This window comes from Lampetra fluviatilis, chromosome 9 (genome assembly GCF_964198595.1).
Source record: "Lampetra fluviatilis chromosome 9, kcLamFluv1.1, whole genome shotgun sequence".
Classification (NCBI taxonomy): Eukaryota; Metazoa; Chordata; class Hyperoartia; order Petromyzontiformes; family Petromyzontidae; genus Lampetra; species Lampetra fluviatilis.
Genome location: NC_136283.1, coordinates 6,127,142 through 6,415,499, shown reverse-complemented (window position 1 = coordinate 6,415,499; position 288,358 = coordinate 6,127,142). Strand labels below are relative to the sequence as shown.

Genomic DNA, 288,358 nt, shown 5'->3' with positions numbered 1-288,358 from the left:
TTTTGGCTGACCTGTTTTAGTGAGATTGAGGTACTTGATCGTGACGGAGTAGCACCCTTAGCATCTCAATTGAAGAACAACATTTTCCATGGTGTTACAGCCATGATCTGGCATGAGGGGACTTTGGGTGGCTCTAAAAAAAGGCCCAAAGGCCAATCTACGTGTACTTTCGGCAATTCGATCCAGAGTAAAATTGAATTCCATCACTGAGCCCTCTTCAATTGCAGTGACACTACCTGCATGAAACCAATTCCATTACCACATTCCACTGGGTACATCTCTAGGCATCAATACGTTTCCCGATTACAATTCTATTAAGTACCACTTACCTGAGTGAGAGGCACTGTATGCGTTTCGCTCTGTGCATCGGAGATACCAACTTATGAGGATTCTGATATTCAACCGAACATATGAAAGTGTTTCACCTCAGAAGGTAACAACAGTGCTTCAACCCAGGGTCTTCAAGGTGAAATCTCTTTGCTTTGGCACAATCAATAGGCCCTCTGTCCCACCAAGCCACCTCCATCTCAACATACGTTTGAGGATAGCTGACAGTTTGGGACCGTGACTTTTGTATCTCCTGGGAGAATAGCATATGGTAGAACTTCACGATCACATAATGGTGTGGATAAAGTGTATCATTATCAGATAAAGTATCATAAGTAAGATGATATCACTTGGAGAAATATATCAACTGAGAATTTGTTTGTTCAGCTGCTTTGTTTTAAATTCCACAATCATTTAAACTCTTGTATGGTCTCATACTGTAATTTTTTCCTAAAATAATGTAATTTTTTAAATTACAAAGTTCTTCAGATTTTTCGATTTAAAGCTTTCGTGACTGCAGGGATTCATCTTCTTGGTTCTTTCGGTAAAGTCACGTAGAAGGAAAAAAAAACTTAACAATAAAATGTATTTTATTTGATTTTGTTTTATTTTTATTATTTTATTATTTCCCTTCTACGTGGCTTTACCGAAAAAAAACAAGAAGACGAAAGTTCTTCAGCTTATGCCCAGAAAGCAAAAGCCTACACAGGCACTGTATGCTGGCATCATAGTTTAATTATGTTTTAAGTAGGCCTCTAAAATGTTACCTCCGAAATGTACCATTGGGTGCATCACTGTATCGCATAAGGGGCCGTCCATAAATGACGTCACGCACCTAGGGGGGGGGGTCAGACATGTGTGACGATGTGTGACGGGGGGGGGGGTGATAAATGTGACGTCACATCAAAATGCGCAACTTTAAATAAATATATACAACACTTCTACTTCATTAAATAGACATTTTAATAAATGTTTTCTCCTACAGAATCAGAGTGCAGCGCCACATTAAATACGCACTACAATGACAATAGTTTAAAGCGATTTGAAGCATGTTTTATATTTTTTGGGGGGGGGCAGAGCTTTGTGACGTTATATTTGAGGGGGGTTCTGACTTTTTGTGACGTCGTGTGACGAGGGGGGGGGAGGGTCAAAAATCTCCAAAATCGCGTGACGTCATTTATGGACGGCCCCTAACTCAAACATGTAATTGACCTTTAAAGGAGAAAAAACGCAATGCAAACGGATATAAATTTAACAAAAATAAGGAAATGAAGAAATGCAGAAATGCTTAACCTGCATTGAAAAACGCCACCTATATGCAAATTAAGGTAACTATTATAAATCTTCACCATGAGTGCTGGCAGAGAGCGTGAGGTGAGCCAGAGGGTAGGAGCCATCATCACAACACGTCACTCTTGTGCAGGAGGCCACCTGGCAGGGCTTCACGGCGGCGGTTCCACGCTCCGCTATCGGCTCCATCTCCCCATGGGGAGGTGACGGACATGCCAGCGGCCACCGCTACCTTTCCAGCTATTTCATTTACATTCTCCCAATGTTCAGTAAAACATCGATATTTGTATACTCTACAAAAGCCCTAACTTTGTTATGCCAGAAAAATATTCATTACAAAGAATATGTTATATCATGGAAAATGGGATGAATGTTTACTGTATCGCCCATACCTCCCAGAGAGTGAGGTTAGCCAAAGGGGAGATGAAGTGGTACATGAGGACATATGTCAGGGCAAGATGGATTGTTGCTACACAGGACTACAGATGGCCGTGGCATTGCCACAAGAGGAGGTCTTTATTGAGTCATGGATTTAAAATGACGATAGACCATAGTGATGATGACAGTGATGATTAGTGATGTTTGAAAAGGAAAAAACCCAATAAAAATATAATTATTATTATTTTAGTTTAATTATTTTATTATTTCCCTTCTACGTGACTTTACCGAAAGAACCAAGAATATGAATCCCTGCAGTCACGAAAGTTTTAAATCGAAATGTATAGAATTACTACTTAATAATCGTTATATACAGGTCATAGAAAATCTGTTTAGTAATACCATACATGTGTACACTATATTTTTCACGAAATAAATATTACGAGCTTTTCCCAACCTTATGTGACCACATGTTCAACTGGAGTTTTTTATGTGGAAAAAAAACGAATGTGTAATAGTTTAACGCTCTGAGGACGATTGTTGAAGGGCACTTTATAAATGTAAATTATTCTTAATTAACACAGCCTCAAACAATATCTTACAGAATGCATCGGCAATGTTTGATTGTCAGAGCAATCAATTCATCAAAGTAAACTGTAATGAGACATGTGCCAAGTGGCAGGAAAATGAATTCACACAGAGCCAGATACCGTTCCACATGACTTAGTATTTGTGACAAACGAGAGGCACTTTGTTACATGGGTGCGTAGCTGAGAGATCGATTATTATTGTTACAGCCGGGAGAATCACCCTGCAGGCCTACGCACAGTACGAATTCCTTGCTCATGTTTGAAAACATACTCAATCCAAAATAATTGTTAAATAGTACTATAAAGTGGCTGTCGTCACGTACAGGATGCATAAAGTGCACACTTCTGTTCACATATATCAGTTGCAATGCAATAAAAATGAATGAAATTACTTTAACAGATGCCAAGGCATAGCAATGTGTTTTTTTACTGCCATTATCATACTCGCCAAACTGGACAAACAAAATGTCAAAACATGCTTATGGAAAAGTTATGTAACCTACACAACACCATCTCCAGTCTGTACATGTTTTGCTTGGGTGTAACGATGCAATTTCCCTGTTGTTATCTCGATTGTCGTAACTGCAGTACAAAATCACAGTGTCGAGTTGAATGTGCTGTGTAGATTACTAGACTGAATGCTGTGTGCATACTGTACGTTAAATATATTACAGAGGGTGCCATGGTGAGGTGTGGTGACATCAACAGCATTCGCCGTGAACACCTATAGATCTTAACCTATCGTACACATCGATTACATGTTTTTTCTATCCACTGCTGGATGTAGTAAGCCTTCCCATTCCATGTCAGTCATAGGACGTGTTGACTATACTTTACCACACCCACTCAAGATTCGTTGATATATGGGTGAAGGAGCAAGACCGGTTCAAATATCTCTCTCTACTCTAATCACCGGGTTTATAAGGCAGTGCGTTAAGCACGGGGACAACGATCCACCATTATCACTGCTCTATCCAATTATATGATCTACATAGTGTACGTCAATGCATAATTCCATAATAGAAGTTGAGTTTCAGCAGTCAATGAAGAAACTATAAACTTCAGGATATAATGAGAAGAGGTCATTTAATTTTGTTCAGGGCTGGAAGCACCTACTGTTAAATACTGGAGTTGTGCCGCAGTGGTTAGCACACCGCACCATGAGCCCCAGACACCTGAGTTTGATTCCTAGCCGTGGTTGTCATCAGTGGAAACTGAACATGAACCGCTTCTAGGTGCCCTGCTCACAAAACCTGCACTGGCCATCGATGTGAAATACCGAACAATCAAATAACCCCGATGATTGACATGGCCTGGGAAAAGACTTCATCTAGCAGTGGATTAACAAAAAGCAGTAAGTCATATGTATGTTTTACATACAATTATACGACAAAAAGTGCTTGAACGCCAACAAAAAAAAATCTGATTACTATGTTGTTACACATTGTTAAATTATGTGAAAATTGATGGCCGCCTGTCGCAAGGCAATTGTCAATGTGCTCCATCCATGTTTTGCAGAATCGACTTCATTACACGGGTCAAGGATTCTGGTCCTAGTTCCACACAAGCTGTTGCCACAAAGATGCCTTGTATAGCCTTTAATAGAATGTTGGGGCAAGTGCTGTTAGCGAGCACCTATGAAGGCCGGCACGGTACACGAGGGGGGTGATTGGCCAGCACCACGCCCGGCCGCCTTTGTCTCCCCAGTGGCGTTGGGGAGACAAAGGCTAAATCGACCTAGGGGAGGCCCATGACTGGTATAGATAATCGTCACTGGTGTTGGTCATGTGCATTGATACACCCACACATGTGTATACCGCATCAACATAAGAAGAGGAAGTGTGTTTGACCATCCGGTTATCTTCAGGAAAAATGTTTTGCTAAAAAATGAAAATTTTATGAAACTTCGAGATCTTACCTTTTGCTCTCACTTACTAGTAAAAATGTTTTAATGAACTTGTTATTCTACGTAAAGTTCACTTAAACGCCACGTTTAACCTCAGTCGCTTTCTTTAAAAAATAAATGTATACCAATCAGACAGGTCTTTGTGAAAATGTTTTTATTTCCAGATATTAGTCAAGAGGCGAGAGAGCCAACACGTTTGAACAGGCCCAGCCATCGAGGAGACGATGCATGGAACGAAAACCACGATTATGGTTCAGGTGACAGCGAGCACAAAAACATGAAGGAGTGGTCAAAATGATCTGACACTTCAAAAATGTTTGTATGCTCATGCTGACATTATTTAATTTTAACTGCGGTTATGCGTACATGTAAAGACTGTCTATTTTTGGTTCGCAAGGATGGAGCTTGATATTTTATTTAATAAAATACGCAAATAAAAACATGAGGCGATGATTATTTTTTTCTGCAATCTCTCATTTACTTGATACAGCTGTCGTGGCTGTGACGGTACCACCTGAAGACGGAAGCTTGTGTTGCCTCCGAAACGTCGTGATTTTTTTTTATTTTATTTTACTTTTTAATGTTTTTACCTACGTGACTTTACCGAAAAAACCCAAGAATATAGATAAAAATAGTATTAATTTCATATTATGCAGCAATTAACGTTCAGTACCGTAAATGCACTTGTGACATTAAATAAGAGATGGATTAATGGAAGTCCATTGCATTGGCCATATTTTTTCTAATTCTAACAATTAACAATGTGCGGCATGCAAGCTATTAACCACTGCTTTTCGTGAGTATTCACTTCAGTCATTTATCATGTGCATATGACTGTGTGCTCATGCATTAAACAGCAACGTTGTTCATTTGTATATATTGTTAGGTTTAAGCAGATGCCGGTATATCGACTGTTATACTGGTAGGAACCTCCTGGTTACACCAGCCCACAGGGCATTATTGTGTCCGTCGTGCAGGGAGGGGCTGGGTAGGGAGGGAGGGGCTGGGTGGGATGGGGAGGGTGGGGAGGGGCTGGGTGGGGCTGGGTGAGGAGGGGGGGGGGCTGGGTGGGGAGGGTGGGGCTGGGTGGGGGATGGGAGGGGTGGGGCTGGGTGGGGAGGGGCTGGTCACCCTGTGGTCCCCTTATAAAACTCAACGTTTAACCTACTCACGCCGGCTTGTGCCCGCCCTCACAGTCGGCCATATTTGCGGAATACACCACGCCGCCGTTGACCCTGGCCATTGACCGAGCAACCCAACGTTCCTACCAGCTCCCTCCGCAGGAATGTGTTACATTGTGGAATTGTTACCACTGGCTCATAGCTGCTAACAGATATACACGGGGACCATTTCTCATCTGAACAGAGAGAGACTCAACTTTTTGACTTATTGAAAAATAAAATACCTTATGAAATGGACATTATTGTAAATGTTCACTATACAGCGCCTTGCTCTACACATTTCAATATATATTTTTATGACATAAGCATAAAAAGTCAACCGTATTGCTATCTTAGAGTTGGTATTGTGCATAAACCAGGCATTGTGAACTGCTGCCATGCACTGGCAGCAAGTTGATACAGTAAAGCAGTGCATTTCTAATATTGCAATTGTAAAACAAGTCATTGATTCTCTTCTCCCTCAGCTCAATCAATGACAAATTTAGCTGATGCCCTCTTTATACGTTTGATCTAATAATTGATTGCGAATTTAAAAGGTTGAAATGCCTGACAAGGGGATAATAAAACATAAGCCAGTCTCAAGCATACTACATCTCCATCACATTACATCCACCACATGTATCCCCTTATCATGTTACAGGTCTAACTACACCGTCTGATATTGTCAACCGCTATTATCACACTCTCTTTACTGCCAACAGCAGCCTAATTATATGTGTACTGTGTAGCGATAGAGATGAAGGCACAATGCACATACACAATCTTCCCAGTAAGGAGATAAGGCGACACCGGCAGGCTTAACACACATTCTGCTGATACAGTCTCGAAAATTTAACTCGACAGAAATGCAGTTTCCATAGAGTAGACTGTGCGATTGCTGCAGTAGAATTACCGGCAAGGCTAACGAGCCTACTATAGTTTAACATCGGCCTGTTTTCATCGGATGAACTTGCCCATTGCAATGTTTTTTTGTGTTTCTAAAATGTGTTGAGGTTTTTCTGCGTGTGTGTGTGTTGTTTTTTACTTGGTTTGCCTGGCTGTACTCTTTTGTGAGTCCCAACTCCCATGACTTAATAAATGATGCATCAATAATTGGCTCCCTGCTTAGAAGCAAGTGTTCTGCCTCAATGAGGCAGTGTGCCTTTCTCCGAAGTAACAGTCCTAGCACTCCCAGAAATGCGCGCCCCCGCCCACAAACAAATGCTCCCTTTGTGCGGCAGCTGATTTTATTTTGTGGGTTCTCGTTCGGGGGAGGGGAGAGGTAAAAGTTTAACCTGCACATGGAGTGTTCGTCAATCCCGAGAGGCATTTAGAACGACGTTCACCCTGGCCAAAAAGTGATGGAAGGCGTGGGATAACACCCACACACGTTATGCCAAAAAAGCACGTTGGTTAAAGCACAGCCTTGTAACCTGTACAATCCCTGCTAATCAGAGACATCTCATTTGTGTGGTTTTGACAAGACGAAGAAGAACACAACTGTCATCTTCGCCGATTACAACAAGACCCTCCATGCAGCTGTACCAATTGGCAGGCTTCAATCGCGCGCGCACACAAACACATTGCCTAAGAGGCAAGCGAATGTGGCACTCGCCCAAAAGGACCACGATAAAATGAGGGCACCGTGCAGTTGACCCCCAACGACAGCTCCCCCACGAGCGGGTCAAACGACAGAAGAGCAGCACCACGAGCAAGTTCAAGTTCATTTATTAGGTATAGCCCTGTGAGCCATTCGGCTCTTGAATCGGGTGCAACCGCAACATGTAAACTGGCCGAAAGCTCACTCACGTGTGTTAGCGGGGAGGTTGATGCGGGGGGGGGGGCTCTGAGCAGTAGCTGGTAGAAAGGATCGACGTCTCAACTTCTTCCTCTAACCGCCCCCCTCCCAGACACCGCTTAACGCTGCAGATGTTTGTGAGGCCACTGAGAGGGGGTGGATGTGGACAGCGGCTGCGCGCAAGCCCCGAGCTTAAGATTCGAGTGACCCAAGGTGGATCGCATTTGCGATGCATGCCGCGCTCTGCTGCAGAGAGAGAGAGAGCGAGAAACACACGCACACGCACTGCTCTAAAGGCGACAGGTATAGCTGGTTGGCAGGACGTGTCTCAAAAAACACGAGACACTTTCATTCCGAGGTTGGTTAGTTAGAAACCAATTTCCCATCTGGGTGCTTTTCTTGAAACATTGCATGGATTGGTATTGTTTTATTATTGTTAATATCGAGTGTTATACACGCATGTTGAGCTTCTTTCGCACCGTACGTAGCCAACCGTGCGAGATGAAGTGAAATTAAGTGCAGTAAATACGCATAAACATTGTTTTGGTGGCAAAAATGTTTAAATTTTTTAAATCAATGATGCTAAAATTACCAAAGCGATTCTAAGTGCAATTCCTTGCTTGTACGCTTGTGAATTTATAGAGTCAAAAAGCTATGCTACCAGATGGTCTATAACATAATTTAATTGTTATAATTGACAGCCCTTTGATAATCCACTGCTGGATTAAGGCCATCATACTAACATTTTACATTTCCTAAATAACAATGCCAGATCAATTCTACACTTTACACCTACATACTCAAAGGTTGTACGGTACAGTAATTGCTTTTTTAATGTACTGGACTTAAGGGAAAATTTAATTTACTTCCTGAAAAATAACCACATTGATCATTATTGCCTTACATATATAATCTTCAAATACTTAATGAAAACAATGGATGTATTATCAAGAAGACTTTAAAATGAAAATGTGAGCTAAGGAAAGAGCTGAACACGAATGATAACCAGTGAACAAGCCCAAAATCTATTTTTATTCAAACACAACGTTCGTGGCATGTTAGTGGGTAGACGTACTTTAAATCTGGATTTGTGTTTGAAAGGAGTACAAAAAGGGGATAGGATAGCCGTGGCAGCAATTACAAAAAAACAACAGTGATCGTTTTTAGCAGGGCCAGCCCACAGGAAATGTTCAAACTCTAAGCTATCATTGGGAGGAGAGCTAGGAAATGAGTTATCACTGCACAGAAAAACAGATTATAATTATTAATGACAGTGCACTAGCTTTGTAAAGTGTTGTAATTGAGTGAAGACAGTTACGGACATTAAAAAAAACTGGGTAGGTTCCATCAAAATGAGGTAAAGTAACCGAAAGGTGCGTTTGTGTTCTAAAAAATTGTGTGCTCAATCTTTATCTAAGTGGTATCTTTAAAGGATGTTACCGTGGGCCCCAATTCAAAGTTAAACAAATACTGTACTGTAAATCTGCTTGCATGACCTCATAGTGCAAGATGGAAAAAAGTGCAGAGCATTGTTGATGCCAGTGGTTGAAACTGCATTCGCATTTCACGTCCCAAGTTTAACGGCCGTGTTTGCGCGCTAAATAACATTGACAGACACACCGCATACCGACTGGCACAAAAAAGGCAAATACGGAGGAAAATATGTGTGTACGAACAATAATGTCCATGCGATTTTGGAATGCAAAACAATTATATAACTTACACAGAAAGCACGGCGTGTTTACAGAAACATATTGGGACTGCAGTGGCTTTGGGTATGAAATCGTTTATTGCAGAGGAGAAGTCACGTCCTCAACGCTGGCTGAGAGAACCTCCTCTTTCCATCTGCTCACCTGTGTGGGTTTAACTCGTGAAGCCCTTAAACGTGTGGTCACGGAAATAACAAGCCAATTTGACGTCAACAATGGCACTGTTGCAACGTGCCGTATAAATGAGAACAAAAGAGTAGGACAAGGATGAGTTATTTAGAATGTTGAACATTTATACAATCAATTATGTTGAGAATAACCAGTTGTTAAATTAGTTATTGAAACTAAAAAAATCGTACATTTTTCATTCACGAAATGTATCAAATATGTTTGTGTTAATCTAGATTTGAAGCTTTTGTGACTGCAAGGAATTCATACTCTTTGGTTCTTTATACCTACATGACTTTACCGAAAGAACCAAACAGTATGTTTGTGTTATTAAAATATATATAAATATTTGCATGAATGTATGTTGAACTTCTTCCGCACTGTACGTAGCCAATCGTGCTAATCGGAGGTGCGGGGGAAGGACAACAAACTAAACACAATAAGCCGTTCTGAAGAAATTCGTTTTCAATCTAGATTTAAAAGTGCATAGCTCCAGTGGCTTCCTAACATCGGAAGGAATTATCTTCGTGGGTTGACTGGGTGCAGTCTTAAACAAAGAGAAAGCACACGAGGTTACGGAGACAATGCTGTGTTTCTGAATTTCAGCTCACGGGTGAGAAAGCAACAAAAAATTAGTCATCTCTTTCACCGGAACACTAATGTGGCGCAAGGAGTCGTGAAATTGGTGTTTCCAACGATTCCGAGGGGCTGCGCTCTGAGGTTAAAAACAGCAACAGATTGCAGCGAGTGAATTGTGAATACGTCCATAACGGTGGGAGGGTTCATTAAGGGTACGTGGTTATGCCTTTTCTTTTTAAAACCATGATTCGTTCAAGAGATATTCCCAGCAATGAGACGAAGTTTTGACGAACAAAATATGTTTTCTTCTTGATCAACTCTTGCTTGGTATACACTTAAGAAAAAAATAAGAACTATGCCATACCTCTTCTTGGTTCTTTCGGTAAAGTCACGTAGAAGGGAAATAATAAAATTATAAAAATAAAACATTATAAAATAATTCTCACGACGTTTCGGCCACAAAGCAAGCAGCCGTCCTCAGGTGTCTTTCCGACAGACCTGTTCTTCACCTGAGGATGGCTGCTTGCTTTGTGGCCGAAACGTCGTGAAAATTCTTTTATTATGTTTTATTTTTATTATTTTATTATTTCCCTTCTACGGGACTTTACCGAAAGAACCAATAAGATTAATCCCTGCAGTCACGAAAGCTTTAAATCGAAATTTATGCCATACCTGTTAAAAACAAATCATATCTACACGTGCATATAATATATTCGTCGTCTGAACTTACGAATGGATTGGGGAATTGTGGAATTTGTTCATCATGCCCATTGCCATTGAAGCCACCACACCTGTACTTCTGTTTTACTCATTACGTTACAAAACCAACATCATAGCAAATATTCTACAAGTCAGGGAATTTGGAGCCAAAGTATATACGTTGTTCCTGCATAACAATTAATTCAATCATTATTTACATTAACAGCAGTGACTTTTAATGGAGAGCAAATGCCTTCTCCGACGACTTGCACCTTTGCAAGTAAAATGTTCCCTGCTTTGAAATCCGAACCAGCTCTGTCTTCTTTGACACGAACAACATGAAAAAAACACCGCTTTTCAATTGAGACATTCGTCTTGGTCATAGCCCCATGGGTATGTGAAACTATACAATGACATGCCATGAAAAAGCAGGCCATTTAGTTCCTGTTGGTGTCATGTCAAATTTTACTAACAAGCAGCATGCAATATCCCTTACACACTGTGCAAACCAGGAGTGGCTATTTACGCACACACACACTTTAGACACAAAATTACAGGGACGGGTTAATTTGTGGTGTAACGGTGCATTCCATTTATTTTGACTCTTCCACTAAAATACATGCACCTAACCGTGGGTTTAATCATTTATGTTTTTTCCATTCGTATACATGCTGCAAAGAGCTTTCGGTACCCCTCCAGCCACTAGAAGCTGCTGGATTCGCTCCAATGCAAAAATAAAATAATTTATTCCCAAATTAAATTGAGGGAGTGAATCGCAACAATTCATTGAATCGTCACAGTGGAGGCGAACCACGACTTCCCTCGTTTTAATGCAGTTAGAAAAAACAGTTAATGTGCTTTCACGTGAATAAACATTAAGGTACACTCGGGTATATAATGTTAAAAGCTATTGGCATGCTATAGCAAATAATTTTAAATAAATTAAAAATATATAATCAAATCTACAAGTAGATTTTTAATAGTCTTGTGTTTTGGTTTGTTACAGATACGTAAAAGTGAGTGATAGTAAACGGCTGCTTCCCTTGCAATGTTTCCATGCCCAAGGTGCCTTGGCTTCAGGGTAAGAGTGTCAGTTCTTGATAAATCAAAACCCAAGGTCCAGAGCAATGGTTCATCAGAAACTGTCATGTCGCAAAGAAACAACAGCGATATTTTATACACTGCTGCTGCTGCTGCTTCAAGGACTACTGTGTTAGGTATTTTGCCTTCATGAATCTCACAACCATTTTATACCTCCGTATGATCCATGCGTGGGCATCCCATCGGTTGCCACTCGTGTACGATGATAATTAACATAGCATTTGTATATATGACTGGATATAAACTACGGTATGTATAGTACTACACTGCATTTTGCTTATTATTCACAACACTGATGTGGGATCATCCAATACTGAAATTAGTAAATAAAAAGCACAATTTAATCGCACATACTGTAACGATGGCATAGACTTGTACATGTAACTTATCATGAGGGCTTGATTTTCTCAACATGTGAAAATACAATTGCATATTGAGTGGACTATGAAATACCTTTAAATATCGGGGTGTAACCAAGGAATGCCAACAGTAAATTGTGGAGAGAAATGTAAATAATGCCCATCCAATAAAACCAAAAGATTCGATTTTATTTGGAGGTATGTTTTCGTCCAATGGTATGACTGCATATCCAACAACAAACTCTAAATAAAGGATAAAGCAAAAATCCAAGTTTCATGAGCTAATTCGGAGAGAACCAATTTTTTTCCGTTTTACTGTTGTCAAAATTGTTCTTGATTCAAACATCAACAACGATCAATAAGAGCATTGTGGAAAGATCTTGTTAAGATAATTAAGGAGAGCAAGGTGTACACTGATGCAACCCTGGCATGTGATTAGGGGTACAAAATAAGCCTCGGCCATTTCACTGCCTGTAAAGAGATGCTGAAAGATATCCGCATTGGAAAAAAAAAATAGGAAAAATAAGGTTATAAACTGTAAGGGCAAGAGCTCGTGCAACAGCTAGCTTTGTGAGAGTACCAATGGCGTCAGGAGGACTGGTAAGTGGTGTATTGCTGCAGGGCTTTAGGGTTTGATTTGAAAGAGACAGTGACTGCTAAGAGGCAAGCAGGCATTCCCACACGCGTGCTTACGTAACCAGCAGTGTTGTCAGCACATGACCACAGAGGAGAGCTAAAGTGGCTTGCTCAACTGGCTCGGCATGTACTTATAAATATAGCCTTTTTTTAACGTGTCACAAATCAATCTAAAATCTTAACTCACAGCACGCAACCCTGCTTCTAGTGTGATGTAGATTTTTTTTCATATATATAACAAAGTAACAAGATAATACAGATAGATGTTAAAGTAATAACAACAAAATAAGCTAAACATGCATTTACTTGAGCTCACTGAGAATAGAATGAAGATGATAATAATTATTTGGCCACCTGGCCTTCCTGAGGGAAATAAATGCGGTGTGTGTGTGTGATCATGATGATAGTGGTGTAGCGGTTAGCACTACGCTGCGCTACGAACCAGGCCACCCAACTTCGACTCCTACTAAGAGCCAACACCCAGTGACGATTCTCTGAACCGGTCCTGGGCTTCCCCTAGGTCGACTCAGCCTCAAATGAGTACCTGGTGCGGTGTGTAAACATCGCCACTGGGAAGACAAAGGCGGCCGGGCGTAGTGCTGGTCACCCACCCCCTCGTGTACCATGTCGGCTTTCATAGATGCTCGCTAACAGCACTTACCTTACCAGTCTGTTAAGGCGATGGGGTGATTCTTTGTCTTTTATTTGTGATCATCTAACAGTTTCTTTTCTGATGCACATACAAACAATGGAAATTTAATTTTACAATAAATACACTGTTTATGTATTTTTTATATGAAAAACACATAGTTTTATGCAGTGCAGAACTATATTAAAACTATACTGGCACTGTTTTTTAAAGTTTATGGTTTAAATATTTGTTCAAAAGCTTTTAAAAAACATACCTGTAAGAAAGAGTTTAGTACATTTCTGAATACAATTGTAATGTTGAAGGTGATTCGTGCGTTTTAAATGTCAATGCTCTGACGAAAGTCAGTTACAAGACCGAATATTTTAGCCAAGATACAGATCTATATGGCTTCAAAGAACCGACGTATGTGTGCTTCGATCACTGCACACACACAAATACAAAGTGTACAGCGCCCCAGACATTTGCATGATGTGTGTAGCCGAGGAATGCACAACTGTCCAGCGTCCCACTTTTATGATGTCCTATCAGACAAAACAGGAACCTCCTGTAAGCCGAATGGTGCAGTTATATATTTAATGCAACTTTGCTTTAGGAATTGTTTGTTTTTAGGAATAAACGATTTGTTTTAAGTTTCAATGCTCTGACTAAAGTCAAGTTACAAGACCAACATTTTTGAGCCAAGATACAGATCTGTAGGGTCACCGATAGCTTCGAAGAAACTCCGCACTTCGATCACTGCCCACACATGTATACAATGCTGCATTCATACGTTTGGCCAATTCCTTTGTAAATATTTGTTCGCATTAAAATCAGGAAAATATGCTTTCACCCATGCCAGGCCACACACTCTCATTTTTGAGAAAATTATCAATGTCCTGTTCACTTTAAATTCAATAATAATAAGCCATCACAACGGAACAATTAGTGCAGGCCAAAAAACATTTAATAACACACAGAGATGTGAATTGCACGTGTAGTGGCATAGCGCTGACTGTTGGACAGCAGCAGCAACTGCAGGTGGGCACTTGGCGCACACGCCGCTGAGCATATACGTGGTGTGTGTGCTGGCAGAGCGGAGGAACTGGGGCAAGGGTCACGGTAGACCTCGTGTGGAAGCCCCTGGAACCCTTTGGAGAGTTCGAGGAGGGAGGCGTGGCTAGGGCGGAGCCAAGCCGCCACTTTTTTCAAATTTTCTTGCTGTGGTTTTCACACCTGATGATGATTGCTTGTGTTGCAATCGAAACGTCGTGATAATTTTATTGTTTTATTTTTATTATTTTATTATTGCCCTTCTACGTGACTTTACCGAAAGAACCAAGAATATGAATCCCTACAGTCACGAAGTTTTGCCAGTAATTAGCTTCATCAGGCAACAGCCAGATTTGTGGAGAAGTCTTACTGTTTCGTTCCTTATATAGAGGCGTAGATGTGTAAACCACGCTTCTGCGTTCTTTGCGCCACGTGAGGAAATATACATGATCAGTTAGACTTCTCCACAAATCTGGCTGTCGTCTGATGAAGTTAGTTGTAATTACTGGCAAGCGTCGTACTCAGATTGAAAATGTTGTGGCTTGGCTCTCTAACACACCGGTGTACTGTACTAGTGACGAATTGGCATGTTCTGTTTACGTGACACCTCTTACTAATTGGCTGTGTCGGGTGGTGGGGTGTTTCAAAGACACGTTTATATATTTACGCGATCTAACCCAAAAAAACCTCTATTATGGATGATATTGGTCGCGAAAGTCTACGTGTTAAAATGTATACTTACTGTTGAACTCGTATTGTTCATAACCCTATTACCCATGGCTCTATCCACAGGAGCTAAAGGGTCCACACACACCCCAATTATCCATGCCCCTATTCACTCGGCAGATTCATCTTATTTCTGTTGGGTTATTCCTGGGTATTGACCGGTGATTTTTTCCTGGAATCCACTTCTACAAACTATGTCGTATTTTCTATGATCTGCACATTGTTTGAATGTAAGTGGAGTTATTTGTCAAAGCCGTCCTATTAACTGCAACTCTCCGTGATGTTTTGGTGAATAAGTGGAGTAAATTTGCACATAGCATTGCTGATAATAGCATCGACAATATTTGTCTTTCACTTCAATTCGAATAGGAGTTCTACTGTATATCCTTTCCCTGGCAAGGTCGTCCCTGGCAGAATTCGTTCAATGGCCTTTTTGTTCTGTTTCTCTGCTTTGAGCCAACTGAACTTTCCAACTTGCAGTTGTAGACATATATGACTTTACCTTGCAAACGTTGAAAAAATAAAAACGATTCCAGTGGTTGAATTGAAGAAGCTACAGTGCTTTGTTAGCATTACAAGATAGAAAATAAAATGCTCTAGTTTCATTTGAAAACACGAAGGATTGTTTTGTAAGGGTCTTTTGGCTTCTCTTTGCATGCAACTTAACAAAATTAGACACTTCAAAGGAGACATTATTTACATAAAAAGAATGATATAACATTGGCAATAGCCTACCATGAATGCTATAATGTGTATTACACCAGTGTCGTCAATTGGTAGTTAGGACGACAGATTACAATTTAAAATGATAGGTTTAACACTTATTGAGTGCATTTCATGAATCATTCTGACGTCATTATGGAATTGGATTAGGCTGATGCACCTTTTAGACGGAGGATGTCATTGTATTTGGTGGCACCCGTCTTTGAGAAAATAATTTGTTTATTATGCCATAAAATTCAGCTCGGCTATGTATTTTCTGTTAACGTTATTTTGGAGTGGAATGAATATACTGTAAACTCATTTTACTGTGTGCGGCTAATTTACATAATGCTACCTCTGCCTCAAATAAGTCAACGATTGGAGCATTGCAATACATTATCAATCAGCGACTGATGGATATGGTCACTAGTCACCCACAGCAGTGTCAACATTAGTCAACGTCAAGTTTCGTACTTTAGATCTGAGAGCACAGAGCTGGGCCGGATGCCGAACGACACACTCAGTCTGTTCCAACATCAATTGTACCTCCCTGGAAGCAACATGAAGGAGACCTGTTTTATGTCATGAAATGCCACATATATCATTTTATTGCAGGTATTTACTTTGGCCAGAGCACACAGCACATAGCAGCTTACTCCTGCGACATATTGCACGAACCTCACAGTCCACAAAGCAAGTGAATAACCGACTCAACGATATTTTATCCCTAGGACATTCTTGTACAGATTGGGACAAACCTATCAAACAAACATATAAAACAAGCTAGATTAAAATTGGTTAAAGACAATACCGCTCAAAAAGAGAAAAATATAAATATATATAATGAGTGACGTTTTGGGCAATTTCGCTTCTTAACACATAGAGAGGCGAGAGGTAGAGTCCATGATTCTAAAGAGATCACTTTATAACACAATCCTATACGTTGAGACCTACATGAGGATTGCCATCTCTGAGGTACAAAACCATAACATTTAATGGAAAGAAGATATTCTTGGTTCTTTCGGTAAAGTCACGTAGAAGAGAAACAATAAAATAATAAAAATATAAAACAATAAAATTCTCACAACGTTTCGATTGCAACACAAACATTATCAGGTGTGAAAACCACAGCAAGAAACGTCGTAAGAATTTTATTGTTTTACATTATCTACGTGACTTTACCAAAAGAACCAAGAAAATGAATCCCTGCAGTCACGAAAGCTTTAAATCAAAGGGAAGAAGATAATTACATAATAACGTACAAGGTGAGATCAACATGTAAATAGATTGCCTTGAGTGGTGTACTGTATTATTCCACAATTGGGACTTTTAAGGTCCCCCGATTTAAACATTTCCCGGAACAGCTACATTAAAAAGAAGGCATCCTGGGAAAAGCAGGACAGCTTGCAATCATCCTAAAACAAAGCTACGGTCATCCTCGCATCGCGCACTTTCAGATGCGCTTCTGCGGCCGTCTGGAACGCTCTTCCTTGCGATATTAGGAAACCACTGGAGCTATGCACTTTTAAATCATCAAGATTGAAAACTCATTTCTGTAGAACTGCTTTTTGTTCGCTTGTTGTCCTTTACCCGGACCTCCGATTAGCACGGTTGGCTACGTACAGTGCGAAAGAAGTTCAATATACATAGAAAACTGACCTTGTCAAGGGTATATCTTATTAACTATGCAAATTCAGCAGCATCCGGTAATGTTCAGTACGTAAACAATGTGAAAGCGCCTACGTTGAGCAATGTCACACAGCAGCCACTGTGCAGATTTTCTTCCACGAACTGTAAAATTCCAGTCAAACATTCCAGGCTACCCTCTGAAATTACCAGTGCCCTGTATGAAGCAGTCATAAGGGGACATCCATTTCGTACATACGCATGGAGGGGGGTTAACCCAAACGCGCACGCTTGCGTATGGGGGGTCTACTGACAATGTGCGTACGCATAAGAAACGGGGGGGGGGTGAGTATAGCCTCGATAATTTGTCTACATTGGCCTTCGAATAAGTTAGATAGTCCGGCGGTGAACTATCATTTTGCTTAAACACGTTCATATTATGAATCCTTGATCGTTTCTGCGTGGATTAAATATCGGCCGTTCTATAGGATTCGGGGGGGGGGGGGCGTCAAGCGTACGTACGCAGATGGGGGGGGGGGGTAAAGTTTTCACAGATTGTTTTGCGTACGTACTAAATGGATGGCCCCTATGCTGCACACATCTGTTGAGCGTTAAATACGGAAATATGTACAGCGAGGAGTTCCAATTCCCCAATTCAACAAAGCGCTGTAATAGTATAGACTATAAACAAATTAGAGAAATCATTAAATAATACGGTAAAGAGTAACAGTAAAATGTATACATAGTATTTGATTAAGCTTTTACATTTTTCTGTTTTAGAATAAAATGTCAAAGACGAAGTTCGATCAATTATTTGTATTGGTTAACTAATTTAACACACATACAGATGATGCCCCCAAGTGGCTAAATGGCAAATGGCATTTAGAACTGTAATAAAGTCATTTAGAGCTGGGATCATTTGATTGAGTTGATTCATCTGAGAAAGTGTAATTCATACCCTTATCAGTGCCTACCTTATTACAGACCAATCCAGACCTTATTGGTCACCCCGTGTCCTTATAAATCTCTACGTTCATCCTACAAAGTCCCATCACAAAGGAGAAACACAAACAAATAGACAAAAGTGGTTGCCCATATCGAAACGGATGTACGCCATATGGACCTGAAAACTCAATTTCCCTGTACAATACGGGTGAACCGTATGAGTTGATATGTATGGGGCCGTCCATAAATGACGTTACGCGATTTTGGACGATTTTTTGACCTCCCCCCCCCCTCGTCACACGGCGTCACAAAAAGTCAGACCCCCCCCTCAAATATGACGTCACAAAGCTCTGCCCCCCCCTCCCCCCAGAAAATAAAACATGCTTCAAATCGCTTTAAACTATTGTCAATGTAGTGCGTATTTAATGTATCGCTGCACTCTGATGTTGTAGGAGAAAACATTTATTTAAAAGTCTATTTAATTAAGTAGAAGTGTTGTCTATATTTATTTAAAGTTGCGCATTTTTATGTGACGTCACATTTCTCAAACCTCCCCCCCTCATCACACATCGTCACAAATATCTGACCCCCCTAGGTGCGTGACGTCATTTATGGACGGCCCCTATGATAATACATTTATTTTAATGGTGGCCACCGGAAAACCCTGCCTCCCGAAGGCAGGAAACCCCCTGCAAGTCACCCCCAGTGTCACACGGCCGATGATGCCGATGGCAACACCAAGCAAAAGCATCTCCCGTCCAGCGGCACGCACGCGAAAACAAATGCGATACATATTCTTGGTTCTTTCGGTAAAGTCACGTAGAAGGGAAATAAAATAATAATAAAAAAATTACTACAATATTAATCCACGCAGTCACGAAAGCTTTAAATCGAAATGCGATACAGTTAGTCGAATAATTGAACCCATAATCGGTAGAGTACGCGATTATCAGATAGTCCAGCTCTAATTGGAAGAACTTTTGGCACAGAAAACCCATGTGCACTGCTATACTTGTATTGCTGACAACGCACCGTGCATGCTTTACTGTGGCCACACACGATGCATCAATTGGATTGGTTCCTTTAGATTGTTCTTTCTATTTAATTGAATGATTGATTTTTTTTACGCAGCTAAAATGTCAGTACAGTACAATTTTTTTCTTAAATTGATTTCACTGAATTCCCTGTGGTTCAAAGTATTGCGGTAATAAGATATTGAGAAACGTGCATTGAGAGCATTGGCTGCTCTACATGTCTACATGATACACCACATCGTTGAGCTATCATTTGTGGCCAGGTCGCTTCTGACAAAGAGCTATATAGTTCAGTGAGCCTTACTTGGTAACGTAAAAGAAATAAAAAAAGAAAATACATTGCATGAAAAACAGATATCGAGAATTATAACACGTTACCGTATGCATGCATTGTTATACAATTTATCATTATAACATATGCCATCTCGCATTCGATTCCTTCAATTCCACCTGGAACAATTCCTGCAGGAAGCAGGATTCTCATACTGTTTGGGCGATTCCCACGTTAACATCTCAATTCGTTTAAGGGGATTCTTCTCTGCCATGGAATATTCGTGCAATACAACGGTACTCTGTTGCAATTCGATTGTGAAGCTAGCATTGCATAGATTCGGCTAAGCATTGCCGATTGCAGTTAGCGAGAGTGGTGAATTTCAGGCGCAGTATCCAGAAATGACATTACAATGCATTGCTCATTGGCTTGAATGCCACACGGGGCTCTGCAGCCTGGCCCACCTACAACTCCACGTTTCCACCAATCCCGCGATCCTATTTAATAATTGCTAACAATTGATTGTGTGATTACAGATTAGCAATAGTGAGCAATGCCTAGAGCTAGTGCAATATGATCACCTAAGAAACGGGAGATATTGTCACAAGATATTTAATATTTTAATGGGCGGGGGGGGGGGGTGAAAAAGAGGGAATAGAGGCAGTATCACAGGGGAAAAATGGAAATAATAACAGCGAGACCGCTGCGATGGTGGAAAGAAATGTGGCACAGGGAGACATTATGTGATGGGATTGAAAAAAACGTTTTTCCCATATTACTGAGACTACCCCATTATATAATCCAAAACAAGGCGTACAAGTGAAATAACATGGGATACCATGACAATAACATAGGATACCCTAACACGGGTCACCTTAATGTGTTTAATCCATGGGTAAGTCTCCATTAACTATTCTTCTGCTTGTTTTTCTCTCACTGGGAAATTATAATGGACCTCATTGAAAGCCAGGCACTGAAAGCATTTTATTCAATAAATTATTACGTAATGAACCATTTTCTTAATAATTGCTGCACTGTGTATACGCCCATAATGAAGGCGACCCTTATTTAGCCGATTATTAGTCACATAATGTGCTTGCATAATGAATGCAAAAAATCAGGTTATCGATGTGTTGGTAGCTATTATGCCGACTCCATTTCCCAAAATATCACGAAAATATTCCCACGTGTTATTCATTATGCACGTGTTTATAGTTACAGTGGTGCTTAATATTCACACACTGTAACATGGAATACATTTATGCAAAAGGTTTTGGATTTCAAAATGCCAAGTAAATTTGGAATCTGTGTAAATCTACTTATGACGAATATTATTAATAGCCTTTTCAATTAGGAAAGCATCACTAAGTCCTAAACTTGGTTTTCAGGAGAGTCATGGTTGAAGACGTTTTTCGTAATGAATTGTTTTACTATTTTACACTGTTTTGCCATTTTCCCAATTACATTCCAATTGGGAAATTAGCAAGATGTGAGGAGATGAAGACATTTTCATTCGGAACTCTGCAGTTAGCAGTGCATCACCACGTGTTAAAAAACAGCTCCAGAAGATGATATCACAGAACTACTTCTAAGATCACCTTCAGTCGACCTCTTCCTCCACGCTAGCAACACACCTTGTATTTCCTTGCCAACGATTGTTGATTGTTAAACTGATTTATTATTTAAAAGTTGCTACAATTGAACCCAGTTTAATTATGGGTGGTTTGCTCAAATTTGAACCTAATCCATTCCAGGTGCCAGCTCTGTCCTCTGAACTCACCCAGCCACGTTGTAGTATTATACCAATTATTTTAAAGGCTTAAACATATACCAGGACAGCTAAAAGATCATCAAGCACTGTGAAATGAGGCCTGTGCTCACGTGACCTAATTGATTCCAAAAGGTCCTCTGATCAATTGTAATTGATGACGGTCTCACGTCTTTTTTCACACTGTCTTTCGTTTTCAGTGGGCCATTACAAGCCATTGAGTTCATGTTAAATGCATAAATCACTGGCAATCTATTGACACTCAAAATTTGGTAATTTACGTCACGGATCTCATCATTGTAATGTGAAAATTATGATGATGTCTTTCGTTATATGTAAGTCAGTGTGCAGTATTATGAAAACATGCATTTAGTGATGCACGGATATAGAGCATACATCTTAACATGGTTACATTTGCGTAATGTTACACAATTAAAGTAAATTAGCTTTGCATAATCTTCTGTAACCCTTGCTGAACAGTACACCATAGGTTTACAGAATAGAGGCACGCATCAAATAGCATGTGATTATTCATGATTAGTTTTTATGAAAAAATAGGTTGAAAATATTTAATCGGGAAATACTCCACTGTCCGCTAGGACAAGCTATTTGCTATTATTCTATATACTTGTGCGGTATTCTTATTAGTCTAGCAATGAACTGTTACTTTACATGCATCGCGATTGCCTATTAATGATTTAGTACACACCAGTCAATTGATGAAAAAAACATCAAGCCGATGTTTGCAACCCATACATTAAATATAAAACAGTGGTTATATTTATTCCTGCTTGATGGACAAAGCACAATCGATGTTAGCGACTTCGGAATGCCCTGTCAAAAGCATAAAGGTGCGGTCCTGCAATTGCTCACTCATGACACTGCTGGCAGAAGGGCATCCACTAGAGGCCGTTCAAGCGAGAACCTCTATACAATATTTGACCGACTCTACCAAGACTTGGATGTATGTGTAGTGTTGTAAGGACGGACTTCTAAACGTCTTTTATAGCACACACCGTTTATTATCTTAATAACACAGTCCCTATCACACTAAGGGGTATATGGTCCCCTCACCCGTTTCCCTCAGAAGGTACAAGCCTCCGGACCCTGCAGGCTATCTAATCTCCCTGCTCTCCCAGCGTCCTCTGGCTGGACCTAGGGGATCTCTCCCCGACCACTGGTTACTCTGAGCCCGAGCCCTGATAAGGGCTGGAGGGCTTGGTCCAGGGTCCTAGACGTCTTCGACCGACTTGGGTTTTCGTGTAGCAGAACCCCTCCATAGCTCTCAGCGCTCTGGCTTTTATACCTGTTCGTGGCCGGGTTGTCCAATCCCCGGCCACCTTGTGAGACCCTCTGATTGGTCCTTCCCAATCTGGGTTTGGATCCTACCTCACCCCATTTGACCCTGACCGTTTGATTGAGCGGGAAAACCTTGTTTACGATCTGCTGTCACAGTTTGCGAACAGCGGGTAGTTAACACCACTACATATGTACCCACACTTTATCCCACCACACGCGAACTGCCGACCGACGGTGTTGAACCTATAAACACATTGCTGGCCGGACAGAGGTTTGTGTGGTGGATATTTAAGAAATGTGCTATTGCTTCAACTGCCGCGCCAGGTGAATGAAGCAGCGACGTCTGTATTGAAAGTCCAGCAGTGCTACATTACACCACGTCCGACATACCTGGAATAACAAAAAGCAGTTCTAAAGAAATTAGTTTTCAATCTAGATTTAAAAGTGCATCCCTCCAGTGGCTTCCTAATATCGGAAGGAAGAGCGTTCCAGACGGCCGCAGAAGGGCATCTGAAAGCGCGCGATGCCGAGACCGTCTTTGTTCGATGGTTAGCCAGCCAAAAGCCGCTGCTGCGAGATGTAATGGTTTATGTGGCCACAAGGTGGCAATGCGGCTGCACAGTGCAAAATCTTTCAAACGTTTGTGCTGTTATTGTGTTATCTTCTTGCGACGTTACAACTCTCACACGCCTTACGATTCGACTCATAGTTGTGTTGCATTCAAGAATCCATCCCTTAAAAACATTGTCCTGAATGTGGTGACATCTACTGGCTTGAGGGGTCACGATAATCGATTAAATATCGTACAAAATAACATATAATACGGTATTCTTTCACGCGTGATTCGATGTATTTATAGTGAGCATGAGAATCGACATAAATCAATGAAACTCTGCATCATCACACCACTAATATCTATACTCCTGTGTTGTACATCAGCACTATTCCTGTGCTACAACCGAGAGCATTGATTTCAAGGATCCTCTGATTCAATCGCGAGCTTTATAACCCTTTCTCTTTAAAGCCCAACATCACGTATGATCTCTGCAGTGAAAAAGTGGCAGTAATAGTGCTAATCATACACTGATTGTTAATAAACCCTGCATACTATATATAGGGTAAGATAAATCAAGTATGCAAATTGAGTCATCGGGTCCAATAAGGTTATGTGAACGTGACTTTCAAGAGAGTCGGCTAAAATTTCACGCAAGATTATTTTAAAATCTAATTTTTCTCCCCCTCTCTCTCCTTGGTTGGTGTTTTCGATGTGGAAATTTTACATCCTATCTTGAAAACACATCAAAATTATGTATGTCAGTGCTATGTAAGTGAATGAACAATTACGTTTTCATATGGATTATATATCCATACATTACATGCATTTTTGAACACATCACTATGGTCTTAGATATAAAATGACAATTCGAAACAACTATTGTACTAAATAATCCCATTATATTCGATATTTTGTGTTTAGATGCCTCTCTTTAAGTTTACTTGCACAGTGGACAGATTCATGAATACCTATGCCTCACCATGTACTCCAAATACTCACATTGCACCGAGGAACGTTGCTATAAAAGCACAAACATGTGGTATATAAAATAATTTTAATATTCTGCTCCTTCCTTGTCTCCGTAAAAAAAGGATTTGCTGGGTAGGTTCCACTTTTTTTCGCCATTGGGCAAAATCAATTCCAGTCTCAACATAATCACCATGTTGATGATACCCACTGTGCCTTGCCATCGACTCGATTGATTGGGGAAGGGATATCTGATAAATGAAGTACACAACAACACTGTGGAGAGGTCAACCAATTTCCTATCCACGCATTCAAAGGAGGTTCACCTCCGATTAGCATGGTTGGCTACGTACGGTGCAAACGAAGTTCAACATGCATAAATACAAGGCACGCTACACAAGCCTCAGAGCCCCTGAAGTCGCAACGGAAGCTTAAAATACCATGATAAAACTGGTGTAGTGTACTTTATATTGATATTCATACGCCACGCGAAAGAAATTGTCCATGCTGACGGATGACCCTTCAACCTCTGCTTCTGACGTCACGAGTAACTTCTTCAGCAGCGATTCTCTCCCCCATTCTGTTAATAAATCTCCCTGTCCTCGCTCACCGTCACATTTATGGCTTTCCCCTTTGTGTTCAGCACCATGGATAGTATCACGTTTATGCTACATGTTATCATTGCCGACTGTATGGCATTTAAATACCACATGGCAGATTCAATTCATGCAGAAGATATAATTGAATTTATCTTCGCTTTGTGACAATCTCATTGGAATTGCAAACGACACATTGAGTTTTATGAGACATCTCCTTTACCAGTGGCAAAATATAGTAATAGGTTTTTACCCATTCAACTGGTACACAAACTGACACCTTTATACAAGGCATCATCTTGTTTGCAATAACCACAACACAAGCAGTCAAAATGCAAACAAAAAGAAACAACTCTGATAATGATAATGATATGCACTGTCCTGTAAGTTTATTGGTCCACACCCGAGACAGCTTTTCTTAGAGCCTAGTCTCCATTGGTGTTGGACCAGATGACGCCAAAAGGCGTACAACTCAAAGACAGCGCACTATCAGAGTATTGAGAGCTCGGGGTAAGCATTTACACTATGAGACATCTCCTTTACCAGTGGCAAAATATAGTAATAGGTCATCATGATGCCTTGTATAAAGGTGTCAGTTTTTGTACCAGTTGAAAGGGTAAAAACCTATTACGACACATTGATTTGTTTACGTTGGTGCTACCTTTGTCTAATGTGTAATGTAACATTGCAAAGAAGACTGTTAATTAATTACACTGTGTAACAAACATGTTTTTTTGTTCCTGGGTAGTAAGTGTTATTTCCTAATTGCTTATGCCTCAAAAGTACAGAAAATGGTTATCATTCCCCACAAACTTTGCTTTTGTGACCAGGACAGTGGTATTTTGAAATGTACCAATTTTCAGTGAGAAACCGTGTGCATTTGTGTCATTCCTTCACAAGGTTTGTGGGGAATAATAGCCATTTTCTATATTTTTGAGGCATAAGCAATTAGAAAATAACACTTAGTTCCCAGGACCAAAAATCGTGTTACATAGTGTTATCTGAGAGAATATATCACGACAGTGTATTTATTCACTAAAACTAAAAGTGTTTTCAGAATACCTTCGGATTGTGTCAGTCAGTATATCTGCCAACCTGCCATCACAATGTTACTACGCACCTTTATCATGGGATGCATGTTCATTATTTCGAGTAGAATTTTTGCGTTACTACAGATGACTTTGCAACAGACATTCGAAGTGAAGTATCCAATGATAACAAGTTTTTTTATGATGCAGATAACTGCGTTAAATATTTTTTAATATGAAAATGTAATTCGAAATGTATAATAGCTTAATTCACTGACACTTTTACATGTCATGTTTTATTTAGTAATGCTATCATTGTGCTATTTATAATGCTGAACAGAAAATTGTAATTTGATATCAAAATTTCAAACGTATATTCGAATTAACTTTTCTACTTAGCATTATGAAAACCATAATTTTAGCGTAACAGGTTATTAATGACTTTTCAAAAATACATGCAGAGATAATTACCCATTTATGACAAGTTTGTTATATTTTAAGTTATTTTAATGTTACAATGTGCATCAAAGTCTTCAACGTAGTACAGTGTGGATATGAAGCGGTGGAAACGCTCACATCATTTGTATGCATGCGATACCCTGTGTTTTCATGCTAATATTATTGAGGTCTCTGTCATTGAATGGCAGAATTATCATTAGCGTCATTTAAAATAAAAATAAAACTGTAGACTGCCAAGAGGCCCTTCAGCCTATCGTATTTGTTCTACCATTGTTTAAATGACTGCCTTTAACACGTTAAATATTAAAATGCAGTATGTGGCAAGTCTAAAACCTAGTGCCCGTTGTGCCCGTTTCAGAAATGAAGGCATTAGTTTCACATATCGATGGGAGAGCTGATTTGTAAGAAAGGAAACGTGTACATATTCCATAATAGAGGGGTTTTTTTGTTAGATCGCATACATATATAAATGTACAAGTTCAAAGGGCTCGCATAATGCATAATGTACGTTGCCTCAGTAATCCCGCCACCCCCACATTGTGCAAAAGCGCAGAAGCGTGGTAAACACATCTACGCCTCTATATAAGGAACGAAACAAGTGGACTTCTCCACAAATCTGGCTGTCGCCTGATGAAGCTAGTTGTAATTACAGTACTGGCGAAACGTCGTACTCAGATTGTAAATGTTGTGGCTTGGCTCTCCAACACACCGGTGTGCTGTACTAGTGACGAATTGGCATGTTCTGTTTATGTGACAACCCTTACGAGTTGGCTGTGTCGGGTGGTGGCGGGTTTTAATGAAACATTTATATATTTACGCGATCTAACCCAAAAAAAACCTCTATTATGGATGATATTGGTCGCGAAAGCCTACGTGTTAAAGTGTCTACATATTATATTCTTCGGGTATTTCGGTAAAGTCACGTAGATAGGTTCAAAGAAAATAAAAAGAAGAAAGAAAATAAAAATAAACCTATCTACGTGACTTTACCGAAAGACCCAAAGAATATGAATTCCTGCAGTCAGGAAAGCTTTAAGTCAAGATGTATACATATTGTTTTCATATCTGCTGGTTGAGTTATGTTTCCGCTACATCAAGCAAATACGGAGCAGTGCTGGATGGAGTTCTTAAATGTGCAATAGGTTTTGCAAAACAGTTAACATATTGTGCCTTCATGCCACGATGAAGGCTCATTGGGCGCCACAACATGAAAAAATCTGCTTTTCATCATTCGTTTTGCATCAACATAGCTCACGTGTTTGTGCCTGCTGCAACGAAAACTCTTTCCGAACTATAACCAAGCATGCGAATTAAGTAACAACTGACACGTTCAAATACTGGCAGATGCTATTCCAGTAGCGATGTATGGACCAGAAAATACAACAACACAAGTGCTTAATTAAATTGCAATGTAGTACAGTCCGGCAGGAATGCAATTGATATGCCTGCTTGATGTGCATTCGCTTCTCCTTTGTACTCGTAGTTTTGAGAACAACATGCAATCGTACCTTTACATTCAACGCAAACTTTTCCAGTAGTACCTAAATGCTTTGAAACGTCGTTTGTTTGAACCAAAGACATGAGCAAAATGTACACGCCATTGTAGAAAGTGTGGTTATTGAAGAGAATAATACAACAATTGGAGCCCTGCTAATTGCTTACTCCTGGTGGAGGGGCCTTCACTAGAGGGAGCTCCAGAGAAGCCATGAGTATTTGGCCTACTCTTCCACGTTGGTCAGATAACTCGGAAGAGGTTGGAGTACCCACATTTTACTCTATCCCACAAGATCTATTTGGAATTTAAAAAAAAACCTTCTGTTCTCACGTGTGCTTCTGGGCGGGAGGTGATGGCCAGGTTTGGCGACATCATCTGGGTCATCGGTTACCCCCCTCCTGGCGGCTAGATGTGGGGCCAGACAGCATTTTTAAAGGGGCCTGCATAATTCCTGGCAACAAAAGAAAGTCGAATATAATTTAGGTGATTAATTCACTTAATTGCCTAATCGTACCTGCTAGAAGAATTTTTTTTTAAGACAAGTGGTTTGTCTCATATTTGACTTATACAATACCTCAAATGACACACAAGGGGGCGATATTACATGAGTGAAGACAGGCAATAGAAAACACATTCCTGCGGAGGGAGCTGGTAGGAACGTTGGGTTGCTCGGTCAATGGCCAGGGTCAACAGCGGCGTGGTGTATTCCGCAAATATGGCCGACTGTGAGGGCGGGCACAAGCCGGCGTGAGTAGGTTAAACGTTGAGTTTTATAAGGGCACGACGAGGTGACAAGCCCCTTCCCACCCAGCCCCACCCCTCCCACCCCCACCCAGCCCCACCCTCCCCACCCAGCCCTTCCCCACCCTCCCCTCTCCACCCAGGCCCACCCCTCCCATTTTTTGATGCACGATGGACGGACACAATAATCGCCTGTGGGCTGGTGGAACCAGGTGGTTCCTACCAGTATAACCACTCCTTTCATTTCTGACTGTGCAAGAAGCTCCATCACCTGCGGCACCGAACCTCCGCTATAAACATTAATTGCTACAATCTTAATTTGGAGCTTTCGTGACTGCAGGGATTACTCTTTGGTTCTTTCGGTAAAGTCACGTAGTATGCTATTATTTAATTTATTCTTTTATCTTTATACGTGACTTTACCGAAAGAACCAAAGATTAATTGCTACTGCTCACGTGACAGCATTATCTGTTGACGTATCACAATTATTTCATGTTAATCCAGTGACACATTAGGAATGGACCACTCTTTTAATTATTTGCTCGTGCAGCAGGGGAGTAAAGTGTCGTTTTGTGAAAGTCCTGATGTGCTGTGCAGTACATCAATGCACGTGTGTACACCAGCATGTGATGACTGAGTTGGGCCTGTAGGGGGCTGGCAGGGTTATTGATTAACCGCACTTGTACACCAGTCACTTGGCTAATGGCGACTCGGTTGAAGATTGCTGTGTGTGACACACGCGCTGTTGCATTTTACAGATTTACCACAATAAATGTATTTGCCCTCGATTTGGAGCACCTGCCCACGCCCTTCATTTCGAGAGTGCAACATATTCACTGTAGTAGTGTGCATGGAAATGATTTAAACTTAAACAAATAAGATAGATTCAAAATTCCTAAATACTTGAACATTTGATTTGGAGCTTTCGTAACTGCAAGAATTACTGTTTGGTTCTTTCGGTAAAGTCACGTAGAAAGAAAATAAAAAAATATCTTTGGGTAATTATTATTGCCAATTAGTATTTTATTTTGATATTATTTGATTTCTTAAAATATTTTTGTCACAATGCAGATGATTTAAAATTACTCAAATGTAATAAAATAATAACCCTTTGTCAATTCACTGCTGGATAGAATGTCTCCCTACGTTGTGTCAGTAAGAGGGCATGTTTGATCATATATCACCAGGCTGGTGAAGGGAGTGGGGAAGGGGTTGTGGTGCAGGACAGGTTCAGATATCCCTCGCCACTAACGTGAGTCGTGGATGGAAATCAAACTGAGGTGCACCAGCTTTCCATACCCTAAACCCATTAATAGCAAACATGTATTATTGCTCACGGAAAGTCTGACTAAATATGCAAACAGTTCCCAGTATAATAGTACATGTACAGTGCACTAAAGTAGGTATTGTTATATCAGGGTTAACGCAGCCTATCTTCCCTCCAGGCTCAATGCAATGAGCACTTGCTTGGTCAGAAACACTGGATGTAAAAGATACATCGGTTGAACTATTGAAAGACCTACTACAGTGCAGGCATAATCATTTTATTTTACTGTGCCAGGAGCACAAAAATGAGCACCGCCTAATTATCAAAAGAACAATGAGTCACTATTATTTAGTGGTGTCTTACATGATGCAATGTACACGTTGTTTTTGTTTTAATAGTAGCCAGCATTCTTTATATTAGACAGATTGCCAGATGACTTGAATACAAAATGCCACTTCATATTGTGAGACTGAATTTGTAATGTTACAAATGTATAATTATATCTGCATAGCATATTTAATCTTTTCCGCGGTTGGATATCCCCAAGCCCATAACAGACACGTCCAGCTTTGTCGGGAATGTATGTATATACAAGGCATGTAGCAAAGTGAGAGAAATTGTGTATTTACAAAGCTTTCCATGGGAATGTAACTCAACAATTGCCGATAAGCATATGATTTATATAAACACCGTTGAGGAATAACAAGCGCAGATCTGGGTGAGTGAGGGGTGCTGGGAAGATATGGATGGCAAATATGTATTTTTGCATTGTGTTACGCAGTGTAAATAGCCCACCAACTGGCAGATTACATTTAAGTGACCTTACCACTCACTGCTGCGACACAGCAACACGATAAACGCGAGCGTGTTTACATTTAACAGAAATGTGTTTACCAGACTTACATGAAAGTATACATTCACGTCATGTTAGAATTTAAAGGGGTACATTGAAAGGTATCATGAAAAAGGGTGGGGGAGCATTGGCACAGTGGTTAGTGCACTGATGCTGTGAACCTGGCGAGCTGATTTCATTCCCGGTCACGGCTAACATCAGCGGTGAGCGATATCTTGAAATGACCCTTGGTCCCTCATTCACCAACCCGAATTGACCAATGTGGTAAAGTAAGACCAACCAAGCCCCGTGACTGATACTGCATTGGACACGCTTTATCCTCCAGTGGATTGACAACAGAGTGTACGCTACGGTGTCGTTACCACGGTGAAAATAATGATCGGTAGTTTACACTTCTAAAGCAGCCCGTCACCCGAAGATCGCAAGGCGCTGAGATGTCGCCGAGCAACACGTGATAAAACGAAGAACAACCCTTGTAAAGTGATTTAAATGAGCAAGTTGTGCAATTCAACAACTGCTGACAGGCAAGCGGCACAAATAGAAGCTGCCAGCCACGTGGTGCACATCCGCAAAAACCTACGCAGCTTAATAGAATCGCACTCGCTAATAATAAGATAAATAGATGTGCAAAAAAAGGCCACACATACACAATATGTAAAACACAAATAAATAGAGGCAATAAATATCAATTTAAACACACGTTTCTATTTTGAATATATTTCGATACGCGCATTTATCTGCATTTAAAATGACAATCGAATGTGCTGCTTTAAATGAACAACTGCGGTGATTGTTTCCAGCATTCACATCGCTGTTAAGCCAGCGATATATATTTTTTACGCGTCAAGTGCCACAGCACACCATTCCATTTAGGTCATATTCAGACATCCTCATTCGGTCATGCGTCACCATTAATCAACATCACTTTTGTGCATGGAGCCCCCTTTTATTTCGTCAAAATCCTGCAGCCAATCACATTGCGATTTGGCCGTACACTCCACATGATTGCGGTGGTTCCCAAACTGACCACAGTAGCCAACAAGGCTGTGGGAAATGTTGAGTGCAACTGTTGCGGAAAGGATGGAATTATGATGAAGCACACTTTAAATACCGTATTCTACATTACAGAACATATTCTATAATTACGTGTTTTTCTTTTCTTCATATTGTAGTTTTGACATTTCTAATATATATCTTAGGACCCTAAAGACCATTTATGACGACATTCTCAAAATGAGAATATCATCAACTAATGTCTGTATTCAATGGGTGTTTTTTTTCTCCAAATTACACAAAAAATTCAAATCACAAATAGAAAATGTCATAAATTGTCACAAAACACAACGACTGTGCGGGACGATTCATGAACTTAAATGACACGTATACAACTGCACAATGTAAGAAGGAACATTAATTCGAGTGGGGGTTTTAATAACAGTAAGTATGCTACTGAAGGCTTTACAACGTGATTTATAAAACCTCAGATGTTAATAAATAAATAAATGTATGTGCTTACAAATAAAGTACTTATTTTATTACACAGACATCTTCACAACAGCACATGAGGTGCTATGCACAGAGAATAGTCTTTTGAGAGCATGTGCGTGATAGAGATATCTTCGCGTATGTAAAGATACATTGCAGCTTGAAAAGACGGAGCTTATCTTTCAATTATTATTTTTTTAAACGCATGCGAATGCTGGGATCTGACTCCTTTGTTGTGTGTACTGGTGTTATGTTTCATGTATACTTGTTTGTATATTTGTTTTGCAACGTGTTCAAGCTCTTGGAGAGACAGTCATATTGTGCCGTCACGCCCTCAGAACAAAGGATACAGCCATATGTAGGACGCTTTCCGTTCTCAGTCCAGTCACTGATTATATGTTTTCGGATAATTTAAAATTTCACTTGAAGCTGCCTTACGCAGCTTTAAGAGTCGAACACATGGGAACAGTCAGAGTTCAACATAAATATAGTGCCATAGCGAAAGACCATTTTCTAAAGAATGGGCAAATGGAAGTCTGCCCCTTTCCCTGCTAAACAAACGATGTTACACATCCTTCTTCTCGTTCGGTGTGCACGTCTTGTATGGCGTCTTGAGATGTGGTGGCATTTGCACACTTTATCAATACAGTGTGTGTATATATATATTTGCCACATTGTTCAATGCCACTGGAGTGTTTTGGTCAATGGCTACTTTCAGAAGTGTGCCATCCAACCAGGAGGTGTCCAAGAGGGAAAATAGTTGTACCTGGTACCACAATTTCAGACACTTTAAAGATGTGGATGCTCATAAGCGTAAATATGAAGTTGCTTTTTAAATTTCAAATTAGTATGTTACCAATCATGACTATAATTCATGTATTGGAGAGAAATGCTCATAGCGTATCTCCGTGTGCAATGTACTAAGACAAACACATTTTTTATTTAACGCTCGAATGGTGATGGTGTATTCAGTTTCAATTATGTATTGAGCTTTTGACTTATTCCTTAAATAAGCGACATTTTCTGAAAATGTAGAAAAATTGCCTTCAAAATTACACATTGTGTGTATTATGAGGATGATTATGAAACATTGAATATGCATTTGCCTAATTTACGGAACTGCTCACTAGTAGCACAATTATGAAAAATAATACATTTTTCGTACAATCCTGGCCAGAGGTGCAATGGCAGAGATATGTCAGTGATGGGGGTCATGGGGGCAGGGCTGTCATAATGCTTCTCATCACTCGTTGGCAGGAATGCTAGCAAGCTCATGTGGTGGGAATTGTTCGATGATTTCAGGATGTCAACATTATGATAATTTGAGTTGAGTGTTTGGAAATAACCACGTACGACATTTCTGCTTAAAATACAATACACTGCTCTTTAGCTTCAGTTTTTTTACAATCAAAATTTTTTCACTTGGCTTTAGCTGATATCAGTCTCATGATGCTGCAAATAGTTACATTGAAGTGTTAGTGCCCATAAGCAAGTGTATGTTGTTTATTAATATGTTTATATATACTTACTCATTTGTGTATATCATACAACACCGTGCATACTTCATATTAATTTACAGACATGAGAAAGGAAGGCAAAGACTTGAACTCTGAAACAAATTAACTCGATATTTAGACCACTGGGTAACACTGTAAATGTTGTAACTGTAAATGTTGTGGGTTTACTATCCAACACACCGGTGTGCTGAACTAGTAACGAATTGGCATGTTTTGTTAACGTGAAACCCTTACTAATTGGCTGTGTTTGGTGTTGGTGGGTCTAATGACACATTTATATCTACGCGATCTAACATATAATAAACGCTATTATGGATAATATTGGTCGCAAAAGCCCACGTGTTAAACCGAGTAACATTCCCCGAATGCATCGTGATATTAATACCACCCAGCAGTCAATTAAATATGAATAGAAACAGCAATTTGTTTGAGCAGACGATCAGCCCATGCAAAGGAATCTTTATAAATCATATAAGCCTCACCCTAGTCTGAACCACCCTTCTATGATTAAGGACATCAACATTCTAGAATAGGGTATACAACGCTACCTACTGGCGAAGCCAGTGGGGGGTGGGGTGGCACGTGCCCCCACAATTATCCGATCCAAATCCCAAATTTCGATCGGATCATTGGTGTTTATTAGTAATAAATCGGCATTTTGCGACCCCCACTGCCACTGTGTAGCATATTATTATGTGCCAGGGACTCTATGAGATGATAGGACAATAGTCTCAGTCCATAATTGGCAATAGGTAACGGCAAATCAGTTATAAGTTACTCACAGAATTGTGCGCAGTTGCGTATACAGTAGACGACTTCCCTGAAGGCATTCACCTTCAGCGAGCGCGATGCCGATCACAACGCGGTTCGAATTCGACCCTCGATCGATGGCTGCGCCATCGCCGCACACGCGTCGAATAAAAAGCAAGGGACAAGTCCTCACTTACTAACAACTTCTCTATCATTTTTCATTGCTGGACGGGTTGCCCCCCCCTACCTGAAAATCCTGGCTCCGCCATTGACGCTACCACCAATTTGTCTGTCCTCTTACCTATTATGGTGACCTCGTGTTTGGATTGCAAAAATTAAGCTCCTGCCACACCAGAAAATGTCTCCGGATAAACGAAAGCATGTCCGATATAATCTGCAATCCAAGTGAAAAGATATTTTTGCACTGATAGTATAATGAGCGCCAATTGGGTGGGACGCAGTCAATGTCACTGGATGTTGGTTTGGTGAGTGGTTAAGAAGGCCTGCACTATTATTGTAAGAGAGATGGCCTCAGACCGGGGTCGGCAACCAAAATAATAATAAGAGCCATATTTTTCGAATTGGATAAAAAAGCCCTCAATATTTCAAGAGCATGTGGTGAATACGAGACGGTAAGTCGTTAATAAATAACGTCATGAAGCAACCCTTAAAGAGCCGCATGCGGCTCTGGAGCCGAAGGTTGCTGACCCCTGGTCTAAGATATACCCAGCATTCTTGCTGGAAGCACGAACAGCAACACAAAGCATGTCAGCCTTCTGCGGGAGATTCTAAGCTCACAATTCATGTTATATGCTTTGTGTTACACTACCTGCAAGATTATTTATGAGTACGGACCACAGGGTGTCAGAGGTCATGACAAAAATCCCATATATTTGTATAAGCCCTTGCAAGGCTAGGTGTTAAATTTCTGCAAGTGTCCTTAACGTATTAAGTATACATATACACTGGCATCTCCCAGCATAATAAATCGGTTTTCATAGTAGCAATATTCAGTTGAGTCGAGAGAGCAGGACATGTTTTTGTATACAACATTTTCGGAACATAATTCGTCGAAAAAAATATACACAAGATTTCCACAAAGGCATCGTACATTATTTTAAAGGATTGCACGGTTCAAATGGTGGTATTATAAGTCTTAACCCAAAAAGTTTCAGTGATCTTTGACAGCAAATAGCAGAAACAAAGGAAATGAGCCGAGCCGAGATGTTGGTGAACACTTGGAACTCTCAAACATTTCGATTTAAAGCTTTCGTGACTGCAGGGATTCATCTTCTTGGTTCTTTCGGTAAAGTCACGTAGAAGGGAAGTAATAAAATAATAAAAATAAAACATAATAAAATAAAATAATTCTCATAATAATTCTTTTATTTTATTATGTTTTATATTTATTATTTTATTACTTCCCTTCTACGTGACTTTACCGAAAGAACCAAGAAGATCTCTCAAACATTGATACGGAGTCAGAATATCAGAATCAGAATATTTATACTGGAGGAATCCGATTAGCTATTCAACTATTTTTCCACAAAAGTCCAGTAAGACGGGTGTCATCAGCACCAGGGCGGACAGAATTAACGCGACTGCAAGATGTGCATTGCATGTGCAAAAGCTATCGACCTTTTGCAGACCACCAGCTCAAAAGAACCGCATGCGTGGCCACTTTGTCAGTAAAACTATGGCAGACATGTGGATGTTCAGAGGGATGAGACTCGTGCAGTCTTCAATCCGTCAATTGTTTGTGTGTTTTTATAGTTTTATTGATATTTCACAACATGTACGATTTAATAATGGATGATACCTTCATGGGCATGCTGTATACTGAATCAATTAATATGAACGTTGTACTAAAATGGGAATGTGTGCACGACTACATGAATTTCACTCTCCTCCCAATCTAAAATATAAAAGCCTTAAAATTAGTCGAGCGCTGTGTTGTTGAGCGTATAAAAAAATGAATTGTGTTATACAGTGTGCGATTTCCTGTCTCAGACTATGATGCCATGAATTCGACGGGAAACAGCAATCCCAGCGGCATTCACATCACATTCGCGAACATAAATGCGTGATGTGAGAACGCTGTATATTCTCAGTTCACAATGGTATATGAATTATTGATACGATTTAATTAAATTACAAACGAGTACTGTACTTGGTAAAATGGCACCATGGACGAATAGTTATAGTTTACAGCCCTTGGTCAATCCACTGCTGGATGGAGGCCTCCATGCATCATGTTGGTAGTCATGGGGGTTGTTTAACCAAGCTGGTGAGTGCAGGTTGGTGAAGGGGTGGGCCCAGGACTGGTTCAGATATTACTCGCGATTGATGTTAGCTGTAGCCGGACATACAACCTTGGTCGACAAATTAAGCGCACTGTGCGCTAAGCATTGTGCACTAAGCATTGTGCCGCCGCTCTATACAGACCAGTGGTAATATCTGATGCTATTCCAGTACGAATTCTAACATGGCTTTAAAGCAGTAATCAAAACTGTATGACAGTACAAGAAAAACTATTTATAACATAAACATCAGTACGTTTTAAACGACGCACAAAACTGTGCACGAAATCACTCATCCTAGTGCATTATGCAAAAAACAATCAATATTCCCTGAATAACTTAATTTTGGTCCTCTTGTTGTCAGCAGCGTTTACATGAGATTGGCATTGTAAATGCCCATGGCTAATTTAAACAAAACCTTGTCCATTCCCACAATGCTTCATCGTCATCGTCATAATAATGAACAAACATTGCTCTATTCACTTCTTGGATAAAGGCCTCTTCCATATTGTCACCATCCCTCACAGTCTTACATTACCATAATCCACATTGCTTCTGAGAAAAAGCCAATCTCATTATCTGCCGTTATTTCACCAATCTTGTCCATCGGCCAGAAGCCATTCTGGCAATGTGTGCCGCCCAACCCGAGCAAGAGTCAACGATTCCAATCATTTGCAACTCTTCTCTGATCCATGTGTTCCTTTTTTTAAATCCTTTATATTAAGTTCGCTTGCTTGCTTGCGTGCTTGCTTGCTTGCTTACGACCGTGCAAATCTTTCGGTCGTTTTTTAACCCACTTCCCGTGATCCAATCGAGCTGACATTTTCCACACAGACTCGTTGTGTGAAACAATTAATGTTCGTGAAAAAAAAATTCCCAAAATTGTACACTTTTTAGGCAACAAAAAATGATTTTACATATATTCAAATAGAACTCATTCATGGCTTTGGCTGAACGTAACAGTGTAAGAGCCCAGAGCGTAACCCCTCCACAGGCCGTGGCGGAGTAGCGCAGTTGGTAGCGCCCTTGCTTCCCATGCCAAAGGTCGCGGGATCGATCCCCGCGTCCTCCACAGGCGAATATATTTTTAAATCATTTATATTAAGTTCGCTGCCACGCATATAAAGGATTTATAGTGAAATACTTTGTTTTTACGGGTTATACTTATTTGTCTTCAGTACATTCTCAGCATGCACCTCTGTCTATGCTTATTTGTGTAGTTTACACTTTATTTTTTTTTGTCAATATCGGTGTGATTGATTAATATGTTATAGCCGGGCAAAATTCATAATTGGTCATGAGAAGCTTATCACTCACATCGGCCTCATAACATGACGGCAGCTCCAAACTGTGGCAAGGTGAGATAATGAAACAAACAATAATCAAGCATCCACAGCAAGGCCGAAATTATAATATATATTTGGGGGGACACATCCCCCCCCAATATTCAAATATGCTTATAATGTCCCCCTCCCCCCCAATATATTTATTTTTATTATTTTATTACTTCCCTTCTACGTGACTTTACCGAAAGAACCAAGAAGATGAATCCCTGCAGTCACGAAAGCTTTAAATCGAAAGTTATTGTTGTACTTTATTAATCCCTAATCTCTGCCATTACATACAATGAAACAAGAAAAGGTAAAAGAAAGAACAAACAGAGCAATGTAATACAATACACGATTAGACATTATTGTAAAAAATCAATAAAAAGTCCATGCTATGTGTTAGTGATTAATTTTTTTATTTTATGCAGGAAATTCGTTTAATAATTTTTATTTTTTTTCTGGAGGAGACCCCCAGACCCCCTGGAAGAATTGGTGCCCCCCAACGTTGAATCCATGGCTACGGCCTTGATCCACTGAATATATGAACAGGCAAAAATGCGCATCATTAAGGGACACCAAAGAGTAAGACACCACGTTGCTGGTAAGTAAGTACATTTTCAATTGCGACTGGAATGTGTCTAATGTATCAAGACAACGACTTCATTTATCTCTTTTGGAAAAACGGAACCATGTTTCCCCCCCCCCCCCCCACTATCCACCCACGTGAAATCTGGACTCAATTTACACAAGGAGATTTAACACCGCCGTAGGGAGTAGCAGAACGACTGCAAAATGCACTCCGCACAACACTCATTTTTAACAAATGTTCAGAGTCCATTCACTTCCATCATCATCAGCCATGACCAATCCGCTGCTGGTTAAAGGGCTCCCCCCCCATCCGTCATCGTGTCTCACAGCCCTGCGATGCAACAAGCCACCTCGCACCTGCCCGTGGGCAGATTGCATCAGCTCCATCCATGGTAGTTGTCCTCTGAGGCATGTTCTCGCATTTGGCTGCCATTCCATCCTCTTCCATCGGCCATAATTCCTCCAAGCTTCGTGTCTTACCTAAGCAATCTTTAATAGATATTTTAAGTCAAAGTGGTTTCTGATAACTAAAAAATTAACATGGGGAAATGCTCATATAATGTTTAAAGTCATAGGAAAAATCCATATTGTCATCTGAAGCATGTTCTCTCATGGGGCAAGGCTCATATAATGTTTAAAGTCATGTTTATATCATTAGATAACTATTGTTGACCTCCATACAAAGTGATCTTAATTTAAATCAGACATTGTCTCAACCACAGATGCATTATGAGCTGAGTCAACCTTCGACCAACATTTGAACTCGCAACCTTATGATTGAATCACGCACTCTAATGTCGCACTTTCCAGCCAGATGGCTGTAATATCGATGTAATCCTCACTTCGTTTTAATTGACGTTTATAATACAATTTCATACATATGTAAATGTCACCCATAGCGACAAATGTAAATTGTGAAAAGATTCAGTTTCAGTTCAGTTTTTATTAGGTATAGCCCTGTGAGCCATGCGGCTCTTGAATCGGATGCAACCGCAACAAACAAAAACATGAACAAGAAACATCTTAAAGTGACTACGCGCATCAGAAAAATCCAGGAAAAAAACAGCAGTCTTCCAGAAAAAGCACCGTATATCAACACTGTGTGCAAAAATCCCAGTGGGATGCAAGTCATACAATAACAACCATAAAACAATTTAGATTAAAGTTATCAGTCTAACTCTGTACTATAACAAACAAATATGGCTAAACCATAACGTTTTCGAAATCACCAAAATAAATCTATAAAAACAATGTAACAGTGATCATAGGAACTGTGATTCCAATTTAACAATAAACGAGACACATAACATGTACGACCAAACTTTGCAGCCATAGCTGGCAGCATGAGTCACTCCATAACAGCAGGAGTATCAGTAGGAGTATCAAAAATGTTCAATGCACCTTTAAAGATCAGCACACTCAAAACTCAAGATCATACTTCGCGGCGGTCATCCGGAGCGATACATTTAATTTCAGGCCACTGAATAACAGTGGCAGCTCGGGGTATAATACAACTCCTCTAGAGCAGTTTTGAGTGAAGATCTCACAGGTAGTAACCAACAAGAGGATCAGCTTTAGTATTTATAAGATATGAATGGCAGGCAAAACATTTTCGAGAATGAGATGTTAAATGTGACATTACCCTACATATAGCCTTACCTAAAGTATTGGACATTGTTTAAGGTAAAAGTGCAGCCCTACAATTGCCTGCTCAAGCCACTGCTGGCGGAAGGCCCTCCGCTAGAGAGAGCTCCAGAGAACCCCTCTAGAGGCCTACTAAACTAAAAACTAAACTAAACATTGTTTTTTTGTGTATTTATCAGATAAGGCCCACTGAGCTATATAGCTCCTTTTCAGAAGCGACCTGTCCACAAAATTATAGCAGCCAAATACTCTAAACGCATGATTCTAAATGTGGAGGGAAAACCCGGAGGACACGGAGAAAATCCACGCGACCACAGGGTCAGGATCGAATCCACAGACTACTGCATAGCAGGCGAGGGAATTCACATCTCGGTACTGTGGCACCCCTAGATGATCATATCTCTTGGAAGACGTGGGAGTACCCACGCTTTACCCCATCACACGCGCCGTGTTGATGGTGGCCGTCCATAAATGACGTCACGCACCTGGGGGGGGGGGGTCAGACATTTGTGACGATGTGTGACGATAGAGAGGGGTTTGAGAAATGTGACGTCACATCAAAATGCGCAACTTTAAATAAATATAGAGAACACGTTCTACTTAATTAAATAGACTTTTTAATAAATGTTTTCTCCTACAACATCAGAGTGCAGTGGCACATTAAATACGCACTACAATAACAATAGTTTAAAGCGATTTGAAGCATGTTTTATTTGGGGGGCGGGGGGGCAGAGCTTAGTGACGTCAGATTTGCCTTTTTGTGACGCCGTGTGACGAAGTGGGGGGGGGGGGGGTCAAAAATCGTCCAAAATCGCGTGACGACCCCATGTGCACAGGATTGCATTTTTACGATTTGATGGAGAGAGACGGGGGATTTAAGAAACATGCCCATTGTTGCAACTTCCACTCTGGAAGATTGAATTAAACCTCTGAACTGCAAGCCCAGTGTGGTACCCATTACACCAAAGCAGCATCGCATACATTATCTATGCTCTAATTAATATTCATGTATTTGTTCAGGAGTTTTATTCTCCCATTCTCAACTGGAAATTATACTTTGTCCAGAACAAAAGGTGGGATGCAACACTTCTTTGACTATCATTCGACCTTAAACATAATAACAATGCAGTATTGGCAAGATGAGTTTTATGACTCCAAAAAGCATCACACCGTATAATAACATCCTGGATTTGATGCAGTGAACAAAGTTGAACACAAAAGCGAATTGGAATAATCTAACAACCTACCGAGTATCAGTGGATGCACCCTGCTATAATACAAATATCACTTTAAAAATAAGTATATCTGACAATTTTATTTTGTTACAGCCCTTTGCCAGTCCTCTGCTGGCTGTAGCAGAGGACTGGCCCCATACTTCATGATGCTGCTCAGTAGTGCTGGTTGGGGAAATGGTGACCACAGGGCCACTGATGTTGACTGTCGCCAGGAATGAAACTCGAGTTGATGAGTCATTCACAGTGCCGTGCGCCAGCCACTGTGTGCCGTGCCACTCCACCCACGTGTGAGTGTAGTTATTGCATTTCAGATTTGATGTCTTGTAATAATCCACAAATCGATTTGTGGACACATTCCCCCCCCCCCTTTTTTTAGGTCACTTTATTGATTTGTACTGTTGTAAATAAACAGGATTTTTCTTGCCAGTGTAACATAGTAAGTGAAACTCTCTCTTTATTTCCATGAGAGGTGCTCTTAAAGTAATGAAGTCGGTGACTTAAAGGTCCTCTGCATAGTTTGTCTAACTGCACTTGCTGCCGGATCGGGCACTTTGCAAGAATAAGAAAGTAATTGCACATTTAGATGTCTTTCTTGAGTCATATCATGTTAACGTTGAGGCTTATAAGATCACATTTCGTGTCTGAAATACAAACTTGGAATTAAAAAATGTTGCAGTATAACTTCTTTTTTAATGGAGTGGCACAAATGTAAGAACTGTGGCCTTCGGTTGTTTTGTTGTGGGAAAAGAAAAGTACGCTTGCAAATTATATTTTGTACACAGTAGAGACCACCCGTTAAACACCTAATGATGGTCACTCACAAGCAACAGAGAATTGCGCAAATACTGGCAACACACATAACCTCGACAGATGCCGCCGCCGCCACCGCCGCCACCGCCGCCTGAAAAATAATATGCAATGCAATTTTACACGAATGTTCTTGCGCTGAATACGCTACACAGCAAGGCTCTAAATTATCCTCCAGGGAAAAACACGCACGAGCACTGCTAATGATGGCTATCAAAGCTGCTGGGTGCCTTTTTTAAGCTGCGGGCAACGGTGCAAGGAAAGTAAACATAAATAAATATTAATCAAACACACCCTATATGTAAAATTAAGTTTTAAAGTATATTATTTTTTTTGTCCTGAAAGTAGCAGTAGCAGACTACTTTAAGGTCCAATATTTTGCTTCGAACATTCTCCAGTGTTAAGAAAGCAGGCGTTAGGTGCACCGTTGACAACAACCGGAGAACCATTTTGCAGAGCGCTGTGCTTGATGCTTCGTTCAGCGACAAAATGGAGCTGTGGAGAGGGTAGCAGACGTGGGAGCAAACGGGCAAACCGCGCACGAGGGCACGCGTGGGCGGGAGGTTCAAGCCCACAGCATCGTTCACCTCCTTCTCCAACGCCTTTACGATTACTCTAGCGCGTTTCCACCCGTGTCAAACAAAAAAAAAGCAATCAAGGCTTTCCCACGCATCTTTAAATGCCTCTCTTTGGTGAGCATGAAATGCACCGGGATACGGATGTACACTGACGTTGTGTTTAGCAAACCTGTCAACCCCTTGTCAGTGCGCTAACTTATTACAGACCAATTCAGACCTTATTGGTCACCCCGTGCTCTTATGAATCTCAAGTCCCATCAAAAGGGAGAAACACAAAAAATAGACACTTTTTTTTACTCAATTTCCCTGTACGAGAATACAGGTAAACCGTATGGGTTGACAGGTATGTGTTTGCATAAAATATCCCCGGCTGTGACAACGGTTACACAAGTAGACATCTGCCTTTGCATTCCAGGTATATAGCGATCGAGTTAAAGTCAAATCACTGTATTAGCAAAATACATTACCTATAAATTTGACGACCCATTCCATTAATTCGATTATGTTTATTTTTTGGCTTCATGAAAAACGTACCATAGTGCATTTGTATAATTAACGGAGAATGCATTGTATACGCATAATGTAGATGAATTCACAGAAATATATTGAGGTTATGTAGGCATAATTATATCAAGTAAATTATTAAGCCATTTAGAATTTTCGGGGCAACACTGTACTCGTGTTATTTTTGCATAATAAAGCTGTGTTTTATAACATTAAAAACATCCATATGTTGCTTCATTATTGGATTATAAACTCTCCCATCAGCCACTACGATTGGCTTTTTTGCTTGGTGTTGGTTGAAATGTTATAATTGACATAACTTTGGCATGATTACGTATTTCCATGACAGCGCTACCCCAGAGACACACACGTAGATGTGCGGAATGTGGTATGACATACAAAAGTCAGTCGTCATTAGATCCTGCACATTATGTATTTTCATAATGGCCAAAAAAACATTAAGATTCATGTATGCATACGTTTTAAGTCATATATGACATGTAACTAAACAGTGAAGAAAATAATTATGAGATAACAATCCACTTAAATTCATTTATGAATATATTTTTTGTATAATTAAAAGTGGCACTGTAATTAAATGAGCGATAGGTGCTAAAAGATTATATAGAGTGTATTAATATTGCAAGACTTCTGTTAATGTTAAACTAACAAGTGCTCGTTGATGAGACCGTGCAAGTTGTTTCTAAAGGCTGTCTCAATCAACCTCATCCCCAGCACAAAGCTCTCTTATAATTAATGTCTCATTAAAGTTATACATTACATTTCTAAACATTTGTTGCACAGTTGACAACGACTGAGCTGATATTCTGTTACTTTCTGTAATTATTTCAGATTTCACCCTTTCTAGGTGAAAAAAAAATATATATATACAACACTTTCATTACCATTACGTGAAGCTGTATTTTGTACTTGAGAGTTGATGACACAAACAGTGACACTAGCATGGTGCATTTCGTAATTATTAAAATCCACTTTATTAAACCTCTGAAAATATTAAATAAAAAGTTGTATGTTGGGGCTGCCTGTAGAGCTAATCAGCATCCCCGACGGCTGTCAGCCATGCAAAGCAGATTCAAGTGGTGCCATTTCTGTCATCTGTCAATGTAATATCATCCCACACAGCTGAAATTTAAACATGATTTTAGACATTTAAAAAAAACCTGGAAGTATAGCTGTATTAGTTTCCATGGAAATCCAATTAAAGTAGAATAGTTCAGAGCTCCTGATCATATGATCCATGCGCCAATGTAATGACCCAGCTTTAACATTCTAATGAGATCACCTACATATCTAGGAGGCTGATGTGGCTATAATTACAAAATCCACAGGCCAATATCAGCTTTAAAATCACTCTCTAACTTCCTGCAATTCTCCTCTTAAAGCGATCACATTATTTGGCTTTGCATGCAAAAATATCAACATGTAAAAAACTGATCAAAACGTTAAATATGTCACTCAGTACTCACACTTATATTTATACCAATCTACTACTGGATGTAGGCCTCCGCAAGACAAAGGCTTGGGGAGGCAGGATCGATGAAGATCCAGGATCGATTTGGATATCATGCAACACTGACATTAGATGTGGCCAGTAATCACATTCAGGATCTTGTGTTCGTAGAGCGGTGGGATATCCACTTTGATAATGCTTCACTCCAAATCACAACTTATGATAAACTTATGAGGTTTAACTTCATTGTGAATTATCTAAACACTGTTACCATTGACAATAATGGTACCATATATTAAGAAGCCAATTATAACTAGCAATCTCATCAAGCAACCTGGCCCATGTTCACTATTATGGTCGTGTGTATATATGTAGAGGTATTATACTGGTAGGAACCTCCTGGTTACACCAGCCCACAGGGGATTATTGTGTCCGTCCGTCCGTTGTGCATCCAAAAATGGGAGGAGTCGGGCTGGGTGGAGAGGGGAAGGGTGGGGAGGGGCTGGGTGGGGACGGTGGGGAGGGGCTGGGTGGGGAGGGTGGGGCTGGGTGGGGGGTGGGAGGGGTGGGGCTGGGTGGGGAGGGGCTGGTTACCCCGTGGTGCCCTTATAAACTCAACGTTTAACCTACTCACGCCGGCTTGTGCCCGCCCTCACAGTCGGGCAAATTTGCGGAATACACTACGCCGCCGTTGACCCTGGCCATTGACCGAGCAACCCAACGTTCCTACCAGCTCCCTCCGCAGGAATGTGTTTGGGCGCGATGCGCATTCTCCAATACAGTTATTCGGTAGTACCGACCACGTGCCAATAGGGGGCAGAAGAGGGGCTGAGCCCCAGTGGTCCACGAGACCCAACGGAAGCCCCTAAGAAACGGCATGGCCAGTGGTGCAGACCACAGACCCCAAGAGTGGGCTGGGGGATGACATCACCCCCAGGTCCTGCTAGAAGGTTCCAGAAGGAAGCTGTGGCCGGGGTGGAGTGAGCCACGGCTCGGTATAAAAGCCGGACCTCTGAACGGTCCCGGCAGTCGTCGTTCGCCTGAAGATTGAAGAAGCCTCCTGAAGTGAAGAGCCCCAAGGGCAGAGCCGAACCCCTGGCTAGGGTCGGCTCAAGCTATACCAGTAATGACCCAAGCTTCACTCGTGAGGGGTGAACATATCCAGTGAGAGGCTTATTAGTCCGGAGGGGCTACCTCCTTAGCGTATCGGGTGTAAGGGGCCGTTACCCATTCGTGTTATTGTTAAAATAAACCATGTTGCCTCAAGGAACTCTCCTCCAGTCATTTACCCACTACATATATATGCATTGTTCTGAACACCACGATAGCTGGCTAAATCCCCTGAAGGGCTAGTTATTTGGTCTCAGCCACCTCATGCCTTATTCTTCCAATATCCTGACTTTGCTGGTATCCTCAAGGCAATGCATCATTGACACACAGGGTATAAAGGAAAGTGTTATATTTTAAAGGCTATCTTTCGGCGGCTCTCTAAGGCTCTATCCATTACACTGACACACATTGATAAATGTGACACCAAACATTGGGATTTGGGTGATCCTGAAGTGAAAAAAAATGTACAGGTCAGCATTGCACCAGATAGGACCTCACCACATTGATGGATGATAGGTCCCTGCCCAAGCTAAGACATAGCCACCTGGAAATAGTCTATGATAGGGAACAGTGGAAGTTGACATCCCTGCTAGAATGCCCTAACGCAATTGAAGGAATGCCCTCGAAAATGCATATAGGTGTGGTCAGTGGGGATACATCTCTCAGTGAAAACAGCTCTCTGCAGACGTTCTCCCCTATGTTACACGGAGCGTGAGCTGAACTTTAGAAATCTACATCTATCTTCGCTTTTACGGTGACGAAGATAGCTTCTCTTCCTGCCACCTCGTTATGTTAATGCAAAGGCATACACGCTCCACATGATTACAGCTTCGTTGCCGGAGGCAATACGGTCACCGGAGGCGTATTCCTGGAAGTTAAATTCTATGTGTACTCCATTGAGAACATTAATGTTGATTGTTTTTCTGTTGTTCTCCAAGTTACACAAAATTAACCGAAATGTATTTGCATAGACAGCACCAGTCAGAAAACATTGCCCATGCTATTGGTGGAAAACTCACGACACAGTGGATTCTCGATTATCTGCGCGGACGGGGAGGACGGCCACAGATAATTAAAAATCGCGGATAACCCGAAAATATAACCAATTTCTGTGGAACTCTATGTCAAAAAACACTAATATAGGGAAACATGTTTAAGTTAAGAAAATTTAGTTAGTTAATGAACAAACGAAACATTTGCAGTAACGAATGTATTGATCTTGTTTTATTACAAAAGTCCATATAAAAACACACTCGTTCGATTTATGTGCATGCTCAGTGATAACACTTTCCTGCTTTCGCACAGAAGAGCCCACCTAAGTGGATAGCAGAGCCACGCCAATGAACATCAATCAACATCCGCCCACTGTTGTAACGATATGCAACTACTGTACTGTAGGGGCGATCAGGTGGATTTCCGATTAACTGGAGCAATACATTTGTTCGGTTTAAGCATCGTGTGACTTAAAATAAATATTTTCAAGAATAACAATGGAAAACTGTTTTTAGATTATCAATTTGGGCTCAAGGGGAAATCCGTGAGTTATTAATATATGTCAAAATCTCAGGTGCGTGGTTAATCCGCAAATCGGATAAACCGCACACAGATAATGGAGAGTCTACTGTATATCCAATTCATTTTAAGTTGGCCATAACTTCGGATTCCCAGGAATGCGTCTCTTTTTTTCTTCTTAAAAGCACCTGCATTTTTACATTTCCAGCACAGACCAAGACTATGTCGTGAATGGCACTTCCACGCAATAATCTTCCTCCTGATGATGCTGAGAAATTATTTTTAACAACATACCTCAATGGCTGCTTATCAACAAAATTAAGTAGATTGCATGTCTCTCCTTATCCGTGCACTACCACTACATCAATTGATATTGCTTCAGGCTGTTTCTGTCTTACATGGAGGGTATGAGACATTGTCCATGTATAGCTTATGTTTACTTAAATGTAAATTACGATGGGACATTTCATTTGCACTGGGCTCATCAGGCAATCGAAGAGTCAATTTAAAGACTGCACAGCAGATTTAAAAGCATACCTCCATGTTAACACGTGTACTTTTGGGAAAAATGGCATTATGGGCATACATTCATAATGTTCAGCTTAGGGCAATGTAATACTGTGTTTTTATAAAGATTCCGATTATGTAGCGGTACCTTTGTGATGGACATAAAGCTCATTTCTCGGCGGTCCATCATTTGGCACAGGGTTTCTTTTGAGTCCATTATAATAATCTTCCTAGCTGTAGGAAAGACAGGCCATAAAATATTCAACTGATGACAGAATTCCTGCAGTCGTTGCACAAGTGTCAATCCCAAAGCTGGGACGAGGAGGTGAATTACAGATTCACACGCAAGAAGTTCACTCGAATGAGGAGCAGATTGGATAAGTAGTGGGAATGGGTCCATCTCACACTAAATTCAATTAGCCAGACCTTTCTAAGATAAAGACTGATTATAGCATTAACATGTTACGTGTTACTTTTCTAATAAATTATCTGAATGATAGTGCTTAATACAATGTGTATTGTGTATATTGTGTGTACAGAATGTGCGGATATGGTTCCGACCATGAAAATGTATACAGTACACGTAGTTACCAAAAAACTGCATTCTTATTGAATAAAATAATGGTTAAAGCAATTAAGACATACATATGTATTCATATTGTTTTCCTTACGTTTATTATTAACATTTTGAAACATGTTTTTTTTACATTTTAATAACGTCGAAAAAATGTGTTTCCTCTGTTATGTAACGTGTGGTAATGCAGCACAGTTAATTAGCCATCTCCAGACTGTCTCCTCTCGGTTACACAGAGCGTGAGATTGACTTTGGAAATCTATATCTATCTTGACCGTCCAGTGACGAGATAGCATCGCTTGCTGCCACCTCATTATGCACATGCATACACACTCCACGTAATTACAGTTTTTAAACAAATATTGCGAACATCCGTGTTGATGCGAAGGAATCAGTAAATTGTCCGAAGTCACGGTGACACATTGAACGGAGCAGCTGTCTTCAAAGCCACTCCTCACAACGCCACCTCCCTAAACTTCTCCCAACGTCTCCCAATTACTGGGACATGCAAATTACATACAGTATCACTCACTCCATACGTCCACTGATACGTGGTCTGCATACAAATGCAAGATATCATCAAATGCGAAAATATTGTTAAGGAAGAAGTCACGGGGACTAGAGTTTATGAATCACTGCAGGACTCTCCTGCATACATTTCTCGAACACCCCAAGGCTTCCATTTGCACAGATTATATGCACCATAAAACTATTTCAAACTGGGCCTACTTGTTTATCAACGAGAAAAGCGATTAAGTGATTACTAAAACTTACGGTCACCAAAAAAGCACTTCATTGTATGGAGATCAGTTACATAATACAAAAAAAATAATTGGAAATACATTTTGCACGAACCGAGATGTCACCTATGATGCTAAGGTCAGAGTGAAGCAGGCCAGTGGATCATTTTAAAATCTGAACAACAACTTAAAGTCAAATACCACGTCAGCAAACCCAGCGAAACATCTTCCACAGCACCGTACTGTCCTGCTACGTGGATCAGAGGCATGAAATCCCAATAACGTGATGAAGCAAAACATCAATAGCTTTTCATATTCTTTGGGTCTTTGGGTAAAGTCACGTAGATAGAACAATAAAACAATAAAAATGAAAATAAAGTGAATACAAAAGAAGATAAAACATCACGACGTTTCGATCACAACACAAACAATCGTCATCAGGAGAAATAAGTATAACCCGTAAAAACAAAGTTTTTAACTATAAATCCTTTATATGCGTGGCAGCGAACTTAATATAAAGGATTTAAAAATATATTCGCCTGTGGAGGACGCGGGGATCGATCCCACGACCTTTGGCATGGGAAGCAAGGGCACTACCAACTGCGCTACTCCGCCACGGCCTGTGGAGGAGTTACGCTCTGGGCTCTTACACTGTGACGTTCAGCCAAAGCCATGAATGAGTTCTATTTGAATATATGTAAAATGCAATTTTTTTACCTAAAAAGTGTAAAATTTTGGGAATTTTTTTTCACGAACATTAATTGTCTCGCACAACGAGTCTGTGTGGAAAATGTAAGCTCGGTTGGATCACGGGAAGTGGGTTAAAAAACGACCGAAAGATTTGCACGGTCGTAAGCAAGCAAGCAAGCACGCAAGCAAGCACGCAAGCAAGCAAGCGAACTTAATATAAAGGATTTTAAAAAGAGGGGGAAAGCTGCTGAGGCAGGCTGTTTTAAAGGTTAATTTCTCCAAGACGAAGGTACTATGCAAACCTACTGGCTATGAACAAAGATTCGTTCATGAAGCCATCCAGATATATAGACACAGACACAATTTCAACCGAGAAGATGGGTACAAACTGAGCAATCATTGGAAGGACGTTATGTTCTGCCTCACGGCAGGAGTTTTGCCTCACGGCAGATGGGGGGGGGGGGCGTATGTACACAGGAATTTCCTGTTTTTGATGCTGGTTTTGGTGACGTGACCAGGAAGTTGCGAATTAAGATTCCCGCTTAACCACGTGGGCGTCGGCACTTACGCACATAATTCAAGATGGCGGCACACATCGCGTCCCAGTGAAGCCAGCCGCAGTTATCCATCGTGGGACTTTGAGAAGCATTGTCTGTAAGTTTGTTTATGTTCTTATAATATTGGCAATGCTGTTGTAATGTTGGAATGACCGTTATAGTGATGTAAATGCCTTTATAGTGCTGTTAAGTTGTTGTGGTAAATACGAGGCCTAGTTAGCAACGAAGCCTGCAACTTTCCTTATTGTGGATGTTACTTGTGATTTAGTAGGTCGAGTAAGACTTGTGCCCAGGTGGCTATGTTGCGACCCTGAGAGCAAAGATGACGAAGTATCTCATCCACAGTTTAGTGTTATGTGTAATGCTGTACATTTGGGGTGCAGTGTGATGAATACACGATGTGCCTTTATGCAATGCAGCGGCTTATGCTCTTGTGTAGTTGTTCAGTGGTAGTGTGGGGGCCTGGTCCATCCAGGGTCTATTGCTGGGAAACATGTTATCTGGGACAATGTTCTGGTGCTGTGGTGTTCATTGTGTTGGTGTTTCCGGGTTATAACAGATGCTGTATCTGTGTTTTCTCACCAGTTTTACCTCGTTAAACTCAATAAATGACGTTTGGAGTCGGACGTTCATCCTGGCTCCGAGGGTTTATTGAACGCGAGGTTAACTACTCAGCTAGCGGTGCAACGCAGCGCACAGCGAGGCCGAGACATAACTGGCTGTTATGTTTCCATCCTACCTTCCGATGTTAGCAGTTATTTTCAACTCTCTGATTTTACATTAACAGGTTCACACTAATACAGCCGCCGTTTACATTGACATGCTAATCTCTTACATTGACATGCTAATCTCTTACATTGGCATGCTAATCTCTTCTTCATTTGTGACCCTTGGGCTACACCCATTCCAAACCTTTAATACAGCCTACCTCAGCAGCTTTCTCCTCTTTTTTCCTGATGACGATTGCTTGTGTTACGATAGAAACGTCGTGATATTTTATTATTATTTTTTATTCACTTTATTTTAATGTTTTTTATTTTATTGTTCTATCTACATAACTTTACCAAAATACCCAAAGAATATGAATTATTGCGGTCCAGAAAGCTTTAAGTCAAGATTAATAACTTTACTAACACGTGCATCAGAAGTATTATAAAAATCTCATGGTCAGACACGGTATTATTGAAGGAAAACTGAAATGCAACCAGCTGCTAGAGCAAAACAGTGCAGATGGCCTTCCTTGTGTCACGAACACTGCACGGCGAATGTCGGAATCCAAAAAGAAGCTTTCTGCTGAAAACTTGAGCGGTCCACGTGAGAGAGGTCAACCGAAAGGGACGACACTTCATCTCCCCATAATATCGGACACCAAAGCACTTTATATCGACATACGAGACCGACAACACCTTGCCCAGGATATATCAAAGTGGAAACGTCTCGGGTCTGCGTTATGTGTCCATCGGTATGACGAGACTCGTGCATCTTCACGCAACGTTATACGATTATGCAGGACTTTATAACACGGTATTGTTTTACAAACTAAATGTTTAACTAGTGGCAAATAAGCGATTGTTATATATGCAAATGTAAAAAAAACTACGTTTTCGAATATGTACATTTATACAGAGAATTGTGGGGGGGGGGAGAATATGCCCAATATTCTAACCAAAAGGATGACCACCATGGACCATGGATACGGTAGGATGGGGATCAACTCACGTGCAGGAGCGAGATGGATCGTGGCCTCGCCGGACCCTGACAGATGGCAGCAACTGAAAAAAACTAAAATCAGAGCCGATGATTATTAGGCATATAATGATGCATCGTTTCATCGATCAAAATTGTATTCTAATGCTCACGACGCATGCATTTAATCGTGCATATGCATGCATGTGTTATGTGTAATTTATGCAATTTACAAGCAATTCTAATATATTTAAGCTAAAACGATAAACATCAATGGAAAAGCGGGACATACTATTGGGGGGGGGGGGGGTGGTGGGACGAGACATTAGACATTATAATTGATACAATGTTGGTGGGGGGGATTAGTTATGACTGTACAAACGTATTACTATAATATAAAATAGATGAAACTTACATATTTAGATGTGTGAATGTTTTTTTTTTCAGACAATTAACTAAAATTTACAATTCAATGTAAACTGAGCAAGGGCATTTGCAAACAATAAATAATATAGCTGCAGAGGGTAATAGCACAAAATTGGGCATTTATGCTACAGTGGTCATTTCCCTTTAATTTAACACATTGTTGCATAATGCAGATGCAAACATTGATGTGCCACTGGCAAGCATCATTCATAATGCATCTCTGCAAAAGCACTATTCAATCAGACAGAGCCTTTGTGGTGACATGAGCCTGAAATAACGGTGACTTACTGAAAACTCAGGGAACATCCTAATCCATGATTGGTGTTTTTCTTTTCTTCTGCAGCCCTTTAAATTATTCTAGGCATCAGTTATCAATCATTGCTTTAAATATATGACAATTGGGGTTAAATGATTAAAGCTTTTATTTACGGTCAACATGTACACATTGTTTCAAACCATAAAAAATGTTTTTAAAAACCACTGCCTCTGGGCATTATGCAAAAAGGCAATCAACATTTCTTGAAGTGCATTGTGGTCCTCTTTTCTTTGGTCACCATCAAAATAAATGCGAGCGAATATTATCGACCCACAGCAGCCGTAATAGACAACTAGTTGCCTGTGTTATGTCGATGGGCTTTACTCATCATTTACAGATTTCATGTGCACAGCAACGCAAATCAAACGTGACGTAAAAAAAAACCTCGATAGAATCACATTTACCAAAGAAAAATCTGGTCCAGGTGTCGTGTGATCGCCCAATTAATTGAGCCCTAGCATGTTTTTCCTTTGCATGTTAATTTCTGTTTTAAATCAACCTTACTGAAATAAATAATGTTTCAGATAATGTAATTTAGGGTCACAAGACATCTGGATCACCTTGTAAGCTCAGCAGTTTGCTCTCTAGAGCTCATGGACCAGCCTCTCTACCCTATCCTTCTGTTTGCCTTCTACATTTAGACAGCGAATGTGCTATGAAATATACTGTACTGTACATTATCTAGGATAAGTCCAACACAATTTTAAACAATGGAGGGGATTTAAAGGGAAAATTATGTAATCTATATTCAGAATACTTGAAGTTATATTTGTCTGTACGTTATGTTAAGGGGTAAAATATTACAACTATATTAAGGTTTTAATTTCTTTTCTATAATCGCAAATGCAAAATTGACACTTCAAATTGCCCTTTTGGAAAATGTAATGAACAGAAACTTCGTTTCGCTTGGGATAATGGGAACATCTTAAACACTGTTTCTTGAAAACCAAAAAATGGATTACGCTGAGACATACAAATGGAGACTGCCTTTACTCTCCATCCGTTGCTTTAAATAATTCAGCAGCAGCAGCAATGCGGTACGAGACTCGTACAGTCGCCACATTTGGAAGAGTTCCACTTGGAAGGTTAACGCAGACAGCTTCCTATGAAGCGCATTATTATTCACAATTAATGTGTGCCCGTGCATTGTGTGGGTGTGTTTCTCTAAGGGCAAGCCCGTGTGAACAAACCATAATACAGCATCCATGAAACCTTTTTGATATATAATTTGGTGCTTTTGCACAAGACAAACGCAATGAAATGTGTGTAAATCCAATCAAAGCAAATATTCGATTGTATGTCAAGCAATGCATCCATTCGGAAACGGGGGGGGGGGGGGGGACACGTGGTTTCGACTACATTCCCATATTATAGACATAATTTTGTCTGTTAATAAAGTTAAGTGCGCTTGGGACAGGTCGCCTGAATAAATGATTGTGGATGGTCGATAATAGCGATGGAGTGACCGCCCTAGGGAGGGAAACGTGCCCAAGAGGACGCCTACCGTAGAGATGGAGCGATAGAATCAGCTCGTGTGGAGGTGCTGGGTTGATTGTTACATCACAGGGCCATGGCGGATAGCAGTGGCTTGGGGTGGGGACGTTCGTCAAAATATTAAAGTAATTTTTCTCCACTAGACAGGTTCATTTCTACCACAGTAAAAGTTAATAATTCAAATATAATATGACATTCTAAACACAATTGTAATATTTTATTTGAAATATGTGTATTTTATTTAAAGGCAATACAGCACAGTGAATCACAGAGGAATGGTGACCCATATGGAGGAACTTTCATTCAGTAGTAGATGGACCATGGACAATGACGATTGTGATGATAGAAGTACAGTATATCGTTAACATGGATTAGGTTCATTGTTGAACAGAAACAATACCTTGTACAGAACAAAATAATCAACACTCGGAAATTGGTTTCAATTGTTCCACAAAAATCCTATTATCTGTTCCTCGATTTTTCCTATTATCCACACCTTTTCACGGATAAAGACAGGTTACATGGAGGTGGTGGTAAATGGATAATTGTTCAATTTATTCGTGGATGGGTCACTTGATAGTGGTTGTCCAGTCGAGGCAAATTCATATCATCTTTTGTGTGCATCCGTCGATAAGTGCATGAACATCAGGAGCTAGTTTCACGGATAGACACAAATAGCTGGGCTATCCGATTATTTAAGGTAATCATTTACAGTTTTACACAAACGATGAAACCTCTGTTTCCACGTGTGTCGCTGGATGGGAGGTGGTGATAACATCAGAATCATCACCCACCACACGCTGGGCATGGTTTCTAGGGGGGTTCCCACCTTCAAAAGACAGGATATGGGGGGGGGGGGTAGTCACCATTGCTAAAGGGACTCGATTTTTCGACCAGTTGAATGATCGACTTTAATCGATTAATCGTCCCGGCTCTCAGAGGGATCCACCAACAGCACACCATACGGAGGTGCATATGAGGCATTGAACTGTGATATAACATCAACATTATCATGTAAACATTTCAGACATTTGTTGGAGGGACAAAAATGGAAAATAGCCAGAGTATGTGCACCCATGGTAATGTAATGTCATGCACTGAAAAGCATACCTGGCATTTTTGGCAGATAATACTGTGTACTCTGACATCACCCACACATGCTCCTTCACCTGCTGTAAAGAAGCAATGCATTTTTGAGTTCACTTTGGAAAGGCACATGTTGAAATATTCAAACATTCAGAATAAGAATTTGCATTTATATTCGTACGCTCCACAACTGCAGAGAATGAGCATGTGATACTGCAAAAGATAAGGTTATGCATCTACATTGCAATATATTTCCAATGGAAGCACTGAATCACAATTGATTTACAACTTGTATGTAGACAGTGAATATTATAAACGATTGTGATAATATACTGTGCTTAATATGAACAAAAATAATCATCATACTCATATTGAACATTTTTAATGAATTAGACACATAAAACCCATATATTACGAATAATATGGAGTATAATTTAGTACGCACACTACATCCTAGGATAATGGTACATTAAATTGGTATCGACAATTAATTGCATAAAAACGTAAATGCAAGGAAAACATCTCAAGAATTGTACTGCGGTAAGTGGCACATAATTAACAAATGCACAAAGGCCTCCATGCCAGGGACGGTTTCTTCATTAGGGCGATTGGGCGACGCACCACCAATCCCATTCAACCACAGAGTTACGCTAGCCGTTACTGTGCCTCTGGATATAGTCCAATCAGCGTCATGTCACGTTCTGTGGAGTACCGCCTCTTTTTGGGCGATTTCACTCTGGCTGAAAATCGCCCAGAGTGTTCCCATAGACTTACATTCAAAGATGTTTTTTTTTCGAACGGCGGGCGCTCCAATGCATTCTCTATGGCTTCCGGGAGGGCTCGCACTAACGTGCTTACGTCATCATACGTAAGCACGTTTCAGTCAACAATATTATTTGTCGCCACCTAGTGGAATCTTTAATAAAAGAAACTGAGTGGTTTGTAATAATAGTGACTATAGAAACAAACAAGATGTATTGTAAGAGTCACTTTATTTTTCATTAATATTAAAGAAGTGAAGTTGCCTTTACATGCTCAAGCTGTTAATTTATCCATTGCATGGGTGGACCTTATCCTTATCAATCATCCAGACATTTGCCCCCCCTGAGAGATTTTGCAGGAGCCGCCACTGCTCCATGCCATACTGGAGAGGACAATGGAGCTACCAACAATCCAGTAATCAAACAGCCAACCCTCCATGGTATCATGAGTGGTTGTGGGGAAGGTGTTAGCTTCTACAGATGAGTCAATGTTTAAGGTCACCGAGTAGCCCATATCACTTCAGTGCAGCATACCGCTGCTGTGAGTGTGTGACCCTTGGCTGAACTCTCTGCGCAAAGCATTTGCCATTCATCTGAGGTCTTTTGTGAGCGTGCAGTGGCAGTTGCTTCTTGAAATAGTGAATGGAGTAGACTTTTTTTTTTATCTCACATACATTGACAAATTTTCCACACCGATATATTTCGTGAACATTAAACAGTGGAAAAATAGAAATGTACACCTCTCTGCAATCCACCGTTAAGGGAAGGCCTCCCCATGCCTTGTCGGTCATGGGGGTCGGTTGACCATACTTCACCATGCAGACCAGTGCGGGTTGGTGAATGGGGGTGCCCGGGACTGGTCCAGATATCGCTCATCATTGACAGCCACAAGTAGCTAGATTCGTAGCACAGTGTGCTAATCACTGCATCACTGCTCCGCCATAAATAGCGTAAAACTTGCTTTAATGTTTTTACCTACTGCTGTCAGTAACGAATCACAACTTTGCACGGATGTACATGTATTTGTATTCATTGTTGATATGCACTTGTTGGGATATTAGCTTTGCATTGTTTGCTAATATCAAAAAGGGTCCCATAGCTCCTGAAGCCTAATTAATCTCGATGCCAATACAGACTGTGGACTTGCAATATTCAAACTTGGTTGCTCTGCAGTTATTTTGTACGTAAAAAAAGATATGAGACCCCTGTCCATCGCAAAAACACACTTGAGTGTTGATGTGTGTGTGTGTCCATTTTTGTTAATCAGCAGGGCACTGTCATAAAATAATGATTTAAATAAACCAAGAGCCCAATAAGCATTGTTGCTTCTCACGTGATGTTCACAGCCTGCATGAAAACATGAGCTTTTATGAAATACAATTTCTGAATTCAATCGATTTTTTTACACATTCCATCGAACATCTGTCAAAAAATATATGAAGTGAACAAAAGCACACGTTTCAATGTCTGTGTCAAGGAAAATAATAATGCGAGTTTCAGTTGTGCCATTTGCAGTGGGTCTAAACAGGATTTCTTATGATGCCTCGAAGGCCACAATTGAAATATGTACCGGAGTAGTGTGTTAAAATTACGCTAAAAGAAACCAAGTAAACACAAAGGAAATGCAAAGCCATGTATAGTTATCGTGCGATTGAGGTTGGTGAATAAGCATGCGATGCAGTGGCTTAAAGTCTTGGACTGGTTAATTAAAGATGAAAAACAGTCGTGACAGCCTGCACAGTCATGCACAGAAACCCTACCCACAGCCACACACTGAGGTCTCAGTGGAATTTGCCATCATACATAATTTAAATGTAAAATGCGCAATTAAAATAAACTTTCATATTCCTCAAACTACTGACTAACTGGCTTTCTTAGACTGGTGTGGTTGGACTATTCTTCTTTTTGAGTGTTCTGAAGTTGTAGGTTATCTAATAAAGATGCTGAGGTGTTGTCTGTTCATTATATTTTGCTATTTCTCACTTAAGATTCATGTGATGTTTTTTTTGCTCGCTTTCCTGGTTATAAATTACGTCGGCTCCAACTGATTCAAAATGCCAGAGTTCTTACTTGCTCATGCCGTTCACAACACATTACGGTACTCCGCTTCTCAAATCACTGCACTGGCTTACTACTGTATTCCTTTTTTATTCTTCCTGCTTATAAGGCGCTTCATTGTCTTGAGCCTTCATATATAAGGGAACTGTTGACACCTTAAGTTCCTATCTGCACCTTGAGATCAGTGAATACTGAACTTCTTGTTCCTAGAAGTTGTTTAAATATCAACAGCCGTTAGATGTGATGCTTACATCTAGATGTGATGCTTACAAGAACGCAGACACCACTATTATTTAAAAAAAAAAACGTTTTATAAATCAAGCCAAAGGCTTTATATTTTTATATTGCAAAGTGCCCAGGGGTCTGCTAACATGAAGAGTGATGTGGTTCAGAAACGTGGACACTGTAACAACACGTGGATCAAGAACAAACACAAATGGGAGACATGATATGACCATGATCTTCTCTTCTTCGTCGTGTCTCCTATCCAACCTCTATGGTCTTTCCCCAATATTCTGCACAGGCCCACCGCTTCTAGTGTTGGCATTGCCACATCTTGAGGAGTGCATTGTGGTGCTGCAGAGCATCTCAGGAGATGATCCATGGATCGCATCTCCCGACAGGCACCATTGTGCAGAAGCACCCCTTGATTTCACGAGAGAGTTGCACCTGCCGAACCTCACTCTCAGCCTGTTTAGGCTCCGCCATGTGAGCCATTTGGAATTGGAGCCAGGTGCGAGCTCCTCACTCGGGGTGATTCCTCACCGCCTCTATTCAGCAGCGTTGTCGCCTGACCGTGATGAAAAGTGGGCTGGGGCAGGAAACAGTGCAAGAAGGAATGGTGGCCCCGATGGTCAAGACTGAAGATGGAATCGACAGCCAAAGGAGGAAAGACATCTGGGAGGAAGATCATTGTAGGGATGGAGTGACAAAGTCGGTTAGCGTGCACAAGGGGAATGGGTTGCTGCATCGTGAGAGTGTAGAGGATGGCGACAACTTGTGGAGATCTTCATCCTTGCAGTGTACAGATCGTGGCTGATTATCCCTCGCACCGTACTTTTTACACATAATGTTTATATACACATAGCATTTTTATAAATATGATCAACTATTAAAAGCAGCTCATGGTAATTTGCACATCTTGTCTCTAATTGCTAATTCAATTCATTTTAATCCCTACACAAAGGTAGCGGGAACAAAGAGCATAAGAATCCATTAATCCTCATCAGCCAAAACTGCCTCATAACTGCATAGGCAGCGACAAGAGCTGAATGGCCCAATTCTTGAATATAAATCCCAATACTCACATGCACGTAATAAACGTCATGTTTTAGGATGTTAAAATACTTTTATTCAGGGGAAACATACAAAAAGTGGCCATGTAATTTTTTTAAAATTCAACAAATTATTTTTAATTACCCAGGAAAATTCTCTTTTTTTTCAGGAAGAGCCTACTGTCCAGATAGATTCAAGAACATATGTCTGTGCTACCATCTCCTGGTCACGTGACGAACAAGGCCTACAAGACGTGGCATTCCCAGGTAGTCTCCCATCCGAGTGTGCCCTTGACTCAAGTCTGCTCAGCTTCCACGATCCGGCAAGGTCAGGCACATTTAGGGTGATTTGGTTTGCGAAGACATGTCCACAGTGGCAAAGTAGCGCTGTAGATGTTGCTGATTAGACCAGTCGAGAAAGCAATGTTGCCAATTCGTTTTGTTCAACCAGGTGAGAACTCAGGACCCCATGATGAGTCTCATTTGCAAGACTGACTTCAGTCACCAAAATGATAAGAAAAAAGTAAACCGATAAAATAAAGTGAAGCTTCAAATCAAACAGAAATCAGTCACATGAGAAATCTAAAGCACTGCACAAAACACAATGCCAAACACTATTCAATGACTTGAAGCTTTCGTGACTGCAGGAATTCATATTCTTTGGGTATTTCAGTAAAGCCACATAGATAGAAAAAGAATAATAAAAAATTATCAAATATCACGACGTTTCGATTGCAACACAAGCAATCGTCGTCAGGTGAAAAATATAGTGGGAGAGCTACTGAGGCAGGAAAAAGTCAGCATAGTTGTTTTTCTTGTCTCAGCAGCTCTCTCTAAATTGTGTCACCTGATGACGATTGCTTGTGTTGCGATCGAAACGTCGTGATATTTTATTATTTATTATGATTATTTTTCTATCTATGTGGCTTTATCGAAAGACCTCAAGAATATGAATACTATTCAATGAGTTTAACACGTAGGCCTTCCCGACACATTATCCATGAGAGGGTTTTATTTTGATCAGATCTCCTAACTGTCGTTAAACCTGCCACCACCCGACATACCCAATATGTAAAAAAACACGTGCCAATTCGTTACTAGTTCAGCACACCGGTGTGTTGGAGAGTAAACCCACATTTATGAATGGGATTCCAGTGGTTGAGGATGGTGAAATTAGCCTACTGTGGGAGGTAGGCAACCCAATTTTAATCGGAATATTTACTCTGCTTCCTTTAAATTCAGCATCAGCTGGCCATGAGTGCAGGATGTCCCCCCTCTACCCACCTCAAATCAGTGTCGGGCTGCTGTGAAGCTCAGCTCCGCTGCAGGCGGTACATTCAGACTTGGCGAGTCATCTTGTGTGGGTCAATCAGTTTCAAAGACAATGACGATATATTATCAGAGCATGTTCACCACAGGTACCGTGTGTGGGTAATGCAGACTTGATTCCTTGCAAAAGTTATCTATTTGGTGTTTGAACATCTTAACCCCTCCTGTTTTATTGACAGAATGGGTAAAACCTATTCTTATGTTTTCAGCCCTTGATACTGGCAAAAAGGTCCCATTATGTGGAGAGTGGTTATGGTCCAAAGCAGAACTGTTCATGTAGGATAGTAGTACTTGAGTGGCCTGCAAGCAGACGCACAAAAAGTCCTTGGAAAGAGAAAGCAACATTGACTGTTTCTGTGCATAGCCTCGTAAGGGTTGGGTGAGGGGGGGGTGAAATACAAAATGTGATGCGGGGGTTGTGGGTGGGATTTAACTTGGCCGCAAAAGGATTGGGTTCCAGAAAGCTTGGTAAAGTGCTGGATGTGGGAGTCAACTTATTTGCTGCCCAACGGACCTGGGGCTCGTATCAGACAATCCCACAGCTTAGTGAGACATTTTGCAGCCAGATATGTCCAAGACAGCAACATTTTTCGACAAAATATCGCATCTTCTCCCTACGACAAGGTTACGACATGCGTTGGTTATGCTCATAGCAGAGCCTATAAAAAAATGTTCAGTAGGGCACGGTCAGTAGGATGAGAAATGAGATCGTAGCCAGTAGTTGCAGCAGAACTCCTCTTAACCTGTGACGAAGTGGAGTAAGGAGAATCAATAACCACCGCAAACCGTTCTCGGGTAGCGGGATGCTCCCAACTTTCAAGGCGTGGGTGGCTGTTGTCGACGTGGGCAGCAAAGGGCAAGGTGCAGCAAAATCCATTGTTGTACGGGGGTGGTCCAGATGTCTTGTGGCTCACCCATTTAATTCTCTAAAACTTATTTTTTAAAAGGAAATGTTTATGCGAAACATAAATTAATATACACCGGGGAACAACAATTGGGGGTGAATTAATTGGGAGTCACAAGACATCTTTACCACCCTGGATTGTATGAACATTTTTTTACCAGGTAAGGCCCACTTAGCTCTTTAAAGCTTTTTTTCAGAAGCGACCTGGCCACAAATTATAGCTCAATTAAGTGGCTTATCACGTGAACATTTATAGCAGCCAAATACTCTAAACGCATGTTTCTAAATGTGGATAAAAAATCCGGAGGACCCGGAGAGAAAAATCCACGCGACCAGGGGGAGTACATGCAAACTCTAAATATACAGCAGGCGGCAGGGTCGGGATGAACTCTGCTATCTAGACACCCACCATATATCTTCCCCGCCTTCACGAACCTACTTTGACCAGCGTGGTGGAGTATGGTCGAATAACTCCCACGACCTGCATGGTGCAGGGAGGCCTTCATCCAGCAGTGGATTAACAAAAGGATTGCAACATGGGCTTTTTTGTTGTCCATTTAAATACTAAATGGAATGAGACGAGATGCTGCAAAATATAAACTCCACAAATGGTCGTGTGGAGCGATTCAAACGGTTATAGAGCAACTAAGGACGATTAAACGTGTGCACACAACTGTTCAGACAATGCACACTTATAATGCACTGCACGTGTGCAGTAATTGGAAACAAGTGTGAGGAAGCTAAATAATGTCAGGTCGCCCATTCGTACATGAAAAACAAGTTTTTGTCAAGCAAAGTGCTTACGCGAAAACAGCTTTCCTTTATTTGACAATTATTTTGATTGCTAATTAATTTCGGCAATTAATAACAATGTCAATTTGTAACGCTCACAGGATTCACTCGCGAAGAGGGAGAATGACCCGGAGGTATGAGAAACCAGACAATCGGCAGGACTGTCAACAATTTCCCAAGCTCTGCGGTCCTCTAAATATTAAGGCGTTATCGGCCAATCAACGTGTTTACATGCTGCAGGAAACTGGAGCACCCACGCGCGTGAGCAGGGGAACACGCTATCCCATACATATGGACCAAGCGGATTCCACATTTTTGCTGTATCGCACCTCGATGCCCACGTCGAAGGGAGCTTCACCGCAATTTGTGCGATGAGCCACCAACCCCGCACCTCCACAGCGCCGGATTTACAAGCGCGCATAGCCCACCACCATGCCCACGAATACTACCCAATGGCGCGCAGGTTTAGCACAGAGATATACGTGCATAGGTAAGCAAAGTTTCTTCCCTCTGGAAAAGTGCCACTTAATTTGGAAACACCGGTGGCATATAATGAGGGGGGTGGGGGGGGCAGAGGTGGAACGTGAAATCGCACGTCCCCGGGCCCACCCGCGTCCATTCTTTTCCCAAGACCCAAATCAAGCCGGCGAACACACGGCCCTATTTTTATAGTGCGGGTGTGATTGCCGACAGCAGACATACAGCACGTGTGCTTGTACCCACCAAATAGAGAGACCTTGATCCACGCGTTGGATTTCAAGAATGTGTAACCGACCCGAAATCAAGAGGGTCCCCTGGGGCGCGTGTTGTTCCACTCCAAAGTGATGGTAATGTACATCTGTTCTCATCTTTGCCTATTACCGGTTGCTTGTCTGGGAGCGTGACCTGTGCTTGACCCTATCTTGTCACATTCAGCCGGGCACTTGCTTCCGCCGTAGAGTAATGCAAAGGCCTCGAATATGCAGCAAATGCAAGGGGTAGAGAGGGGGTAGAGGAAAACGCGTTGATCGTAATGTTACAGCAACATTGCTGTGGATAATAGGAGATGGTAGAATAATACGATGGTGCTTAAGGACGTAGCACCTATCTCTTACGAATGTATAAACTACTGTGACTGCATTTAAATTTGAATGTATTACAGCTTGAGCAGGATACAAATTGTCATTGGTTTAGTGCTTTTACAACACTGAAAGCTTTATATAAAGCACTATTACTCATGTATTTACCTTCATATAAAAAGGAAAAACATCACACTTTTAATTAATAAAACTGTTATTGTAAGCACCTGGCAATGACCAATTAAAACGGTAATGTGTGGTTATATAAACATTGCCTTTTTTCCGGTACGAATGTTGTTAAAACCTCACTTCAGACGACGCCAACTTCCCGAATGTCTCAGGTCATCAAGTTCACGTTCCCATTTCACGATTGTTTTATGACCACCAGTCAAGATTGACGATTGTTCTGGTGTGTCATTTACAACACTGCCAGGCCAAACTTGTGTTGGTGCCCATTCATTCCACTGCAATGCATCAATTTAAAACAGCTCCTATGAGCATTGGGGACACTATTCACTGCAAGTTATAGTTACAAATGAAAATAAATAGTATCTTCCCTCAAAGCAAACACAATGACCCGTTTAGGCCAAATGTGTCAATTGTAAAGTATCATTCGGTTGCACGTGTTGTGTCTTTCGGTTGTCGGGGAGAGACGCACAGGCCACACATCTTGAACATGAAATCAATAAAGAATTTTATCTCAAAGTATGTCAAAGTGTATTTAGAAAAATACAGTTCTGATCCACTGTGCAGTACTTTCGTTTCCAATGCATTCTAAACCCAACTGAACACTTAAAAAGTTCAATCAAACCTTATATTATATTTTACGGTATGTTTAGAAGTCTTATTACTGAACGAATGAGGGCTGGGCCGGAAAGCCATGGTTGATTGCAAAGCTTTAACGTTTCTTCTTTGTATTCCCACGAGGACAGGGAAAAGCATTTACCAGCAAGATGTTTTGAGAGCCTCGTTATCCCAGCTCGCAGATCACTGAATCTTCCGTAAAGTTGGCGCAACGTAAATTCCACTGACACCACACGCATGCCTAACCATTTCAACGCAAACATGCATTAAAAATGCACACGTGCTTAATGTGCAAGATCAAATATCACAATGTAGTTGTGGCCAAAGCCATTGATGCCCGCCACAACTCACCAACGCTTTCGATCCTCTGCCCAGTTGCCACAGCTGCTGCATGTACAATAGGTAGGTGACCTCCATGATCTGTCCTAACAGTATCACGTGGATTCTTCTCCGGGTCCTCCAATGTTTTCCCTCCACCTTTAGAAATACGAGATTAAGAGTGTTTGGGCTGCTATAAATGTTCACGTGATAAGCCACTTCGTTGAGCTATCATTTGTAGCCAGGTCACTTCAGAAAAAGAGCGATGTAGCTCAGTGGGCCTTACCTGGTAAAATACAAATGGTAAATAGTTTGTTTTATCCCACCGTCTGCTCTTGGGTATTGGTCTGGGTCACCGGACTCGTGGAAACCACTCCATTGCCTGTCTTGGAAAGTTGCCCTCTCCTCCATCTTGCACACGTCCTACCCAACGCAATTTTTCTTGTATTTTTTTATGCACAGGCAGAGCTAATTGCAAGTTACAATTCAACAAGTAAATCACCAGAATAGAGGTGGGGGGGGGGGGGTTCGATTGCATAAATATGTCGTTAAACCCGCCACCACCCGGCACAGCCAATTAGTAAGGTTTATCACATAAACAAAACATGCCAATTCGTTGCTGATTCAGCACACCGGTGTGTTATGGATAATTCAAGTACGACGTTTCATCAGTAATTATAAACAGCCTCATCAGATGACACCAGAAGACATCACAAAAAGTTGACGTATAACATTCGATAACACGGGCTATTTTTCACATGTACACCAATCCATTTGATTTTACTTTAAAAAAGCAAAGCTTATATTACTGTTTTACACTTTCGAAAAAAAAGTTAACATGCCTGGTAGCCAAGTAAATCAGAAGTCAGAGCAAAGCCAGAACTCGTAACTCAGAAGTCAAAGTTAGAGCTGAGATCAGGACTTCTGAGATTCTGGATTCTGAACTAAATCAGTTTCTTGAGTGCAGTGAATTGACTCAGCCTGGTCACTCGTGACTACACACACGGTGAAGTCATCGCATTGTGTATAGTTTAGAGGAATATTAATTTTGTTCAAGTCTCAGCCATATAGTTTGCCAGAATGCTCGACCGTCTCTATTAAATTGTGCCTTATTCGGCAACTGTACCCTTTGCTAAATTAATTGTTCTTAATTGCTTTAGGCCTAAGCAGTGCCATTTAAATTACCAACAGACACATGAGGCCATAATGCTTGTTTACGCAAAGCAAATACACTTTCTGAGAGCAGTTTGTTTGCAATATAGTTTTTATTAGAGATAAAATAAAATTAACAAAATATCCACTGTTTATTATACAAATAACATTCAATGCACGTTTACACATAACATTGGTACATAAAAACTAAATATTTATCTGGGTGCAGGAAGATTAAGGTGACAATTTTGTTAATGATCCTCCATAAATGAGAATAGGTTTTCCCCTTTTTTCTGGCAACAAAACAGGTGTTAAGATGTTAAAACACCAAACTGAAACCTTTTACAAGGAATAATATCTGCATTAACCACAATACTTGTGGCCAGAATGCAAACAAAAACATACCCTGATGATATATGCATTGTCTTTGAAACGGATTGGTCCATACCAAGAGACAGCTTGGTATGGACCAGCTTTCTTTCGAGAGTATATTTTTGTTTGAATTCTGACCACAAGTATTGTGGTTAATGCAGACATGATTCCTTGTAAAAGGTTTCAGTTTGGTGTTTTAACATCTTACCACCTGTTTTGTTGCCAGAAAAAAGGGGAAAACCTATTCTCATATTTTGGTACTGGCAAAGCAGGTCCCATGATCCTCCATAAATCTTTTGAGAGAAAAAAATTACACTCCCATTGTAGGGCCGCAAACATTATATGTTTCATGCCCCATAAAAAGTGGGCCCATAGGTGTTGCCCTACAGATTGATTAATCTCCATATACATCAATAGTCACGCAACTCTCGGGGGGCGGGGACGACGACGTTTAAAATGTTTAAGCCATTGTGTGTCCAACCCTGGGCACCGGAGGCAGCTATTGTTCCCCATTGCTAACTCGACACTGGGAAACTGGGACCTGGTTTTTGTGTTGCGACAAACCCCACCTCACCGACAGCCGAGGAATGGAGCTGCTGCAATAGCGAAGCTGCATCTCGTACAAAAGGTTTACACATTGAGGGTGCATTTTTTATTACTTCCAACATTCATTGTGTTGCCGAGGAATGTGAAGAATGCCATGCTCAGTAAAACACATCTAGCTGTATATCCCTCAAAGCTCGTGTTTGGTCATATCCCACCATCTCCGGCATTGTGGCCGTTATTTTTAAGATTAAATCTTAATTTATGTTTGTGCATAGTACTGTGCCGTTTGTTGGACCTAAATAACATAGTTCAACATTATGATGATTATTATTAGATCTGACCAATTACATATTGGAAAAGGGCATAGTTGTTGAAGGAAAGTGTAAAATCCCTCAGTACAACATGGACAGCAAAAAGCGCCAAGTCCGATTACAGACACTGAAAAGGTAAAGGTGCAGCCCTGCAGCTGCTGGCTCACGCCACAGATAGCAGAAGGGCCTCCACAAGCGAGAACTCCAGAAAGCCCTTCGATAAGGTAATTTGGCCTACTCTTCCATGCTGACCAGACATCTGACCCACACTTCACCCCCCACCACAAGTGACCTACCTACCGACTAACTCTGGTGTCCCCATGCGTACTGCTGGGTGGACAGGCACAGGCATGGGGAAAACATGATGTGAATTTATTCACAAACATGATCCAGAGTGAATTCACGACGTGACACCAGACAAGTCATGGGCACGATGCACAATGTTGACAACTCAGCTGCACTTGCTGTGTCGGGCACAAACCCACGATGACTTGTTGCGTTTTCAGCAGGTGCAATCAAAAGCGTCCGCTGCATTGTAAAACCACGTTTCACTTGAAGGCGAAGTGCTGAAATTCGCACACGGTTCACTGATGTTGTGTGTTGTGTGAGAGACAAGGTGAGCGGTTGCTATATTGTGCGCTCCACGTGGATCCTTTTGACAAAATAACCTCATCGGTGACTGCCTGCGCTGTGATAACCAAGCCTGCTCACATGTTGTTGAGTCATATTGTTGTATATATATCATATATGTTGTTGAGTCATGTTAACTTTCATAATCCAGCGCAGCGGCTGCATATCTGCATGGATGTGAGTTTTATTGCCATGACGCACAGCCCAGAGAAATCTGGAATGGTCAGATAAAGACATGCGTACACGCAGATGATTTAAAGAAAAAAGACAAACGTAAAAAAAACGCTGGGACCTCTCAATTGGTGAGTGACCATTCCGCTGACAGAGGCATGCGTCTGCATGTCAGCAGCACCACGGTGTATGCTACAATTGCTCACCTTTTCGCAAAACTTTGCAAAGATTATTGTCTCATTTATATTATAGTATGCATGCCTTCGTGAATTATATAAGTGTGTAGAACATGTCAGACTTTTTGCAAGGGCAGTTTTACAGATAAGCAAAAACCTATGGTTTTGGGGGAACTATACAGCGATAATGAAGGGCTCTAATTTGGCACAAACAAGATTTTATATATATAAATCATTGTGAACGAGTTTTAAGAATACCTCCCATTTAAAAATCTAATGCCAACATCGTGATATATTTTTTAGAAAAATTGGGTAGAAACCTCCAACCAAAACCGAGGCTGAAGTGGATCGATCTTAAAATGTTGAAAATGAGAAGCCTGTTAGTGTGTACTTTTATTCCGTGAATGTATTTCCAGGTTATTAGCTCTCCAGAGGTGCCTCTTTTGTATTGACTTTTCGGCTCAACCGCAGTCCACACACACACACACGGGCCCCGTGTATCCGTGTGAGCTTCGGTGCGCGCACATTACATAAACACAACCTTGGCGTGTGATATATCCCGTGCAATCAAAACAGGTGTTGCAACGCTTTCATCGATTTGTTTTCACATTTAAATTAGCACGACATTGAACATTGCATATTATTATTACTACTACAGTTTTGCAATTACACCCCAACACAAAATAAAAATAACCCTTCAAGTTGCATTCGGTTCCATGTGGGAGAAGGCCCCATTGGTATGCCTGACTGTACCTCCCGCTCATTGCCTGGGTGACTGTGGGCTCTTCCCCCGCGGTAACAGGGGGGGTGGTGTCCCTCCGGGCTGTGCACTCGCCGCTGCTGCTGCTGCTGGTGCCTCTCGGCCCCTGAAAAGAAGGGAACTCGTATAAACAAACAAGCAGCAGTGCGGCGATCACACAGCATGGAAATGACTGCAGTGGATGCTAGTAACTCATCGGCAAAGAACGTGTTTTATTCAAGACTGCATTGGCAAGGCATTCGCTTATTGCAGAGGCCAATTCTTTGCGCACGCAAGTCGCGTGTGGTGGCGTAGAGGGTGGGTACTCCCATCCCTTCCAAGATGTCTGGCCAGCGTGGAAGAGTAGGCCAAATACCCTCTAGCGGGGCTCTCTAGAGTTCCCTCAAGTGGAGGGCCTTCCGCCAGCATAGGCATGAGCAAGCAATTGCAGGGCCAAACCTTTACTTACCACAACAATATAAAATCACGTACTCTGTATATACAAGTACTCTTTTCGAGAAACTGTAATCGAGTAAATACATCCACTGTGTGCGTGTTATACATTTGGATATGACTAATTATATTCTAGGGTGGAGTGGTGGTGCAGTGATTTGCGTATTGCGCTATGAACCTGTCGAAATTAGTTCAATCACTGGCCACAGCTAACACCAGTGGTGAGTGATATATTAAACAGAGCAGGGCAACCCCTTCACCAACCCACACTGACCTGCATGCTGAAGTATGTTTAAACAATCGGCAAGATCAAAATGCATGGGGAGGCCTGCATCCAGCAGTAGATTTATAAACGTCTGTGCAATTCGTGCTAAAGAAGGGCAATGGATGCATGTACACTTTCAGGCATTGCATAATGTGCACAGGCAGCCGATGAAATATGCACTTTCAAGCGCTACACAATCTGCACAGACATCCTGTGCACTAATGTCCGAAAACAGCATCAGGAAAATTACGTTTCTACTGCGGCTGTCTTTTATCTGCAGTACGGCACAGTAAACGCGACAAGCCCTGCACGGATCTCCCGGGGTGTGCCTTGATTATAAATTGCACTGCCGGTGGCTGCTCTGGTATTTCACCGTGTCCTGAGGACAGCCACAAAAAAACAAGATTTTTCATCTTGAGTGTTATTCCTGGTAAGGTATTCCGATTATCAAAATAATAAGAATACATTACTTTAAAAAAGGGGGACAGCTTACGTGCTGTGACAAAAAAAAAACTGATGTCTTAATATAAATCGGTGACGTGCACTGTCGTGAACTCATTTCGCAGCATATTTCTTTGAGAAGACAGGCTCGAGCAAAATTCCATCAAGTGGGGTTTCTACAACACACCCTCCCTCTTCAATGCATTCCAATGGGCGCTTTCTCGAAAGAGATTGAGACTCCCAGCCACCCTTAACGCCCCCCTCTCCACCCTTGACAACACAATCTTTGCCTCTCACTCCCAAGGCCCTTGCTCCCTCTCTCGAAACCCCCAATCTCAATCCCCTCGATGATATATGCTTAGTTTTAACTCATTAATTCTGACGAACACAAGTTGTTGGCATCAAGCGAGGCTCGGAATTCCAAATTGAGGAGTGACCTATTGCGCCGAAATTTCCAATTGCCACCAGAGTCGACACACACCCACTTTCATATGAACACGTTTATTGTAAAGCTTGTTTACCACTTAATTTCATCCGGTGAGGCAGGCTTGCACTGCCCATTGTGATTCATCACGTCGATTGACGCTTGTTTATTATTATGAACTTTACAAATGTCAATAAAATAGGATCGCCAATTGACAATCGCTAAATTGCATTACGTGATTACATTAACTGGAATTAATAAAAAAAAATATAAATGGATTTATTATTATCATTATACAATTACACTATAACACAGATGTCACTCTCTTTTTTTGTCTGGACAAACACTCGAGTCACCCAGACACCTAATAGAACTTGAGATTACAAAAAAAATGTTATCCACTAGAGGGAGCTCTAGAGAGCCACTCAGAAGGACATTTTGGCATAATTTTCCACACTAGTCAGACGTGCTGGAAGGGGTGGGAGTATACATGCTTTACCCCAACATGCATGAGAGATTCGTTCATGAGGCTATTCACATATACAAACACAGAGACAATTTCAACCGAGAAGATGGATTCTGGCTTAGCAACCATTGGCAGGATTTGATAAACCATTTCGGGTCTTAATTAATTGTGTTCACGCTTACGGTGACTTTCAGACCGCATTCCATTCTCTTCCTCTTCCCCCTCCTCTTTTCCGAACATAGATGGACTCGTCCATCTGAACAACTGCCAAAATCGCTGTCCGTGGTGCTGACGTTAAGAAAAAAACGCCACTTTTTTCAAATTTTCTTGCTGTGTTTTTCACACCTGATGACGATTGCTTGTATTGCAGTCGAAACGTCGTGAGAATTTTATTGTTTTATATTTTTATTATTTTATTGTTTCCCTTCTACGTGACTTAACCGAAAGAACCAAGAATATGGTGCACCCGTTTAACACGCCGGCTTTCTCAACCAAAATTATCCGTAACACGCCGGTGTGCCGTACTAGTAACAAAGTGGCATGTTTTGTTTACGTGACAAACATGACGAATTGGCTGTGTCGGGTGGTGGCAGGTTTAACGACACATACTTACGCAGTCTAACCTAAAAACCTCTATTATAGATATGGTGTCCCCACTTGTATGGCTGGTTTCTACTGCTTTTTTTTCTCAGTCGTCTGTAAGTCTTATGTCTGTATGAATTGATGTGACGTACCTGTCGTTAAGAAAATTAAATACTAGCCAGCTGACCACGTTCACCATTTAGGACACATATTAAATTAATGATAATAAATTATTTCTAACTTGATTGGAGGACAGATTAACGTAACAATAATGCTTCAAGTAGTCAGGACTGGGTTCTTAAAATCAACATTGTTTAAATTGAAATGCAACATCTATTATCTGTACAAACTGTGAGAAAAAATGATTATTTCCTGTAAGCTTACAGTCCAGCATGGACTTTGATAAGCTAACATTTAAACAAATGTGAAATGTGCTCCTGCATCTGCACAGGTGAACCTTGCCTGGTTGTGAGACTTTGTGCAGGTGATATCTACCTGGTTAGAGAGTATGTGCAGGTGATGTCTACCTGGTTGGAAGAGCGTGCGCAGGTGACACTTACTTGGCTGAGAGGGTGTGCGGAGGCCTGGGTGTGACAGGAGGGGCTTTATGCTGTATCTGCGGAGGTTGTAGTGTCATCGAGCCGGAGTGCGGACGTGGATAGCTGGGTGCGGTCGCAGTTGGGGATGTGGAGCTCATTTTTTTAGAACCCACAGGTAGAGGAGGAACACATTTCTTTTCCAACATTGGTAGCTCCGAGGTCCTCCGCTTTTCCTTCATAGTGTGCGGCATATCGCCCTCACCATCCTGAACACACACGAGCAGCAGATTTAGGCCCCACCAGGCCTCAACGAGCCCACCGACCACTCCATGACCTCAGGGATACAATACGAGGCAGCGGTTTGCCTCTCACACAATTTGCCTTAAAGGTCAAAAGGTAAACTAAACTCAACTTTTTACTTTGCCAGGTAAGGCCCAATGAGCTACAGTGAGGGAAAAAAGTATTTGATCCCCTGCTGATTTTGCACGTTTGCCCACTGACAAAGAAATGATCAGTCTATAATTTTAATGGTAGGTTTATTTGAACAGTGAGAGACAGAATAACAACAAAACAATCCAGAAAACGCATGTCAAAAATGTTATAAATTGATTTGCATTTTAATGAGGGAAATAAGTATTTGACCCCCTCTCAATCAGAAAGATTTCTGGCTCCCAGGTGCCTTTTATACAGGTAACGAACGAGCTGAGATTAGGAGCACAATCTTAAAGGGAGTGCTCCTAATCTCAGCTTGTTACCTGTATAAAAGACACCTGTTCACAGAAGCAATCAATCAATCAGATTCCAAACTCTCCACCATGGCCAAGACCAAAGAGCTCTCCAAGGATGTCAAGGACAAGATTGTAGACCTACACAAGGCTGGAATGGGCTACAAGACCATCGCCAAGGAGCTTGGTGAGAAGGTGACAACATTTGGTGCGATTATTCGCAAATGGAAGAAACACAAAATAACTGTCAATCTCCCTCGGCCTGGGGCTCCTTGCAAGATCTCACCTAGTGGAGTTGCAATGATCATGAGAACGGTGAGGAATCAGCCCAGAACTACACAGGAGAATATTGTCAATGATCTCAAGGCAGCTGGGACCATAGTCACCAAGAAAACAGTTGGTAACACACTATGCCGTGAAGGACTGAAATCCTGCAGCGACCGCAAGGTCCCCCTGCTCAAGAAAGCACATATACATGCCCGTCTGAAGTTTGCCCATGAACATCTGAATGATTCAGAGGACAAGTGGGTGAAAGTGTTGTGGTCCGATGAGACCAAAATGGAGCTCTTTGGCATCAACTCAACTCGCCGTGTTTGGAGGAGGAATGCTGCCTATGACCCCAAGAACACCATCCCCACCGTCAAACATGGAGGTGGAAACATTATGCTTTGGGGGTGTTTTTCTGCTAAGGGGACAGGACAACTTCACCGCATCAAAGGAACGATGGATGGGGCCATGTACCGTCAAATCTTGGGTGAGAACCTCCTTCCCTCAGTCAGGGCATTGAAAATGGGTAGTGGATGGGTATTCCAGCATGACAATGACCCAAAACACACGGCCAAGGCAACAAAGGAGTGGCTCAAGAAAAAGCACATTAAGGTCCTGGAGTGGCCTAGCCAGTCTCCAGACCTTAATCCCATAGAAAATATGTGGAGGGAGCTGAAGGTTCGAGTTTCCAAACGTCAGCCTCGAAACCTTAATGACTTGGAGAAGATCTGCAAAGAGGAGTGGGACAAAATCCCTCTTGAGATGTGTGCAAACCTGGTGGCCAACTACAAGAAACGTCTGACCTCTGTGATTGCCAACAAGGGTTTTGCCAACAAGTACTAAGTCATGTTTTGCAGAGGGGTCAAATACTTATTTCCCTCATTAAAATGCAAATCAATTTATAACAAATTTGACATGCGTTTTTCTGGATTTTGTTGTTGTTATTCTGTCTCTCACTGTTCAAATAAACCTACCATTAACATTTCTTTGTCAGTGGGCAAACGTACAAAATCAGCAGGGGATCAAATACTTTTTTCCCTCACTGTATATATCTCTTTTTCAGAAACAACCTGGCCACAAGTGATAACTCAACAAAGTGGCTTATCATGTGGACATTTAAACAGCCAAATACTCTAAACGCACGTTTCCAAATGTGGAGGGGGAAAACCGGAGGACTCTGGGAGAAAAATCTATGCGACCACGGGGAGAGCATGCAAACTCCAGATGTACAACAGGCGTCAGTGTCGGGATCGATCCCACGACCTCCTGCACACCAGGCGAGGTAGTTAACATCTCGCCACCGCGGCGTTAAAGGTGCAGCCCTGCAATTATTTCCTCACGCCACTGCTGCAAAAGGTCCTCCAATACAGGGAGCTCTGAAGAGCCACTCTAGTGGGTGTTTTTGGCCAACTCTTCATTGCTGGCGAGACATTTTGTGGAGAGGTGGGAGTAGCCACTCTTTGCCCGACCATACGCGGCTAACTGTGGGGAAGCCATTTATACCACTGGGTGGACAGAGGCAGCGGGATTTAAGAACCTTGCACCAATGTTTTCAACCTGCCACACTCAGAGAACGAATCGAATCAAACCGATGACCTCTGGATTGCAAGTCCAGTGTGCCAACCGTTACACAACGGAAGCAACCCCTTGCAAGGGTTATTTAACAATATAAGGGCTACCATCATTATCCTCTGGGGTCTTTTTGTTTCTGTTCACAATAGACAAAGGTGAAATGAAAATACAACCCAAAATGAACTTAATGTAAACAATACAAATCTATACAAAAAAACTATAAATTCTTCATACACAGAGAACCTAACTTTCTTGTTACATAATGCATCATTGGAATAAGCAACTTTTTTCATCAACACTCAAAGCAGGTGACTCACTTATTGCAATATTAATGTACTTCTAAGCGAAATAGATTTTTTGCACATCTACATCAGAAAGCCTCTGTAATTCACGTGCAAATTATGTGACTGCCTTGCTAAGTTCTCCCACAAAGCATTCGGCATTGAGATAACCAGGACCAGCAAGCTCTTGAGTAAACAGTGTGCTCAGGCCAGATTGGTTTCTGCATTCACCAGTCTCCACGTAGTGGTCTCTCTCTCTCTTTCTGAAAAAGGTAGATGTAGTATTTATACTTTTGCTCTTTTCTCCTAATTACATTTCAAGTGAACCTTTCCATTTGGAACTCTTTGAGTGTGCGGTGCATCACCCTGTGTCAGACAATGGCCAACCGATGAGCACGGTTGGCTACGTAGGGTGCGAAAGAGGTTCAACATACATACATTCCTTCCTCACACGTTCCAGAGGGTTCATTACAAATACAACTATTTTCTTCTTAAATTCCAGGCCGAAATACATCCAATTACTTTTTTAAAAACATATCTAATGCTTTGGTGTGTTTTTTGTGCAGTAACTGAGCTAAGTTCGACTTCTTGGTAAACTTGAGAACCCAGTTTAAGCATGAGTGGCTGACAAAGCAGAATTCAAACTCAAAAGTGCTGGCTCAAAACTGTGAGCTTCCCAGTCACCGGCGACGAAAACAAAACACACAATCAATTGGAAATACACAAGTCTCGGCCACTCCACCTCTCGTTCAAAGTTACACGGATGTTTTAATATTCATGTATTTCAAAGCATAGGTTGCCGCATTATTAGGTCTATGACACATCGTGAGTAACTTATCAGCGGATTCAACACCTGTAAGTTGCGGAGACCTAGTCTGACACTGGACTAACAGCTGTCATGCGATACTCTGGAATGTATGATTAGGGTACTATATTGCAGAGCCTATATTGTTTTCTTCCTGTCTTTGATCATCTGCATATTGCGTATTTATCTCTCTCTCATTTTCTTGATCTAAATGTATTTAATGCTCTCTTCCACTCTCTTTGTGCATAATTATCCTCTGTTTGAGAAGGTATGCTTTAAAAAGTTGCCATCACAGCTTCTGTACACATGTACAACAACACGTATGGATGCGAAACTGTCTTCCATGAATACTGTAACCAAACAGGTAACACTGACCCACAGTTGAGTTCAGTTAAACTACCAGCGATTGCAATGTTAGGCATGTTGAATGTAGATTCGAGTGTGTCATCATGCATCATGGTGAATGGAGACACTGAGTGATGTCGGTAGCAGTAGAATTTTTTTTACAAATATTTGTCAATAACACTGTGGCCTTAAATAAATATATATATGTAATTGGCACCGTTTTAGGCAATGGCTCTTCTTCGTAGCACAAGGACCACTGCTCGAAATGTAGCCGATCACAAACTTTTTTCTTTTAAAGCCACAGTGTTTTTGGCAAGTGTGTTGAGTCTTTTTGTTAAATGTGTTTGTGCATCACTGACAACACAGCAGCATGCCAAATCATTTGTTTAGCAGCAGCACTGGGGATGGCAACATTTTAAAACACCGCAATGCTTACCACAGCAACTGTGTAATTGTGCTCTCTGCAGACACAATTTAAATTGTGGTCCTGGACGGTTTTGTAAGGAATCAATCTAATTGGCAAAAGTACTGTCAATCAATTGAAACCCAGAGCCTTTGTTATGAATGCTGTTGTGAAATGTTTTCTCGGATTAAAACGGCAAAGTTGGCCGGTTGCTCTCTTCAACGGCACCGGCTGTGATTGTTCATAAATCGACTCTTACCCAACAAGACAACACAAGACAACACATCTAACCATGGTGTGCGCTCAGTGCTCTGTCCCCTTACTCCCTCGGAGGCTTGGGAAGTGAGAATGTCAGTCACCTCGATGTCTGCCTCTGCGCCGCTGCTCAGGCTCTGCAAACTGCGAGTGCTTGAGCGGCTGCTGACGGAGCCTGTGGGCACAGGGCAACACAACACACACACGCGCGCGCGCGCTTTAGGACTCCACCTTGGGAGAAAGTAACACTCAGTGCTAGGAATCGTGAGAATTGTCTATCTCCATCCAACTCTGTAAGGACAAAAGGGCAACAAGTACTTTGAGGCGGTAAATGCATTCTTGGATGGGCAAACAAGACGAATCAATTTCTTTACCTCGGCTTGTGCTGAGATCCTAATCATATCGTGACTCGATTACTGAAACTCTGTTCTATGGGGTCAACCCCAAATCCATCTTATCCAAATCTCAAATGATTTAAAATTGATGCTGCCAGAATGCTCACCTGCATCCAAAAATGAGACCCACATCACCCTCCCACTGGCTCTCAATCCAGTCCTCAATCAACTTCAACATCATATCCACACCGTATTAAAATATTCTCCATCGACTTGCCCCGGCCTCTCATCTCACTCTACTCCACGCATTCTCAATTACCGCAATTAAGGCTTTCTGTCAAAAGCCCCCGGCCAATCTTAACTTTGAGCAGATGGTGGCTCATTATTCTCTGCTGCCCCATACTCGGAAACCCGCCTTCCCCAGTCGTCTGTGCTGTTGACTCCCTGGAGCCTGTTCAAGCCCAATATCTTCTTTCTTATCTACCTATGTCTGACTGCCTGCCTGTAATAAAAAATGAAGTATTCCCATTATATCTGTCTAGAGTCTTGAAATGCATTTGCATTGTATAAATCAACATTATAGTAATTGTACAACAGTGGGTACGTAGCTACTGACATCCTCAGATGCCAGGCCCGCGTGTGTTTTAATATTGCATATACTTTTTTTCAATGACACATCACTTGAAATGTTTTATGTATATTTCATGTCTTATTTTAGAAAACATACGAGATGCAAATACGTGCGTTAAGGTGTGTCTGATTATCAAGCATCCTGATTTTGTAAAATAATGCTGAGTGTTATCGTAGAGGGTGGCTGATTGGCAACAAGTATAGCGTGCTTGCCTCTTAAGTCAAATGCATTTAATTTAAAGCTCTCATTTAATCACCATTGTGTGAGACCATCCTTGGTGAGGATGAGAAAGTACATGCACAAGTATAATCTATTGAATACCCTCATGGCATTGCCACATTTTTATGGAAAATCCACTCGTAATTACTCAATGCCCTCAACAGTTGAAGGGGTACAGGCAGCCTCGTCAAATTCCCCTTCCGCAGCTCAATACGGAGATTATATGGGGAAATGCTGCGGTGACCCCTTGCTGCAACGATGGAATTCAAAGCAGTACTGGATTTCTGTGCCAGAGAATATTAAGCGCCGGGTAAACCCAACCGTGTGCCAAAAATACGAGGCTCTCTCTCTATGGTTACTGGCCACGCCTTTATGCATGTGAAATAAGAGTCCCCTGAGCCAACACAGGTGTTAAGCAATGCACCATGGATAGTTCTATTTTGGTAACGGTTATTTAGTATTGAGCCTGCAGTTGGGCTCAGCAAGTGCCCAGAGTCCCATTAACAGCATGCACTGTAGTCTATGAGACACTCACTAAGCGCAGTGGGGTACTGAACCATTCGGATGCTTTCTGAGCTTGTGATGTTTGGGATTAATTGGATACAAAGTCATTCTGCAGCGAGATAATAGGGAGTTGCAATGCACATTTCACAACCTCACAATATTGGAAAAGTATTTTTTATTTTTGTTATACGTTCGTGTATTTATTAATGCATTTGGGTCTCATGAATTTTCTATTTCACTTTGCAATAATTGACAGGAATAGTCATAAAAAAACTAAATTGAGACAATATTCTGCTTTGTATATAAACCGTATCAATGTAATTTAATTGAAACACGAACAAAAAAGTAACGACACTCATCTTTTTAATAAACATAAATTATAATTTACATATATCGTATACATATATAAACCCATGATTTTATGAACATATTGTGACGTGAAGTTTTATTAATATGTGCCTTTAAAATTCAGTTCCTGGTTCTCAATATATTTTAGTTTTCTAATTATAAAGATACATCGCTGGGAAACTGGATAAATGATGGACACATTGGGTTAATTCAGGACTGAAAACTCTCTGAAGAAACCCTCTGTAAACATGCTCTAGTTTGTTGTAAAGAGCTCCTGGTTTTTCATGTCACATGTTTCAGACGACATTTTGCAATATTTATCTTGCTAATTGCAAATTATCTGTACGTAGGCCAGCTCTAATTGCTGCTTCGTCCACATGTGCGTGTCGATATCAACGCTTCAGAATGTCATTACCTCTCTGGTCACATATATTAGGAGACATGTAACTTGTGCAATATGCTCCGATGAAATAAAAAAAATTGGTTATACTGCATTGGCAGTGGTGTGAAAGCACAAATAACAAACAAAAATCCTCAACACATCCGTCAATAACACTGTGGCCTTAGAAGGACAAATAAAAGCAAGATGACATTTTGTTGAATGGTCCTTCAAAGCGCATAAATACGGTGGACCAGAGAAACAGAGCGGATAAGTTGGTGAATGCATTTTACACCAATGGGAACTGACACTAATTAAATTAATATGCCAATTTACAGTTACCAGGTAACTATTCATGTCAGTTTAAAAACTGTCCATCAGCAAACATAAAAAAATGTGATTCTTATTAGGTCCAATGGTGTAAAGGTGTGGCCTCCAACTCGTATCTCCTCTATCTCTCTGACCTCTGTATTTATGTACTTAAGGGCCATTGTTTGAGACGTTGCCTTTTAATGTTTTCTGATAAGATAGCTTTGTCAAGCTTTTAATAGTAAATTCATTTTTAGTATGTAGTGCTGTATGCCCATTCGGAATGCATTGTTATTATCACTGGAGGTGTATCATTTAAATGTATATATTTTGCTTATTCTGCTATAAGGATATTATACAGTGATAGCAAAATCTTAATTGATCTCGAGCTTTTCTGCACTCACGGGGAATGGCTTCCTCCATGCCAAGTAAGTTGTATTGCTTGTTAAAATCAATCTCTTACCAATTCACATGCAGCACAACCACCCCTATCCATATTTTATAACCGCTTTGTCGATACAATGTCAACTTCTTTTGTGATGTCCCACAAATTCAGAACGGAGACGCACAATTTATAATGAGAACACGTGCAGCTATGGGTTAAAACAAATTGTTATCATTAAAATACAGTCGAACACTTTGCTAGAAAATGTGCATGTTGAACACATTCTAAAGACAAGTGGAATGCACAAATGACAAAATAAAACTCACATTCGTCAGTAACCCTGCCATAACGAGGGGGGGAAAGGTGATTGTTTTATTTTGCTCTTTCTCGCAGATGTTCTGACACGTGCTGAGGTTTTTGTTGGGCAACACTGCTAATGCAGTATCGCACGTTTTGTTTAATTGTAAAGCGGAACGAGTATTTTCATTTAAATAGATGAAAATGTATCCAAAACATCACAGAGACATAAGCTTGCTGTAGAACAGGTGGCTCATGTAGCAGCAGCCGCAAACACATGGTGGCGTCAAAGACAAAGATCCCCCGTGTAGCCGATAACAGACTGCAACGTAGGTCAAGTGCTGCATGGCAACGTCGAACAGCAGCAGCAGCGGACTGGTTTCAAAAGCCTTATCTGGAATCATATTCACCTGATCAGCTTCCCGTTCTACATGCAAGTGCTTGGTAGACAGCCACAATCGCTGAGCATTACAGCTCAACTCACCGGTAACAATTACCACCATGCTACATTCCCGCTCCGTCATTTGTTGTTTGCCTTTGTGGTCCACGGTAACTGGCTGGATGCAGGGCGATTTGACAATGAAGACAAATATCCCCCGTATATCCTTAACAAACTGTTGGGGCAAGTGTTGTTAGCGCACGAGGGGGTGGGTGGCCAGCACCACTTCCGACGACCTTTGTCTCCCCAGTGGCGATGTTTACACACTGCATCAGGTACTCATTTGAGGCTGAGTCGACCTAGGGGAGGCCCAAGACCGGTTCAAATAATCGTCACCGGTGTTTGCATGAGCGGGAATCGAACTCGTTCGCTGGGTTCGTAGCACAGCACGCTAACCGCTACACTATCGCTCCCCACGTGAAGTTCCAACCCATCTGAAGTCACACACACAGTCATTTCTGAATAAAGGTCACAATTTCTTTTTAAAGTTATTACATCCTTCCGGTTGGCAAATTGTATTTTTAATATGTTTTAATAGCTCTTCCTTTAAGATGGTGTTTTAACCTTGGTCCCCCTTTCCGTGGGCAATTTAACATTTCAAATATATCCGGAAATCACTGGAAAAAAAAATTGCATATGATGTTTTAAAGCCAAACATTAAAGCGTTGCCAATGTCAGAATGCTGGCCCTGTATAAAACAATGTGAAAACGCTTGAGTTAAAATTTCTAAAGAAATAGGTGGTAGGTTAGGTATTTGTGAGGTTGATGGTGAATGTATGAATGTTGCTATTTCTTCCACACAAATATCAAAAGCTTAAAGAGGAATTTTTTGTTATCAATGAACACTCAGTTTCTGTCCCCATACATCATTTATACACAGATACACTAAACTGGAGGTCTAAATACATTTTTAAGTTGGGCCAATTAAAATTACATAAATGTGTCATATTGGAGATATGACTATAATTTTATTGCACAAAGGCTAGCTCATAAATGCTATGTACCACAGTGCTTGGTTATTACGTGCAGTGCTGTATATTGTACCACTATTATAAGAACATCGCAGGCTAGTGGCGATGCATCAGTTTTTGTGATTTATACGCGCAATAGAAGCACATTCTGCAATCTGGGGGTGAGCCATTCTGCATGGCCAGGAGTCCAGCAAGATAATGATATCATCGCGTTTACTAGTTTACGAGGATGCCCGTGGCTACTGGAGTACAAATATTAAATGATGACAATGATCAACATTACGTTATTTAAGTTATTATATATCATACTAAAACAAAGCAAACTAGTGCAGCCTGTGTAGTTATATCTTCATTGCTGCCTGATGGGATAGGAACATTTAAAAAAAATTTAGACTTGGTAGTCTAAACAATAATACGGGCACTCATTCAGCTCTCTTTTGAGCTGATGATCTAGACAAGGGTAAGAGCATCGTACATGTCATTTGAGTCACATGGCATGCAAGGCATGATGGGAGTCGTGCCTTCCTGCTGTTTGTGAGCAGCAGCACATCCTTGCGTGCTGATTTCTGCGTCTTTGCAGCCTGAATGAATTTTCCTGTTCCGTTGTTTTTTCTCATAATTTGCAGGTTTTTTATTTTATTTATCGTCTTTTTTAAGACATAACAAGCACGTGCACCTACATACATAAATGCTGTCAATGACTCCTCTTACAGTATCACCATAATCATCATCATCATTAATTGCTGTCTTCTAATTGAAGAATGTGTAATGTATAATTGTCTAATACATAGAAAATTTGGTTTTCGTCACAGCAGACCAAGCACACACATGTGGTTTAAGTTTGTGGTGTGAACCTTTATGTAGTGTTTAAACAGTCCACCCATGTCAAACAATCACCCTCTCTCAATACCTTCTACTCTTCTCCCTAAACCACTTATTCTCTCTTGCCCACACTTCCTTCTCTCCTTGCTGTCCTCTCCACTCATACGAACGCCTTTCCTGTTCCCAACTCCCCATGGTCACTCATCAGCAATCCACTCATCCCATTTCTATCTTCGTTTATTCCACGCATCGTCACCACCACCACCTCATTTTACACATATCCCATCCACTCATCTCCTTTCATCTAGCCAACCATCTTTTACTATTGTTAGTCCACTGTACAGTGCCTTGGTTAAGGCGCTATATAAATGTATGATAACATATGATGAGGCAATATGGGCACTCGGCAATAAGCCAAGTGAGTCACCGCTGTAGGTGGTGCAAAGATGCAAACATTGTCCCGACCCATCTGGTGAGCATGGGAGACCAGGCTGATTCATCCTCAGTGGATCATCCCTTGCATGTGAACGCGTCACAAAACGTACCACCGGAGGTGACGATAATGTTACAGTATTAAACGGCAAATGCATTCCACACGCTGCATCAATTCTAAACGAGTCTCACTTGTCGTGCTGGAGGTAGAGTCACGCATGGGACGGTGACGGAACGCCCCTTGGCTCGGAAAAGGAACCTCTTTTGACGGCAGAGATTCATACAGGCCGACAGGTATATCCTCTTTCAAATCTGTAAAGGACAACAAAAAATGGTGAGAAAATCCATTACAAAAGGATGCAGATGACCAAGTTCCAAAGAATTGCACGTGTGGTCGTTTGATTGTTTTAGACCACCGGCTACAAAAATGTAGAAAATGTGGCCAAGCAATAGGCGTTCAAAAAAGACAAATACAAATGTAGACTGTATTCTTTGGGTCTTTCGGTAAAGTCACGTAGATAGGTTCAAAGAAAATAACAAAAAACTACGACGTTTCGATCGCAACACAAGCGGTCGTCATTAGGAAAAGGGGGTTAGCTTCTGAAGGCAAACTGTTAATAAAGGTTTGAAATGGGCGTAGCCCAAATGTCAGCAGCATGGGCGGGCAGCTAATGTTAATGTAAGTGATGGGCAACGACCTTTAATTGGTGGAAAACCCACCATCGTCGCGGTCGCTGCCCACCACTTATTGTTGCATCTTAATTAATTAAATATATATATAAATACTTAGTAAAACATGACTTTTTATTTTCAAGGCAGTAAAAATTTAAAGTTTTTACATAAATCAACTTGTTTTTGTTTTATTGTCAGAACTTATCTTGAATACCATTTTGACATGTAAATCCACCATTTGTGGATTTACATGTCTGAAAAGTTTTCACGAATTACATATAATCCAGTTATTTTATAACTCCTCACATGGTAGAAACCAAAATATGTTATTTGTGCAGCAAATCCATTTCAGAGGGAATAATAGCCACACTGTGGAAGATACATAATGGCATCTCATTTTTTCAACCAAAGAGGCATTCATTCGAATGAATGAATGAATGACACACATAGACCGGGATTGCTAATGATGTTCGTATTTAAATGGCCAAATAGTCCACACATTGCATCATTATAAAAGTAACAAAGTAAATACATTACTGCACTGACATTTTTTTGTTGAATTGATTTCCAGAATAGCAGTTTAAAATTTTGACTTAAAACTTTCGTGAATGCAGGAATTCATATTCTTGGTTCTTTCGGTAAAATCACATAAATAGAAAACAAAAAAGCAAAAATAAAAGCAAAAAACCCACGACGTTTCGATCGCAACACAATCCGCCTGAGGAAGACCGCTTGTGTTGCGATCGAAACGTCGTGGTTTTTGCTTTTATTTTTGTTTTTTGTTTTCTATTTACGTGACTTTACTGAAAGAACCAAGAATAAAGCAGTTTAAAATGTTCACAATTTTTTTTTATGTTGGTTACAAAAATAGAAACTATGAGTAAATCACTCTGCAAGCCTCTATTTCATTTTAACACGTAGACTTTCGCGACCAATATAATCCATAAGAGTTTTTTGTGTTATATATAAATATATAAAGGACAACATGATGTCAGCATTGTAACACCGATATCATGACGGGGCACAAATTTGCAAGCTGCACGTGGTAAAAAAAAAACTAATAACATTCCTTATCCTGAGTTTGTTTCCTGGCCATAGCTGACATCAGTGGTGAGTGCTGTCTGATGAATCCTAGGCTCCCCTTTCACCAACCCACACTGGCCAGCGTGGTGAAGTATGATCAAACAACCCCCAATGACCAGCGTGGTGAAGTATGGTCAAACAACCCCCAATAATCAGTGGTCAGTAATCAAAATTACAAGAGGCATTTTTTCTGTCTCAAATTTGGTAAAAGTAAATAAATCAATATTTCAAGAGCCACAATGCAATGTGAATAGCATCACAAAGCAGCCCTCAAAGACCCGTACGCGGTTCCGGAGCCCCAGGTTGCTGACCCCTGCCCGTGACCAACAAAAGTGTGTGAAGGACTTTATCCATAACGTCTCTTTAAAAAAAAAAGAGACATTATGTTCTGAGCAGAGACACCAAGGCAAGGGCTGTTCACACATTTCATTCACCCAACATTCCTGTGTTTGTGCAAATATATATAAAAGCCTATGAGGTGCACTCACCCATTAAAATAAACAGCCTGTATTTAATGTTCAGTTCACATGTGGAGCTAGCATGCCTCTCATCCAGGGTGTTTCCAGAAGGCCGAGTGAGGCATGCCCATAGCGGATAACAGCATTATACATCTCCATAGAATTTGCGTGAACCATGAAATCCCAACATTCATATTGGTGACTTGGAAAAATATGGTATCTTTTCATTCTGTTGTGTTCATTTGAATGACATTGCATACTTTGCACATGCACAAACGCAGTAGCAAACTTGCACTCACTGGGGCAATAAATTACACATGCAAAACGTTTTATAGGTTTAAATTACACAGCTCACCTTTGAGCTCAAGGGTAACTGGATGAATTGTAATTTCAGGATCTGTGCCATGTGCTTACGTCACTGCATGGGGCAGCATGCAGTGAACTGCATGGGACATTCATCTGGCTGCGCATCAAAGCCATATCCATGGCAAGCTGCCGCATGCTAGTAAATGGCCAAAAGACACCGTCTGTAATATCAAAGCTTACTTACACGTACACAAATATTTTTTTCCTTCAGATGTGGAAATAAATGGACTTATTTATTTTTACTCAACACCTCTCTCGAGTGGAATATATCCACGCGAGTTGTTTTTTTTAGCTATCGTGCCATACGGTGAAACTCGTGTTGCTTTTATTGATAACATACATGCTTGGAATTGATGTATGGCAGTTTCCTTCAGTGGAAGCAAGCTGTCACTGAGAACAATCGTACAGATTCAGCACCTGAGTGAGAATGTAAGCGAAAATCTAAGTTATAAAGAAACTGACAGATGTGTTTTCTATCTCAACATCACTTGCTCACAACTTTGCTATGGCATGTGATGGAATTCCAGTTTTTTTTTAAGGAGAGTGATTATACGTGACGTTCCATTTCTCTCTTCACCAACCCACAGTGACCAGCGTGGTTAAGCACGATTAAATAATGCTCATGACCCACATGGTTTGAAGACGTCCTCATCCAGCAGCGGATAGATAAATGAGCTGTATATGTACATTATGTTACAGAAATAAGTGATTAATACATTGAGATTAACTCACAAAAACTCGATTTTTTTCAGCACCATTTACACAAGACCTCCACAGCACTTTACATATAACCCAACCCTTAACAGATTCGATTGAATAAAACTAGAAAGGAGTAAGGCAATACAAAAGGCACGTAACCTACACAGACGTGTATGCAAGTGAAAACAAATGTTTTAAGACGCGACCTAAAAGACTCAACCCACTGACAGTCCCTTAAGTTATGGGGAGGAGCATTCCATGGATAAGGCACCTGGCAGCGACTCCATATACGGTTACATATGAGGAATGTACCACACAGAGTTTTTCGTATTCATCACAGTATATCTTCACGTCTCAAGAGTCTTTTTTTCATGAAAACATCCTGAGCAGTGGACCCACACGTTACCTGGTTGCCTTGGACTGGGTTCTTTTTTTCTCCGGGCGATGCTTTCCCGGATGCTTTTAAGATTTTCCTGGAGATATAAAAAAAAACACGCCAACATAAACTTAGATCTGCGTCGAATTGTACACAATATTAAACAGCTTTATACAAATTAAGAACATTTAATTTTCTTAGGTTTTTTCGGTGAAGTCACGTAGGTAAAACATTAAAATTAATAAAAGTAAAATAAAATAAAAATCACGACGTTTCGGAGGCAACGCAAGCCTCCGTCTTCAGGTGGAACCGTCACAGCCACGACAGCTGTATCAAGTGATTGTTATTTTATTTTACTTTTATTAATTTTAATGTTTTACCTACGTGACTTCACCGAAAAAACCTAAGAATATGAATCCTTGCAGTCACGAAAGCTTCAAATCTAGAAACATTTTATTTGATGACAATTTACAAATGAGCGACGTTAACTATACTTTCCTGTTCGTCATCATGTTTCAATTCATAACGCAATTAATTCATCTCACTGGTCAGGGAAGAAATAATGAGTGTCTTTCATTACATATTATGTAATATTTATATAATAAATGAGCCAGAAGTATAATGTATTCTCCAATCACCTGTGTAAATGATACACTTGAGATTGAATCCATCAAACATGCTCATTACATGGATATACCACAATTGAACACGTTAGCAAAAGAAACAAAAATGTGATGAAATGGAATAGTCGTGTTTTAAATTTTTATTAGATCCAAACATAACTTCAGGAAATCTTTATTATTTTACTTATTACATTTGGCAAACATTTTTTGCATTCCATTATTTTGTGAATAAGTGAAGGAAAAAAAACCCATTGTGCAATCTAATTAAATCACGACAGAAGTGCGCAGGCCAAAAAGTTATTAAAGCACTTTCTATAAATTACGTGAATGACAGTCATTTAAAAAGAGCACAATTATCCATTATGTTACAAGTGACACAGTCAACCTCATACTCATTTTAAAAAATAACCCTAGACAGCTCCTCCTAAATAAATAATTTCCCGAGGCTTCATGCCACAAAACACGATACAAAACAAAACAGAACGAAATGACAGCTAGTTGATTGAAGTATTTCAAATTATGTAGACAAATGTGAGGTTAACATTTGGTTAAGCAATGCTCTTGAGTGTTACTTACACACACAGGCAAATAGTGAAAAAACATAATTTTAATAGATAAATGTTGGCATCATATAAAATACTTAAACGTGTAATTTTCTAGAAATCCACCATGGCCCAGCCATATGATGTTATAGGTCAAATTTTCATTACTTTAGTACATTTACAAATACGACCTTTCAACCGCTTTCTTGCTCCATTAGGATGAAAATATTCCCGTTTTAAAAGGAGTCACCAGTGCCTTTTCAATTCAATTATCCAGAGAATAACAACACAATGACCAACTATTGGAGAGCAAGGTCGTAGGATATTTAAACCCAAAGGTCAACAGCTTGAACATGCCCTTACAAATGACACTTCACTTGTTCGACAGCGATCCTCACAGCATGTCGCTACGTACAGGGGGGGGGCGGAGGGGGTGAGACAGACCTTGGAACTTAGGGCCCACAACTCCTAGCCGTGGACACAGAGACCAAGCGTGCGACACCACGAGGGCACCTCCTTCCGTTGAGTTACCACGCCGCGTTGCAACGCCGCTTACACACAAAGTGCTTGGCCACAAATTAACCAGTGTCTCGCTGCAGCAGCGTAACGAGCGTGGGGGCAGGGGGTGCCTCGCTCCCCCCCCCTTGGTGGCCAAAGCTACGAGTTGGGGCCCCCTTGACAACCACTGTGCGATATGTTTTCAACAAGTGTAAAAGAACAAAACGCTTATTTGAAATGCGGCTAAAACATTTCTATGAACATTTTTTCATTAACGTTCCACGTTTTATTTAAATTTAATTGGATCAGTAACGCAATATTGCAGAGAGGTACAGTAAAATAGTAAAATTTATTTTTAGTAAAATAGTTAAATTGCTGTACTTGATACAGTAAATCTAGCTGTGACGGTCCCAACTGATGACGGAAACTTGTGTTGCCTCCGAAACGTCGTGATTTATTATTTTATTTCTATTATTACTTTTACTAATTTTAATTTTATTTTTGACCTACGTGACTTTACCGAAGAAACCTAAGAGTATGAATCCTTGCAGTCACGAAAGCTTCAAATCTAGAATTGAAGAGAGGTACGACGGAGCTGTAGTGGCTGAATTTTGCGAAGATAGAGCGCCCCTACAACGTTAAATGTTCGAGACCGTGAGCGTAACGATGTGATTAGGCGAGGGGAGCCGCGATATACAATAGCCTAGGATGCGACCGTGCCGAGACAAATCAAATAATGGGGCTCCACCTGACCGATTACTACACCCCCTGAGCTGATAACGGAGTCACGTCACTGCCTTTGCTTATCTCATCAAGGAGCATAAACCATCATGCAAACTCCAGTCATTCTCGCAGCAGCAGCTTTTGGCTAGTCATTGAACAACGATGTTCACTGGCATTGTGCGCTTTCAGATGCTCTTCAGCGGTCATCTGGATGGCCCTTCCTTTCAATATTAGGAAGCCACTGGAGCTATGCAATTTTAAATTATCTGGTTTGAACACCCATTTCTTTAGAACTGTTTTTTGTGTTTAGTTTGTTGTTCTTTTCCTGCATGTGCAATTAGCACGGTTGACTATGTATGGTGTGAAAGAAGTTCAACATAGGTGCATGCACTGCATTGACAATGATGCACGTACCCAAGGTTGGATTACATTTGATGGGGGCCTAGGGTTTCGCATGTATTCAATACTTTAAAAACAAAGAACCTGGAGAAAAATCCATGCGACCACAGGAAGAACATGCAAACTCCAAATATACAACAGGTATCAGGGTCGGGATCAAACCCACGACCTCCTGCATACCAGGCAAGGAAGTTAACATCTCGCCACCATGGCACCCCTTATACATACATTGTGTTACATTATTGTATTCTTGGTTCTTTCGGTAAAGTCACGTAAGAACCAAGAATATGAATCCCTGCAGTCATGAAATCTTAAAATCAAAATTCTACATTATTATGTTTCAACCATTATAGTTAAGTGTATATTTTTTTTGTGGTGGATGGGGGGGGGTTGGGCACAAAATGTGAGGCCTCAGGCTGCACCCACTGAAGCCCCCTGTGTGAACGTGGCCATGCTCACACCTCATGGAACTTGAAAGAGGCCATGCGGCGCTTCTCGTCGATCTGATTCGCCTTGAAGCGAATGACCGCATCGTCGATGGAGATCAAGCCAGCCTTCACCTGCTCCTGCAACGTGATGAGCTGCTGCTGCCCGGGTGTCTTCATGCCCGCAAAGTGGTCGTGCGTTGGGTCCTGGTTGGCAGACGCATCTGCAAAACGCCGTGGTAAAAAGCACAAAGCAACACGTTACTAATGTGGAACAGTACAAGACACTTGCTGAAATTGTACACAGTACTATGTTTTACAGTCACCCTTTAGATTATGTTAATATAATTATCTATGGGGTTTTTTTTTTATCAGAGGCCCAAATTCCCAAAATGCCAAGAGACCAGTGACAAAACAAAATTATTGAAGGTAGAATTTAAGCATATGTAATTCCTTTGAACTATATTTAAAAATGGTCTGCAGTTATTGCGTATAATTAACACTATATCTAAAACTTCCTTCTTCAATCAATTAGTGTCTTCTAATTTATCTTACTTTCATGCTGACCACTGTACTCCAGGGTTTTGATGGGGTGCTACTCTGTGCTCTATTTAAATAATTGTCACCCTAGTGGAGGGTCATTTAGTCTACTGGCTCATGGGTAGATGTTACAGATCTTGCTGAGTTTAATTGTTAAATGACTGCCTTATGCCCTAGTAAGCTCTAACAGTAAACATATCACATTGTACACTAAACAGTTACTTACAGTGACTTACACGTAACTTGTGGGAAAATTACGAGTGGAATACAATTTCCAAATGTGCAAGGAATCAACCTTCACCTGCCGTGTAATTTGTCAATGCCACGCTACGGAGGCGTACATTAATGGCCAATGAACATTGTACACCCAAGCAGGACTGTGCAAATCTGCACGGCAGCCAACAGGCGGGCAAGCATGGGTGACAGCCGACACTCAGTACGAGTGGGCGCCAACTGCAATGGGAGAGGGAGGTGGGGGGGCAAGCTGAAAACAGTGCTCATGGCTGGCATTCATTATCAGTCGTAATAGCGCTCGCTCAGGAGACCTCTGCACTGAACGTGTCCCCAGGTTGCCGTAGTCAAGGCACGGAATGCAAATGCAAAGTGGAGACCAGTGGGCGAATGGTAGCTTGCAAGCAATTTGTTGTGCCGTTTCCGATGAGTTATTGTTTTCTCTAAGTGTTCCGCAAATTCGTGGTTAGTTTTACGCTTGGAGCGAATAAACAAATGCCATCCGTGGACGTAATGACACCTAAACATATGGTCCCGTTGCTGAAAAAAAAATCAATCATGCAGAACACTATCTTAAATATACATGCAATTGCTAAAATATACATCAGCCAAGCTTATAACATCCTGTAGCCGAACACACATGACATGCCGAGCATCCAATAGAATATATTTATATGTTAAAACCTCACAATTATTTCATGCAAATGCACTTCACATGCATTGTATGCCTCCATTCTACCTTGACGCATTTCTGATTTGAAAATAACAACATTTTTGCAGCAGAGAGAGGAATTAAAACAATGGAAGATTATTCACAGTACACAGAAAGGCAATTGTAAAATGACCACCATACAAAAACCATCACTGCTGTTTTACATAAGATCCTAATGTTATATCACACGCTCCCCGTAGTCTTATTCGAAGCCACTTGGTGCTAAACATGCCACTGCAGTGTTTATAATAAAGTTGTCCTTTCGGGGCATGCTCCGGGTTGCCGAGAGCCCCGTTTCCATGGTCTCCGACGGCACACGAGGGACCGATGACTCACGGTTTCGCTCAGCAAGCCGCACTCCCCCCCCCAGGCTGAGCACAGCGTTGGGTCCAACATTTCAGGCTGACTCAGGCAATGGAGAGCACCACCCTGCGTATATGAACCAATTTCAGGACTCGTTTCTGAATGTGGTTGTGAGCTGATGCTTTTGAGCGCAGGCCCGCCGAGTTCGCCGACAGCTCGCCCCCCCCCCCTTGTGTCCCCGGGGGGTTTCATAACCCATTGCACCCGTTACCATTTTTAGCATTCAATTTGCCCTTTTTTCTGTAATTTCGTAACCGAAGATATAAAGAATAAAAAAAAACACGGCACAAAACCCTCGAAGCTGGACGCTTGAGGCGGGGGACTTGAGGTGGGTGAGGAGGGAGCCGTTGGTGAGAAAGCCACGAATGGATATTTATTTTGTCAACAACAAACTAGCTTTGGGTTGTTGTTGTTGTAGTGAGTTGTATTTTTTATGAGTATCGTTTGGCCTGCTAAGTGATATTTCATGAGTGTGGGATTATCGCAAGGATGTTTGAGGCCCTTTTTTTCGCCGGATTGAAATACCAGCGTCATTGTAACCTTACAACCCAGCTTGGCATGCACCTCTTGATGGCTTTGCTGCGAAAGATACGCGACAAGGTGATCTTTTCTCATCTAAAAAGTATCCTCCCGGACAAACTCTTCAATTACTTTTAAAGAAAACAATTGTGGATTGATTACAGTGTGGATGAGAAATCAACATCGGCCATGGTGCCAACACGTCTATAATGTATGCGTTTGAAAATGGCAAACGCACTCATATACAAAGTTACAATATTTCAAACGTGTAGAGGTCATATAGGCTATCACCATGTTAAACTCAATATAATTTTAATAACTGAATGCATTTATGAAATTCTTATAGCGAATTAAAGAGATTTTAAACAAATATAGAAAAAAATCTACAATTTACTTACTCTTTGGTTCTTTCGGTAAAGTCACGTAGGTAACAAACACATCCTGTGTACGACTGATAATATGATTCATCTTCACGCTGCATATTTAAGCATCCTCAAAATATTACCAACAACTCTAGCATGCTTAAACATATGCCGGTGTATAATTAAATAAGAGAGAAATGATGCATGTCATGGTTAAGACATGATGTTAACTGTAGATGAGGGTTTTGCTATCAAGTCGGCAACCTCGGGAAATTCAACACTGTCAATGTTGTTGTACATGCCACCAACGAAGAATGCACACATTATGCTGTGTGCATGTGTGTGTATATATATATCTCTGTCTTTCATCCAAAAGATTAAAAAAATGGGAACATGCTCGCATACAATTTTTCAACAAAAGGTAAAATGAACTGAGTGATTCTCCTGTAATACCAGTGCACAGAGAATGGCATCGTCATCAGCCATTCCGTATTGACTGCTGGATGAAAACTTGCTCATGCCATCGCCATCACACATGGTCCTGTAATGCTGCAATCGATTCACTCCTGCAAATGAACTGATCTCATCGCTCCATGCTAGCCATCCTCGCAAACGTATATTCTGCTTAAGTTGCCATTCCATCTCCAGTCTCATCCATTGGGCATCATTCCTTTTGAACAATGTATCCTGCCAAAGCCCACTTAATTTCGGTGGTGAGACGTTATCTCTTTCCCCTGATATGCAGGTCATGGGTTCGATCCAGACTTTGACGAGACCTGTATATTTGGAGTCTGCGTGTTCTCTCTCCCTGTGGTCACGTGGGTTTTTCCCAGGATCCTCTAATTTTGCCCTCTACGTTTAGAAAACAAGCACTTATATTATTTGGCTGCTGCTATAAATTGCCACGCGTGATATAAGCCACTTCGATGAGCTATCATGTGTGGACAGGTCACATCTGTAAAAGGGCTAATAGCTCAGTCGGCTTTACATGGTAAAATAAAATGGATTTAGTTTAGCACTGAATATGATATCACTGTTTTTGTCAGTATCATTCAAATTTTACTTCGGGCATACAACTCTCCATCCCTTCTTTGTACGTTTCTTTTCTATTTTATTTGTTTGTGCCCTTGTTTCTCATTCGTGTCATATCTGTGATTATACAATTATTGAAAAGTTTCGTCTTCGTGCACAGTACTGGTATGGTAATTTTTATGATCAAAACATTTTCCTCCAAAAGTGATCAATCCTGCTCTTATATTCACCTCGATTTCATACTTTTCATCCCAATACACTTTAACAACTGCCCCAGCTGTAAATACTCTATTATTTTCTACTTGTGTCCCTGCAACGATTACTTTTATTTCTTTAGCAAACATCTTTTTGTTTTTGCTCATATTTGTCGAGTCCAAACTTGCAGCATTATTTGTTATGCCCTTCAATTATCTCTTTTGTTATGATTGATTTACATCAGCAAATCTGAGATGGCTAACAGTCTCTCCATTCGTGTATCTGCCTTTAATTCTTCAAACCAGTTCTTATAAAATATCATATGTCTCTGAATATCCTTATTTCAATTATACAGCTCTCTTTATGCAATCTCATTGCAGTGCTTCCTTGTTTTTTTTAAATTATTTGTAGAGTTCCTAAAAATATATTTTATTTGTAAGACCTTGGCTTGGATGACTCCTGCCGTATCCATTGCATCAAATGCTGATTCATATTTGGTAATAGCCAGGAATAAAGGTATGCAGTACTTATTTGTAGTTTCCAGAATCTGGTTAATAGTGTAGAGTAAATGGAAGACCATATACTAAAGCGAATGTACATGATATACTTCACTCACGAGCCTGCTATGTGAATTACAGGTCCCAATATTGCTCAGTTTATGATTTTGATCGTAGAATAAGTCAGTGTTTTACGTGATCTACACATAATTAAAACTGAAATTAAATGGTAATTACTAATATTAAAATATTTCCATTTTTGTATCTCATGCTAATGAAATGACCACGCCTATATATTGTTTATTTGTACATAGTACCTAAGCAAAACATCTGCATCTATTATGTTTACCAGTGACATGCCAGCAGTTTATTTCAAGTTAATGTACCATTGCATCCAACCAATTTCATAATTGTTTGTAGGACAATTATGGTACATTCTAATTGCTATGGATTGCTTGGTGTCAAGTAAAATTAGTTGAAGATGGGAGAGGTGGGGAATTATAATCAGGCGATCACAATGGGATGGTACACTGACACAATAATACAGCCAACACTGCTCAGCATCAGAGCATGCCATGCTACCACGTGCTATCCGTCTGCCTACAGCTAGACCAACAACCGCCAGGAAATAAATAGAATGTTAAAGCAGGAATTCTTTTCTCCTTGGTACACATATATATTATTCAATGGGGCGGAGTAGTGGCACAGTGGTTGGCTCACTGCGCTATAAAGCAAGTGACCCGAGTTGGATTCTCAGCTGAGGTCAACGTCAGTGCTAAGTGATATCTGAACGGGGTCTGGGCACCATCCGAACTTCACAAACACGCACTAATCGGCATGGTGAAGGACGATCAAATCCCTCCCGTGGTCGACACGCCATGGCGAGGCCTTCGCTGAGCAGTGTATTGACAAGTTGACCGTAATTATTATATTATTTGCCAAGAAACTTGCATGCATGAGAATATGCTGTGCAAACTGTACATGATACGTAATATAGCGGTGGTTATTGCTTTAGGTTATTATGGATGCCGGTTTGGATTTTTGTTTCTGAACCATCCACGGATTATGTAAATTACCTCATCTTGTCCAATATATGAATTAAAAAATCTAGAAAGTGTGAAGCGAACTCGATGATGACAACAACGTAGGTTCTCACAAACTCTGGATTCCGAGTACCTAAATATGCGCGACTTCAATGAAATGATATTGCACCCATGAACATTTTATTGCTGCCTCTGCAATATTATTACAAATATTGTCATGTACATATCAAATTCATTCTAGACAAAGCATACATTTTGTGTATTAATTGCGTGTTGCAATACGTTAGACTTTAGGAAGTAATGCATACCTTGTGGTACAAATTAAATTAAGAGTGCATCCTTTCTTGTATTGTTTGTTATGCAGTCGAATTTCCACTCATTCACAAGACCCATGCAAAATATACGGCGTGATCCATGTATAGATACCCTACTAAAATAACAGGGAAAAGTTACAGCACAGAGAAAACTGCATTTTATGTCTACGCCTCTACATGCCAACAACCAATCTCAATGCATTCATTAAATCTTGTAACATTCTCCCTGGTAAGATACGGAGCCATCAATTTCACAATTCCTTTGTTGCCTCTTGAGAAGAAAGCAAAGAAGGTCATTATAAACCAATGGGTATCTACAAATGAATCGCCAGTATTATTTGTAACTAAAGAGCATCACAGCAACAAAATGCATTTACAGTAATGAAGCTGTACAAGGAATAGACATTCACCTTCAAAACCTTTCTCCGGCTGGTGCTGGGCAACAGCTGGTGGTGACCTTGCAGGCTTCAGAGAGGCTCTTTTCGGCAAATTTTGCTGCGACCTTTCTTCTGGAAGAAGAAGCGAGAGCACAGTCAATGCGGCAACCATCAGAGTTTTTTTTCCAACGTAACAAATGCCAAATACAATTGTGTTCCTTGCACACTTTGATTCAGTATGTGCTCTATTTTCTTTTTCAATAACAGTATTAATGAAGTACTACATGTACAATGGTATAAAGTACGAGCAAATCTGATTGTTTTATTTAAGTAGAGTGTTTAAAACTTGCGATAGGCTCGTATGTATTTATAAACAAGCACAAATGTGCTTTAACTATGTTAACGTGTTAATGCTTTTGCCTTTTCGCCTCTGGCGTGCTAATTTAAGGGTCGCATATATATTTAAAATGTTGTAAATGGGCCTTTAACAGACTTTTACATTTCAAACTGAGGTCAATGGGTTTCACGTCTTGACTCTGTGCTGTCCTTGAATGGTTTAAACCTGGCTTTGAGCAGATTAGCAAGAAACAATTTATAGTCAGCGGTTGTGCCGGCAGCCCGCCTGACACGACGTGGAGATCAATGCTCTGAAGGGGAGCAAACAGGTGAGTGCTTCTTCTTCTTGGTTCTTTCGGTAAAGTCACGTAGAAGGGAAATAATAAAATAATAAAAATAAAACATAATAAAATAATTCTCACGACGTTTCGGCCACAATGCAAGCAGCCGTCCTCAGGTGAAGAACAGGTCTGTCGGGAAGGTGAAGAACAGGTCTGTCTTCCCTGAGAATTATTTTATTATGTTTTATTTTTATTATTTTATTATTTCCCTTCTACGTGACTTCACCAAAAGAACCAAGAAGATGAATCCCTGCAGTCACGAAAGCTTTAAATCGAAATTTAGGTGAGTGCTTCTTGACTCTGAAAGTGTTCATGGGAAAAAAACCCTATCCAGCGAGTGTAAGGATGTGCTTACTCAAGGATAGCTTAACATTAATGGGGAAATGTCATTTCCAGCTCCAAAAGATAATGATCCGCGCCACAAAATTAATAATTTCTTAATGTTCAACAAGGTAGTGATGATGAGCAACTTTCACCGTGTGAAAAACTGGTGGGAGACGCACCTTGAGCTTCAGTGTTCTGCATGTCACAAACAATTTACCTATTTCAACAGTGAGCACAGAATCACTTCAGGCTACATTGAATTAAATGGATTTGGCACAACACATGGATAAGCTGAGTTTCAATATACGTTAAACATTGTAAATGCTACCTATTCACACATTCAACATCTGGGGAGCTGATTACAGTCATCTTTGCGTGACATTAATGGCTGTTTATATGCCCGTACTGTTACAGTTATTAATATTCATTACTAACGTATTACACTTAAAAGAGGTCAATGAACAGTGGGGGAAAACATAGGATTCGTGCATTTGAGTTGTGCAATTTTTGGGAAATACAATACATTCCAAAACATATGAAATAAACGGAGCAATTATAGAGTGCACGCACGTATATTGTAAGGAACCCTAGGATGCTCTGCATGAGGAGCACAATATAAAAATGTTTTTATTGTATATGATGTAACTTTTTTTAAAGTCTGACGAATCATAACCGTGCAATTAACCTTGCAGAGAAACCCTCTTCTCTTGTGAGGTTGACGGTGCTCGTGGATATGCATCTCCAAAGGGCCAAATCGTGCCGCTCGCTCAATATCTTCACCCCGTTGTGATTGACAGCCAGTGCTGACAACCATCTCTACTTTCCGGTTACCTCCAACGCCTCATTTGACTTATGTGACTATCGCAAGAGAAAGTGTGCCATGCTGTCTGGCTGTCTATTGTTGCTTTATTCCCTGTTGAGTTAGTGGTTCTCAAACCCCTTTCCCTATCTGTGATTCATCATCACGCAACTTTAAGTTTCCCAGACCAAGTGTATAAAAAAGCAACCAAAGTCACCATGCACGTTCAATACACACAAATTGGTCAACATTGAAATGTAAAGATTTACACAATTTACAGGTAAACTGCTTTCGGTGAGAAAATTGCAACAACAAAAAAAGAAAATGGAACATGTTTACGGTAAAATGTTTCGCGTAAGATTGATCTTCCGAACATCATGATTTAATAAAATGTATATATATACAGTATTTAACAAAAAATCGTGTTTGTACTGGATTAGAGCCAATTCAACTCTGTGAGCTCATGGTCGGTGAGCAGAGCAGTGTGGAAATTGCTTGCTGGTCAAAAGCTGGGGCTACACTCTGGGGGAATGGTAAATGAAGAACATTAATCAGACAGTGGGAAAAACTCCTACAGCATCTCGATCCGGAGCCACTTGCAGCTTCGAGATGTTCTTGGTGCTATAACTGGGGGTCACCAATAAATCAAACCGGTTTGCCTCTGAACGTGGGTCTTTTCACACACGCCAAGTGTAATAATCAAATGAAAATCAAATGAGCATCACTGCAGCTATCTAGCCTACCTAGAAAAAGCAATATAAATGTATACATATTAGCCCTGGTATTCATATATATGTGTGTGTATATTATATATATCAGCACCTGCTCTGCTAATGTAGGGAACATGACTTAATGTAAATACTCTTCAGCAACATATTCCTTTTAGGAATGCACTTGTAATGCCATCTGGACTGCCTGGATGTCCTAGTGATTAAAATTATATTTTCTGAGCAGCAGATTGCAAGCGTCTGGTAGTTCAAATCTTCATTCTTGGAATGCTCGAGGACATTATCAAAGGACTCCAAGTGGTCTAAGGTGAACATGAAATACTGTGTGACATGATTTAGAAAATCAGCAGGTCAATGAGCCTATGTATCGACTTTTTTTATAAGTACAGTGAAACTTTCAGAAAACATTCTTGATGGGACAGAAAAACTTAACGTCACAGAGTACTTTCCTGCCATTAAAAAAAGAAACGGTTCTCATGCGTCTGTTTTTTCTAGACTCTGCCTTTTGTGCGCTCTCAATCGCATTTCCTCTTTGATTCTGCATATATTTTCTCTTCAAAGCTTATCTCAATCCATACCTCTCTCATGCTCTATCCACTGCTATTTCGAATACACATTTGCACTGGGTTTGACACCTTTTCCATAATCTAAGAGAGCAGTAAAACATGTATGGGGACATTTATGGTGGGGAAATAATTATATAATCGCATAACAATACTCTTTGGTTCTTTCGGTAAAGTCACATAGATAGAAGATTAATAGATCACGACGTTTCGATCGCAACACAAGCAACCGTCATCAGGTGAGACAAACACAGCAAGAGAAAGAGCTGCTGCAACACGAGGTTATATAGGCTTGAGGTGGGCTCAACCCAAGGGTGAGTGGGCGGAGCTAGAGATCGAATTTGCATGTAAATGTAAGAGATTAGCATGTCAATGTGAGACGGCTCCAGCAACCAGGGGCTGTGCCAATGAGAAGATTAGCATCTTCTTGGTTCTTTCGGTAAAGTCACTTAGAAGGGAGATAATAAAATAATAAAAATAAAACAATAAAATAATACAATTCTCACGACGTTTCGGCCACAACGCAAGCAGCCGTCCTCCGGTGAAGAACAGGTCTGTTGGAAAGACAGCGTCTGAATGAGATTAGCATGTCGATGTCAGAGAACTGGGCAACAACAAAAAACCCGCAAGAGCAACTACGAGGAGAGACCAGCATGTCAACAAGAGCGACACATATGGAGAGAGACGCACACAGAGAGAGAGACACACAAAGAGACACACAGAGAGAGAGACACACACAGGAAGACAACCCCCACACAGAGAGAGACACACACATATAGAGAGACAGAGAGAGAGACACACACAGAGAGAGACACAAAGAGAGAGAGGCACACACATAGAGACACATACAGAGAGACAAACAAATAGAGAGAGACACACAGAGAGAGACACATACTCAGAAACATCACAGCCAGTTATAGTCTGTTAGAAAAAAAAGAGCTCCCGCCACATCGAGGAAAAGGGACAACGGTAGCTGTGTTAGTGAGACACTTAGCCCGTTAATGTAAACAATAAAAGTGGGAAAAATATGCTTAAGGGAAACACATGGAGCAGGGAATTGTAAGATTGTGTAACTGTGATATTTTTCTGATATAAATAACAACAATAATAGAGGATTATGCAGGGCTATATAAGGTACCGGAATGAAAATGCCGTTTCGTTGTATCTCTTCGAAGGGGTTGAACGACCGCTGTAAATGAGATGTTCAAATCTCCTGAGCAGATCTTTCCAACGGTGATAACGTTCAAAAGCGAGAAAGAAGATGCCCCGGAGCTGTTATATTAACACTATGATTGAATTGAAAGTAGCCTTAAACATCAAACAATAAATGAGATACCTGCTTTCAGGTCCTTGTTAGATCAACAACGTACTACGGTTGCCACGTGAAGGAATATTGCTTTTAGTGACCTTAACTAGGGTCGCAATAACATTGAGTGGTGGTCCACGGATACGTTACAATTTCTTTGCATCAATAAAAAATAAACCGAGCTTCTTCATTTCTATTGCAAAAAAAAAGAGTGGTGCCATGTATTATGTACAAATTTTGTTCTCTGTTAAATGCATCATTGCCCTTTAAAATCAGTACACACCACACTGCTGCATGAATAAATAATCATTGTTTTAAATATTAAAATGCCCCAAAGGCATCCACTTGCAAAATGCAACGTAATGTCCCAGTGGCCGCAATAAGGTTTTCAAACCCATCAAGTCACAACAACAGGAACTTTGGCTTTAACATTTTGTGGGATTTTCTTTATGTAATTATTCGGACGGTGGCGTTCCAGCTTCCTAAACACAATTGGCTCTGGCTTTCTCATCTGAATATCACTCAAGGTTCAGATTCATATTCATATGTGATTGGACGACGACTTTTTCAATCTGTTGTTCTAAATAGCTAGTGTCAACAAAGGGTGATTCGCTCATTTATTTTAGACCATACATTTGATTCACGGAGAATCGAATTTGTTTCAAGATGCCCTGGTTGCCTTTCTTATGTTGATGTATGAATGTCATGCTTTCTTGTGCACCAATTAGGCTATAATTTCACCTTGGTTTTGGCGAGGTCTGTGTAGTTTTCTTTTATAATTAAAGTGAATTTATGGATATAAAAGCTTTGTATTGAATAGCAGAGGCTTGAATTATCATTTTGTAATACTGTACACAGGCCAACTGTATCCTGTGATATGCAAAAAAGTGATTTGCCACTTGTAGCAACGTTATCATCATAACATTACTCACCTCAGTTGTCTGAATGGTTTGATGATATTTTAAATGGTGATATGTAAACAAATCTTTTTGAAAATAAAATGCTACTGACATAATAAAAAATAATAAAAATGTATTGCTATTATTTTTGCGAATGCAGTGAGATTAAAATTTAAAATTAGTAAAGTTAGTTACATTACCAAATTTCTTCTTAAACTAACACCAAAATATCAATGGCAAAAACTTTCACACATTTTATGAAAATTTGAGTGGAAGAAGGTAAAGTGCCTACACTAAATGGGATATCAATATCAGCTCGGCGCAGGAAAACAAGAAACATGAGTGGAGCATCAATACGTTTATACATATTTGTCTGAAACAAATAGAGTTATAACCCAACTCTCTAGGGAAACCATACTCTAGGGAAATTCAAGACTTTTGTTATTAAAGTTTTTTTCCTTATTCAAAACTTACTTTGTTACGAAATATGTGAGGTAAAAAGAAACTAACTTAATTAAAAAAATACATAGCACTAAACAAATAGTTAACTTTGTGTTTTGTTTAGAGGAAGAAAACAATGTAATTGTGTTAATTATGTGGCTCTGCTTATAGGAAGTTCTTCACACGTTGCATGCATTCCAAAAGTGCAGAGATACATAAGTGGTAAAATTGCAAACGGATAATTATTATTTTTACATGCTCTGTCTCAATATGTATGTCGAACTTCTTTTGCACTGTACCTAGCCTACCGTGATAATTGGAGGTGCGGGGGAAAGACGAAAGACAATAAACAGAAAAAGCAGTCCTCAAGAAATGAGTTTTCAATCGAGATGATTTAAAAGTGCATAGCTCCAATGGTTCCCTAATATCGGAAGGAAGAGCATTCCAGACGGCTGCACATGGCTCTCGTTCTGCTGGCAGTGTTCTTAGTTACAGCATTATCACCCATACATTTTAAAAACGGTTAAAATAAATTGTAATGACATATTTACGGAATAACAAACAAATGGCCAAAACATTTTGGAAAAAATAAATTCTATTCTTGATTTTCTGGGAAAGGAAACAGATATTTGGTGTGGGATGCACTGAGGTGTATTGTTAGAACAAAACATTTGTTTTCAACATATTTCACGTGAAGGAATCGTAGTGTGTCAGCATAAATATGAGAGTTCAGATTTAAGAACACATTAGAGATGTACATTGCAAGTACAAAAGCGCTCAGCCTTATGCTGATCACCAGCTCAAAATAACTGCATGTGTGGCCATGCTGTGGCCAACAATGCCAAGATGTGCATTGTACATTGAATCCGCATCTTTCTACGTTGAAGGGGCTTCTCATCATTCACATATTTGAACTGCGGAAAGTCTGGTAACAAAAGGAAAGTTTCATAAAATTAAGAACAGAAACGTAATGAATTTTAGTATTTGAACCTTATGGCGGGACCCCGGGGTCCAGAATAAACGGTAGTCCAAATCGTAATTAATTTATCCATTTTTGGCGACTCCGTCCCAACGCGCACACATAAACGCCGCGACCCACCGGAAATCAATCCTCTCGTTCTTCGTTGCCAAAATTTCCGTAGTCATAAACAAAACTTTGAAACTTTGATTAGCACATCGTGTAGAGCTCGTCGAGAGGAATAGATTGCTGTATCGTTCGCCTTCAACAGACATGACGTCGCAATGCAGTTTATGCGAGAGCCAGGAGTGTGTTTTGAGCAGCTAAGGAGTATGTTTTGTCCCATACACACATAGTCTTATTAACATAGCTACACTAACCAAATCTACCCTGAGACACAGACGAGGGTTGTGTGTTACATAAATAATGCTGTGTTTTTCATATTCAGTACCATTTCTTATCTGAATATAAGCTCATTTACGTAACAAGACACGTTGGCTAAACAAAACAGTTGTTTTGGACGGTGTGCTAATGGTGCGGCACACAAAATTGCAGTAGGACAAAATCAGTTCATTGACAAATGTTCCAAGCCATGAATAAAGAAAAACACAATGAGCACATTCACTTTTGCCTTTACCAAACACTATGGTGCAGCCTCCCAGATGGCTTAACATTGCGTCCCAAACTCCCTTAGCTTGGCTATGCTTGTCAAAGGTATTTAGAGTGCCAGTTGAAAGAGCGTGTGCACGTGTGTGTGTGCTAAAATCTCAAGCTTCTGACCTGTATTTGCAGGCCGTGCCTTGGGCGGGCCCGACTGCATTTCTTCAGTCGTGCCCTCAAGGAGGTTACGAAGCGACGCGTCCGAGTGCGTGAGCCCGAACAAACCAAACGGGTCGGAAGGCAGAGGTACGCCACAACATGCTCTCTCTCTGCCAAGAGCACGGAGGCTTTGCTGCTTCGCTGCACCAACAAAACACACGTCCAACCGCATCCCCGGAAATATTTAAATTGGGTGGCACTATCTCAGCACCAGCAACTACTGATGCCACACCAGTGTATGTACAGACGAGCACAATGTGACTGCCATATATATGTCTGGTGAAATTACGGGACTAGATTTTGATTTTAAATGCATTTAACTTATCCATATGTAACAAGATAGGAGAGTGCATGCATACCTTGGCAGTAGATTTTATACAGTTCTGTATATACTACATTGCTGCATTTTTACTTTTAAAATTAACATCATATGATGTACACAAATCCTGGCCTAAGACTGCAATTAAATTTCCGGAATCACATAATTCCCGATGGGATTATGTGACATGCAGAATCGTGGAATCATGATGAAACCAGGCTGTGTGGAACCTCATGTAGCATGCGGGCAATAAGGCAGGGGCCAAGGAAATGGCCGACCTGGTAAGAATCACCATCAAACCTTTTTTACATAGGGAGTAGCCATAACAATGGAATCAACCCCGATTCCAGTTTTCCGTTACCCAGAATTACCATTCAAGTGTATCGCAAATATCTTGTGTGCAGACTTGGCCTAATTCCGGCCTGATTCCACCCTGATTCCAGCGTGGCATTCAGATAACATGCGAGGGTCTGTGGGACCTGGCCAGGCCTAGTGAAAAGTACCACTAAAACATACGCCTGATGCCTCTGCATTATATTTCAATGGTGATTCTGGTTGATACCCGTTGGCTGTCATCAGCATTGACCATTAGTTCCAGCATTGACATGGGCAAGGCTGTGTACTTAGAATGGCCCTCAAATGACCATTCAGTCCCTATGTTCCCTCCTTTCTAGAGTTGAGGTGGAATCAGAGCGTTTCTATGCTCTAGGCCCTAACAGTGTCTTTCAGTGTCAATTCGAGCCACCTGAAATCAGCCAGAATCGCCATTCTGGCCAGTTGGAATCAGCAATGCTTAGCGATGCCAAGCCCAAGTTTATTCAAGCAAGATTCACAATAGAAACCAATTATATTAAATTGCAGAATTCCTGTTAGGATCCTATTAAGTTGCTTGGTGATTTTATATGGAATTCACCAAATGAAGAATCGTAACCCCTGTGCATGCGGGAATCTTCCAGGCTGGGATTGTATAAATTGAATGCAAAATCTTTAGGAATTTCTCATCTCTTACAACCTTCAAGTCCCACTCCAGATAATAAAACAGCAATTTACTCCTACCGTACTAATAGTACATCATTTATCTTGTAAACCGTAATGTGGGGGGACCAATATCACGGATCCTCTTATCCGCATCTTTACTTCATCCGAATATAAACCGTTGAGGATATTTGGAACGTGACTCCTCTTAACTTAAAAAATCACAGATAATAGGATGCCATTCCTCAAAGACTAGTGGAAAAAGTCGTGCATAATATCGGTTAATAGGAAGAATAGGGCCACATATAATAGGAGTTTCCGTGGGCCATATAGCTGCCGCAGATAATGGGAGTCGTGTATAAGAGCCGCGGATAAGAATGATCCTATATAGTGGTCGCGTGTACCTTACACTGATGTCCATGACTTGCGTAGGTTGACACGACTTTGTATTTACTTCAAGCACATAGTTAATCACTTCATGTATTACCCAACTGAAATGCAACTGTATTTAACTATTACAAAACTTTCCATGAAGGAGTTTGTTTTGTTATCCTGGCAACAAACGGCTCCAATTATACTCTTTATAAAACGCCCAATTATTAACTTAATGTTACGAGAGAGAGAGAGCATAGGTATTAACTGGAGACGGAAATCTTTCAGACATAAGTGAGACGAGGTCACATGCCGTGTGCGTTTCTCGGAGCCAAGTGAACGTATTCAGCAAAGGCACGGGCTGCCGGGCTGCCTGTACGCCAGACAACGTGAGTGAGTCATATTCTTAGGTTTTTTCGGTAAAGTCACGTAGGTAAAAAATGAAATTAAAATGAATAAAAATAAAAACAATAAAATCAGTGATTTTATTGTTTTTATTTTTATTCATTTTAATTTCATTTTTTAAATATAAATGTGTCGTTAACCCGCCACCACCCGACACATCCAATTAGTTACTACTTGCGCATACTGGTATGTTGGAGAATAAGCCCACAACATTTCAGCAAGACGTTCCGCTGGTGATTACAACCAGCTTCATCAGACGGTTTTCCAGAATTTTGGCAAACCCCAGAAAAAGCCTGCGTGTTAAACGGTGCACACCACAAGTGCGTGTGGTTAATGCAGACATGATTCCTTGTGTAATGGGTTCCAAAAATTTCGATTTAAAGCTTTCGTGACTGCAGGGATTCATCTTCTTGGTTCTTTCGGTAAACTCACGTAGAAGGGAAATAATAAAAATAAAACATAATAAAATAATTCTCACGACGTTTCGGCTACAACGCAAGCAGCCGTCCTCAGGTGAAGAACAGTTCTGTCGTAAAGACAGCGTCTGAATGTCATTCCGAACCAAGAAGAGGGTTCCAAAAACTTGCAAAAGGTTTCTGTTTGGTGTTTGAACATCTTAACACCTCCTGTTTTATTGCCAGAAAGGGTAAAACTTATTCTTATTTTTTCATACTCTGATACTGCCAAAAAAGGTCCCATTCGGTACACACTGCATATTAAACATGTATCAAGCCATCTGTGCCCATCCGTGTGTCCAACCAACGTCCGTGAATGTTGACTCACCTGAACGGCGGCACTTGAAAACACCTCCGCTAAGTGATTTCGCTATTCTTAAACAACTTAAAATTTAAATAACAAATACAAGTAAAAAAATATACACATAATTGCCTGCTGTCAAACAGCCTATTGCAAACCCTACACTTCTTCTATGGAGAAGAATCAACAGCACCATTATTGAACTATAGTTAATCCAACTGACAATTTGTATGCGTTATATGCAATGGGGTTCTCGTGACCTGTGCAGCCACTAGAGGACGCTGCATTCAACGCAGCGTTAACAAGATAATTGATTCTGGAATTGAATGGTGACCCTGAATCCCCACCATTCGTAAGGCAAGGGGAGTTAGGGGTGTTGGGGGGGGATCGTTAAACCCTTAAAAACAAAATAACACTCACACTCTCACAAAAACAAAGATCCCCCGTATAGCTTAAACAGACTGCTGGGGCAAGTGCTGTTAGCGAACACTTATGAAGGTTGGAACGGTACACGAGGGGGTGGGTGGCCAGCACCACGCCCGACCGCCTTTGTCTCCCCAGTGGTGATGTTCACACACCACTCCAGGGGGGGGGGGGGCTCATGTGGAGTGACATCACGCGCGGGACACACACATTCTTGGCTTATTATTTAAATAATATCTGCATTTATTCATTTACGTAAGCCTGCCTGCCCACACCTCCCAAACCTCACCTTTCCTTCCCTAGCTGCCTCTGGGTAGAATGACCAGGCGGCTGCAAAAGGTAGAGAATGTGGGAGAGAGCAGAAGGTCAGGGCTCGGTTCAAATGTTGTGTGCGTGGCGTGGCTGCATCTGTGTGTCTGCGTGTGTGGGGAGCGGTAGTGTAGCGGTTAACCCGGCAACACCAGCGATGATTTATCTGAGCCGGACCTGGACCTCCGCTAGGTCGATTCAGCCTCAATTGAGCACCCAGTGTGATGTGTAAAAAACATTTCCACTAGGGAGACAAAGGCGGCCTGGCGTGGTGCTCGCCATTCCGAACTTCATAGGTGCTCACGAACAGCACTTGCCCCAACAGTCTGTTAAGGCTATACTGGGGGATCTTTGTTTTGTTTGGGGAGCAGTGGTGTAATGGTTTGGATACTTAACTAAAAACCCGGCGATGTCAGTTCAATTCCCGCTCCTGGCCAAAATTTTAACCGATCCTGGACCTCCCTGTGGTCGACTCATCCTTAAATGAGTACCTGGTGTGTGTAAACATCGTAAGCAAAGGCATTGGCGGGGGGGTGGACGACACTTCGTTGGGAAGGTGTGGTGCTGGCAAACACCACCCCCTCGAGCGCCGTGCCAGCCAGCCATCCGTTAGGTGCTGGCTAACACCACCTATCCAAACAGCTGGTTATATGCTATTCTATTGCCTTTGTGTGTGTGTGTGCAAGGTTTGCCGAGGTGCTGAATTCTGCCAATAGACTCCCTCTGAGTGTGTGGTGCAGGGGGGGGATTTCAACTCTAACATTTCACAAGGATCTTCACATTTTTACAAAAACTCATTGCACACGTATCTACGCAGTGCAGTGTGTTATATGGAACGTTGTTCCCTTCGACAACGGGTGGAATAAATGTGATATTTATTGTATCTCCAACCAGAAATCTGTCTATCTAAAGAGACATATCATATCAACTACACCTAAGTATCATTGTTAACAATTACTTACAGATGAGCAAATAATGTGTTTGTTTCACTAACAGCACAGAGTAAATATTGTATATGAATGCATTTTTAGGTTCATATATTATATATAATTCATGAACGAAGTTGGAGTTGGCATCACACCTGTAATGATGAAAATACGTAGACGCAGAGTGCTATTAAGTGTGATGTTTCAAATCAACATATCTTCACGGCATTAAAATTTAATCCTCTGCAAACTCGCAAATGGAATGCTCCAATGGGGGCAACTTTAACTCACTGCTGATTCTTAAGTTAAGCAGTGAAAGCTGCTCGACTGCAAGATTAACCAACGTGGCTTACACATTTTAAAAAAAACTCACAGTACATAACCTCTGTTTCAGTCGCAATGCTACTTTACTTATAGGCAGTCTTCAACAAAAACGGTCTCAAACCACTTTGTACCAGTTTTACACAACTCATCATTGTTTGCATTATTTGCCATAAGGTTAACTCTCTTCGCCCCATTTGTCGTTTCCTCACATGACACGCAGTTCAAAAGGTCTTTTAAATATGTCTCATTAGAGCATGCTCTGATTTGGCTCCCCGAGCCTAGACATTTCCATAGAACCTGAAAAAAATCATGAAAACCTGCCACTGGGATCTTCCCTTGTGCTGTTAGGCTCATTTGAAACCATACTGTGAATATCATGTGAATATCATGTGAATATCATGTGAATATCATGTGAAGTTAATTTTCATGGCTTCAATCCCTCCTCCTGGAGGTGGATGGGTCTAAGCTGCCAAATAATTGGTAGTTACTTTTTTTTTACACAACAGTGTTGGCATGTACAACGAAGGTAATGCATAGTATATCAAAACTCATCCTATCCATGACCCTATTTCCCATTATTCCTATTAATCACAGGAGCTCTAGGGTCATTAAACACTCTTATTATCCGTGGCCCTATTACTACTCTCCATAATTATCCACAATTTCTGTCAATACGTGGAGTCGTCTTCTTCTGCTTTCGAATGACGGGAAAAGCTTACAATGGCATGTCGAGTATGGCGATCCACTCAGTGACTTCCTGAGATGCTAAGTGGAGGAATGGAAGCGCCTCCCGCAATAGATCTGGGCAGGCCGACGCGATACGTTCCACGGTCTGGGACTCATGGTCGTTGTCGCACCAAAGGTCATCCCTCATCTTCCCCTTGTGAAGCAGGTGGCCGCATCGCCCATGTCCCCTGTGCAGAATCAGTTGAGTGCTGTCCACTGTCTGAGAGGGAGCTCCAAGCCAGGGACCTCTGCTGCTGGGTCAGTAATGAGGCGTTGGTTCTTTGTGTTTCATGCGTCCCACGACTCCGTACGTCTGAATAATGGGTTGGTGCAAGCTGCATAGACATTGGCTGCTGTTTCCCAGAATGGCCGGCGTAATATTAATGCCGAGGTATTTGTGGATTGGAAGGTCGAAGTTGCTTTAAATTGTTTCCATCTCACGTAGCATGGTGGCATCGTGGCGGATGGCAGGCGGGATAACGTGGGACAGCAACGGGGGCCACTCTGTTGGCGCGGACTTGAGGGTCCATGACACCGTCCTCATTGCGGCGTTCAGTTGTACATCTACGATCGCTGAGCGGCAACTTTCGTGACTGCAGGAATTCATATTCTTTGGGTCTTTCGGTAAAGTCACGTAGATAGGTTCAAAGAAAAAGAGAAAAAACTACGGCGTTTCGATCGCAACACAAGCGATCGTCATCAGGAAGACTTTACCGAAAGACCCAAAGAATACAGGGTCAACCATATCCAGAAACTCGCTGGAAAGTCATGGGGGAGCACGGCTAGAACAATGCAGTGCAACAGTGGCCCGTGTCCACTCTGCTGCAGGACACTGCTCTGCCTCATGGTCTAGCAGTTTTAAGTCAAGATTTAGATTCACCTTTGTTTTTACTTTTTTCCCGGTGTTGTATGTATTCATGTACGTTTTAACTTCTTTCACACCATACGTAGCCAACCATGCCAATCGGAGGTGCGCGTGTTGGTGAGATAAGGGCGACATGCGAGAGTCCGGTTAAGAATGATGGCCAGGGGTTTTATGTGGGGTTCGTGGATAAGGCATTTTCCACAAAAGGAAATGTTGAGTTCTTTCCTGGTGGCCTAGTTTGTTCAGATGGAATGCCGATGACACAGCCGTCTTCTCTGGATTGGGGCGGAGGCGCCAGCTCTAGAAGTAGCATTCCAGCAGGTCCAAGTCGCTTGTGAGCATCCTACTTGCTTACTCTAATGTTTGTTTGCGTCAGCAGTGCATTGTCATCGGCGTATACGAACTTCAGAGATTTGGTGCAGGGCAAGTCTTCCGTGTAGATGTTCAAAGAGGACTGGGGTGAGCACTGATCCCTGTGGCCGCCCGTTGGTGCGCGTCCATTTTAAACTGGTCTGGTCACCTAAGTGGATGCAGAGAACTTGTGGTTGCCCATTAAGGTGTTGATAAGGCTGAGAGTCTTGTAGCATTGGATGGGTTTTTGAAAGCTCAGGAGCAAACAATTCGTGCCAGACAGTGCCGTATGGCGATGACAAATCCATGAAAGCCGCTCCAGTCTTTAGCTGCTCTGGAAGCCTGTCTCAATGTTGGTAGAGAGTGTAAGGACCTGGTCAGAGCAGCTTCTTCCCTCCCTGAAGCCCGCTTGCAATAAGTTGAGTTTTAATAACATCACGGAGAGATAGGTTACGTGATGTCTGTCCGCTACACCGCCCCGTACAGCTACAGGTGTCTTCGTATATAAATTGCACAATTTGACTCATGTGGATAAAAGCAGTGTGATGGCCCAGAGGTAGCATGTTCTCCACATGTAGCAGAGGTTCACAGTTTGAACCCGGCGGCCACCCTGATTAATGCTGCGGTATATGCGCTGTCTGCATCACAGTGGAAGTTAAACATCCCGTTGTATACTCGTGTCATGATCCACATTTAAAAGAAAGACCTCCAAATTACTCAATTGGAATATATAGTTTTAGCAATCATCACCCCGGACTGCAAAAACTTGACAGGACTCCTCCTGGAAAATATTCATGAGACTCGGTGATGCTTTCTTTGGGTAAACAAGAGAAATCATGATTGATCTTTTTTTCTTCGAAAATGTGCTTATGTTTTAAATTAAATACGGCTCTCATATTAACCGTGCTTGAAAGGTTCCAACATAAGACAAACATCATAAGACCTCCTTTGCCAGTATTAACTTATGATAATAGGCTTTTCCCCTTTCTGGCAATAGAACAGGTGTTATGTCGTTAAAACACCAAACTGAAACCTTTGCAAGGAATCATGTCTGCATTAAGCACATATACTTGCAGTGAACATGCAAACAAAAAAAACATGCTCTGACAGTATGTGCATTGTCTTTTAAACTGAATGGTCCACACCAGAGACCATGTAGCTGCTCACCCCGAGCTCTTAATGCCCTGATAGTACATTGTCTTTTTGCTGTTCGTCTTTTGGCGTCCTCTGGTTTAACGCTGTTTGAGACTGGGCTCTAAAGAAAGCTGTCTCTGGTGTGGACCAATCAGTTTCAAAGACAATGCACATACCGTCAGAGCATGTTTTTTTGTTTGCATGTTCACCGCAAGTATATGTGGATAATGCAGACATGATTCCTTGCAAAGGTTTCAGTTCGGTCTTTTAACATCTTAACACCTGTTTTATTGCCAGAAAGGGGAAAACCCTATTATCATAATAAGACAAACAGTTGTAGTAAAGTAAAAGTTATTGTTGCAAATCACAAAATGTTTCAATCAACCTTAACTAATGAGCAATAATAAAATAAATTGTCACCTTCATTAAATGTACGACACAAACCTAAAGCAACGAATATAACATCCGCGTGTAGTTAGGGCAAAAAAAAGACCTTTCCTCTAGTTTACTTATACATTTCAATAAATTACTGTGTTTATGTGAATGCTTTGATGTAGTTCCAGGATTGTTCCTCATAACTGTGGTATCTCAAGGACACCAAATATATTGTTCTAGAACGATGACTCCCCAGACTACCCTTAGACATTTCCCTCCATTCTGAGTGAACCCACAAGCCACCCTTTAAAACAATCATAATAGGAATGATCAAAACACCATCCGTCAGCTTTGACGCGATTTACAACTGGAAAAACAACAAGCATCGTGGTTTTGTTCCAATTCAGGGTTTCATCGACAGTTGTCATTAAAGAATGTGCCACATAATGAGAAGATCACGCTTGCCAGCTGAGTGGCTAAAGACTCCATTATACTACAAATTTAAGTTGGTGATGCTGCTCTGATGGCAGTAGTGCCCCAGCACAAATAACACAAAAAATGAACAAGTTTGTCAATAACTCTGTGGCCTTAAAATGAGAAAATATATTAAAGGTGACATTTTAAGCAATGGCCCTTTTTCACGGCTTATGCGTGCGGTGTGTACCGATCAACCTTCAAAAAAACCTTTACTCAAGCCAAGAATATGAAGAAGTCAACAGCGAATGTTGTTTTCTCAACACATAAAGAGTTCTCATGCCAAGTGAATTCAATGCCTATCGATCGAGTCACCCGGCATGTTTATTTTTTAAACCGACTATAACAGACCAGATGCTGCCATTAATTGTAATGGTTAACACTGTACTAGTTGTAATGGTTAGCATTGGACTCACAAGCCAGAGGCCGGGCGCTTCAATTCGATTAACCGTCTTGGCGTTTGAAACAATGCTGCAATTTCTTTGTTTATATCCTCCCCCTGCCTGTGTCCATCCAGGAGTATGAATGGCCACACCACAGTTAGTTGATTGACAGGTCACACGTGGTGAGGTGAAGTAGGGTAACTACCACCTCTTCCAAGACGTCTGGTCAGTGTGGAGGAGTAGGCCAAATAGCCTCTAGAGGGGCTCTCGAAAGCTCTCTGTTGGTGGAGTCCCTGTCAGCAGTAGCGGTGTGAGCTAGACAACATTTTACCTTTTACGTGTTACTAATGCAGAAAATGGTGTTCGTTCTTTATTCGCTAATGTTCAGCTGTGAAGAGCACACACACGGCGATGGAGAAATGGAAAGCTGCCTGCTGGCCCAGAGGGGATTCTTACACTTCAGCATTTGGTTTCAACAACAAAAAAAACACACAACCCATTGCATTTTTTTTCCACGCAGAGTCATTAAATTCCTTCTTAATCCTATCTGAGAATATTGACTGCCAAGTCCTGGGTAGGAAGTAATATGAGAGAAAACTTTATTGCTGTATTGGCTACATTAAGAGATAAATAACACAGAAGTGCATACAAAAAGAACCAAAAACACACAAATAGGAAATTGTTACATCCTTATCAAATGTGAGTCATTCATAATGCTTGTATCAGCCTACCCATCTTTCACCCACTTTTTCGCGCCTACAGGGCCCATATTTGACAGAAAACCTGCTGCATTGATTTGAACCAACCTCATAATCATCATCGTCATCATCACCACCGTCATCATCAAAAACACAGAAGCGGCCCAAAATATTGCAGCAGAACTGGGCAACAACAGGACGCGTTTGTGGTTCACCGCCGACGTGGTTGCTATGACGCTGTGTGACCTGGGAAGTCCCAAAAGAGGGTGAGCTCGAGTCAAAAATTTGTCTCGGGCTTTAAAAAATCTCCCCCAATGGGCATTTTTTTTTGTTTTTACCCAGTGGGAATTTTCCATGGCTTGCGTTGGCTTCACCCCCGCTTCCGGACTTGAGAAAATTATGCACTTGCACAACCCTTGTGCTTAGACAACACGCGTGACACCACCCCCTACCAATTTCCTCTGCTCGTTACAAAATGACACGCCTAATGTCGCGCACATTAGCGCGACTGAAATTATCTCGGATTTCGACAGTTTCAGGTGGCTCTTATCTGAAAATGAACTCATTAATGCAACATTTTTCGTGCGAATTAAATGTAATCCTACGACTGTGGTTTACACAGGCAGTTTACATTAATTAAGGGGGCCTTCGTGATGCAAAGATGGCATATATATTACATGTATGTACATTGATGATGTTTCATTTTTTATTATATAGCTACCTTACACATCACGTTTTAATACAAAGCAATTTTTTATGGCAATGCGTCTGAGTTAAAATTGGATTTTCACAGTATTCATAAAATATAATTACAACAGATTTCTAATTCAGTAGGCAACTATTGTAATCCTCATCTAAACATGGACATGTCCTTGTCATTTAAAAATGTACTCTAGCAAAATGTGCTCTCTTGAAAAGTATTACTTTTGACCGATAATTTATACAATTGGTCGATCAATATTAACAGTTGCTTGCTATACCCGCTGATGGCTAACACTCTACAATTATTAAAATAAGCTGATATCTCTATTGAGTTGATCATTATAACCAGTGATCCACAGGGACTACGAAATTCAGTGAATTCATTTTAAATTCCTGCCACCAAAATGAGGATGTCTCCACATTGCATTAGTTAAAATAAAATAAACTTCCGTAAAAAAATCAACAATGGAATTTTAATGAGTGCCAGTCACATTTTAAGTTGCTTTTGTTCAATTAGATATGCATTTGATGTCCACAAACGAATGTTAACACATTGCATCCACGGGCCAGTGCTATCTACGTCCATACGGCAATGTAGAAAATGTGGACAATGATAATTATTAATAAAATAAAATTCCCTGTGTATAAAAGGGACAGATGGGCCAAGGTAATGTGGGAAAAGGTCTAGGATAACTTTTCATAATGTGAAAATATATGACCATGGGATGATTTTATGCCATAGGTCACATGCATCATAGTCCCTGTTATATATCATGAGGGTTTCTATTTAATTTCACTGTCGCAATATCCTCAATGTCAGATTGGCGTATGGCATTGTGAGTGGTCTATGATAAAAAAAATGCCTATGACCAAATCACCCAGAATGTGTCCTACCTCGTCAGATCTCGGTATCTAAGCAGGCTTGAGCCTGGATAATATTTGCATGGGTGATCACCATGCATGCCAGGGTGTGATAGGCAGGCTGTGGGGCTGTGCTAAATGTCTGGGCAGCAGAGGACAATGCAACAAAAAACAGTGTTGTACTGTACTAATATACCACGTGTATGGTCCCCACCTTCAACAACCTGCACTGATCAGTAAGGATAAATATGATTAAATAACTCCAGCGACCTACACGGCATGCGGAAGTCTTTATCCAGCAGTGGATTGACAACAGGGCTGTAAATGTGTACGTTATAAAATGTACATTTTATCACGTACATTTTATAACGTACAAAAGAGCAATGGGGTGCCATGGTGGCGAGATGTTATCTCCCTCATCTGGTACACAGGCAGTCGTGGTATCCATTCCGACCCTAACGATGCCTGTTTGCGTGTTCCCTCTTCCCGTGGTAATGTGGGTTTTCTTCTGGGTCCTCCAGTTTTCCCCTCCACATTTATGAACATGCGTTTAGATTATTTGGCTGCAATTATAAATTCCCACAAGTGATATAAGCCTCATCGATGAACAATCATGTGTGGCCAGGTCGCCTCTGAAAAAGAGCTCAGTGGGCTTCACCTGGTAAATAAAATAGTTTAGTATAAAAGCATAATTGTTAATTTTATTCTACCATTGAAGCAAAGTGCAGAGCACACCATTTCATCCATGACAGCAGTACGATGTAATAAGTTGGAAACAAAATTCCTGCAATAATAAAATGTAATTCTGTAAAATAATAAATGAGTTTGGAGTCTTGCACCGACGATTTTTTTCGGTATAATGAGTCACTCAGCGATCAGAGTAGGAGACGCGTCTTATTAGCAGCGTGCGAGGTACCGGTGATGCCGGGGCCCATGGCGATGTATGGCTCCTCGTCTTCGGGCGCCGGGGTGGGAGGAACTCTGCTTGGAGTCATGGCCATGTACTCGCTCTCATTTTCATCGATTATCGCCTCCTGTTTTCAAACACACAACGTGCGACATCTGTTAGTTACGGGAGTACTCTTCATATGTTTAACTGTCAACCAAACGTCAAGATTGTCTTTTTCACCCACGCAACTGTTGTTTTCTGATAATAGCGCGGCAGTTTGTAGGCTTTTTTCTTTCAATGAAAGCTACGGTGCAAAGTACAACCTATTTTTTGTTATTGTTATAAGTTAAAAACAAATGATATCAACAATTCCTATTTTCAACAATGGGAAATGTCTTCATTCCAATCACATGGCTCAACAAGTACATAATTTATATTGTAGGAGCATATGCTACCAAGCATAAAGGAACTCCCTTTTATCACAATTTTCACAAATATGACAACAGTCGTGAACATACCTACACAATCCTGCAAGTCTCCTTACAAAATCGAGTTTGTCTTGCTACTTGGTTCTCAGCTATTTATCGAAAATAAGTACTGAAGATACGTGTGTCCGGCCTTTTTGTAAATCCACTGCTCGACAACAGCCTCCCCATGCCACGCAGGTCACGGTGGTGATTTTACCATATTTCACCTAACTCGTAGGTGCGGGTGCAGGCGGGCAGTTTAAATATTGGATCTTGGTACAGCACAACAGTGGATTTTGCTGCACACGTCCCACGGATGACAATGGAGCCTTGCAGCAGCCGACGACAGCTCTCTTATGCCCAATGGGCACCCATCTAAGCGCTATCCATGCCCGACCCAGATTTTGGCTTCCGCGATCTGATGAGATTGAGCGCGCATTCTCTGTGATTTGGTCTGACACTAAGATACATAATTTATGAATTTATGAATTAGTAAATGATGTATGGTCCTTCCTCAACTATTCACATGATTAGCAAAAAAATGTGCAAACTACTACAAAAATAGGAAAAATAAATGACTATACAGTACTCTAATTGACCACTGTCTAGTGGGCATATGAGTACTTGGCTAAAATTTATACCACAGTTTCCAAGTCACCCTTCCACTGCCAACATTATTATTTTCTTTGCTGCTAAAGACCGATGAGAAATTGCTTTTTACCATTCACGGGAACAAATGAAGAGCCAGGCTTACTTGGAAATCTTCCCCTGAGAGCCAGGTGAACAGCCTCGATATGTTGCCCAGCAATTGTTTTGCTCGTGCCACTGCTGGGGGGGAAAAGCCTCCAATCGGGGGCGGCTCTAGAGGATGCTGTTCCTGGTTCACTGGAGGGAGCTCAAGTGAACCTCTCTGGAGGGTGTTTTGGCCTCTCCCACACCGGCCAGACATCTTGGAAGAGGTGGAATTACCCACGCTTAATCTGTTGATTTACAGCCTGTGCGGTGTACTGCTAGCATGTATGTTGAACTTCTTTCGCACCACACATAGCCAACTGTGCTAATTGAAGGTGTGGGGGGAATGACAAAAAAAATTAAACACAATAGGGATTTATGAAAAGTTATCATTGTTTCAATTGCTACGTCGTGGGATCAAACTGCCGACCTTTGGAAGTCCAGTATGCTAACCATTACACGACGACAGCTGCCCACCAAAAAATACATCGTATTAAAATGAAACTCTGCTTTCCTGTGAATCAATATGTTATGACCAACTGTGGATACATATCGCGTATTTACATCACAATGCAGCACCAACAGTTTATGGATCATTTCTTCATGTTTCACTTGCAGCATCATTAGTAAGGAGCCGGGGAATCAATATCGACTTCAGATTGCCTTTAAAAAAGTTCAGGAGTCATTTTCATGCGACAAAATGATTGAAAGCTACCCACAGGGCAAGTCGTCGTTTGTAAAATTGCATTGAATAAGAAAAAAAGTACGTAACTTTTGATGCTTTTCATATAAAAATGTAAAATAAAACCCCAGCTTTAAGGTCATTAATCACACCGTGATGCACTTGGCTAGAGGCTCAAAATGTATTGTTTGCACAAAACAAGTATACAGTTAATTATATATTGTTTATCGTCGAATCATATTCTGGAAATTCTCTAAAAAAACACCGTGGAGAGAGCGGCAGTGCAGTGATTTTCGCACTGTGCTATACAATCCTTAAGTTTAATTCCCAGCCGTGGCTAACGTCAGTGATCCTGGTCCCCCTCGTTCATCAGTTCACACTGACCAGCATGGTGCATGGGAAGGGCCTTTACCCAGCAGTGGATTGAAAAAGGGATAAAAAAGCACTAATTTAATTCACGAATTATTTTAATTGCCATATAAATTCTGGCCGCAGTGTTGAGTCAGCCCGCGGGGTCTTTGCAATTTTATATGGGTGCAATGTAACAGAAAATACATTTTCACAGTGACATTTTCAAAATGTACGCAGCCTATATGGATGGATTCCAAGTCATAGAGACGAGTATCGTGCTGATATTATTTTCAAGATATAAACCCACTGACCAGAGTGGCCCGAAATTGTGCAAATTGTATTCTATCCAGAGAGGAACTAGGACTGGGGAGATTAACCCTGACGATGGGGAACACAGTGCGTTTGAATTGTCCCAGATTCCAAATGGGTTACGAACTTTGCGGCAATTTGTAAAAATGCTGCCAAACCCCACAAGCAGACCCCTCTTTCCACTTCCAAATGCATTTTCACCATTTCCACCAGCACCAACCTCTCATCCATCCTTTAATCCTACCCACACACACGCACGTCATCCTAACAACAGCTCCCTGGAGCATTATAGCCCGAGCCTTTACACTTTTGACCTTAGAAGCAATCCCAGGCAAGGTATTGTGATCCTGGGCCATTCCCGAAAATTTCGTCAAAAATGGTCAAAAGGTTCAAACGGTGTCATTGGCACAGACTAACATATGGGAATTACCGGCGTTCAGACCATCTGCGCGTACTATTTTAGCCTCTTGACATGGAACACAATCTAAGGTAAGATATTGTGGTCATAGATCATCCACAAATTTTCATCAGGACTGGCAAAACCGTAGAAGAGATAGCACGAGTACATATATATGAACAGAATGAAGTGCAGGGAGATGGGTCACATTGCCATCTGGAATGAGCAGAGATCAGTTCCATGAATACTTTGTTTAATGATATATCTTGGGACAGTGGGAAGTGATCAAATGAATATTTTTTTTTTAATTTACATATATTATCTTACTCAATATTAAGCTCCATCAGTGAGTATATTGCAGATCATTTTTACCGGTAAGATTATCAAAGCTGCTTACGTGCTCTCACATTGTCAGGATATTCAATTGGAGCGGCTGTGTCCTGGATTTAAAATAAATAGGTCCAAAATGGTTATACTCCTTTTGGTGATTTGATAAATACACAGAGGTCTTACTGTCAAAGATGATGTGCATCTCAATGGGCTCTTCCCTGATTAATAAAAAAAAAAGCCTGCATTCTTGTGTTTGGAACAATATGGAAAGAATTAGAGCTTTTGAATCCCCATTACATTTTAATTAGTTAATTTATTCAAAAATAAATCATTACTAAGGGCAAAAAGCCCTGAAGGTAAATGCATGTACAACGAATACTCTTCTATTTTATTGATATATGTTTGCAGTTCAATATATAATTCATGAATTTTAAATATCACGTGCCATTTATATTAAAATTACTGCTATAAAATCAACGTCTAATAAAAGTTCTGGTTCTAATGGGGCAACCTTCAATTTTATACCATGTGTGGCTTTGAAATAACAAATCACAGCATAAAAATAGCGTTTTTACATTGCCACTGATGAAACACCACATTGGTTATGCCCTGTGTTGTCTGATCAAGCTATTCAAAGATCAGTTAATACATTATTGTATCGCCTGGTATAACAATTCATTTTTAATCGTGAGTTCCAACCCACTGATTCCATCAACGTAACAACTTGCTCAACATAAAGTAGTAAAAACAACCATTATTCTAATTCAGCAGTGGATAGATAAAAGAGCTGTATGGGGTGGGGTGATAGGCCTACATTGGTTTGGATGCCTTTAATGTCCTGGTGGCAACAGAAATTATGTTATCAGCCACCATACTCAGGTTGAGGTGCAGATTGCCACCTGCTTGAGGCACCTGCTGCTCGTGTTTTCAGCTCACCAAAGCTAACTGCTGAAAAGTTAGCCTTTGGAAGCAATATATGGCAGAGTTACTCTTTGGTTCTTTTGGTAAAGTCACGTATAAAGAGAAAATAATAAATTAAATACTAGCATACGACGTTTCCATTGCAACACAAGCAATCATCATCAGGTATAAATGAAATAGAAACACAAATCTAGTATACTTAGAAATGTAATGTAATACAACAGAGAGTCGGATAACATAACAGTCAGCACCCTACCTGGTTGATTACGTTCTTCCTGAGAATGCTAAATTTGAGAGAGAGATAAAACACAGAAACAGAGACATATAGACAGACATATAAGTAGAGACAGATATCACAGAGATACATAGAGAGAGAGACATACATAGGCACTTTACCGAAAGAACCAAAGAGTAATTCCTGCAGTCACGAAAGCTCCAAATTAAATATAGCAGAGTCTTTACTGCCACACTATGAGCCAACAATAATCAAATCTGCAACTGATGAGAGGACGGAACTAGTCCATCAAAGTTGTCCACCTCTGCATTGCTGCTGCTGCTTGGCAGTCAATCACATTTGCTCATGTTTCTTTCGATGGTGACCTGGGACAATGGGAGGAACACATTGGGGGACTCTTCAGAAGCTGCCGATGGGATTTTTTATCGTGACGACAAAGGCCGAGTGTTTTATTGGCACGCGTCTTTGTGTTGTTGTTTGAAACTTGTTGTTTTCCCGGCCTGCACTATGTTTCTGGTATGATGATGGGGTTTTTTCTCGTCATTTAACTGATATGATTATCAGAATAAATCAGAGCATAAACAGGCCGATGCATGCATCTCCTTCATAAATGGTAATTTAAAGACAGGCCACAGCCGTGCGACTTTGGTCATGCAACCCAAATCATGGACCAAATAGTAAACCATTGCAGTCTGCACTCTTTGAATGAAGGAATGGAAGAAAACAAACTCCCGCTCATCATGGCTTGCAGACTGGCATCTAACTCGTGAAAATATCGCCACACACCAGAATAGAATAGCAATTATTCTATGTGTTCATGCAAAAATTGCTTTCAATTTCTACAGTTCTCAGATCACATATATTCCACGAGTATATATATCTTTTCACACGTGCACGAGCATATTATTTCCAAATTTGAATCTGCAATGTTAAATGACATCAATGTTGTCTCAATGGAGCAAACAATATAATAAAAAAACATGATTTGTGCAATAATAAAAGTTGCATTGTAAACACGCCATGCCCACACATTTCTGCATTTTTGAAATGCAGGCGAGCACAAGCAGCCCATTCGAGCAATCGAAGAGAAAACAATACTACTTACACTTTGAAATGCCTTGCTATCACCAATTAATAAAATCTACATTCTCTTAACTCAATGCTAAAACTGCTAAATCCCTCTCCCCTACAAACGGTATAGCACTTGAACATGCACGAAGAGCGGGCGTGACGTTTTTTTTACAAATATTATTACAAGGCACTGGAGGTTCATTTCGAGCTCGTTTGCATGTTCCTGCACACATACGTTCACCGAATATACATATTCTATGCAAATTGTATCTGAAGCGGGGGATTATGTTAAAAGGGACACTCCACCAAAGACATACACGTAGCGGACACTTTGTGCACCTTGTATGCGTACGGTGTGAAAGAAGTTCAACTTGAATACATACATACATACATAGATGAATGGGTGGTGATACTGGGTTCACCGCGCCAAATAAAATGGGACATTTTATGAAAAACATTGAACGCATGGCTAACCTCATCTACCGTTGGAGAGCCCCACTCATCTAAGATGCCAAGTAGCGCTTGGTGTTGTCGAGTAGTTCATTCGGGTGAAACGTTTCCCAAAATATAACATCCCAGGAAGCTTTCTACAGGGACTCCTCTACTTACGAACCTTCGACTTAAGAACTTTCAGAGATCCGAACAAACTTGTTCAGACCAAGAGTCGTAAGTTTAATCACCGCGTAAAACATGGCAGTGGTTGTTCGATGTCATTACCCAGCATTCCCAGCATTTCTGCCTGGGCTGCCACCATTGTTGTTGTTACGTTGTCGCTGTGCAGGTTCACTACGACGTTTTGTCTGCTTTTCACGAACATTATCAACCCCCATCATGTCTCAGAAGCGTAAGTTTATTTATGAAGAGAAAAAGAGAGAGCAATTTTGCAGACATCGCTTGGTCAGTTTTTCAAGAGAGTAGAGAGGAAACACGAGCACGAAAGGGAATTAGCATCTACATCTGCAGAACATGATGAACCAGTGGCATCTACATCTGCAAAACATGATGAACCAGTGGCATCTACATCTGCAGAACATGAAGAACCAGTGGCATCTACTTCTTAAGAACATGAAGAACCAGTGTCATCTATATCTACAGAACATGAAGAACCAGTGGCATCTACATCTGCAGAACATTAAGAAACCAGTGGCATCTGCATCTGCAGAACATCATGAACCAGTGGCATCTACATCTGCAGAACATGATGAACCAGTGGTATCTGCATCTACAGAACATGACGAACCAGTGGCATCTACATATACAGGAGATTAGACAACTTTTAAAGCCATTCTCCGTGTTTAGTGTACATGTCGTACAACATGTTTGAAATCGACAGGAGTTAAGTTGGACTTATGAACAAATCGAGTGATGAACAGACCTCTGGAACCTAACTCGTTCGTAAGTAGAGGAGTTCCTGTAATCCTAGCTGAAAAGTAATGAATACAATAATCGTTGGCTGATCAGACAACGAGCTTTGTGAAACACTTCATATCCTCGACTGGTGAACACACTATTTTTGTGTTTAAAATATAATTTAACATGCTAAATGATCACCAATTCAGATGAATTCACAACTGGAAAAATGGCTTCTTTACTCAATAAAAAGACTTGAAAAATGCTTATTCTGTTTGTGACTGCAAATGCTTGAAATGCAACATGCCTATTAACTGGAATTCAATGTCTGTCGTAACAGCTTACAAAATATTTGTAGCAAAGGTCATTTAAATATTAAGTTATCTCACAAGTTCCACTTCATTAGGCCTGGATTCAGCTGCGACTTTTATTTCCATTCAAGCCAATGACAAAGAAGGATGGGAAAGATATATATATTTTTTTCTTCTTCTGGTTCCAGCAACCTAGCACGGCCAGTAAATCACAGTGAAGGTCTTGCTGGCTTTCATGTATTGGCCACGTGATAAAGTTCACTGAAAGACTGACAGATCACAAAAAAACTCCACAGGTTACACTGAGTGCCTGAGTGTGGAGAAAACGCCATGGAAGGTTTTTTTCTTCCGAGAAAGTCAAATTCATTGATGTCTCTTGATGCTGGAATGATGGAAAGAGAGCTGATGTGAAATACAACAGCTTCTGGGATGTGGTGTTACAAGTAAAATTACTGGCACTGAATACTCGTGCGCTACACGTACCCAACAATTCGCACTAAAATTAAAAGGAAAAAGACGAGTTATTCCCTGGACAAATTTGCCTTTAACCGAATCGCGGGGTATCTCTTGCGATGCACACACATTGGGCACACGTAGAAGATTTATTTTAGACCTTAGCGCCTTTAATTACATTATCGCCCCACAATATAAAAAATAATAAAAACATTCCCATAAAAAATACCCATGAATGCAAAGATGCCTGTTAAATGCATGGAAGCAATAGGACTGCGCATGTGAACGATTACATTTTATAAAAAATCTGTGGCAGACTGTTATTGCTCAGAGACCTCTATGCTGTATCCCGTTGTTTGTTTAAACACAGGCTCATTAAGCTTGGTAATTAAAGTGTTAAATGTTCCTTTATGTTCCTTGCTGGCCATCATTAACCCTCCACTGAGTAAGTTTACCCACCTCCTTAATGGTTATTTCAATATCTAAATGCCTTTGAGACGTTAAGCACTGGACACAGTCATACAAAATATTGTGATTATTCCCACTATTATTATTATTATTTATGTAAAAAACTATAACACTTGCCGGTCATCATTAACAATGTCGTTTGACAGGAAAATGTATGCAGTATGATAACGTTAAACAGCAAGAAACCTCCATGGGAGCCCATTACGTTCATCTGTAAGGCAGTGTTAATAACAACGGTGGAGAGGTTATTTGCTTTGTTGGGCTGTTATACCACTGCCAAAGCAGTTCCTTAATGTTTGTCATGTTATATATAAATAGTGTTTAGATTGATAGCACAGCTTTTAACCGGTGTTTAATTAATGTAAATTACTATTTCCTTATGCGATTTAGAATTGCATTATATTGTAGTCATACATATGCAAGGTGGATTGTTACATTGCATGAGATTGAGAGATGGTGACATATTGATTACGGCCGATGATGACGGTGATAATATATTAACAAACACACCTTTGCAAAATGATGTGCTTTAATTTGTAGAGTGGTATGCAACAACAAAAAATTGCACGGAAAAAAAATCACGTGGGACAGTGCACATCATGAGAACAGCTCACACGAGGACGAGAGATAACATTACATTTAAATTGGAGACTGACAGAAAAGAGTCAAGAGAGAAAGACAGTGGACGAGATGGCGAGATTAAATCAAACATTTCGGAGGGCACTGCTGGACAACTAAGGTAAGGAAGGAATGAAAGAAAGCGAGGGAGTCCTTTGGACAGCAGTGAGAAATTACAGGCTGACAGCAACATAACAAAATAGCATTTCTGCAATGCTTCTTATGTAAATGCTATCTCATAAATCGTCACCGTTATGCAAATGCATAAGCAGGGGAAATTCTAACGCTGCGATATATTTTCTTTTTTTTATTCTCCCAGGACTGAGAGCAACCTTCCAGCATGCAATTTGCTTAAGCCATTGGCCCTCGCTGCAGTAATCCCCACCACCACAACTGCTGCGTTGGGGACAAGTTCATCCCAATTACAGTTAACTAATATGTCAGTCACTGATTGCAGCTGTCAGCTGTGCCACATTCCACTGGGTGCTGTGTGTTCACCGCCAATGCTGAGGCCTCCTGGGTGTCTGACAGATGTGTACAGCACACACATCTCGAATGTTTGTTGAATGGCCACTGCATGAACTTATGACTTAGCTAATGGATTCGCTGGGATAATGGAAATGAGCTAATCAAGCAGCCAAAGTAATGCACTGCATGAAGCAGTAATACACAATGTTAATTTAATCCTCTATAACTCAAACTAAAATACTTTTATAATCACGCGTGTATATAATTACTTTCCCTCAGAAACCATTAACACACATGTGCCAAATGCAGCACACTCATTTATCATTATTATTTCAATTTAAATCAAAAATGTTCATTACAGTATTTAAAATCGTGCTAATATGATAGTAATTTAAATCAAACTTGTCGACTTTTCTGATAAAGACAATGTGAAGTCCATATTCTACCACAATATTTACACATACTGTACAGTGTATTGTATTTTAAGCTCCTATATTGCTGATCAATTATACAATTTAAAAAAATGTTATTGCTCTGATAATATAGTGACTACATCGAAAGATGAAACTGTTAATTTAAACATATATTTAACTTTCGATTTAAAGCTTTCGTGACTGCAGGGATTCATCTTCTTGGTTCTTTCGGTAAAGTCACGTAGAAGGGAAATAATAAAATAATTAAAATAAGACAGCTGTCTTCCCGACAGACCTGTTCTTCACCTGAGGACGGCTGCTTGCGTTGTGGCCGAAACGTCGTGAGAATAATTTTATTATGTTTTATTTGTATTATTTTATTATTTCCCTTCTACGTGACTTTACCGAAAGAACCAAGAAGACATATATTTAACATCACGTTCTCTGCTAAACTTCCAACATCCTTGTGCTCTCAAACAACCTTTGACAACAAAAACCTAGAAAAATTGTATCAATATATTTTATTTAACTGAATCACGACTGATCTGCCGATGTTCTCCTATAGGTATTTTACAACCCTATTAATTAAATTTGGGAATACAGAGCTCACTATGTAACACACCCATAACCTGTCCCCTTGGCCACGTGACCCTAGCTATAATTTGTATGTAAGATTACTTGTGTTTATTGTTCAATATGCAACTCATACTGTGAGCCTAGCAGTACAAACATAGGTGCTCGGGCTGGCAGGATCTGACACGCATAGCAATGATGTGATTAATACAGAGTCAGGCAGGAAGAGTCTGAAAAATCAATCAGCCTGCAGAACACGGCGACATAATGCCTCGAGCCTGCCACTCGGGCGAGTGCATTTCCCACCGTCTTTCCTGCCAGATAATACTACGGGCCTATGGATGCGCATGATTATCTTCGTTAAATTTCGATTTAAAGCTTTCGTGACTGCAGGGATTCATCTTCTTGGTTCTTTCGGTAAAGTCACATAGAAGGGAAATAATAAAATCTATTATTTTATTATATTATTTTATTATGTTTTATTTTTATTATTTTATTATTTCCCTTCTACGTGACTTTACCGAAAGAACCAAGAAGATATCTTCGTTAAGATCGTGCATGTAAAAGGTAACCAGACAAAAGTGTGACGGTTAAGATCATGCATTATATGCAAGGCCCATTCACACCCCCTTTGTTTGCAATCTACTTCTCGATGAGCATCTCCCTATGCCGAACGAGGTATGGGGGTTACTTGATCAATTTTCACCGGGGAGTATTGGTTGATGAAGGCAAAGATCATAGCAATGAGAGCATAGAAGCACAATACGATCGTGGATTTTGCTGCACTGCCCTCTGGTACTCGTAACCGCCCCACAGGGGCCCGTAACTACCTGCTCTATGCATGGTTGGTACCCATCCAAGTAATATCCAGGATAAACTCCTGCTTAGCTTTTGAAATATGACATCAGCCACCTTCCCGATGATTTGGTCGTAGACCTCTTGTATTCAATACAACGCAATATAATATTTATACATCGGCCTCTCAAACTGAAAAGGCTATGGTAAAATAGAATAATACGGCATAGCACCTGGGAAAAGAGTTCAGGCGTCAATGAAAGGGGTGCGCAATGAACCACACACGCAAACGTTTGTAATTACGGACGGGCTTCCAAACCATTTAGTTTCAGCATAAGAGACGCACTCTGCCCGCAGTTAAACAACACTTAATTTATTTAGGAAGCCCATGTCATCACACACACACGTGCATGCACGTAACCCTTCATTGAGCCCTATGACACTTACCTCAGTCTCATGGGCTTACGCTGCGCGACATAAACAGTGGTAGCATTAAAAAACAAGGATTCAACCTTTCTCGCAGAGCGTGAACAAATCAAAGCCCCTGCCTAAGCACGCCTCTCCACGTGGCTTATTCCACTGACCGGTTCCCATCGTCTAACAACGCCAAGAAACTATATTCGGACTGTTCGTGGTCCAGAAAATTCCAAGAAAGTGAACAAAGACTCATGTCAATGTTAGAACTGCATTGATCCCGTGCCTTGTGTCCTTCACAGCCAGGGTTACGTGGCCTGTTGTAAGGAGGCTGGAGTGATCAGCAGTCAAACACACGTCGGCTGGGCTTCTCATGCAGCACAGTGCTTTCGCTAAACGGGGACAACAACAGGGAGGGTAGTGTCGAACGGGTAAGGATGCAACCCTAAGACTAACAAGCATATGGCAATGACGCTCAAACACGACCTGCCAAACATGTAAAATGACCACTGAGCTATGCGCCTGCAGGTCTAAAGTGGTTGCCACGTGGCGGAGAGGGCACCATTCGCTCCTTCGCCGCCTTCCTAAATGCGGCACGACTCGGCAGGTCAGCGTGCTCCCTCGCTATTTGGTGAGTTCAAAAGGGGAGGCTGGGATCTGATTACCGTACCGTGGTCGTCACTCAAGAGACAAACATAGTGCACAAGAATAAAGAGTATTTATAATTTACACCCTTCGCGCAGACCAACAGCTTAAAACATTAATTCCCCCTTTACAAACAAAGTAATTGCCTTCATGAGGCACGCCATTTATGCATCCGCTTCTCACGCTGCATAATGTGTTTGACAATTGCCTTTAAGCGTCATGTTATTAAACATCGGCAGACAAATAGCAATGGTTTAATAGGGCTCAGAATTGCGATGCTGCTGCTAATTTGTCTTTGCCTCGTGTCTACCCCCTCAGTGCATCCATAAAAAAATCAAAATGTCAACTTAAATTGGGAACGATCTCTCCGAGTAACATATTTCATACACCTTGGCGAACTCGCAAACGTTTGTTATACAACTGTTGCAGCAAATGCTAAGTATGAACCGTAATTATTAAGATGCTACTGGTTTAATACAATTAGCCACAATGGTTGATCGTGCTCCAGGCTTATTTGGTTGTTATTTTTGAAGTGATGTATCATTAAATGCACCATAGTATCCTGCACAAATGATGTCCTAGAATGTGGGCTTAATCCTGTCACAGTCTGCATGTATGCATCATATGTTTACTCTATTTCACGAAAAAGTATTTTGCAAATAATTGCTTATTTTAGCATACCAACTGAACAAAAATATATTTCAAGACTACACTTGGGATAGATCATGATATTTTGTGTGAGAGTAGGTCCTTTGGAAAATTCAAGATTATTGTACAATAAAGAAAACATGCAAAAAACTGGCAACATAAAGTAATGCTAGCACTGTAGTGAGTCAGCGCTATAGGCAAGGGAACACATAAGCTCAATTTATGATAATATTGTGTGCATTTTTGGAATGTGTCATCTAAGTGAACTTGCGTGATTGGCAGTTTCACTTTGTATAATTACAGGGACTGTGAATTATGTGTGTATTGCCTGAGTGTTTATTTATTTACAAAAGGCACTCTGTGATTTCAGGAAGTAATTGGGATTGCATTTTTTTTATTTTAGCAGTTGGGAGCACAATAAAAAAAACGTAATTGTATGCACAAGCATTAGCACCAGAATTTAATTAAAACACTCATTAGTTTTATAACTGTAATCTAACAAAATTAATATAAAGTGATTTGTGGACGTGAGATAAGTGACTGCTTCACCCAAACATCCACGAGTTTGTTGTGGCACTGGTATACCGCTCGCTAACACAGTGGCCATGATTCTAGATTTGAAGCTTTCGTGACTGCAAGGATTCATATTGTTAGGTTTTTTCGGTAAAGTCACGTAGGTAAAAAAATTTAAATTAATAAAAGTAAAATAAAACAAAATAAAAAATCACGACGTTTCGGAAGCAACACAAGCCTCCGTCTTCAGGTGGAACCGTCACAGCCACAACAGCTGTATCAAGTAAATGAGAGAACACAAGAAATACCACCCCGTATATATAATGGTTGAGGGGGGAAGGGCTAGGAACGGCACACTTTTTATTAATATGGTAAGGTGAGGCTTAAGACTAAGAATAGACTGTATAACAAAGGACTGAGCCTTTGTTATGGAGATTTAGTGGCCATGCCATGCCATGAAATGGCTGTTGCCGTCCAAGCAAATACAAAGAATATAAATAAACACCTATAACCATTTGCGTGTGCAGTTTGGCCATTGCATCTGTTTCCTTTCAATTCACGGGTATTTGCTCAAGTATTTTCTCTTTGCTTTGTTTGACCGATCGGCAAAAATATGTCATTCTGTGTGGAGATGAATGCGAGTGCAAGCAATCTATCTCAAAAAAGGATCTGTAATCCATGACAGCATGAAGTTGTTGAGCGAATAAAGACTCAATTGAAAACGTCGCACCGGTATTTTACTGCCCGGCTTCATCGTTGCACACATGCAGATCGTATTTTATTCCCTGTGGAGAAAACTTCCCCAAAAAATGTAATAGTGCAACGCAGTAATTCCATTGATTTAAAGCAGGAATAAAATTTGTGGTGTGCATCTTTCAAATGAACGACCGCTCTCTATTACCTGGGGTACACAAACAACCGAGCAGATTTGAACTTTACACCTCCACACATTTTTATTTGTTTTTTTCGGTAAAGTCACGTATAAAGATAAAATAATAAATTATTTAATTTATTATTCTTTGGTTTTTTCGGTAAAGTCACGTATAAAGATAAAATAATAAAACATTTAATTTATTATTCTTTGGTTTTTTCGGTAAAGTCACGTATAAAGATAAAATAATAAATTAATTAATTTATTATTCTTTGGTTTTTTCGGTAAAGTCACGTATAAAGATAAAATAATAAGTCATTTAAAAAAATATTTAATTTATTATTTTATCTTTATACGTGACTTTACCGAAAAATAATAAATTATTAAATTTATTATTTTATCTTTATACGTGACTTTACCGAAAAAACCAAAGAATAATTTCTGCAGTCACGAAAGCTCCAAAATTAAGACCTCCACACATTGTTGGTGGAGTGCATATTTATTATTTACAACGCTTAAGAATGGTGTTTAGCATCTTGTTATACCACTGTATTTATTAAACAGATACGGAAGCATATACTGCACTGCATATTTCATTCCTGTACAAATGTGGTTATAACATTATCAATCTGTATTATTTAATTCAGGATATATATTTATTATTCCCACAATATAACAATTCAATTAGAAGCTAAATTTGATTTAGCAATGAGATTCCTCATTGGTATTTCATATATCACAACATTCAAGCTTATGCTGCATGCAGTACAACAATTCAGCAAAAGCATCTGATGTGGTTTACACTTATTGCGGTGTAAAATAGATTTTCTCATGATGATGGTGAACAAATGCACGGTACGATAAAAACCATGAGAGGTGGTAGTGCTGAAGAACAATACCGTTGGAAAATGTTAGTTTCAATAAAAAACAATTATTTTATTTGGCGAACCTGTTGGACCTGACCTTTAAACTTGTCCATATTTAGGTTGAGCCAAACTTCGCACCATTCTCTGTTGATTCCTTCAATTACTTGCTGAAATTAATTATCATAAAGCGTGCAACGTGTATGTGGAAGCAGCAAAAAATGTTGATTGATGATTGAACATTTTAATATGGAAACTCGCCATGCGTGTGGATGATGTGATATGCGTAGCTTTGAATTATAAACAATGGGGCTCTATGGGACTGGAAAGAGTCCAATTACCGACAAGTGTTACTCCAGCTTGTTACACACGTTTACTATTTTGAATATTTCAAAGGCTAACCCACGTGTGTGTAATGCATTAATTTTGAGAGAAGGTGTTTGTGTATGCACCACTGTGAATAAAGTGTTTGTTTTGTACATACTGCAACCATTCATTGATATGTAAATGGTCAGCAGAGAGAATAATAAATAAAAACTCTGCATAAATGTGTGCAAATTCAGGGAAGTAAAAGTTGTACGCGTGTGTGTGTGTGCTAAATCAATACGCAAATTGCACCGTGCGAGGTTAAAGTTGTTAGATGTATTCCCGTTTATTGACTAATTGGCATGGTACGTGTCAATTTATTTAAACTATAACACACCTTCAGAAGGAATGCATGGGTGAGGTTAATGATTTTTGGGGTGGAGTGGTGGCTCGTTGGTTATTGAACTGCACAATGAGCCGGGCAAACTGAGTTAAATTCCCAGCCACAGATCACGTGAGTGGTGAGTGATATCGGAACCATTCTGGATTTCCCCTTCAACCAACACGCACTGACCAACGTGGTGAAGTATGGTCAGGCAACCGCCCCCCCCCCCCCCCATGACCGACACGGCATAGGAAGGCCCTCAATCCAGAATTGGACTGAAAAACGGGTGGAACAATTTGTTTACTATCATTTGTATCTAGGTTAATATGCAAGCGCAAGCTACCACCATACAGTGATACTCTTTTCATGAGAGTGTCACACCAACACAAGCGTTATCGTGCGACAGAAAATGTTTATTCGTTGTTATGTACACCTTAGAAATTGCATAACCAGGTATATAAAATGATACAGTGATGCAATCACACACAGCTGTGTTTTAACAGCTGGCACGTCAACATCTGTGACCGGGCTGGGGATAAAGGCAGCGTGCAATAAACCAGAGCATTGCACAGCAACATTTATCCACACATTAGTCATAACTTGGACAAAATACACCGGAAGACCTGGGTTTGATTCCCGGGCCAAGGCTAACATCGGCGGTGATTGCTACGCGAACTAGACCTGCCGCTTCACAAACCTGCAATGATCAGCATGGTGAAGTATGATCAAACAACCCCCATCGCCGACATGGTGTGGGGAGAGGCTTCACCAAGCAGCAGCTAGAAAGAATGGCTGTACATATATTTACAATGCTACGTGTAAAGCTAGAATTGTGTAGAAACACACATTCTTGTACCATTGGATGCCACAGTTTTCTGTCTTTTACCCATAGGTGGAGTTTGACTTCTACATTTGGGGCGGGTGCAGAGGTTCGCTTTGTCCCTCACATTAGGAATCCCGGGTGCATATAATTGATTTATTTTTAATCAAAATTTAAACCACTGAAAATAAATGATTAAAAGTGTCCAGTTTGGGGTGGGGCGTTGCTCCCCCCACCCCAAACATCGAAAATGCTGGTAAAGTGCTGAATTAAAAATGTCTACAAGGAATGACAAAAATAAAGTCGTTCAAATCACCTTTTCCATCAATTAACATATCCACTGCAGTGCCTTCCTGGGTCTTCGAAAAGTAACAACAAGGAGAGGGCGCAGACATCTCCATGTCTAGTTCTACAATCATATTGGGGGTGCTAATTGCAGTGGTAAATTATCGTGGGCGAATCTGGACCCTTTACAAACAGCAATACACTTTCTATTAAACGTGCGTCCTGTGAGTGTGTGGCTGTATAAAGGCAGAAACCGTTCTGGCAGGAGAATTGCCATGTCATGGCTGCCAAAATTGTTATTTAAGCTGTTGTCCAAGTGGTGCTTGCAGAGTCTAAATGACCCTCACACCATCTCGTCTGATAAACAACGTTGCTTTGAGCGAGACAAATTCATCCGGTAACGCGTCTCCTCCTCTTCCTCCAAAACGCCCCCGGCATGTCACCCACACCCGACCGCATCCCCACCTCCAGACTCATTACTCGACGCTCTTGGCTCGTTTTGTACATGTCGCACCCGTGGCATTATATTTTGCAAATCGAAGAGCCATCGCGAAATCCCAGTGACGGGCCTGGTAATGCAATAATGGATCGGTCCTGCAACCTCCCGACACTTCCTTCAGCCCATGCAGCCACCCCCTTCAAGCTACGCCCAGATCAGATCATAAATTGCGCAGTGCGTGTCAGCTTGCTTGCACCCCCCCTCCATCCAACTCCCATCCAGACCGGTCAAGACACACGCCTCAGGCATGCCACCATCCGTGAATGTGGCTTGCCGCTTCATTCAACCGACCCCATCCCATTATGTGGGGTCTGCACACTTCACGTCTGCTGCGTGGTGTGGTTTTTTTAAACGTAAATATCTATATTTTCAAGCAAACCAAGCACAGCGCCCGTAACCGGACTGTGTTATTGACGCTTTCGTGCATGGTGGATCGGTCCTGTAGGTTGGCTGAAATGAGCACGTTCAATCTTTAGAGAGCGGTCTTCGTTTAATGAAGCAGTGTAAAGGTAAAAAAAGCAAATCAAATTACGTCTGATTAAGCGCTGGCATAGCAATGTCAGGAGCACCATTTGCAGGAGGTAAAGGTACAGCTCTGATTATGCCTAATTAGACAAATGAGAAGCATTGTTATGCACGCAATTGTTAAGGCTGGCTTTACCGTAACCCTATTATGTTTCCTCAAGTGTAAATGACTCCATTATACCACTGGTGTTCGTAGTTAATATACTGCAATTGTATGAGCTGTCATATGCCCTTTTGATCAAAATTAATATACACCACGCTGTATATTAAAGGCGATTATAGCATTGGCTGCACAGTTTTTACTTTGAATACAATTTTGAAACAATGACTTTCATGCAATGTGTTGCGGCCATATCATATAGGATATAAATATAATTAAAACATCTTTCGGTATAATCAACACTGCTGTATGTGTGAGTAACTGAATAACAACCGAAGAATACTGTGAATCCCAAGCAGAAACAGCAACAAACATTTGAAGGAGACTACGAGAGTGGTGCAGTGACTCACCAATTAAACTCCTCTGATGGCTGTTAAAAGCTCTTTATTCATCAGGAGCGGAGAAACCTACAGTCTGAAGTTAAAAGGTTGAACCTTTTTACTCTGGGGACTTAATCCCCCATGGCTGATTCTCCCAATTAAGCTAAACTTTCTTAGCTATAAAAATGTACATGCCATATGCAAAAGTGTGTGTGTCTGTGTTTAAGCGTGCATATTATGCGTGTGTCGTCATATCTTAACATAGATGTATTCTTAAATTCTGGCCTCTTAAATTGCATTTTTTTTTCAATTGTACAACTTGATTTTTGTGTTGTACAATAGGGGTTATCGGTGGCACTTGCGCCATGAATCTGCACTGACCAGCACGGTGAAGTATGGTCAAATGACCCCCCATGAAAGGCGTGATGGGTGTGATCTCATTCAACAATGGATTGATAAAGTGGCGTATGTTGTTATTCATTGCTTTGATAATGCTGAGAACGCATATTTCCTTTTGCCACTGCAAGAAATTAGTAAGCCTCATTTCTATCAATTCCCATTGGAAATGTATACGCCTTAATCATTCTAACATAAACAATTCCTCCATGGGTTGAGAAGCACCCTTCCGCACGCTTCTCTCCGCCCGTAGCAATCAACCTGTAAGAGTATTCGTGTACGCCAAATGTTACGAGTGGTTCCACCGAGGGTAATGTTTGCAAGAACTGAAACCAGTATATATACAAATACTGTGTTCTTGGAATTTATCTCACTTGATACAGCTATCGTGCTGTGACGGTTCCACCTGAAGACGGAAGCTTGTGTTGCCTCCGAAACGTCGTGATTTTTATTTTATTTTTATTTAACTTTAATTAATTTAAATTTTTTACCTACGTGACTTTACCGAAAAAACCTAAGAATATGAATCTTTGCAGTCACGAAAGCTTCAAATCTAGAACTGAAAGGAAGATCCTTTTAAAGAGTGAGATAGCAAACGTGAAGGAGAGTGGGGGGGGTGTAAAGCTATCTTCCTGGAAGCAATGCCATTGATTTTTTTCCTGCACCGCTGTAAGCCTACCACATCAATATACACCACACACGCTCGCAGCTACAGTGCTCTCTCGTGTTTGCTGAATACAAATGAAGGCAAGCTAAGGGTTGCATGCCAGATTACCCTACCGGTGCACTCAATCTCTCTCAAACAGACTACGCACCCTGCAATCCCCCTGCAAGTCCTGATGTGTCTAGCAATAAGCAACAGCGAGTGTAAGATGCCAAAACATTTTGATTTTGTGGAATCACTTTGTGTTATGAATATTGTCCAGGGTGCTGAGCACACAAACATCTAAAACTTAGAACGCGGACTACCAATGCACTTACACAACGACACGGATGCGCTGAGAATATTCATACTGTATGTGAAAATATATACATTATTTTTCAATAGTTTCAGTGGTTAAGCATCCCTAGTTTTAGTAAATGTTGACACAAGTGAATAATTATTCATGTATATACTGCTCGTCTTGAAGTCAAATGGATGTATTCATTATTTATGCATGTATGTATCTCAACCAAAGAATGCCTCACTGAGTCTCATGACTTTTTCAAGAGGGTCCTGCCATGTTTTATGAGGAGTAGGGGGGCGATGTTGCTCTGTACACTCCAAATTGAATATATTGCAGGTAATTATTCAGCGCTGAGCCGGCAATTGAACCCAGGACCTTCTTACTGTGAGGCAAGAGTGTTATCATTGTGCCACCCTGCCACCCAAAAAATGTAGTTATTATTACTGTATGACTGTATCATCAATAGAGACTAATCTAAAGGCAATCCGTCAGTTCAATTTAATATTTCAGATGCTTTGAGAAGCTTCAGAAATTAAAAGCCAAATAAATGCAAATCCTTATTCCATAGGCATTCATATTTCAGAATGTATTATTGATCTGAACACACTAGCCCATCCATGCCTACCAATAATATTTAAGACACTGCATATGTGGATCTCAAAACCTCACGAAGATCAGTCAGCTGAGATGCCAACGTGTTCCTGTCAGTGACAGTATATAAAGACCTGGTTATTATTTTTTATGAACCCGCTAATGTACGATTAAGTTCACCGACGTAACAACTTGACAATTTTAATATTGTCAACGGTGAGCAAAAAAATAACACGGGGGTAAAAGGAAGCGATGAATATGGACGTGAAGATCCGCACATAAAAAAGAACAAAGCGTGTAAAGAAGAATGGAGAAATCCACGCTTCGAATTGTGAGAAACACAAAGGGGAACACATTCATTAGATACCATACACGGGTTAAATAAATCATTCTAGCTGTTAATAAAAGTAAGTGGGTTTGGGCAGGCGACGTCATTGGTCAAGAGTAATGACCGAGTGGCAGCAAAGGAATGGGACGTCGACTGAGGAGAAGGAGCGATGTAATTGTTTCATGTGCAGGTGCCAGGTGGATTGTTACATCGTATGAACCTGAGGCATAGTGGTGGCTTCGGTAGGATATCCAGCAGTCGATTAAACATAGCTGCTAATGATGATGCATTTTCAAAACTTAACATAAAATGCTCCTACATTTTCAAACCTGATTAGAAAAAAATGCAATACTTGCCACGATCATTACCATCACACCCAGCTCTTTTACGTCAAATGAGAGCAATTGGTGTTAGAGAATGCATTTAATTCGTTATTTACTCGTAGCCATACACTTTATCAATGTTTACAATTAATCCTCCTATGATTGTAATACAATTTTGAAATTTGTGTACACATGCGTTATATTTTCATCGTTGTTTTCATAGTAAGTTTGTATTTATATAGAACATTGCTGGCATGTATTGACAATCAGTAGCTACTGAACTAATTAAATTAAATACTCGATCTGCAACAAAGGAGCAATGTTTCCTTGCTTAATGACCACATTGGCTACATTCCACGAAGAATAAATGCTCTTTAAGGTGTGTTTATTCACAGAATTGTAACGAACCCTGTGCAGTTTTATTCTCGAGTAGGAATAAAGAGGCAATCCAGTGTCCCCCATACCCCCGTGCATGTTACTCCGTGACAATAACTACTGGCTGTTGCACCTGACCTTCATTCACATTTCCCATCTCAAGTAAGTGGCAAGCTTTAATGTTGGACTGGCCCAAGCAAGCCCTCGCTTGTGCTTCCCATGCATCTTTTTTCTTTTGTTGACATTTATTGATTTCACAGGAAAGGAGAAGCACCGGCATTCTACCGCAGGAGTGACTAGGTAAGTACATGCAGTGGATGTTTCACTCTGCCACTCTGGCCTGTGTGATTTATGAGTATGTTTATACTAGTAGGAACCTCCTGGTTACACCAGCCCACAGGGGATTATTGTGTCCGTCCGTCCGTCGTGCAGGGAGGGGCTGCGTGGGGAGGGAGGGGCTGGTTGGGGAGGGGCTGGGTGGGGAGGGTGGGGCTGGGTGGGGGGTGGGAGGGGTGGGGCTGGGTGGGGAGGGGCTGTTCACCCCGTGGTGCCCTTATAAAACTCAACGTTGAACCTACTCACGCCGGCTTGTGCCCGCCCTCAGTCGGGCATATTTGCGGAATACACCACGCCGCCGTTGACCCTGGCCATTGACCGAGCAACCCAACGTTCCTACCAGCTCCCTCCGCAGGAATGTGTTTGTATCATCTAGGCATGGAATGCTTTATCTTTGCTTTAGAAAGCACTTTGTTTACATGAATGCAGTCGTTTTCATAAGGCTTTTTTTTCTGATAGCCCAATTAATCGATTTTTATTCATCATTCCCGCTGCATTTCTAAAATGCGGGGTTACATTTCAACGTCTTCACAAAGTGTTGTATCGAAGTCATCACATGGCCATTTCTTTTGACATGTAGGGCCCGAATTATTCCAGCACTTTCTACTAGAAGGGATGGCCGTTTTCACATAAAATCCACCGTTTTCTGCATTTTACAATTTGCCTTAAGGCTGCTTCTGCACATACAACAACCTCCACCATGACACAGAATTGAAGTACTAAGCCAAAGATGGCTTAGTGCTATTTAAGCACAATGCTGATGGTGCCGAAGACTGTGCTTAAGATAACGGTGAATATGAAGATGAACACGGTGAGACAAGCGCACGTGTGTGTGCATGTTGTGTGTGTGTGATGTTTAGTGGAGTGTGATTGGTTGGCTGAGTCCATCAGCGGATTTAATTGTGCTATATGTCAGCACTCTCGGCCCCAATTTTCATCGGCACTGTCCTCGGCTAACGATTGCATGCGGGTTTTTTTTCCCGCCACAATGGGGCTCCACCCATTCGGCTGAGTGGATTGGGTGATAAAATTGCGCATGAGTGAGGTGCATTGGTTTTTGTGGAATTCTAGATTGGAATTCTAGATTGGAATTCCACAAAACCGTGAAAATCAACTCTACGTAAAACAGGCATGTCGTCTAATTTTGAATGTAGCTTGACAAAACGTCATTAATATGCTGTGGGACACATTTTATTTCTCGTTGGTTCTTTCGGTAAAGTCACGTAGAAATAAAATAAAATAAATAATAGAATACGACGTTTCGATTGCAACACAAGCAGTCGTCATCAGGTCGAAAACAAACCTAGTAAACTTCTAAATTTGACTTTACCGAAAGAATCAAAGAGTAATTCCTGCAGTCACGAAAGCTTCAAATCACATTTTATTTCACTTACTAATCATTAAAACCAAACTAACTAGCATGATGATGGAGATTTCATTCATTCATGTCTGATTATAAGGCAAATGGATAAGATGTCTGATAATACTGTTGCTATTATGCATGTCACAAGCACATTATTTAGCTATACCTCCACTTGGACTTTTACAAGTTTTATACATTTGTGCACATTCAGTATGAATCATAACTGTTGTCTCGAATGCAATTAAAAATACACTACTCTTAAGATGTTTAACTTGCCTTGCACCAGACTTTTAACATTGTGGATTTTATTATTTCTCAACATATACCTGTCAGGAATTAATTACTTTACATGTGCATTCTAATATGTTTAGCTTCACATGGCGGGATTGTGGTCTGGGATGTTACCTAATGGACTAGTTTATTTGTTGTGATAACTTTGTTTTTGTGCTTTTTGTTTTGGTGCAATTTCTTAATTTGTTTATTTAAAAAAATCGCTGGGTAGTAGTAGGGTTTTCATTTGCTTGGTGTGTGCGTGTTGGGCATCTTTCACGCCGTATGTAGACAATCGCGTATATGGGGTATGATCCTTATATATAATAATTCATGTACAGCGTTGTGAGATGCTGTTGGTATGAATGGCGCTATAATAACAATAATGCATTTTATTTATATAGCGCTTTTCCCACGCTCAAAGCACTGAACAGTAAAACATATTCAATATTACACAAACCAAATAAAAGTATTATTATTATTGTTACTACTGTGACACCTCAGATATTCTCTCAGGATATTGCAGTTGATCTCACCCATTAAATGTGTTGCTCAGACGTCCACCTCTCCTACCCTCTACATCACAGGGTCATGCTTTGGCGTCACGTGCTTATGTGCACACATCAAAGCACAGGGCCTGCAGAGGGTCACCCATATGGACCGTTTCCATTCCAGAGTCAATCATTGTATTTCACCTATTAAGTGTCAGAATATTTGCTCACATACACTTCTGTGTTGAGGCGGAAAACTCAACATCGGTGTGAAGTCAAACTATTCTCCTTCTGCTGGGAATGTTTAATTCTAATTATTTAAGTGCTTGCAGCACAACAATATCATCAAAACTTAGGTGTGAAGTCAAACTATTCTCCTTCTGCTGGGAATGTTTAATTCTAATTATTTAAGTGCTTGCAGCACAACAATATCATCAAAACTTACATCGGAGCCTATTCTTGCTAAAATATATGTAATCGGTTTGATACTCATGTAATCTCTCTCAAGTTACATGCGAATCTCTTTTGATGACGTGAATTTGGCATGATAACAGGACCAACAAACCACTACCTTGAATGCTAAGGATGTTCCAAATGTCATTGTAATCTGGGTCAACATAAGGAAAAAAATTTAATGTGCAAATACATAGTGTGTACATCGCTTTTCATGCCTCTATTCAACATTCTCCGATTCTCGCTGGAAAAGTCTGGATTCACGCTGGGCTACAGAAATAAATGCCCAGCTGGCTAGAGGATTTATTTTATTAATGCGATATTACCATAGCCTCTTTTAAACAACGTTTTAAGCAGCTGTGCTGAAGAGCTGTTTCTCAGGAAGTTAACTTGTACATTCTTAACTTTATATTAATTGCCTGGAGCTCCAAACTCTCCATTTGCATGAGGATCACGTAAAAATAAAAACAAGTTGCAGATTTTGTTCAATGCAATTTGGCAAAATGTTGTGCTTATACGAGAAATATCTTTAGACTACTGTATCTGTTTACCTATTTCAATGAACAGAAACTGGAATTACAATACAGAAGTTTAAGAGTATCGAGATAACTCAATATGTAGCTTCTCAAATGTCAGACATTGAATGGCTTTTTCTCACATCTTATTCAATATAAACAAATCCATATCACAACTATAGTACAGACGAATGTGAAAGGAGTTGATATACCGTATTCTACTGTATGGGCTTTCACGGTCATGCTGTGTTTTCGGGTTGTACCACGTGTCGATTAGCATATGACATCAGGAACTTCAGGGTCTGAAGAAGCTCTCAGAATGTAAGTGGAGCGTAACGTTAGACACCGTGCCGAACAACACGCGATAGGATCCAAAAACACATCGGAGGGCTGAGATGATGAATTTTGCTTCAAGAGGAATACATTTTTCTTCGTGTTTATTGCAATGCTTGCTTTTTTTAAGTGTACGCTTCAATACGACAAATACAACGAAAATGAGAAGGGACAAGCAACCCTCAATTGTAGCAAAATTCCTACACTCGGGCTCCGCTTGGGAACGGTGCTCAATTACCACCTGAAGAATGGGAGAGTGAGGGCATGTGACGGGGCGGAGATGGAAAAAAGCTTTGATTGACTCAGTAGTAAACGGCACATTAATGTAAAATGCAATGAAAAACAAACAACTGACAGCTCACACAGATTTGCTCAAATTGAGCGCCTGATGATGTTGCTCGACTCTGAGAATGGACTATTCACTCCTTACCACTTTGCACTTGCAATGCTTTGTAAGCACACCGGGAGCCTACAGATTAAGAGACTTATGGATTGTTTTTATAATTAAGGAACAAATGAAAATATTAAGCCAAGCGTCTTGTTTTAAAAGTTGCACTGTAATGAAAGGCTTCCATACAATAACTACACACTGATCTCACAATGAGTTGTGGGATTTCAACAGTGCGTGTTATTTAATGAAAGTGATATTTTAAACACAGCGAGCAGTAAATATAATGCAATTAGTAACAGAAAGCACTGGCTTTTTTAAAGATTTAATTTACAATTTTACTTGATTCTGTATTATTATCTGCTGAAAACTCACTGTGTACCTTTTTGCCTTTTAATTAAATTAAGAGAACATTTATTTGTTATCACCAAAGCCTTTGTTAGGCTGATTGGAGGAGTGCTATTAGAAATCGTTTGATTAAATCCAGAGATAGAAGGTGACCAACGGCCGTGTTTAGTTGCTACTGGAGCCATATTAATTCAATAAGCAGGGCTGCAGGAGCTATTACAAGATGAATAGAAACAAGCCGAGTGATTTCCTGCTCATTTGAAGGCATTGACACGGTGCTCATCTCAGCCTTAAACCAGTGGTGGGAATTCCACATCCCTATGTCAGGGGCCAGTCTATCAATGGGTCAACACCAGAGGTCGCAACCGGGTACCCGATACCTGTACCCTACCCGATACCCGGCTGCCCGTACCTGGCCGGGTATGGGTATGGGTAGCCGTTTGTGACCCTGGTGCGGCCGGGTACGGGTACGGGTAGGCCGTGAGTCACTGGTGAGTAACCGTTTGTCACTCATTTCGGGTAGGGTACGGGTACGGGTAGTGAACGCGTACCCGTACCCGACCGGGTACGGGTACCCATTTGCGACCCTGGTGCGGCCGGGTACGGGTAAGGAATCAAAACCCGTTTGCGACCTCTGGTCAACACCCCAATTGACATCGCCACAAGACGGTACTCATGTTCATGGATGGACGATGGGCCGAGTCAACCCAACTCCAGATTTGAAATCGTAACCTTCTCATTGGGAGTCACTCGCTCTACCAATGAGCCACCTCCACAGAATTAATGCAATTTAGCAGCACCGTTCAGTGTGTTTTTAATTTGAGTAGAACAAGTGTGAGTATTTATTACAAATGAAAAATAACAAATCAACTTACGTCATCAAATTAGTTGCATAGCACCTGAGTTTAGTGTAGGATCTCCGCACTTGCATTGGTAGAAATTGCTGCTGCCACTGATAGTAAAACAACGTATGCCTTACTCGTTCATAATTCTCAGTGTATTAGTTAAAGGTGCAACCCTGCAATTTCTTGCCCAAGCCACTGTTGGCAGAGAGGCCTCAACTATGGGGAGCTCTAGAGAGCCCCGTGAGGGTATTTTGGCCTTCTCTTCGATGCTGGCGAGACGTCTTGGACGAATTCAGAGTCCACCACATGTGGCCTGCCGATCAACTAATTGTTTCTCAGTGAACATTACTGCATTTGAAATAAAAGCTACCAAACTACGTCTTATTTAACCGTGTAAGCCCTTTTGTCAATTAATTGCTGTATGAGGGCCTCTCCACGCTGTGCAGGTCACACAGGGGTTATTCAACCAGACTTCACCATGCAGGTCAATGCAGATTGATGAATGTGTGGTGTACAGACGGGAGAGCATAGAAGTATAGTACAACAATTGAATTCGAAGCAAAAGCTCTCTGCTGCCCACAATAATGCCCCGGCAAAAGCCGAAAAGACCCGTTTGATGTACAGTGGTTGCTCATCCAAGCACTATATAGGCTCAACCCCGCTTAGCTGTTGAGATCTAATGAGATCAGGTGCATTCTGGGTGATGCGGTCTTATTAATAACTCTGTGCGGTTCATTTATAACATGGTTTTCTCGGGAGAAATAACTTTTGTTCGCACTATGTAAGGCTAAGCTTTTTCAAACACTGTTCTGAAATGGCAGGTTAAGGTCCACACATGCATACTGTCCTCTGCTTTTAGCAAGCTCTTTATTATGGCAGTCATGGGACATGAGGGGTCAAAAGACCAGCACTATGGGAAAACACCTTCATCCCCCTAGCCTTCATGCTATGCCAGAGTTACACTTTAGACCGAGTCAACCTAGGGATTTAAGGGTTTCAACTGAAATAGAATCCAATTATAAAGTGGAGCCGTGGGAGAATGGGACTTGAACTGAGGTCCTTGAAATTTTGGAAACCAAGAAATTAAATTTGGGAGGAGCTCTGCAATTTAAACGTTGTATGTTTGTACTCTGTTATTCATCAATAGTCGAAGCAAACTGCGTGCTCGGGTTTGTGTTTTTGCCCAATGCGGCACATGTAACACTGCTGTCCTACTGATTAATACGGGTTGCCTCATGCAAGTTAATATGCACTGAAGATCTAAGCCGATAAGCCTCTTTCATTAAAGCCAATCTAGCAACTTCATCGAATGTAATTGATTCCATTAATGCTTGGTTTTACATACGGAAAATAAAGCCAACAACTGCAGCATAAATGACGAATATATTTTCGAAAAATGTTTGATAGAATAAAGCTTTTGACATTTTTATATTGAACACTTAGACATTTACCACCTCAAAGGAAATACTTGCTTTGAAATGTACAATGAATAAACGCCGAATAGCAATTAAATTGAATATTCCACCCCTACAAATCCAGAAGTGTCATTGTTTATTTGTGATTGGTGAAAAATGGCAAAAATTATATTAATTTGCAAATGTTTCCAGACCTTTATCAGAACCCCACACTCTGCTGCATTACTGTAATGATCCAACACTGCCTTTTTCTGCATATAGTTTAAATACTATTTTATAGCAGCTGTGCCAATCCCCTTATAACAGAGTAACCAAAACAAAATTTAAGTTCTGTGATGCCATACAACATACTGTGATTCTCATTTCAGTCGATTAATATGTTATGACGTTCTAAGACAAATTCCCAACACCTTGCAATGCATCTGGTATTATATAAGGGTATACAGTATTTAATCTTAAGTGTGAAAAAAGAGAGACATGAAAACCAAGCACTGTAAAGATTTAAAAATAAAATTTACGAAAATATTTAATGAAAAAATTTGGCTTTTTTTTACATTATGTTAATGTCATTGGATGCTATCTATTCAAATGGAAGCAGATGACGCCATATATACGATTTGTTAAAATTGTCAGATTTTTTTTTTACTTATCATACGTGACATTATCTTTCTGTGATAATTCAGTTTGAGAAATGTACATGCATTCAAGATAAGCACAGCGGTAGTTAAAATAAGCGAGACATGATGATACAAGTTTCTGATATCTCACGCAATATGTTTAGCTGCATGTCTTGTCTGTCCGTTAAATTACTAGCTGCAGGATGCATTTATGAATTGCAATGTAAACGGATTTAATATTACCGTACACTTCTAGTGCGTGGCAAAGATCTAAGTGATGGTATTAGTCATGCGATGAGACACTTAACAGGTGGGCCACCTGAAGGCCACTACCATCTCCCACCCAACTTTATCGTAAATTGCATTGAGTACCTTTAACAAAAGCACAAGTAATATTAAATTCAATGTTCAAAATCATAGTCGATAAGCAGCTTGGCTTTTGAGAGGGATTGCTTATGGCTCTGTCCCAATGCAGAAATAAATTGTACCAATGGCTGTATAATATTTATTCAACTGAGCAAATGCTGAAGTTGCCAGGCAGGAGTTATCAAACTTTGCTGCCATACAAAATTATCTCATTACCTTTGAACTGCTGCCTAATTGATGTTACTGTGAATCAACAGCATCGCATATTTGATCAGCATAATAGTTGATAGATAAAAAAGCCATAATGGTCTCTGAGATAAAAATCTGTCTCATGTCATGAGCACACACATCCTAAGATGCCCACAGCATTATCAATCAGGTTGCGCATCAGTTATAGAAGTCAATATAGTTATGTTGCTACAGTTAACGTATGTTAAAACATTTTAAACAAATACAGCATGTACAAAAGGAGGAGTCCGTCAGCGTGTGTGTGATATGGTGGGGAGCTGTGGTGAAGCGGTGAGCACGCTGCGCAAAAAACCTGGCAATCCTAGAGGTTTTTGGGTTATATAGCGTAAATATAGAAATGTGTCGTTAAAACCTGCCACCACCCTACACAACCAACTAGTAAAGGTTGTCACGTAAACAGAACATGCCAATTCGTCACTAGTACAGGTCGATGCCCGCTCACGGTCAAAATCAATGAACCACTGAATCACTGAACCATTCCTGGGCCTCCCCTAGGTCGACTCAGTCTCAAATGAGTACATGATTCGATGTGAAAACATCACCACGAGGGAGACAAAGGCGGCCGGGTGTGGTGCTGGGAACCCACCCCCTCGGGTGCCATGCAAGCCTTCATAGGTGTTCGCGAACAGCACTTGCCCCAAAAGGCTGTTAAGGACTATACCGGGATCTTATTATTTGTCTGGAAGTGGTGGTGCAGCAGTTCATGCTCTCCGAAATGAGCTCTGCAACTTGAGTTTGATTCCCGGCGCCTTGAACAAAGGCGCTCAATAAATAATGAGACGAGATAATATGCACATCATCAGTACCACATGGTATCCGAACTTTCTCGGGGCCTCCTTTTGGGTCGTCTCAATCTCAAATGAGCACCCGGTATGGTTTGTGAATAGAATATCAGCACTGGGAAGTTAATAGGTGGCTCGATACGGTTGCTGGCCACACTGGCGCTCACAGTACTTTTTAACAACCCTTGTTCCAACAGCTTTGCAAGAGTAAATAGGAGATCAATGGTTGTTTGTGTGGCTGTAATAGCTTGCACACTCTGCTTTGATTTTCGTGACCATGGTTCTTATCCAGGCCATGCAACAAAACCAGGTTCGCCTGAATCGGCATCTGGGCTGCCTCGTGCAGCCTCGGCCTGCAGTGCGTGAACGCATATACGCACGGGGGGAAACAAAGAGCAGCCTGCCTATGTGTTTGTGCGACCGGTCACACCACGTTGTGCTATGCCAACTATGTTAGATGCTTATCCAACAACATTGATTTCGATTTAAAGCTTTCGTGACTGCAGGGATTCATCTTCTTGGTTCTTTCGGTAAAGTCACGTAGAATGGAAATAATAAAATAATAAAAATAAAACAATAAAAATTCAGACTATGTCTGAAAACATTCAGACTCTGTCTCTTCGACAGACCTGTTCTCCACCTGAGGACGGCTGCTTGCGTTGTGGCCGAAACGTCGTGAGAATTATTGTATTATGTTTTATTTTTATTATTTTATTATTTCCATTCTACGTGACTTTACCGAAAGAACCAAGAAGAAGAACATTGATTTCAACACTGCAAATGACTACCAGTGGATACAAATTGTCCCAAAATAAATATACAGTGCATAAACACGTGCACGTGTGCTTTTACCTATACATCGTTTGGGCGAATACTATGCATTTATGTGAGTTGAATAGACGTTTCCATTGAGATGCTTATGATGTTGAATCCTCTTAGGCACCCTGAAGAGAGTTTTGGGGGTCAAGACTAATGGCACAGAGACAGCCAGAAAATTGAACATGCCGGAAAGCACATCCACTGTGGAGATGGAACAATGATGTCAGCTCGTGTGCAGGAGCTGGAAGATTGATGGCAGAGGAAGGCGTTCATCCACCAATGGATAGATCGTGGCTAATGATGATGAGGCATGATCACAAATAATTTGACCATTTCAAACAGAAGGCAATTATTAAGATCAGATATAAATATTTATGTTTTACAAAATAAAGCATAACATTTCCTCTCATTTAAATTCAGTAAAGCAGCCTTGTTAATGAAAATATGAATTCATTTGAAGCAAATTATTTGCTGGGAGACTTGTGCGTTTTGATCTTGAGTATCTAAGTCTTCATCCTGGTACATTATTTAAAGAAGTTTATTTGTTAAAGCCGTAAATATTCCACCACGATAAAATAATTACCATTCATCTAAATTTATGAGATAATATCCCTAGGTTAACTGAGCCTAAAATGAGTACTCGGTATGCACCATCAACAACATCACTTGAACACAAAATCAACTGGGTGTGAGACTTTTGCCCACCGGCTCCTGACGCACCGGGCTGGCGTTAACAGGTGCTCGCTAACAGCACTTGCTCCTCAGGCAATGTTGCCTGTTATTACTTCATGTATTAAATATGCTGAGGGCAGAGATATCCCTAATAATCTGAGGCTTAACCATGAGAATCGATTCAATTTTATTTTTTTAATTTCCCCATTTGGGCTTTTCTGCTCTATGCGGCTAAATGTGCAAGCAAGTAAATTACCCTATCAATTACACCCAACCCAGTGGCAGAAAATTCAATGGGCCGATTGACTTAGTCATACTACCACGTGGCTTTTCTCGGTTGTGCTGTTCAGCCCTTCCATGTAATTCCGGGTAGTACCGCGTGTTCTCCGGCAGAACGTCCGACGTTTCTATCCCCCGTCCTGTCCATTTCTCTATTTAAACAATGCTGCATTACAAAGCTGTTCAACTCGAGCTTTCAGCCCGGTATGGTCTTGCGCGGATCACGCCTCGATTGCTTGTGCCCGGCCGGTGAGCCTCACCACATAGTCGTCCATGAATTTACGCAGGTCCTGGAAGCCATGCTGCTCGGCCAGGTTGTTGGGGTACAGGCCACTGCGGTTGGCCACGCTGTACGCTTGCACGGCCCCGGGGCACTGGAAGAGCAGCGCTGTCAGGTTGCGCAGGCCGTGCTTGGCCGCAAAATGCATCAGCGTGGGCAGTTCCTCCTCTCGCTGGGCTGCATGGGGCAGAACACACAGCACAGGTGGCTCCCAATGTGGCTCTTTGACGTAATTTACTGCCATGGCTAAGGGCATAGCTGTGTGCTTTTAGCGACAGAGTACTTTAATGTTTCGTGATATGTGACCGTAAATTGAGTGGTCTTCGCCGGTTCACTCAATGTGGTTTTATCCGTTATCAATATAGTGTAAGTTACAACTTTTGACACAATGAAGGCTTAATGAAGGCTTGTCACTAAACATACTTTTTAACAAGGTATGAGAAGGGCAAATTTGAGTGTGATTAAGGCTTCCCGCTGCCATGGTGCAACGGTGCACGCATGCCACTTGCAATACAGAGGTCGTAGGTTCACTCTCCCGATGAGGCAATTGAAACAATGAGTACGTTTTTTAAAATCTTCCTGTGTCTGCCCACCGAGCATATGGATGCACCACAGCTTACCTGTCGGATAGCCCTGCTCTACCTGAGATACAAAGACGGTCGCCGCATCACGCGTGCTTTCAGATGCGCTTCTGCGGACGTCTGGAACGCTTTCCTTCGGATATTAGCAAGCCACTTTGAGCTATTCATTTTGAAACCCAAACTGAAAACGAATTTCTTGTGAAATGCTTTTGTGTTTAGTTTGTTATCCTTCTCCGGAACCTCCGATTTGCAGGGTTGGCTACGCATGGTGCAAAAGAAGTTCAATATACATACGTAGTAATAATAATAATGGAAGATTCAAATTATAGTACGTTTGTGGGTGCCTGGCACAGGGACAGAGCCCATGAGTACCTGACTTAACTGGAGTGTGTCGGTGACCACCATATAAATAAATGTGCATAGCGTCACAGGTTAGCCTATGACCAGAGCGCGTGCAGATCTTGACAGATGTCGGAAGTTAAGCAGGGTTGAGCGGGCGTGGGTAGTGATTGGCCGTGTGACTACTCTGCATAACATGATGTGACTGGACTGTGGAGCTATGTGGTGGGCAGTCAAGTGAAACTAAATATATTACTGGACTTCACCAACCCTTCTTGACCAGTATGATGTATAGTTAAATAACCCTCATCACCTGCATGGCATAGGGAAGGCTGTACATGTACACTAGAGGACACACATTTAGTGCTAGAGGAGGAGACAGGAGCAAGTTAATTTGGCCAAAGTCTCGAACAAACCTTCCTTACGGAAGCAAAGCAGATAACCCAACCCTATGGATATTATTGTGTTTACATATCACACTGATTATTTCTGAAAACCCTCACTAAGTATCCAGTGCGTTTATAATGTGTGCAAATATAAATGTGTAATAAATGCAAGATGAGTTTTTACTTTAGGTTTAGCCTCTTTTTCAGAGCACACCTTTGAATTAAACAACGCCTCGTTTCCTGTTCAATGTTTAAGAAAAGGATCTTGCAGCTAACTTTCTATAGAGCACTGTTTCTAAAATGAGAAATGTGGCTAAAACTGGAGTCTGCCAAAACCAAACAATCTGGCAATGAAAAGCACCTCATTTATTGCCGTGTGCATCTGCTGCCTCATGAATTACACCACTTTTTTGTACTGTGTTGTTTCAAACTTTTGCTGACGTGGCATTCACTTATAACACACTAAGCTGAGGCTTGGCTGCCCTCAAGACTGTCCAATTTAAACTCCTTTGAGTGTTTCACAGTGGATGGATGTCTAAGCAAACTCAAGTGTTTGCCATTCGCCGCAAGAACAGACATTGTTTGAAATCTGTGTACAAATTGCAGTCCATTGAAATATGAGTCACCTGCGGCGAAGAAACTGGGCGCTTTTTTAAGTCAAAACTATCCACGTGTCGCGTGTTGTGCAACGTGTATGACGGCGAGCGGCAACAGGGGGATGAAGTCAGTTTCTTTGATGTTCCAGTGCTGCGATAGGGCCCACCTTTCGGTAATCCGGTCGATGTTATTCCATTGCATGTCGCAGTCTATTATTTAAGAATGCAGCGGAACGGTGGGGGTAGTGTGAAGGGGAAATGGGAAAGAATGGGTCTCTCCTCTCTCACGGTGACACCTTGTGTGATGAGGCCAAGGGCAGCTCCCGTTCACATCCTAACCCTGAGGTTACCCTATCGTGAGCCTAGAATAGTTTATCACAAATTCTCATAAAAATAAATAATCCACAGCTCTGCTTTCCATTAAATTTTGTTTAAAATAAAATATATATATAAAATACAGGTGTAATGTACATTAGCGTAGCATAGGAATATAAATCGCAAACTTTAAAGCTCTTTTCAAACATATGCATTGAATGTATCAATGCACATACCATATATATTGGAAAATCTATTTGTAGCCATTTTTATCGTTACATAATCACTGCAATATTATTAAACCTTTTCACGTCTTCATTATCAAGATTTAGCAATATAGTGTGTCCATACCGTCTTAAATTAAACATATGGCCAGCATTCACATGTGTAACTCCCATCATCATCAGTCACACTCTATCCACTACTGCAGGAACCCCTCTCCAAGGATTCACCATCCCTCGGCGGTCTGACGATGTAACGATCCACGCAGCAGCTGTCAAATGACTTTAGGCATATTCTCGCCTTCAGCTGTCATGGGATTGTTCGTCTCGACTATCAGGCCATGATTCCTTCCAGCGTTGCATCCTGCCCAATCCCACGCGCAGTAATATTTTAACACTCGGCATGACAATATCCCGAGCTGGTGTTTTTTTATCTGATCCACGTCTTCTTTGTATGTAAGTTGTGAACTTCTTTCGCACCGTGCGTAGCCAACCGTGATAATTAATCGGAGGTGCGATCTAAGTATAAATCTAAGAACGCTTCCCTCCACGTGTCTTTGTGCAAGTTTAGGCTTTTGTTCTATTTTATTTTTGGTTTCCATGTTTGCGATCCACTTGTCACAGCGAGTAATGTGCACCGATTCAAAACGTTCTTCTTCATGCACACTGGTGTGTTGCTCTTTATTATCAAGGTCAGTTTCCCATCCGACTTTTAGAAATTATTTCCTCGTATATGTTAAATGTAACTATTAAGTGAATAATTAACTAAAACAACACAAGAATGCAATACCATATTAATTCATTGAATGAGCAATTAATTTTTTTTAGCAAACACATTAGAACAAGAACAATTTAATACTTAAACACATGTAGACTGATGATACTTGACAATGTCAAAAAATTATCAACAAAATAATTATCTTAAAACTACACAAACAATATTCATAGGATGGCACGTGGACGTGTTAAATATATGCATCACGTATCAACTCACTATTATTATTGGAGAGCTGGTGATTTCCAAAAAGGTGCAAGTTGGAGGCAGGGAGGTTTTCCCGTAAGGAATCTGCGAGCAGCATGTCAAGCCTTTCCGGGTCATGTGGCTCAATCTTGAAGGCCTGCCGGGAATCAAAACAATCCAATACTGTCACACATTACAGCAACTCTACAGAAGCGGCCTGTGTCATGGCCGTATTAGTCATCATGCTCACCGAGGGATAGTTTCTCTGCTGGCATATTCAAGATGAAAATTAATAAGCCAGTGCAGTATCTAAAGTGTATTACTACTGTAATGAGCCAAGAATATCTGTGTGTGTGTAACGCGCGTGACGTCTCTCCACATGCCGCACGCCCCCCCCCCCTCATTAATTTTCATGAGTGGGTGGATTTTTACACTCATGCAGAAGGTCGAGCAGAAATTACAAAAATTCGCAAATTCGCTTCAACTTTGATGTTTCTTTATTGAAAGTGAATCTAATAAAAGTATATACGCAGCAACAAAGTGGATTTGGTGTCTTTATTTATTTCTTCAGCACTTGAGACAAAAGGCAAGTCTAATTTATGCTTCTACATTATGGTCAAATAGACATTTCTCGGTGATTTTCCAGATATTTTATCGAATTCCAATTTATTTCAACCCCAGCGACCAAAAGCAGAAGAGAATAAAGTATCAGAGCAGTGAATTAGAACAAATTGAAGGTCAGTTAAATACATTGCTCCAGTGACATGAAGTGAGGTGTTTTATGACATAGTTTGTGCCAGATTCACTGCCATTAATACAGTGTTACAGTGAAATGCAGTTAAGTGTTTGATGACATTCTTTCGTGCCAGATTCACTGCTATTAAATTTACACAAGATACGATTATACTCTGCTCAATTATTTCTTAAATATTACAGCTTCCGTCCTAGGACGGGCAAACAAGCTAGTAACTAAAAATAAGTGTATGGAAGTGTGACCTCTCCCAGTCCCTTACTGAATCATACAATGAAACGTTGGAGAGAATAAAGATTGTAAGAATATTCTGATTGTTATGCGAAGACTGAGAACATTTACAAGTGGTCTGTTAGAAGAAGAAAAAACATCTGTTTCTACAAAAATTAGGTTCATGAAAGTACAATCCCTTTTCTTCATCTTGCAGGAAATGGTGGGTGAAAATACATTTTGGGGAGGAAACTGAACTGCTCAAGGCATACTTAATTTGGAGCTTTCGTGACTGCAGGAATTACTCTTTGGTTCTTTCGGTAAAGTCACGTATAAAGAGAAAATAACAAATTAAATACTAGCATACGACGTTTCGATTGCAACACAAGCAATCATCAGGTATAAATGAAATAGAAACACAAATCTGGTATACTTAGAAATTTAATGTAATACAACAGAGAGTCGGATAACATAATAGTCAACACCCTACCTGGTTGATTACGTTCTTCCTGAGAATGCTAAATTTGAGAGAGAGATAAAACACAGAACCAGAGACATATAGACAGACATATAAGTAGAAACAAATATCACAGAGATACATAGACACACAGAGAAACCACGCCTCTGTGTCGAGGCCTTAAATAGAGAGAGGGGGCGGGGGCGGAGAGAGAGGGAGGGTTTAGAGAAATTAGCATGTCAATGAGTGGCACGCTGCAGAAATAGAGAGAGGGGCGGGGGCGGAGAGAGAGGGAGGGGTTAGAGAAATTAGCATGTCAATGAGTGGCACGCTGCAGAAGCTTGGAAAAATGAGGAGACAGGGAGAGAGACACACTGAATTAAATAACCTAGCTCAAGGCATAATGAACAGCAGACAAAATTAGAGAAGTTCAAGGTGAGTGTAAATTCATGACTAGGACCACAGCCGCTTGCCAACAATTATCAATCGTATGCTACTGTTTTCTTTCAAGTTTACAAAAGTCCCAGTACTTGCTTTGTTGCATCGGCCACATCCATACATATCATATATTGGCATTTAAAAGAAGAACAGGATCCCAGCGATCCATTTCCAGAGTTAAAACAAAAATTGACAGGGATGGAGAGTACTGTAGGTATTCTCATTAGCAGCTCTGTGTATGGCTGTGGGGAAAATCCTGCTAAAGCACATTTTCAGATGCGATTCCCAAAAGCGTGGGAAATTAACACTGCGAGTGTAATGCAAGACTGCAGATATATATTTATAAAAATAGAGGTCAGCCATGCCCATAATGTTCATGCTACTGTGGGAAACAGGGGGCCACGTTTGATTGAAAGGATATATAAATAATTCATCAAAGTATATTCTTTTCCCTCGAGGGTAGAATGGATAAAATGTGGATTTCAAAGAAGGTGCAACTTCAGTCAATATTCTGCCTTAATTAACAATAGTTTAGTAGCAATGAATTACAGTTCTGAATGGCAATGAAAGCGATTCTTACATGAAACCTTTGACAGTATTTGGAAATTAATGTTTTAGGATGATCACTGTACATCCACATAAACGATAACTATCAATTAAAAACAGTTCCAATTCTATCTGTTCCAGGAAGCACGAACTATACATAAATATTACGAACAATGCATATCACAGCAGAAAAATACTGTTTATATGCAATCTGTCAACACATCTCCTGCACATGAATCACAGAAACACTGCACAAAGCATGTTGAGCTTTGATAAGTTGATGCTGTCAAGCCGAGATCAGATGGAACGTACATTTCTCATATGCATCAATCACGGCACAGAGTGCCGGCAAATATCTTTATGGTGGTAGATACCACGGCGGTGCTTTAACTAATATTTGTTTAGCAATTCCCAACACTATTGATGCTCATAAAACAAGTCTTGTTAGGTGCTAAGATAAATGTACACATTGCGTGAAAACACCACGACCAAGGGCAACAGATCACCTGGAAAAATAAAGCAATTGACACATTTGTCAGCATTTAGCGCTCAAGGAAAATCATTCTGCACGTCAAATCCATGCGTCATCCCCTACCTTGTCATCTCAATGCTTACTCGTCTCCTCTCCCAGTTTGGGTTGAACACAACGAAAACGCAATGAGATTATCAATCAAGGGCAGTGGTGTACAAACACCAACACCGCACCTCCGATTAGCATGGTGGGCTATGTATGGTGCGAAGAAGTTCAACGTATATACAAGGAAGACATGGATCAGAGAACAAACACAAGTTAGAGACATCACCATGCTGACTTAAATTAGCACTGGGCAGGATACAACGCTGGAAGGAACCATGGCCGATGGTCGCGACTCATGATGGCATGACAGGTGAAGGAAAGGATACGCCTGAAAGGACGACCATGGTGGATATAGAGCGGTGAAGCCATTTTACAGGCGCTGCGTGGATCGTTACATCGTGAGACGGGAGGTGAATGTTGAATAATCAGAGAGGGGTTCATCCAGTAGTGGATAGGGTGCGGCTGATGATGATGATGATGGGAGTTAAACATGTGAATGCTGACCATATTACTCATTTAAGATGGTATGGGCACACGATATTGCTAAATTTTGATAATGTAAACACAAAAAACTTATCTTCTTGGTTCTTTCGGTAAAGTCACGTAGAAGGGAAGTAATAAAATAATAAAAATAAAACATAATAAAACAATTCTCACGACGTTTCGGCCACAACGCAAGCAGCCGTCCTCAGGCGAAGAATGAGAACATTATCAAGCTAGGAGCTTATGTAGGTGTAGCGAGGAGGAGCGCCTTAACAAAAGAATGTGCATATGAAGAGGAATTTAGCATACCAATGGGCAATGAGTAGGAGGTGGGCGGAGGGGTTTCAAAGTCCCATTATGCCCATGCATTATGCAGGATCAACAGCACCCCGTGGTGCTGTTGATCCTGCATAATGCATGGGCATAATGGGACTTTGAAACCCCTCCGCCCACCTCCTACTCATTGCCCATTGGTATGCTAAATTCCTCTTCATATGCACATTCTTTTGTTAAGGCGCTCCTCCTCGCTACACCTATATAAGCTCCTAGCTTGATAATGTTCTCATTCTTCGCCTGAGGACGGCTGCTTGCGTTGTGGCCGAAACGTCGTGAGAATTGTTTTATTATGTTTTATTTTTATTATTTTATTACTTCCCTTCTACGTGACTTTACCGAAAGAACCAAGAAGATGAATCCCTGCAGTCACGAAAGCTTTAAATCGAAACAAAAAACTTAAATAATATTCTAGTGAGTATGTGACGATAAGACATTTCCACACATAGCTTTTACAATATAAGTTTCTGCGTGTAAAAAAAAAACAGGCTGCAAGCGAATGACAATCTCATTATGACAGGTTTATTGGACAGGGGAGGAAAAAAATAACTTTTGGTGAACTACACGTCCAGTTTATGTACTCGAGATCTTCGGCGAACCTATTGCGATTCCAAGCCAGTCTCAACTGTGACATACATCTGCTGATTTAGTGCAATCCTCAGATGTCCACTAAATGTAATAAGTTAATGTGCTTTGCAACCATACATTAACCTTCTGCAAAAAGGGCACACGCATGCATTTTATTCTTGCTAAAAAAATTCCACAAAAAGGCAAAACGAGATTTAAAGGATGAGCTTTAATTGCATTGCATTTTGTTCTTCCACCACAATAACTGCAGTGATTTGCATATTAAGTGCACAATTGAAAGTGCACTGCCCTACGAGGGTTCTGACCAGTATGGTGTAGTATGGACAAAATACCCCCATAACTGACATGGTGTGCATCCAGCAGTGGATTGACAAAGGGCTACATTGCAGAGGAAATATTTTGGTCCACAGAGACACAATTTATGACTTATCTCGTTCATATCCCTCTTGAAATGTATTTATTTCCCTCACACTCTAAGCCAATTATTAAGCTAAAAAAACAAATGTGGTTGACAAAACATTTGCTATAAACACAAAAATACTGTGAGAAAATTTAAAGGTTTTTTTGCCTGCGAAATGTCACCAATATCCTTGATAGCTTGAAATCTCCCAAGAACACTCTCAATGCATTTTACATACGGTAGTATGAAACAATACCTCTGTTAAAAGAAATGCATAACTTTGTTGGATGTCACTAATCAAATTGGCTGCAATGCACAGTTGGCTTCGCTGGCTGGATACAGGACTTTGTAGCCTAGGATTACGACATATCATTTATGAAGAAGTGGTGCGCACATGTGACATAATATGAAGCAATTGTGCACTCTAGATGATGAAACATGACATTTCATAAATATACTGAATCAACTATATTACACATTTTCAGAAAGGAGGCCAAGCTCAATAGTCTTATTGTTAGCCTTCTTGGATTTAAAATGGCCAACATCCGTAATCCATATACCTAAAGCTTGTAATTTTAATTGACAGAGAGAACTTCTTTCAATGACCATATCCACATATATGGGGGCAAGGAAGCTTGAATATCACTATTTTATATGACCAATTATTTTGTATTTAAAGATGGCTGCCATGTGATGCAGATGATTGTTGATTGCAACCAATATTGACCCTACACATCTCTACCATGTAAATTATTGACCCCAGTGCATGAAATGTACATACATTTTAGATACGGGAGATGCTTGTTAATTGCTCTGCAAACCTGATACATGTTGTAAATAGTGGTGGTCGTTCTTAACCTGCTAATGATGGTGGCTTTATTAATGTAGTGGCTAAAATAATTAATCATCTGAGCACGCTAAGTGATAAGCACTTGTTGGTACAAAGACATCAGGTCATCCCAATACGACAGCCTCTCACATGCCATACATGATTTACCAATCTCAGGGTATTTTTTTTTTAATGGTGTGTAATGTATGGTTGAAATAAACATGGCCATAATCCAGGCAATCCACTAATGTGCTCTGCTCAGCATGCACAGAACGATGGGGCTGGTTATAAAACATTGACCAAGAACCGTATCCGTTTCAGTCGCCCAGGTTGTTTTTCTTTCAGTCTATCCAGGGTAGACGAAGGGGATGGTATTGAAAAAATGTTCATACAGAGGAGTGTGCTGGAGTATACCAGTTGTGCAGGTTGAACTACAGTAAATCCAACTCCAGAGAGCAAAGACACAGACACTATGGGGGTGGTTTTTGATAGCTTGAAGGAGTGTTGAAATATAGCCATGGGAGTGACGGGTACTCCCATCTTCCAACGCATTAACTGTGTCCAAATAGAAATCCTTGCCCACAAGGATATTTGGTATAGCATTGGTGACCATAATATGAATATTGTACAATATTTCAAAGTTACTTCCCGAAAACTTTTGTATATGTATCTAACATCAATGTCACCTGTAATGCTGTATCACAAAGTGCACGATTGTTTCACAAATTCGCCCAAATAATGGTTGAAAAACTCTGGGTATTTATAACCAATTTTGGTGGGAAATAGGTAACACAATCCCCCTCCAATTATAATAGCGTTTTAATTGCACCTGTGGATATTTAAGGGCCAACTGTCAATACAGTGTAGTAGTTAGAATATTTTTCCTAAGTTTCAAATCACATTTGAGCAAAGCTCACAGGTTATGAACCACAGTGGGAAATAAAACATAAATAATAGGGATCGTTATGCATAAGTAGCTGTTGGAGGAAAAGCTTTTTGATAACCCTAAACCCACAAACCATGTTTTTTTTATCCCACGCAATTTGCATTCTGACCGAACCAATACTGTCCACTATCAATCAGAGAGAAAGAGATGGATGAAGAGAATCCCCTAAAAAATAATCACCTGACCAGTGGTGATGAAACTTCCAGTAAGTTAAAAAGGTCCTTTGGTATAATTAAATGTCCCTGGCATGGCAATACTCACGTAAACAAATTGTAAAAGTTCCTAAATGAAAGCCTGCAATTTTATATCAATATAAACATATATATTGGATGCAATCACTCAGACAGTGTTGACTCCATATAAATAAATTGATAAAACACGTATTAAACACCTCATAGGCTTCATGAAACTGTACTCATAGCTATCAATCACCATTTCCGATCGCACCAATCAAAGGTACAAAGTTTAACTTCTCTTCTCTGAGCTAATTTATCACTTATAATTAGCTATTACTCTTGAAGTCTCCCAGAAGTGCATTTATACTTTTCTTTTTATTCAAGCCAAATGACATTTTCTAGCTGCACATTTAAAGAATGTGCCCACTTTATATTTTTATATACTTTTTACAATAATGTAAGTGGCTGTAAGAATAAAGTGAATTAAATATAAATACAGTACTGTATAGAGTTAAGTAGACTTAACATAAAGGAGCTTTTGTTAATCTGATTTAGAATTCGGCTGTGTCTCCTCTCCCCTAGAAACATTGAGCAGATCGTGAGTAATTTTCCAAAGTTGGGTGACGTGAAATGTTAAAAGCACGTAGCTGCAGCAGGGCTATCCTCTTTCACATGTGTACTCGATGATGCTCTGATAACTCATCATCATGACGTGACAAATCATGGGCTCAATCAATAGGAACGGGTGACTAAGAAAGGATTAATGCTAATGCCTTAATCGATTTCAATTCTGGACATAAACTGATGGCATTGCTCCATCTCTGTGATCGTCGTCCTCAAAGGCATGTTCACTTCTGCGGCTGCCATTTGGTCACCAGCCGTGGCCATCATCCCTTCGAGGGATGTAGCCTTCCCAAGACCCACTTCCTTTCAGAAACATTCATTATGGTGAAACATTTACACTATGAGATCTCTTTTACCAGTGGCAAAATATAATGGTAGGTTTTTACCCTTTTAACTGGTGCATATTATTATCCTTATCAGAGTTGCTTCTTTTTGTTTGCTTTATTGACTACTTGTGTTGTGGTCATTGCAAACATGATGCCTTGAATAAAGGTGTCAGTTTTGTGCCAGTTAAAAGGGTAAAAACCTACCATTATATTTTGCCACTGGTAAAAGAGATCTCATAGTGTAAATGTTTCACCCGAACTCTCAATACTCTGATATTGCACTGTTTTTGAGTTGTACGCCTTCTGGTGTCATCTGGCCCTACACCAATGGGGACTAGGCTCTAAAGAAAGCCGTCTCGGGTGTGGGCCAATCAACTTCAAGGACAGTGCATATTATTATCCTTATCAGAGTTGCTTCTTTTTGTTTGCTTTATTGACTACTTGTGTTGTGGTCATTGCAAACATGATGCCTTGAATAAAGGTGTCAGTTTTGTGCCAGTTAAAAGGGTAAAAACCTACCATTATTCATTATGGTGTCTCTAATTTGCCCTTGTTCCATGATCCATGTGTTTGAATTAAATTTAAACATCCTCATTGGATTTGGATGGATTTAGCAGAAAGACATTAATTTAAAAAAAGCCGGTTTGGTAAAGGTGGTTCTTTTTCTTTCATGCAAAATAACTTACAAATGCTGTCCCACGTAATATTATATATTGTTTTCAAAGCGATAGACACCAGTAACATACCTCCTCAACCTATTGCTATGCAAAACAATAAGCTGTGTATATTGATGCAATCCGTAGGAATATCACACATTCCAAACATATATACAGGTACCTTTTTCACGTTTCGTTCTTTGTATGCAGATTTATAACAATAAAAAAACGGCCTGACAAGATATGATGGTGAGCTATCACACTGTTTCAGTGAAAGCTCAAGAAAAATTCGTCCAGTGTCAAAACAGTGAAGACAAATTGAGAGTGGCAGGGTTAATATACCGGTACATTAAGAATCCTGGCGATGGGAGGGATAGCCTGCTCCACGGTAGAGTAAATCAGAGCTCTGGGATAAACATCCTGACATTGTCGGCAACAAATGAGACTTCCCCGGTGATTAAACCCTGGCAATAAATTATCTTGTGGCAGGGCACGTGTGAAAATGCATTAAATATTCCCGCTCAAGCAGTCGAATGCTGAATTGTTGATGCTAAGCGCTGCGCCACTGTTATTAAACCAGCACGAAATTCCCCCCCCACACACAATCCACACAACCTCCCTCCCACTCTTCTGGGTCACCTGACCCACACAGTTAATTCATGATTTCAGCATGGTTGCTCAGTTTTCATGTATAACAACACAAAAAATAAATACGTTTCACTAAACATGTACTCGGCTTGTAAAAATCTTATTCGTAATCATCATATTCGTTTACCCACATGGCCTGACAGTTTAAATCAAAGTCTAGAGCGTAAAGCTTTAATTATATTTATCTTTGGAAGGTAGGATGTCACCTGTGACAGTGTACTGTGACACCTGCAATAGTTTACTCTGAGAAGGTGATATTTATATTGTAGCCGATCTGTCACTCGTTTAACTAATTTAAGAATGAAATAGAACACATTGTTAATCATGAAAAACTTTACAAATGACGCAGACCTATCACGATGCAAGCCCACAGCCGACTCCTAAGTCTTCGCGTGCCGTGAACATGTCAGTTTTACATGAATATTACATATCAGGATCTTGTTCATTATGGAAATTAACTATGCAGCCCATAAATTAGATAATACGTGTAACTCGTAAACATAATACATCAATGTTTTTATTATTATAATACAATGTTGTATTCGTGTACATTCTGCAAATCTATTTATACATGTTTGAACTTAACGTAAAAACCTCTTACGCGTGAATCTGTAGCATTTTGATTCGCATTTGCAACACAAAGCGTTGTATTTTTGACGAAATTCATCACGTACGTTTCATTCTGATTTTCAAGACATACGCCCAGCGTACACTGCACTATTAGGTTATTACTTAAATGGTCTGCACATCGCTTTGCTAAACTGAACCTCCGAGCACAGATATTTGCGCAGCACACCGACATGCTCTACGGTAACCCACCGCAGTCAACACCTGAGGTTTATAAAGCCCTATGCGTGAGACTGATCGTCCTGCAGATTTATCTCTCATCCTGCTGTTGTTCTGCCCTCCAGCCAACACTATGGCCTACCTCATCCTTCCCCCTCTCGTCTTGCCCTCACAACAACTCCTCATCCCCTGTCAAGCCAAGGTTTTTCCAGCTCCTCCCATGCCTCCCAAACCTCCACGTCTGCAGAGTGAAGAAATAATGATCCTTATGGCGGTACCCCGGGGTACCGAATAATACAAAACGGCCGAGGCAATTAAATATTTTATTTCTGGACATTTTTTTTCCAGGGGTGTATTTAACTCCGTGACTGGGGTACCAATCAATCCGACATCGGTGCTACTCCACGATGTCGAAATGCAGCGAGGACGATTGCGCTGAAACCCTGAACGCTCGTACGCACCGTAGTGGTGCGTCGTGTACAGCTCGTCGAGATGAGTCGATTTCCGCATTGCCGACCATCAACAGACTAAAATTGACTGCATCACGGACATTATGCAAGAGCCGGGGTACTATGGTACCCCGGGGTACCGCAATAAGGTTCATATTAGTTCAGCCTGTCCCTCCCATCCACCTGCTTAGTCATACACAGCTAATGTGCCTAGACATTACTGTGCATTTTCCAAATTGTGTCCAGCCTTTAACACCTGCAATTTTACAACTTCAAAAGCAAATTCCCCCATTAACATGTGTTGTGGTTCATGTACCTTTGCAAACTCTGCATAAAATTTGTGTACATTATGTACATGCAGTGTTTTTCAGTCATTTTATATGCTTAGTTATTCAAATAGTAAGACCATTAGGAAATAAACTCACAATCCACTGTTCTCTGAATATTTTTTCAAGCAAAAATAAATTGATACCATAGTGAAATGAAGTTCTTATTTTTTAGTTCTATATTCATATTGGAAAATACCTTTGAAATATTTAATTCCAATATGAAATTCTGATTGCAAACAGTTGTTTCCCTGCTCAATTAATTAAGGGGTGGTGTTCATCTCACGTTTACCGCCTTGAACCAGTGGTGGAAATTCCACATTCCTATGGTCGGGGTGAGTCATCACCTGAGGACCAACACTCGTGACCTCTCCAAAATACGGTACAGTTTAATCGACCCCCTTCCCCTCAGAGGGATGAAGAGCTGAGTCAATCGCCCTGGCCGGGATATGATCGAACAACCTTCCGACTTGCAGGCTGAACACTACCCCCTTTGCCACGTGCCCAAATTAATTAAAATAACATTGCAGCATTTATACACATTCTTTGGACGGTATTATACTCCCACATAAGAGTAAATGTATCGTAATGTATACGCAATGTGTCGCGGTTGTATTAGGATTCCTGCCACTGCTGTGGCACACCACAAGTAACACGAATGAATCTTCACTGCCAAATGTAAAGGTCTAATTCATCTGCAGTGGCCTAGGTAAAGGAGTACATGCGCAAAGTTCTGAGGTTTCCACTGGCTCACACTCTGACAACATGGTATTTGTCGTAGGATTGACGAATGTACATATTGTGTCACAAACTAACGTGCATCACAATTTAGGCCACACATGTGTACGTCTATGAGAAAGGATATGGCACAATGAGAGAGATTGAGAGAGATTGTTAATAATTTACAGAGCCTACCTATAAACAATGTTTCTTTTACCAGGAAAGTCCCACTGAGCTATGTAGCTCTTTTTGAAAAGCGACCTGGCCACAAATGATAGCCCAACGAAGTGGATTATCACGTGGAAATTTATACCAACCAAATACTCTAAACGCATGTTTCTAATTGTGGAGGAAAAAAATTGAAGGAGCCAGAGAAAAATCCACACAGCACAGGGAGAGACATGCCAACTTCAAATATACAACAGGCATCAGGGTCGGGATGGAACTCACGACCTCCTGTATACCAGGCGAGGTAGTTAACATCTCGCCAACGCGGCAAATATCCCATGAAATGCTTAACGACACTGGTTAGTGCGGAATGGTGAAGGGTGGGAAGGGCAGCACAGGTGCAGATGTCACTCAAATTATGTTAGCCCTGGCTGGAAATTGAACTTAGGTGGCCAGGTTAATAGGGCCACTGCCCCCCCACCTCCACCACTTATTACAGTATAGAGCAAATAAAACCCAGTGGTCAAGTATGCAAAAATTAAATTTATACTAATAATGATTTAGATGAAAAGAGATCCACAGCAGTTTTCTGTGTTGAAGTTATAATTTCAAAACAGGTTTCAAAATATATTCATAGCCTTTGATGTTAAGGTACAACAGTTAACATTTGTTTGTGATGATCTACAAAGAGCATTATTTATGCATTGCCTGACTTGAGCTAATTATTCAATGCAATATTTACGTGAGTGGTATCATTTGCATACTCTGAGAACATTTATCAAAAAGTTCTGATGTATTATCATCATTAATTCGGGGAGCAGTGGCAGAGTGCTTAGCGAACTGTGCTCGAACGTGGTGACCTTAGAATGATTCCCAGCTATGATTAAGATCTGAACCAGTTCTGGGTCCTGTCCACCGCGCCACCCCTGTACGAAACAAAATGACCGGGTGAAGTGCGGTCAACCTGTATGTATGTGTATGTATGTTGAACTTCTTTCGCACCGTATGTAGAAAACCATGCTAATCAGAGGTGCTGAGGAAGGATAACAAACTAAACACAAAAAGCAGCTCTAAAGAAATTAGCTTTCATCCAACAGTGGATTGGCAAAGGATTGTTAATTATTGATATTTGAAGACCTATCCAAAAAATGCATTAGTTTAAGTGAAAAGATCAATGAGTATACTGGACTATAACAAATACATTAAGTTGTTGTTTTTTTTAATACGGAATTTGATCAGACCTTTTTCGAATTAAAATGCTCCCTCAGTGGAATCGAATTTATGTTAGATTGCCAAGTGTGTGTGCAAAGAATGTATGCCATTATGGGTGCATTTGCAGATAATGCGGCAGGCACTGCCTCCATGCAATGTATTAAGTGCTTAAAAACAATGTAAATCTTTCCCTGTGTTTTACAAACAACTGGCAAAAAAACATCCTCGCTGTATGGAGCATAGATTGTCTTGCTTTGATGGTCATACTGTAAGCACTCAGTGCACTGATAAAGGTCTCCAATTGACTGCATTTGTAATGATGTGGTTATTGAATTTCATGTACTTTATTGCATTTGGGCAAACAGTGATGAGTTTTAAAACACGTGTTCATATGTAATTTATATGTATAGGATTGAGTTAGGAAGTATACAGTTACTTGTATGAGCTGGGAGATACTCCTAACGATGGTCGCGTCAATAGTATACCATCACTTATCAATTTTATATACTCGATTTTAGCGAGTTAAGATACCACTATATGTTAGAAAAATAATGAGAAACATGACAGCGCTTTGCAGTGACCTTTTGCAAGAGTATGATGGAACGAGGGTCCTCATGAACCAGGTAACCTAAGTTCGATTCCCAGCCATTGCTAACATTAGTGGTAAATGACCAACCATTCATCAGTCTGCATTGACAAGCACGGGGAAGTACGGTGGAACTATTCCCACGATTGACACAGTGTGGGGATGTCTCTATCCATTAGCGATTGACAAAGGGCTGTGAATTATTGTTATTAATTAAGGAGCTCAAGAAATAATTACATGGCATCATCTGTCAGGGATATTCCCTGACATGGGTGTGTCTTTACATCATCCCCAGACTGGCAGCTGAGATCAAATTTGCTATGAAGCTCCTCAAATATATACAATTAATGTTTTAAACATATTTCAATGCATATAATTTAAATATAACTGTGAAAACACATCGTTGAATAAACATAATAATACAATAAAAATTGAGGAATATATGTTCATATAATGTATGAGTAAATAAATAACAAATTGTTGTATGCATAACGATTAATAAATTCGAATGCATTGACCAGCAGAGTCCCGTAGAATTATGTTTACAAATAAAACAATGTATCATCTATCGCACACAAAACACACGGGATAGTTCTACACACAGATCTTCCTATGGGAGAAGAGGATGCATGAGGGTGTACATTGCAAAGCCATGATGTACTATCTGCGCTGTTGCACTTACACAGCCAAGGAATTATTCTTCGCATATAAGGCGCAGCGCGGGTGGCTTTACCCTGTGCAACCGTCCATTTATAATATTTATTGCTTCATTACAAAGGTAGAAAAACTATCAATAGGCCTCATTACGTGACGCCATCATTTTTGACAAATTTGAGGCTGCTAAAGTAATTGGATGTGGAACGCACAGGGATAAATTTAATTGGCAACGTGCGTGCCCATTAAGCCAATTCTGTGTGTTCAAAATAAGATTGGTGCAGGACCTCTACATTCGTCAATGTGCGTAAACATCATGCATCATGCACTAATGTAGCCTGCAGACCAGCACCACGTCGTTTTTGTGTTTGAAATAGTGCAGATTATAATGGAAGCATTTCCGCAGTCAAATAATATTCTAATGTGCTGTTATTCCAAAGGGACTGTATTCCAGTTGGCTTTGCAAAGCAAGTCTATGCACGTTGTAATATGGCAGTACTTTCACACAGTTCTAAGCATGGCAGTTACAGATGGCGGTGGACCAGTTGACTTCTATTAGGGTGTTTTCTCACAAACGAAACAGCACTTAAGAGATTTCTTTAAATCCTTCCAGAGCGTAATTATCTGGCTCGAGTTGCTCCTTGGCATGGAGTGGTGATGCTAATCGAGTACACGTAGGAATGCTCATCATGGCAGAGTCCCTGGGTAAGAACTGGAACAAAGTCTGGAGCTCAGCAGAATACTTCTGCTGATGCATATAGTAGGGAGGCAACCAATCCATTACACAGCATAACATTTATCAGGTTATTTTACAATCAAAGCTGACTTGACAACACCTATTCTTAAATGGAGGAAAGTTGCAAGTAAATGGAAACATGAATTTACGTATTATCATTCTGCATACAAAAGCTACTATCAGGCATTATTAAAAACAATATTACAGCAAGCTTTACTCCTTGTCCATTACTCTGATCTCAGCGAAGGAACAGCCTGCGAGACTTTGAGTCCCACAAATCACATTTTTTTACTGCGATTTATTTATTTCAAGTTCAAAGTGATTTTACCCAGAGCCCTCGGTGAATTGAGTGTATGTATAAGCTTGGTAAATATTTTTTCATAGATTAATCCTATCACCGCCAATGATCAAATTATGCCGAATGTTCTCAATATTTTTTTTTTCGAAAGCTAAGCAAGTTTTTTGCCTGGATCGTCCGTGGATGGGTGACCACTGTGCATAACACAGGTGTTTACAGAGTCCACATGGGTTACATGGTGGGCAGCAGAGGACCGTGCAGCAAACTCTGCTGTTGCGCAGTCTGATAATCCCAAGTCTATACTTCATGCCTTCACTAAGCTACATTGATTAGCGTGGTGAATTAAGGTCAAATAAACCTCCACGATGCTCATGGTGGGGGAGCCCTCATCCAAAAAAAGGCTGAACATGACCATCCTATCACTAAATGGTCAAATCTGAGTGCATGACGTTCTCTGGTTTGAGTGTGTGTGTATGTGTGTGTATACTGGATAGGGGAGCGGTAGTGTAGCGGTTAAAGCGCTGCGCTACGAACCTGGCGACCCGGGTCTGATTCCCGCTCACGGCCGACAAAAGTGACGATTATCTGAACCGGTTCTGGGCACCACCTAGGTCGACTCAGCCTCAAATGAGTACCTGGTGCAATATGTAAACATCGCTACTACGCAGACAAAGGCGGCCGGGCATGGTGCTTGCCACCCACCCCCTCGTGTGCCGTGCTGGCCTTAATAGGTCAACGTGACACTTTTTTTGCTGATTGGCTGTGTCGAGTGGTGGAGGTTTACGACACATTTATAAATAACGCGATCTAACCCAAAAACGTTTATTATGATTAATAGGTGCTTGCTAACAGCACATGCCCCAAAAATCTGTTAAGGCTATGGGGGATCTTTGTCCTTGTTTTTCTGGATATAGTATATATTCAAATTAATTTAAATGCATAGACCTTGCAAAGGAATGTTTTATTAGCAGAGCATTAGCAGCAAAGAGACAGAAATGACAAGGCCCATAAATGTCCAGCTATTTCCACTTTATTCATTACAACAGCCAAAAGGGAAAATTAGATGTTCAAAGATCAGCATTTTTTTTTATTAATAGTGCTGTGCAATGAAATCCACATTGCCAGGCACTTATCCCCAAGGCTCCCAAAGTGATTAATTTATAAAGAATAAGAAAAGAAAAAACCTCGTGTCCAAAGTGCTATCTGAAAGGCATTCAAGACATGTGCTGCCGTGAAGATGTTTTTCTTGACCCAGAATAAAACAATGTAGGTGGTCAGTATTCCGCTCAGCAACCACATCGACTGTCAACATCAATATCATGTTTGCGTTTTAAAAATACCTGCAATCAGCATGAAATGCATTTCAGGTTTGAATATGCAGCAATACGGGACTGTGCCGTACATAATTTCTGACAGCCTCACACGATTCCACATTTGTTTTTGCCGCGCAGACACTGGCAGTTATGCTGTGCAGTGGGCGTCGATGTTTTCAGTTTTCAGTTTCATTTATTTGGAATAACCCTGTGAGCCATTCGGCTCTTGATTCGGGTGCAACCATAACAAACAATAAAATGACAAGACACATTTAAAATTTACTGTACGCAAATTGAAACATCCCCTACAAAAATAATAAAATCTTCCAGAAAAAGCACCATTTGTTTATGCTGCGTACAAAAATGTGCAAAAAAAATCCCATTTTGATGTTAGATCACAATAACAATAATAATACAATATAGAATAACATTTTCAGTATAACTCTATACTATATCAAAAAATCAGGCTAAACTAAACCTTTCTAGAAATTACTAAAATAATGCTATAAAAACAATGTAACAGTGATCATAAGAAATGTGATTGAAAGTTTACAATAGCGACATACACAACATATATTACTAAACCTAGCATCCTTCGCTAGCTGCATGAGTCAATCCATAATAGCAGGAGTAACAAAAGTAGTAGCAGCACAATATAATCAAAATACGTGATAATTTCTCGCATTGGTCATCTATTAGAGTGCAGCAGGGGACAACAGCTGCAACCCGAAGTCCATGGCAGAAGGTTCCTGGCTACCACGTTGGGAAATTGCACAGACAGCGGTGGGAGCCCCACTTCATTCCCCGCACCACGTCCCACGACAATCACGCCACACCGCCGCACATCCTGGTTACAATAAAAGAAAACACTTCCAACGATTCGTAATAATGAGTTAAATTATGATGTGACCCTGCTGCTCTATTTAAGACCGGGAGCAAGTAAGGGTTTCACCATTCTGGCAAATTGCCCGATGATGCTGGATGTAATTACCAGCGAAACGTCGTACTCAAAAATTGTAAATGTTGTGGATTCACTCTTCAACACACCGGTGGGCTAAAGTAGTGAACTATTTGTCTTTTGTCAACGTGACACTTTTTTTTTACTGATTGGCCATGTCGGGTGGTGGAGGGTTACAACACATTTATAATTAACGTGATCTAACCCAAAAACGTTTATTATGATTAATATTGGTCGCAAAAGCCTACGTGTTAAACTGACTTCCAACGATGCTTTGCGCCAAGTAAGTTTGTAAGATGAGTCCTGAGCAGTGTTAGCATTACTAATTTAAAAGATTGTGAAATTACATTACAGCCAATCAAAAGTTTCTGTAGCTATTCAAATGACTTGAAATAAATTATTTTAAGAACAATGGAAAGAGACCAACACTGTCTAGCTGATAGAGTTGTAATGTTTTACATAAGCAAGAAAGATATATTTTTGTTGGATACTAAAATTATCCTTCCCAGGCCTCGCAAGCACAGCAGGCAGTGTGTGTTTGTCAAGGCAACATATGCAGAGACACTCACCAAATGCACTATAGCCAATTAAAGTCATATACACCACCTTTTCTTTGTTATTATTTTAGCAATTGTATTACTAAGGGGCATTAACGCGGCAGAATCCTCCACCTCAATTGATTTGAAGGCCCCCAAATCAATGCCAGTAGGGCCTTGGCTTAAATGGGCCTTTAAGTGAGGAATAATATGACATATGGCTTAGCCTCCCTAATGTAGAGCTGTTATTGTTTTCAATAGCCAAGACATGGGTGTGAAATATATTCCTCATGTCTGTGTCACGACTGTATTTTCCCACAATCTTCCCATTATACAAATGTAAATAAGATTATATATCTCTCAGGAGAATAATGTAAACACGATATTAAACGTCTTTTTTATTATATACATAGCTACTGCACATGCAAATTAACGGAATGGCCAGTATCACATGGAGCAACAATGGTATATAAATACAGAACTGCGTCAACGCATAGGTGGTAGGTAAAGGTGCAGCCCTGAATTTTCTTGTTCACGCCACTGCTGGCGGAAGGGCCTATGCTCCTGAGAGGGCTATAGAGAACCCTTAGAGAGCCCCCTCTGGAGTGTAATTTGGCTCTAATCTTCCACTCTGGCCAAACATCTTGGAAGAGGTGGGCATACCCACACTTTACCCCACCAAATGTGACCCGCGATTGACTCATTTTGTAAAATAACTGGATTTGGCAGAGACAGAGGGATTTAGGAAACTTGTATCATTGTTTCAACTGCCACGCCAGGCAGAATGAACCAGTGACATCTGGATTGCAAGTCCAGTGTGCTAACCATTATGCCATGGCAGAATTCCAGAGCTATTTAGTATCTAGACAAAAAAAACTACGGCAATACACATGAGGTACCATTAAATATGGTTGACCTGTGCTTACAAGGCAAGTATTTAATATTTTTATTCCATCAAATTATTCATTATAACGTATTAGAGTTCTCTAGCAGATACAAATATTATCAGCTTTTTTTTTAACAGCAATTAAGATAATGCTGGCTCTTATGCATTAAACTCACCAGAAGATGTGGAAGGTGGTTCAATACTAATTTGTGGCTCCATGAGGGCCTGCATTCACAGGTATGTGTTGAGGCGATATTTATTGAGGGCTCTTAATTATTTTTTTCTTTGTAGGTTCCATTTATTAAAAAATTCCCCAAATTTCACCCCCGACAATCTATTCATTTTAGTTGCTGATTGTAAGCCCGAAGTTAGAAAAAGAGCATTATGTGCACGTATACCATTGTTTTTAGCTTAGTTTAGATGTACAGGAGTGAGTTTATATTTTAATAACGACATTTATTTTCCTTCTCTGCATGAGGTATAGTAGTGAGCGGTGTGTGCATTGCGTTATGAATGCCATACACCTAAACGTTTGATTCCCAGCGGCAAGTGAATGGTGAACTTCTTTCACACCATACGTAGGAAACCGTGCTAATTGGAGGTGTGGGAGAAGGACAACAAACTAAACACAAAAATGCAGTTCTAAAGAAATGAGTTTTCAATCTAGACTTAAAAGTGCATAGCTCCAGTGACCGTCTTTGTTCGATGGCCAGCCAAAAGCTTATGCGAGGATGACCGGAGGATGACCTGAGTTCACGTGATGGTTTATGCTCCTTGATGAGATGAGCAAGATACTGTCAACTAGTCCACAGCTCTCACCTTCACTCGTCTATGTAAACGACCACGGCTACCACTTTCCCCAACCCATAATGATCAGCGTGGTCAAGTATGGTCAACCAATCCCCATGACTAACATGGAATGTTGAGGCTTTCATCCAGGATTGAATTGACAAAGTCCTGAAAATTACTACCTACGAGACTGAGAAATTACTGTGCACGTTAGAAGTTGAAATTATTATTACAGCCAATACCTCTAAAACTACCACAACTTGCTCATCACTTCGCCCTCTGCTCCTGCATCCATCTGTTGCAAAGTTAACACTCTACCAATAGCCATCTCATAAACCGGCTATTTGATGTAAAAATGTGTGGATTGCACATACATATACTCCCCAGTATTGAAAGGCATGAAAGGAAGGTAATGGTTTACGTAGGACGACCTCAGAGTGGGTTGGTGCTGTGCTCAGCAGTGCGGGGACATTTAATTAACGCGCTGATATAATCAAACGCATCAGGCAGGTCTAAAACGCAAAGCATAGGCCAACTGGCAGGGCGGTACCTGGCACATGAAGGCAATGGGGTTGTTGACGTCCCCCAAGATGTCCCCAACCTCCTGCAACGCCGTGTAGTACGTCAAGGAGGTACTTTCTCGGACGGCCCCAGCAGAGCACACGGCAACTTGCACAGTACCTGGGGGCAAGTCTGCAAACACAGGGCAGCATTAAATATGTATAAGTATATTACCTGAGAGGAACACGAAAAAGTGTGCACATTGTCTTGAAATGAAGTTGCCAAAAATGATTTGTTGGTCAACAGCAAAGTTCCCCAAAATACATAAGGAATAATTGAATAGGTGTTAATTCGAAAATACATTGTCATACGGCAGAAAGTGAAACCGCCTCTTATCTATCGCTTTCTGGCAATCAACGCAAGCCAGCATGAGTGGGTTTGTTGACATCAAAGGCTCCCTCTCAGGGAGGTATTCGACAGACCCAGGTTTTATGGGTTAACAGACAGATGTGAATCGCAGATGGACCATCTGCCCTCCCCAAGTGGCCTCGAAGAACATCTAGCCTTGCACAAGTACCACGGTGATTGAATTGCATTGTGGGTATCGTCATGTCTCGTGAACAGAGTGCAAAGGAGACCTTACCGGGTGCTGTACAGCGAAGGGTGTATGGGTTTACACGCTGGGCAGGAACCTGCAGTGCAGGCTGATTCTTGTGCATGAATCTGCATGTGAGCGATGGTTGCTCTTCAAGCTCTTTGCCAAGTAGCACGTGCAGCTCCATTTGTTGCTGCACAGACATGTCCAACGTGCAACGCGGAACATTTAAAGAAAGTGACGTAACGCCACTGCAAGTGTATAGGTTAATGCGGACTGGATTACTTGCAAAATGTTTCAATTTGGTGTTTGAACATCTTAACACCTGTTTTATTGTCATAAAGGGTAAAACCTATTCTTATTTTCACAACTGTATCGGTGTTTGCGGGTGTGCCGTAATGCGGTCTCCGATGTGTTTACGGGTCGTGCCGCGTGTGTTGCTCCGCACGATGTCCCGACGTTTCGCTCCACACGCTGGGAGCATCTCCAGGAACCCAATCAGGCAGTGGAAAAATCTGACAAATAATGCCAGGCCTCATCGCAGCACGTGGAGTGAAACGACAGACATCGTGCCGAACAACATGCGGTGTAAGCCCGAAAACACGTCAGAGGGCGATGCAATATATACTGTGAGCACAATCTACACAAATAAGCAAGGGTCTGCAGTTACTGCAGTTACTGCAGTTACTGCAGTGTGCATCTTTATTTTCATGAAATTCGACTGAGAGATAACACAGGCGTGTTGATACACACTCTATCTGTATTACATTTCAGTATATTCATTCAATTTTTTCACAATGACTGCCAATCATACATTTGTTTGTGACCACCATTAATATATTATTAATAGCTTAAAGATTATTACAATACAGTATTATATGTATTTGAATTTCTTGTGCACCATGCGTAGCCAACCGTGCTAATCGGAGGTGTGGGGGAAGGACCACAAACTAAACACAAAAAGCAGTCGAACGAAATGAGTTTTCAATTTAGATTTAAAAGTGCATAGCTCCATTGGCTTCCTAATACCAGACTAAAATATATGAATATTGTGAGATTATTCCACTTACTGGAAAATAAACATTAAAAAATTCCTTAACAATTAAAAAGTTCCATTTGACAAGCTCTTATGTGACTATTCAATTTAAAAGTGCCATTTGGCATATGCTGAGGTGAAATAATATTCGAAATCAGATGTATTTTTTTACTCGTGAGTGAGCTGGATTACAGCATGTGTAATTCAGTGAGCGCTGAGTTTCCATCAAGTGTAGCGCACAATATTATTTCTCACCAGCTTGAGGGCACTATTTACCTGTGAGCCCAGCAATAAAAAAATGTTAGCTAGTCAGGCAACTTTAATATGCAATTACCAGTCTCCTTATTTAATCTGAGTTATGTTCAACTGTTTACAGAGGCAAGAGATATGCAACATTATTAACATGCCATCAAAGCCATCAAAGCTGCTTGACTATTCAAACAAATTCTAAGCTGCAAAATAATTAGACGTGAACATCTCATTACTATCACAACACGAATGTAATTCTGGAAAGAAACCCAACAAACCGTCAGTGTTTCAGACAGGTTATAATGCTTTTCAGGTTAAATAGATTGATGAGTTTAATTCCTAACCAGGTGGCAGCCCATGAAAGTATACTTATGTTGACAGTATCAGCGCGGTCACTAATAATTGCAATAAAAAAGCAAATCGTGTAAAAATCTGTTTGACGCTTCCTTTGGGCTTCTCCAAATTCCCAGAGGGAACCAATCACTGAAACGCACAGGCAAGACCATGAAGTCTAGAGTCACTGGTATGTGCAAGCCCCAAGCAGCGGATCAAATACAACCTCTGCATGCTCATCACTAAACTGTTTGCACCAAACCAAGTGTTTGCGCAAATCATACCCGGGCTGAAGTGCGTTGCGTGCGGTGCCAGTGGCTGCTGATGCCACTCATCGTCGTCGACTACGGCTTGGCAGTGCACGGTGACCTGCTGGTCTTACGCACCGAGACATCGAGATACGGCCCCCCACGCTTTTGGAGTGTCTGATCCGGCGAGTGGAGCTCACTGCCCGTCGTCAAAACTCCCTTCTGGATTTGTGACTGTCGATCAGTTTTGCAGTGGACGCAAGACGGACATGTACTCCGCAAAGTTTGCGAAGAACAAACGTAGCGCCTTCGTGATAGCCGATGTGCGATGAGAATGGTGAAAGTACCAAATTTGCTTATTATTGTTGTTTATTATAGACTCTGCGAGAATATCGAATTGGGTAAAAATCTCAGAATGTCACATGTGGGTCATTCTCTAATGTGACATGTGGCTGGTTTTGCTGTGGTTTCACTCTGTGCTTAATGATGGCATAATAGGCGTTTCACTGGTGAAACAGGGAGACAGAAGCAACACTTATTATAGAATTGTATACGTACTCTGTGTCACTGACTTGCAAATGCAGTATTAATTTAATTACAGTACTTGAAATGCCCATTTGTCAAGTCATTAAAGAATAAATCTAATTTGTTAATTTAAGACACTGACAGTTTACGTCTTAACTGTTTACTGTTTAAACCAGTGGCGGGGAACCTTTTTTCTGCCAATGGCCATTTGGATATTTATAACATCATTCGCGGGGCATACAAAATTATCAACTTAAAAATTAGCCTGTTATATTTGGTCAAACATTTAATTAACTCACCCGTAATGTGATGGCTGGAACTGCTTCTCTTTGGTGAGGCGTGTGATGTTAGCTGGTATTGATAATGTTGCTACTCGCAACTGCTTTTCCAGGTTTGCTCCTGAGATTTATTGAATTTAGAGTCCCGCCTGCGGTTGCTTTGGCAGGGCCAGACCCAAATGATTTCACGGGCCTTATACGGCCCGCGGGCCAGACGTTCCCCACCCCTGGTTTAAACAGAGCAGAGTAGTAATGATAATGCCTGGATGTTGGCCAGTGGTAACGATGAAGCTGGTTTTCTGTGTACCTTGAGAGCCTTAAGCCTGCAGGCTTTCATGACCAATGTTACGATGGGGTTTGGGTCATATATCGTGAGTAGAATGTGTCTATTCTTTGGGTCTTTCGGTAAAGTCACGTAGATAGGTTCAAAGAAAATAACAATAAGACCCTTACCGAAAGACCCAAAGAATATTCATTCCTGCAGTCACGAAAGCTTTAAGTCGAAATAGAATGTGTGTCTTACACCCTCTTCCATGCAACACAGCCAATTAATAAGTACTCAGTGATACATATTCTGCAGTTGCTTTGAGGGGGTCTTTAGTATGGACTGACAGATATGATTGCATGAAGTACGTTACACTATTCAATTTATTTCTACCCAAATATATATTTATGAATATACGCATTTCTTTTTGTAAACAAGTAATGTCATTAAGTGAGCGAAAATGTCACCACATGGTTAATGCAGGTCGAATTCATACTTTAACGATTTAAGTGCTCAGCGATGCACTGTTAGCCTCCTGTTTCATGAAAACAATATTTGATATTTTTATATACGAGATAAAAACATAATCAAAACATCACTAACCTTAAATAGCATTACATGAAATTGACATCGTGAAGGTGGAGCGGTAGAGTCGTGGTGAGTACAATGAGCTATGAACCGGCCCACCTGAGTTAAATTCCCAGTGGGGGTTAATATCAGTGAAAGAGTTACATCTGAACTAGTCCAAAGTCCTCTTAGCTAACCCATATTGACCAGTAAGGTAAAGTATGGTCAAACCATTCTCACCACTGGCATGGCATCTGGCAGGGATTCGGTCAACGAGTGCAGATGATTTAGATACATTTTTAACAGCGTTGCCTATCTAAGATCCTTTGAATAAAACTGGAAAATACAATTAGGCAACAACATAATTAGAAAGAGAATGGGACAAGAGGCAGTCAGTATTACAATAAAGAAGAAACTACGTTGGCTTGTGCGTCTATTTAGGACCGATACCACAAACAGGTGACATTGAAAAAAGATGCAATTGAAACTGATATACGGCAGAACAAAGACAGACAGAGGAAGACCGAGGACCCGCTGGAGAGACAGAGTAGACAAGAGACTTGGCACGATGGGATCTAGAAATAATAACAGCAGAGAAGGGGGGCGAAAAATCTGAAGAATTGGCGGGAACTTGTGTAGTCGGCGCTTGCAAGAAACACACAATGCTACCACCTGAGGATGAGATATTTACAAAAATGTCACAAGTCTAACACAATGGAGGGTCACATTTAAGGGGTCATCTCATTGGCGCTGTGTAGTGGCCTAGGATTTAAATCGTTAATTGTGTAAATTAGACAGGTGTGGCACAATATAATGTCCTTAAAGTATGTTTATTATCATTATCAAAGGTTGTTATACCTAATCCTATACAAATTCCCAAGCAACACTGCAACACGGTAATGTATGGAGATGATGCATTAAAAAGTGCAACCCCCTGGTGATGCATCACAAAATCTTTGATGTTCCGCTGATGTTTCTCATCGTCAATGTTTTTGCCTCCTTTTTATTAGTTATGAAATAAATTCCATTCAAATTGATTGAATTCTTATTATTGCACAATGAAAATACTAGCCTCACTAAATGTAGAATATGTATTAAATGAAGTACATTTATTGGAGATTCAACTGATGTCACAATTAATTGTTAATGAAATCATTCATATAACTATAATAACAACAACGTATTCCAACATAAACATTGGCCATTCTATTTGTAGACGTGCAAAAGTAGGTCACTGAAAATCATTCAACTCGAATGTAGTTCGATATTTTGGTTACTTTACCGAATGTGGCAATTTCTGTAGTCAGTAATAGTTTAGCCCACTGACCTGCCGCATTGCCGTATTTAATTTCCTTGGAACGCCGAGAGTGATCCAATTATTTTTCAGTTTCAGAAAAGTAAATACATTTAGTGGCATTACTGTTTGCTAAGTTCAAGAGTAAATTAGCACACGGTGCTTTAAATAACACAGGTGTGCTGTACAAAAAAAAGTATCCTCCAATTTACAAGCTGCATTCTTAAATGTTCTACCTAATGGTATATCCACAGTCATTTACCATTCCTAACTTTCAAGATAACTTCCAATAACAATGCTGTGATGTCTATGCAATACGAGATGTATTGTATTTATTTTCAGCTGTCTTCTTTGGTTCTCTAAATTAGCTCCTACACTTCTTAGGTTTTCCTCCCCTTACACAATGCTGTATTTATTTAGATATTTTTGTGATTTATAGCGCTTTGAGTATTTTGTAGAAAGGTGTTTTATCATGTCATTTATAATTACATGTCTTCTATATGTTTTGCATTGTTTATGCAATTCCATATTAAGCATATTTCTTTACACAATTGTAATATGAAACTATCTCCGACATATAGCAGACCATTATTTTGTAGCCACAGTGGTCCTTAAGTTAGCCACTGGTCTTGCACAATACACAAGTAATCATTGTGAAAGCGCAATATCATTATTAGTGCCGTGAATTTGCTTGTACTGAATCAATGCTGCTGAAATTATTAATTCCCAGATACATTAAGGAGACAAAGTCTGCTTATGTATCTCACTGCAAAACTATTGAATCAGTCACAACATAAATTAAGGTATAAAGTTGTTGCTGAAGGGAACTTACAGGTACAATTGTCAGTTGATTAAAATAAGATGTGTTTACCCATAAATAATAAAGTTTGGGATTTTGATTCATTACCACTTTTTTAGTCATATTTACGAACATTATAGGGGGAAAATACATAGAAAACAACATTCTTTGAATGCCTATGAAATTTAAATCTTATAAATCAGTCTCCTCTGTAAGATACGAGCCATCTCTTCGACAATATCAATCAGCTGTTGACAGCAAGAGTGTCATTATAAATCGGTAGGCTATCTATAAATGGATCATACTCTGTACGTACTGGAGGCCAGTCATCCAACAAGTCCAAATCTTTCTTTCCGTTCAGTGACAGCAAATAATAAATTAATGGACTCATTTATAAATGCATAGCTGGCTTCCACTCCCCGCAGACACGTACAGATATAAACAATTCCCTTTATTATTAAAAAGAACTGCTGCTGAACGAGTTAATATTTCATAAAACAGCTTCTGAGAGCACAGAAGGGCTGAGCGAGGCAGTAGATGTAAAAGCTTATGCATTACCCGCAATCAGGAAGCAAACACTCATTACTTAATAATCCTTCATTACTGCTTACACTCGCGAATGTGGGTGCAAGAACCAGAATGGCCAATAAAGCCAAGACAGCCGGGTACATTGTCATTTTATAACAGTACCCCCCCATGCGAGATACCCAGCTACGGATTGTTCACAGAATACCAGGTAATCATACTGTGCACTGTAAAATGCAATCGCAAGGTGAAAGAGCAAAACAAGAGACAAACATATAACTTGGGATATATTTTTGACGAGACACGAAGCTATACAAATGCAGATAATGGCACACGCTAAGATGGAGAGAAATATGGAAATAAACATTTACAGATATGCGTAGATGTGAGAGAAGGTCATGGAACATTTTGCCAAACGATGCATATACAATGTTAAGTAAAGTGTAGTATGTAATGATCATTTAAAACCTTTTATCAAATCACTGCTGGATGAAGGCCACTCCATGCCATGTCAGTCCTTTGGGTTCTTTGACCATACTTCACCGTGGTGGTTGGGCGGGAATTGAACTCAGGCGACAGGGTGCAGAGCCTATTACGCTTACCAACGTACTGCCGATCCGACCTTTTAAAACTTTTTCTCGTCAAGGAGCATAAACCATCACACTAACTCCGGTCATCCTCGCAGCAGCTTGCAATCAAACAGCTTTTGGCTAGCCATCAAACAGTCACTGCATCGCGCTTACAGATGCGCTTCTGCGGCCATCTGGAACGCTCTTCCTTCTGATATTAGGAAGCCACTGGAGCTATGCACTTTTAAATCATCTAGATCAGGGGTCGGCAACCTACGGCTCCGGAGCCGCATGCGGCTCTTTACGGGCTGCTTCTTGACGATATGTACGTATGTACAGTATGTACATAGATGCATTGCGGCTCTTGAAATACTGAATTTTGTACCGAATTGGAAAGAAATGGCTCTTCTTGTTATTTTGGTTGCCGACCCCTGATCTAGATTGAAAACTAATTTCTTTATTACTGCTTTTTGTGTTTAGTCTGTTGTCATTCCGTTGTACCTCCGATTAGCATGGTTGGTTACGTACGGTGCAAAAGATGTTCAACATACATACAGCGTAAAATACAATATTTGAAATTCTAAAGTACTAAATGCTACACTACAGGAAAATAAACCAACATGTTTCTAGTTATACTGCGTTGTATAAAGGGTAGGAAGCAACAACATCACATTCACTTTAAATAGACTCTCCCATAGAGTAAGTGGCACTGTATCTTTTGAATGTAAGTGATGTGCACACAATTTCGTGACACAGAGAGAAGCGCAGTGGCGGAATTTCTATTCAGTAGTCGCCCGAATGCGAGGACACTCTAAACCGGAAGTTGTAAAAAATGTAACAGCTGAAGCCTTCGTATTGATTCCAATGACTGTTTGAGCGTGTCATGCCTCCCTCAAACCCCCACCTTTACATTCTCCTGCCTCATTCCTTGACTTTGAAGCACTGGGAGTAGAGGTTAACTTGGAGAGAACGTACATTTCCAGTGGTGTGCTTCTTAATGGAAGTACAGTTTTTTGTTTTACATTGAAATGGGAACAAAAATACTGCATGTATTGCAAAGATTTGTGTGACTACCTCATGCACTCCGTGGAATAATTTTACTTCCCGCCCTAGATGCTCACCTGCGGTTTGAAAACCACTCACCTCAGAATCAGAATGAGAACATGTATTTATCCTGGAGGAATCCGATGACCTATAAAGCTCTCTTTAAAAGTTGTCCGTAGGGACAGGTAAGGATGTTACAATAACAAACAATACAAAAACATGATAGGAGTCCAAAGTACAAGAAAGGTAAGCAATTCACCCAAACACTTACAGATACAACTAAACCATCCCCATCCTACCAGGCAAAGCCTACTTAGGTACACTATAAACTTATTTTTCAGAAGCGACCTGTCCACAAATGATAGCTCAACAAGGTGGCCCATCATTTGGGCATTTGAACCTTATAGCGGGACCCCGAATAAACGGAAGTCAAAATCGGAATTCATTTTTTTTTGGCGACTCCGTCCCACCGCGCACATAAACGCCGTGACCCACCGGCTGAGAGGTTTAGCACTTTATATTGTTGAGATTATCCTATTTTTCAGACCGCCAATATTTTTAAAAAAGAGGTGGGTTTTATCACAGGCAGCATGTCCGCCTCAATGTTAGTCCTCCCAACACTAACCTATTGTGTGCCACTGCCATAAGCACACACAATAAATACTCAAAGCAGGCTTATGTAAGCATTGCATGCTGGGGGAGTGACAGGATACAACTTAATGCCTCGTGCCACTGCCAGGAAGTATACATATTCTCGAAGTGAAGAATAGTATGACACCAATAATGATACTTCCTCAGCAGCTGTGTTCAATCCACTGCTGGATAAATGTTTCCCGAGCCATCACCATCCCTCACAGTGTTGTGATGCAACGATCCATCCAGCACCTGTTGCATCAGCTTATTGCATTGCTCCATCCATGCGGTGGATGGGATATCAGTTTTCACTGACAAAATATAATCCTTTTTAAAGTCTCTAATGTATTAACCTTTATATTATTGGTTCTTTTGGTAAAGTCACGTAGAAGGGAGAATTTTTTTTTATAATAATACAAAGAAAACAATAAAATTCTCACGACGTTTCGATTGAAACAAGCAATCATCATCAGGTGTGAAAACCACAGCAAGAAAATGTGTGTGGTTTTCACACCTGATGATGATTGCTTGTGTTGCAATCGAAATGTCGTGAGAATTTTATTGTTTTATATTTTTATGATTTTTTTTTCCCTTCTACGTGACTTTACCGAAAGAACCAAGAATATGAATCCCTGCAGTCACAAAAGCTTTAAATCGAAGTATGAAACTTTGTTTCTCAACTCCCATAAATACAAGCCTTTAACAAACTACCGTAAACCATGTAGAAACATGTTTACATAATGTATGTATGGAGAGTGGTTGCTACGGTAATAAAACGAGTACTTGAGTTACTTATCTACCAGAAAAATGCCTGTGAAGAGACGTTGGCCCTCATTGAAAAATAGGTGCGTTCATTTTACAGGACTTCTCCGTAGCTTTCAGGGCATCACCACCACCAGCCCGGGTTGTTAACCTCACTGCCTTGGTAGGTGAGATTATTTAGATTATATTGGTGCTATAAATTAACCTTATGGCGGGACACCGTGGTCTCATAAGCCCCCGGCTCTCGCATAAACTGCGTTGCGACGTCATTTTATGTCTGTTGAAGGCGAACAATACGGCAATTTATTCCTCTCGACGAGCTCTTCACGATGCGCTTATCAAAGTTTCAAAGTTCTGTTTCTTCTGCGCATTCGTCCTCGCTGCTGCGCAGTGCATGTAGAATTAAGTCGTATACTCTATGCGGAACATTGTATGGGATATGGGTAAAGCGTGCGACTTGTCATTGCAAGGATGGAAATGCAAATTCCAGCCAAGGGTGAACTCAGCGCTTTGTTCCTCCAGGGTAAACAAAATAGGGACCACTTTATGGCAAGAGTAGTTGTCCCATGGGGTAGACTGAGTCCTGCCATAGCAATGTGGAACTTCTCATACTTGCTCAGGGCTCCAGAGGGAACGAGAGTGACACTAATTTGGGCAGGAATACCCCTCTTTGATGTGAAATAATTCTAAACCTAAGTACAACTGTTTACCTATAACTGGGAATAATGAATGAATACAGATAGATGGGAAAATGCAATCTTTGTTACAAGTCCATTTTAAAATAAAACTACGACAGTACTATATTGCATATATATAAGCACACACTTTACAAATACAAAACTATAATGACGTTTCTGTGGTAAGTGTGCCAGTCAGCGTGTGGGAACTAAATTCTGAACGATACATTGTGTGCCACGATGATGGATGAGCAAATAATTTAGTTATGGGCCTGAATTTCCTGTCTGTACATAGCTAGTTTTTTTATGGGTAGGAGATTTTTTTTTACCACTGCTATTGTGTCATTATAAACTTTACGTGAGGCTTACTGGAGGTATAAGCATTTCTCATTTGAATAAAACGTAAGTTAAGCCTTTGTACAGTACTTCATTGAGCAGAATAACGTGGTTATTAAAATTGACGTCACTTCTCTTAATTCCCTTGCTGTGACTAAACGGCCAGTAGCGAGGTGTGGCTTTTGTGTTAGCAAATACAGCAGAAACTTCATACTGGTAGGAACCTCCTGGTTACACCAGCCCACAGGGGATTATTGTGTCCATCGTGCAGGGAGGGGCTGGGTGGGGAGGGTGGGCCTGGGTGGGGAGGGGAGGGTGGGGAGCGGCTGGGTGGGGGGGGGGCTGGGTGGGGAGGGTGGGGCTGGGAGGGGAGGGTGGGGAGGGGCTGGGTGGGCAGGGTTGGGGTGGGAGGGGTGGGGCTGGGTGTGGAGGGGCTGGTCACCCCGTGGTGCCCTTATAAAGCTCAACGTTTAACCTACTCACGCCGGCTTGTGCCCGCCCTCACAGTCGGGCATATTTGCGGAATACACCACGCAGCCGTTGACCCTGGCCATTGACCGAGCAACCCAACGTTCCTACCAGCTCCCTCCGCAGGAATGTGTTACAGCATCCCACCCACTGAGCTAAACCGCGTTTGGGGGTTTATGTGACGCTTACATCTGCACTCATTCCATCCACCCCCAGCAACTACTTTAGCCCAAAAAAAGTGCCGCCATTCATCATAATATTGTGGCAGCAGTTATCTTGATGCAAAGAGAGACAGCACTTGTCACACTTATCCACCGTAAAACATAAATGCAGATGGGGAGTGTTTCACGGCAGCGGGAGGCGGAAATTTCGCTGACTCATCGCCACAACCGAATGTAATTTATTTTAAGTGACCTTACCATCGTCCATCCATCTAAACGGCTGATGGGCTACAGTTGAAACAAAGGACGAACGATTATACTCATTGCAGCAAATGAGGAATAGTGGCTAAGCAAGGATCTCGTGAAATGCTAAACAGTGGGTGTGGCATTCTTGGGTCTTTCGGTAAAGTCACGTAGATAGGTTCAAATAAAATAACAAAAAAATTACACAAAAATACGACGTTTCGATCACAACACAAGCGATCGTCATCACTTGTGTTGCCGTCGAAATTTCGTAGTTTTTTGTTGTTATTTTTTTTTTTGAACCTATCTACGTGACTTTACCGAAAGACCCAATAATATGAATTCCTGCAGTCACGAAAGCTTTAAGTCAAGTAGGTGTGGGTGTTGTGCAGCTAAATAAATAAATAACGGCTGCCCCTTTCGCTTTTCTCTAAATGCACATCTGATAGTCTCTGATTAATTAATGTGCTGTGGCTAAGTGGCCGTTAAAGAAATCGGGTCACAAATGTACTGCCGGGTCCAGTCTGGAAAACTGGGTTAACTAAGAAGCGTATTGATTTAGCATGACAAAAAAAATCCTCTAATTTGGTTATTTAAATTGAATCGAGCCACACGTTGCTTCGTGCTGTGTGTGTGGAAGGTCTAAAAAGGAAAAGTGTGGATTTATTTGAACCCTATTGCTCTTTGCCTGGAGTACAACACTGTGCCCCTTGTTCAAATGTGTCTTTTGCTCGTAAATGTAGAGTGTGACACTTCTTCTTTCGTACGGCTGCTGATGTAGATGCAGAGTAACGACTACAATGCCACATTCAGGTGGTCAAGCCTAGATAACCGTGTCAAGAGCAGCGGAGTGTATCGCTGTATTGTCTCTTTCGTATTTGTGGATCGGGGGAATTGCGTTATATGTTGTATGGTCTGTTCTGGATGACCACAGTCGCATACTTTTTAATGAATACGTAATGGTCTCATCGATAAAACCAATATGTTTTTAAGGTTATACTAGTTGCTCGTTCTTCATCATAACAAACAACATGTTGGTAAAATCGATGTGTTGGTAAACCTCGGAAAAGATTGCCACAAGCATTGTTAATAATGTAAGTGAATATGGAACCCTACATTATAACTGTTGGCATAGTTTAATCAGCACGCCAACAACATCCTCAATGCTATTTAGAGCAATGTGGGATCTTAACAGCAACAATCAGCTCCGCCGACTTGACTTCCTCTCCCCCAAAAGGTAGCTGTTGAGAGTATAAGAGATTATTACTTTCGGCTTTAAAAAAAATAAAATTGCTGAGGCTCGTTATAAACACATTTTCTTTACATATTGTTGATTTTGTTTCACCATATTCTTACGGGAGAGCTGCCATGCTGATTCCTGTAATAATTTTACGGTGCGCAATGTTTTGTTCGTATTCAACACAAATACACTTGCACAGAATGCATTCGGGGAAGACAAGGCTGGAAAACTCTGCAGCAAAGCTGCAAGACAAATTGACCTACGCTCGGCGGTGTACATGCAATACCCACCCATTCACATCTCACGGTACAAATTGGCAATGTTGAGAAATATCTGACCAAATAAATAACTTCATTGAAAAAAACACGACAGTATTTAAATACTGTACTATACTTAACCTAATAGCCAAATCACCCAAAATGTGCCTGATATCGTCATATATCGCAAGGTAAGCAGGTTTGAGGCTGGGAATGTGCTTAGATGGGTGGCCACAATGCACAACTGGTGTTTTAAACTGTGGGTTATATAATGGGGAGCAGGGGGCAGTGTAAAAATAAATCCATGATTGGACTGTACTTCTATACTGCCGCCCCTTCCCCATGGGTCAAGGAGTGTTCTCGTTAAATGTCGAAATGCTCATGAGAAGGAGGAGGTCACGTAATTTTATCCGCATCAGTGTCCGTAAAATAACAGGAATTCGTTCCGCAATACCGGATGGGGAAAAAAACATGCAGATCGTCACGGATAATAGGAAGAATAGAGGTATAAATGATAGGCGTTTTCACGGACCCTTTAGGTGCTGTAGATAATAGCAGTTGGGGATGGTAACATGGCCACAGAATAAGAGTTCTCCTGTAATCTTAAATGCACATCTGTGCCTCAAAACCATCCCATTAAGATGATGTTAATGTCTTAGGTGAAACTGTAGTGGTCCGATGGCAATTTCTTCATGAACATTTTATTTGGCTATTTATTGTGCTAAATATACAATACAGATTTTCTTTAAAATAGGCATATCTATACATTATGTAGATTTTGGCATTACGAAGCCACTGTGTTTGAAAGAAGCCAAGAATAAAATTGAAACGCTTGGCCTACACGGACTAAATTACTCGCCATCAATCTACCAAACACTCAATTATTATTTGCAGATAGTTCCCGTGGAGTCAACACCTTTTTTAGTCAAGCATTTACCCACCACGTGACGGACTGCCGACGTCTATATATAAATGGCTGATCCAGGCAACGATAGGTATTGTGGATACACACATGCATGTTTGTCGACAGTGCGGAGGGGAGCAGGGGGTTGATGCAACACTCACCCCACACATGATGCGGGAGGGAAGCACGAGAGTGGCATTGCCTCGGGGCGAGGCGCTTGACTCCCCCGCGTCCCCCGCTGCCGTGTCCGTGTCGGTGTCCGTCTTCGAGTCCATCCCCGAGTCCAGCTCATCGGCAGTGCCACCTGAGGATTTACGGTCATCCCCCCCCCCACATTTTTGTAAGACATCCCACACACCAAAGCCAATCGTCGTGAATCGTCGCAAAAGGTAATTTGCTCGCTCACGCTGCTGCTGGCAAAAAGCCCACCGCTACAGCAAGATTTGAGAGCACGTCTAGAGGGTATTTTGGCTTAATACTTCCAAGCCAATGCAGACTTGAAATAATCTAATGATCTGCAATTGCTCGCTCATGCCTTTGCTGGCGGAAGGCCTTTCACTAGAGGCCCTCCACTCTAGAGAGTGTCTGGCCTGCTCTTCCACACTAGTCAGACATCTTGGAAAGAGGTGGGAGTACCCACGCTTTGCCCCACCACAGGCAACCTGCCGGTCCACTTACCGTAGTGTGCCCATTGACACTGCTGGGTGGACAGAGGTGGGGTTTTTGTTTTGCCTGCCGCACCGGGAGATTGACCGGCGAGCAATGGATTGCAAGTTCAGTGTGCAAGGGGTTACACCATGGTAGCAGCATCCCCAATAATAATGATCAATTCTCAGTTTAGTGATGGGTGCTGGATTTGCCAGGCTGATGCCAGTCTCCATCTTTGCGTAACTATAATAATAATCATGTTATGCATAACAGGAACAAACACGCAAAGTAAACAATCTAGGTCTTTGCTATCCTGCAATGTTGTTTTCAAAACGATGCATCATAGAACCTGCCCCATATCTTGATGTAATCCAGGTTGCTCCTGAAAAAGAAGCAATGTTTCACGTGTCTCCTGGACATCTGTGAAACTACTGTACATCTGTGAAACTACAGTGAAAAGAGCTTTTTAGCTCATCGGGTTCCTCCAGTATAAATAAAGATTCTGATTCTGTCTCAATGGGTGTATTTCATCTGCTGGTTAAATGAAGGATATTTTCTTATCATGCATTCTGCTCTGTAGTACAGCATTCTGTGTAATTAAATTAATAAATTGGCTTCTGCCTTGTATTATCATGTAGCCATACACGTTATTCTCCACTACACTGCATATTGAGTTTTGATACAATGGAGTTTGTTTTGTTTTCTAGGGCCGCTTTATTTAAAGGAAGTGCTCTCACTAATAACATTTGGTAAAATAGCATTAATTTGTTTAGCGAGGTTAAAATCTGTCGGTTTAATGAGGGAGATTCCCCCATCAGTTTCCCTCCCGGTAACAAACATGTGTTTGGAAGCCAGTGAGTGAGGAATAATCCAAAAACCCAGTCGACATTAGACCCTGACTCTCAGTGGCGTTAAGCCCAATTGGGTATAGTTCTCACGTAATGAAAATCGGTATTAAGATCTGGCAGTGCCAGTCCTGACGAGCTTTAGAATTAGGTAATATCATAACTTTGCCCCGTGGGAGCTTAGGGTACCCTAAAAAAGAAGATACCTTAGACTTGAGCTGCCTACAAAAGCAGTCTGTTATCTGAACTGGGATCGTCGGAGAAATCAACAGTAGTTACGGCAAAATATTCATCATTATGACATTAATGTGACTAATTCATGTAAGTGGAAATGAGTTCCAGGCAGGAGTCCTCTTGATTTCCATTAAGACTGATAAATATTGTTATAAATCTGTAAAGGTTTTTTAGTAATTCGAAACCAATTTATTTTACACCACATTCACCACAATAAGGGTCGTAAGTTGGGGTTAAGCTGAGGAGATAAAGGGGTCAGAGGTCTTTTATTCTGACTTATTCACACTATGTTTAATTATTTTACCAGGTAAGACTCACTGAGCTATATATAATGTTTTCAGAAGCTACCTGGCCACAAATGATAGCTGAAAGAAGTAGCTTATCACGTGTAAATTAACAGCAGCCAAATACTCTAAACGCATGTTTATAGATGTGGAAGGAAAAACCAGAGAGAAATCCACATGACCACAGGGAGATCATGCAAACTACAAATATATAGGTCTCAGGGTTGGGATTGAACCCACGACCTCCTGCATACCAGGTGAGGGCGTTAACATCTAGGCATCTCTGGCTCTGTAACTGCCATGAGGAGATCATCGATGTAGAGACATTAAGGCTAATTCCATGAATGTCTTCATTAGAGTGGAAGGTGATGGTCGGTGGCTCGCCTTACATCACATTTCTCAAATTTGCTTTATGTCAGAGTTCTTCGAATGGTACATGTTTTTGTTAATATTTCTGGAACTGAAGATTTCTTTTTGGATGATTTCGCAAATATTTGTCGAGTCTGGTTCCTCAAGAAGGTCATTTAGTCTACAATTTTGGATCCAACATGGAAGACCTCTGCCAGTCAGAGCGGTTATGTCATCCTCTAAATCTCCGGGTGGCCACCAAGGAGCCTTAAGTCAGCAATTGATCCAATCAAAGTTTCAATTTCCTGACCTCTCTTAGCATTACTTCACCGGATGTGTTTTGCATCACTCATGTATTCCCTGGAGTCCAGTTGCCATCGTGTCCATTGCCCATTCTCTTTTTTTGACTGTACCCCAATTGATTTAAACCTCCCCCTCAGGGGGGAGGGGGGCTTGAGAGTATCCCAAACAATATTCTGCAGAACTGGGGAATTTGAAGTCCGGGAGATCTCACAAAAATGTTTTAGGTTTCTTCCATAATGAGATCAAGTACCTCTGGCTTCTGCGGTGAACAGCAATCCAATTGGCACAATTGAAGCGGAAGAAATTCCGAATTCGGGAAGATATTTAATGCAATCTGTGCATGATATTTGTATTATTATTGATATTTGTATTAGTTTGAATAGGATTCTCAATCAGATTTAAGGGATCTGAAAATACCTATTCTGGAAACTGTTCTGTGGGCTCTGGAGAAGTGTGTGTGAAATCCATACTCGTTGGGATAAAGTGTTCTCAAGGGATATGTAATTGAATTTGCCGGGGAATTGTGTTAATTGATCTCTGAGCAAACATTCCATTGCTCTTTTTTGGCTTGGAATCTTGATTAAAATAATGGGGAAATGAACAAATTCCAGTACCCTCCAATGATTAAGTTGTCTCGCGAGTGTTGATGGAGGAGGCGAGTGATTTCTTTTAGAATGGCAATGCCAACAGGAGAGGGGGCGGGTTGCAAATATTTACCAGAGAAAATTTGGAGCCATGCACGGGGCCTTCTATCAATATAAACCATCACTGACGATCTATGCATAAAGAGTCCATTTGAAATCAACTCGTCCATAGATGTGAGACTCCAAAATCATGGCTAGCTAGAGATGGATATATGGGAGATAGGGAGAGGGACAATGATAAGGCACTGATCTGAATATGGAAGCAGGTAATCTATAATGACGTGGGATGAAGGTGATGATTAGTCTGCAGACAGTGGCGGAGGGAGCACTGGAGAGAATATTCGGCCTGGATTGAGCAGAGCAGATGATCATTGTGGTAAGGGGATACAGCAATGACGGAGGGACGAGAGTTTTGAGGATATAACTAAAATGTCCAAGTTGTTTGTAGGATGAAGATCACACGTGTCTTTGTGGTGGCCATTGGAGCTAGTTTATGGTTTCATCAGGCATTCTGCAGTAATGTCGACTGTTCTAAAATTCTAAAATCTCAGCCACTGTGGAAATGGATCAGACTGTTAATCGTTTATAAAACGATCAGCATAACCTTACATCATCTGCTTTCTTTAAACCTCTTAACTGCAGCTTTCATAAAATGTGTTTGCATAATTGAAAACTATATATATTATATATTGTACCCAATGAAGCTTATATTTACATTATTGATTCCATCTAAGTCCACTGTACGCAGTTCACCCCACCGTACTAGGCAATTGGAAAATGGCCCTGTTCATGACTGCCTGGTGTTTCAATAGGGCCAACATCATCTTCTAAAGTAAGGTACACGCAAGGAAAATAGCAGACTGATAGTAGCATTTATCACTGGAAACAAAAACTTACTTTAGCGAAAATACCACCCCCACCCACTGAATTCACCCTAGAATACAAGAGGACATGCTGAAATATGTGCAAACAATGCGCTCATGAAATACGTGCACACACTGATGCGCGTGTTGCATATGTGCTCGCACACAGACACCCACACCACGATGGCATACGACCCATTGTGGCTCGTTGTTTTTTCATCACACTCTCTCCCCGTTAAAATTCTGGCGGCTGGGCCAAAGACTCACAGGGTCATTACTCAACATCCTCCTCTACTCCCACACACAACCCCACACGCCAAAGTCAAATTACGTCAACAAATGGCATTAAAGTGTGCGTGTGTGCGTTCTTCGCGTCTTTGTTTTACAACAATGCAACCTGATATCCACTTAATTGGTGTAATTGGCCAAAACACATTGCGATGCATGTCTTGGGTGCATTAATATATATTCTAGAAATAAATAACACATTGGAAAACGGCACCTCGAAATGTGTCATTGTGAATCTTATTTGTTTTGTTTTCCTGCAAAGTGCATTTCTCCACTGCATTGCAATGTTACATAATAATGAAATATAGAGGTGCAGACCTGCAATTGCTTGCTCACACCACTGCGGACGGAGAGGTGTTCACGCAAGCGGGCTCAAGAGAAGCCCTCGAGCAGGGATTTTAGCCCTCTCCTCCACACTGGCCAGATAGAAGTAGCCACGCTTCATCCCACCACACAAATATAACGTGGCATGTCAATTTATATTGCTAAGTGGACAGAGGTGGGAGGATTTTCGAAAAACAACTTTCACCATTGTTTCAACTGCAGTACTGAGAGAACAATCTGCGAACCTCTGGATTGTAAGTCCAGTCTGCTAATTATTACACCGGGGCAGCGTCCCTGAAATGAAGTATGCAACAATAAGTCAAGGCTTGTTTGTAAAATATAACTACAAATATGCACATTCTATAATAATTTATAGAATCTGAAAATTAAATGTATGTAATGCGGTACCCATTGACCTGTGCTATTTGATGGTGTAAATTATCCTAAACTGTTTAAAGGTGTGGTAAGTAAACTTAGACCTTCAACACGTAGGCTTTCGCGACCAATATCATCCATAATACAAGTTTTTTGGGTTAGATCGCGTACATATATAAATGTCTCATTAAACCCGCCACCACCCGACACAGCCAACTCGTAAGGGTTGTTACGTAAATGGAACATGCCAATTCATCACTAGTACAGCACACCGGTGTGTTGGAGAGCCAAGCCACAACATTTACAATCTGAGTACGACGTTTCTGCAGTAATTACAACTAGCTTCATCAGGCAACAGCCAGATTTGGAGAGAAGTCCACCTGTTTCGTTTCATGGTGGGGGGGGGGGGATTAATTAATCAACGTACATTATGCATGTGCATTATGCAAGCCCTTTGATCTTGTCCTTCCTGTCTATTGTGTGTACTAAAATAGCCGTACCAATAGTAATTCCTATTGAAGTATGGTGACCTGTATAGGCATGCATTTAAACAATGTATTATTTGATGATTCGCTTCCAAGCAGCACTAAGTCGGTAGCTATCCGAACGGTTAAAATTATTTTTATTACTTTCAATTTCGATAGATTCTCTAATTACAGTTGGCCAGTAGGAACTTGTTTTGCACAGAACTTTAACATTATCAAAATCAATTGAGTGTCCTTGTTGGCATGCATGTTCTGCTACTGCTGACAGTTGTATTTGGGAGTATTTAATATTTCGTTGGTGTTATTTTAGTCTCGTGCTGACCATTCGTCCTATTTGCCCAACAAAGCATTTGCCACACGTGCAGTTAATCCTGTACGCACATTCTGTTGATAGCTTCGGTAATACATCTTTTGTACCATATATTAATTTCTGTATTTTATGTACCGTGCCAAATCTGACTCGGATGTTTTGTTTTTCCAAGCATCTGGATAGTTTATCAGTTACTCCCGCAATGTACGGTATTCTGATCGTTTTAATTACTTGGGCAGTTTCAATGCTCGTGTTATTTGATTTGGTTTTGGCATTCAATGCCCTGTTGATTTGTAAATCATTGCCACCGTTCAATATCAACGCTTCTTTAACATGTTTAATTTAACTTCTCAGACGATCACCATCTGACACTTTCTTAGCCCGATAAATGAGCGTTTTGATGAGAGCGAATTTCTGTGCGGGGTGATGGTGTGACTGCATTCAGATAGGCATCAGTGTCCGTTTTCTTTAGGTAAACGCTGTGCGTCATTTTACCATCAAATAATACATTGTTTAAATGCACGCCTATACAGGCCACCATAGTTTAATAGGAATTACCGTTGGTACGGCTATTTCAGTACACACAATGGACAGGAAGTAAGTACAAGATCAATGAGCTCGCATAATCCACATGCATAATGTACGTTGCTTCATTAATCACCCCCCCCCCCCAACTTTGAGCAAGAAGCGCGCACAAGTGTTGTCATCACATCTACGTCTCTATATAAGGAACGAAACAGGTGGACTTCTCCACAAATCTGGCTGTCGCCTGATGAAGCTAGTTGTAATTACTGGAGAAACGGCATACTACAACTGTAAATGTTGTGGCTTGGCTCTCCAACACACCGGTGTGCTGTACTAGTGACGAATTGGCATGTTCTGTTTACGTGAACCTTACTAATTGGCTGTATCGGGTGGTGGCGGGTTTAACGACACATTTATATATTTATGCGATCTAACCCAAAAAAACCTGTATTATAAACTTAGACCTGTGTCAAATTCCATTACCATTTGTTATATGTGAGTCGAGTTGTATATTTAAGTAAATGCAGAAGTAACTCAAACATAGTTCTGCCTGCGCCTTCGATAAAATCAGCCCAGCTGGGGCATTGGGAAGTAGGGTGTGGTGGGTAAGGCTGCCACCTTTTCCACTAAACCCGCATATTTTTCAGTCGGCCTAGGTCAGGGGTCATAAAACTTGCGGCTCCAGAGCTGCATGCAGCTATTTTAGGGACTGCAGTGCGGCTCTTGAAATTCGGGAAAATTTTATTTTCTTATTATTTTGGTTGCTGACCCCTGACCACGGAGGTCCAGTTCACCATGGAAGTCCGGTTCACAATGGAAGTCCAGATTACCATGGGCAGGGGTCAGCAACACGTGGCTCCGGAGCCGTGTGCGCCTCTTTAAGGACTGTTTTGTGACATTATTTACGAAGGACCGTCTCGTATTCACCGCATCTTGAAATATATATATATTTTTACCGAATTCGAAAGTAAATGGCTCTTCTTCTTGTTTTGTTGCCAACCCCTGGCCTAAGTCTATCACAACTATGCAGTAAACTGTAATCGAGTTCAACACAATACCACCACCAGATCTCGGTATAAATCAATTCCTGCCACCCAAGCACAGATGCCAACACCTGGACGGGACAACCCGAAGCGTAGAGTTATGATGCACTGACCCCCTGATAATACTTGCACCCCCCCTAAATAAATATGTTATCCCAGTTGAGAACCCCTGACTTGGATGTTGGCTCACTGGGTTGTAAAGTCAGCAATGAGTTTGGGTATTTGTAGATGTGTGTTTGTCAATCCACATTGTTCAAGTGTCAGTCTACACACACACACCCATCCCATATTGACCCTTAATTCACATGGTGTGAGAACATGTAGAGTACTGCACTGTAAATTAAAGTCCAGTTGAATGAGATAATTACCCATCTTGAACACCAAACTTGAAAGATTACTTTTAGGATAGACAGTGGGCCTCCTTCCTTTTTATGCCCCTCAAACATTAAAAATGTAAGTATTTTATATACATCCTCTCAACTACATGGCCTTCTGGCAGTGCATATCTCACGTTCAAAGATTTTTTTTTCCAAGTTCAAATGTATTTTGTTAAACCAGGTGACAGCTCAAGAGCGCAGGATAGTCTCAATTGCAAGAGTGACATATCACCGAAATAACAAAACCAATTAATTAAATGACACCTCTCGACGGCCTTAAACATTCAATGTCTCACCTGGCAGAGTCATGCTTGCTTGAACAAATGGTGAGGAACTGCCAGATATTTATATAGGCTCAAATGCCATGTGGCTAATGAAATGTGTATAAATATACGTAATTTTTAAATGTGGATGGACAGATGTGGGGCCGGAGACTTATTGTCTGCTTATTTATGTTGTCACTTATGTTCCCCATCATGACGCTAAATGATTGTTTTGTGTTACTGTTAGGGTGACCAGGAAAATATTTGAAAAGTGGATTTCCCAGATACCGTACAGTTCTGTGCAATAATGCTTTTATGCAATCGCTGATTCAGTTTACACGTGCCATTAGCCACCCGACACCATCTCACCCATAACAAGGAAACCACTTTGAATCACCCATCCGTGCGACCCACACACCCTACGCACTCATATTACAACCTCACCGCACACAACACTTAAACACGCCACCACAAGTAACGCATTAAAAAATGTGAACGTTGTTATCATTCACTTGGTACACAGTTTGGCCCAGACAAAATATTTCCAAACCGTGTATAGTAGTATTGCAGTGAACTTTGGCAAGTGCCAAGGAAAGGGAAATTGAGTAATTTAGGACAGTGATAGCAGGAAATTCTCCAAATTTGACCACACTGGCATCGCAAAATCGATTAATCGTGCTCACGATGTCACAGGATATTTTACTTGGCTCACACATTGCACGCCACTGCAATTGTACGGTGTTTATGTAGCACATTATCAGTGGGCTGTTGGGCGGATGAGAGCAGACAATGTCAGATCCAAGGGGAAATGCGACACACATTTCGGTGGCTACCTAGTCAGCTTTCAGGACTTTAATACAGTACATTCAGTGGCAGCAACTTCAAGTTAAGCACAACTGAAGATGCTGGAAAGCACTTCAATACGTTTTACGAAAAAAAAAAGTGCATTCACACAAAGCCATGAACATATATGGTTTATAGGTCACAGATATTAAATGGACACATCCAAAAAGCATTCTGAGAGGCAAACAACTTGTGTATTACCATACAAAAGCAAGAAAAAGGGTAAGCACTATACTTTATGTACAGCCAAAATCGTGCCTTCATGCAGCTTGGGAAGAGCCAGGCTGTATGGGTCTACTAATGTAGTAGTAGTATTAATAATAACTAGCACTGCGTGGAATACAAGGCTGCGGTTGAGGCATCACGTCAGCACGCACGAACCCGGCTCAACGCTGTGGCATGCAGGTGACGTCACCACCGAGCACGTGCCCACCCACGTACCAGCCAGCCAGCCAGCAAAACTTTTTAAAATAACCAAGTACAATGACAATTTCTATAGCGCCATAACATGGCAAGTCATTACAAGTGCGTTGAAATAAATATGCCTGTGCCCGCCAGTCACAACACTCGTGCACACTCATCCATTTTCATTCTATACACCTCCGTACATAAAACCTTGGCTGAGAATCACACATTACTGGGAACACAATACACGGTGTGACCCAGCGAATGTAATGCAATATCACGCACACGTCAACAACGTGGCTCGTGTGGATCAAGTGCTGCAGAGGCTGCAACGAAAGGTGCATTGTGATCAAGCGGCAGATGCAATAAGTTCCCATAACAGTAAGTAATAAATACAAATATCTGGCTAGCAGGAAGTAATTACGAACATCAATACAGAAATCCTCGATAAGTATGATGTCATCGACATGCACAGTTTCCGAGGCCAGTCAAATGAACGTTGTATATGAGCAAATAAAGGCACGAAAGGACAAATGTTGGTTGTAAATATGCCTGAACGGTATCGTGCACTTTCGTCACAGCTGAAAAGCCATCCCTGCTGTAACTTCGATCGCATGATACATTTGTCCACTGCGAATTGGGTCCATGCCTTATAACACCTAGGCAGGTCTCTTTAAATGCACGGTAAAAGCTTAAGGACCGCAAGAGAGCAGAGGTTATTTAAAAACTACCGCTTTTTGCAACAACGACTTTGGGCAAAAAATTAATAAGCAACGATAATTAAATTTAAAAACCCGAGGCAAGAGAGTCTACCAATATATCGGCACAGTGCACTACCTCAAACTGTACATGCAGGTCAGTGCTGGAAAAATAAGGTAAAAATGAAGAGCCTAAAAGGATTTCAAGTTATCAAAACATTTCGTGTTCAGCGGGTAAGTACAGTACCGTATGTGCACTAGTATTGATTTTTGGGACTTTTTTTGCACAGATCCGAAGACGTGAATGGAGTGACAACACCGCTTGCCAGCGAGCATGCCCTCATCGGCCCCGCACATGTCCGCTTGGCAGCTAGCGGGCAGCTAGCGGGCAGCTGTGGGAACACCGCCGCTCCATCCCCAGTTGAGGTTGCAGACGCCACTGGATGAGGATCGCAGGTGCGACACAGGCAAGGTGATGCAATGGACACTGATGTATCACGATGCTGCTATAGGGGGTAGTGGTGAAGGTCTTTTAGAATAAAATATTGCACGTATCGAGAAAAATGTCACACTAACTTCCAGTTATTTTGTTACAGCACGGTACTGTATTTTGAAGGCCCTTATTTACTTATTATTCCTGTAATCTACGAAGACTTGGGCAGGAGCCCTGCTGAAGATTCATAAATGTGCACTCGAGGAGTTTTCTTCATAATATCCGCAAAAAAACAATCCTCTTATCCACAAATGGAATGAATTTGCCATGCCACAGTAATCATGGACAGGGGGTTACTTTATTGCAATGTACGGCATCGTGCGTTGTATCTTGCATCTCCGGCAGCATCAGTGCTAACTGGAGATGACAGCGGATCTGACACCCTCGAGGGTGTCAAACATAGCCAAAGGGGCCGTCCATAAATGACATCACACACCTAGGGGGGGGGGGTCAGTCATTTGTGACGATGTGTGACGAGGGGTTTGAGAAATTTGATGTCACATCAAAATGCGCAACTTTAAATAAATATAGACAACACGTTCTACTTAAATAAATAGACTTTTTAATAAATGTTTTCTCCTACAACATCAGAGTGCAGCGGCACATTAAATACGCACTACAATGACAATAGTTTAAAGCGATTTGAAGCATGTTTTTTTTTGGGGGGGGGGGGCAGAGCTTTGTGACGTCATATATGAGGGGGGGTCTGACTTTTGTGACGCCGTGTGACGAGGGGGGGGGTCAAAAATCGTCAAAAATCGTGTGACGCCATTTATTGACGGCCCCAAACAGCATTAATTTCATCATCATTCATCATCATCAATGTCTTCATCATCATCCATTTTCTTCCATCACTGCCTTCATCACAATCATCATTGTCCCACAGCTGTTTGCGCAATCATCCTTGAATATATCCTCCCACCATGTGGGTACAGTACAGTTTACGACAGTGTTTATCTCCCACATAGTCACTGACCTATGGATGCCACTCCAATACTTATCTCACCCAATAAGCCATCTTAGCGGCAGTGACAGGCGGCAGTGACAGAGGATCATCGCTCCATCTTCGTCTTCTTCACCGTCATCTATCATTGATGGCCTGCCAATGGCGGCTGGGGACGGGTTATATTCGTGAATCGTCATTGTCATCTCGCACCTCCGGATTATCACGGTTGGCTACGTACGATGCGAAAGAAGTTCAACATACGTACATGTATCTCTCTGATTCATGGAAATATCACAGATACCTAGGTGAATTCAGCAACTGTTCATGGCCCTTCCGTACTCTTCATATTTTCCACAAAAAGGTGGATATTAGGAAGGCCGATCACAAAATAATGGGAAACATAGGATATCTGGCCAAATTCCACAAATAGTATGAGTCATAGAGATATTAAATTCATGGCTCATAAATGTCACTGTATAATGCTCTAATTACATTCACTTGGCATTTAATAATACATTAATTTGCAATGCCTAATATCTAGTTTAACATCTGATTGCCTATTCCACACTCATTTCTAGCATTTGAATCGCTGGCTCCACTATCCATTTCTTTGAATCACATCACGTTTCTCGGCGTCACTCTCGACTCCACCTTATCCTTCCGGCAGCAACACCAACCACATCATCAGATCTTGCAACGACCACCTCAGAGGGCTCTGTCATTTACGTTAGCCCATCACCACCGAGATCGCCAACACGCTGGCCTGCAGCATAGCGAGTCCTGCCTCGACTTCGGCAACTCCGTCCATGTTCGATTTTAATCGAATAATCTCAAGAAACTATCTCGCCCGCATCATCCTCGGTGCCTGTCATCCTCAGCTAGATTTCTCCACCTCACTCTACTCATCCACCACTGGCTTCCACATCTCCAGTAGGGTCTGCTGTAAGATCGCACCTCTACGTTTGGTCGTCCACCGAATCTTTCTTCACCCTGCACGACAGCTCATGGTAGAACTCTCTGCAGCGCAACTCACAATCTCCTCCTCTATGCGAAAAACCTGACCATCACTGTGAGGCGTCATTTCTCGTCGGCAGCCCCTGGCATCTGGAATGCCATCGCCCCTCTGCATATTCACAGCATTCAAACTACACTTACTTTTCAAGAGACACTTAAGGGCCCACTTCTTTCGCCGAACTTTTGAGTAACACTGAGCTTGGCTCAGTACCGTAGAGCCTTGACTTCATTCAACACATTCCTGCGGAGGGAGCCGGTAGGAACTTTTGAGTAACACTGAGCTTGGCTCAGTACCTTAGAGCCTTGACTTCATTCAACACATTCCTGCGGAGGGAGCTGGTAGGAACGTTGGGTTGCTCGGTCAATGGCCAGGGTCAACGGCGGCGTGGTGTATTCCGCAAATATGCCCGACTGTGAGGGCGGGCACAAGCCAGCGTGAGGAGGTTAAACGTTGAGTTTTATAAGGGCACCACGGGGTGACCAGCCCCTCCCCACCCAGCCCCACCACTCCCACCCCCCACCCAGCCCCTCCCCACCCTCCCCTCCCCACCCAGCCCCTCCCCACCCTCCCCTCTCCACCCAGCCCCACCCCTCCCATTTTTGGATGCACGACGGACGGACACAATAATCCCCTGTAGGCTGGTGTAACCAGGAGGTTCCTACCAGTATAATACAGTAATTATTATTGAGCAAGCCGGGCCAGGTGACACAGTGATTCTGACTTCCAGGATTGTTCCTCTGACTTTCTGGGTCTGGTCCTGATGATGTTTGCAATAGTTTCAACTGAAACATATATAATTGTTACACTCAAATGTGAGAATTTCAACTTACGGGTGAGCTAAAACGATAATAATTGTTGCATTGTTAAACGCTTGTACACCACGTGACAATTACTTTGTTTGGCTTTGTTGGGTGGTGGAGGGGTATTAATGACACATATTTGGTCAGATCATTAGGTGGCCTAACCAAAAAAATTATTATGAATCATTGATGGTGGGTTTACTTTTTAACTTTAAATAAATAATGGGTAATCAGTTCACGTAATTTAATGTCAGTGTAAAACTTTAATTACTGGTGTAAAAAACAAGATAGTATTTGTACGGAAATTCATTGAATGCACTATATTGTTTAGTGCAGCTTCAGCAGCAACATTTCCAATGATGCATTGTATACAGTATTTTTTTTGGTAAATCTTTACTTTTTTATTCATATCAGTTGCCAAGAATGAAATATATTAACGTGTTATTGTGAAGTACGTTATTCATATAAGGCATAAGAACATAAACCAAACTAAGCCATTTTAGAAAACAGTTATGAAATAAAATATATTTTTGACGCTAAAGCTGCTATTGAATTTTTCTTTTGCTTTTTAATATTTTTGCTCTTGAACACGGCACGAGCGACGGTGTAAACGATGCCGGAGAGAAGCAACTGACCAAGGGCAGTCTCGGTGGCTGCGCATTACGGGCGTGCAAAAGTGCACACTGCACGAAAACAGATTTAAATCGGTATTTAAAAATTGTGCACACTTAAGCAAATGCTTCACATTGTCAGCCAGAGTAACAGCAAGCGACTGTCCGTGTCGCCGCACACGAGGCTGTCACTGCAAGAAGGACGGGCAGAACAGTTTGTTAAAAGGAAGTGTGTGGTGCAGCGCTGAGAAAATGCCTCATCAACGTTGGTGTCGACTTATTTTAAAGCCTTCAATTACCGTAATTGAATCCTTACAAATAAGAAGTTTGCACCATGCAATTATGTTTTGCTACAGGACACATTGAATCTCAATGCTGAGTCGTAATAAGACCAGTGGAGTAATAAGTAATTGAACACGTGATCTTAACGTATCATTCTCAAAACATTTTGACCACCCATCGTACAGCTGAATGTAGCATAACAACAGACCATAGGGAATACCTAAAGAGAGATAAAGTACAGTAGTTGTATATATTCTGCAGGAGCGGACCTTGTTGAAGGTCGACTTTGCAAGAACAATTTTTTTTAACTATAACCCACCACCACTCGACATAGCCAATCACATCAAGTTGTCACATTGGAAAATATGACGTTATGATTCGGTTTTTGAGCAAACCGGGAATGTTGAAACGCGAGCACATTTCTGACAATTTCACACGAAAACGTTTCGTACGTGAATTATATCATGCGTACTTGAGCGAGCAACATGAAGTGAAATCGTTTGATAATCTGAGATGCAGGTAATTCTGGTAAATTGTTACGAATAATTGCTCAAGACCACCCACGTTGAGTTCATGTGGAGCTGTGTGAGATTCAAAAAGTCAATAACAATACGGCACCTGTGATCTTAAAAAAAAAGAGTTTAAATTACAATATTTTACTATCTAAACTGAAGGTAATCATGTATATACCATGTTTTAGTTCCACAATTTCATATTTTCACCAAACATTTCACCAAATATTGAGTCTACAAAAAAATGAAATAACATTTTCTTTCCTGTCATTTCATTTTTAAAAACTTTTACCGAGGTTTTCAAGTTGGTATTTGAAAGCATAGTCTCAGAAATGAAACGTTATTATAATTTAATAACTGGAAGTCACAAAAAATTGTGACTTTCTTTGCAAAGTGTCCCTCACTGCAAATATCACACATCACTCACACACAATTCCCCTACCAATCTCTATACAATGTCTAATTGTTCCTGGCCCTCTTTCAATAATTGCCCTAAGTATACATATTCTGAAGTGTTTAATAGTTAAATCTTGACTTAAAGCTTTCGTGACTGCAGGAATTCATATTCTTCGTCGTGATTTTGATTTAATTATTTTTTCTATCTACGTGGCTTTACCGAAAGACCCAAAGAATATGTTTAATAGTTGAGTACCTCCCAACAAATATATTTATTAGGCTTTGCGAACTTGTAGTATGTTGTTGAACTTCTTTCGCACCGCACGTAGGCAGCCAACCATGCTAATCGGAGGTGCTTTGCACAGAGCTGCTAACTGTATAGCGCAGCATAAACATGGGGCAGCTGCATGTGTAGCCTTGGTTATATAATTAGCTGGTCCATGCATCACAGCCGTGCATGGGTGCGGGTAATTACCGTATCCGGGCAGGCCTCTACTCGCCACACAGGCCCTGAGGGCCCTTCTTTCTCGTCTGAACTCCATGCCAGAGTTTAGATGGCATCGGCTATGCATTTCAAGGCAAATCTGCCTATTTGGAATCAGTAAGAATAGATTTTCTCACCATCTGAAATCGGCCATGCTTAGCTAAGCCAAGCATTGCCAAAGCTTAGCTAAGCTGGATTCACAATAGAATCCCATTGTAATGCATGAGTCTTCCAAAGTAGATTTCCTGCAGGAATCATGCAGGGTGGAATCATAGGCATCTTCCATCTCTAATGCTGGGTATATATCATGACATTGCAATCTACAGAATTTAAACAATCTCACAAATCAGCACATCTGTGCTATCCATTTTTTTACACATATCTGCTCTGATGCAAAACATGTGATTAGCAATATGCAAAAACATATTGTATGCATTTTTGTTGTGTTCTAGATGCTTGTTGCTGTAGTTTGTTCAGCACACAGGTGCTAAACAGATCGTGACCTCGTGTTTCGATCTAAAATGCCATCGAATTTGCACATGGGCTGCAAAGCGCCTGATTGATGTGAATTCACAAGAAGGAAGTCTGACACGGTTGCATGTTACTGGTAGGAACCACCTGGTTCCACCAGCCCACAGGGGATTATTGTGTCCGTCCGTCGTGCATCCAAAAATGGGAGGAGTCGGGCTGGGTGGAGAGGGGAGGATGGGGAGGGGCTGGGTGAGGAGGGTGGGGAGGGGCTGGGTGGGGAGGGTGGGGCTGGGTGGGGGGTGGGGCTGGGTGGGGAGGGGCTGGTCACCCCGTGGTGCCCTTATCAAACTCAACGTTTAACCTACTCACGCCGGCTTGTGCCCGCCCTCACAGTCGGGCATATTTGCGGAATACACCACGCCGCCGTTGACCCTGGCCATTGACCGAGCAACCCAACGTTTCTACCAGCTCCCTCCGCAAGAATGTATTCTCAGTGTCAGTATGCCACGTACTCTAAAGAGAAATACACAGCACGAGCAGGCCTTAAATTGACCCCTCTTGTTCTTCTTTGTTTGGAAATGGGACATTGCAGCCAAGTTTAGCAAGACAGCACGTGAAGACCATCATTAAAGTTCTGAACTGTGAAGTATAACAACATATGTGCCGTTTTATTGAGGCACCGTGTGTTGTCTCAGTGTGGTCTGGGACTGCTTTTGTTGTTGTCTTTGTAGCCTTGTCAAAGTGTTGAATAATCTGCAGGAATGTATGTGCTTATGAAATTTGTACGTATATACTTTACGTATTAATATACTTTATATTCATATTTAAATTGTATACTTTATAGTAATATTTATATTAATTTATTTGTAGTGGCTTGTTTACCTTTTCTCTATTTTTGCACTCCGATCGTGTTTTTTGTATTGTTTGATGTTGTAACTTGCTGATCTGCCCGTGACTGGACATCTGTTGAAAAAGAGCTTCATAGCTCATCGGATTCCTCCTTCAGTTCTAAACAAGTGATTCTGATTTTGACATGCAGGGTACTGGAGATCCGTAAATCAGCATGTGTGCAATGGTGGGCGTTTTCATAAACCGCGGCAGCTGTACGTCACATCACGACCAGAGAAATACAACAACAGCTGCCACTCCCCCCAGTGACCGTCATGTCAACACAGCACTTGTCCACGGCTAGCAGCTTCCTCCCTCTTCTGTGACAGCCAGGGGGAGGGTACCCCGTCATGGATAAGCACATTCTTGGAAAAGAAAAGCGTTCATCCTATGACTCATGAAAATTATGCTAAGGCTCAAGACGATTTTTGGTTTATTTTACCAGGTAAGGCCCACTGAGCTATAGAGCCCTTTTTCAGAAGCGACCTGGCGACAAATGATAGCCCAACGAAGTGGCTTATCATCCGGCAATGTATAGCAGTAGCCAAATACTCTAAACGCACATTGATCCTAAATTTGGAGGGAAAAAACAGAGGACCCCGAGAAAGATCCACGAGACCACAGGGAGAACACGAAAACTCTAAATATGCAGGCATCAGGGTAGAGATTGAACCCACGACCTCCTGTATACCAGGCGAGGTAGTCAACATCTTGCCACCGTGGTGCCCTTATCCGCAATACACTTTGTGGTTAACCACGGAGAGTGGAATTCATTTTGCACGTAGCAAAGTGCTGCAACTGTAAATCTGCTATTTACCACAGGGTTCCACAAACCAAAGCCCTAAATATAAATAATGTAGTGTATATTAACATTTTTCTAAACCATTTTACAAAGAAGAAACTGCTACATTAATAATGGACGCAGAGTGCAGAAAGTAAATCTTAAGAGTCAGGCAAGAAAACACTCTCTCACCAAGGTTAATAGGATTACTACTGTGCGGCACAGTGTAGTGTAACGTATAAATGTGCAGAGGCCTGTATCTCATGGCTGAATGTAACATCGTCAAACATCCTCACGCAACATTGTCTTCCTTCTTCTTGGTTCTTTCGGTAAAGTCACGTAGAAGGGAAGTAATAAAATAATAAAAATAAAACATAATAAAACAATTCTCACGACGTTTCGGCCACAACGCAAGCAGCCATCCTCAGGCGAAGAATGAAACACCCCAAGCTTGGAGCGTATATTTAAGCTGGGTTAGAGGGGGGGGAGGTGGGAAGAAGAGCGCCTAAACAAAATAATTTGCATATCAAGAGGAATTCAGCATATGGAAAATGCGTAGGAGGTGGGCGGGGGGGGTTCCAAATCAATACTATGCCCGTGCATTATGCAGGATTAGCAGCATCAAAGGGGGGGGGGGAAGGGGGGGAGCATTAACAAAGGAAAGGAATGTTAATAGTATGTAGCTGTAGTTACTAAACAACCACGTAAAAAACTACAGTATAAACTGCATGACAAACTAAAGTATAAACTACATAGCATCATCAGTAAACTTACTATACTCTACAATAAGCTGAGTTACTAACAGTAAGTAATACATGAAAAATTCTACGTTGTAAAAAATTATATAATATGCTTCCATCTAAACTTTATTCTCTTACATCACACGCGTCTATACCGTACTATATACTTCCATAGGCAAAACCAACATTAAATTACATACTGTATTGCTATAAACCACCCTATACCTTATACATTTTTAATATAACACTATGTATTATTCTACCCACCCTAATGTGTATCAAAATGGTTTATTACGTCCTTCCAGTGATTGCTAAGCCAGAATCCATCTTCTCGGTTAAAATTGTCTCTGTGTTTGTAAATGTGGATCGCCTCATGTACGAATCTCTCATGATAGCCAGATGGCTTGCAGAGAACCTCTGTCTTGGAGAAGTCAATGTCATGTGAGCCCACTGAGTTGTAACAGTGATCTGCCACGGCTGAGGTGTTTGTCCTACAGTGTTTCAGGTCAGCTTTATGTTCACGGATGCGGTCCGAGACATGTCGTTTGGTTTCCCCAATGTAACTGCTACCACAGAGGCAACTTAGTTTGTAGACACCAGGGTACTGTATGTCTGGAACCACATCTTTTACAGACGGTACCAGATCACGGATTTTATGTACTGTGTTGAATCGGACCTGGATCTTGTGTTTAATCAGGATTTTGGAGATCTTTTTTGTGACCCCAGCAATGTAGGGTAAGGTGATGGTCTTGAAAGGCTCCTCAACAGGATCCTTCTTGGTGGTTGGAGTGATGGCTTTGCGGATTGTGTAGTCGGAGTAACCATTAGCCTTAAGAGCTTGGCGTACGTGTTTGAGTTCACTGGAAATGTGTTCATGGTCGGAGATGCATTGGGCTCTATGATATAGAGTCTTGATGAGGGAATTCTTCTGGGATGGATGGTGGTGGGAATCCGGTTTTAGATAAGCATCCGTGTGGGTGGCTTTCCTGTAGACAGAGTGGCTCATTGAACCATCAGGTCTCCTTTTGATTAGGACATCCAAAAAGGGTAGCTTGCCATCATTTTCGACTTCCATGGTGAATCTGATGGCTGGGTGTATGGAATTGATATGGTCGAGAAATTGGTCTAGAGCAGGCCGGCCATGTGGCCAGATGACAAAAGTGTCGTCTACGTACCTCTTCCATAAGGTCGGGCGTAGAGTGGCAGTCTGGATGGCGTCCGTCTCAAATTTCTCCATGAAGATGTTGGCTACAACCGGAGATAAGGGGGAGCCCATTGGGGTGCCCTCAATTTGCTTGTAGAAGGTTCCATTCCAGGTGAAGTATGTATTGGTTAAGCAGTGTCTCACCAGGGGGGGTACCCCAGCATTCAGTCCTTGATGAACCAAGTCTTCAATGATTGCGATGGTGTCAGGCACAGGCACCTTGGTGAACAAGGAAACCACATCAAAACTGACAAGCAGGTCGTCTGGGGACAGGGCAATCCCCTTGATTGTTGATACCAGGTCAGTAGAGTTTAGTACTGCAGAGGTGGTTTTTCCAGTGAAAGGCCGTAGGATTTCGGACAAAAAACGAGCCAGTTTGTAAGTCGGGGAGTTGATAGTAGAGACAATGGGACGAAGAGGTGTATCTTCTTTATGTATCTTTGGCAAGCCGTACAATCTTGGTGGCCTGGCTGCAGAAGGTTTCAACGAGAACTGTTTGGTCTGATCAATTAATGCGGTTGAAGCAGAAATGATGTTGTTGGTTTTGGAGACGAGGCTGTTGGTGGGGTCTCTTTTTATTTTTGTATAGCTGCCATCGGTGAGTAGTTCTTGAATTTTGTTGTTGTATTCTATTTTGTCCATGATGACAGTGGCATTGCCTTTGTCGGCTGAGAGGATGACAATGTCATCCCTCTTTTTTAATTGAGCTAATTCAAAACGCTCATCTTTGCTGATGTTGCTAGCTGGCATCTTAGCGTTTTTGAGGGTTACAGAGATTTCCGATCTTGCTACGTCTGCAGCGATGTGACTCAAGCCCTTGAGAGCTACATCTACTCGAGCAATTATATCATTAACTGGTATGTGTCTAGGTGTGACTGCAAAGTTTAGTCCTTTAGCTAAAACGGATTTCAAACCTTCAGAAATAGGACTGTTACTGCGATTAATTACGACTTTGTTAACATCTAGCTTTTCAATGTGTGGGTCCGGTTTCTTGTTTGAGAGGCGGTTGAATTTGGAAATCAAGTTGTCCTTACATTTAGTCGACATAGCGGCAGCTGAAGAGGCAGTCATTTTTTCCACATGTTCCCAATCCGATGTGGACATTGTTGCACTCAAGGATAAGTGTGATTTGTAGAGTGTCTTGTCTAACTGATCTAGTTCGGTGCGCGTAAGTCTGATTTTCTCTGAGATAAGAGCTAAGCTAGTTCTAGACAGAATTCGTTTCGCATTAGAAGAAGTTACAGCAGCAGATGTTAGTGTAAATGCGTTCGGTATTACCTTAGAGTCGCGGCATCTCTTCAGAAAGGTGAGAGACTCGATTAGCTGAGCCTTCTTGTCCCGGAGCTTGTTGAAGGATCTCAAAGTTATGTGGAAACCCTCCCCGTAGAGGCGGTTAAATTTCGATTTAAAGCTTTCGTGACTGCAGGGATTCATCTTCTTGGTTCTTTCGGTAAAGTCACGTAGAAGGGAAGTAATAAAATAATAAAAATAAAACATAATAAAACAATTCTCACGACGTTTCGGCCACAACGCAAGCAGCCATCCTCAGGCGAAGAATGAAACACCCCAAGCTTGGAGCGTATATTTAAGCTGGGTTAGAGGGGGGGGAGGTGGGAAGAAGAGCGCCTAAACAAAATAATTTGCATATCAAGAGGAATTCAGCATATGGAAAATGCGTAGGAGGTGGGCGGGGGGGGTTCCAAATCAATACTATGCCCGTGCATTATGCAGGATTAGCAGCATCAAAGGGGGGGGGGGAAGGGGGGGAGCATTAACAAAGGAAAGGAATGTTAATAGTATGTAGCTGTAGTTACTAAACAACCACGTAAAAAACTACAGTATAAACTGCATGACAAACTAAAGTATAAACTACATAGCATCATCAGTAAACTTACTATACTCTACAATAAGCTGAGTTACTAACAGTAAGTAATACATGAAAAATTCTACGTTGTAAAAAATTATATAATATGCTTCCATCTAAACTTTATTCTCTTACATCACACGCGTCTATACCGTACTATATACTTCCATAGGCAAAACCAACATTAAATTACATACTGTATTGCTATAAACCACCCTATACCTTATACATTTTTAATATAACACTATGTATTATTCTACCCACCCTAATGTGTATCAAAATGGTTTATTACGTCCTTCCAGTGATTGCTAAGCCAGAATCCATCTTCTCGGTTAAAATTGTCTCTGTGTTTGTAAATGTGGATCGCCTCATGTACGAATCTCTCATGATAGCCAGATGGCTTGCAGAGAACCTCTGTCTTGGAGAAGTCAATGTCATGTGAGCCCACTGAGTTGTAACAGTGATCTGCCACGGCTGAGGTGTTTGTCCTACAGTGTTTCAGGTCAGCTTTATGTTCACGGATGCGGTCCGAGACATGTCGTTTGGTTTCCCCAATGTAACTGCTACCACAGAGGCAACTTAGTTTGTAGACACCAGGGTACTGTATGTCTGGAACCACATCTTTTACAGACGGTACCAGATCACGGATTTTATGTACTGTGTTGAATCGGACCTGGATCTTGTGTTTAATCAGGATTTTGGAGATCTTTTTTGTGACCCCAGCAATGTAGGGTAAGGTGATGGTCTTGAAAGGCTCCTCAACAGGATCCTTCTTGGTGGTTGGAGTGATGGCTTTGCGGATTGTGTAGTCGGAGTAACCATTAGCCTTAAGAGCTTGGCGTACGTGTTTGAGTTCACTGGAAATGTGTTCATGGTCGGAGATGCATTGGGCTCTATGATATAGAGTCTTGATGAGGGAATTCTTCTGGGATGGATGGTGGTGGGAATCCGGTTTTAGATAAGCATCCGTGTGGGTGGCTTTCCTGTAGACAGAGTGGCTCATTGAACCATCAGGTCTCCTTTTGATTAGGACATCCAAAAAGGGTAGCTTGCCATCATTTTCGACTTCCATGGTGAATCTGATGGCTGGGTGTATGGAATTGATATGGTCGAGAAATTGGTCTAGAGCAGGCCGGCCATGTGGCCAGATGACAAAAGTGTCGTCTACGTACCTCTTCCATAAGGTCGGGCGTAGAGTGGCAGTCTGGATGGCGTCCGTCTCAAATTTCTCCATGAAGATGTTGGCTACAACCGGAGATAAGGGGGAGCCCATTGGGGTGCCCTCAATTTGCTTGTAGAAGGTTCCATTCCAGGTGAAGTATGTATTGGTTAAGCAGTGTCTCACCAGGGGGGGTACCCCAGCATTCACCATCGCAATCATTGAAGACTTGGTTCATCAAGGACTGAATGCTGGGGTACCCCCCCTGGTGAGACACTGCTTAACCAATACATACTTCACCTGGAATGGAACCTTCTACAAGCAAATTGAGGGCACCCCAATGGGCTCCCCCTTATCTCCGGTTGTAGCCAACATCTTCATGGAGAAATTTGAGACGGACGCCATCCAGACTGCCACTCTACGCCCGACCTTATGGAAGAGGTACGTAGACGACACTTTTGTCATCTGGCCACATGGCCGGCCTGCTCTAGACCAATTTCTCGACCATATCAATTCCATACACCCAGCCATCAGATTCACCATGGAAGTCGAAAATGATGGCAAGCTACCCTTTTTGGATGTCCTAATCAAAAGGAGACCTGATGGTTCAATGAGCCACTCTGTCTACAGGAAAGCCACCCACACGGATGCTTATCTAAAACCGGATTCCCACCACCATCCATCCCAGAAGAATTCCCTCATCAAGACTCTATATCATAGAGCCCAATGCATCTCCGACCATGAACACATTTCCAGTGAACTCAAACACGTACGCCAAGCTCTTAAGGCTAATGGTTACTCCGACTACACAATCCGCAAAGCCATCACTCCAACCACCAAGAAGGATCCTGTTGAGGAGCCTTTCAAGACCATCACCTTACCCTACATTGCTGGGGTCACAAAAAAGATCTCCAAAATCCTGATTAAACACAAGATCCAGGTCCGATTCAACACAGTACATAAAATCCGTGATCTGGTACCGTCTGTAAAAGATGTGGTTCCAGACATACAGTACCCTGGTGTCTACAAACTAAGTTGCCTCTGTGGTAGCAGTTACATTGGGGAAACCAAACGACATGTCTCGGACCGCATCCGTGAACATAAAGCTGACCTGAAACACTGTAGGACAAACACCTCAGCCGTGGCAGATCACTGTTACAACTCAGTGGGCTCACATGACATTGACTTCTCCAAGACAGAGGTTCTCTGCAAGCCATCTGGCTATCATGAGAGATTCGTACATGAGGCGATCCACATTTACAAACACAGAGACAATTTTAACCGAGAAGATGGATTCTGGCTTAGCAATCACTGGAAGGACGTAATAAACCATTTTGATACACATTAGGGTGGGTAGAATAATACATAGTGTTATATTAAAAATGTATAAGGTATAGGGTGGTTTATAGCAATACAGTATGTAATTTAATGTTGGTTTTGCCTATGGAAGTATATAGTACGGTATAGACGCGTGTGATGTAAGAGAATAAAGTTTAGATGGAAGCATATTATATAATTTTTTACAACGTAGAATTTTTCATGTATTACTTACTGTTAGTAACTCAGCTTATTGTAGAGTATAGTAAGTTTACTGATGATGCTATGTAGTTTATACTTTAGTTTGTCATGCAGTTTATACTGTAGTTTTTTACGTGGTTGTTTAGTAACTACAGCTACATACTATTAACATTCCTTTCCTTTGTTAATGCTCCCCCCCTTCCCCCCCCCCCTTTGATGCTGCTAATCCTGCATAATGCACGGGCATAGTATTGATTTGGAACCCCCCCCCGCCCACCTCCTACGCATTTTCCATATGCTGAATTCCTCTTGATATGCAAATTATTTTGTTTAGGCGCTCTTCTTCCCACCTCCCCCCCCTCTAACCCAGCTTAAATATACGCTCCAAGCTTGGGGTGTTTCATTCTTCGCCTGAGGATGGCTGCTTGCGTTGTGGCCGAAACGTCGTGAGAATTGTTTTATTATGTTTTATTTTTATTATTTTATTACTTCCCTTCTACGTGACTTTACCGAAAGAACCAAGAAGATGAATCCCTGCAGTCACGAAAGCTTTAAATCGAAATTGTCTTCCTTATCATCATTACCATCTTCTTCATCATCACTGCACTGTCGTCATCATCCTCTGCATCCACTTCATCGTATTTATCCATCATTGTCTTCCTATTCATCATCATTTTCATCCCCCCACCTACACCCCTCGTGTTTACTGTTGAATGTAGCACCCATGCACGACCCCTTCCTCTTATCCGCAACAACCGCAACGCAACAAAAGTGCAGGGCCCACAGAAAATGGGAAGGACCGTGGAATCGGTTGAGCTCCTTGTATCACACAACACGAGTGCGGTGGATAAGAGTGTTCATTCATCCATCACGCGTGACCTCTCGCTGAAACCCCGGTGCTGTCACGTTGTCCTTTCGTATTGCACGTTTGGGTCACCCAGTGCGACTTAAATTCGAGCGCCATACACAGTGTGTGCACGTGCAGTGGCCGCGTCGGCTGCCGGGTTTATTAATGGAGCGTGGAGGTCATGTGTAGCCACTGCACCTGTGTTGTGCAAGTGCTGACAATAGAATGCAGTGATGCATGTCCATGTTTTACGAACGAAGGCTGTGTTGTACGCTGCAATATTTACCGAAATCCTACATAATGTACGCTTGTGTGTATATGTATAGCACGGTATATGCATTAATTGGTGATGCTACGTTGGCGGTGATGCACAAGCATAATTAACAAAACTCCTCAACACATTCGTCGGTGACACATTGCCTCAAAAGAAATATAAATAAAATGTGCCACTTTCGGCATAAAGATGGGCCCTATAATAGGTTACGTTATGGGCAAAGGCCCTTCTTTATGTTCTATGAAAGAGAGCCATTGCCTGAAACGTCACCTATTGTTTCCTTTTAGGGCAGCGTTACAATGTGTTGATATATATAGAGGATACAGTTTACTACAAACTGTAAAGATATCAGTTGCGCGAATGATTTACATTTAAAGCGAGAGTTAATATCAAACAATTAACCAACCCATTGTCATTTCCTAGGCCACAAATTACTAAGGGAATCCATTTAGCAAAGTGCGCACAATATGCTTTCAAAGGCTTTCAAGTGTAATACATTTTGCATCACGTGTCCATTGGTGGACATAATCTCACGGCAGGAAGCCAGTTTGGAATGCAGGGGTTCTGCACCACACCATTTTGTGGGTGAAATAAAGTTCACGATCTATAGTCTCCGTAAGCACACTTCCTCATTTGGTTGCATGCAGGCAAAGATAGCCCGGCTCAACTCTGCGTCCAAAGTTCAACGAACTGCAAACCTAATTCCAGCCCCCCTGATAAATAATTTACCGTGAGATTTCGGTGAAGTGCCATCGTGCGTCTTTTTGTGCCGCTCATCTTGCGATAGGAAGGCACAACACTGCAGTTACACTATTTGATTAAAGTAACGACCCAAGAACACGATTTCCCAATAATAAGAAGGCTCTGTTTTTCCTCTCCAAAATGCGTATTATTACGCAGCAGTTTTCATGGAACAATAAAGAAGGCAGCCTTGGTAGAATGGTGTACAGTTTTCATGTTGCTTAAGTTCCACAATAACAAGGAAGTCTGTATGCAAATGTCCCACTGATCATTATTCAAGACCAATATCTTTCACATATACTGTACACCCATTGTTTCCCTCAGTTCACTACCACATGGTTCGCATTACAAGTGCATGTAGTGTGCACAAATATACTCTAAATACACTTTCAAGCCTTTAAAAAGGTCAAAGTGATTTCCCGCTCGAATGAGCATCGATGTGATGCTCACCTCCTGTTTGTAGATCTGGGCCAGTGGTGGAAATTCCACATTCCTATGGTGTAAGCAAGTCTCTATATAGGACAATCACCCTTGACTTGACCACAAATGAGTTCTCATTTTATTGACTCCGGAAGACCCGAGTCAAACCACAACCAGGATTTGAACTCGCAAACCTTTGGATGGCAAGCCGCTCGCTCAACCGCTGAGCTGGAGAAGAATGTCTTCGAATAATGATTTTAGAAACACACAAACGTTGAAAGTTTCATATTTGAAAGTGGCCGTTAGCGAGCACTTACGGCACACGAGTAGGTGATGTGGCAAGTACCACGCCCAGTCGTCTTGGTTTCTCCAGTGCCGATGTTTACACATCACACCAAGTACTCATTCGAAGCTGAGTCGACCTAGGGGAAGCCCGGTACCGGTTCCGATATTTATTACTGATGTTGGCTATGAGCAGGAATCTAATTCGGGTTGGTTCGCTGGATTTGTAGCGAAGCGAGCTAACCACTACACGACCACTTCCCACACATACAATATTACAACAGACCAAGTCAAACCCACATACACACTGAAATGTACATGACGTGGCTACAAGACTAAGCTACTGATTGGATGATGCATTGCCATCGCACACGATTGCAAAATTAAAAATAATAAAAATCCAGCTCAATCCCGTGCGACAGTATGCAGTGGCATCATGACCATAATGACGCAACAGCGTATTGACATATTCTTGGTTCTTTCGGTAAAGTCACATAGAAGGGAAATGAAAAAATAATAAAAATAAAACAGGTGAAGAACATGGCTGTCGGGAAGACAGCGTCCTAAATGCGTCTTGACAGTGATGCAATAAATAGTCATCAGTTCGAGTGCACCCCAGTAATTACAAAAATATGGCATGGTGTACCTTGGCCTTAAACCATCCACACAACTGCTATAATAACATTCGCTACATTCATTATATTAGCCAAGCCATCGCCGCATACATAAGAGGAGTGCCTTCCGAAGTGTCAGAATATTCATCCCATTACCTGAATCCATTTGTGAAGACGAGTCCCCTGAAAGTGGTTTCCCAGAAGTGTTACAAGCCTCCCATTATTTGACCTTTGGTCAAATAAGAGGAGTGGCTTGAAAATGGTGGAAACTTCATCCTACTAAAACTATTAGTGTTGCCAACTCTGGCAACCAAATCAACTGGAACATATTGTGGCAAGAAGAAAGTGTCACAGCACCGAAAGAGGGGAACAGTACGCATAAATGCATTGATTTAAATGATGCATTTTTACGCAACTTACAAAATGGCTCGGCAAGAATTACAGTATCCCAGGAGAGCTGCCTTAAATAAAGAGGACAATCTTGGAAAAAGCCCAGATAGGTGGCAACCCTACCTCCTGTGTTTATATTTGCTCTAACGCTCATATAAAATTAGCATATGCACGGATAAACCCAAATAATAGCACATTGCATGCACAGAGCAAATCAGTTAGGAGAATCACTGTGAAATAAAATACTAATGGCATGAATGTTGCATTCTTTTTTTAATATGGCCACTTTTTTATTCACTACTGAAATACTCAACTATTTTATGATCTTTTTTTAAGGTACCACTAATGAGAAAGTGGCAGATGGGTTTTTCCTTCATAGCGAAAACAAGCGGGTTTCCCACAAAGCATAAGTACTAGTTTTACCATCTGGAGAGAAAGCGGCCTCGTAATATTGCTCCTACAGATGGCTGAGAATGGATGTTCTTCATCAATGAAATGCAGTTTACATGCAAGCTGCATTTTGCAAGCTACGTAAATAATCGTTGTGGCCACGCTCACTCCCAAGACAGATTTCCAAGAGTCTCGTTGCGTTGATACTTGCACGACTGTGTGTATTTTCATGCAATTTTAATTGTGTTAGAGTGCAGCTGAATTATTGTCCATCTGCTCAGGCGTGCAATCGTATCAAGAGAAAGTAGTGCATTACTGTACTATATAAGGTACCCACTAAAACACACAGTTTGCATTAAATGCAGCATTGGCTATTAAACACGGTGCAGTTTTATCAACGTGTTGCAGGCAGACCTTGTTATTTTTAGAGAATGACTAATTGTGCAGTAGGTGGTTAACTCTACGCTCACTGACACGCTAAGACGCACTCATGCGAAATGTGTCACGCGATCTTTAACATCCGCTTGACAGGACAGCTGGCCCAACATGCCCTAGATTTGATAGTGCACACGGCTTTACACTTCTAGCCGAAGTGAGCTGAGCAACCTTTTAGAGAATGTTTTTTTTAGCTGAAGCACCATGGATGCATTAAATGAAACACAGTGCAATGTTGCGAACGTGAACTTGTCAGGCCAAATTTATTCTGAACAACCATTATGTTTCACCGTGCGCATTGCTCCCGCAAATAAAGCATTGCATCAAACTCCCGTACGCACGGATGCAATTTCATGAAAAGAAAATGCCGTGAATAACTAGAGTTTGTTATTTAAGCATTTTTTTGTGAACTGAAAATATATTTTCTTTCACTGGTAATGAACGTCTTGGGGGAGCAGTAGGCACTGCGCTTTTGCATTGAACCGTGTCAAACTCAGATTCATTCCCAGCCATGGCGAATATGGGTGGCGAGTGGTGTCTGAATACAGTGGCATCGTGTGCAAACATAAATTCCACACACAAGGATCGACACGTGCATTTTAAACATCTCAAGTAGAGGTAGGCAAGAACTGATGATGTCATCATTATCACTTGCTGTCACCTCGTCACGCTGGGTGTGCACTCCAGTGAGTTTCCTGCATTTTGGAGGCCGATGATTGATGTCCTCTATTTCTGAAAGGATACCGAAGAATGGATTTAACGTGCCAATCCACTGCTGGATGTGGGTATCATTGCTGTGCAGGCCGTGCAGAGTCACTTGACCATATTTCACCACGCAGGTTGGTGAAGGTGGGGAGCATAGATAGGGGAACTTAGAAGTACATTACAACAGTGTATTTTAATGCACTGTCCTCTGCTACTCACCACAGAGCACTATAGCCTATAATCACATTACGTACATGGTGGTCGACCATTCAAGAAATTATCCAGGCCCAAAATCTGCTTAGCTGCCAAGATCTGACAAGATCGGGTGCATTACAGGTTATTTTTTTGAGTCGATGAAACGATTATTTTGAAAATATAAATGTTTATACAATTTATAAATCAAATCATCATTTAAGCACTTATGTCCACCAGTCGAACCAAACTGTTTCAAAAGCCACCAATACTGATCACATTGCACAAAGCAACACCCCCCTGGATTATTAACTGCCTGTGCCACATCTACGATATGCAAGATGCAGATGGCACGACAGTAACTGTCTTTCACCCCGTCAACATCAGAACAATGGTGTGTGTCTCAAACGTAAAATATAAACGTGGATAAATGTAAATGCAGTTTAATCATATTATATATATTTGTTTAATTATATTTCAGTAACCCAAATGGCACAGAGGAGCAGCTCATGTGTTAGTTAAAAAAAATCGTTATTTTCCCAAAACACTGAAATTGGTAGCTGAGATTGCGTTCGTCTGACCTACAATTGCAAGTCATTGCCACGTACCACGTGACCCGTGGTTTACTCAGGGAGTATGGGGAAACAACATTTTTCAAAGCAAACAGGAAACCTGCAAGGAGCTGAACCTCAACTCATTCACCTCCCTCCAACACCCCCAGGGAAATGCAAATGAATTAATCATAAATACTATCAAACATTTACGTGATTGCTATATTTACCTCGTGCTAAAGTGTGTGTTCATACGCATGCAGCGGGAGAAGATATAGAGGCTGGTTGAAATTGTGTTGCAGTACTGTATTGAAATATATGGGTTATTAAGTGCTGCAGTTAAGTTTGTTATGGATTTGGACAAAGCTTAATGCAATCGATTTTTTTAATATAAAATCCCTACACACACATTAATTTCATAACATTTATTTTATCATAAAATTAATAACTAGCACTGCCTGTGCATTTGCGCCAGATAAAATTTAAGTGAAGTCACCCTCTCGCTCAGAAACGTGTCTGCAACAGCACTGATTTGAAAGTGTACTGGGAATCTGCTTGGAACTAGTATTGTGGAGGTCCAACTCAGAGCTTTGAAGAATTCTGGTTATATTTGAAGTCTCCTACAAAATCTGGTTCAAATAGGCCAAAACATCTCTACAGGAAATGTTGTATGTTGTAGGATCTGATTTGGGAAATAGGTAAAAAAGATTATAGTACCATAGTGCCAAGCTTAGCAGTGTTCATTAGGACGCTGTCTTTCCGACAGCTCTGTTCTTCACCTGAGGCCGGCTGCTTGTGTTGTGGCCGAAACGTCGTGAGAATTTTATTTCATTATGTTTTATTTTTATTATTTTCCTCCTACGTGACTTACCGAAAAATCCAAGAATAAGATCATAGTACCTTTGTCATGTTCTCCGTTATTGAACGGAATGCATTACAGAATGGCATATTAAACCTGACATTGTATAGTGAAATCTGTAATAGATGTCAATGACACTCTCTGGGTACGTAACCATTGTTCATTGTTCATTGCACACGGTTTGAGCATTGAAGTGCAAGGTGCGTTCCAGTGCTATTATCATGTTCATATGGCAGGTTATTAGATGTACCAAGTTGTTTTTTGGAAAGTTTAGGGACAACATGTTGTCAGCTGAAAGTTTACAACTTCCTGGGAATACCCTTTATAACATTTTTCCTCTGATGTACCATTTTGGAGATGCAGAGTGTGACAGACGGATGGGCACGTGCAATTTGCCATATAATGAAGATAATAATTTTCAGCCATTTGTCAACATATTGTTGGATGAAGGCCTTTAAATGTTATGTCAGTTATGGAAGTTTTTTGACAATATTTCGCCGTACTGGTCAGTATTTGTTGGTGAAGGTGGGCGGACCCAGGATAGATCCAGATATCATTGCTCGCCACTGATGTTAGCCGTGACCAGGAATCCAACTCAGTTCGCTGGGTTCATAGCGCAGTGCACTGCACAGCACCACCGCTCCTCCCGACTTTTAATTTACCGTATAGTAATTCACATTTAATTCCTAAGTAATTATTCGGACAGTTCTGCTTGTATATATGTTGAACTTCTTTCGTACTGTACATAGCCAACCATACGAATCAGAAGTGCGGGGAAAGGACAAAAACACTAAACACAAAAAGTGGTTCTAAAGAAATTAGTTTTCAATGTAGATTTAAAAGTGCACAGCTTCAGTGGATTCCTAATATCCGAAGGAAAAGCGTTCCGGATGGCCGCAGAAGTGCACCTGAAAGCACAGGCTACAGTGACCATCTTTGTTTGATGGCAAGCCAAGGATGACCAGAGTTCACGTGATGGTTTATGCTCCTTTAGGAGATTAGCAAGGTATTGTGGTTAATTTGTGGCAAGCCCTTTGTGTGGAATGAGTGCAAATGTCTTCTACACAGAGCCTGTTGTTGGAAGCCACATGAGAAGCAGCTGTCATCCATGCAAAGTCCCTCTGTGCAACTTGGTTCATAAGATACTTTCAAAGCATGTTTACTTTTTAATGAATGTATGATTAAACAATTCCTTATAATGTAAATGACTAAAACATGTAAAAAATATATTGGAATCTAAAACAAAAAGTAAATTAACAAACCAACAATGATTGAAAAATTATAGTAGAGTACTGTGATAAATGAACAGTCGTTTAACAAATTATCAGAATAACAACATTATTTGCATATGCTGCTATGTAACACATTCCTGCGGAGGGAGCTGGTAGGAACGTTGGGTTGCTCGGTCAATGGCCAGGGCAACGGCGGCGTGGTGTATTCCGCAAATATGCCCGACTGTGAGGGCGGGCACAAGCCGGTGTGAGTGGGTTAAACGTTGAGTTTTATAAGGGCACCATGGGGTGACCAGCCCCTCCCCTCCCAACCCCACCCCTCCCACCCCCCACCCAGCCCCACCCTCCCCAACCAGCCCCTCCCCACCCAGCCCCTCCCCACCCTCCCCACCCAGCCCCTCCCCACCCTGCCCTCCCCACCCAGCCCCTCCCCACCCTCCCATCCCCACCCAGCCCCTCCCTCCCCACCCAGCCCCTCCCTGCATGACGGACACAATAATCCCCTGTGGGCTGGTGTAACCAGGAGGTTCCTACCAGTATTAATTAGCGTGTAATAATTGCCTAACTTTGCACAAGACCACCCTCGAGTAATAGGTAGGGACATGCGCGTTGTATAGCTACACTGCACTGTGTTCACACTTTCATATGCAGTGGAACTTCTCTGATCTGTGACCAAAGAGGAGTAACCATGTCGGGCAGAAGCAAATGATTTATAATTATGATTTTTAAAAAATACTCTTATTCCCAATGCATTATCTGTGATACCATGGCTCTGGATAGCAGAATACATTCATTGGGTTACTCTTCTCAGAGGTATAAGTGCAGCCCTGCAATCGCCTGCTTAGACTACTGCTCGAAGGGTCTCCACCACAGGGAGCTCTTGGAAGATGTGAATACCCACGCTTTACCCCACCACATGCAAGCTTCCGACTGACTATAACTGTGGTGTATCCATTTATATTGCCCGGTGGAACTTGTCAATCGTTTAAAATGCCACGACAAGAGATCGATCCGGTGACCTTTAGTCCAAGACCACACACTATTACTGGCAAGTGCCGTTAATTTAAACAAATTCAACCATTAAAACAATGCATCGGTCCCAATAAATTAGACAATATAGGAAACTGCATCTGACCACAAGCATACACTGTAAAAAGACTATTATTGTATAATATTCGTGCTAATACATATCCCTATCTTTATTCATTGTAAATTATAAATTGAAAATGATTCAATCTTATTTTGTAGTCGGTTTCCTTGAAAATAATTGGAATGAATCTTATGGCTAATGGGAGGAGGCCAAAGCAGAGGATGGCAGCGAAAGAGATGGCGAGAGGAATAATTTTGGAGGGAATTACTGGACAGGAACAACTCAGAGAGAGGAAGGAATGGATGAAAACTTTTACTCAGTAGTGAGAAGTGAAGAAACCGTACGTAGCCAACTGCGCTAATCAGAGGTGCAGGGGAAGGACAACAAACTAAACACAAAAAGCGGTTCTATCGTACGTTTACCTGCCTGCAAAAGGTTTTTCACGAAATCAAATCATCAAATTGCGTGTGGGTGGGTGACAATCGGGGGCATAATCGTGAGAAGAGAGGGGTGGAGGGGGGGGAGGGCCCTTACCTTCGGTGACGATGTCGGTGATGGTGGCAACGAAGCTCTCTGGGGCGCTCTCGCAGGACAGTATCGTCCACCGGTGAGACACGTGCAGGGTGGCGAGCAGGCCTTGGGCGTCCTCTTCACTCACCCCGCACAGCAGCAGCAGCACGCTCTTGGGGGGCACCAGCAACTTGAGCAGGTCCCTGATGGGGACAGCAAAGGCATGGCGTCTCAGCACTCAAGGTCAGAATCTCATAATCTGTATTTATCTTTCCTGGGGGAATCCGATGAGTTCTAAAGCTCTTTGTCGCAGATGTCCAGTAGGGGTGAGTCAGAACGTTGCAACAACCAACGATACGAAAACACGATAGGAGTGTAAAGTATAGGAAAGGTAAACAAATCATTTAAAATATATATGCAGGAGCATGTTGGTTGACTAGTAATTAATTTGGGTTTACACCCTGATGCAAATGCATTCTTAACACCGTTAAGGAACGTGACTAACGGGGCTTAACTTAACAATGACATTTCTATGCTAAGTGGATTCCTCCACCCATGTTGAGGATTAGGTATCTCGTCAAAGAGCATAAACCATCACTGGCATCGCTTGCTATCAGATGCCCTTCTGCAGCCGTCTGGAATGCTCTTCCTACTGAGATTAGAAAACCACCGGAGCTATGTCCTTTTAAAGTTAGATTGAAAATGCATTTCTTTAGAACTGCTTTTTTGTGTTTAATTTGTTGTCCTTCCTCCGCACCATCGATTAGCATGGTTGGCTACGTATGCTGCAAAAACACATTCCTGCGGAGGGAGCTGGTAGGAACGTTGGGTTGCTCGGTCAATGGCCAGGGTCAACGGCGGCGTGGTGTATTCCACAAATATGGCCGACTGCGAGGGCGGGCACAAGCCGGCGTGAGTAGGTTAAACGTTGAGTTTTATAAGGGCACCACGGGGTGACCAGCCCCTCCCCTCCCCACCCAGCCCCACCCCTCCCACCCCCACCCTCCCCACCCAGCCCCTCCCCACCCAGCCCCACCTTCCCCACCCAGCCCCTCCCCACCCTACCCAGCCCCTCCCTACACGACTGACGGACACAATAATCCCCTGTGGGCTGGTGTAACCAGGAGGTTCCTACCAGTATAAGTTCGACATACATATCAGACTGACTTTATCATCTCAATAACTCTGTGTTCGATCACCATTATAGAGGTCAAAATGACTCCTCTTGATCGTTCTTTCCTCACACTGACCGAGTATGGAATTTCCTCCCATTGCCCCTTTTCCCCAGGCTCTTATAACCGTGCACAATTGGAGAAAATCATTCATTATTATCTCATGCACCTTCAACAAGTGATGTTTCTGGCTGACCTCTCGGCATGTTGGGCCTTTGGGCCTGAACTCATGGCAACAGTGACACAAAAAAACGCACGTTTACCTTCCACAATGCAGTTCTGCAGTTTGTCAATTTAGAAATATGTTTTAATTTAAATCAGCGTGTGTATCCGTCTTGGATTTTTGCTAATTTATTTGACACTTTCTCTTTAAAAAAACGCTCTTATTTCAGCTTCTTCAATTTGATTTAAGGCACAAGTCCGGTCATTTCTCCCGACACTCAGTTGACGTTGCTGCCATCTCTCTATGTTTCTATTCCGAACAATGGTCACTGTCTGTTTTCCTGTTCTAAGATAGATGAACTGAGTGCTGGGTTTTGGATTTATGTTCTCTATCTATTTTGCAGAAGGTCCATGACAAAGGGCCAACTCCTCTTTTTGAGTCCTGATTGTTGTCATTTATACAGAGGCTGGTAGCGTTTGGAGTGTTTTAACATTTGCTACATCAAGGTCATGTTTTGATCAAAGTGAGTGATAGGTGATCAGGCACACTGCAACATCCACTCCTCCCTTGAACGCTTCACAACATAAAACAGCTGTTGAAGAAACAAGATCAGCTGTGTTAACATTTCTACCGTGCAATATTTTTTTCAACCCAATTCCTTCTGGAAGAGGTTTTTCACCTCAAGGGTTGTTTTACCTGTAAAATAAAGGTGAAATAAATAAAGTATCTTGAATAACAACTTGGTGATTTTTTTGTTGCATCCAGACATTGATCAACAAATCAAAATGCGCCTTTCTAAGCTATGAAAATATTCACAGCTTCTGTAGTCATGAAGTGTATATGCTCTGAAATAATATCTTGTTGCCTAAGTGTAAATTATAAACTCAATTTCAGAAAGAAATAATGAAGGCATATATAATAGGGCAATTGAGTCACCTTTCATGAAATCCGAGAGGGGTGCCCACAGATAAATAAAAAGGCACAGCAAATGAAAAAAGTATACACAAAAAAATATTATATTTACTGCTTTTCGTTTGTTTTCAAGTTTTGCCATTTTTTTCTCAGACATCTCCAGTGCAGCGGTGTACACAACCAAACAACAACAGTGAATAAAAGGGGCAAACAAAAACAATCTGACTTGAGGTGAACATGACCGAATATAACCATGGCGTCTGACATGAACATCCCCTGCACTGTACGTGTTGTTTGCATTCTTGTGTTTTCTGTGATGGTGATGTAAAGCTGAAGTCAGCACTCGTGCGATATGTTGTGCTGCCTAGACACAACGACAAATTAAACGCCAAGAAAATAACGGATTATTTACAAATGTATGCATTAAAAAGATATGGAAACAGAGTGCAACTCCTGCATAAGTTGCTATTGCAGTACTTCAAGCGACTTTATTTCTTTATAATCATGTGAATGTCCAATAAAACACAGTCAATATTCTGGTCAATGCACACAAGGAGCTGCTATTACAGTGTATAAGACCATTAATTTCTGCTAATTTTCACGTTTGATATTCAGGGTGTTGCATTTCCATACAGCAGTCCCACACCTTCAACGGATGTCACCAAGTCTTTAACTTCTGGTTTCGCAGCCCAACTTGTTCAAAACTTTACCGTGGTGACAAGGCAGCCGTGGAAGTTAAACCGGTGAACCCACAACAAACTGCCTCAGCGACGAATGCGGCGCTACCATTATGAGCATCGGTGATGAATCCACTGGTGGATAAAGGCCTTCCCCAAAACCATTGCCAATGTCTCGCAGTTCTGAAATGTATCAATACACCTACCACTTGCAACACAAGCCGTTTTCATCACTCCACTTCCTCATTGTGCTCTCAGACACGTTCCGTTCCTTGGCTAATTACTGTCGTCCATTAACCTTTCTAGTTGATGTGTCCTGCCGAGCCCACTTATTTTTCTCAACAATTTAAACTATATATTTAACCTGTGTATGTTCCCTAAACCGTGTGTTCCTCTTTCTGTGTCAGTGTAAATTCAAGCACGCATGTCGTACGCAGATTTCAAACGTTATTCTCAGGGCACATTTGTAAGTTACTTTTCATTAATTATCAAGTTCAACTCTATATAAAAGCACTCGGACGTGCTCTAAACCACCTCTTATATAAATGTCATTTTTATTCTGGTCCGCCTGAAATGGCCGTGCTAGGTACACGACCGTTTGGCTATAAATCGATTTAATTTACAGCATTGTCGTTATTTTCCTTAGCACAGTACAATTCTGCTAAGCTCCAACGATACATGCTCTTCTGGATACACCGTGGTCCTTCTAAAAGCAATATATTTGTTTTTATCTTGGCCATAGAGTTAGGAAAGCACTGTGTTTCCTGAACGAATTCATAAAACACGAAGGCAGAAGCACATTTAAACATTGTGCAATTATTAATGATAGTTAAAATTTGAAAGAGTAAAAATTGTATCAATAAAAGTACCCCTCAATGCACAACATAAGCGCTTCAACATACGCATGCCTCTCCAAAGGCCGTATCAACTTAATGGCAGGAAATATAAATGAGGAACTTTGTTGCCATATGGTAAGTGAAGCATGCAAATGTGTACATGTTAAGCACTGAAATTCAAAGGGGACAAGAAAAGAATTGGACGAGAAAAACTGTAATCCAAGACGGCGCACGAACTACGGCTGTATCGTGAAAGGCAAACAGGTGGCTGAAAAGGCACTGCTGTCAGAAGAAGGGGGTGATAATCCCTGAATCTACGACTTGCAATCGAATACCAAGCCAAGAGAGTGAACAACGTCTGGAAGATGACCAAAAATCTAAGGGGAATGCAGCAACACAAAACCAGTTATGGTTTCAATATGTGGCCGCCTCCATCCACAATGGCCGGTTAATGAATGCCAATAAATGATCCGATGGTCGTGGCAGGCCACGTACACCGAATACCAAAAGGTTGAAAAGTACAGCAACTGATTTGTGATTTCATTTGACAAATGTAATTACGGTAACATTACAGTCCGTTGAGATACTGAAGGTCCTTCTACACTGGTGGAAAAATGAGATGAGTAATGTACTGTATATACCGGACTATATTTAAAATAAAATAAAAATGGAAATAATTAACTAATGCTACTCGATTCTTTTTTTTGAAGTGCACTGCAGAACCCTCTCAACCCTTCATAAAAAAAACAACTGCGACTGGGAGATTAGCAGCTGCTCCCCTCCGCACCACCAGCAACACGAGTTAACCGGTTTAGATTATCACGCTTAAGGAAAACAATCTGCTCCTGTTTTTTTTTTGCTGTAAATGATTAAAGTGAATCGTAGAATAGGTTAAAGGAAGGCACGTTATTGCAACAAATGAAAAATACTGTACAGAACTAGAGAGGCCACCATCGACTAATTTTACAATAATCAAAATTGGAGGAGCATCTGAAATTATTTACACTTACAGATACAATCTTTAATGTTGTATCTCACTTTAACAGTGTTACCTTATGTGAACGGTGACACGCAAAAAAAACCTACTGAACGCTATGGCTTTTTTTTACAAACACATGGCTCAGATAGATTAGAACACCCACAATGGTGCCACTTTCAAGATATGAACCCAACCAATCGTGCTTAAACGGGTACCAGGCTTTAAATGGCATTGGCGATCATATCGAAAAGCCACAATGAAGTACACAAATATCAGTCACCATGAAAATGTGATTAAATGTGTGACGTGCATCTTACCAAAAAAACTATTTGAATAAAACAATCGCAATGGCCCTGTAAAGAATGACCATTGCCCAAAATGTGAGCCCATCGAATGTTACCGAATGTTTTCATTTGTGCACCAACACGATCCCTTAACGTTTTATTAATGTATTTTTAATACATTCCGTACCATGATTTTAGAGGAAAGTCAAAAGTTTTAAGTGACCAACAACTGAACCATGCGACTATAACCTCATTCCTACTGACCGGATAATCCCAAAACCACAAAGAGTTATCCTCACGTCTGGTTAGGCTTAACAAGGATACACAAAATCAACATTTACAATTTGAGTACGACGTTTCGCCAATAATTACAAGCAGCATCGTCAGGCTACAGCCAGAGTTGAGCAATCCTCCTGTTTTGGTTGTAAATAACACTCTTCTAATTTGAACAGCAAAATAAAAAAACAAGGGTGTTTTAATCATGATTTAAAGCTTTCGTGACTGCAGGGATTCATATTCTTGGTTCTTTCGGTAAAGTCACGTAGAAGGGAAATAATAAAATAATATTAATATAAAACAATAAAAAATTATCACGACGTTTCGACTGCAACACAAGCAATCATCACACACGCTTTCGCGACCAATATTATCCATAAGACGTTTTTTTGGGTTAGATCCCGTAAATAGATAAATGTGTCAAACCCGCCACCACCGTTAAACCTGCCACCAACACAACTCTGGCTGTCACCTGATGATGCTGGTTCTAATTACTGGCGAAACGTCACCTTACTCAAATTGCAAATGTTGTGGGTTTACTCTCCAACACACCGGTGTGCTGTACTAGTGTAGTGCCGTAGGTAACGAATTGGCACGTTTTGTTTACGTGACAAACCTTACTAATTGGCTGTGTCGGGTGGTGGCGGGTTTAACGACACATTTATACTTACGCGATCTAACCCAAAAACCTCTATTATGGTGAGGGTGTTTAATATAACGTAGTAACTTCACAACAGGTAACTGAAAGTACACTTTGAATGTTGCATTGTTCAAAATTTCACATTTATTATATTAATCGTTTGGGCAGGAACATCTCATTGTATCATTATTTCCCATATCAAAGTATTTCAATTGTAAATGAAAATCAATGCAGAAAAGAGCCTCTGTCTGACAAAGCACCATTTCATCTCTCTTGGTTTCTGTAATCCTTTGTTACTACAATCAGCACTTTGTTAGTTAGTATCACAACATGATGGGAGTCTGTCATCCTATGAAAAATGTAATCTTAACACTGCACTGTGGTTGGCTAATGGTCACTGTCATTGCAGAGGATGGATTATAAAAGTGTGCTCAAGCACAGATCAGTGATATACGTTGTTGAAAATAGAAGCAATCTGGCAACAAGTGGAATTACTGATAAGCCAGTACATCAACAAATGACTGTACTGTATTCCAATACACATCAGTGAATAAAAATACATTTTATTTCCAGAAGCGTTTTAATTGAAATGTGATACAACATCAAATTCAATTCAGACCTCATTGTAAACACAATTAGTTTGTAATAACCGCAGTCAAATGATGTGTTTTGAGGGTATCATGAAAGCAACTGCTTTTAATGCAGATGGATGGACACACAAGGCCTGATTCACGGTGCATTTTTACTTTAACGTTTTTTCCCTTCAGAATTCATAACATAAGGTGGAAATTTCGACATTCCGTCGGAATTTCCACATGCGTGTTCCCACATCATTCATTAAGTAGTTTTTGGCCCGATTCACACAGCTAATCAGTATCGGGGGCCGTATTGATGTCTGCATGTTCGCCTCACTAACGCGCCAGGAAAGCCAATCGTGCTCCCATCCTGATCCACCCATCCTTATCCTCCCAAGCGCACACCGCACCACGAACCATTTCGGAAGTTCAGATGGAGTATCCGTAGGAAGATGCTCAGTACTGTGCAGGCAACTACTGATTTTTGTCAGGGCCAGGAATCAAACAAACTTGGAGGTGACCAGGTTCGTACCACAGTGTAAGAGCCACTGCGCCACCATTCGCCACATATACAGAGATCAAAGGCATTGTCTTGATAAAGTGGTGTAAATTACATTTTCAATGATGAAAACGGACAGTAATAGAGCCTACAAGGACGGCACGCCTGGATAACAGAAATGCCTACATCGATAGTCAACATACTGACAGCCAACGGCTGTTTACCCCTTTGGTCAAAGCAAAAACAACTCGAGGACAAATGTACAGCTTTGTTCCAAATCAACTGCTGGAAGAAAGCCTCCCTACACAATATAAATTGTGTGTATGTTGCTTGACCATACTTCGCCATGCTGACCAATGTGGGTTCGTAAAAGGGGAGGGGGTGTCAAAGGACAAGTTCAGTTATCACTCACGACTTATGTAAACTGCATCTGGGAATCAAACTCAAGAGTGCCAGCTTCGAAGCATAGTTCTCCCCTCCTCGTCCCACCATCCAAGTCCACCACCTGTGGCTTATGTCTGTGAGGTTACACGGGGAACTGTTTGCGTGTGCGTGCATTGCATGTCTGAACCTGTCTAAGATTATACTCGTGCGTGTGTGCATGTATATGTGCACCTGTGCATGGGTGTAGAGGTGTTTGTGTGTGTAACGTGTGAGATCTAGTGGTTCGTACACCGCACTACGAATCCCACGACTTGGGTTTCACTGCCGGCCATTTTGAGCGCATTCAGAATCTGCTCTGAACATCTCCTAGGCCGACTCAGTCCTCATTGAGTCGCTGGTGCAGTGCTCCTTACAATCCCCTCATATTTTTGAGGAATGGGTTGGTGGATATTCTGGAGATGTATAAAACATCTCAACCCCCTGGGTTGCTGGATAGCCCGGGGGGAGGTAATTCTGCATACAAATGGATGCTTGAATGTATCTGTGCTTCCGAGTGTTGCTCCATTTTATGCCTGTTTTGTATTAGGGGTGTTCCGTGCTTCCTCCCACGTGCAAAAAACACACTTCACAAATTTGTCTTAGGACTCGGCGTGCCTGTTCCAGGAACACTACCTCTTTTGCATCATCTACATATTTTTTATCGTTGGGAGAAGCAAAATCAATATCAAGGACACGTTGTTTACAGTATCGTCGTCTTCATTTATCACCTTCATCAGCTATGTCATCATCGTCGTCATATGTGTATAAGCCATGATATCATGCTGGACTAGAGTGTGGAAGCCTAATTAGCATTAATTATCACGTTGGACAGAGGCCAAGTGACTAATGGACCGAGCACTGCACCTGCACACTAACTAGCCTCTGGAGATCATAGAAAAGCAAAACAACAACTATCACGTAATAAAAAAAAACCCAACTATCACGTTTCAAACTGTAAATATATAGGAAAAGAGCTAACAATTATGCAACCATTATTGCCGAGGGTCAAACACTAAAGGTCCGGGTTCGCGTTGGAGTGACATTTCCAGGAACTACGTTTTATTACCGCCGTGATTTCCGAGATCAGGGAAGTTCCAACGCGTCATGCCTGCAATCGTGTTGGCTTCTTCCCTGTCCACCATTTATCTTCTGTCGTGAACATTTCGAAATGTAAACTTTTAATTTCAGATCTTTATTTTGTAAATGTCAGTGATGAGTGCAACAATGCTATGTTTGTATGTATGTTGAACTTCTCTCGCACCGTATGTAGCCAACAGTGCTAAACAGATGTGTAGTTGTGGTGTCTGTGTATCGTGTAAGCGTAAAAACAGATGGCACAAGAAGTTTATTTCACAATGTGACACTGTAAATGAACATAAAGGCGACTTGACCGATATTTAAATCATTCCTCTTATTTAAATGAAAACAGAGGAAAACGCCCGATGTGGCTGCATTAGGGAGAAAATTAACAGCATTTGGTGACTAATACATCTTGTGTATGCTATCAGTAGCACAACAAAGTACGATAAAATACCTTCATCATAACACTTCCACCACCTAGTTCATGTACCGAACGTAATTCCATAATCAGACCTTCACATGCAAACGTATAATGTTATTGCATATAAGGTAAGCCAATTATTGAAAATTAGATTTTATTCTATTTTCATATTAAATGTGTGTATAAATCAGTCTGGTGGGAGCCTTGCGACTGCACAGTCTGTGTATGTGTGTTATTTCATGCGTGGTAGTGCAGCAGTTAGCGTGCTGCGCTACGAACCCGCTAACCTGGGTTCGATTCCTGCCCACAGTCAACACCATTGGCGATTATTTGAACCGCTCCTGGGCCTCCCCTAAATTGGGTTGACTCAGCCTCAAATGAGTACCTGGCGTAGTGTGTAAACATCGCAACTTGGGAGACAAAGGCTGGTGCTGACCACCCAGCTCCTCGTATGCCGCAGCGCCGGCCTTTATAGCTGCTCGCAAACAGCACTTGCTCTTACAGTCTGTTAAGGCTATATGGGAGATATTTGCCTTTGTATTTCATATGCACACCAGGCATGTATGGCAATACTGAACAGTTGTGTGCTGTAACCATGAGTGGATTATTTAAAAACGATGACAGTATTTCAATTTCAAATCTGAGCTTCCATTGTGGCAGAGAAAAACACATTCTTAGTAGTAAATAACTCAAAAGTGAAAGGATTCCATTTTATTGTAAAAAAAACGAATTTCCATTTAGTCCAGTCATTGATATATTTCCTGAAAATTTTAATCTGAAGTGCTCTTGTCCCAGTTACATTTGAAAGCCGATTTAAACTGCCTCTCACGCGAACATGACTCCTTCATGAAGGGTATCGTGCTGGTCAATTCTAACAAAAGAGCATTTTCAAGTGAGAGTGATGAAGTTAAAACTGGCAAACAGCTCTGATCGAAAGAGGACTAGAATAGTAGCTATGAGGAAGAAGGGATATTCTCAAGCGGTCAATCAAGGGTAAGGTAAAGCAATTAGATCTTCAGATGAACCAATTGCTTCAAGCTTTACCTTGAGTTTATCAGTCTCAGACTGCACACATTCGTATATGTAACGCAGAATAACCTTATGCATCGTTGTGGGGAATATATGTAAGAATAAATAAGCAGACAATATGCCTTATTCGCATATATCTGGCCCTCCACGTGAAAATCCAATACTTTTTACACAAACCCATCAGCCACATAACCTTCTGGGAGTGCATCATTTCAATAATCTCAGCTACATTGGTTCAAGCAAGCTAGAGTCTGTTGATGAGACACTATGTCAAAGCCAGCCCAGTGTTTGATTGTGTTGAACCACTGTTGAAATTATGCACTCATGTGGAGAGACAGATATGCGAAGGAGCCGCATTGTCAGGCTTATGTATTTTGTTACACACATTGGAGATTATTGGTACAGTATAAGTGGAAACCTGAGTCATTGACTTCAAGGTAGCATCCCCAACCAGGTGGTGCTTAGATTCAACATATCTCTGCTAGGGAGCCCAGCTATGGTGCACATTACATTTTGCCTCCATATTCCACACATCAGTTAAACCACCTGTGGGTTGCACCTAGGCTTTTAAATTTAATAAAACATGAACGAATGAATTGTACTTCAAAGTCATAAATACACGTTTGGGACAATGGCGTCAATGTCTCGCAAGATATTTAAAGAGACAAGTCAAAACAATGCTGAGGAGAACCATCTGATATATTAACTGTCTATACTACAGTACTCTATTTATGTTGAACTTCTTTTGCACCGTACGTAGCCAACCATGCTAATCGGAGGTGCGGGGGTAGGGCAACAAACTTAACACAAAATGCAGCTCTCAAGAAATGAGTTTTCGATCTAGATTGAAAAGTGTATAGCTCCAGCAGATTCCTAATATCGGAATGAAGAGCATTCCAAAGGGCCGCAGAAGTGCATCTGAAAGCGCGTGATGCAGTGACCTTCTTTGTTCGATGGTTAGCCATACACGGGTGACAACCCTAGTTTCAGCTGAAACTGTTGGTTACATTTATAGCCAGGGCTGGGGCTAGGGGGTGCTTGGGTGGGCACTGCCAAACCAAATGTCCATTTGGCCCAGCCTCTCCTTAGCGGTATATCACTGCTCTGTTGGCCCACTCTGCCGCTCTACTGGTCCACCCCATCCGAGGGGAGCGCGAACCAGGTCTGCATGAAGCAACTGGCAACTTAGGCAATTACCACCACCGGGGACAAAATGGAGAACAATTGTACGTGACCAGAAGTTGATGGCACCAAAATAAGGAGAACATCAATCAGCGGCCGTCAGGGAAGAGGCAAAGGGAGAGATGCCGCAAACGGTAATGCCGTACCTGCTCATGGGCCAGTCTGTGAGGCCCTCCATCAGGCCGTCCGTGAGTATTAGCAGACGGCAGGAAGCGGTTCCGATGGCGGATGAGTCGCCGCGTGACAGCGGCGTGCCATCGAGCGATATTTTGCGGCAGCGAAGGCATGTTTCTTTCGCTTTTAATAACTGGACCATGTAGTCGCCCCACTGGTATCCATTCTCGTCAAACAGGATGACCACGGAAGAGCTGCCTATCCCTGTCAGCACGGAGACAGAAAAGAGAGACAACTTCCTGTAACTCAGATAAGCAGGATTTTATGGTGAATGCTTGAAGCAAAAATAGTGTTTCCTTGGAGCTGCTCGGTGGACTGATATCTGCACTGAATATGTACTCGTTACATCTCTTTTTTTTGCTCGACAGTAATGCATAACCAGGTGATGTAACAATGTGTGTTTTGCAAATGTCGTTTACAGGGGCTGTTCGACCATACTTCACCACACAGGTCATTTTGAGTTGGTAAAGAGCAGGGTCAGAACCAGCTCTATGTCTGGGATTGGATGTTAGCCATGGCCAGGAATTGAACTCAGGTACCTGGTTCATTACACGAATCTGTGCCACGCCACCAGTCCTTTAGAACAGTGGTTCAACTCTTTGCTTCGTACCCCCTGCCCCCCATTACGAATCGGGATAAAACGATATATTATAGGCAATGTGTGTTTACGATTACTGCACAGTTTGATTTTTCACAATTTACTAAAAGAACGTGCTTACTTTTTACGTGTCGTTTACCCCCCATGACGATAGCGACACGTCCCCAAGGACACCTCGCGGGTGCCCCTCACACACGTGGCACACGCCGTGCATACCCCAGGGGCTATGCGAGACAATCACGGCGTGACGTGGGGTAGGCTCATGCAGTGCTACGCTAAATTGCATAATATTTAGTAAACCGTCATTACATTATAGTGTTAGACAAATGTCTTACGTGTTCAATACGTGGAATTAAGATGTACGTTTTTCACGAATTATTCAAAGTATATGCTGGTAGGGGTAAGTGGACAGTTAGGGCTGGTTGTGTTCTAAAGGATTTGATTGATTCATTAATGGCTGTTGCACCCCCTAAGTGACAGGCCATCTTCACACTACTGTTTTTGAGATCGAGTGATCTGCCATGGGCTGTCAATTTTCATTCTGGAGATTTCCACAGCAGACATATGTTGGTGTACATCAACGTATCACTTCTTCAATTACCTATATGAATCATACCTGAGAAGAAGAGCATCATACATCAATGACATATGGATAGTAAAATGGAAGTCTAGAGGTTGTACAAAAAAGTATATATATACCCCATGGGAAGTTGGAGACAAAAATGCTTCCTTCTTAAAATACAGTGCAGTATTTCCTCTATCTGCAGAAATAAAGTTGCCACCAAATGAAGGGTTCCTCTTGCTAATATTTTATTATCAGTACACAAACACCATGTGTTAAACGCTCCAATAATTTAATGCTGTGATCCATATCACAAATATACCTTACAATGTTTTCAAAAAATGTTTAGATTCCTGAGATAAACACAAATCTGCATTTCACTTCAAATTTAGTCAAGGACAGCATTATGGTAAAAAAGGACAGTTTCATATTTGCCAACATTTTGTGCGTCACGTTACATTTTTTGATTCCCGTTATATTCAATTAAATTACATTTGAAACAGTTGCACATTCTTAGAGGCGTGCCGTATCCCACAAATGTGCCAGCAGTGTGTCACTTAAAAAAAACGGAATGTCCTGTAAAAGCTTTGTTTTATTATGAATCTGCTGGAATAAAAAAAAATCACTGAGTATTCTACTGACAATAAAACATCCCATCATGTTGGTTGCCTAACAACAATATGGGCAATGGATGGACACATGCAGATCAGCACAGTGAGTTGAAACTCTACCAAAGGAAGCAACATTACAGCAGTACAACATATCTCTTGAGATTCTGTTTAGAAACATGGTCATTATTGACAAAAAATGGAATTCTAAATGCAAATTGCCCAAAGAAGCGTGGAGACATGCATTCTTGGAATGCAATTGACAAGCAAGAAAGAGTAACTTGTACTGTATGACAAAACATATGCAGGTTATCAGCATCATGCAAACTGTTAATAAAAATAAGTGGACTTTGGCAGGACACAACGCTAGAAGGTATAATGACCGATGGTCAAGAATAATGATGTAGTGGCAGTCCGCTGTGGATATGGAGCGATAAATTCAGCACGTGTGCAGGTACTAGGTGGACTATTATATTACAAGATTGTGAAACATGGTGACAGTTCCGTCAAGCAGTGGATTGACCATGGCTGATTATAATGATCATTAATCTTACATTACTCAATTTCACTGTTAATCTATCCTCTTCATTGTGGAAACTTTTCACTTCTGATTTTCCTAGACTTCACTGCTGATTCCAGCACCAGTGACCATTCCATCCCACTGGAGTGCCTCCAAAACATTGTAGCGATCTGCAGAACACTTCTCTCCTGGTTCTACTCCTGCCTCTCAAATCGCTTCGTCTATGTTTCCATATCTGGATTGTCATCTCAGAAACTCCTGTACTATGGTGTCCCACAAGCCTCCATTCTGAGCCCACTGCTCTTTTAAACATATAACCAATTGGAAAAATAACATCCACCTTTAACACAACATAATAGCCACCTTCAAAATGAACCACCGCTTAAAAAATTGATGATACTCAACTCTCCATATAAAAGTTGCCAAACCATAAGTACTCCTCATCAATCTTGATTGGAAGCTATCGTAACTGCAGGAATCCATACTCTTTGGTTCTTTCGGTAAAGTCACATCGGTAGAAAAATAAAACGAAAAATAATATATCACGACGTTTCGATCGCAACACAAGCGGTCGTCCTGCTGGATCAGCTGGTTCAGCAATTCCACTGCTGGATAATTTTTTTTTATGACAATGACACAAATTCAAGTTTTATCATTGAAAATAGGTAAATTTAAAAAAATATCACTGTTCTGGTCACATGTAAAGTTTGTGGGGAATAATAGCCATTTTCTGTACTTATGAGGCATAAGTAATTAGAAAATAACACTTACTACCCAGGAACGAAAAAAAATATGTTTTTGTTACACAGTGTAATGGATTGACAATGGCCATGTGGACATTGGAATTTTCCCTCGGTGCAACAGCACAAATCAATGCTCAAAAGAGCGTGGAGCCAGTAAACTTTGTTTTTTTAAGTATAGTAAGTGGCATTTCTGACTGTGCTGTAATTGCCACCAGTAATTGGTGTTGCGTTATGAGTGGGCGAGATTTGAGCCTTCAAAAAAACCCTTACGACCTACCACCCCAAAGGTGAAAAATATGGCAACTCAACCTCCAAAACAGATCAATACAAATGATGTGAGTGATGTACATTGTATCGCAGCGTAAAGGGGGAAAACCCCATGGTTAACGATCGTGTTTTTTGTAATGCTAAAACACCAAGCAAACTTAGTTGACACCTATCACTTATGGTTTCATTAAAAAGGGCAGCACGCTTTGCATCACCACATTGACAAATGTTCCATTATACTTCGTACATCTGTAGATTCTACCGTGATGATACAAGGTTGCGTCTGATATTGATGGACAATGTTGTCTGCTGCTGTACGTATCGATCCGCATAGACGTAACATTACAAACTCTTAAGAGGGGAAAAACACATTTTTTTTACGTTTCATACAATTACGTGCGAGTATTGGCAACACACGTCACAGAGTATCTCACTTTAAAGATAAGTTATTATCGAGTTCGCTTGAAATGCAGTCGTGCCTTGGCTATTACTGTAGACTGAAGCATCTTTACGTGACGTTTCCGTTTCAATACTTTTATTTTAACCTACAAGACCCCGGTGATTCATGCGAACCCTTTACACAAAATGTCAATACCGAACCATACTCTTAATTAAAGTCAAAGCCCCCCCCTACCCTATACTTTCAATAATTTAAACATTCCATTTAGAAAGTCGCACACTCGATAAGACTGCAACCGGTACCTTCCATTCTCGCATTCGTCTGGTTGCTCCTGGTTCTTGTTGGTTCTTGCCGTAGTTATTTCTCAATCTCCCCCTTAATCTCTTGAAGTATTAAAACAAACACCACGGCGCTTGGATATGTGTACTCTGTAACCATGAGCTTAATTGTGTCATTAAGCGCAAACGTCGGGAAATTCCCCGCTCACGACGAGTTGGTTGGCAAGTTTTTAGCCAAGTGCATTGGTGGAATGCCAACTTCCTGGTTTTGGTCACATTTAAATGTAAAGTATAGGCCAACAAAAATGTGCAAAAAAAAAATCACTGCTACTGTTTGCGGAAAAAAAACCTCACGATCAAAATTGTAACTAAAACGAAAAAAAAATTCCAACTCTATAATAAAACCCCAATATAACACTGCATTTCACGTTAAAATATAACCACGTTCATAATTTTCTTTCAGCAAAAAAAACCAAAAAGTCAAAGTGACCACTGGCAAACCACGTGTACTAAATCTGTGCAAGCGTGTACTCTTAAACGGGGGGGGCGGGGTGGGTGGGGGGCCCAGTCCCCCGTGTACTGCTTCGTTACACAACACGTGCGTGCACCCAGCGTGTCCACACCGCGCTGGCCCCTGCTGGCACGTGGGGGACACGGCGAGCGCGCTCGCTCCTTGACACCGCGGACAAGCTCCTCCTCCAACTCCACTCCGGCGAGCGAGCGTTCGAAGGTTTCTTTAACAATTACTAACACCCCTCGCAAAACTCGCGCCACATGGTAGGTGCCGACGGGCAGGCAACTGCATCGAACCCCATTCGTCAAGCCCCGCCCTCCTCCCCCCGTCAAGCCCCGCCCTCCTCCCCGGCAGACCACGCCCACAATTGCCCGCCCCCACCTGCAAAGAGGAGGTATTGGAAGGGGTTATGGGGAATTGATGGCTGGCATGGATGAAATCTGTAAATCAAAGCTGTGAACGACATGGCAAACCCATCATATACGGTACTATAGGAGTGCAAAATAGTGTGCGAGTGGGGAGATGCTAACGCCCCCGTCTGGTATGCAGGAGGCCGTGGGTTATATTTCCATAATATGTAATTATACTGGAGGAATGTGATGAGCTATGAAGCTTTTTTTCACAGATGTCCCGACCTTGACGCCTGTATAGTTGGAGTTTGCATGTTCTCCCCGTAGTCGCGTGGATTTGTCTCCGTGTCCTCCGTTTTTCACTCCACATTTAAAATCAACGTGCGTTTAGAGACAATTTGGCTGCTAGAAATTTTCACGCGATAAGCCACTTCGTTAAGCTATCATTTATGGTCAGGTCGCTTCTGAAAAAGATTTGTATACCTCAGTCGGTCTTACCTGGTAAAACAAAAAAATGGGTTAGTTTACATATGATGTCCAGGGGCAAACTTTGCAGCAGTGACCATTCAATGTTGACTATACAAATATATGTGATGATATCTGCATTGCAAAGTGGTGTACAAGCATAATTAACAAAACAAACTTAACACATTCGTTCATGTATGCTGCGAAGGGCCATTATCAGAAAAGTTACCTATGAAATCTGTGTTAATGTTTGAGGCAGTGTTATTGGAGACGACTCTGTACTGATGAGTCCTAATAAGGACGAACGCGGTCAACAGTTGTCTGTCTCTCTATCACTGCAGCTGCTCTCGGTCGGTCACATTTGCTCAAACGCCACTGTAATGGTGACCCAAGACAAGAGATGATGATGCACTTAGGGAACTGACTGCTGACGTATGTTTGCCATAATGCACAAAGGTTGAGTGGGGAGCGGTGGCGCAGCGGTTAGCGCTACGAACCTGACGACCCAGGTTCGATTCCGGTCCTGGCCCTCCCCTAGGTCGTCTCAGCCTCAAATGACTACCTGGTGCGATGTGTAAACATCGCCACTTGGGAGACAAAGGCGGCCGGGCGTGGTGTTGACCACCCACCCCCTCGTGTGCTCGCTAACAGCACTTGCCCCTACAATATACTAAGGCTACACGGGGGATCTTCGTCTTTTTTGTTTGAAACGTACGGAGGATGGCTTCGGCAGCAGCGTAACGAGCGTGGGGGCAGGGGGGGGGGCCTTGGCTCCGCCTGGTGGCCAAAGGTACGAGTTGGGCCCCCCCCTGACAATCACCGTACAACGAAGCTGCAGTTGGATACATTTTGCTAAGATAGAGCCGCCCCTACAGCGCTAACTGTTCGAGACCGTGAGCGTAAAGATGTGATCAGGCGAGAGGAAGACGCGATATATATAATAGCCTAGGATGTGACCGTGCGAGATGAATAAAATATTAGGGGACAGCACCTGGGCGATTATTACCGCACCCCCTGAGCTGATAATGTAGTGTTCTACACCACTGGGCTTGGGTCAAGTCTCAATAAAAATCATCGTGATTTCACTTACTTCATCTCACCTGGTGGCCCCGACTCAGGGGGAGGAAATGCAACATTCCCATGGTAGGTGCTAGACCGTCCACATCACTTATTTTTGCGATACTGCGTTTGCAATTTTGCACGAGTACAAACAGCAAACTCAACACACGTGTCAAAAGGCAACGTTTCGGGAAATTACTCTTCTTCACTGGTGATTTCCCAGTGCTTAACCTTTATCACATGAAGTAGCACTTGTGCAGCGCCTTTAGATGGCGTTACATTTAGACGCTTTATAAATGCCGGATATTATTATACTGAGTGCCTCCTTTATGTCTTTGTAGCACGCGCACCGGACAAGCCGCTTCTTTAAGGGTGTCCAACTGTGGTTTGTGACTCTCAGAGTTTGTGTGTGACCTCACCACCCCCCTCTCCCCCCCACCACCACCCCATCCCCCCACCACCCCCTATCCCCCCCACCACCACCCTATCGACCCCCCACCACCCCTTATCCCCCCCACCACCCCCTATCTCCCCACCACCTTCATATCCCCCCCACCACCCCCCTATCCCCCCCACCACCCCCCTATCCCCCCCACCACCCTCCTATCCCCCCCACCACCCCCCTATCCCCCCCACCACCCTCCTATCCCCCCACCACCCCTTATCCCCCCACCACCCCTATCTATCCCCCCCCACCACCCCCTACCCCCCCACCACCCTTCCACACCACCCCCTATCCCCCCCCACCCACCCTATCCCCCCCCACCACCCCCTATCTATCTCCCCCCCGCGCCGCGTGTCGTGGTGGTACATCCCGCCGGCGCGTGACGTCACCGCGCGGCCGCGCACTGTGGTCGTCGCGTCGCCATTTTGAATTGGCGAGGCGGCGGCGGCGGCGTCGCTTTCGGAGAGCGGTGCGAAGCGGAGAGAATTGTTAAAGCGCAGAGCGCAACTTTCCTCCCCCACCCCACCCCTACATCATGTCCACCAAGGACGGTGGCAAGCTGTCCCCCACCGACCGGGTGGTGAAATGTGAGTGGCGGCGCCGTTATCGTCGTCGTCCGCGCGCGCTGTTTTTTTTCCCATCTTCGCCTTTTTCGCCTCGGGGTGAAAATCGTAGCGCGCACGGGGCGACGCGAGCCGTCTCGTCGCGCGTGATTGGCTGCGACGCCCGCGTGGCCGCCGCCCTCGGCCAATGGGGAGCGCCAACACGGAGCGAGGCGCCTATGCGCTACGCGGAATGTGGTCGGCGTCCCTGAGCCTCAGGGCGGACGGGAGCGGTGCCCACCGTTGTTTATGGAGCGCCGCGCGGTGTTTTGCTCGCCACCACCACCCCCTCCCTCGCTTTCCTTCGCGTTTTAATTGCCGTGATAGCGTCGAGGTCCTTCATACTCATTTGCTGCTCGACGTTTTGGCGTCCTTGGGTTTTCGTTGCTGACAACACAAAAAAGAGATGATGATGATGATGGTCGCGGTGGTGTTCGACTGCGCTCGCTCGTGCCCTGTTGTGTGTGCGTGCACCTTTTGCGGGGGCATTTGTTCGTTTGTGGTGGAAAGAAGGGGAGCTGTGGTGATATCCCGTCAGCTCGGTTTTTGAATTAGGATCCACGGATAGCCGTCAGTCGATGTTAGCAGAAAGACGTATTTAGACTCGTCTAGGTAGACTCGGCTGTAAATGAGTAAGTACCTCGCGTGGGGTATAAAACGTCAAACACTTGGGTATACAAATGCAGTCGGGCTGTGTGTGTGTTGCTGATCACACCACCGCCCTTGGTGTACAATGCTGCCCTTTAATATTCGCTCGCCCAGTAGCACTTGCCCCCTACAGTCTTTAGGGCCGACTGTGGGAATCGTGTGTGCGCAGCCCTCCTCGCCTGTCATTGTTGGTGTTGTGTTGCGGCACTCGGCCGCCTACGCCGTGTCCCCCGTCCCCCCCTTAATCCGTTTGCAGCCCGGAGCCTGGGGACAGCACGCGTGTCCCGCCCACGCCCGCACACTCTGTGTGTCTCCGTCTCTCGCTCGCTACAGACGGTGCTGCGTGTGGCTTGTGCTGCGTGTGGCTTGTGCTTCGTGTGGCTTGTGCTGCGTGTGGCTTGTGCTTCGTGTGGCTTGTGCTTCGTGTGGCTTGTGCTGCGTGTGGCTTGTGCTGCGTGTGGCTTGTGCTGCGTGTGGCTTGTGCTGCGTGTGGCTTGTGCTGCGTGTGGCTTGTGCTTCGTGTGGCTTGTGCTTCGTGTGGCTTGTGCTGCGTGTGGCTTGTGCTGCGTGTGGCGTGGATTGTCCTGCGTGGGTTAGTGAGCAAACGTAGCTCAGGAGGGTGGCCGTGCCGCATACCGTGTATAACGCCTGTCCGGTCACCCCCCCCCCCCGTCAGGGTCAACAACATAAACGCGTATGCGATATTGTATTTAAATAAAACGTACAGAAGGAAATGTTGCTTACACCATCTTTCATCATGGTTATGCGCGAGCCTGTCGTGGTCGACGCCAGTCGCCATCCTCGGAGCCCACCACCACTTGTCATCCACCCAACCAACCCATTCTGGTCATCATGCTCGCAACATTCATCCACCCACCACCATTCACGGATCACAATCACCATTCTGGCCTCCCATTAGGATCACAAAATTAAAAAAACCAGTCACCAGCTCGTCACTCACCAAACACATAATCGATCTTTGCCATTGACAACCAACATTCTTAACCACCTCCTGGCACCTATCACCTCTATACTCACACACTGCACTTAGAGCTCAACTCGGACAGATAACCCTTCATTATCACAAGCATGAATCATGTTAACTTGCAGTATACCCACCCCCTTCATTCCCTGATTACCAACACCCACACATCCTGATCACCCATCATGTCCACCCACTCCTTGGTTGTCATTTGCTATCTCAGCCACACACCCACTGAGGTCTTCTACCACCATCACATTCCCTTTTACCTCTACAGCTCTTGATAATAAAGTGGTTATGCGTCCGTTATACAATCAGGTGGTTGAATTGTGCATGTATATCTTCTTGGTCACCTTTGGGTACCACTTACGAAACGACGAACAACATTCTGTTAAGTACAGGAAAATGGTAGATGGAATGAAATGGACTGGCATGAACATATCTAACAGAAGGACCTCTAGTTATGATCTCGGACACAAAAGAAGAGCAAGATAAAGATAAAGGGGAGAAAATGAAGGCTATGACGAGATGAAAAATGGGAAGGAAAGAGAATGGTTGATGGAAAGTACAGGAAGGAATTAGCAAGCCCTACAACAGAGCCCCAAGATGTTCAAGAGTGGATAGCACGTGCATCAGATTCAGCCAGTGCTCAAAAGCAAGTACTTCATGAGTATTCCATTTCTTCAATTGCAGGAGTCTTAAGGTCACTGAAGGGAATTCTCAGTTGAGTACCATGTGAGACTGAGATCTATGTGGGACAAATGCCCGTATGGGCTCGTATGGATAGACGAGAACGCATGTTCCTAACAAGTAATGTAGAAATTTGTTAATGTCCTCATACAAATTGTAGATGTTGAGGCATGACCCCAAATGGCATGAACTGAGTAGTTGGGTTCGATCAAGGCAATAAGGGCCAGCACCCTTGCTCTTATGCCTTGTACGTCACTGGTTGTCCAGTGTTGGTCACCGAGCCTGTGGATTGCACATGGTCCCTTAAACCTATGATGTCCTCTCCTCTACATCTCTTCACACGTCACTCAAAATCCGTGCGGTATTTGACTCGAGCTTTATCGGAAATGCCACGATCAGCCTTGTCCCTTCATGGGGGATTAGAGATTTGCATTGGTAATTGCAGTGTTCTGCCTGGATTTTCACCAAGTACCCACTATGGTGGGATGAAGGTAGTAACATTGTGATAGTGGTGGGTGAAAAGGTGGTGCTGCTGATGTATTTCGAGACTTATGGATAGTCGTCAGTTTTAATGACCATCAGTGAGGTCCTAATTATATAACGGCCTCTTAGATCAACCATTGTTTGGTCCCCCTTCAGCCTGATATGGAGATTTGCATGGTCGGTAATAATGACTGAAGCTGATGCAAATGTAGAACAACCACTTGTAATACATGGTACTGTGTGTCTCCAACATGTGCTCATGTCTTTGGTGTTTACCCATTGCTATTTATTTCAGCTCCGTTCATTTAATCGTATAATGTGTACACCGCCACTGACACAGTACTGCAAACAAGACATGTCATGTGAGATTTCTATTCAATAAACAAATTTTACGACTTGGGCAGCTGTATTGAATTAATTGCCTCTCGTATTTCCCAGTCTTTTAAACGGCCATTTGTTGTGTATTGTATTATAGTAGAGGTGAATTGCATCATTGATTAGTGGCACCTTTAATAAAGTTTTTTAAATATAACTAATGATTAATCTTAGCAACAACTGTGCCATTTTTGAAATGATGCTGCCTCTTCATATAAATGGTGGCAACTTTTCATGTTCTCCATGAAAATAGTGCCAATACCTACAACTTAAAATTGATCTTTGGGCCCAATTGGCAAAACTATGAGTTGTTTTATAAAGGAACTCAACATTTTTAGAAGTCACATTGAGTTGGCATACATGATTACAGTTTATTTGTGCTTTGTTTATCAATTGTGTTGCGTCATAATGTTTTACTTTAATTAAAATAAGCAGTGTATTACTGGATACTTTTTCATTTACTTAATTATAAAGTGAAAGTGCCTACAGCTTTTGGTGATTAACTGTAACTTTCTAAAATTGTATATTTTTTATTAAAGCAGTTAGACTTTGCTAAATAGACTAGCCTAGTTTTTAACCATTCCATTTCGTGTCCCCCAAGTTTAGTTTAGTCAGCTGTGACATGTTTATGAGTATTTTGATACCATGCGAGGTTTTTCATTTTATTTATTGGATATCTTTTACCGCTGTGAAATACAATATGTTCCATGACATTTATTTACACAGCAATATTTTACTGTTTAAAAGCATCACGTAATGTTTTTCACCCCTGGTATAATCCAGTTTTTGCATTACTCTGAAATGTGTATTCATTAAAAAAAAAGCAAATTATACTTCGAACAATTGATGCTTGCTCATGCATATATAGAAGTACAATTTAATATTTTGAAAGGTGGTTTACAGGATTTTGGAAACATTCACCATTGTGTATTTACCAATTTCTTTAGCTGTGATTTCCAAAGTATTGTTTGTAAAGATGGCTCAATCGAATGTATCTGAAACATTGTTGCTATATCCCACTGAATAATTTTTTTACACTGTGGCATATGCAAGCAAATTACTTGGCATTGTAGTTATCTTCAGAAACTATGGACAGTTATTGGCTTAGGTTTGCATTCTTCTAAATTTGTTGCCAAAATTATGAGTTAAAAGTTAAAATGGTTCAAAGTAGAATGGTTGAGTAACATTTTAATATTCTGCATATAATAAGTAACGTCTATAACTTACCAAGTTAAATCTGTGCTTTTTACTTTGTTATATATTTCCACATTAAATATGAATAAGTTGTCAGGTTTTGTACTGCATTTTCTTTTGCACAATATGTAAATTAATCTGTACACTATTTTCATGACTTAATTGTAATCGTTCAAGCCGAAAATATGAATCCATTTATGAACAGCGATTGCAATATTAAATAACGTGTTTACATGGCAAAATGTCAATAAACATAAGGTATTCCTAAATGTAAATGCAACATTAAAAGCCATGAAAGATTTAGTATCCTTTCCCATTTCTTCAACTTTAGAATTCATATTTTATGCTGGACATGCGTTTAAGATTTGCTCAGTATATCGGTGCTTTTGGTTATTTATGCTTAATGGATCTATCACATGCGTGCCCAATTATTTCTAAAAACTTGTTATGGCCTTTGCTTACCAAATATTACGTAATTCACGTGTGGATTAGGTGTTTTATAAAATGATCACTAATTCACCAATTATTTTTATTACTTTCATTTTGACATCCATTACAAATTTTAAGCATGTCCCCTTGATTAGAAATGTTCTCTTCCATTACATCTACAAATCTCAATACAGTGCAATTTATCAATACACGGGCTTGCTAGGTTCGGTTGTCTTTCTTTGGTTATTTTGAGGAAGTGCTTGTGTCTTTAAAACAAATTAATTCTTGCTTAGGTTTTCTGAAGGGTATTGTTAAGTTCATCGTCCATGCTGTTAGTTTGACCTGACAGTGTTGACCTGAGAATACTTAACAACAAATGGCAAGACACTGTTGAAACATTTCATGTGGAGTCTTGTGGTAAAATGTTTTCCATATTTTGTACATAATACTCATGATGTGAGTATACATTACCACTAAATACTGGGCACAGTGTGTAAACCATAAAGCTCCTGTATTCGGATTTCTCTTGATTAACTTGTTTTGGGCAGACTAAACCAGAATTCTGTAAATATGATTGGTAAATCCTGTATTATACAAGGGTATTTCCAAACCAAATATGTCTAATAGACAATGTTAAGATGCTACATCCTTCATAAATGTTCTGTATGGATATTGGACAATTGAATAATTTTATATGATATTTGAATGCAGGCACCAGGGCAGTGATGTTTTCTCACTCCTAAAATATCCTGAGATATTGATCATTGCAAATGGAACTACATCTAGAGTGTGCCACCTATAGCTTCTGTACCATATAGTTTTGGAATGAAATTCTGGAATTGAATTTCAGGTGACTCTTTATGCTTGCATACTGCAGGTGTCCTATTGCCATCGTCACAATTTGCTTGGATACTTGATTCCTGGGAGAGATGAATGCCTTGAAATGTAATAGTATGCCTTTTATGAATTAACTGTTTGAGAGCAGTGTTTGCAAACATTCTGAAATATGCATTTATGTGCTGATACATTCTGTGTTTAAAATGGTATAAAGTTCTCCTCAGCACCGTATTTATTAAATTGATCAGTTCCCTTTATTTGATTATGGCTGCATGTTTGGTTGATACTGGATTTATAAATATACCACTGTATTGTACTGCGTGTGCAGGCAGAGATATTTCTAGAGGCATGGTGGCTTTTTCTGAGGGTTCTTTATACCAGTTTTAAGTGCAGCTATTTGTTTATTTTAGCCAGGGGACCCTTAGCTAACACTATCGGGTTATAACTTGGCTCACATTTTAAGCTCTCATTCAAGTTTTGCAGAAAGAGTAAAATATAAATGACTCATTTGGTAATATGTGTATGTATGCTTGCCCATGTGTGTCCAGGCAAAATTTAGTGTTGGTAATGTATAATATAAAGTTCAGAGTTCTACAATATGTTGTCTTCCATCTTTGTACACAAATGCAGTTAAACTTCCTGAATTAAGCCTTCCCAGTTTGTACATGAGTATAACACTGCAGAATTTATTTTCATTACGAAAATGATTGTACACGTTTGAATGCTCAATAACCTTTATATAAGTTACTGTACTGTGTAATGTAACATAGTGGCGCAGTGGTCACACTCGTGCCTCACAGCAAGGTGTGCCTGTGTTCTATAACCAACTCTTGCACCTTTCTGTGTTTTCCCCCTGATCTGCATGGGTTTCTCCTGGAATTTTTGTGGCAAGTCGTAGCCAAACGTGTAGTGAGCATGTGCGTGATGGCAGTGATACTTGTAATGTGTTTTTTTTGGTCGCACCAATAATTCCGAAAAGGGGATGTTATATAATCCCTTGGAAAAGTTAAGTTCCAACAGCAAATAACATATATAAGAAATATTCTATGAATAAAAAAAATGTCAACAACAATACTTTAGTCGATTAGCAGTTATTTGTGCAACTCTTTACATGCATTGTGCGATTGAATTAAAAAACATTTTATTGAGCTAGCTTATTATGTTTGTCATTACAAGCTATTAGCATTTTCATCAGTGCTTAATGTATAATTGGGGGACGTTTTTATTTAAATGTCGGCTTCATCCAGTTTGATTTAGAGAGACGCGCACCGCCTACGGAAGTTGTGGACCCATCAACCTTTTCAACCTTGCCTTAATGATATACAAATTAGGTTAATAGTCTAACAGGTGATAATGTACATTGATTAATGAATGCAGATATTATTCACTGGGGAAATATGCTGAAGTTACGTATTTGAAATTAAATGTTTAATGCTGAATAAAAGCACCATTTCACTTACTGCTCTGCCAATGGTATTTGACAATAAAAAAAGGATATTCACATAATTAAACCAGGCAGTCCAGCAGGCAAGTTTCCAATGATATTCCAACCAATTTTACCTTATTTTGGATTCTCCAGTTTTGGACCCTGCCATCAAGACCTAATAATGAAAATGAAATGAACGCTGTTAGCTGTATATGGCTTGCTCATTAATATACTAGTCATGCACATACATGGCATAAATATTAATGAGCATGTGGGAGATGGTTTGTTTGATGTAAAAATGATGCACTTTCAAGCTCCGCCCCCTATATATGAACCGGTGCATGCTCATAAATAATACTGAACTCTCTACAAGATAATTGAATTCTGATTAAAAATGTTTGGTATTTCTGGTAATCACTTGAATAAAGGTGTTACCAGTTTACTGCACATGTCTTTCAATAAAAAAAATCAACCTTCCTGACTGAGATTCTAAGGATGCAATACCAGTTTGATTTGATCTCACGGCGCGGCAGTTGGAACATTGGGCAAGTTTCCTAAATCGCCCCCTCTTAACCGCCCAGCAGTAGAAATCAGTGCACCACAATCACAGTCTATCAGCAGGTCCCTTGTGGGGTGAAATGTGGACAACACCCTCCTCTTGCAAGGCATCTGGCCAGTGTGGAAGAGTCGGGCAAACTTCCTGCTAGGGTGTGAGCAAATAATTGCAGGGCAGCACCTTGATGATGGTAACTAAGATGTGCCAAGATTACCTTGATAGGCCTTCTAATTGCAGATCCTGTGGTATAGTGGTATAGATTAATAAATACATAAGTAAACTTGTGATCGAATGTAGTCTTGTGTGCGTGTCGGAGAAACTGAATTGTGAGTAAATTACATGACTAAAGTTCTTCTATTTGGGTAGCAGTGGGGCAAGTCACTTGTTGACTGGTTCTAAAGCTACAGCAATAAGCTGATGCTGACATTAAGAAAGGGCAATACTAACACCCTAGAGGCTGGTGAGATTATGTACCGTGCACGTGGCTGCCATGTACCCACAAATGCATGGTTGGCACGTCGGTGAAACTCACATTTTGATCAAAGCAATTCTTACTTTTTTCATATTCCTAGAATGTTGTTGGTACCAGGTTGGTAAAATTGTGCTTGGATCAGTCATGAGACGCAATTGTAATAAACCAAACAACTAACTTGTGTGTAATGGTGTCAGTTTGACAACATGCTCAGACCACAGCCAACTCTGGCCTTAAGTAGGGTCTTAAAATTGATAATCCATAATTCTTGTCATTTCTCCTGAATTATTTTACCACATCTACCCAGAATGTTTTTTTTCTTTTGGCCACTGGCCCATTTTGCTTCTTTGTAATGGAAAACAGACACTTGATCCACTGAGCTTTGGATCAATTCACCAGGAGTAATGCTTGGTGGTTTTAAATGGCCTGGGAGGGAATTGACCATTTCTCCATTGTGCTAGTGCTTCGAATGCAATGTCTGACCTCTACAGTCTACATATCACATGTCTTATGTTACCATTAACATTGGTGAAAATGCAAGTGGCACGTGCAGCACAAATTTTTAATGCAACGAAAATTTCAATCAAAGGAAGCTTATCTATTATTTTCATTTACACTTTGAACTGGCACTCTCAAACTTGTCTACGTGTTATCACTCACCATTCCATTTAATGAGCTCTGTCCACCTGCAGACATTAAGAAAGGGCAATATTAACAGCCATGTCTCTCGTATATATCCGAGCAATTTGCTTATATAATACCCTATACAATCACCACAGGCATGTGACAAACCCAACAACATATGAATGACATAACAGGTATTTGTGGCTTAATCTAACTTAAAGTGGTACACATCATCTTCCTATAAGCGCCCCCCAGCAACGTGCAAAGATGGATTTGAACACCAACAGTCTCTCTGTGATCTCCAGTGAGTCCAGCTGGACTTGTGTATTTCTCAGAGTCCAAAAACAATCTTTCAGTTGCACGATACAAAGAAGGTGAATAATAGAATAAAGTAAATAACATTCTGCCCCAGAGATCACAGGCAGTGTCCTACACGTACCGTACATGCGGTAAGCAGTTGCAGGCTGTGCATCCATGTCGGAATGGTTCACTGCCTTCGAGGTGGCCTCGTGGTGTGAAGACAGCGAGAGGAAATACACTCGTGCGAGCTCGAGGGCGGCTGTATCTTTGCTGCGGACCAACAGCGACATGTGTCGATGCTATTGCTGCATGATCACATTCATTGCGTTTCCTCTTTAATTAATTGGATCATTAGCTAGTTTGTTTTTGTGGCTCGGTGGCACAATCATTGTTTGTGAATTAACGTTAATATTACAGCTGTTTGAATGGTTTGGTGGCGCCTTGTAGGGCAGCCCCAGGAGCAGCGGTGAATGTTAACCACATTTTATGGTTATTGATGGTTACATTTACAATGGTGGTTTTTAGTCATGTGGATGTGGAGTTGGGACTGCTTACCACAGCCGCTTGGTGGTTGTGCGAGCATTGTCGTTATGATTTCATGGGTAACGGAAAGAAGTAATCTTCATTGAATAGGTTAGGCTGGACCGGAGAATCAATCCTTAATTAGTCTTGGAGATTGGATACCTGGTAGTAAAGTAATGGCATTCTCAGAAGTTGGCGTACGTTCCACCGGTCGACTCAGATGCTGGCCGAGGTGTTTTCCGGGCAGACCTCGCGTAGGTTATGCCCCAGCGGTGGCCCCGAGTCATGTCGAATATCACAGATAGCGATAGTAGAATTGCAAAGGAGGTGAAGACAATGGACAAGTTGTGGTGCGGCTCACTAAGATCACTGTATATGGAAGCCAAGTGCCTTCAGTGGGTGTTGCAGCAGCAGCGTTATGTGGAATCGGGACAGAAAAATATGAGATACTCAATTGAGGATGCGATGCGGGCAGTTAGAGGACTCAGGGCTAGAGGTTTTTCACACTGGCAGCCAAGAATTTGGCCATTTTTTATGTGCGTATCATACAAGGCGTTTAATTTTGCATTACGACCGCAGGTATTGTGGTCTATGTAAACATGATTCCTTGTAAAAAAGGTGTCAGTTTTGTTGCCAGATAGAAGGGTAAAAAACCAATTATCATATTTTTTACTGGCAAATGAGGTTCCAATGGTGTAAATGCTTATCCCAGAGCTCTCATACTCTGATGGTGCATTGTCTTTGAGTTGTGCGCCTTTTGGCGTCATCTGGTCCAACCCATGTGAGATTAGGCTCTAAGGAAAGCTGTCTCGGGTGTGGACCAATCAACTTCAAAGACAGTGCACATTATCAGAGTTATGTTTTTTGTTTGCATTATGACTGTAGGTATTGTGGTTTATGTAAACATGACTCCTTGTAAAAAAAGGTGTCAGTTTTGTTGCCAGATAGAAGGGTAAAAAAACAATTATCAACGAGAAGATAGTGGTTATCATTTCTGTTAGTAGTTCTGGAGTTAGGCTTATATTTAAGCACGACTTTGTATTAGACACATGAATTATAGGAATAACACTTCAACTCTCTAGTTTCCACTTATGTTTCCATTCTTGAAGCAATTGTGAGCCAAATTGTTTCATTTTCAAGTATCGGAAGTCTATGCAAGTCATTATTCTGCCAATTGTCAACAGTGCAGTAGTGAAGATGGTAATGGTGAGGTTGCATTTGATGACAGAGCTCCGCAATGTTAGCAATTGTAATTTTTAAAATAGGTTCACAGAATTGGTACAATGTGACATGATTCTTTAGCCACAACTGGAATTGGAAAAATAAAGCATCAGGAGGAGACTAAACCATCTTTAGTCATTGCATTGGGGAGCTTTATCACCTTGTCCAACTACACCTGTCATTTTTCTGCAATAACTTAAAATCTATAATTGTCTGCCATTGTGTGACTCGTAGACCTGTTCACGTGGTGATATCAGGGAGCCTGACGTGTTGGAAAATGAAATTAATAATCAATTCCGTATTTTATTTTATAATGAAGGATTTTTTAACTACACTGATGCCCTCGTGTAAGAGTTTTGAAAAATAATGATAAATATAACATTGTTCTTGGTTCTTTCGGTAAAGTCACGTAGAAGGGAAGTAATAAAATAATAAAAATAAAATATAATAAAATTATTCTCACGACGTTTCGGCCACAACGCAAGCAGCCGTCCTCAGGTGAAAACCAGGTCCGCCAGCTTCGACGGACCTGGTTTTCACCTGAGGACGGCTGCTTGCGTTGTGGCCTAAACGTCGTGAGAATAATTTTATTATGTTTTATTTTTATCATTTTATTATTTTATTACTTCCCTTCTACGTGACTTTACCGAAAGAACCAAGAAGATGAATCCCTGCAGTCACGAAAGCTTTAAATCAAAATTTATAACATTGTTACGCTATATTACTCTGTATCATACTTACTGACTTTATTGTTCATGCAATTTCAGGGATTTCCTGCTGAGATGATAGTGCAGAGAATTTGCTACTGAATTACATATCAGCTTTTTTCAAAGGGGGAAGGAATGTTAATGATTGCTTATTTTTTGTTTTTTTCTTCCTCTCAGCGGTACCATTCCCCCCGAGCCACCGGCTCACCATGAAGGAGGTGTTTGACAGCGACGGTAAGCCGCGTGTGGATGTCCTAAAAAATCATCTCGTCAAAGAGGGCCGTGTGGAGGAGGATGTGGCACTGAGGATCATCAATGATGGTGCTTCCATCCTACGCAGAGAGAAAACCATGATTGACATTGAAGCTCCTGTCACAGGTGTGTTCCGTTTTTTTTTTGCCTTTTGCTAAGAAATGTTTTTCTGTTTTATGAGGTGAGAATGGAAGAAAAAAAACCATGACAGTTGTGAAGTCCTTGCTCCAAGCAATACACGTAATAAATACCACCTCTTTGGCTGTGAGCCATATTAAATAATTCATTTGTTGAGTGAGTTATAGCTGAAGTACAGTGAGGGTGGATGAGTTATGGCCAGCAGGAGTGTTATGATACAATACAGTGGTAGCAGAGGAACAATAGTTATTCTTGTCAAGGTTTTAGTTGCAGCAATGGGTACTCGGTGAAGTTGAACGTAGGTGGAAGTTATACTAAGACATTGTACCAAGTCAACTTGTCTCGCCCAATATTTCAGAGCACTGAATGAAGCAGCAAACAACTTTTGCCCTCACACCTGTTGTTGTTTACCATATGCTTGTGGCCCAGTCTTGCCAATGGAAATGCAAGCTGAAGTATTTCACGATGACACTTCTTTCCTTCTGCGGTCATCCTGACTAGACCAAGGTCATCCAACGAGAGAACAGTTACAGATGAGGGCAACAGCATGAGTGTTTTTGTTACCAATCATTCCTGCTTATTCTGAGATTGTGGATGTTTTTTTGGCACAGCACCCTAAGTAAGTGGTTGACTTGATTATTAATTCTCTATAAATAAAAAAATAAAAAATTGCTTTTGGAGTATTACATGCAGCATAACCTTGGGTTTTATATGTTTTAACACATCTTTCAAAATAAATATTGCATAATCCAAAAGTGTGATGTATAATGACCTTCCTGCAAATTTACAATGTGTTATTAGTCAATATACAACTGGCAGTATCTTATCGGCATACATAGTTGCTCAAAAAGCACCTGAGAAATAGACATTATTACTCGGCAACCTGAAAAAGAATAACTTTAGCTGTTTGTTAAATATATATGTACTTGTAATTCCATACCAGTACATATACAGCCGTTTTTTGTCATTCCACTGCTAGATGAAAGCTTTCCCACACCCGCGTGGTCATGGTGTGTTTTTTTTTTCCACCATGCTGGTCTGTGTGGGTTGGTGAAGGAACGGAGGAGCCACAGACATTGGGGAATACTGTCCAGTAAAACTATGGATTTTGTTGCACAGCCCTCTTTTGATGGATTATAGCACTACTCAAATACTAGTTTACTCCAGCAACATTTATTTTGCCTGCTCTTTGCACGTCCTTACAACATTTGTATTAAACATCCCGAAATGAAATACATTTCCTGGGGTGAAAATATTCACAATAAAGCTAGGTTGTGTCAACATGTTTATTTTAGAAAGATGGCAATGTAGCACACACTCAGAACTTCCGCACTAGTTATTTTCACTGATGTCCTAGAAATGTCTATTTATCTTTGTACACATGGATGTAGGCGTTAGTTGGGTAATATGTAGTATATGCAAAGGAGCTAGCACAATGGATTGTGATCTCAGGGACCCAGCTTGGAGTTCTGTCATGCCATGAAGTCCTCAATGGATAAACCTGCATGATGTAGCCACAGGCATTTGTGTCATAATCCGTCTCTAGACGTAAAATACAATTAATGTAATATACTTAGCACATTTCACGCCTAACATTCTACTTTGTATTTTAAGCTTAGAGGATTATACATCTTGAAAATTAATGTAAACAAATCACTGTGTCAATGTATGATGGTGCAGTTGTTCAAAATGTGTGTCTTTGCACTAACATACAATTGTATACTTTTGCAAATTGAGGAGTTGTGTTTTTTATGTGGAGTAATGGTGGGGGGTGGCGTCGTCCCAGATTTACCAAATACGGATTAGACAATACAAAATAGGCTCTAAAATATGTTTTTTTTCTCATGTAGAATTGTAAAGATGTGTTTTTTCGCTTGTTGAAGTAATCGATAAATGAGTCAGTTAGTAGCAGCTAAAAATAGAACCATCAGGCTCAATTAGTGTGGAATACCATATTCACGATTTAAATTTATTTTACAATCATGGGTAATCCGTCCACGGATTGTTAAGAGTTAACTGCATAATCATAGCGATCAATTTACATTTTTATTAAGTTAACTTTAAGGCCACAGTGTCAAGCGTCAGTCACGTAAACTGTCTTAAGGTGGTAAATGTTTGTCAAACAGAACTATCTACAAAGTAAAATTCCCATCAGTCAACTTCTACTGCTGGAAAAAAGACCTCCCCAAGTCATTCCCATCCCATAGTCTGGATGCAACTATTCATCAAGCTTCCTGCACACGAGCTACATTTTCTCGCTTCTCTGTGGTGATCATCCTCTCTGGAGTGCCTATTCCAGTGGCTGCAGTTTCCTCGCCAGTCTCAACCTGCCTCCATCATCACTTAGTGACATGCCCTTCCCAAGCCCACATTTCTTCACAGTTAATTTCTAACTTGCATGTGTTCTATTATTTCTGCGGTCATCTTTCTATTCCTCGTAGTTTTTAGATGTAATAGAAAAAAATAGTGCATGTCATTGAGAGTAATATGCACATATAGAAATATTTTTTTTTACATTGTTATGTTGTGTTTCAATATTAAGTTCAGTTTTCTACTTACCTGCCTTTGTTTTACATATTTATGATCCCAATTAACCTACTCGGATATGTATTCCTGCTGTGTTCCTCTAGCAAACATCTGAATTTGTTTCCAAAATCAGGTTTGTTTTATCTGGAGCCCATATTGGTAGTCCTCCCTCCTGAGTTTTCAAACCGATTGTCGAATTCATTTCCATGCGTTGTGAAAATATGAATAACATTAATATTTTATAGTGTATGTTTTACTGTTATTTCTGCAATGCAATTTTCTGACAACATTTTCTAATGTCCCTCTTAATAACTTTGTTAAAAATATATCTCCTTGCCTGATTTGTCTTCTGATATATATTTTGTTCAGAGTGAAGCTTTTCATCTTAGTTTTTTTTCATTTGTATATTTTAAAAATGTTGGCCTTTGTTTTTTAGAGCTTGGATTATTGCATCATTTTACACCACTCCTCAAGCAACGTTTGTTCCACACATACAACCATAATTTTCCCAATTATGCCCCTTTACTAAGACACATTTTTTTTGGCTGATAGTGTACACAAAACTACAAACAATATAGACAAAAATCAGAAACGGCACAAACAAGGCAGTACAAATTTGACAAATAAATACAATTTTAAATCACAATCCTAAATTGCTGGGGGGCAGTGAATTGTTACATGCTCACTGGATACCGACACACTTATCTGACTGAAATATTTGATTACATGAATTTTTAAATTAGATTTACTCCCCCAAACCCTTGAGGCAAGCCATGTGACCATTAAAATGAATGACCTGACAAGTGTGTCATCCATTATGAAGTCACTATTGTCACGCAGACGCATCCAGCAGTGTTTCATGTTTAGTAAATGTTTACAAATGGATTTATCGACGTGATTATATTTCACGCTGTAAATGTTGGTATGATTACCTAAATGTAGTCTAAAATGCCTGTTGTGTTTTTCTCATTGCATGGATGTATATATTTCTGTAAATTGTAACGTTTATCATCACAGCTGTTTGTAAGAAATGAACAACCCGTGGGTATTTTTTTTCAGTTAAACCATTCACTCAGGGTTTTTCTTTTTTTGGAAAATATAAGCATCATGGACTAGTTAATGCAAACTGAATGACAATAATTAACACGGTGGTCACCAACACGCTCCAGACAGACGCTAGAACACAACGTTTCCACAAATATGAACCTCAAACCAACAGAGATAACGGAGTTACTGACGTTTCCATTTCAGCTTCTATGTAGTCTTTTACCCATACCTTACATGGACACGCTGGAAATGTGCGCTGACCTTTTTTGCCCCGTAACAATGTTATGGGAACAGCCTGGAATTGACAACTTGATTAGAACCATAAAAATCTCTTTTAAACTTAAAAGGATCCATCAAATCCATTGTCACCTGTTGTGTGCCACACATGGAGGCTTCAGTTGCAAGGGCATCACAAAGCAAAGGGAATCGTTAATGTGTGGTGGTCGGACGTTGCAGCTTGGCGTCTCGTAGAGAAACAAAGGGAGCACGCCGACTCAAAAAAAAGGTCAGCTTGATGCATGAGATGAAAACGATGAGAATGAAAACGATGGCCAGGAAGGGAATTAGTGTGCCTGAAGGTAAATGGGTTAATATGAATGCAAGGAAGCGTGGAGGTAAGAGGAGAAAGGTAACAGCGTAGGACACTTGAAAGGCGAATTTGACCGTATTGATTTGGCTTTTTATCGGGCAGGTTTTAATTAGCGAAGATTAGATTTGTGACAAACCATCACTCGTATTAACTTTGTTAAAAATAAGAACTGCGTTGATCCTCTCAAGTGACACAAGTGTAATGCTTTGCTTACAATGTGAGTGTAAAGTTTATAAACATTTTTATGAGAAAATATACTCGTAAGGTAATGTGTCAACTCACTTTAACATTGCAGCTTATATGTAGCCTATTAGCCATACCTTACTTGGGCATGCTGCTGGAACTTGTCGGGTGACATGTTTATACATTTTCATTACTTTGAACATTGTGACTGGCATACTTTAAACTATATTCATTGTTATATATTCTGTTGCACATTGATGTAATCCACTTGCCACCTCTTAAAGAGTTAGGATTGCAAAAAAATTACATATATGTAATGTAAATTATATGACAATGAATTTAGGAAGGTGTACATTTTGGTAAATCTGAAATAGTACAAAAATTGAGTAATATATTTAATTTAGCCATTATAAAGCAAAACACGAAACAACCAATATTCCTTTATACTACACTAACTTTACTACCCGGCTTCGCCTGTGACTTGGATTCTTGTCTTGGATTAATACACGGCTGCCGCATGCGGGTGACATCACAGATGTGATGTCACTGCTCATATCCATTATTGCGCCCCCTGCCCAAAATACAAAGTCTATTTTTATACTTTATGCATTGTGTACCATCTAGAAGCTACCCACATGCCAAATTTCAAGTTTGTTGCATGTCGGGAAGTATGCTAAACATTTCGAACAGACATTCACAAATTTCCCTTTTATATATATAGATCTTCATTCTCTTAAGAGATAAACACACGCCCCTTGAGACTCGGCAGCAATGTCCAGAAGTGTACTACATCTGCTTCATAGATCTCCTGCTTTTTGTTCAACTGCTGGCTTGCTGTTTATTCTGATTTTTTATCTACTCTCCATCGACTCTGGTCGAGGAGGGTCGAGCCCCATTGAGTCTTCGGCATCCAAAAGTTATAGGTATTTGTATTTTAAAAGGATATTTTACTACAAATGTTGTGTATTTTAAGATAAGCATTTACAATGTCGAGTTTTGAGCAGGTAGTCGAGTTGAATGGATTGTTTTCCCGCTGTGCTTGGACATCAAACTCACCGTGTCTAAAACCTTTGTGTTATCTTTGATCCTAAGCTTTCATTTTCTCTTCACATCTCTCAACTCTGCAGGACCTGTACCTATGCAACGTCTCCCACATAGGTCACTTTTTGACCCCCTCTCGTGCTGAGATTTTCATTCATGTTTTTGTCATGTCCCACCCTGGCTATTGCAACTCTCTCTCTCCTTTATTCCCTCGCAGCAGAGTTCCACCACCAGATTTATCATTTGCACATGCATATTACCACAACTCCAATTTTCAAATCCCTTTGCTGGCTCAGTCTAACCGTTGAAGATGAAGGAGCCTTTCTGGAGTTTTATTTGACCATTGTGCTTCACATTTCAAGGTTTTGATTGAATACTGTATGTAGTTTTCTATATGTATTGTGAGCATTGCTCATAGGCTTTTTACAATGCGTGTTACATGTGGGATGAAAATTAAGATGAAAGCCGCGTATGTTGATAAATACCAATGTTGCCTGTGATGGCAATCTATTATAAGCATTAGTTAACTCCTTAATGCTCTAAATGCTGTCTTGTCGTTCTCTTTAGCCTTCAAGGACGATTATAATCATGACTCAACATTTTAAAGGCGTTAAAACCCATGGCCTCTTTGAGTGCAACATTGCCAGCGGCTGGATAACGGATTGCGATTTCTGGAAGCCGAGATTAAATTACAGTGCACATGAGCTGTGCACTGTAGCTGAATGCCATAAAAGCAATGTGCAATCCTGTAGACTGCTTCTATAGCTTTGCAGATTGATGAGGATGTCATGTGAACACCAATTAGAGACTGAACATGTCACAAGCATAAGATTCTCATTAGCAGTCAACCCAACCGCGAAGGACATTTTTGTGCCTCGCCTTAATCGCTTTTTAGATTCAACTGCTACAATCTATCTCATCTTGCTAAACTGTAGAAACATGTTGTAAGACTAATAAGATCTGTGCTGACGATATATCTTAAACTAAGCTTTCAACAGCTGCTTTCCTGCAATCACTTACAATCCTTAATTTTGCTTGTATATTCAATATCACAGGAAAGTCAGAGTATTAATAAAATGGAACACGGGAAATGCATTCATTTTTGCGTATGCTTTCATTTGATTTACACCTTTAGGCATAGGTGCTCCCCTCCTTATCCCCCTCCCCCTTAGCAATCTTACAAGCATTGGACCCTTGTTCTTGGTTAGACACCCTGAGGTGTGGGCCAGTAAGAAAGCAAGACCACAGGTTCCTGAGTATTTGGCTACTATAAGTTTCCACGTGATAAGCCGCTTTGTTGAGCTATCATTTGTGGCCAGGTCGCTTCTGAAAAAGCGCTATATAGCTCAGTGTGCCTTACCCGTTAGAATAAAAATGTTTAGTTTAATGTAGGGAGACCACTGGGAATTCCAGGTCTTACTGTTCAGTCTATGGACCTCCCCAAGGGTCTTCACAAATATTGTCATAGTAATAGTTGCCCACCTAACAGCCAGAGACAACCATGTGTATCCTTACCTAGATTACCTACTGATACGGACGGACTCAGAGAACGCACTAGTAAAGTGTCTCCGACGTGGTGCGAGTACGCCAGGAGCACGGCTTTGTGTTAAACGGCCAGAAACCTTGTCCCTTCTCAGAAGCGAGGCAGCATTGCTGGCATCAGGAAAAGGGAGGCCAAGCAAGCAGATGCCGGGTAATCCTAGGCCACATGGCTGCAATAGCTGAGTTAAACTGAGCTAGGTTACACATGCGGGCACTTCAGTGCTGCCTGTTAGACAACTGGGGGGTGGGGGGGCCTTACGAGGGGAAATGTTTCAATGGGTTCTGTTGTCCGGACCAGCCGGAACGGGATCTCCAGTGGTGGTTGAATTTGACCCAGCTGGAAAGCGGGGTCCCTCCTAGGATTCTTATGGGAACAGATTGTACTGGAGACAGATGCCAGCCTATGGGGCTGTCGAGCATGCTGCCAGAGGCAAACCCTACAAGGACAGTGGTGCCGAGCAGAAGAATGGGAGAGCATAAATCTCCTTGAACTCATGGCCATTGGGCTGGCACTTGAGCGGCTCAAGGGCCTAGTGTTCGGGAAAGATTATAATCCACTTGACAACATCACAGCATTCGCCATCGTAAACAGACAGGGATCGACAAGATTCAATAAATTGATACAGTAGGTCTTACACTACTGTATCAACTTGGAATCGACAACCAGACAGTGGACTGGCTGGGCCGGGAAAGGCTCGATCCCAGTGATTGGGCTCTGCATCCCTTGGAGATTCAGGAGGCTGGAGTTGGATTGGTTCTCCTCTGGGGTGGGGGGGGGAAATACCAAGCTGAAGTTGTTCGCGTCCAAATGCCGGCAGCAAGGTGCCCGAGTGACCAATGACCTATCGGGCAATTGGGCCGGCGGCCTCGGTTACCTACTCCCCCCTATTTCCCCTTGATTCCCAAGGTCCTATAAATGATCAGCAGTGAGGGAGCGCTCGGAAGTGCTCATCACCCCCAATTGGCCCCCGGAGGTCGTGTTTCCCAGACTTATTGGCGTTGCTCCAGAGCGAAGCCCCTGGTGTAACTCCCAATAAGACCAGCTGTTGAAAGGGCAAGGTTCACATCTTAGAGCTGGGCATAGAGATCCCAGGACCTGCTGTATTTGAAACTTTTAAAGCTACATTGGTTTAATTTTTTATTTTTATCTTTAAACAAACAACACTTATAAATGCTTTCTTTGACCTTTTCAACATCAGCAAATGGGTTGGAAAATTAAGACTTTAATACATTTTTGTATAGTGGCGAGTCCCAGGTCATCAAACTTGCAATAATTGGGAATCGTATATGAATCTAAGAAGGCAACACTGTTTTCTGTACCCACCATCAATGCTTGAACCCAGAACCACTGAGGTTAAAGCACTTTTCAAATCATTATCTCCAAAGCATGCAGCCATCCTATTTTGATTGAATTTTTAATTTTGTAACTATATTCACAAGGTCACATGCTATAAAAATGAGTTACTTGGGGTTTTCCTAGAGGGGAATGTTGTACCTGTGCAATACATTGAAATTAGTTGTTGATAGTTTCACATGAATATCCCATTAATTCTATTAGGCTTGCCAGACTAAATAAAATCTGGTTGACCCCATGTTTGTCCCACACTGTGGAATTTAATCTGAGCATGTAAATAGGAGTGCACATAATTCACGTGCCGTTCTCTAATTAAGCAAGGAGTAATGCGTACAATTTCAAAGTGTCCAGCGGTATAATTTTCATTGGCACTGTACCTGGACATAAGTAGCTTCATACTTTGCATTTTTATGACGTGTATTCGAGTTTAAGTTTTGTATTAACTTTAGCTGTGCTTTTGTTCCAGTGTGTGGAGACATTCACGGTCAGTTCTTTGACCTGATGAAGCTGTTTGAGGTTGGTGGTTCGCCTGCCAACACACGCTATCTCTTCCTGGGAGACTATGTCGACAGAGGATATTTTAGCATAGAGGTGAGTTTACTAATTTATTTATTTTAAATCTGTAGTAATATGAGTTACCTGATTAAAGCTTGACCGATGGTATATTGCTGATAATTTACAAATCCGTTTGCATGAAACTCGGAAATGTCTACTTCTGCAATTACAAACTATGAAAATTGTGGTAACATCATCCGTGGTGGTTTTGTGACATATATGCTTAAATATCCACACTGTGGGAGACTAAATTTTGATTTAAAGCTTTCGTGACTGCAGGGATTCATCTTCTTGGTTCTTTCGGTAAAGTCACGTAGAAGGGAAATAATAAAATAATAAAAATTAAACGTAATAAAATTATGTTTTATATAGTGAGAAGTGTATTTTATTATGTTTTATTTTGATTGTTTTATTATTTCCCTTCTACGTGACTTCACCGAAAGAACCAAGCAGATGTGGGAAACTAGTTCAGTCTGTGAACCTGGACACCAATTTCTCACATGCTTTTAAAGCAGTTAATAGCAATCGAAGGCTGGGGTATTCTAACTATCACTCTCATGGAAATTGTCATTCTGTAATACCTTAATCAAGATAAATAAATGTACCAAAATAGGATTTTAAACAAGGCAGATGATCAGGCCGGTGGTGCACAATGTTTATACAGCTAATTTAACTTTTTTTTGGCTCCCACAAATCTTGGTTGCTGCCACCGAAACTTAAGGAAGTTGTATAGATGTTTGTTATGAATCCCATTTCATGTATATTAATGAATGTGTAGGCAGTGGCTTGCATGCTCCTACATCGGTCTCAAGCTCTGCTTCATAGGCATGAGTAGGCACACACATGTATGAATATTAATTTAGCTGACAGGTGGAGTAGGATAGTTAATGGTGCTGTCCCTGCCCATGAACCCATTCTCCATCCCTTTCAACCTTCTCTTCAATAAATAAATTCATAGCAGTGTCTCATTGAAGATGTAACATGATTTACTCGCCACAACTATCCTCATACCTACAAAAGTTAAGCATATTGAATTTCCAATTTCCACTAAAAAGTGCCAAACTTTTTTTAAAACTATGATTAATACTTAGCTGCATACTATCATGATTGTGTATCATATTGAAATGTACATGTAACTAGAAAAAATAAAATAACATGGTAAAGCAAGCATATTTAGTCATTTTAGCTCCATCTTAAAACCTTGTTCCTAATCTCAGAAATCTATAACAGTAATAATATAATCAACAATGGGTTGATGGAAACAATGGAATTTGCTGATGGACTGTCAGTCGCTCAAATGTTTTTTTTTATATTGACATCTAATATTGTTGGATTTTTCAAAGTGGATTATTCATGCTCTAGTCTGTTAATTGTGTTTTAAGATATGGCATGATTTTAATGAGTTTAAAATTTCATCAAAAGTGTTTTTCCACTGCAAGTTGCAAAAAATAAATTTATATAATTTACTTTTCAATAGGAAGGGTCCTTAGAGTCAAATGAATTCACTTTGCAACAAAACTTTCTTGACTTTCATAAGCTGAGCTCTCTCAGTAATGTTCCCAGCTGTCATAAATGCTTCAACTGCTAGCTTTGTAATATTCCTTTGGAAGTCAAAATGAAGTCACCATCATTTCTCGTGGTTTCAGACACAAGAAATGCATCGTGACCTCCGGCAAATTGTTTCACCTAACCCCCACTGGTGATTTCATAAGGAAAGGCCTGTGGAAGCACTTTTCTGTACATTTAAGAGCCACCATTACAAATTAGTGTACTCTTAGAATGAGATGCATGTCTGTAAAGATGCACACAAGGACAGCACTGAGTAAGGAGAACAAAATTCACTCACTGAAGATTTTCAGCGATTTAGTGTACATCACTTGCAGTCAAACAGGTCCTCTTTATTGGTATGTGTAAATGGTGTGACTCGTTGGCACTTAGCAAGACATTTTTTGGGGATTCATTTTTGAATAGTTGCTTGATCGATTAATTAAGTCCTGAATACATTTGTTTGAGTGAATTGCCACTTGAGGCAGCTATTGATGTCAACAGGTAATTCAGGCATTTTATATATACATAATTTCTCACATTTTGAACATTTAACATGGCACAGACTATGCCACAATCTATGGCACAATGAGACATGCTGTGTTGCCATGGGCGACAAGCATTGTAACCTTAGCCTCTGCCATAAGATGGGTTTGTGCAACCATGAATAATACTTATAACACTTATAATCCACACACGGCAACACTTACCTTAATCGAAGTAAAAAGCACCGCCACCTCATTTCCTATTTTAATCTCATGTGACAGTTTATCGCACTGCCCTGCAGGAACAAACCAACCAACCACAGCTCTCCATTAATCATCCAACGACTATCAATCGCTGTTACATGCATTTGGAAGGACTAGATAGGGAAACCACGCCATCGTTAAATGTTGCACAATGTTATTTAATTGGATTGGCCGTCTTCCTAGGGTTACAGATCCTTCTACATCAGAGGGTGAAAGGTCACTGCACATCCACTAATATTCTGTCCTTAGATATAGAATGATGTGCCCTCATGAAAATTACATTATGTTCTTCCAAATATTGTTTTATCTGTATAGTTGGATGGTTTCTGAAGGGCAGGACTCTTTCAGTCAGTAGCCAACTTAGGTTGAAAAAGATTAGGCCTTCAGTCTCAACATTTTGCTTCTCCAACACGAATGTGTTGTACGCATTGGTCACCGATGTCACATTTTTTGCATTTTATCTGACTGTTATTAGCGTTGTGTCATATTTTCAAACAAAATATTGGAAAGTCACTTTCTTGCATTGCAACGTGCTCCTTATATCTTTCTTGTGTCATTGAATATATCATGCACAGAAACACACTTCGTTAGAAAAATTATAACTTCAATTAGGGTCCTGAATAGAATATACATAAAAAAATCATTTTAACCAAATGCATACGTAAACAAATATCCTCTTCCATATTTGTTTTACACAAATTAGTTGCTTATAAGTTTGGACTATACTAGCTGCATGCTAATCTCAACCATTGATTATTTTAAAGCCATGGTACTCCCAGCAGGGCAATATAGCTCTAGAGTAATTTGTTGGAAAGAAGACAAATTGGATCAATTAGGCACAGCAACAATAAAGCAGCTAACAATCCATCATGCCCATCATCACAGGGCTTAGGGCCAAGGAATTGTCATCAAGATTTGCTATTAAAGTAGAATTGGTTTCCAAGAAACTGTAAATGCTTTGAGTGATTTCTGTTACTTTTCATCCGTGGTGGATTGTGTTTGGTTGTGCTGTACAAGTTGTCATACTCTGTGTGCTGCACAGTATAGTGCTCAGAATTGGCGTTGACAGTGTCCTGCAAAGAAAATACCACATAGATGTGCAAACAAAGTTGAAGTACTGTGGACTGTTGTTTTGTGATCCTAAAGCAACCTACGCTGTGGTATAAATGATTTACCTTCGATTCCTTTAGTGCACAACATGTTGAAATTTGTCTTCTTGGTTCTTTCGGTAAAGTCTTTCGGTTAAGTTGTGTGACTTTACCGAAAGAACCAAAAAGATGAATCCCTGCAGTCATGAAAGCTTTAAATCGAAATGTTGAAATTTGGTCACATTGACAATTTACCAACTGAAATTGCATTAGTTTTATTTCGCTTGAAAAAAACCCAAGGTAGTAATCAATTAAGATTGCTCTACTTTTTTCTTTGAATTTCATAACATAAAAAAATGTGACTTGAGACATTTAAATACGAGCAAAGAACATGATTATTGTTTTTACTTTATAAATCGCACTTAAGTCCAAACTAAGTCTTTACTGCTGCATTCTGTAATGTAATTTCTCTGAGTAGGTTACCTAATACATTCAGAGCCTCAGTACACACATCAGCGCATTGTGCGAAGAGAGTTAAAATGGAGTTGCAGATACTAAACAAATAGAAAAGGTTACTGAAATTGTTACTGTTTAAATAACTAAAGTGCTACATAATTAAGACCATTTTATGTTTCTGTACTTGTGGATTATACGCAAATATGTATTTAATAAAGGAATTAATAAAAATCTAAAATCATGGCAGGGGTGTTTTCTATTGTTTGACACTAGCTGTATATTTATGAATTAATGAAGTTTGATTCTTGGACCTACGCTCAATTCTCCAATGTCTTGATGTTTAATGGCATAATTCTACATCTTTGGTTATTTATCAAACACAATTTGAGTGGCATATAGCCACATTTAATCACACTTTTTAGTCGTGTATACTGTTTCTCAGTTTAACTTTCAACAGTTACCTAAAATGGACAAAAACATTTGCAATGTATATGCAGTTACAACGCCTCCCTAATTATGAATTAATTCAAGGTGGCTCGTGTTTATTTACTGCACCACTTAATAGGGGATGATCTATGATTTTAAATGACTGGTTATCAACACCCAGAGGTCATCATTTAACTAAATGTATTATACATGTTTTGCCTCGTTATTTATTGCTGTTGGATTCACATTTCATATTTATTGGCATAGACCTGACTATATTTATGCTAAATGTCATCCTTTTGCTCATTCCCATACATATTTAGAATTTATTTAATTCACGACTTGTCAATATATTAGATATCCCAATCTTGTTCAAGCACCCACATGAAGCTCTGTCTTATTTTAATCTAATGTCAAACATATTTAAACGAAAAAGCTCCCAGGCAATTACTTGGTCACCATCCCTTTGTAGGCTTCAAACATGACACGGTGCCAAAGGGGGTATCCGCATTCCACCTACAGTAGGATCTGCATCTCTGAAACGACAGAGAGCTCTGCGCACACTTGATGTGGCCAGAGTTCTACTTCTATCTTCAAAGAACCACCAGTTGGCATAATTCTAGGCAGCTGTTTCTGCTGTATAGCTGTATATAGTCAGGTCATGAGGGTCAACACTGCCTTTAAAGCGTGAATTTTAGTCTCTCAGAGATGTAAACTGCCTCACCTGGTATACAGGAGGTGGTGGGCTCAATCAGTGACGTGCGGTGAGATCAATGACTGGGGAGGCACTGGCGAGTGTGAGAGCCAGATTCACACACTGAGGGGGGCGTGTTCTCATGGAGGGGCGTGTCCTCACTGAGTGGGGCGTGTTAGACACGTCCCCCTCAGTGAGGCAGATGTGATGGCTGCCTCCCCTGGTGCTTTTTCATTGCAGTTTCATGACAAGACCAGCGAGCCTAAATATCTTTATACACATACGTGAAATAAGTTACCTGGAGTATGGAAGGCGAGGACATGAAATGAAGGGGTCTACAAACATTACATTGGTGAAATGCTGAGCTAGCAACAGACACGCGCTTATTGCCCGCGCTCCATCCAGTTACTGAGGGGTTGCGCAATCAGAGGGGGGGGAGGCTGACTTCGTCGCTGCCTCACCTCTCGTCTCTTCTTGTATTTTCAGCGGAGCTCCACAAATTTGGCGATTTTGACTATAAAAAATATTGTAATCGTACAGAAATGACATTTATAACACAGATCAGTGGAAAAATCTTTATATTTATTTGATTTGATTATTCTTTATTTTTTACTTTTTGTAACAGCTATTTTCATTGGAGTATGACAGGTGAGGCTTTGCCTCCCCTGACCGCACGTCCCTAGGTTAAATCCCAACCCTGACACTTGTTTATTTGGAGTTGGTACATTCTCCCTGTGGTCACGTGGATTTTTCTATCTGGGTCCTCTATATTTTTACCTCCACATTTAGAATCAACATGCATTTAGAATCAACATGCATTTAGAGTATTTGGCTGCTATCAATTTCCATATGATAAGTCACTTCCTTGGGCTATCATTGGTGATCAGGTCGTGTCTGCAAAGGAGCTAAAAAGCTGAATGGGCCTTACCTAGTAAAATAAAAATAGTTTATTTTAGACTGCATTATCCAATGCATAGAAGGTCCCTCTTCAAAATCTTAGGACACATTCCAAACAGGGCAGTGGCAGCCTCCTTGGCAAGGGCTTCCAGCGTGCGGTTTGAGACCATTTACAAAGTGGCAACATCAAAGTAGTCTCATACATTTGTGAGATGTTATTTCTATACCCTGTCTTGGCAGGATGCCTCTTTGGGAGGGCAGTTGTGTCCGCAGCTGTCCCTATTCTGTGTTGTTATCGGTGATATATTTCCAAATGTACATAGTAAGGTTCTTGGACGGTGCCATTAACGTAGAAAAAATAGGTTTTGTACCTCCGTAAAAAACTTGTTATTTGAGTCAATGCGCCTTCCACTTGACTCCCACCCATCCATCCCTGTGACGGGAATCTAAATTTAAGGCGATTTTTTTCAAGGTTTCCTTCTTCAAATGTTTTTCAAGGGATATGCGTTATTTTTGTTCATGTCCATGTCATGTGTTTTTTTTTTCAACTCATTTTTTGGAAAAATTGGCACCGTTGCATTTGAGTTTCGGACATTCCCTTTTACTCTCCCCCTTCAGATTCCATTTTTGTTCTCGGGGGAGGAGCATTATTATTTCATGATTGTTTTTTCTTTGCTGAAATCTTGCTCCGCTAATGAGCAGTCAGGGATTGTGGTTAGAGAGTGGGGGGGGTATACCAGGTTGCAGGGGCAACATTTGGTGCCTGCCTCAAAAGCCTACTCTGCAAACGTTCTCATAGCCCTGTGGGATTATGCTAATGTGCATAATAAGTAGCCTCCTGTGGTGACAATGACTCAAATCAGGTTTTTTTTTACGGAGGTACAAAACTTAATTTAAATCTCCATTCACTTGATAAGAACAGCTTTTGTCGTCACAGTTTGAGTGCTGACATTGGTGTGTTGTCGTTTTGCTTTGTGTTCAGTGTGTCTTGTACCTCTGGGCCCTGAAGATTCTATACCCCACCACCTTGTTCCTGTTAAGAGGAAATCACGAATGCCGACACCTGACGGAGTACTTCACTTTCAAACAGGAGTGTAAGCGTACAAACATCAAGGTTACATGAGTCATCAATGTTAAAATATGTTCTAGAGGAAATAGTAGTTTAAATAATTATACATTCTGTATTTGTATGTAAATATAGTATATCTTACTTTAAATATAAACGATGTATTTCATGTGCAGAAAACATTTCATTTTGTCAGTGGCTATATGCATGCTTGTGTTTGTTTAGTGTGTCTGAGCACGTTTTTCATTGTGCTCAGAATTTTATTTTCCTAATACATTATAAAAAGTAGCCTATGTTAATGCCATACAATTAACTGTAATGTTTCATTTAAGGGCCCATAAATATATCTGCAGCAATAATGAAAGTATTTGGTTATAACAGCACTTGAAGAAATTTGTTAGTATGCTATAATTAGAACTATATCAAAGTATTGCATATTGTTTGTACTTGACATTGTGTGTTTGCAAAAGACGTTGCCTCATTATCCATGCAACTGCGTGGACAGGTTTCGTAACTGATGTGTGTGTCCCCTGTTCAGGCAAGATTAAATACACAGAGACCGTGTATGATGCCTGCATGGACGCCTTCGACTGCCTCCCCCTAGCAGCGCTCATGAACCAGCAGTTCCTGTGTGTGCATGGAGGCCTCTCTCCAGAAGTACACAACCTGGAAGATATCAGGAAGGTATATTTCCTGCTTTCTGTGTTTTTTGGCGGTTTTGAAGTAGTGAACCCCCTTTAAGTGCCAATACCAAGTTAATGTTAACACAAGCTTTCAAGTGTGACCTCGGCATGGAATTTATGGTATTTTTTTTACAATGGTGTGTGCCACTTTAACATGCATGCACTGATATTTACAGTCTGACAAGACATACTGCTGAGGGTTTGTTTGCTGAAGATGCATCAAAAGTTCATTTTTAATAGGTTATGACTTGTTGAACATTTTGTTTTGTTTTTCATCAAATAAATTTATAGTTTGCTTGTAAGGAAATGTACAGCTTCCTTGATGTGATGAACGTAAACTGTTTCAGTCTCTTGTGTATTGTTGCAGAATTGATCTAGCAATTTCTCTCTAGTTTGTTCTGCATAATGTGAATCATTAGATATACCCTTTCCTCCCCAATTAGCTCAAATTTTAATTTATTTAGAACACGTAATTTCTCTTTACTCGACTGGATGGAGTAATCTACAGCCTTAAAATAGTTTCACCTGGTGTGTGGCTACTTGTAAAAGCAAGTGTAAGCTCATTTATCTAATCGGGGTACCATTGAGGTTAATCGCAGGATTTGCAGGGTTGTCACAAGGGCAGTATACATCTTGACAGTTCAGAGTTTGCCAGTTACAAACCCAATCCCGTGGTAGACACAGTTACACTAAGCACGTCTGTCTGTCCTCTGGGAAACCTGTCATCTCCATTTACAGACACTGGAGAAGACCATTTATAGAGTAGGATACTGTGTGCTATATTCTAACAAAGTTAAGCTTCCACAATCATTCCTTGGAGGGTAGGAGGAGAGTGTAGCTAAGTAACTGGTTATGTTTTAACCTGCACAATATATAAACTGCAAGTTTGGAGTTGGCAATACATCTGGGATATGCAAGACACATGCCATGACCCTCAAACCACCTCACCATATGTAGAAAGCTTCTTATTATAAACAAGGATGGTACAATTAAATTTAGTCACGGTGTACAATTTATACATTTTTGCTTTGTAAATAAATATTGGAACTTCTACGTCATTGGCCTATTTCTCTAGGGTAGTAGGTCAAATGTAAAATGTAAGTCCGGATTACTATGTTTTGTGCTGTATATTATAGCATGTTAAGTGTTTTCGATTGGCTCGTGCTTATAAATCGATTTGGATTGGAAGCATTATACATACATTTTAAGGTCACCCGCTATATGAATCCAAAGGTCAATAGTAGTTTTCACATTGTTCTATTGAACCATTAATGGTAGGATAGAAGAATAAAAACAAATACATGGCAAAAATATAACTTTTGTATGTTATGTGTGTAGCCTTAAAATAAGACGGTGAAGCATGTCAAAGGAGTATTTATTAATAATGTAATGACTTAAACTCTCAGTGCTGTTTGAAGCTATTAAAATTGTTTGTTATATGTAGCTTTTAAAATCAACTTTGTGTTTATCTGTTACATTTTTTGGTGTTTAAAGTTTAGACAATTGGAAGCTGCAATTTATAAAAAAAAACAATTTGATACTGGCAGTGGTGCACAAGCATAAAGAATAAACAAATCAACACATTTGTCAATAACACTCAACACATTTGTTCAGAATGCTCCTCCATAATGGATATTGTTACATGGTTGCATAACATAAATGTACTTTTGGATGAGGCTCATGCATGTATTCTACGTTTTAGGCCCAACCAGTGCTTACATTGCTATGCCGGTGGCTTCACGTACTGGCTACACCTCATGGGCTCAATGATGAGTCAAATTGTCAATTACTGCTTTAGTTTGCAGTTCATAATTTATGAACAATACTGTCTTAATAGGATTACATTTTTCTTGTTGATGTTAAATATGTTAATTGTAGCATGTTTTAAATACTTACTCGTGTACTTTTAAATAGTAACTGGATCCTTTATACTTCAACAGGTTCTTTGGAATAAATTTAAGATGTAGTCACTTGGTTCCATCCCATAGTTTTTTACATAGGTTTTTTGAGGATGTTCAATCCAAGTGTGTCCTCATATATTCGTTTACTCGTATACATTATAAAATATATACTGATATAATTGGATTGTACTTTGCCTTCCCAGTTGGATAGATTCAAGGAACCGCCTGCATTTGGCCCAATGTGTGACCTGCTGTGGTCAGACCCATCCGAGGACTTCGGCAATGAAAAGACCCAGGAGTACTTCTGCCACAACACCGTGCGAGGCTGCTCCTACTTCTACAGGTACGATCCTCAGGGCAAGTGTTTCATAATGTCGCATCGTTTTGGAGCTCGTTCAGCATAATGCGTATTGATCAATGAGGTGTTTCGTGCAAGCAGCTTGTGAAATCTTGAACTATTTATCTAAGTTTAAAGGGTTCATATTTTATGGATAGAGTTTATATATTTATTGCATTCCAATGTTCTAGCATAGTTTGACAAAAACTGTTGCAATGGACACCAAAAAGACCAGTCGCTTGACCATTACTTGCAAATTATTTAATTCTGTTCAGGTTAAAATTAATACAGTATGCATAACATATTTAATTTAGTTATTTGCAAGCACACTTACCAACCTAGATTATCTGTCCATGGATAATTGAGATCTAAACGCTGTGGTTTTCTTACATTTGGAAAAATAAAAAGATTTGATTTTTGAAGGTAGCATTATTCTAAGTGTAGAATATAGCTTGTGATAAAGTTGAATCATGATATGGGTTTCTTTAAAAGTAATGTTCAATGTGCATTTTAATATCTTTCAGCTATCCGGCAGTCTGCGATTTCCTGCAAAACAACAACTTGTTGTCGGTTATAAGAGCACATGAAGCACAAGATGCAGGGTAAGTTGTGATATATTACAGCACTATAAATTACTAGCTTTTTTGCCTGTCCAAGGATGGGTGTATATTGCAGTAAATCTGAAATATTCAATAGAAAAATTGTTCAGCTCATGATTATTAATAAGGGCGGGTTGCCCCATGTGAAGTGACGTCACCCACTAATGGTTATTGGGGAGGGGTGTGGCATGTGGAATGACGTCACCCGCTCATGATTATTAATGAGGGGAGGGGTGCGGCATGTGGAGTGCGCGACCTTCTTGTGCGTTGGTGTAAATTTCCACGCGGGCATGAATATTAATGAAGAGGGGTGGGGGGGGCCTCTTTTGCAGTGACGTCACGTACGAATGTAGCAGTGTGCTGCGTAGATGTATTTTTTACCGTCACTTTATGTAAAGAAACGTCATTTGAAGCGACTTTGCGTAATAAACGTCTTTACTTCAGCTCGACCTTCCTCTGCGTGAGTGTAAAAATCCACCCACTCATGAATAATAATGAGGGGGGTGGGCCTTATGTGGAGTGACGTCACGCAGGGGAGGTGCTCATGTGGAGTGACGTCACACGGGGCTAGCCTCATGTGGAGTGACGTCATGTGGGGGGTGGGCCTCGTGGAGTGACGTCATGCACAGGACACATACATTCTTGGCTCATAGTATGTAATAGTATTTGCAGCTGATAGAGGGGTAGTTATGTTATTCACACACTGCTGCGAGAAGCCATTCCCCGAGTGCTTGAACTGCCAAGGCACGGCCACATTTGTATATATAGAAGGAAAATATGGCAAGTACTTTAAAAAAAAAAATCAGCAAATTTGTACTTTTTGACGACAAAATGCACTTTTGTTTGAATGATTTTAGTTCTTTGGCAACAATGCACTTCTGAATTTATAAGGAGCTCAATATACTCCTTGCTTTTAAGGATTGGAATTTTTAGAAGCTTAGGCTTCGAAACCATGATCTGCATTTATGCATTTTGGTCACTTACCAGTCTTCAGTTACTGATTGTCTATATAATACTGAACTCGGTTAAGGAGTACCGTCCTAGTGGATTGGCTGTCGAGCAAGTGGCTCACAATAAAAAAAAAAATTGTGAATTCAAATTCTAGTTGGGGCTTGACCCATTATCGCTCTTGTCACTTGTCCCTGTGATAGCAATGTGGAAATTATACCACTGACTTAGGGCTAAAAACATGAGATGAGCACAGCTTGAATGCTCTTTAGAGTGGAAAGTAACCTTTTAAAGCCTTTTTGTGTTTTGTTTAAGATAACCAGTGAACTTCATGTATAATTGTAGGAGGTAATTATTTGGTATTCCACATCTAACATAAAAAAAAATTGTAATTGTGTTTTTATTACCGTGGTAAATGTTTATCAACAGGTATCGAATGTACAGGAAAAGCCAAACAACAGGATTTCCATCACTTATTACAATTTTCTCTGCACCAAACTACTTAGATGTTTACAATAACAAGGGTAAGTAGGGTTTCCCCCCCTAAATTTTGCATACACACATAAGTTTATACTAAGAGCATTATTTTCTGGCATCAACCTAAGAGCATTATTTTCTGGCACGAGCCAAGATATATATGCTGGATGCAGTGCATCCAGTATAATTCTAGGATTGAACTAGTTGTTTTTAATGCTATAAGCTGTATATAAAACTTACTTGCAAAGACTAAACTTACATCAACAGTTGTACAGATTTTAATTACAATGGGGTCACTGAAAAACACAACTTGTCACAATTACGGTTTTAACATCTTGGAATCATCAAGATGGCTTCATGCTACTGTTTGATCCGGCGAAGGTTCTTGTGTGATGGCTTTATTTTCATGCAATACACGTTCGCACTGTGCAAGCCTTTTGAACAGCGTTATACTTTCAGGATGACATCAGTGTCAGCCTTTCAATACCCAGCACAGCCAGTTCTGCGATGGATATAAACAGTTATCACATTTGTTATGAGTCGCTGCATTCTGCAGCAGTGCGCAGACATAATTTTACTAGCAGGCAGAAATGGATAGTAGCAACATTCGTTTTAGAAAGAAACAAAAATAGCATTTGAAATACACAGTGTCACGATTAATATTTCAAATTTTACATATTTAGATACCAATATTCTGTTTTCTGTTATGTCCACTGCTTGGTATGAAAATGGCAAGTGTCATTATCTCGTGTGGACAAAACATTCTACCATTTCATTATACCTGCTACCTGATATGAGAGAGACGCTGTAAAAGACTGGCATGACTATTCAGTATTCAGACCACAGGCTCCATTAGAGAATTTTCGTTGGTGGATTCCCAATAGAATAGAATTTCCAATGGAATGGGATTCCTCGAATAGGATTGTGTTCCAGAAAAATACAACACACTTCAATGTTTCAAATAAATCAAGTGTTCTGAAGCAGGTTGGCTGTTGTTGATATAATTTGTGATTTATTGTGCATGGCAAATTGCATATTTCCATGTTTCCAAACGTTATATTTGCAGCTTTTCTGTGTACACCAATGAAAACAATGCACTTACAACTGATTATAATACACAAAAAGGGCAATGTAAATTGGGAAATTTTGAAAATGTCATTATAGAAATTGATTTACATGAACATGTTTTTCCGCAAACAATTTCCTGTCAATAATTGTTGCACCAACAGCCTAAGAGAAAACAGCAGACCATCCAAGACAGTTTTTTTTTGTAAATTTAACTGGTCTATTTGTGGAGTTAATAAAAAAGATAATTTAAGAATGTTTCATTTTATTATTCTGAAAGATGGTATACATCTACAATGTAAATGGAATTGATGTGTTGCTAATTTTAATATCGGCTGAGTTTGTGATACTCTGAACATAACATGTGATGTTTACGTGTCCTAAATCCACAGCGGCGGTATTAAAATATGAAAACAACGTGATGAACATCCGGCAGTTTAACTGCTCCCCACACCCATACTGGCTGCCCAATTTCATGGATGTCTTCACGTGGTCTTTGCCATTTGTTGGGGAAAAAGGTATATTTTTCAAAATTTGTTGATGTATTAATTGCACTTCATATTGCATATCCTGAGTATAATAACTGGAGTAAAAAAACGGTTGTATCAGGGCTTTTTATATGTTCATTAATATTTTTCTATAACAGTCAACCTGAATGAAATCAAGACCATTTGAACTCAGAACCTTTCAATATAGGTATTATGTTATTGTAGTGCTTGTCTATTTGTATTTCTGTTTACGTATTAGGTACATGTAATGCAGTAATACCTACTTGTGTATTACTAGCGGGAAGTACCTGGCGTTGCCCAGGGGAAAATATATTTAAAAACTTCTCCTTAAAAACATAAAATTGACACAAATACTAAGCTATTGTGAAAGCCCGGCGTACCGTTTGTCCATTTGTCCGTCAACAAAATTATAAGAGGCTTGAAGAAGTCCAAAAAGTTATAGAAAGTGGGGGGTAAATAGTTGATCTCAAAGGTTTCTGAAAATTGATGACCCCCCCTTGAAAAAATGTTTTTACCCCCAAGTAGACATATATACCTAAACACCCTACATACAATAGAGTAGTATGTAGTGACTCTATCATAGTATCTGACTCTACAGTAGTATCTGGCTCTACAGTAGCATCTACTGACTCGAAAGCAGTATCTATTGACTCTATAGTAGTATCTAGTGACTGTAGTAGTATCTACGGAATCTATAGGCATCTATTGACCGTAGTAGTTTCTACTGACCCTACAGTAGAATCTACTGACTCTATTGTAGTAACTACTGACTCTACAGTAGTATCTGCTGACTCTATAGCAGTATCTGCTGACTATAGCAGTATCTACTGACTCTATCGTCGTTACTACTGACACTGCAGCAGTATATACTGACTGTAGGGGAATCTACTGACTAGTATTATCTACTGACGAAAGTAGTATCTACCGACTCTATAGTCGTATCTACCGACTTTATAATAGTATATATCGACTCTATAATAGTATCTAGTAAGTTTACAAAGTACCGTTGTGAGGCCTAGTCCCGTGCAGAGCCCCCGGCCTCTCCTCGATTGCCCAGCCGGCCGAGGTGGCACCTTGGCAGGCTGGGGCTGGGCCGCTATTACCCCCCCACCATCCCCCCGCCCGCTCTACAGTCGTATCTACGGACTATAGTAGTCGCATCGACCAACTCTATAGTAGTAACTGCACACATTGGGGTTGTGGGGCGGAGAAGAGGACATCACAGTGTGAAAATTTAACCTCAGTCCTGTGTTTTTTTTGCATTTTGAACGCGAAAGAAAAATTACCCCCACCGATCGCGTGTGTGTTGCTAGGGCAACCACGGGTCAGCTCTCTCGCGCATGCGCAGATGCGTGCTTTGGCGCACGCTCAGCGTAGTAACATAATAATGAATAGAATTAAATTGTAAATGTACTACTTTAAAGTTGATGGATGTGAAATACAAATAGCGCTGGTTCACCCCGGGGTTTATGGCATGGTATCTAGGTACTTCTTTATAAACATAAACCCCACAGTTTGTGAGTTAAATCCGTCGCAAGTTGGCGTCCACACACAGACAGACAAACAATTACTTTTATAGGTAAGAGGGTTAATTAGAAGGTTATGTTTGGTTCCTTGCTTAATCCTAAATTGATCATAATAATTGTGAAGTCAAAATCTGAAGAGCTGAGCTCGCGCTTGCATGGCCATCCAGAGTAGATCCATATGCACTGCATGAAATACAAAATTAACAATTGGCAGGCACAGTGACTTGTATGGTAGAATCGTGTTTCTAATCAAGCTCTCAATTTGTTGACTCAGTGACAGAGATGCTGGTGAATGTTCTTAACATCTGTTCTGATGACGAACTCACGACGGAAGGTGAAGAAGCGTTTGATGGTAAGACAACTCCCTTTTTTTCTTCACCTTTTTGTGTCATCTGCATAAATGAATCTGATTGAAATATGCTTGAGTAGTTATAACATGAAGCAAGACTGTGGAAGCAAGACGGACTCTTGATGAGACACCGAATGCTGAACCAATGCTGCAATAAATTGTAGAATGTCTCTTAGGCCATGCAATTAATTCTTTTAAAGTTATTTCATATTTTGCATGAATCTATCAACTGACATTCTCCAAGTATAAGTGTGTGTGAGAGTGTGGATGCATTGTTTTACTTTACATGTTTTGACGTTGCTTTTATTAATTTATTGTTTTTTCATACTAACCAAATTTTCTTTACTGAAAAATATACTTTAATAAGGTATGATTTATGACTATATTAACACCAAACCCTTCTTAAAAGTCAGAGGCTTGAAAAATACTTGGAGCAGACAAGGAGACTTGATTATCAAGACACTTAGATTTTGATATTTGTGAACATCAGGAGCTTTCGTTGGCTTAGCTAGTGATGTTCTGAGAAGTAACCGCATGCTTATGTCAGGTGTGATGTAAACTTTATTTATAACCAAGTGAGAGTCACTGAGACAGACCCTGCTGTGAATTGCAGTGGCCTGAAGCCTCAACTTACAAATGAGTTTTGAGCCTTGAAAGTAAAGTATCTTTGTGTTGCTGCAAATACTTATTACAACCTCACGCCTGCAGCACAAGTTACATTTCTTCCCATTGCTTTTTATAAGTATCAGTTTTGTAAAGTGTTTTCTTGGACCAAATTAATGTGTTTCCATCCTGCTAACCAGTTAAGTCTTTGAGCAACACATTACTTTACAATGTGCAGTAACATAAGCATGAAGACTGGTTGTGCATGGAACTGCAGCAGTGTCTTTCTTTCTGAATGTGGTAATGGATGTTTTATTGTCATCGTAATATCACCATGCATTGTCATATTAACCACTAACCAACACCAGTTTCCCAGTAGGAACGACCTTGCTTTTTCTTCATAGGTTCTTGTGCTTATTTGTTATGGTTTCACAGATGTCATCTGTGGATTTTGGGCAGAATTTTTGGATTGTGACAAGAAGCAGAGGACCCCCCCCCCCAACATTAATCTATTTCTTGGATTCCTGTATTGTTTGGTGCCTTTTATTATAATGCAATTGTATGAGCTAAATAGAAGTGCAATGATGTCTTTTGAATATCTGGATTACCCCAGTCGCGTTTACTTGAAGAATGATTGCAGTATTTCAACATAAAAGCCTATGCAAACAGATTTGCTTTTTATTTGTTTTCAAATTTTGGTGAACTTAATCTTCTTGTGTCCCTTCAATAACTGATTGCATCTCCATTTTATTGCGTTCTTGGTGCTTGGCTTTTCCTGATTATTCAACATCCGTTTTTGCTTTTCGTGAACTGCACTTATTCTTTCCTGTGCTGTTTGGTTGGGTTCTTGAATTTTCGTCATGTCTTTCTGTGTGCTTGGTGAGAAGAAGTCCTTGATCTCATCTGTACAAAAGGTACATGTCAAGAGTGCCTCATGGGCTTGATTTTAACTGGAGATTTTCACTTTCACTTTAAGTAGGCCTGCAGCCTTTTTTATTGAATGCACACGCAGTCCAGGCCTTCCTTATCTCTGTCCATGTTTCATTGAAGCAACAGTCTCTTAAAAGCTTGGTGGTTATAAGCCTTAACTATTTTTGGTTTTAACATGGGTTCTTAAACTACACCAAAACGTAACTGAAATGCATTCCTAAATGCAAGATTGTCACTTAAACAAGTAAGTAATATGTGAGACTATCATTTACATGTTCAGGAGAAGTAGTTGGCATGTATCCTTTCGTGAGTTTTTTCCTGCCAATCAAACATTTACACTGAGCATTGGGAATTTACTTACTATTCAAGATCATAATTTTTTTAATAAATGTTTGAACATGCCTGCACCACATCATTAATCTTAACATACACACAATGTTGCTGCCAATATCTATGTAATAGCAAGATTTTTATTTAATCTCATTTTCATAGTTATAAATCTTACAAATTCCACAAATATTTTAAATATGCAAATTACAGATATTTTTCGTTGCTTCATTTTAAATTCATCCATCACACGTTCTTGCATACATATAAATGCACGAATTGTCCTTAATTTATGTACACTTAATCTCTGGGCAGTAGTTTAAACAGTTGATTATTAACCTTGAGTTTTGTTGAGGTGAAGTTTGCATGTACTGCTGCTTTGGCAAGGTTAATCTTTTAAATTCAGGTTTTAGGGTTGTCCTGTAGTGTTCATTTAGACCCTTCATATATTCGATTTAAACTATGTTTTATATTTCCAGGTAAGGCCCATAGAGAGCTATGAGCTATTTTTTAGAGGCGCCCTGGCCACCCATATGATAGCTAATCGAAGTGGCTTTGTCATACGTAGGAATATTATAGTAGCCAAATATTTAGAGGGAAAAAACCGTAGTTCCGGAGTAAAATCCACGTAACCATGGGGAGAACAGGCAAACTCGAAATATACATATGTCAGGGTCGGGATCGAACCCATGCCCTGCATACCAGGCGAGGAAGAAAACACCTCGCCACCATGGCATCAAAATGTTTTTCAGTTACCAATGCTGCTACTCCGCAGTTGTCCCCATTGAGCTGTAATACCCTGCAGTGATCTGGAGTCGTGTGCAGTGGAGGGCAGTCTGTTATCCACTGCGCTGAGCTTGGATGGAAGGATGTGTACAATGAATCACGTGGTTTCACACACGAAAATGGACGTTGATGCAATATTCCACGTGAGTTAAAGTAATGTGCACAGGGTTTTCACTCAGGTGATGTGCACCTTGTACAACCCTAAATGGAACGTAAACGAAGCGCCTTTGCATAAAAGTGGGTCACTGTATTTGGCAGTTTCCAGAATCACCATTTTCTGTTTGTTTCATATGTACATGGGCAACAGGGACCCTATATCATGTTTTGTATAACTAAAGTATGCGTGTAATAAACAATGAACATTAAACAAGTTCTAACTTAATCAGGTGACTGGGCCATAATTGTTTTTTTTCTGGTTGAATTAATACATAATGTAATTAAAAACAGCTTTCGTAAATATTGCACATTTTAAGATGGCAATGAATTTTAACATAGCCTTGCATCATTTGTGTCAAACGTTAATATTCCAAAGAGGACGTAAATTGAAAACACTGATTTTATATCAAAACATCCCTTTGCTCTAGTTTTCTTCACTAACCGCTTTTTACCCTTCTCTTAAATGGCTGTGTATGGCAAATTAGCTAACATCCTTGCGTGTTGCAGCTTCTGATGATTTAAACATTAGTAATTCATACACTGGAGGGGCAAATTTAATATAATGCTGTAATCATCATGTTGTTGGCCAAGGAGTTAACAGTTATGAAATATTCTTCACTTTTATTTCCTTAAAACATTTGTTTTTAATCTAAACTCCAAATTTTGTGCAGCAGTAAAATTATGTAAAAAAACATTTGGAAGGAAACTTATATTGTTATCAGGCACACATTATGTAGGATTGAATTCAGTTTAGAACCTTTATTACTTTTATGGAAGCAAGGAAACATCTGTCATTAACTCCACACTTTCACCTCTATCCCCCCCCCCAAAGAAAACGTAGGAAAGGAAAGAGATAATTTAAAAAGTGGAAGTGCCAAAATTAACTTAATTTGGTTGCCATTTCAGTTGTTTTTGCAAATGAGAAAACATCCATTCTATGAAGACTGCGAAATAAAATGTTTATGAAGCCATGGACAGAATTCTTATTACAATAATACCAAACATTATGTTCTACCTCAGTGTTCCAGCCACTCATTGGTTACAGTGGACAGAACTTTTTAGGAAGGCCAACGATTTGGCAACCAAGGGCCCCTTATGTGTTGGACAAGTGCGCAGGCTCAGCGCTGCCTGATTGCTGTGGCTCCGACAAACCACACACTACGCGTGTGTGTGTTTGATCTTGCGTGCTGGTTTAAGGTGCTGGCAGGAAGCTCATCTCCTCAGACTGGAATGGTGTGTGTAACTGCAGGCTGGTCAGACCGGCCAGACATTTACTGCCATATCATCATGGTAAGATGGGTGCCCTTTGACACAGCAGCCAAGAAGACATCAAATGACTACCAACGGCAACCTGCATGTGCCAGACTTGGGCAGATCTAATCTGGCCCTCCTTCTCACAAAGGAACCTGCTTAATTTCAACGTTATATTTTAAAGGAATCGTATGTCCCGATATTCCTGTACTATCTTTCAATGACCATGATGGGTTTTTTTATTTTTAGAATTTCAACAGCATGGTATTAAGCAGTTTCTTCTGTAAAAAAATGTAAATAGAAATAATATATTTTAGTGAAAAGGTAACCTTTCAAATATAGAAAATATAAACCTCTGCATCTTTAAAAAAAAAATTGGAGCAATCAAGTTTTACACCGTTATAGTTAAGTAATGTAAAGTGAACCTGGAGATACAAATGGTAATTTTCGTGGGGGGTTTTTAACAATATAAATTAGCTGTACGAGAGGAACCCAGACTTTTTGGCTGCATTCACAGCTTTGTCTGGCTGAGTGACGCTTTTGATGCCTCTTTTTTTTCCCCCCAGCTAGCGCTGAATCTCTTGCCGCTGCTGTACGTTACAGGGCTAACCATCGCACACCATCATTCTTTGCACAGCTCTGGGCTGTCTCAAACTTGACTCGCTTCTAACGTTTCCTATTTTATTTCCAGAATATCTCTGTCGACTCGGGAAAACAGTGCATGGTTTCAAAATGCAGCACCCCCTTCCTCCTTACACGTGGATTTTCAAGACAAGCCATAACCCATTGACTTATTTTGGCTTTGAAACATATGCTTAATTTTTTTACAGCTTTTCTCCATTTTAGGCTTCATGTTTATGTTTCCATCTAACCAATATAGCATGACATCTGTGCTTGAAAATGTATTACTAATGTGTGTGCTGGCTGTGTGTTTGGCGACCTCTGGATTACCCAATAGCTCTGCTGCCCTCACTGACAGGAGGCTGAAATGTCGTGCTGGTGACTGAAGCTCATACCGTCCACTAATCCAAACTCATCCCTTCACTTGAAAAGCGAGTTTGATGCACAACTTCTGAAATTCTTTCTCATTGTGTTTCTGTCGTTAAGCAACTGCAACCGCGGCACGCAAAGAGGTCATCAGGAACAAAATCCGCGCAATTGGAAAAATGGCAAAAATGTTTTCCGTTCTCCGGTAAGTTCTTATGCTATTGCTTTTGATGCGAGCCAAGTGTCTAGTTTTGTGGTGGAAGTTCGTACCTATGTACATTTTGCACAGGGTGGTTTCCCTCAAGTCCCATAAAGAGCATTTTGCATGGTTATACGATTTACCTTAGAAAACATGGTACTTTAGTTGACTATTATACGTGTATAAGATTTGGCACAATTATTTGAATGAAAATTTAGGGCACAATTTTTACACTTTTCAAAGAAATGCACCTTCTGAGTTTTATGGCAAATAGCCCTTGGAAAAACACCTCATAAGTACAAATTTTCACTCCGTTCCATATTGATTGATTGTCTACAATGTAAACGTTCCCAGCACTTACTGAGAATTGTCTTGATGTATCTCTTCACTCCACTTAAGCACATTTATTCGATGATATTCCTTGCAGTGTCTGTTAAGCCTTTGTTCCAGATAGGCTGAACATTTCACAGCACAATAACTAACAGTGTATAGACCGGCCTCTGTTAATTATAAACACCATAGGTGTCCCTTGTGTATGATGATATCCCTTATGCCTGTGCTGACCAGGCATAACAATACGTACATGTAACGATACATATCGACTTGTGGTATTTATGAGCTGCAAATACTTTTTTTTATAAAATCGTACCTGTCCTTGGGTATTCTTTTCTTCCCCTACAATGGACCCATTAAAATTATATTAAATTATCACTTAGTCCCAAGTTTTTAATATGTTGGCTTAGGCTCATGTTGATTCTTGTGCCTGCAGAGAGGAGAGCGAGAGCGTGTTGACCCTGAAAGGCTTGACCCCGACTGGCATGCTGCCCTCTGGAGTACTGGCTGGAGGACGCCAGACCTTGCAGAGCGGTACGTAAACTGATGCTTGTATCTTGTGTCAATTGCTCTCACACGACAAGTTTCACGATTGCCACCGTCCATTTCTGGAGTCAGAATGAGAACATCCTTTTCGACCATTGGACATGACTGCCACACTTGATTCTGAGCCATTCAAGCTACTCTGAGAACTCCGCTTCCTCTTGCCTTAACAAAATAATAATTGGCAAGTGCCTATGGTTTTGACTTTGTCTAACACATCTTTCTTTTGCATATTCCAGGCTGCTTTTTGCTACAGAACATGTCTAATGCATTCCTGTTAAATGTATTCATTGGAACCTGCTTTATATCACGTTTGTCTAAAACTGTATTATGAAATGAGCAGAATTCACTTCAAAGAGAACTGCAATCGATGAGCATTCTATACAGAGGGTGCCCTACAATATTTTTTGTTGCAATTGGTGATACAAACGAAGTTCAAACGAAGTAGTTTCCATTGTATATTGTGAGTGCAAAAAGCAGTCTTCAGGTGTCTTTAAATTCAAATAAATCATTTGAAAATACTACATCGAGTTTTATTTAGTTTTTACAACTCCCAAGCAATTGTTTTGAGGTAAAATATACCTGACGTGAAACTCAGTCTGTGAGAGCAGATGTTGTGCCCCCCCCCCCCATGTGCCTTTGACGCCCTTTGCCACAATGAGCATCGCATGTGTTCCCAAGCCTTTTTGCTGCCTATGCACTGATAACAGCAACACCAGGACATGGCCCTATAAAGAGTGTTTATGATTACACTCGTTAAATCTGTTTGCAATAAAGTGTTGCTGTAGTTTGATTCATCCACTCCAACAAAAATGAGAGAATTCCTGTACGTGGAATAGTTTGGTATTTCGTGCTACTCATTGAATTTAACTGTTTACAGGTATGTTACTGTCACCTTATTTTAAAAAAATGTATTTTAATGCTTCACATACTGGCTGCCAAATAAGTGAACTAGGGTGTTGATACTAAATAGAACTGACTAGTGAACTAAATTTATTTCACTTAAGTTTAGAATTGAGAAACACACTTTTTATGCTGTCATACCTGGTGTAAACAAGTTGAACTTTTGTCTTTTTTCATAAATGCTCATGTTTAATCTTTTTTCACAAGTAGCTTGTCCAATATTTAAGTTTTGTATTTCAGCTGCATACTCTATGCTGTATCTGATTCTACCTTTCTTTCCCAGCTGATACTCTGACCTGTGTATGTCTATGTGGATTGTTTTTTAAATATATGCAAACATATATTATGTTTTTGTGCAGTTTAATGTGTAATTTAATTCCGATTTAAAATACAGTAGAGGCCTATAATAACTAACATGATAAGATCACATGACAGTTGTGTTATTTTCTAAGGAAAATAATACTTTACATGATTAGAATATGATATATTTTCTGTTTTTTACAGGTTTCTACTGTATTTTTTATTTCGAGCAAATTGCCTGTTTCTAAAAGTGTGGTAGATTTAAGTAAAAATTTGGAGCATAAGATACATCGCTGTGGGACAAAGTCTTATGTTCTCATTTGTAAATCCATTGAACGCCCTAAATTGCCACAAAATCTAAACTTATGAAGAATGCACATTTACAAAGTTTGGATAGCAGGGGTGGTGTTGCAGTTCCTTCACAGCAAGAAGGCCCTGGGCTCCATTCCCAACTCTGGACACCTTTCTGTGTGGAGTTTGTGTGTTCTCAGGTTTTCCAGTTTCCTCCCTCAGCTAATAAAAAACATACAATGTAACTGGTTTTGGCCAAACATCCGAATGTTAGAAAAATACCTAAAAATTACTGAATTTGGATTACACAGCAACTTTGCCCCCTCATACTGCAGAAACTTACCAGGACCCTCCTGAAAATAGTTCAAAAAATAAAATGAAAACAATTAAATCCCCCTCCCCCTTTTCCTCATGATTTATTTCAGCATGTTGTAAATGCTATTTTATTTCTGTATAAATTATTGTGTATTGTTTTGTATTTGACATATGCAGAGAGTATTTTAAGATATTTTCAGAATTATGCTGTAGGTTTTACCTCTGAAAGTCTTATTTCTTGGTCTTGGTCTGCATTTTCTACGCATCATACGTGTATGGTGTAATTTGTTGCTAAATTAATTGTCTCTCATTTACATTGCATGTGATCGCTGACTTCTCTTTAGCTGCCTTTGAGGCTGTTGAGGCTCACAAAGGTATGGGGGAGGTTTCACATTTGGGGGGGAGGGGGCGGGGGGTGTAGGCTTGGGGGAAGAGCGACATTTAATAAAATAATCGAGAGGGTGTTTTTGATATAAATTATTTGCTGTGACTCGATTGTTTTAACCCGTTTCCAGTTCTGTGTTATTGTTGGTGGTCTTACTTGTTTATTTTTTCATGAGATACTGGTTTTAAATGAACACTTCGAAATGCATAACATGTTTACCTATACATTCAGTCATTCAACCTTGTTGCATGGCCACTTTGTGCATGGCTGTGCACATATTGCATGTGTTAATATAGACGTTTTTGAGTATCTGAAAAATATTGCAAAACACGTTGCTTTTTTGTTTTAAAAATTGATCACTTTTTTAGAATTGTGTTGCATGTCATGCAGTAGTGTTTGCACGTATAGCATGTGTATTAGAACTTAATATAGTTTATACAATGCATGCTTGTTGCCTGCAGAATGCCTTGCTTGTAGACTGCTTTTTGATATTTAAATTATTTCAGGAAAGCAGAACAGCAAAATGTATGGATATATGCTGTATGCAGTGTATTTGGAAATATAATTGCATAAAGCCAACATTAATGCCATATATAGTTTCAAAAATGCATTCATCCAAGTTTAGTACGCCATCTATTTACATTACAAATTTTTTTTAAGTATAAGCAAATGTTGCAAAACTATGTTCTTGAAAACAATACATTCATATATTTAAGTATAGTATTTATTTCAAATATATTGAAATTACATTTCTTGCAAGATGTCTACAATAATAGCATTCACTTGCATTCGAAGTTGGGTACTTTTAATGAACATATATAGGCTGGCTGCATTCTTGGGACTTTTTGGTGTTCTGCTGTAATTTACAAGTGTTTACTCAAATATGTATTGTGATGACTGTTTTATCCACATGTAACATTTCAAAAAATGCCTATTGACATTTTGGTTTGGTGTCTCAAGGGCACCTATTTTTTGGTGATTGCGGCTATATATGTAAATTGCATCGACATTCAGCATAATATAAAATCTCGGCTTAGATGAACCCGGCAGCAGAATTTGGTGCACAGTGTTGTGCATGCCCATACCATACATGCATAAAGAGCTTTAATTTGGGCATTCACTCACCACTGGTTTAAACGGCATCATAATAATATATTTTCAAAAGATATCTCATTTGCGCATAAACTCTTATCACAAGAACAAATCTACATGCATATTCTAACATAAAAAATATATTTTCAGTAATGTATTGCCGTTTCCTATTTTATACACATCTATGGAACTGACAGCAATAGTCCTGTAATGCTGCTAGATTGTGGGTATTTGGTTCCAATGCGCAAACACCTTAATGTGGCAATAGTGCATTTCTTCATGAGAAAGTCACCGTTATTTACAAGGTTCAATGTAGCATGGGTGTTACCAAACGTTTGTGGCTATTGAGAATTTGTACATTAAATATCCAGGGTACTGTAACATTGAGGGGTCAAGTATAACCTGAAGCAGTTTTTTTTTAAGAAAAAAAATCTATCGAATGGAAGGTCCTGCTGCAAACTTTTCATCCAGACCATACCAGCCACCCCCACTGCCCTTGCTGAATTGATGCCAATAAAACAAATAAGTATTATAATCGTAAAATGTTTTCTCATAAGATTATTAGTCTAGCAGAGGGCATACAAGAATTTGTTTTGTATTCCTGTATATTACCCAAATCATAATTTTAAGAAAATTATTAGAATCTTGTTTCATGTCCAAAATTATCCACTGAAAATATGGTAAGGTCTGAGTTTCTACTGGACTCTTAAGAGCCATACCCTGGATATTTAGTAGACAGTGTGCCGTATTTCATTATAAAATGTTAATTACATATTTTGCCTTTGAAAAGTAATGATAAGTTGTATATTATATACATTGTAAACTGTAATCCAGTATATATTTTTACAATTTTACGTACATAATGAAATCCTTGAAATATGCTATTTTCATGCAAACGTAATTATTGGTGCATACTCAGTAGTCTTAAGTTTAGAAAAACTAATTTTATTAAACCAGGATATGTAAAACATTGCTCAGACTATTGAAAGTATTTTGCAATAGACAACTTGTTAAATGCTGTAGTAATGCTCTGTTTCTTGTTGGCTGTGCTTTGTGTTGGACAGCCATTAAAGGCTTTACGCCTCAGCAGAAGATCACCAGCTTTGCAGAGGCCAAGGGCTTGGACCGAATCAACGAGCGGATGCCGCCACGCAAGGATGGCGTGTCTCCCGACGGCAGCCCCAGCATTGTCAACAACAGCAGCATCACAGACGGCAACAGCACAGGCGGCCGCAATGGCCAGTGATGTCGCAGGGGGCTAATGTCAGACCGCTAAGCTCACTCAGCTCATTCACCCTCTGTATGTCAGGATTGTGCAGTTAGGCCTCTTTGATGGCACAGCTTTGCTATTCCCACCTCTGCCCCTTTATTCCTTACCTCTGCCCCTTTCCCTTATCCCACTCCAGCCGTCATCCCCTTTCTGCACTCTCCCCATTTAATGCCCTTCCGTTGCTGCTCTGTCTGAAAGTGCAGGAGCTGATCTGGGGCAGGCGGCCCCAGCTCAACAAAGGGCAACACCAGGAAATGTCAAAACAATGGGGCATTACGTATGTGGCACCTATGCTATGGGATTTTCCGGGGGAAACAAGTCTTCTATTTATACAAACTGCCTTTTACGAATGATGCTCAGTGCTAGTGTTCTGCATTGTTTCTACCATGTTCAGACAGAGCATGAGTTTCATATGTTGAGATACTACACTAACAAAAGGACATCCTGGGAAAGTAAGGTAATGTTATCAGGTTTTATATCTTGACTTAAAGCTTTCGTGACTGCAGGAATTCATATTCTTTGGGTCTTTCGGTGAAGCCACGTAGATAGAAAAAAAATATAAAAAATATCACGACGTTTCAATCGCAACACAAACAGTCGTCCTCACCTGAGGACGACTGTTTGTGTCGTGATATTTTTGTTTTATTTTTTCTATATACGTGGCTTTACCGAAAGAGCCAAAGAATACGTTTTATATCATTACATAATCTTGCTTATGAAATTAGTCCATTGAGTCAAAATTATCTTTCCAAAATATACTTCACACAGGTGGTTTGTATAATTAGGAAGTTGTCACTGATGATGGTTACTCTTTGTGCTCAGTAAAAGCGCAGATTTTGTTAGCTTTTGTCACCAAAACATTGTAATAGTAATGAACTAACCAGCTGGCAAACAGTGGATGTGCATGGACCTATACAATATAGGTATTACTGGAAGATATCATCCTATCCAGGATAGGCTGTTTATGAGTTAGCTGAAATGCCCACATTATTTATTCCCCTTTTTTTAATGTTAACCGAATGACTTCCCTTGATTTACTCCATGGTACCTCTTTTGGCTTCGTCCTGCCATATCTGAATCCAAATCCTGCCATTGGAGCCTTTGCTGCCCCATTTTCCATGTAAATCCCACTTTAGTGCCGACATCCTGGCTTTTTCTAAAATAGCATCAGTCGATAATTGCTTTTTAAGATCTTTGTAGCAAGTATATTACTTCAAACAAACAAGCCATATTTGCGTTAATCAGAAATAAACTATATTTCTCTAAATGTTGGCTAGGATGGGGGAATGTGTAAAGGGCTTTTTAACTAGCATGAGATGAATGGGATTTGAATTGGCATGGGATAAACGGAATGTATGGACGTATAGCAAAAATAACTCAAATGAAAGTCAATTCAATTAATCAAATTTGTATTAACTTGTTATGCTAGTGAGTGTTTGGTATATGCTGTAATTTTTGCTTCAAGTGCAGCTGTGGGAGGCACTTGCTGCCGCAGCCTGTGGAGATGTAGGAATGCAAGCTGTAGCTCTGAGCATCATCTTGAAGAGGAGGTGAGCATTGTACCACTAATATGGTGTCTGCACAAGGCACTTTTACCCATGGTCTTTTATTTCAGAATAAATATGCCAGTGTGTGTGATCGTGCAGGTTTTTATAAATGAAACAAAGTGCATTGTAAATGGAATGCAGAGTAATGCAAACGATGGGCGTTCTGCTGCTTTGCATTTTGGTTCAGGAAAAAAAATCCGTGTGATCTCGCACTCGCATGCAACCATCGACATGTCCCCGTCAAAGAGCCCTGTGGTTTACTCGTAAGTGAAGTGGACTGTAGGTCTCGGCATTCTTTTGGCTAGGAATATACCTGTATGGGAGTCCCCAGCCACCTTGGAAATGGTGCTAGACCACATTTATTTCTGTTTTTCAGGATCTCTGGCATAACATGTTGTGAACAGTACCCACCCTGGTGCATTGACACAAAGCGTATGGGGATAGATCATCTCGAGTCTGGACCAAACGTGTCCCAAAAGTGTCCCAAAACTGCTCCAAACACTCCAGTGTAGTAGGCAGAGTTCGGTCTGTGACATGTGTTTTTGTGCAATGCATTTTGGGTAAACAGCCAGTGCAGACTCATTACTTTAAATTTATGTTTACAATGTACTGTAGGCCCATTTGAAGACGGAAAAATTCTAGTCACAAAACATTCACGTACAGAATTTTTTTTTCTTTATTCAAACACCCACCACGTAAGGCATTTGTGTGAAATGCACTTACCATTGGTTGCATTTTTCTGTGCAATGCTATTTGAATAGAAAAACATCTTAACATCTAATTCAAAATAGTATAACTACTGTAATGTATAAACATTTTCTTCATACATAGTGCCCATTAAGCCTTCGGAGTGTATCAGGTGTAAAAAAGTAAACAAATATTAGAATGTTTAAATGATGCTGATATAAAATATCTAATTTAATGTTTTCATATGTTTATGGTGGCATCGCACTTTACATAAAATAAAAAAATATTGTCAAACTTTCAAATGCTAAATTATGCTTATTGTTCTTTGAGATGTTTAAGTTAATATATACAGTATATATATGAAACACTTTAAATGTATTGGCAGTTCTACAGTTGCTAATTAAATTTTAAAAGCAAACATTTCTAAACTGTAACATATCCATTTTTTTACACTTAAGATATAACAGACAATGGTAAATGTGATTTTTACTTCTTCACTAAAGAGCATACAGATTTACCAAAATAAAAGTTTTCAAACTTGGAATTTCCCATGAATAGAAAATGCTGTACCAACGTTCCTCATCCTATACGCATAGTGTTGATGGTATAGAAAAATGCAACTGAATTATTTACAGACCCTTTTAATGTGTTTTTTTCCCCCATATATTTTGTAATGCTTTATGCCATGTAGGTTTCAAATGGTCTTAAGTTTTTGTTTTAAAATGCCAAAATGGATTAAAAAAATCTGTTGTGTAAATGTATGCTCGCCTCAGGTGTATTATTGTAATTGGTTGTTGCCAAGTCTGTATTATAGTTGGTTTTCTTTTTGTTTATAATTTTATTGTGTAGAAACTTTTTTAAGGGTTTTGTGTAAAAAATAGAGGTCATATCTAATTTTGCTATTATGATTTCAAACACCTTCCCATTATTTTGTGGAATGATATACTTTATGCTTAGCAAATGAAATCCCATGTCCTACACAACCCAAGCATTTTATGTTTAAAGTTGCATTTTATATATGTTATGGAAAATGCAGGTATTTTTACCTGCCCTAAAAGTGAAAAAAAAAAGTTTAACTGCATGTCATTTTCAGATACACAAAGTGCTATGGGATATAGCTGAATGAATGCTATATATATACAAAAAGCCTTTGTTAACACTTTGTTGCTTTATGCTTCATAATGTTTATATTCGCTGAGTGCTGATGATGTACAGATGTATCTGGAATGTCAACATGTTGAGGAAAATGCAAATGCACACATGTAGATGAAGGCATGGCTGAAACAGTATTATGGACAGCTTCTCCAAATTTGTGAAGAATATTGCATGTCGATATAAAATTCAGTGTGAAACTGAATTTAAACTTCCATCAATGGTTTCAATTATTTTCTGTGGAATAGGCATGTTATATACGTTGAGGTGTAATGTGTCTTCTCCAGATGTATTTATAGAATACTAATTTTGTTGATGGTTGCTAAGAATCAATTTCATAAACGATATTCATCAAGGAAGATGACTTAATGGTCATTTATCATTTCCCCAAGTCTTGGAAAATTTGAACACCATCCAGCACTGCATGTACATAACTCTTGTTTTGTGTTTTAAATTGCATGGTATTTTGAACCGGCATTTTATAAACCGTATGAATAAATTTTTTGTGCATGGAATCTTGCTGTTCTTTGTGTTACGTTAGTTAAGGGAACCTACAATATTGGCAATCTTTTATATGAGAAATGCCAGAGGATGTGATTTGAATAATGCACACTTGCATTACATTTTTATAAAGGAGACCTTAAACATGCCAAAATTTCACGTGGGCAATAGTGCGCTATCATAATGGATAGTATTAGTCACGAAAGCCTACGTGTTAAACTGGTAATGG

The 288,358-nt window shown here is 40.8% G+C and overlaps 2 protein-coding genes across 7 annotated transcripts; one reads left to right on the top strand and one right to left on the bottom strand.

Moving 5' to 3' along the window:
* Positions 1-66,173: 66,173 nt before the first annotated feature.
* Positions 66,174-234,828, bottom strand: LOC144934163 (phosphoinositide 3-kinase adapter protein 1-like). 5 transcript variants are annotated; one of them, XM_078859678.1, is made up of 17 exons: positions 234,153-234,828; positions 230,125-230,356; positions 218,855-219,033; positions 185,191-185,333; positions 171,665-171,809; positions 171,071-171,213; positions 151,149-151,272; positions 147,697-147,893; positions 115,765-115,882; positions 103,432-103,611; positions 95,990-96,088; positions 89,808-89,995; positions 86,592-86,658; positions 83,100-83,219; positions 76,905-77,011; positions 72,205-72,449; positions 66,174-69,140 (listed from the first exon to the last, which is right to left on the bottom strand). In XM_078859678.1, the coding sequence occupies exons 1-17, from the start codon at positions 234,157-234,159 to the stop codon at positions 69,035-69,037; spliced, it is 2,400 nt and encodes a 799-aa protein (XP_078715804.1). In that variant the 5' UTR covers positions 234,160-234,828; the 3' UTR covers positions 66,174-69,034. The 5 variants fall into 5 exon arrangements, with proteins under 5 accessions (XP_078715804.1, XP_078715805.1, XP_078715806.1 ...); XM_078859679.1 differs by having other exon boundaries at positions 76,941-77,011; XM_078859680.1 differs by having other exon boundaries at positions 89,907-89,995.
* Positions 234,829-237,362: 2,534 nt separating this feature from the next.
* LOC144934161 (serine/threonine-protein phosphatase 2B catalytic subunit beta isoform-like) lies at positions 237,363-288,143 on the top strand. 2 transcript variants are annotated; one of them, XM_078859677.1, is made up of 16 exons: positions 237,363-237,548; positions 249,207-249,407; positions 258,168-258,292; positions 265,094-265,205; positions 265,716-265,861; positions 267,965-268,104; positions 268,623-268,700; positions 270,075-270,169; positions 271,580-271,705; positions 273,497-273,574; positions 275,062-275,088; positions 277,571-277,663; positions 278,732-278,816; positions 279,580-279,677; positions 281,840-281,869; positions 284,037-288,143. In XM_078859677.1, exons 1-16 carry the CDS (start codon positions 237,497-237,499, stop codon positions 284,216-284,218), a joined length of 1,668 nt encoding a protein of 555 aa, XP_078715803.1. In that variant the 5' UTR covers positions 237,363-237,496; the 3' UTR covers positions 284,219-288,143. The 2 variants fall into 2 exon arrangements, with proteins under 2 accessions (XP_078715803.1, XP_078715802.1); XM_078859676.1 differs by lacking the exons at positions 275,062-275,088; positions 277,571-277,663 and having other exon boundaries at positions 237,364-237,548.
* Positions 288,144-288,358: the final 215 nt, after the last annotated feature.

What these genes read in the sequence shown, in the direction of transcription:
- LOC144934163 (XM_078859678.1), bottom strand. An exon ending in CCTTCGCTGTACAGCACCCG is followed by an intron (nt 171,214 to 171,664) that starts GTAAGGTCTCCT and finishes CTGTGTTTGCAG; the next exon opens with ACTTGCCCCCAGGTACTGTG. An exon ending in AATTCATGGACGACTATGTG is followed by an intron (nt 115,883 to 147,696) that starts GTGAGGCTCACC and finishes GTTTGAAAACAG; the next exon opens with GAGGCGATAATCGATGAAAA.
- LOC144934161 (XM_078859677.1), top strand. Translation starts at nt 237,497, where the DNA reads ATGTCCACCAAGGACGGTGGCAAGCTGTCCCCCACCGACCGGGTGGTG. An exon ending in CTTCACTTTCAAACAGGAGT is followed by an intron (nt 265,206 to 265,715) that starts GTAAGCGTACAA and finishes TCCCCTGTTCAG; the next exon opens with GCAAGATTAAATACACAGAG. An exon ending in GCCATTTGTTGGGGAAAAAG is followed by an intron (nt 271,706 to 273,496) that starts GTATATTTTTCA and finishes TTGTTGACTCAG; the next exon opens with TGACAGAGATGCTGGTGAAT.